Source organism: Pecten maximus, chromosome 17, assembly GCF_902652985.1.
Source record: "Pecten maximus chromosome 17, xPecMax1.1, whole genome shotgun sequence".
Classification (NCBI taxonomy): Eukaryota; Metazoa; Mollusca; class Bivalvia; order Pectinida; family Pectinidae; genus Pecten; species Pecten maximus.
In genome coordinates, this window is record NC_047031.1 from 12,872,135 (window position 1) to 13,116,060 (window position 243,926).

Genomic DNA, 243,926 nt, shown 5'->3' on the forward strand with positions numbered 1-243,926 from the left:
TCTAATTTTTTTTGAATCAGGACTTCACAAATGGATTACCAAGACTGGGAAAGAACAGAAAAGTATTGCCATCGTGTGTTGTGTCGTCAATTAGAAAAACATTTCCATCAGCACAATATTGTGGATTTAAATACCCATCGTTGAACTAAATAGTAATCAATACAAATAATAAACAATTCAAACATGTTTTATGTACAGAATTTATTGACTGTCCAGCAATTTTAAAATGTATTTCCAACTGAATCACAATTCCATTATTCACAACGTTTTCAATGTCAATATAATTAATGTTCAAGTTGAACAAAACAGACAATAGTTTCCGGGTATTGAATTTACACTCTTATAAAAGTCAGTCTAACGTATATCCATCAAGCTCACTCTAGCACTTTCAAAGTCCATTAAATCGTGATTGATGCCTGTGCACAATGTCCTCCTTCCTTTCATGGGTGCAACTCTTCGAGAGTGGAGATGGACGCTCCTTATTTTGCATGTTGCATGCTGCACTGGCTTGCGTAAATGTCTTGTTTAGTTCTCTACGAAGAATAAGGTTTTCAAAAAGTTCTTCAACATAGTCTGTAAAATGAAAATTGATACAATTAATGTTATACATATAAAATTTTCTGATCTGAAAAGCTTTCTTGTTTTATTTATTCTTCTATATAAGTATCCTCTGCTGAGCAATTAGTTATAACTTACTTTTACCTTCTGTTCACTGAAGTACACATAAGGATCAAGAAAAGCATTTTTATGTTTCAAATTGAGACCACAATCTCTTACCATATGTTGCTTTTACTTTCACTTCTTTCGCAACTCCTTCTCTTGCCTTGGGGTAAGAAATACTCCATCTTTCCACACTTGCATTTCTTCCTATTGCAATTTTCGTTGAAATGCAAGGCTGCTATGCATAACCTGTCGATTTGTCACCAAGTGTGATACAGCTATGTCCTGTGTACTCATGGTAGATAGGCATCTTTGCAAACCCTCCAACTCCATGGCGTATGAGTTCTTGACTTCGTTACTCTACAAACATATGATCAAAATGCATGAAAAATAAAATTCAATGTATATTTAACAATTGATCTGATACAAAAATCATAATTCATTAACAACAAACAAGTCTCTCTTTGGTCAATTATGTTGTACTTGCTTGAAACACTGTCAAGACATTCATCATAAAACTCAACAATTGTAAGTACATACCTGAACCAATTGTATATCCACAATCTTAGAATTGTTCAAGTCCATGACAGTGTATGATGAATATTGTGCTGTGTGGCCAGGTGAGCAGCATCTACCATCACCATCCAATACCAAAGGTTCGCCTCTTTCCTTTATTTCCATCATCATCTCTTGCTGTCGGTACTGCCATACTGACAACACCGTAGGTTTGGTTTGGTTTGGTTTATTTTGTTTAAGGACGGCCTCCCATGCATGCGACATGTATGCGTGTGGTGAGTGCGTATGTGTGTTTTGGGAGGCTGCGGTATGTTCGTGTTAAGTCTCCTTGTGATAGGCCGGAACTTTTGCCGATTTAAAGTGCTATCTCACTGAAGCATACTGCCGAAGACATCCAGCAGCACACCCCACCCGGTCACATGATACTGACAACGGGCCAACAAGTCGTCCCACTCCAAATATGCTGAGCGCTAAGCAGGAGTAGCAACTACCATTTTTAAAGACTCTGGTATGTCTCGGCTAGGGGACAGAACCCAAAACCTTCCTCACAGCGGCGAACGCTCAACCAACAACACCGTAGGCACAAGGTACAAAGATTGGATGTTCATGTAGGTGCTTAAGCTGAAAGTCTGTATGGCAGCATGCAGAAACATACGTATTGCCTTGCTGGGACTGCTTCCAGAGAAGAGAATTGCTCCTGCAACAATCAAATTACCATACGGCATTGTTCCTGACAGAGGCTGACTGCCCCATTTTCTTGAGTCCCAACAATGTGTGCATACACTTTTGATATGAATGTATGTCCCAACAATATTTTTGTCAATAGTACACGCATATCCACAAATAGCACAGGCAGAAAACATAGCATCCAAAAAGGATTTAAACACAATGAACTTTTTCTCCTTTGTTGGATTAAAGTATGTATCTTCCTCCTCCTCAGCCACATAGTCCATAGGATTCCAGTCAGAATCCTGTTCAGTCATCAGTGAAACTTCTGTTCATTTCTTCAGTGCCTTCGATTATCTGAGTCACAGTGGTCTGGGTACCTTGGGATTTCATCCGAGGTTTCTCAAACTCAATATTTGTTTGAAAGCCTACATTGCGTCTTTTCTGAAAATATGAAAATTATAAAGTATTTAAGATAAAAAAAAACACAAAAGCATTTGTAATCAATATAAAGTGTGTATTATATACACGAGTTCTGTCAAATTTTTGTATAATACTTCTACATCTTATGATCATAAATGTACACATATACATGAAACATTTTTCCTCTTAAACTCATCAATATGTCATGCAACACAAGCTATATCTTTATGCTTATGACTGGAATTCTTATGTAAGACTCATGGGGTTTATAGTATAGGAAGTTCTGAATGGCCCATAGAAATTTGAAATGTTATACATATATTGACAAAAAAAACCAGTGATGAATGGCTCATTCCTATACTCGGCCTTCCCAATCCCTGAAAACCAAGATAAAATTAGTAACACTAACCACCAGATTATATGTAGTCCGAGTCGTGGTCGAAAAAGTACTACAGGTAAACTTAACTTGTTTGCCAATACCACCATCACCACATTCTTCGTCTGTTTCATGTTCTTTCCTGCTGTTATCGGCTTCAATATGATCATCCAGCTGCTTATCATTGGACAGGAGCTCCTGGAGTACCTATGGGGTAAATTTTAATGAAATTGAAATCTTCACCATCTTGATGCACTCATGCATGTTAACTGTTACTGTGAAGTTATAAAAGTACAGTATAGTTCGAACCTGTGACATCCAGGTTCATATTTATAAATTAATGTCATGAGACTGAATGTTCCAGACCAATTAAATTACTATCCGGTATGTAAAACAATACAATATTTATTTTTTGGCCAGGGGCTGAAGATCTACATGGCCCTATAAAAAATTATGTGATTAAAAAATAGCTAATTGTAAATTGTAATATTACCTCAATTGGAACTTAGATACTCGGTTGTAGCTATTTTTATTATATAAATATTCTATCATTCAGTCATCATCATATATCTAGATTGAAATGCATTAATTGACTATAAAAATGTTATTTCTATAATACGGCGAGATTACAGCAACTTACATGTTCTGTTTCTTATGGGGCGAATATTGTACACATATAGTACACATGTACAGATCTACATATATGCATTAACAATACACTCATGATGAAATAATAAGTTATGAAATAAATTGCATGTGGTATCCATGATGTATACATACTAATACCGAAAAAAATCTAAATATCTAACTTAGGGAATTATATAGACGTATATTCAGGTAGGTAATGAAAATAGACTGTCCATGGATAATATAAAAAAAATATGAACAAGCATTTTTTTTTAAATATCAAGCTCTTTCATATACGTACGTAACAATTATTAGCAGCTTGATAATCAACAGCTGTAGTCAGATCATCAGCAGGTAATTACACAGACTAGGTAATTATTTTGTATCCCCTCGCGACGAAAGTCGGGGAGGGGATATAGCGTTCCGTTCGTACGTAAGTACTTACGTACGTACGTATGTTCACTTTTTGTCAGCGCTCTTGCTACTTCATTTTTGAACGGATTCTTACCAAACTTCATATATGGGTCCAGCATGGGAATACCTCGAACGAGTTCGTGTTTCAGGGTGCCAATGTCAAGGTCAAGGTCACCGTTACTATTTATAGAAAATCTTTGTCAGCACTCTTGCAATTTCATTTCTGAACGGATCCTGACCAAACTTCATATATGGGTCCAGCATGGGAATACCTCGAACGAGTTCGTGTTTCAGGGTGCCAAGGTCAAGGTAAAAGTCACCGTTACTATTTATAGAAAATCTCTGTCAGCGCTGTAATGCGACTTCATTTTTGAACGGATCCTGACCAAACTTCATATATGGGTCAAGTATGGCAATACCTCAAACAAAAAAAAGTTTGTGTTTCAGGGCGCCAAGTTTAAGGTCAAGGTCACCGTTACTATTTATAGAAAATCTTTGTCAGCGTTGTTGCGACTTCATTTTTGAATGGATCCTGACCAAACTTCATATATTGGTCCAGCATGCGTAACCAGATACTGTTGATCATAAGCCCATCCATGTCTATTGCAGTTCAGTGCAAATGACAGCTGATGTCCTGCAATAACCCCACCCCCATTTTGCGTCAGAGTTCATGTGTTAGCACGCGAGGGGATTTGTATCGTTTGCGATGCCTTGTTTTACAAAATCGAGCAGTCTTCCGCGCGGTAATTATATATATAAACATAGCATGTCTACAGTATAGCAGGTTTACAATAAATATTAATTTACCTCTATCCGTCGTCGTTTTTCATGAACCTTGGACTTCCTTTTTGCTTCTACTATCTTCCTTTTGTAATCGAAAATTGTCGGCACGGCATTCGGGACCAATTCCTTTCTTTTCGGTGTCCAGGAAAGTGACTTCAATACAATAGGATTCACTGCAAATTGGTCGTTCTTGAAGTGCCGCTCGCAAAGTTTAGAATGTTGGCTTGGGGGAAAATCCTGCCTTCTGAGCTTTTCGGTCCATATCTTTCTCCGTGTCTTATCCTTTGGGAATATATAAAGGCTGAGCCCTTGTCCCGACTTGACGGTACAATTATATGCAGCAGTTATGGGCCGTTAAGCATATCTTCATCTGGAATATATCTATGACTGAGTCTGTTAGTATTTACAAAATTTTGAACTATCTGGTCTTTATCACAAGATTTGACTAACCATAGCCACTTTTTTATTTTAAACCTATCGTGAGTGTACCAATATATATCAAAATTTTTACATATTTCGTTGATTTATTGTTATTTTGTCTCTTGCCCTCTTCGCTCGTATTTTTAATCACTTATTTTGGCCCTAATGACCTTTAAAGTGATGATGGGCCGTTAAGCATTTTTACTAATTCTGCTATAAGTTTTAGTCTTTTTCATAAAACATAGCGCTCAGCTTATTTGGAGTGGGACGACTGGTTCGCCCGTTGTTAACACGAACATACCGCAGCCTCCCAACACACACATACGCACTCGCAACACACATGCATGTCGCACGCACGGGAGGCCGTCCTTAAATGACCTTAGCTGTAAATAGGACGTTAAGCAAAATAAACCAAACCAAATCCGTGACAGAGAATGTCTAATGGTAAGATTTTAGTGTCAAAGCCATCTATAGGGACCACGGAACCAAATGATTTCCCATAGACGGTAATGTTAACGTTTATCACTGTACTGCTTAAATGGAGTTTTCAACACTGGTCCAGTAGCAATAATTTTGAAGTATGTCATCTCGGAAACCTCTAAATGGAATTATAAAAAATTCTACCAATTTGAACTTTTTTTATATGGGGGCCGCCATCTTGTATTGAAATCAGCACCAAAAATTCATCTAAATTAACTACAAAATACACACTTACTTACCTCCCCCTGACAAAAACAGGCTAGCAAAAAAATAACTGTTTTTCTATATATTTTACATCTATATGTATTGCCCGACACACATATTAAAACTTTGGAAACTTCTCTCACCTTAATATCCAATCAGTAGGCCCCGATGTATTCACCTTCCTATTAAATCTTCTGCCCAAACGGGGAAAACCCACATTCTATTTTTGATTTGGTTCTGTGGTCCCTCTAAGTCCATTACAGAAACAAGAAACACACTTTATACCGCAATGAGATGATAGTTCGTGTTCTAATTTGCTGAAATTGACCGGGGTATATGCTTTCCAAATGTAAGGGTTTGTAACGCTGTTACGTCGAGTTGTAGGGATTTGTAGTCATTTCTCTGAGTTCTTCCCTCTGTAGCTAGAACTTGTGTTAGTTTTCTTTTTTTGACAGAGAACAGCGCCATGACCCTGGTTCTTACACCTAGTACATAATGTAGTAAAGGACAATGGTTCCTGAAGCAACCCTGGGATCCATTGAAATTATTACAGATTTCTTGTCCCTCGAAAAAAATTCCTATGTCTCCCCTGTTTGTCTAGTTTCTCTTTGTTGTTGTTTTGAGTTTTGTTCAAACCCTGCTCCGGATTAGATCTTTCCTGAAAGCTACGCAGTGGGCAAAATTGTGTAGTAAGGTCTGCAGGACTGACATGCCTTGACCTCTACACCTGCACTGACTAGGGATAGCAGATCTCTGTCTCGTTTGCTCCAGTCTAATTTGATATGTCTTTCTCTCAATATAGCCGCTGCTTTAGCGCTGAACATTTTGTGGTAATCGTAAAACCTTGTGTGATAGTAATTAGAAATATCAATGATATCCTCCTTGTAGGCATCGAGCTCTAACTGGCGTTCCGGGTACGTGTTACACATAACGCGTTTGTAATTCCCGAAAGCTTTAATAAACTCTTGAATTGTTAATTGACGGTTCAGTCGGGGTCTGGCTTGCTCATGATGTTGAATTCTATATTATCTGTAACGACGGTATGATTTTGTGGGCAATCATAATTAGGGATAAGTAGAGACGCGAGGTTGACACCCTTACCTTCCGTTATTTGCCGCTGTAGAGATGGCGAAACTATATCCACTGCCGTTATAGAATCCGAACGTATGCCCGGACTACTCATGGTTGTCTGCGGGCCCAAAACGTGCGTATCCAGTGGATTTCCTAATGTATTCGAGGCATACTAATTCCCGAGGCTGAAGTTTTGCCTTTTGTCTCCTTTCTCAGCGGTCAAATGTCTTACCGTGTCCTGAAGGGATGAAAAACACAGTGTCACGTTGTTCAGAGTTGATAGGAGGGCCGCCATGTTGTTTGTATCGCTTCCGGGACTACTTCCTGGCGCATTGATATGTGTTGAAGTTGGCGTCGTTGGTAGTGATTGGGTGTCGGAAGTAACTGTGTTAGTGCGCAGAGAAAATGTAAGTATTTGTTTCCGACGTACCACAATTTCAATGTAGCCTTGGAAATACTTCCTCGGGGTACCTTGATTCCAGTCTTCCCAAAGTTCCTCTTTGAGTTCAGCAACTGTCCAGTTTCCTGGATTATTCATGTCCCACGAACTAGAAGCATCTCGGTATGGATGATGGCGGGCGCGCACTATCCGAGTCACCTTGCCCTTCCATGTTATTGTTTGTATCATCACGCTCTGATAAGTTCACGTGGCCTTCCTGTTCAGAGGGAGGTCTGTAGCCGATCTACGATGTCGGGCAGGTCTAGGCATAGTGGATAGATTAACGTTGGGAAACACAATTAAAGTTGTGTATTGTCTATCTCGAATTGCGTACGCCATTGTGAAGTTTCTCCTCGAAAACGGTTAATACGATTTCTTCAGTGAGCACGTGCACCGAGCACGTGCACCAATTAAGAGTACTAATTATAACGATGGCAGTTAATAGTAGTCCAGTAACATCAGTTTCTTAGGAAGCACTGTACATAGGGATAAATCCAGTTCGGTCGTGAGTAATAAGGAATAAATTTGTATAAGGATGCAAACACGCCAGCCTCACAGAAGGAAATTTTCAACTGAAGCGGACTACTAATTAGCCAGGTCACGTGATTGAGAGGTTTATCATGATTTGTTGGCTTCTAATAACTAGGGTCACATACATATACATATTCATTAGCATGTACAGTTGTACACTGGTCTCTGCTCCCAATCGATGCAGGTAAACAATTAAAAATAGCTGGAGTAATCTGGGCTCATATACATAAAGATGGGGTATATCATGCCAAATTCTGTATGTAAGTAAATTACAGAGAACATAGTGTTCAGACACACAATATTATAAACACAATTATATGAATTCATATAATTCATAATTAATAAGGGCGCCCCCACTGTCAATTACCCGCGCCCTGCGCCCTTATTAGGCCGAATACGGTATTTGCACGGATAATAAAACAAAGGGCCCAAAGGGCCTGTATTGCTAACCATCTTAATCTTCATGCCCAGCAATGTCACAATACTCAAGACAGATTAATGTTTAGATCCGCCAGAATAGTTAGGAGTTACTGTTCTGTACTTAAACTTTTCGTCACTTTTTGCTTTGTAAGGACATCCCCAAATATTTTTTTTTAATTATTGAAATTCCACTTGGTCACATGTCTCAAGTGATTCACAGGGCATGACCCAAATTTCTGATAAGCTTAATGGTAGGCACACCAACATATTATTAAAGTTATAAACTTTCTTGATTCAAAATGTAATACGAAAAGTTGCATCACCTTACAATGGACAGTAACTAAGACGAAATTGTCAATTCAAAACGGAGCTCAGGGAAAAGACAACTAATTGTTACAAAGCCAACCAAGTCTAAGAGAGATCGGTCAAAAAGTTTGGGCAGGTATCTCCAGCCAAGGCTGAAATCACAATTCCACTCAGGGAAACACAACTACTTCTTTGATTATACAGCCTATTAAGTATCAAAGAGATTGGCAAAAACTGTGGAGGGAGACCTCAAGACAAACAAACGTTTATGCCGGATCAACAACGCCATACCATGATATTTCCGTCAAATTTTGATGAGTGTGTAAATAGGAAATATATATTCAATACTGAACCACACAATTACCAGTTATGTACAGAACAGTCTTGCTCTCTAAGTATTGACAGAGAAAATTCAGAAGTTATGTATGAAAATGTAAAGTTATCAGTTGTAAGGAACATAAGATTTTCATCCATTGATGTAAATTTTAAGCTACTGAAAGTCTTCAAATTAAGTACTTTACTCAATGATCAGATTATTTAGTTACACTTGAAACATGAAAACAGGATATACATTCATCTGATAAGTAAATAGATCCATTCTTCAAAGTCCCCTTAAATTAATAAACAAGCTATCTTATAGTCCCGCAATGTAATTGCAATCTGATTATTTAATTGCTAAACAGTACTCGTATTTACCAGTTTCCCGTTTTTGTTTTTTTTGTTTTTGCTTAGATCTGTTTGTGTTTATGTCTGCATCATTTATATCTGCGTCTATGTCTGCATCATTGACATCTACATCGGTGTCTATGTCTGCATCATTGACATCTACATCGGTGTCTATGTCTGCATCATCTACATCGGTGTCTATGTCTGCATCATTGACATCTACATCGGTGTCTATGTCTGCATCATCTACATCGGTGTCTATGTCTGCATCATTGACATCTACATCGGTGTCTATGTCTGCATCATTGACATCGGTGTCTATGTCTGCATCATTGACATCTGCATGTTCCTCCACTTCTTCTAAATCTGAAATACTACCGATTCTTAATTGCTCACCTATATTATATTGTATTGATGTACTGGTAATTCAGGTTTACATATGTATATATTGTTAGCTCACCTGCCCGAAGGGCAAGTGAGCTTATGCCATGGTGCGGCGTCCGTCGTCCGTCCGTCTGTCCGGCCGTCCGGCGTCAACTTTTTCATTTAAACAACTTCTTCTCAATAACCAAGAGGCCCAGGAACTTCATATTGGGCCTGTAGCATACTGGGGTGAAGAGCTTCCAAGTTTGTTCAAATAATTGACGTTGACCTTCATTCAAGGTCACATGGGTCAAATAGGCTATAATCTTCAAACGACTTCTTCTCAATAACCAAGAGGCCCAGGGACTTGATATTGGGCCTGTAGCATGCTGGGATGAAGGGCTACCAAGTTTGTTCAAATAAATGACGTTGACCTTCATTCAAGGTCACATGGGTCAAATAGGCTATAATCTTCAAACGACTTCTTCTCAATAACCAAGAGGCCCAGGGACTTGATATTGGGCCTGTAGCATGCTGGGATGAAGGGCTACCAAGTTTGTTCAAATAAATGACGTTGACCTTCATTCAAGGTCACATGGGTCAAATAGGCTATAATCTTCAAACGACTTCTTCTCAATAACCAAGAGGCCCAGGGACTTGATATTGGGCCTGTAGCATGCTGGGATGAAGGGCTACCATTTTTTCTCAAATAAATGACCTTGACCTTCATTCAAGGTCACATGGGTCAAATAGGCTATAATCTTCAAACGACTTCTTCTCAATAACCAAGAGGCCCAGGGACTTGATATTGGGGCTGTAGCATGCTGGGATGAAGGGCTACTAAGATTGTTAAAATAAAAGACTGTGACCTTCATTCAAGGTCACATGGGTCAAATAGGCTATAATCTTCAAACAACTTCTTCTCAATAACCAAGAGGCCAAGGGACTTGATATTGAGCCTGTAGCTTGCTGGGGTGAAGGACTACCAAGTTTGTTCAAATAAATGACCTTGACATTCATTCAAGGTCACATTGGTCAAATAGGCTATAATCTTCAAACAACTTCTTCTCAATAACCAAGAGGCCCAAGAACTTGATATTGGGCCTGTAGCATGCTGGGATGAAGGGCTACCAAGTTTGTTCAAATAAATGACGTTGACCTTCATTCAAGGTCACATGGGTCAAATAGGCTATAATCTTCAAACGACTTCTTCTCAATAACCAAGAGACCCAGGGACTTGATATTGGGCCTGTAGCATGCTGGGGTGAAGGGCAACAAAGTTTGTTCAAATAAATGACCTTGACCTTCATTCAAGGTCGAATGGGTCAAATAGGCTATACTCTTCAAACAACTTCTTCTCAATAACCAAGAGGCCAAGGGACTTGATATTGGGCCTGTAGCATGCTAGCGGAACTAAAACAAACTAAAAACAATAAATTTTGCCGTCGTCAGAGATCCTATCTGTAAATTTCAAAAGATCAACAAAAAATCTTATAGTAATGCTAGGTAAATCCGAGATCCGGGTCGTGGACCTCGAACCTACACTGGATCTCTGAATGTTGGTGTGTAACGTTGCCACGGACCTCGGAACTTGGTAAACACAACAGTACATCTTGCACACAGGGAATGCCGTCTTTAAATTTTTAAAGTTTTACTGTACCTTGGCTGTTGACAAGACTCTAAACAATACTAATCAACAAAAAAGACTCGCACATTTTCATTTCACAGCCATTGAAATGGAGACAGGTGAGATTTGAAGGATGAGGAGAAAAGATGAAGAACTATTGGTGATTGAACTTAGTTTGGTTTTGGCAACGTAACGAACCCGCCAGTTCAAGCTTAGTATCTGATTATTGTTAAAGGAATTAATATTGAGATCGGATTCGTCAGGGCAGTCAGATGGAATATTGCTGTTATGTAAGGAGAAACTGTCGGATGGTGACGTTACTGCATATATCTCGACAGCATTCTTTCTCTCGGATAAATACATTGTTAGAGATGAAGAAAAGGTAAGTGGTAATGTTAAGAGGTGAGGCAAGATATATTTGTTCGATGTCCTTCACAATAATATGGAAATGGTAGAATTTGTACAAAATGAAGCGAGAGAAGGCAGTAACAACTTCTGCTTCGGTATCTTAGTTTTTCGACTTTATACTCTACTGTTGATGATATGGCATTAGAAACCTTGGAACTTTGTTGGTCAAGTTAAACATGTCCTCCGGCACAACATCCTTTTTTCAAGTATTTCAACCACTTCGGCTAAACGAACCTGATGATAAATTTGGTCATTTTCATCGACTGGTTTTACAAAATGTACTCTGTAGAAGGAGATTGGAAGATAACCTTGATATTATAATGGTCTCACTATGTTTTATGGTAAGAACGTTCTTTCTTTTTACATATCAATGTTTTTTTAATTGATCTATTGGTGCAAAGCTGTTGTCGTTTTTGAACAAGTGTCATAAGTACCATTCGATGTGTCAGTAACTACTGAGAGCATGAAATTATTTACCTGCTGTCCCTTTCTGCTTCTTTGCTCCTCTTCTGTTGTCAGACATTCTTGGGCTGCAGGAAGGGCGTTTGTACTTGCTGCCTGCCCCCATTGCATGATCGTAAGAGGCGACTAGATTTGGGATCTATTACAAAAAGACTTTACACGAACATACCGCAACTTCCCAAAACGCACATACGCACTCACCACACGCACCGAGGCCGTCCCTAAATGACGTTAGCTGTTGTTAGGAGCTGAGCGCTAAGCAAGAGTAGCACCTACCATTTTTCAAGACTCGAATCCTTCCTCCTTAAGGTGGATTCGTTGATTGGACGGCCAATGATTTTTGTGAAATGCTTGGCAGCTTTCCTGGTACATTCTCTATGTTGTATGTTTCCATTTGTTCTGGCGAATAGCGTTCATGTCCACCGGGTTTTCGTATCACTGAGGTATGAAGATTCGTTTCCTTTAGGGTCTGTTCTGGAAACTTGCTCGTTACACTTCGTATACACCACTGTAAGATCAATATCTCCCTACAAGGCATTACGGGATCTAAGCGGGGATGATAGAGGTTTTACGTGATTTAATCAATTTTCCATCCGGTCTGCAAAAGCTTACATTAAACTGCAACGCAACGCAATTCACAGTTTTTAAAAAGAAAATTTTAATCATGACCACAATTAACTTACCTGGTTTACACAGTGGATCGTGTATCTTTAATTAACCATTGGAATCGCGCGAGGTGTTCCGAATGATTACACTGTAGGAGATAATTATGTCAAAAAGATTACCTGTGCCGAAAAAAATAATATTGTAAGAAATTGAAAATACTCGAAATTTTCGCCCCACGAATTAGTCTCAAAGAGAAAAACGCGAAATTAAGCAACTATACAGTAATTGGCAATTGAATAGTTTACGTAACTTAATTGATTCAAGAACTACGAAGATACATTATGATGTATTCACATGTTGTATATCAGTAATAGGCGACTGTACTTACACAATTTAATTACATATCCGAAAATAGTTTCTGTTGGTTTATACTTACTTGGTTGTTGGTGACTTACGGTGAAACATGCGCTTCGGTTGAGATTGCTGGTGTGTCTTTCGAGACAAGCAAAGAACGATAAATGGATCCCCAGGTTGAGGTTGAGGCGCGTGACCCGTTTAACAACGTATAGGTACGTACATGTCTCTCGTTTGCTGGAACAGCGTCTCTTTTCAAAGATACTGAAATTTTATCCTTGAATTTCTAGACTATCAACAAAATGCGATTCGGACAATTGACAAACAGTTAAATGAAAATTTACGTTTTCTAATCATTGGAACTTAAGCTGTGAGTCCGGGTGACTCTCGGGTTTAAACTTAAAACACGTTTTTTTACCAAAAATCTTTGTCAATATTTGTCGTTACTTCTATAACTTGCTTGTTGACAAAGATTTGTGTTTAAGTCATGTATACCATTTCTTTTTTCAGTTGTCGATTTTGTAAGTTCGTCTATGGCAACAGAAAGCACAGGGTTTGATGTTCGATGATGTCATTTGGATCAAGCGATACGAAATTATCTATCGATAGTTTGTCTTTACACATTTTATTTGTTACAAAATCGTCTTTCACATAAGTTTAATCTTTTCATATAACATCCGTTATCACCTTGACACGATTATCATGTGTCTTCAAAGTTCCGGCCTATCACAAGGAGACTTAACACGAACATCCCCCCCCCCCCCCCCCCCCCCCCCCCTCCTTTTCTTTCAGATTACCTATCTCGTCTTTTGTGGTGACGTATTCATACATATTAATTTTCGAATGTAAACCATATATATACACTGTACCATTGAACACTTGTTGATATCACACTCTTCATCTGGCTTAGGTAATCGTATATAGTAGATGTTGATTCAGATGCTGTACTTGTTTCAGATGTTAAAGAAATCTAGACCAATTGCTGGATGAGATGCTTGTGACACCCTTCGTTGCTTTAGATCAATGCGTCACCATTTTGAAAGAAATTTGACTACTTCAACATTTTAGATCTGGCATATATGTAAACTTTTCAAATTCTATTTAATTGCAATCATTTATCAATTGAAAGAATAACCTTCGTGTAAAATTGAAATAGCATGTGATTGTGATTATGAAAACATAAATTCATTCGTTTTGACTACAACTTTGTTGTTGGTTTATAATAAGTAATAAAAAAAAATTTGACAACTTCACCGTCCTCGCACTTTTGAACATCTTAACTACCAATTTTGTGTTGATCGTTGTGGAAGTTGTCTGTCTAGACTGAAAAAGATTTTCAACCTCTTCCTCGGTCGTAGACTTAAGCTATTTTGTTGTTTGTGATTCGATGTCTTGGCAGGGTTTTTTTTCCTTTACATCTATGGCGCGGGATATTTGTGATGGTATGACTGGAGTTTCTACTCTTGGTAATTCCTTAACTGCTGCCCGAATGAGGCCGAACATGTCGTCCAGAAGATTGGCGACTGAACTTGCCGTTGCTTCCGTGTGTTTCTATCTCTTCCGAGTCCATATTTAGCAAAAGTTCTTCATCGCTAACAGTGAGGTCACAAAGGCAGTCAGTAAGCAGTTCCGTCTTAGGCAGATTCCAGGTAGAAAATTTATGAATAATTTTGAGGTCATCAGGTTTTGAGAATATAAGACTCTTTCATATGTGTGTCCGTAGGATAGGGGTATTCCTCCGTCTTTAAATTACCTTAGCTGTTGATAGGACGTTACACACATCAAACCAAAACCACAACCCCGTGGTCACAAAATTTGGTAAAAACCCGAGGCTTGCCTGGGATTTTTACCATATCTTGTTACCCCGAGGGTGAAATACCCCTATCCCTACATACATACATACATAATGAAAGAGGATTTTTCTCTCATATAACTACCAAATTTCTGGTAAAGTGTCCTCAATTTTCAGTCATATTTTAATTTCTTAATTTGAGTTTTATTTTTTTCTGAATATATGCGACATTCTGTTATTTGGCAAACCCAGTTTGCACTCAATTTTGAACTATTTCCTTGTGCATTACTGTTCGAATGTTTAACTCGCTGCTAAAACAATAGCGTAACTTGACCGACTTTTGAGATGTGAGTGATCAAATCGTACGATATGGAACATCCGGGAAAAAGAAGTTCTATCAGCAAAACTTTGAAAAAGTAAACTAGGGTAGAGTTTTTCGATTGTACATGTAATTTAATTTTCAATATAAGATATTTTATAATTTTCACAAATATAACTGTAATTATTTTATTGTTGAGTCACTCCTTCAAACTTCTGCGTCACTGTATCACAAAATTCCATTCATAATCGCGGTCAAGGCTATTCGGAGTCACTCTCGATCACCATCGGAGCATGTGTTGTTATATTCACAGTTATTTGACAATAATTCATGTGAAAACCAGTTCATCATGATTTATCACACTTATATTTTTGTAAACTTGAGAATATAAATTAAGTAACAAAATTTGTGTTTTTGCATTATTGACGTTACCATGGTAACCAAAATTTATGATTTTATGAAAAAACTTACTTATTTCATATGTTTATACATTTTAAGCTAATGAGAGTGAATTAAGTGCTAATTTATAAAATTAATGATATATCTACTCTTGAGGAAGGAGAATAAACACAAATAAAAGTAGTGTTTTCTATTTATTTGCAGTTGTCATGGTTACTGACTGAAATTAACAGTAGCGATTTTTGTTGAAGTTTTTATTTCCATTTTATCTGCCTAGACTTCATTAACATAGACTTTATTTCATCCAATATACATCCTTTACTTTTAATACAGCGAACACACTTAGGAGTGAATTGGATTCGGAAACAAGTGTTAAACACCGTCTCCAGTACAGTAAACACATGAATTTAAATGATATATGATGTAGTTGATGTACATATATGATTACGAAAAACAGTAACGTAATTACAGAAAAAGTGGGATAGGAAAGTGGAACAGGGTTGTGAGGGGGAGGGGGTGTTTTCAGCATGTCAGCTAAATAGTTTGACACTGAAACAACGAGAACAGAAAGTTTTCGACAACTGTGCAATGAGATAAAAGATAATTCAGACAGGAAATAGGGGTATGAGCATCAGTCAAAAATCTAAGAGCTAATTATAAAATTTTGAACACATAAGAAGATGAGAGGATTTTGATCATCAGTCAGTTCATCATTCCCAAATAACAGTACTCAGGTGTGACAGGACAGGTAATTTCAATAAAGATACGTGCTCGAAGTTGAGAGTAACGATGACAGCGTAACAAGAAGTGTTCATTGGTTTCGTTTCCGTTATTACATGGACAGAGAGGACTGTCAATAGGATTTCTACGGAACAAGTAAAATTAGAGAGAACTGCACTCCATCCTTAATCTGGCACGGAGAATCTGACCCATCCTGCCACCGCTATAATAGAAAATATTAGGGTCATTTAATAGAAAGAATATTAGGTTTATTTAAATGTTTTTTAAGTCTGGGTAATGATGGATCACATTTAATGAAGTCAGGAAGGGAGTTCCAGGGGCAAATTACAGAGGGCAAAAACGATTTATTATTATATAAACTTGTGTGACAAGTGATAGGACGAAAGTTATCAGCAACACGGGTATTGTGGTCATGTATTCGGTTATTACGTGAGGAAAGGATGTCATGAAGGAATTGGGGTGCAAGAGCATGACCATTTTATGAAACTGTATTAATTTATGTAGTTATCGTCTTCGTTCGAGGGGAAGCCAGCCTGTTTCAGTATAAAGCTTGTCTTTGCTAGTTAGTCTAGTGGCACCAGTAAAAATACGTGCTGCTTCTAACTGAATGTTTTCACGAAGGTCGGATTGAGCCTGTGTGAGACAGTCCCAGACAATGTCGCCGTATTCTATTATGGGTCGAATTAGTGTGAAATACAAGGTTTGGAGACTAAGACGATCAAACGAAAATTTGAATTTCCGCAGAATATTTATTTTGGGCGAGATCTTTGACAATAAATAGCTAATGTGATCATTCCAACACCCATTACTAGAGAGAAATACACCAAGGTGTTTGTGTGACGAAACTTCAGTAATATTAGTATTATTCATATTCAGGGGGGATGGACGAGACTGACGGATTTTAGGCTTATTAATAAAGTTTCAGTTTTATTAGAATTAAAATAAACCAACCATTTTTCCGACCATTCATGGATTTTGTTTAAATCATAATTGAGAACTTCTGCACTTATTCTAGGGGCATCAATGATTTCATACAAGGAAGTATCATAGAATTAATATTTTTCACAATATCATTGATGAATATAAGAAATAATAGAGGACCAAGGATGGAGCCCTTTGGAACACCGGCCTAAATGTAGCACCAGCTAGAGTTTTCCCCATTAATAACAACTCTTTGTTTCCGGTTATGAAGATAATCTTCGAACCATAAAAGTAAAGAACCTTGAGCACCAAATCTGAAAGTTAACATAAAAGACCTTTGTGCCAAACACCTGTCGAAGGCTTTGCTGATGTCGCAAAAGACCATTCTTATTTCTTTGCCTTTATCAAGAGAAGAGTATATATCATGGATGATAGAAAAAGCTGGTTGGTTGGAGAATCGTCATGTCTAAAACCTGATTGATTAGATGACAGGAGGGAATTGGTAAGTAAAACATTATTCATATATTTAAAGACACATCTTTCCATCAGTTTTCCAACTATGGATAATAACGAAATCGGTCTGTAATTTGATAGATGTGACTGGCTATCTTTTGTTTATGTACTGGAGTAACGTTTGCTGTTGTCCATTCAGAAGGGAAAACACTAGAGTTTAAAGATTTGTTAAAAAGATTACTTAGGGGGTTACATAGAATATCTACGGCTTCATTGAGTAGTCGAGGATTTACTAGATCTGGACCAATAGCTTTGGAACAATCGAGGTTTAGAATAGCGTCTTTAACATCTACAGCTGTTATGTTCATAGTTGACAAAATTTCGTTAGGGTTGTCATCAATGATAGGGAGGTTAGCGTTAGTATCATCAACGTCAGACTGGGCACTGAAAAACATCATTAGATATACAAGCTTTTGGAAAGTCGTCTGTAAAAACAGAATCGTAATGGATTAAAGGTAATAATAAATTAACCGTTGTCCACCAGTCTTTTGCTCTCAGATTTGAAGGTTTTTTTTTTAAGTTTTCCAGATAAATCATTAAAGTTCTGAAATTTAGCCTGTTTTATAGTATTAACACATATATTACGGATATGGCGGAATGCCAACCAATGCGCATTGTTCATGGTACGCTTGGCTCTTTTGTGTACTCGTTTCCGTTTGCGAATAAGCTTACGTATTTCGTTTGACATTCATGGAGGTCCGTTTGATCTGACGGTTACAAATTTGTTTGGAATACAGGATTTCGCAATCTCTAATAAGGTAGAAATAAAACATTTTACATGAACATGTGCTACACTTAGTAAATTGTATGATGTAGTCGGTTCTCATATTCTGGATAATACATATACCATGATAAAAGTGAATGATGGAAGCACGAGTAAGTGGTGAGGAAAAGCACTAAACGTAATTATACCTTGTAAATAAGTGACAATTTGAAAATTATAGAGAGTTATATACAGCTGAAACACGACTTCAACAATTCAAAATAGTCGAAAAAATGTTGGCTTGTTTTTTCAACTCATAAAATGCATCAGAAAAGTTTGTCAAATGAAATTTTACATAGAACGAATGTTGTTGGATATCTTCTCCTGTTTTACTAGGTATATTCGGTATCTCAATAGGTAAACAAATAAGGGAGGAGATACGACCATTTTCCCTAACACCGACGTGCTATTGGCGTAGTTGGGAGTTAAGGGGTTAAGTTTGGTTTCTTGTTGGGACGACGATGACAAACACGAGACTTCTGACATGTTTGATGACCTGGATGAGGAGGCAGAGGGCTGTATTTGCGAGTACGGAACCAACTCTGTATTTGTCGTGTTGGACTTTAATTATTCAGAGACTGCGTATTTTATGGCCAGCGACATAAACCTGTGGCCTGTCGGGACCATGATTATCGGTCATGTTTTGCACAAGGGATTTTCGGACACTTGTATTTGTCTATCTTCGCCTGTTCTCGTTTTTATTATGCGTTCATGATATTCTGAAATATCCAAATCAACTTCAGGGTCATGCTTCAACTCGACATTTCCCCAACACATGAATTGGTATGTAAGATGGATGTTTCTCTTACCCTGGACAGGGATATCCGCAGTTTTACCGGGCGAGATTTTGATTTTCTTATCTCACCCTAGGGAAAAGAAAAGCTACTCGTGCTCTTTGAACGTGCTCTTGTTCTCGATATGGTGACGTCACTATGACCTGACCCGGAACGTTTGAATGTTAAAGATCAGTATTATTCACAAACGAAATTAAGATAAGTATTAATTATCAGTGTTTGGTGATCTTTTTGACAAGCTTTATCGGAACTATATCTTGTATGAAATCAACATCGTAAGGTTTAAAGTGTCTGCTGCAGCCTTATCACAACGGTCATATCCACCGTCCACGTGTTGTTGTTTACATACGTTTGAATTTCGTTCATACTACCATTGGAAAACAGGATAAGAGAAAAATAATCATTCACTCAATTTTAGGATGAGAAAGGGGGATCTCCAACCCTTGGGGGAGATTTTTAAGTTACCAAAAACTCGGCAATCCTCGTGTTTGGAAATTTAACAATCTTCCCCTCTCACCCCAAAAGGAGAGAAAGATTCTATTAATCTTACATAGATCTTTTACATGGTCAAACTCTATCCAACATAGCTTGATATGAGGGAAATAACATTGATGTTTAGATTTTATTGATAATTTTCTTTAAGATATTTTGGAATTTTTAGTGTCGAGCTCTCTCATAACCGAGCTGAAGTATCCAGGATTGTGGCGGCCATATTGTATGTTTACATTTTCATCAGATGGTGGGCTATTCAAATCGCCCTGCGTCCGTGGTCCGTGGTCCGTCCCTCCGTCCCTCCGTCCCTCCGTAAACAATTCTTGTTATCGCTATTTCTGAGAAATTACTGAAGGGATCTTTCTCAAATGTCATATGTAGGTTTCCCTTGGTGCCTAGTTATGCATATTGCATTTTGGGACCGATCGGAAAACAACATGGCCGACAGGCAGCCATCTTGGATTTTGACCATTGAAGTTTGTTATCGCTATTTCTGAGAAAGTACTGAAGGGATCTTTCTCAAATATCATATGTTGGTTTCCCTTGGTGCCTAGTTATGCATATTGCATTTTGGGATCGATCGGAAAACAACATGGCCGACAGGCGGCCATCTTGGATTTTGACCATTGAAGTTTGTTATCGCTATTTCTGAGAAAGTACTGAAGGGATCTTTCTCAAATTTCATATGTTGGTTTCCCTTGGTGCCTAGTTATGCATATTGCATTTTGGGATTGATCGGAAAACAACATGGCCGACAGGCAGCCATCTTGGATTTTGACCATTGAAGTTTGTTATCGCTATTTCTGAGAAAGTACTGAAGGGATCATTCTCAAATTTCATATGTAGGTTTCCCTTGGTGCCTAGTTATGCATATTGCATTTTGAGACCAATCAGAAAACAACATGGCCGACAGGCAGTCATCTTGGATTTTGACAATTGAAGTTTGTTATCGCTAATTCTCATAAAGCACTGAAGGGATCTTCCTGAAATTTCATATGTAGGTTCCCCTTCGTGCCTAGTTATGCATATTGCATTTTGAGACCAATCGGAAAACAACATGGCCGACAGGCAGCCATCTTGGATTTTGACAATTGAAGTTTGTTATCGCTATTTCTCAGAAAGTACTGAAGGAATCTTTCTCAAATTCCATATACATAGGTTCCCCTTGGTGCCTAAATCTTAAATTTTATATATAGGTTTCCCTTGTTTGAAAAGTACTAGAGGTTTCTTCTGAATTTACACAGATTAGTAAGACTTAGAAGAAGAGAAAAGTAGAGAAAAGATCAATCTGACATGGAACCTATGAAGAACATTCAATGGTGGGCGCCAAGATCCCTCTGGGATCTCTTGTTTTTATTTATGAATATCAATTAACGTCGGGTGTATCATAAATTAGTTCCGTCAAGTACACAATATAAATCTTATTTATCCAATATGCAAAACCATACCAATTATTATATTTTAATTATTTATTGACAACCATTTGCGAGACGAGCTATGATGTTGTACAACGGCTCTTGTTACATCGTCTTTTGACAACATAATACATGAGAGAAAGCGAGGACTAAGAATCCTGGATATATTTCTGAGTACGCATGGAAATGAATTCATTTTCCTATTCTTACATATTAGAATCTCCTAAAAGGAAGATGGTTTGAATGCTGTTGTACTGTGTTGTGATGTGTTATGCTGTGCTGTGTTGTATACTATTGTGCTGTGTTGTTTACTGTTGTAATGTGTTGTATACTATTGTGCTGTGTTGTATACTGTTGTAATGTGTTGTATATTATTGTGCTGTGTTGTATACTGTTATGTTGTATACTGGTGTGCTGTGTTGTATACTGTTGTGTTGTATACTGTTGTGCTGTGTTGTATACTGTTTTGTTGTGTTGTATACTATTGTGTTATATACTATTGTGCAGTGTTGTACTGTGTTGTATACTGTTATGTTGTGTGCTGTGTTGTATACTGTTGTTGTATACTGCTGTACTGTGTTGTATACTATTGTGATGTGTTGTATACTGTTGTTATATACTATTGTGCAGTGTTGTACTGTGTTGTATACTGTTGTGTTGTATACTGTTGTGCTGTGTTGTATACTATTTTGCTGTGTTGAATACTGTTGTGCTGTGCTATATACTGTAGTGCTGTATACTGTTGTGTTGTGTACTTTTGTGCTGTATACTGTTGTGGTGCTGTGCCGTATACTGTTGTGTTGTACACTGTATACTGTTGTGCTGTGTTGTATACTGTTATGTTGTATACTGTTGTGCTGTGTTGTATACTGTTGTGCTGTGTTGTATACTATTTTGCTGTGTTGAATACTGTTGTGCTGTGCTATATACTGTTGTGCTGTATACTGTTGTGTTGTACACTGTATACTGTTGTGCTGTGCTGTATACTGTTGTGTTGTACATTGTATACTGTTGTGTTGTGTTGTATACTGTTGAGCTGTGTTGTATACTATTGTGCAGTGTTGTATACTGTTGTACTGTGTTGTATACTGTTGTGTTGTATACTGTTGTGCTGTGTTGTATACTATTTTGTTGTGTTGAATACTGTTGTGCTGTGCTATATACTGTTGTGTTGTGTACGTTTGTGCTGTATACTGTTGTGCTGTACATTGTATACTGTTGTGCTGTGCTATATACTGTTGTGCTGTATACTGTTGTGTTGTGTACTTTTGTGCTGTATACTGTTGTGTTGTATACTGTTGTGTTGTACATTGTATACTGTTGTGCTGTGTTGTATGCTGTGCTGTGACGTGTTGTATTATATTGCGTTGTATATTACTGTGCTGTATTGTCAGTTTGTATTGTGTTGTATGTTATTGTTCTGTGATGTGTTGTATACTGCTGTGATGTGCTAAATTGTCCTTTTGTATTGTGTTGTGCTGTGTTGTATTGTATTGTTACGAGGTCCATCGACAATTTGAGTCATTTACGGCCAAACAACACCAGATTAGAATGACGTTAACGGAAAGAAAAATCAAACTAAAACGTTTAAAAGTAGAAATCTTAAAATCCATTCCATTTCATTTCAACCAATTTCATTAGGAACAAACAGATTGGGCAACAGGCTACGCCTATATAAGCCTTTTTCTTACCAAAGATTGTACATACAAATATATACAAGATATCACTTAACGAGCTGCTTGTAAAAACATATTTTATTGTGAGTTATATTGCACGTAACCAGAAATCCAATACTCATTCAATAGACGTAACAATCATCTCAGATCTGTGTGAAATCAGCATTCAATCATAAAGTGCTTCATGACGGTAAGGCTGATCGCAGGATTGACAATAGGGATAATCTTCCTTTCGTAAAATATAGCTGTGTGTGATAGAGTGTGTTATAATTTGATTTATTTTATATATTAAAGCTGAAAACACAGAGCCGATATCATGAAACAACTCCGTAGATTTTATTTTTTTTTTTCTTAATTTGTTGGAGATGCAGCATCTAATTCAAACCAGAAACATGTCCACGTCCGGATAATCAAAAGCACGTGAAGGTTATTTTTGACAGGTTTTCTTTAGTAAGATAATTATAACTGAAGCAAAGGTGGTGGGGTTTCAAATAGGAGCTCAGAATTGAGAGTTCTTTAGTAAGATAATTATAACTGAAGCAAAGGTGGTGGGGTTTCAAATAGGAGCTCAGAATTGAGAGAGGGCGTGTGGTATCAAAGGTCGAGGTCGCCATGTTTAATGTGTTATTTATAACCCGTTTAACTCGGTTAGTACTGGCAAGTCATCCAATGTGTACGCTACCGAACAAAATAACTACAACGATGTAAACAGTTCGGTAAAGGAAATATATACACCGAAAAGTTGTAGGCCTCACATATTTAGCTGTATATCACCGAGGACACTTACATCATTTGATGTATTTTGAGTTGTTGAGCACGTGAGCTGGGATTCTGTGTTTGTAGGTTCAACATTACATTCTACATCACAAATTGTTTGCCCGTTGACAAGTTTGGGCTGCTCGGAGCGGTTGGTTGAGCAGTTGTTTTGATTGTCCAGTTTTCTGGTCACGTGACAACAGCAGGTTTCCGGTTTGTATTGTTGGTGTATATCTTCCTTGTTGTCTTGGATCTGTTTCCCATGTGAACTGTGACATGATATCCGGTCGTTATCTAACATTCGATAATCTCGTAAATCATCATCCCACACGTGAAGTGGAGCGCGGTAACCGTATTTGTTAGGTCTACACAAACATCCGAATGGTGTGAAACATCCGAAATATGCATAGGGCCCTTCGGAACCATCTTTCTTTACCCTGAGCCCTGGCTGTTTAAATATTTCCTGTATTCTCCATTTCTGAGAATGTTTCCGTTTCAAGGAATCAGTCTTAACTATTTTCGTCTTAATGACGGTTTCTCCCTCCGATTTATGTTTCGGTACACTTTCTAACACTGCTTGCAATATATTGGATGTTTCGAACGAAGATTCGGCCGATTTCAAATACGTAAACACACACAACACTGCATAGTCCGCCATTTTGTAAATATCGTTTTCGTCCGATAACATGGCGATTTGGTACTCGTAACCAATAGAAACTTCCGTCGATACAGCTTCTAGAGTTTCTCTCATGTCGGTCTCGGAAATTCCTTGTAACTTATACATAATCCGGGAGGCTTTCGTCCTGCGCACTGCGTGAACAATTTGCCGGAAGAGACCCCTTATGCTGTAATGCCCGCTTTTACGACATGACTTTGCGAAATCTTCGCGACTCTCACTGACAACCATCTCAATTTCCTCCTCAAACGTTTTATCGAAGCAGATTGAGTAGTCACTTTGTCCGGGCTGTATGTTGATGCCGTACTCCCTCAGTATACCTGTAGGGGAGAACAAATCATACGTCACTTGTATCACAGGGACTGGGGATCGGAGGGTGTGTCAGATGGAGAGGGTGGTTGGGGAGATGTGTTTATGAGAGAGGGGTGATGTGTGTGTGTTAGCTAGAGTGTGATGTGTGTGTGTTAGCTAGAGTAAGGGTGATGTATGTGTGTTACCTAGAGTAAAGGTGATGTGTGTGTGTTAGCTAGAGTAAAGGTGATGTGTGTGTTAGAGTAAAGGTGATGTGTGTGTGTGTTAGCTAGAGTAAAGGTGATGTATGTGTGTTACCTAGAGTAAAGGTGATGTGTGTGTGTTAGCTAGAGTAAAGGTGATGTGTGTGTGTTAGCTAGAGTAAAGGTGATGTATGTGTGTTACCTAGAGTAAAGGTGATGTGTGTGTGTTAGCTAGAGTAAAGGTGATGTATGTGTGTTACCTAGAGTAAAGGTGATGTGTGTGTGTTAGCTAGAGTAAAGGTGATGTGTGTGTGTTAGCTAGAGTAAAGGTGATGTATGTGTGTTACCTAGAGTAAAGGTGATGTGTGTGTGTTAGCTAGAGTAAAGGTGATGTGTGTGTGTGTTAGCTAGAGTAAGGGTGATGTGTGTGTTAGCTAGAGTAAAGGTGATGTGTGTGTATGTGTGTAAGCTAGAGTAAAGGTGATGTATGTGTGTAAGCTACAGTAAAGGTGATGTGTGTGTGTTAGCTAGAGTAAAGGTGATGTGTGTGTTAGCTAGAGTAAAGGTGATGTGTGTGTGTAAGCTAGAGTAAAGGTGATGTGTGTGTGTTAGCTAGAGTAAATGTGATGTGTGTGTGTTAGCTAGAGTAAGGGTGACGTGTGTGTGTTAGCTAGAGTAAAGGTGATGTGTGTGTGTTAGCTAGAGTAAGGGTGACGTGTGTGTGTTAGCTAGAGTAAAGGTGAAGTGTGTGTGTTAGCTAGAGTAAAGGTGATGTGTGTGTGTTAGCTAGAGTAAAGGTGATGTGTGTGTGTTAGCTAGAGTAAGGGTGACGTGTGTGTGTTAGCTAGAGTAAAGGTGATGTGTGTGTGTTAGCTAGAGTAAAGGTGATGTGTGTGTGTTAGCTAGAGTAAAGGTGATGTGTGTGTGTTAGCTAGAGTAAGGGTGATGTGTGTGTGTTAGCTAGAGTAAGGGTGATTTGTGTGTGTGTGTGTGTGTTAGCTAGAGTAAGGGTGATGTGTGCGTATTAGATAGAGTTAGTAGCCATTACAAATCTGCAGTTGTTTAGCATGTACCATATTTATACAAAAGAAGTTTAATGTTGTAAATCAAGTGGTTTCTTACAATTAGTTGTCATTTATCAACGAAATTTTGTTCTGTTGAAACGGACAAACCCTAGCATATATAGAATACAAGAGGCCCAGAGGGCCTGTATCGCTCACCTGGTTTCATGAGATATGAAACAAGAATGATGCTTAAGTATATATTGGCACTGGTATTGCTATGTCAATATATATCATAAGCATTTTATATGGGTACATGTACATTGGTTTTATTTTAATACTAAAAATGCCAAAACGTGCATTAATTCATGAAATGAAATTAACTTTTGGCGCGACCCCATAGGGGTGCTACCACACAAATGTGAGTGATATCCATTGCTTAGTTTCAGAGAAGATCTTGTTTAGACCAATTGACCCCTTTTGACCCTGCCCTCTGCCCCCTGGGGTTCAGTTCCTTCCTTTATACAATTTTGAATCCCTACCCCAATAGGATGTTACCAGTCAAACCATTGCTAAGTTTCAGAGAATAAGTTGTTTAAATCAATTTAACCAAATTGACCCCTTTTGGCCCCACCCCTCAGCCCCCTGGCGGCCCGGGTCAACCCCAACATTTGTACAATTTTGAACCCCTACCGTATAACTATGCTACCATACAAATGTGAGCAATATCCATTGCTTAGTTACAGAGAAGAAGTTGATTTAACAAATTGACTAATTTTGACCCCTTCGGACCAGGTGAGCTAATAAAAACATGAAGATATAATTTTATAATTACCTTTATATTTTCGATGTTTTGCGAAAAATTTGGCTGTGAACCTCCTCTGGAAGTTAACCTGTCGTTCTTTTACTTCTGCTGACGTCAGAGGGTTGACGATTTCCTTGCGCGTTTCCGGCATGTTGGCGAGATACAGACTTAATCCTACCACAGCGTCACTAGGGTACATGTTGTCATGACAACACCTCGTTCTGAAATTCAAACCAAAATCATTTATCTACCTATAATCGTTTATAATTACAAATCGTTTGGAGTTTTGAACATTTGAATCAGACATCTTTATTTAGATTAGAAACATATTTATCTATTAAAAAATACAGATATCTGTTTTGTGATTACAGCTATCTGTATTTAGAATAGACATATCTGCGTTTGTGTATCAAATGGGTAAATCTATTTTAGATTTATTGAAAAAAAGAATATATCTCTATTAAAACAAGTGATATCTGCATGTATTTAAGACACATTTATCCGTTTAGAATACAAATACGTCTGTTTATTAAATAAATAAAGATGTCTGTATTTTGATAGAGATATCTCTATTTTTAGTTTAAAGAACATTTTTACAAGTCAAATGAAGTATCGGAGTTCCGCCATTTTGAATCAAAATGGTGCGTTTCCGAAAACGAACCACGTGAACCGGGCAAGGTTCTGCTGGTACAGCGCGTTCTATTCCGAGTACAACAAACTCGTGTAACAACCCGATAAAAACCGCGCGAATAAATAGCAATGATACAAAAATGCGAGGAAAGACTCTGTATAACAAGATTTAGTGGTGAGGATAGTGTCCACGAAGGTTGGACAATTTTAAGCTTTCACCTGGAAATCCATATATGGGTACGTTAACCTGACAAGGACTTACCCACCTTGATGATGTCTCTAAGATTGTGTGGACGCTCCTTTCCAACCAAAACCGAAAATCAGTTTATTATTGCCGTCGCAAATTAAAATCATATGTAATGACAACATTGTATCATTTTTATAGAGGGATAACAAGACAGTGTCTTTGTCTTAGTAATAATATTATATAATAGAAGAAATAGAACTTTTCACCGGAAAACATTAATGAATATCCTGCTCTCTCGTGCATTTTCATGGACGTTCATCTAGAGAATGGATTTCTTGGAAAGAGTCGCCCATCTTCGAAAAAAGTAATACGGAGTAACTTGTGTTTTCATAAAAAAGCAAAGCCGATAGATGTAGTATATGTATAAGTACACATGCATGTACCAGATTATTGTTCTAAAAAGCCGTATTCACTTAATTGTCAAGAAGCGTGACAGTAGATATAGATCTAGCAGAAGAGATTTGTACACTAAATTTATCGCTGACGTCCTGTAACAGATATAAAATTAGTGACTTGGTTGAGGTTAAAACAAGGAATTCTTAATCCGAGAAAGGTGATAATTATACAAATGTACACCTTGATGTAATTCGCCTCTCAAAGAAATTTAATGTTTAGTTCAATATTGACACGTCAAATAAAACTAAAACAAAACAAATTTTGTAGTGTTAAACATATACTGGTATAAAAATGGGAAAAAACACTAAGTATTCCATTTACCTTTAGTACAACAAATTGAATAATAAATGGAATATTTTTACTAAATTTAAAATTCGGTACATAGAAAAAATATAACAAGCGGGATAATGCAATGTCCGATATTATAGTTAGTGGGATCCACTGCAATATTTGATTATTGTAATATTTTACTTTCTGGGGGGAAATATTTTAGACCTAATTGACCGGGATATTGTAATAACTGAGCAAGTAATTACCTGCCTCTCAAAACGGAAGTTGGGGATATTACGATCGTAAGACCTACGGATTGGTGTAGAGAGATGAAAAACACGGAAATGACATTATACAAAAAGTATCTCACTAATGAAGAATATTAAATTAATTGATTACTGATTGATATAGAAGTCGATACATTTGTATTATGTCGTCAAAATCACGGTAAAATGCCGCAGCATGTTTCTACTTTCACTTTCAATCTGTCAGAAATTACGTTAAACTGGAGTCGGAGTCAGGTTACCTCAACAATACATAACTTACATCGATACAACTACCCATATAGTCGATGTAAAACGGTGATTTCCTTGAAATCTTCTGACTTTTCTATCAACATGTCGTTGAATATTGGCCTTTAGGAATGAAATCATCGCGAGTTCTCGTTTCCGAGTCGTAATAATACTGGTTAGTATATATATTAAGGACTAAATCGGTCACCATTCCAGATTTCAGATTTCAGATTTATTTATTTACACTCAGACACATGACAATGTGTTACATGAGGTACATTTATAATGAAATTCTTTGACATGACAGGATGGACAGATATAATATATAAATTATTACACTTTTATAGTTACAAATAGCAGTGAAATGCTGCAGAAGCTTATATTGCAATACACATGAGGTACATTTATAACGAAATTCTTTGACATGACAGGATGGACAGATATAATATATAAATTATTACGCTTTTATAGTTACAAATAGCAGTGAAATGCTGCAGAAACTTAAATTGCAATACACATGATGTATATGTTTCCTTAATTACCAGTAACAACTTATTAATATGATAGAGAGGACACATATAATATACATGTTGTATAAATCTTTCATAGTCCAAGTCAACACTTTACGATAGTTACATATATTACAGCAAAATAATACAATCACTTATACACATACGGTTTGTTAAAGCTTCATAATAAAAGAGATATTTTTTTAAGAAAAATGGACAATCCGTTTAGAGCTCGTTTGTTACATACTGACAATAGGCCTTTCATTTTCATCTCATTTGGATTTGTACGAAAATAATTTGGAATATATTTATTTTGCAGATTTTTAACTAGCTCATTTTTACAAGAAAACAGATAGTGATATTCATCTCCAATACTTTCTAAACATAGGTTACATATTCTTTCTTCTTTCGGGATTCTTTGCCATCTACCCGTTTCAATAGGGAATTTAAAATTGCATGTACGTATTTTAGTTATATATAGTCTATTATTTTCTGACAATGCTGTCAAATATTTTTCAAGACCAAATTGAGATTTACATATTGAGTAAAAATCGCCTCTTGAAGAGTTATCTATTTCTGAGAACCACTTTTGGATCAATTGATCTTGGAGTCTCTGTTTCAGTTGATTTTTAAAGAACAATTTATTCATGCTATATCTATTTTCAAAAATAAATGAAAAACCAGATTCATCATATATGTTTTTAACTTTGTTGATCCATTTAAAAGAAAGAGTTCCGGCGTCATGCAGTTTAATTGCTAATTTAAGTAGAATACTACTAAGTTTATTTTCATTACAAAGAAGACTGTTCCAAAAACGAGCCATTCTAAGTTTAATATTCAGTTCTAGTGGGAAACGACCCAGTTCACCATATACCATAAATGATGGAGTACTTGATCTCACTTTTAGCACTCTTTTGCAAAATTTGAGATGGATTTGTTCCAATGCACGCAAGTTTTCAAATCCCCATACTTCGGATCCGTATAACAAGATTGGTTCAATTACAGTGTCAAAAATATGGAGTTGTATATCCTCTTAAAACCTTACCTGACCCGTTTCCACGTCTGACTGCCTCGCTTTGTGTATCGTAACTTCCGGAAGCCGTACAGTGGTGTTCAACCGCTGTGATGACGCGCGTTATTCAATTGTCTACATTCCTGTCAGAATTATAAAACAATAGATTTCCAAAGACGGCAATTTGATGCGTGAACAGTGACAATGCAGAACAATGGAAATGTTTGACAATGACTGATTACAAAAAGCTATAATACATACTACATATCTTCCCAGACATAATTTAGAGTTTTAATGCCTATTTTCAATATTAAAAATCACGTTTTAAAGTGTCTCGTTTAAGTCTAGTAAGACTGGACATTAAATATATAATTTGTTGGTATACTTTTATGTAATTTCGAAGTTGTGACACTTAAACAAATATATTTGAATATCTTGCTGGTCCAACTGACGGACTAAATTCAAAGCACTATCATATGGAATATTTTACTAGTAATATTGAAATGACAATATTAAATCAATAAATATAGACCCTATATAAAATAAATAATGAAATTTTTAAAGCACTGTGCCTAATTAAATATTATGCTATTGATAATGACAATATCAGATATAAATAAAAAAAAATTATAAATTGTTTTCTAAATTCAAAGCACTAATTTCAGATGTTAACTATTAATAATGACAATATCTGTTGACGATGAAGTCATAACGTTGAACAGTGCATTCGCCATTCCGCGTATGATAAACAAAACATATTTTCATTTACTAAACCTGAAACAGATACACACAAGAATATTGTTCTGCAAGAACTGATCTATAAAGTAATTATATGATAATCTAAACAAATCTGGGAAAAAACATATATATATATGTATAGCTATTTGTAAAAAAAAACCAGTACTAATTAAACCTGAAACAGATATCACAAGGATATTATAATAGTTCTGCAGTAACTGATCTATGTTGTGTTATATACTAATAACAAATATTTTTTAAAAATACAATACAATACAAATGTACATGTATAGCTATTCTAAGTAAGATTAAATATAAACAAAAATGTGACTGCTAACTAAATATAAACATGAAACACATATAACTTTTAAAAGAATATTACAATTATTCTTCAATAACTTAATTATTTATACAAATCTGAAAAACATAAAGTTAATCAATAGGAAAAAATACAATGTCTAACTAATATTGCTTTACAGTGAAAAAGTATGACTCAAAGATACCGTGATAATGCCAATTTAAACTAAATCTGAAAACAGATACAAATTAAATCAATACGACACAAAATTTAACAAAATGTTAAAGTTTGATCAAGTATCCAACGATACAATTGATTTTGATAATTCAAATATAAAAGCAAAATATGATGATTTTCCAAAGTGTGCTTCAGTTTTATACACTATTTCTGAAACAGTTTGACGATCATCAATACAATACAATGAAATACAATAATGTTTCTTCAGCAGCTAATGATTTTCTGATCATCCAACAGGTGAGTTGATTTACCGGTGTTCTGATTTACCTGTGTTCTTTTCTGTAACAGACTATAACTACCTATCAACACACCTTAATCCCCTATGTAAACACCCCACCCGAACCAGAGTTGGTGTTCGGGGAAGACCCTCACACCGACACCTAGGCCAAGGCAGAGCGGCACTCTGTAATCCCGGGTGTGATTATACCGTTTACTGGGACACTGATATATCTATTTCCATATCGATCACTCTCGTTTATATTTAGATATTTTGCACTATACATATCGCCGTTTTACTTTAAATGTAAACCAGCAGTACTATTGTTGTTTTAATGTAAACTAAAATCTACTGATTTCTTTTTAATGTAAAACAACACCTTACTGTTTTTGTTTTAGTGAAAACTGAAATCTACTGATTTCTTTCTAATGTAATCCAACATTTTACAGTTTGTTTTAATGTAAACTTACATTTTATTCGATTGTTTTAAAGTAAATTTACATTTTATTCTATTGTTTAATGTAAACTTACATTTTATTCTATTGTTTTAATGTAAACTTACATTTTACCGTTTTGTTTTAATGTAAACTAAGATTTTACTGTTTTCTTTTTAATGTAAACATACGTTGAGTATACCGATAACGGCCGGCAATACCCGGTGTCCATACCATTAATCCGTATGGACGATCATGTACAGCTCACCATCCTTAAAACAATATATGTCCTAATTATGCATATTACACAATGTATACATGTTCGTGACCCTGACCCTATAACCATCCATATATACAGCAGCTATCGGGATGGGTGTGGTCCGTACGTTACACATAACCAGGTATACGTCCCTGATAAAACACACATACAATTATATATTTATATTGACCTTTGATTGGTGATTCGTGATAGATCCCTGTGGATTTATCGTCCCTCTGAATCGAATGCTAATTATTGATATTTCATTGAAGGCCCTACTCGTTAAGTAAGCTTAACCTAACCATCTTCTGCTGCAAGTGTTCATCGCGATCAATCAACCATTTCCTTATAGAGTACATAACTGAATCAATGATCTGGTTTTCCAAGAACTCGTGGAAGCATTGCTTGGTTTCCAGGAATACTTTCGCAAATTAATAAACTTACCAGTACTGTTGGTTTTCTGGGTATATGCTGCACACCCTGAAATGTCTTGTTTCCAGGAGAACGCGAGCCGGCTACTGAGGCTGGAATGCGGGCGATGTGTGCTGTGTGTATGTGTGCGCTGATGAGAACAAGATGCATTGATAAGTTATCGATTTTCTATGACGTCACTTTCACTATCAATACAATGGTGTGTGGAGATTACAGGGTGGCGCCCTCTAGCGCGTACAGGTCAGATCCTCGCGGGGGTGAAGCGATCACGATAGAGCAGGATGACTAAACGTTTTATACCAGCCTATCCAACCAGAAAATGTCTGTCAGTTTCATAACCGTTCTTTGTAATTTTGGAAGAAGTCACGTTATCGAAGGTCAAACGTCGGGAAATCTTTCCGGAGATAAAAATCGGTCTGTAGCAAGGGAACCCCCAACACTCTACGGTGACTGCATGTGTTGCCAAATTTGTTTTGTAATTCGACACGGCCAAGGGAGCAGATACTGCAGATACAGAGGAAGGCTAGCACACGAGGGCAAAACCCTTTGAATCCCTATCTCAGATATAAATTGTTTCCTTCACTGCTGTACCTTGGATCTACATATGACGTCATTACCACGTGACACTGAACAACGTTGTTTGAGGCCGCTTTTTGTTTTCGACTACCTGTAACTTGTATGTCCTTTTTAAAATGTTGTATCAACTACATCATATTCCTGGTAAATGTTAAATAAGAGTTAATGTACGTCAGACTGTTTTTAAACGAACATTCATGTTATTATTTTATAACGTTGTTACGCGTTTTAAGGACAATTAATTTAGATACGGATTGCAGACTGTTTGCATTTATTTATTTATTTACATTGTCCTCGGGTTTTTTCTCTTCTTTTTTATTGGTTATATATAAAATCTCAGTCAGTGCCTGTGGTCTTATCAACAGAACAGGTTATCATGCATGCGAGCGAGATGCATGTGTGGGGTGGGTGTGTTTTGGGAGGCTGTGATATTGTCACCTGGTGACAACATACAGTGTAGAACGGATGCCTCCCTCCTACTGCCTAAGACACCCAGCAGGACACCACACACGCATTATTCTGGCCACGGGTGAGCCAGTTGTCCAACTCCCAACAAGAGGCCCATATGGCCCTTAACGGTCACCTGACCCTAAAGACCATTTTAATATCGTAATATATGATACATATTCATTCGCAAGTATATACTAGTAGTGGTACTGTTGGCTATGGTGGCCTCTTTGGTTTTGGACTGACCAGAAAAATAATACTTGTCGGTACCATCTCGAGGTCAGTGTCGCCAAGTTTGAGTTGAATGTCATTGGTGGAATTTCAGAAGAAGTTAAAAAGAGAGAAGAGAAGATCGCAAATGTAGTCGCAGAGTGCACATTATATGACAAATGAAATCGTGTTTACACCCAAGGTATTTTGAAGTTACCTGCTAAATTATGCGATTTCCTTTCTCCTAAATAAAAGGAAACAATATTTAAAGATTCAGGTTACATACGGGTTTTTTCACACCCCGAAACTACCCCAGAATTCAGAGTAATGTTTTAATACAAGTATGCATACGTGCCAATGCGACAGAGAACGTCATTTTATTGTGTAACGAAGACAATGGAAACGAAATGACACAATAGAAGACATTTCCCTTACACAATATGTATATAAACAAATGATACTTACAAATTGATTTTCGCGACCAATATGTCTTCACAATTGTTGAGAAATGTATTAACTTTCAGGTCTGCGCTGATCTCGGACCAGTTTGATCAACAAAACGCAGAAACTGAAGCTTGATGAAGATCGCTGGCTCATTCCGGACGTGGGTGTGACCTTGTACAGGTCAAGACTGAGAAGAAAGCGATGGTCGGAAACTAACAGTTCATCTTACTATGGGCTGGACGCTTTTAAATCAAGTACACACGGCCTTAGACGTGATACACTCAGGAAGTGAAATTTGCTGGTTCGAGATTAGACAGGAAATATTTCCTTTCATTTTAGAATATTTGATTGTTAGATCCGGATACCAACGGTCCTCACAGAAAATATCTAAGTATCCAGACAATCTAATACAGAAATTATATAGTATCCAGACAATACAGAAATTATATATTATCCAGACAATCTAATACAGAAATTATATAGTATCCAGACAATCTAATACAGAAATTATATAGTATCCAGACAATACAGAAATTATATAGTATCCAGACAATCTGATACAGAAATTATATAGTATCCAGACAATCTAATACAGAAATTATATAGTATCCAGACAATACAGAAATTATATATTATCCAGACAATCTAATACAGAAATTATATAGTATCCAGACAATCTAATACAGAAATTATATAGTATCCAGACAATCTAATACAGCAATTATATAGTATCCAGACAATACAGAAATTATATATTATCCAGACAATACAGAAATTATATAGTATCCAGACAATACAGAAATTATATAGTATCCAGACAATACAGAAATTATATAGTATCCAGACAATCTAATACAGAAATTATATAGTATCCAGACAATACAGAAATTATATAGTATCCAGACAATACAGAAATTATATAGTATACAGACAGTCTAATACAGAAATTATATAGTATCCAGACAATACAGAAATTATATATTATCCAGAGAATCTAATACAGAAATTATATAGTATCCAGACAATACAGAAATTATATAGTATCCCGACAATCTAATACAGAAATTATATAGTATCCCGACAATCTAATACAGCAATTATATAGTATCCAGACAATACAGAAATTATATAGTATCCAGACAATCTAATACAGAAATTATATAGTATCCAGACAATACAGAAATTATATAGTATCCAGACAGTCTAATACAGAAATTATATAGTATACAGACAGTCTAATACAGAAATTATATAGTATCCAGACAATACAGAAATTATATAGTATCCAGACAATACAGAAATTATATAGTACACTACTTACGCTGGCGACCTCTCTCAGCGGATTCTAGATAGAAAATCTCATTGGTTACTGCATTTTTGGGATAAAAATAGCAAATTCCTGCGATTTTTGTATTTTTTTTTTTTTTTTTTTTGTAAAAATCTAAAATTCAGTTTCTGATTGTATGTGTGACAAAGTGTTTGAGCTAGGCCAACCAAACCGTCGCTCATAGTTGTATCAATGATAGTAGAGCCTACAGCACTGAAAGCATTTTTTCATGGATTTATGCAGCTGCGTTTGGGTTAAAAGCCCCAAAATTCGGGGATTAAAACAAAACAAATGTTACGTGTTTTAGTCTGTTTCTGACAAAGTGTAATAACTAGACCAACATAACCTTAGTCATACAGCGTATCATAGTTCAGCAAAATGCACTTAAACATTTTGTGGATCATGTATGCAATTTTTTTTACAAGTTTGGTGTTTTTGGTGTAAAACATCAAATTTACGCACTTTAGGATATGACTTTCAGTTTCATTTGTGTCTGAAATATATCCTTAATTAAGTCATATCCCTAAATATATCCTTAATTAAGTCGCATCCCTTTTATCTTCCCGATTCCTTAATTATGCGTAATTATATGTGTCGAATGTCCCCTGAAATATATCCTTAATCAAGTTCTATGTCGGATGTTTATTATCATCACAATTTCTTAATTATGCGTAATTACGTGTGGTAAAATGTTGGACTTGAAAAACAATTACAATGTAAATGTTACAATTTTGCGTTTAGGTCATCATACCATGTATGTGTATCATAGCCAAATACATCATGTAAAATATATAATTATGCGTAATTCGACCATCTTTTCGAAACCAAAGTGTTATTAAGTCCGAATACACAGGACACATGCATCCTTGATCCTTAAAAATATAAATATATTACTAAGTTAAAGTGTTACTAATGGGAACGAGGACATAAATACTCAGGGACAGTTTCTAATCGTTCTAGTTAAATTATGAAAAGTAAAATGCTGCGATGGACACCAATTAGAATTGAGATTTTTGTTAAATTTTCAGTAAGCCCCTTATTATGACTTGCCCTGGAGAGGACATATGAGAGGCTGAACTCGTGACCGCGCGCGTTTCCGTTTTCAACGACACACCACTTGAGCGAAAAATGGGGACAGCATGTATTTGAATACGTAAAAGCCAACTTATACACAGAAAATACCAATGGTTAAAATACAATTATTTGCTGAAAAAAATAGAATTGTATTTATTTACCAACTTCAAATGTTTTATCGTCGGTTTTTTTTTATTCAAAGTTAATTAACTGCATCACAAACTTGGACGAAATTCTACAGTTTTGGCTCTGTATTTGGCAAATAACTTTATTTCATAAGCGATCTTTCAGGACGCAATTTTCAATCGTCATTTCTAGATTTCTGTACGTGTTTGTCATTTCAGGTTGTTTTTTTTGTGACAAGAAGTTCCGCTGTCGCCTGTGTAGTGTTTTATAAGAAATAAAAATCCACTCGTCGTTCAAAATTGAAGTTAAAACTATGTACATTGTATATGAAACGAAATTCTATCACAGACTTGTAATTTAAACCGATATAGAATTCCGACTTACTAAGTGCACAATATCGTACCTGATAAAAAAATTCACATTAGTACTTTCCCAAAGGGGTCTCATCCCCCAAACCCCGGGGGTAACGTTCACTTTCACTTTCTGCACCACTAGAATGTGTCATGGCAAAATTGAAGGCCCAGTCAGCCCATCCTGGTGGTTTATAACAGTTTAAATCTGTGTTGTACATCAATCAAATCTCCATGTTTCAATTCCTTATATTGACTGGCTTTGATCTCGTCTCTTCTCTGTAATCTTGAATGAATTATGTCAACATTGGTCAGGATTTCTTTTACCAACACTGATAGCATAGCTATTTGTGACTTCAATTTTGCCATGACATGTTCTAGGGGTGAAGACAGGGAGACATTAACCCCACAGTACTGGGGATGTGCCAGTCCTGTCAGACTTTAGTTGTCACTGTCTATAGATCCTGGTTGTAGGATATATATAATACCCATGGTACGATTTGTAATGTGGGAATGATATTCTGAACATAAGGAAAACATGACTTATGTAAGTTTTTATAAAAATTTTATTTTTTTTATGAAACCATACATCTTCTCACATCATCCACACTAAAATCACTATTCTCACATTCATTCACAATTCAATCACCCCACACTTCATCAAACCACATAGAGATATTCAATCACTCACAACTTGTTTACATCTATTCTCAGGACTACACTGTTATTCTCATTTTCAAACTAATTTGCGACCCCAGTGATTAACACGGCCTAATAACACCTTCCACTAAAGCAGGATCTGTTTCTACCATTTCTCAGAACCTGTAACAAGAGATGTTTCCCTACCCCGAATCTGAACCCCTGCCCCCCTCCCTACCCTCAGTCTCACCTCCTGTTCCACCCTACTCTGAATCTGACCCCGCACCCCTACTTTAAATCTGACCCCCTGTTCAAACCTATTCTGAATGTGACCCCTCCCCCCTTAATCTGACACCCCCCTTACTCCGAATCTGACCCCCCTGACCCTGCTCCTCCTTTCCCTCCCCCATCACTCTCTCCGCTTCCTCTGTCATCATCTCTATCCCCTTGATCTTCCATCTCTGCGTCCTCTTCATCACTTTCTACAATCCTAGCTTTCTTCTTTTTCGGGCCACCAGCATCAGAGTCGGAGCCCTGAAACAGTAAACATATCAGCTGACTCTCTTTTGTTATTGTAATAAAACAGAAGGCGAATCAACATTTCTAAAGAGAATAATTTATTGCACAATTTTAAATCCTGGATATCTTCATTTAGATGTGGTACATTCCTTTTCCCTGACCTTTAACCAATAAACATACCTTTTGTATAAATGAGACACTGTAAACCATGTGAACACTGGGATACCTTTCGTCCAACAAAGACGTACCTCATCGCTATCCACCACACCTTTCTTCGCATTCATCAGCCGCTTTGCCCTGCTCTTTTCTCGGTCGGAGTCATATGCATCGTCACTGTCGGATGAATAGATCTGCTGTTTCTCTGTAAAACAAATTAATGTTTCATTTAATTTATTTTATTGCACAGATATACTCCCCCACACGACACCGCCCACCCCTCACGACACCCCCACCCCTCACAACACCCCCACCCCTCATGAGTAATAAATCTGTAATGAGGTTCATTTTGTACACAAGATCATTGCTTTGAAAGAGGTCATAGTGGCCTTGAGCAACTTTTAACCTTGACTAATACAAAATCTTATCAAGTGTGGAACTTGATGGTGCATATTAATGTGATAGGAGACACTCATGAAATGCTATCCCCTGAGAAAAAGATTTCCAATTGTTTCATAAGAGTTATCTCCCCTGTGAACAATGTTATAGTGATATGCTAAATGTAGTCCGCAGTAATGTTGGTCTGTATCACCAGAAAATGACAGGTGATGAATTTTAAAGGGGGAGATAATTCCTCTTTATGTGATGAAAAGAAAAATAATGTGTAGAATTATTTCAACCAGACAACAACATGGCCAACAGGCAACCATCTTGAATTTTGACAATTGAAACAGCATTGTTATGAAAATTTCTTAAGGTACTAAATGGCCATTATGGGTCTTTCTCAAATTTGGTCTCCAGTTGTGCATGCAAGTCTGATTGAAAGAACTAAATGGATGACAAAGAGTGTGGCCATCTTAGATTTTAACAATTGCAAGTTGCTCCTGTTATAAAGTGTTATTAAATGTTTTGAAGGAAGAGTGAAAGAAGGGGAAAGAAGGGGAAAGAAGAGAACAGATCAGTCTTTCATTTGATTGATATGAATCATTCCATGGTGGGCGCCAAGATCCGTCTGGGATCTCTTGTTTAAGTATGTGAGAAAAATAATCAAACATTTGTCTATACCGTGGACAGGGATATCTCAGCCTGAGTGTAAGAGTTTGGCTGGCCAATACAAGGCTTGTCGAGTGCTGACAAGCCAAATTGTGTTGAGACATCCATGTCCATTGAACAGGACTATATAGAATTCTATTAATCTTGCACAAGGTTAGAAAAGACAGCTGACATACACTATGACGTCATGTATTGAATTGTATACATGATGTCATTGTATTGTTTCGGTGACATAATAATAGGCAATGAATTGTTTTTACATATTTCTTTTTTTCATGAAAAGTAGATTGAGGTTTATTTTGAATTAACACATCTGTTCCACATACAGGGATATCTCAACCCTCGTGTAATAAGTTGTGCTGACCAGCCAAACTGTTATACACAGGATAGATATCCATGTCCACAGAACAGACCCATGTAAGATCCTATTAATCCCAATATATAAATCACTTCATCTTGTAACAAAGCCACTCTATGCCTAATCAATTTGAATGGCGATGCACATATGAGTTTATAATTTTCCTTAAGGTCAAGATCAAGGCCGCTGTTACTAAAAATATAACTTTGAAGTGCATTATATAAGACCTGTCTCAAGTAAACAGGCTAACAAAATACTGAATTAATTCTTAAGGAAAATACATTAATGTAAGTATTCAGAAAATGAAATCATATACATTGCACTGATTCAAACAAAAGCAAATGAAAGAAGACAGCAACATAACCTTCCATTTATAACCCTGATCATCTTTGTTTGACCTTAACTTTCTGTGTTTGACCTTGACCTTCCCTATGATGACCCTGCCCTTCCTTGTCTGACAACATTCCCTGTTTCATCCTTACCTTTTTTGCTTTGTTTGTAGTGTTTTTTGATGGCTGCTATAGAGATTTCACCTTCATCCTCTTCGTCTTCCTCATCTCCTTCCAAGAATCCTCGTGTCAGACCCCCACCATGTGACCGTTCCCTGGTCCGTCGCATCTGACTTTCCCGTCGTATGGAAGCACGTAATCTCTCTTCCTCTTTCTGTCAAAAATATATTGATGGAAGTATCAACATATAGGACAATCTCACATCACTTACACCTTACATAAATACTTAGCTGCCTCCTGACCAATAGTAGTCATTAACTGGTTAAATTCTAATATACCAGGTGAAGTTGTTTGACTTTTTGACTATTAATTAATCTAATGACATTCAGCAGAAATTCATTAAAGTTGAAAGTGGGAGACACATTCACATAAATACCGGACAATTTCAATTTAACTGTTTGTGGTGTAAAATAATATTTCAAAGGTCAAAGTTTGAAATTTAAGTAAATGTAGTTTTAAACAAATTAAAAAACCTTTAAATCACTAAACACATTATCTCAGATAACAAACTTAATCTTTGTTTAGGATTCCAAACAATAAACATTTAAAAAAATACCTTTACACAGTAAACAATACATCTTTCCTGTCCCACTTAGTCAGTTTACTAAGATATAACCACCCAAAAAATCACCAAAATTCAGTATTATAACACAACCAAACAGATTTCAATATTAGAAGCAGTTTGTTCGTACCCTGTATACCGTATGTATATGTGACAAACAAGTGTAAATATTGAGGTACAGTCAAACCTGCCTTTGCGACCACCTGAAACGACTTCCTTTCATATGCGACCGTATTTTTTCCTCCCAACGTTATTTACTATACTAGTGACCTGAATTAAGCGACTACCTGTCAGACGCGACTAACGACCATCATTTCCGTGTCCCAAATGCTGAAAAGCGACTTTTTTCAGCGACTTTCCAACTTTTAAAACGGAAGCAGAAGTCATAATCAAGAAGAAACCGGACGAACTTGTCTGCTTTTAAAGATTAAAAAATACTTCAGAAATGCATGAAATGTCTTATTCTGTCTCACAAAATGTACATGCAAATTTTCACAAATATCCCAAATTCTCAATTTTTTCCATCGTGACACCTCCTCGTAAGATCATTCTTTACCACGTTTACCATACAGGTGTCCTCTCTGTATGACCAATATTACTTTGGTTAAAGTTGAGCTTAAAACTCAAATCAATGGTTACAGATGTAAAAGTCACAAGTTGGAGACTGCACTTCTGGCAAAGTATCCCAACAGCCTTGCTTACCTTAATCAATTCATTTCTGCAGTAGTCAGGGTCACGACCTGAGATCGGGACGACCTTGACCTTCTGTGCCTTAGTGGACCGGTCAGCCAAAGACAGGGTCATTTTCCTATGTGTGAAGGATTCTGTGGAGTGTGGCCTGAAAATTAAATGTCAATCAAACATTACAAAAATCTGGCGTGGGGTAACTCTACAAAGTCTATGTATGATGAATTGTGTAGAGTCTTGAAGCAATATCTCTGGGCAGTTAATTATTGTATAATACGTCCAGGATTAAGTGGGGATTTTCTAGGAAGACAGGTCAACAAAACATCTAGTTTTTCATTCTGTGTTTTTGTATTGTTTTGTCACGAGAGTTTTTTTACCCAAAATCAGGTTATTCTTTCATAATTTCATTTGATCTTTTTACACACATTTCATTAGTTTTAAAATTAAGGTAATTTCCGCATAGACCAAAAAAAAATGTACATCGTTTTTTATGACCTTATACACATAGGACTACTTTTTTACAATCAATCATGGCGTTCAACCTTGAAACTCTGTAGATATTTAGAGAATGGAGATTATCAAACCATAAGTGTTCCTGAGCACAAGGACATAATGGTTTTTTTTTAAACGGGCCGGACGAAGTATCACAAAACAGAATGCCCATCCGTTTTTGTGAGACTTCACACAAACAAACAAAAAATTAAAAATAATGCTTGAATATGTCAAATATGTATAAACATTTTTCTTTCTAACTTTATATTTGAATTCTGCATCTCCTGTATGAAACAGTACAATGACGTTAAATTTGGTTAGTTGACTCAACAGCTCAGATATGTAATTTTGTATCACTGTTTTGTCAAACAGAACAGGTTCTGAAGACAATCTTTATCATCACCAAACATTTTCTCCCCCATATCAAATTTAAAAAGTTGACAGGTTTAAGTATGTGTAATATGACGCATCAAAATTGCAAAAAAAGAATTCTGAAAATTTCTCTATTGCCTGTAGAAGTTACCTCCCTTCTTTGTCACAGTTAACCCAGCATTGTCTAGAGACGTATCTATGTTTTCAATTGTTCTTCAAGTTTAAGAAAAGTATTTTTCGAAATCAAATTTGTATCAAACCAATGACCCTTCATAAACAGTACACTATGTCCACAATATCTTTATTCCTCAAAAAAGACTAAAATTTTGCCAGAATACTTGCAACATTCCCGAGTACTAAATATGGTGACTGCCTGTATAATGTGGTTGAAGACTAAGACTAAGTGTTAGTGTGAAAATATTGTATATTATTTAAATCTTCTGAAACATTGAAATTGCCAAAAATCAGAAAATTTTTTCGAAACGGTACATTTTAATGACTTTTCATAAAAAATGCAGGAATTATCTGAAGTATGATACATATGACATTTGTTTTTATACTCTACCTAAAGGCTGGCTTTGTTTTTATACTCTACCTAAAGGCCAGCTTTGTTTTTATACTCTACCTAAAGGCCAGCTTTGTTTTTATACTCTACCTAAAGGCCAACTTTGTTTTTATACTCTACCTAAAGGCCAGCTTTGTTTTTATACTCTACCTAAAGGCCAGTTTTGTTTTTATACTCTACCTAAAGGCCAACTTTGTTTTTTATACTCTACCTAAAGGCCAACTTTGTTTTTATACTCTACCTAAAGGCCAACTTTGTTTTTATACTCTACCTAAAGGCCAGCTTTGTTTTTATACTCTACCTAAAGGCCAGTTTTGTTTTTATACTCTACCTAAAGGCCAACTTTGTTTTTTATACTCTACCTAAAGGCCAACTTTGTTTTTATACTCTACCTAAAGGCCAACTTTGTTTTTATACTCTACCTAAAGGCCAGCTTTGTTTTTATACTCTACCTAAAGGCCAGTTTTGTTTTTATACTCTACCTAAAGGCCAACTTTGTTTTTTATACTCTACCTAAAGGCCAACTTTGTTTTTTATACTCTACCTAAAGGCCAGCTTTGTTTTTTATACTCTACCTAAAGGCCAGCTTTGTTTTTTATACTCTACCTAAAGGCCAACTTTGTTTTGAAGACACTCTGACCCTGTAGTCCTGTTCCTTGTCGTACAAACAGGTGATTAAAATCTCCTTGAATAGGCATAGTGTGGACGTCAAAGATTTCCTCTCCAAGATGTAGGGACATGCTGAAATGGTGCAAAGATAACACTTTAGTATCAGATAGTATTGTTAAAACCTCTAATGTAGTTAGGTATACACGTTGGGTAAATCTTCATATAAAAGTATAAAAATGGAAAATTCAATCAATTTTTCAAAGTCCTTGTAAGAAAATGAAAGCATTGATGAACAGACAGAGGGAAGAAAATTGTGATTACAAAGTACTGACAGGGAATTTTTCTTGCAAATTGAACTTGACAAAAATGGTAAATACAAAAGTTTGGTGTAAGTTTGACATTTCAGTTATTGTGTTAAATCACATATGGCAGCTGTTGATAGCTTAAGTATAGTAGACCAATTTATTAATTTAATAAAGGGTTTGAAAAAAATTATGGACAAATGTTTCCCAGTATCTAAACAAATTATACTGTAAAATGTTCTTAAAATAAACTGCTGCGTTTGAAAATCTCTAAATTTTGTTCATTCTCATTTATTTTTTAGAAATTCTATAACTAACTTCAGATATAACAACTCTTTCCTCTGGTCCTGTGAACTTTGATTTACTGTCAGAACTTTGTTATAAACAAGATTTACTGTCAGAACTTTGTTATAAACAAGATTTACTGTCACAACTTTGTTATAAACAAGATTTACTGTATAACACATCTGTACTTCATTTATTTATGGGTTTTTTTCATTGAGGTATGAAAAGAAAACTGAACCAACCAGAAAGCTATATTTTGCATAAAACAATGGAAAATTAATTATGAATCTATAGATAGAACAAACCTGCCGTCAGACCAGCGTACAATTCTAGCATTACTTTCCTTCATCGGAGCCAGGTTATCGTCCAGGATAACAGTACCTGCCTCGTCTTTGACATTCCTCCATCTTACAGTGTTCTCGACCTATAAACCAGATACACAATGTGTCATGGACTGGTTCTGGACTAGTAGTTTGTTTAAATATTATTGCCAGAAAATGGATTAAACTGCAATTGTTTTGCTTAATTTGGTAATTTCCAGTTTCAAAACTGAAGTGTTTTGAAAATGAATATTTTGTCCTTAAAACCGAGTTTGTTCATGAATTGATGTAAAACTACCCAAAATAGAACATTCTTTGCGGTGGTGATAAAATTTTATAGTACGATTTGAATCAGGACTATTTAATTGTAGTGTATTTCATGAATGTACTGGGAAAACCTAATGCAGCTTCATTAAGGAAGAAATAAATGTTAGGCTCTCAGTTTAACTACAATTTAACTTTAGATTGTCTCCCTTTGTCCACAAGTTTTTTTAAACTAAATACAAATCTATATTTTGGACTACAATTACATTTTAATATTTAGTTCAAAACATGTCTGTTATTTGCAATAAAGATGGTTTAAATTACAGTAAAACTTTAAAACTTAAATGTGAGGACTAAAGTAATACCTTAAGTTTAGTTCTGGCTCGGCCTTCCTCATCTAAAACCTCGTCCTCATCTATTTCATCTTCATAAACACTAGCATCATACGGTCTGTAAAAACAGAAATTTTGGCGATGAAAAGAAAAAATTGCCTTGTGATAAAAATAGAATAAATAGTTCATCTTAAAACACTGATACAATCAAAACCTCAGTTTCAGGGACCACAGCCTAGCTTCCTTGTGAAAGATATTTTTCATGTAAAGTTCCAAAAAGAAAATTTCAGAAGTATTGTTGCAAATAGAGCAAATTCAAAGATGTTATCACAAACAACTACCATTATGTAAGTATCTCTCTTTTATCAAATATGATTATCTATTTTAATTTAACAAGCTTTAGCAGCTTGTAACATCAAACTGGGAGATTAATCCTAACCTTTTGCTAAGGAAGTTATGAATGTTTGTTAAATATAGTGATGTACCCAGTTGATGTGGATACTGATGTAATGTGTTTATATTGAGAAATCTAAGGTATCCCAGAGAGGTGGGATATCACATCGCTAGTGGTAGATGGTAAAATGTTCCAGACAGGAATTCCTGCCAGCTGCAAGCGAAGAATTCATGTATAAGTGATAACTTGTTCATTAAATTCAGCATCACATTGACTCTCATTTAGGAACAAACTGATAATCTTATTTCATTTTTCTATGAAAAAATGCGAATTTGACAGTAGACTTTTCACTTCAGAAATAATTTGGCATTTGTTTATGACATCACTATATATAAATGTCATGCTTGGTACCTGGTCTCCACGCTGAGAAAGTTAGGAAGTTTGACGTAGTGGACAGTCTTGCCGAGGTCAGTGATGATCCGGGGAATCTCCACTTCAATCCTTGTTTCTGGCGGTTCCTCTTCCTCCTCCTCCTCACCCGGCATCTAATGAAAACAGGAGTTACCCCCCTTTTATTAGGAACAAGACTTTTTCTATAGAACACAATTTTGTTAGTCCCAATACCAACAGATACACTGTGTACTGGAATGAGTCCAACAGAAAAAGAATGACTCAAAAATCAACCCCAACAAGATGCCTAATGGACATGTATTATTCACCAGCTTCTAATGCAACTTTGAAGTTGATCTATATCAATTATGCAGATACTAATCTAATTACCACTTTATTCTAATATCAATGTAGGCTAGGTCTAATTATTCAAATAAGGTTTGTAGCCCTTCGCCAGAGACTACTTCTGGGCCAATGTTAATTATGTTTCCCTATACAATAAAGTTTTCTTATTGAAAATTTTAAATGAAGGAATTTCATTTGATAAAAGAATGCTGTTGAAACTGGGACTAGCTCTCAAATCTTTACAATAGTTCAAGACAAAACTATGTCAGATTCAATGTTGAGTACCCATTGTATTGTGTATCTATATGTGTTACATATATGGAAGTATCATGTTGGCCTTGTCTTTTTCTGATTTTTAAACATATATACTTGCAATGTAATTTGAGAAAATCTTCTGTGAACTTGTTTTCAACAAACCAGAAGTTGATATCTATATCCCCCAATACCCAATAATAGATGGAAGACAAATACCATCCCTAAGGTCTCTGTCCTTCTGAGACCCTGGCCTTGGTAAGGACGTTTCCCTCACACCTGTCCTCCTGAGACCATGACCTTGGTAAGGCCATTTCCCTCACAGCTGTCTTCCTGAGACCCTGGCCTTGGTAAGGACATTTCCCTCACACCTGTCCCCCTGAGACCATGACCTTGGTAAGGACATTTCCCTCACAGCTGTCTTCCTGAGACCCTGGCCTTGGTAAGGACATTTCCCTCACACCTGTCCCCCTGAGACCATGACCTTGGTAAGGACATTTCCCTCACAGCTGTCCCCCTGAGACACTGGCCTTGGTAAGGACATTTTCCTCACAGCTGTCCCCCTGAGACCATGGCAAGGACATTTCCCTCACACCTGTCCCCCTGAGACCCTGGCCTTGGTAAGGACATTTCCCTCACACCTGTCCTCCTGAGACCATGGCCTAGGTAAGGACATTTCCCTCACACCTGTCCTCCTGAGACCATGGCCATTATACAAAGACAATTTAACTGACACAAACAAATTGCTCACATCAAACCAATAACTTTCCTCTAGGTTACTCTCTCTACCCAAATCACTTTTCTTTTGGTTATTCAAATTTACGTATGTTGTTTGTTATAGATTTTTTTATCATAATCACCCTTTCATCATCTCTGTTTTCATCACCATCTCTCATTTCAGAATCAGATTTCCTCTCCTCTTCCTTGTTCTTATCTTCATCATCCTCGTCTGAGCTGATATCCGCAGCGTCTCCGAACAGATCGTCTACAGTAGCTACAATGTTAAAATACTGTGTATCACATAACTGGCCGGTTCACCCATGTCATACAGCCATGTCATAAATAAGACATGTATGCAATAATTATACTGTGACATATAATATCTCATTATGACATCCTACAATGTCCCCTTAGAGAAAAACATACTGTAAGAGTCCAATTTCACCCTTTTTTAATTTCTAATAAAGAAATCAGCCTCTGAGCAATTATATTCTCATGAATATAAATTATGTGATAAAAACAATTCTACCCTTGTATCCTTGTCATGTGGGATTTATACTTGATATAGCACTGAATTTGTATATGACATCAAGATTCACTGTATACTATCTTTATCACAATCTTAATCACAATAATATTACATTCTGTCAGTAATAATTTTACCTTTTCAACAGATCTCTGTAGTATTTATTCCATTTGGAAAATAACAAGTTTGATCCAAATTTGGGAATTGTTGACTTTTCAAGGAATTCAACATTGATAAATGACAGCAATATGTAATTAAATAGATTTTGTTTGAAGCTATGTTGATTGTATTAGAATCATATTTGAGTATTTCAAAGATATTTTTAATACCCTAATTCAAAAAAGATAAATTGATGTTCAGATTTCTATCTTCCAAATAATTAATTCATTAAGTAATAAGAAACCACTGATTATTGGTTCATAAAGTCATGATTTTCTCAAATCAATTGACGACCAAAAAATATCAAGAGCTAATGACATCCGGGGCAGTGGTGAAAATAAATGATTTTGCTAATAGATTTAACTACATCATGTCAGAGGAACCTTTCTACTGGCTCAGAATTGAGATTGTTTAGAGAAATATCTTACCTTCGACAGTCTGACCATTTTCCTCGCCTCCTGATTCGTCATCGTCACTTCCACGTGTCACTTTCTGTTTTTTCTTGCGGCCGATAAAAGAATCGTCCGAGTCACTACCACTGTGTGCTGTAAATCATTGTGTCCATTGAGACAAGATTTTCATGTGTATGTTTTTTGTTCATTAATCAACAGAATGTGCTGGTAGAGATCTGATTTCATGCACTATTAGATAAATTCAAATGAAATAATGCACAGTAAGTACTTGGTACAATAAATTTTTTTTTCATTGGGAAAAAATATCTACAAAAGCCTAAAAATGTATTTGCTACATTACCACTGATACATGTATACAGCCCCCCCCCCCCCCCCGGTAATTGGTTTTTATTTTTCCAGTTTGAAAGGACATTTCCATTAGTTAACTATTCAGATTTGAAATTAATACAAGAAGTGGAATATTTTAGAGTTCTTTTTTTAATCAAAAGTCTGAAAATACCTAAAAGTTACTACACAAAGGTCTCATTAGGACTATTTTTGACTCCCAATAATTAGTTTTCACTCATTTTGAAAAGATATTTCTTTCTGACATCCAAAATTACTAAATGTCAAAGGTCAACTGAAGCTTTCATATAGCTTACCTGATTTAACAGGTGTCCCTGGAGCACTACCCTCACTTCCACTTCCTCCACCGGGGGTCCCGAGGGGACTGCTATGGCGACTCGCTTTTGATCCTTTACTGGCTGGACTTCCACTCCTTGACCGACTTCCTGAATGTGACCTTGACCTAGACCTTGACCGAGCACTTCCGCTCCCAGAGTGAGGACTACCGGGCGGACTGCCCGACCCACTCCGTGCAGGTGAAGCTGATCCACGCGATACTGGTGACCCACTTTTTGACCTGGGGCTCCCTATGGGAGTTCCTGACCCTCTGCTTCTGGGGCTTCCTGGAGGGCTTCCAGAGCCACTATGTGTGGGGCTCCCTTGGGGAGAATTTGAAGCTTCACTGTGGGCAGGACTTCCTCTGGGGGAATTTGATGCATTACTATGTACAGGACTTTCCTCTGGGAGAATTTGATGCATTACTATGTACAGGGCTTTCTCTAGGAGAATTTGAAGCTCCACTGTGAACAGGACTGCCAGGAGGGGACTGTGAACCACCACTAGGAGCAGGACTCCCTGGGGGTGAATTGGATGCTCCGCTATGTACAGGACTTCCCACTGGTGTACCGGATGCCTCACTTCTTGGACTTCCTGGAGGACTCCCAGAGCCACTGTGAGTGGGGCTCCCTTGGGGGGAATTTGAGGCTACACTACCTGAAGCATTACTCATCGGACTACCTGGCGGGCTGCCAGAACCACTGTGGGCTGGACTGCTGTGCTGGCTGCCCTCTGAACCTGAACCACTTCCAGCTGGAGAACCAGACCCAGGACTACCATGATCTGCAACACCAAGAAATACAAATGAAAGTAAGAATTAAATTAAATCAAGTCATTTGGAATTACAGATGTTTTGTTCTGTCCGCCATGTTTCCCTATACTCAATAGACTATCTAGTAAAACTATTTCCAACAGAAATATGTTTTCTGAGGTATATCAGTCCCTAAATGTAGAGGTGTACTCGACAGTTGGTTGTACAAGTGAAGTTTAGATTTGGGCTTTCCTGGATCATGATGCCATATTGCGTCTCGGGAATCCAAGTGTTTTGTTGGCCTCAATCATTCTCAAACTTTACGATGGAGTTGAGTGATGACAACCCCAGCTGAGATAGTTTGCTAGTGTCAACCAGAGGTATTTGCTAGCAGCCAGATTGTCTAGCAGTGTGTATTATACAAAAGTTATAAAAATGTTATGTGGACTTTTGTTTTGTTTTTGGCATTGATGACACTTGATAGCATTGAAGCTCATTTACCAGTCAGACTCCCACTGTTCTAGTCTGTTAAGGTGCTTCTGCAAGTAGTCTTTGTCTGACCATATCTCTTTACATAGGAGACAATCGTCCGTAAAATGTTTTACCTCACAGGAGACTGACTGTTTCTGATTGGCTGATTCAGTCCTGGCCGGGGGTACAAATAGAGGCTCCATCAGACTGCCAGACACACTCTCTCTCCAGCTTGCTCGGACGACCGAACAAGCAGAGTAAAAAAAAGGTAAATAGTGACCAAGTTGAATAAGTTTGGGCCTAGCTGCATAGCTATTAGATTAGGGTTCCACTGTTGTACCGGTATCACGTACGGTATCGTTACGGGTATCACAGTACAGGGCGACATACTGTGTTTACAGTGACTGTGACAGGTACCAAGACAAGTGTTTGTCGTGTTTTGGTAAACAGGTGACTCGGTCAAAGTGTGTCTCGGTAAAGATAGTCACAGTCACGGTGTACATGTGTCGCGGTCAAGTTGACATGATCACATAGTGTTGCGGTACAGGATGTACGCAGTCACGGTGTACGTGTGTCGCGGTCAAGTTGACGTGATCACATAGTGTTGCTGTACAGGTGTAGGTACATTGTGATACAGTAGGTTTATCTAAGTTATAGGTTGTATTCAGGCTATCACAGCGTTAAATAATGACCAGGCGTAAATTAGGTAATCATCACATATTGAAGTCAGGTAGACTAGCCATTGTTTTGTATATATTGTCGGCAATGTTTATGTTTTCTGACAACAGTTAGGTATATACTGGGCCCAAGATGGAACTTGGTAACGGACAGTAGGCATGCAACTGTTACAATGTTATTGATGTACAACCCAGACAGCACAGGGGCCTTGTCGGAATTGTTAGGTGTTGTAAAATAAGATCTCAATCTCTTTCAATATTTCTGTTATGTTTGAACCAGCTATCAAACCTTGCTTTACTAATGCTATAGTATGAGTTGTCACCAACGAGTCTGTAGCTCTTTGGTTGTGTACTCTGGTGGTCGTGAAAAATCACACCGCTGTTTGATGAGTGTACCATGTGAAATAGGCTTTCTTTTATGCAATGTGTGATTGATCAACAACAGTGTGTAATCAATTTAAAGATTTGGACCCCTTGGTTAATTCAGTGCCATAATAAGGATACGTCAGAGCAAGAAGTACAACAAACCATTGTCTGATTCAGCATCGCTTCCGAAAATTTCTTCTGCGTCCGCCATACCGGTTGGGTTAATGCATATTACGAATTCTATGACGTATGTAAACGAAGCAGTCGTTATAAAATACCCACCAAAATAAAACGAAACAAAATCAGCTTGATACAAACTAGAATGTTGACATAACTGTCATCCGTTTCTTTTTAATGAATAGTTTCTAATTTAATTCAATCAAATCCAGAATGCGTATAGTTCCATATGAAAAATGCCCAAGTTAAAAATGATAAGTCTTGTACTCAAGATATGTTTAAAAGACCTTATGATAAGCATCATAAGCAATATATATATATAAACAAAATAAAAAAGGGCAGCACATATCTGTTTGATGATAATATTTGACACATATTGCAGGGACGTACGTATAGTTCAATATAAAATTCAACAAAATTGACACATTTCTGTGACGAAGAAAGTTAACATTTTTATTGTAGGCCTATTCTGTTAACTCCTCCTTCAGTTTACCTCGGTAATAACATAACCAGGGTCCATCTGTTCAAAAGGTGATTAGCTTAATCAAAACTCATTTCTCCCTAACTTAACTTAAACCTGGATGTGTGTATTCCTTAAAATGGTCAGGTAGGAAGAGACTGGTGGGTGTTTTAGTCTCTGATGATAAAATTTTGTCAAATTAATTTTACCAGAAATGATTTTCCGGACTTTGATTTTTTTTTTTTGGGGGGGGGGGGGGGGGGGGGGGGAGGGATACGACTAGTCACACTTTGAAATAAGCTAGACCCAGACTGAAATTCAAGCAGGGGATCATTCAAGAAATTTTAAACTGTCGAAAGGATTGTTATAGTTAAGCATTTGTACTTATTATTTATGTGTATGTGTTATTTTGAACCGCCCGGTGTGGTAACGCCGGAAAAGGGTAAACTTTTAAAACTAAGCGGAGGGTCTGCATCGAAGATACCTGTATGTATTGCATAAAATTATATGTTTTAGGTGAAATTTACAATCGCCTGTTTTCCTTTGTGAGTCCGCTTGAGGTCCTTCAATTCGTTAATACTGACTCCGTCTAATTCGTCAAGCCAAAGAGAATTATTATAAACAGCCTACAAGCAAACTTCTAGATCCTAAACTGGATAGAAAGTCTTGGCGGAAAACAATAAAAGTGCTTATGAAAAATAATGGTAAACCCAATGATATACCCACTATCCCGTTTATGGACAACTTTTGGGATAACGAGTTTGACAAAGCCACTGTATTCAATGAATGTTGTCAATCAAAAGGTGATGACTCCTTTACTAATCTTCCCTCTAGTAATGGTAATATTCACAATACATTACGTGATATTATAATAACCCCAACAGATGTAGCCCGAGTTTCCTCTGGCCCTGACACCTTGTCTGGTGTAGGGGCCCTACACCAGACATGGTGTCAGGGCCAGAGGAAACTCTACACCAGACATGGTGTCAGGGCCAGAGGAAACTCGGGCTACAGCAGATGTAAAGGGTGTATTGTCGTCCTTGGACACCACAATGATTTAGGGCCTGACCTTGTCGGCCCTTTTGTACTTAAGGAGACAGCACCAGTCCTCTTTAACAAGTCCCTATCTACAGGACAATTTCATAGTTCGTCGATGCTAATTTAACACCAGTTTATAAAACAGCTTTCGTCAATGCAACATATTTGTCAACCAACAAGTTAAGTCGCCGAGACACTTTCAAGAAGTAACTGAACAGTTTCAACCGGCACAGGGGGGGGGGGGGGGGGGCAACTGTTTTAACAGTTCCTGCATGGGAATGCGTAATTCAGACAGGAAACGTCATATTTAAAGAAATTTAACCTCTAGTCTCGATGGGGTGTTGCAACTCATGTTTATTCCTTTTTTCGTCTGAGATGAGACATTTTGAAGTCTCTATTCAGGAATTTGATATACCGTCTCTTTTCGTATATAATATTCTCTCCGCAATTCTGAGACACAGGGACTTGAAAATTAGTTACAGTCTACATGTATTAATTTTGAGACGTTTTAGGAGGCTAGTTTAAAATTCGGTTAAAATGACATCCCCTGTATATATGAACACGATTTAAGGTACATGTATATTTAGGTGTTTTTTTCTTTCATTATTCCAATTGCGTCAATGTCGTTTGGTGATCGAGCCTTGATCGAGAATCTCCAGTGATGCGATTGTCACGTGTATGGTCACGTGGTCTATAAAGACACGAAGATGAACTATGGTTATCATCAGGATTGTACTTGAAAAAAAAGAGATCGACTAGAAGATATAATTTGATAACGTTTTTAATTACAATTTAGTAATATAGATAAAGTATGTGTACCGAGTTATTAGTATAATACAACACCAGATGTTTCGTCCATTTCTACGACTCGTCAGTGAGAAATAAGCGGGTCCAAGAGTGAAACCTTGTATCACGCCTAGATTTCACAGTTCATCTTATCTCCAGGGAGACTTATTTTAGATGTTAACTATCTAGCCACAAGGATAGCGTTAGAGTCACTATTGAAAAATGGAGAATAAAAAACAATGAAAAAGAAGAAAAGAAAAGATGTTTTTATTCGGTAAGAGAGTCAGTCACCATGCATGCACGTGATGTGTTCGTTTGTGTGTTATGAGTCTGTAGTATATTCATGTTTGTGTCCATGTAATAGCGTGGAACTGATGCCGACTTTATAGTGGAATCTCACTGAATCATCACTGTCGAAGACACCCAGCAGGACACACCACCCGGTCACATTACCCACTAATGAAACAAACATTTTAGAGACTCAAGGGACGTGACCAAAAGCCTTCGACGCAGGTGGACACTCAAATTTCAATATATTTTTTTTTCAATTTTCAATTTTTTATTTAACTTTAGGTCTTACAGCCCATCAGTATCACTCAATGAGACGGTATCCGGTGAGACATTAGGGAGTATAGTCGACTTTTACGATCGTGAAATGGGAACAGCGGACTCTAGTCTTACACCTTACACGCGGGACATCTACATTACACATTTAGCGGTGGTCAAGCTTTTCGCATTGAAAGCCTTCCGCTAAACTGTGATTGAATCTGTATTGTAGTTTCTGTATGTTGTTCAGTGTATGCACAAATTCATCATTGCTCTAGCTGTATATATATATATTGTATCGGATGGATTGAACAAATATTTCGCTTCGGCAACAATGGTGTGATCTACAAAGTTATGTTGACCAGATCTTCAACGCTGACTTCTGCAGCCATTTATATTTTTAAATCTTTACAAGTTATTGTCGTTGAGTGATCGAGTGACACAGTGGTAACACACTCGGCTTTCATTTCCTGAATCTTAAGCTTTATTACCTGGTTTCGATACTGAAGGAACCCGTGTGGGAGCGGGAAACCAGGTAAATAAGGGAGATAAGCTGCCAGTTGTATCTCGCTACGTGTCGTAAGAGTCGACCTATTGTAGGGCCCCTGCATGGTCGGACGTGATTTCTCCGTTGTCTTCTGTTCGTTGGACACTTGAGAGCCCCAGAAAAAGACCCACTGTATCACACTGCATGTTGGTCGTAGTAGGCGACTAAACCTGGAAACTCTGTAGATTCGGAGATTTTCTTCCGTGTCTTCTATACAGGAGATAAAAAAGTCTTCCGTGTCTTCTATACAGGAGATAAAAAAGTCTTCCGTGTCTTCTATACAGGAGATAAAAAAAGTCTTCCGTGTCTTCTATACAGGAGATAAAAAAGAGACCGAAATAGATCTTCTGTCCCCATTGTAACACTTGGGGTCTTAAACCTTTCCTCACTTTTATGTTGATACCCGTCCTCATATGACCCTGGCTGTTGGTGTCTCCTTGATACCCGTCCTCATATAACCCTGGCTGTTGGTGTCTCCATGACACCCGTCCTCATATGACCCTGGCTGTTGGTGTCTCCTTGATACCCGTCCTCATATGACCCTGGCTGTTGGTGTCTTCTTGATACCGTCCTCATATAACCCTGACTGTTGGTGTCTCCTTGATAACCACCCTCATATAACCCTGGCTGTTGGTGTCTCCTTGATACTCGTCCTCATATGACCTGGCTGTTGGTGTCTCCTTGACACCCGTCCTCATATAACCCTGTCTGTTGGTGTCTCCTTGACACCCGTCCTCATATAACCCTGGCTGTTGGTGTCTCCTTGACACCCGTCCTCATATAACTCTGCCTGTTGGTGTCTCCTTGATACCCTCCCTCATATAACCCTGGCTGTTGGTGTCTCCTTGATACCCGTCCTCATATAACCCTGCCTGTTGGTGTCTCCTTGAAACCCGTCCTCATATGACCCTGGCTGTTGGTGTCTTCTTGATACCGTCCTCATATAACCCTGACTGTTGGTGTCTCCTTGATAACCACCCTCATATAACCCTGGCTGTTGGTGTCTCCTTGATACCCGTCCTCATATAACTCTGCCTGTTGGTGTCTCCTTGATACCCGTCCTCATATAACCCTGGCTGTTGGTGTCTCCTTGATACCCGTCCTCATATAACCCTGGCTGTTGGTGTCTTCTTGATACCGTCCTCATATAACCCTGACTGTTGGTGTCTCCTTGATAACCACCCTCATATAACCCTGTCTGTTGGTGTCTCCTTGATACTCGTCCTCATATGACCTGGCTGTTGGTGTCTCCTTGACACCCGTCCTCATATAACCCTGTCTGTTGGTGTCTCCTTGACACCCGTCCTCATATGACTCTGGCTGTTGGTGTCTCCTTGACACCCGTCCTCATATAACCCTGTCTGTTGGTGTCTCCTTGACACCCGTCCTCATATGACCCTGGCTGTTGGTGTCTCCTTGATACTCGTCCTCATATAACCCTGGCTGTTGGTGTCTCCTTAACACCCGTCCTCGTATGACTCTGGCTGTTGTGTCTCCTTGACACCCGTCCTCGTATAACCCTGGCTGTTGGTGTCTCCCTGACACCTGTCCTCATATAACCCTGGCTGTTGGTGTCTCCCTGACACCTGTCCTCGTATAACCCTGGCTGTTGGTGTCTCCCTGACACCTGTCCTCATATAACCCTGGCTGTTGGTGTCTCCTTTATACCCGTCCTCATATAACCCTGGCTGTTGGTGTCTCCTGGACACCCGTCCTCATATAACCCTGACTGTTGGTGTCTCCTTTATACCCATCCTCATATAACCCTGGTACTGCGAGGACGTTAATCCCCTAAAAACAAACATCGGGACTGGTGATGCTTGCTTCCATACGATGTACATGTGCTGTTGTGTGTCAAGGTAGGAAATCCAAGAATGAAATGTAATTCGTTCTCTATATCTCTCGAGTTATTAATTCGTGCTCTACATCTCTCGAGTTATTAATTCGTTCTCTAGATCTCTCGGGTTATTAATTCGTTCTCTATATCTCTCGGGTTATTAATTCGTTCTCTAGATCTCTCGAGTTATTAATTCATTCTCTATATCTCTGGAGTTATTAATTCGTTCTCTATATCTCTGGAGTTATTAATTCGTTCTCTAGATCTCTCGGGTTATTAATTCGTTCTCTATATCTCTCGAGTTATTAATTCGTTCTCTATATCTCTCGGGTTATTAATTCGTTCTCTATATCTCTCGGGTTATTAATTCGTTCTCTAGATCTCTCGGGTTATTAATTCGTTCTCTATATCTCTCGAGTTATTAATTCGTTCTCTATATCTCTCGAGTTATTAATTCGTTCTCTATATCTCTCGGGTTATTAATTCGTTATCTATATCTCTCGAGTTATTAATTCGTTCTCTAGATCTCTCGGGTTATTAATTCGTTCTCTAGATCTCTCGAGTTATTAATTCGTTCTCTAAATCTCTCGGGTTATTAATTCGTTCTCTATATCTCTCGAGTTATTAATTCGTTCTCTATATCTCTCGGGTTATTAATTCGTTCTCTAGATCTCTCGGGTTATTAATTCGTTCTCTATATCTCTCGAGTTATTAATTCGTGCTCTATATCTCTCGAGTTATTAATTCGTTCTCTATATCTCTCGAGTTATTAATTCGTTCTCTATATCTCTCGGGTTATTAATTCGTTCTCTATATCTCTCGAGTTATTAATTCGTGCTCTATATCTCTCGAGTTATTAATTCGTTCTCTATATCTCTCGGGTTATTAATTCGTTCTCTATATCTCTGGAGTTATTAATTCGTTCTCTATATCTCTCGAGTTATTAATTCGTTCTCTATATCTCTCGAGTTATTAATTCGTTCTCTATATCTGTCGAGTTTTATTTCACACAGTCTTTCACTTCTGGGTATTTTTAATATCGACGACACAGATATTGCGAAATTATAAGCTAAATTCTGCAATAATTGAAGTACATGACACTGGTTAAGATTTTCTGAGATAGTACCGAACACAATTATAACCTCAGACAGATAATTTTATTAAAAAATAGGAATAAGAGAATTTTCAAAGCAAGATTCAGTGTCTGTACAAAAACCTCAATTAAAGTTTTGATTTAAATTGTTGTTTAAATACAACATTCTGATTAAACTAGAGATATCCAAAACCTATAGACATCATAACATTGTTTAAACATTGCTAAGTCAGTTTACCTTTGTATCAACTACATATACGAGAGTTTTTATATATGTTGTGAGCCTCGTATTGAAGGAGGTACTCAAGTATGTTCTTTTTAAGTCCTACTATTCTCTGACTATATAGGGCCGTGTACCCAAGGACTGGTCACATTTGGTTAGTTTATATCGACGAGGTAGCACTCTAAAGAAAATAAGACAGGCGGCTTTTACAAAATGGAAAACAAAATCGGTTAGGGTAAGGGTTAGGTGAAAGTGGTTGTCATTGCTATGGCTGCCATTCACGATTATGGCTTTTAATTGATTGAGAATCCGCCTTATTCACATGATCTCGCTCCATCAGACTTTCATCTATTTCCAAAACTGAAAGCAACTATTTCAGCCAAGAAAAGGAGTTCTATAAAAGTGGCAGTAAGGCATTTAAACACTGCTGGCAAAAGTGTATAGATACTGAAGGGGATTATGTTGAAAAATAATACAATATGTCCGGCAAAATTCAAATCCTTCAATACGAGGCTCACAACTTATCAATCAGCCCTCGTAGCATACCCCGGTATCTGTCTCCAGAATTTCAGCCAATACTCAACAAATCATATTTGTCGTATTAGAAAGTGCTAATCTACCAAGTTCACAGTAGGGTATGAGTATTAGTACATCTTTTCACTTTAAGTAAAAGTCTACAAATGTATATTTTTTAAGTCAGCGAGGGCATGAAATAAAAGCAGCAAATTTCACAACCCTTGTTTAATACACTTGAAATATACGTGTCAAATAGATGTACATTTTTTGTAATTTAGTTTCAACATTAAAAAAAATGTTATTATATATATTTATAAATAGATACACGCATTTTCTACCTTGCTGACCGAAAACAGGCTGAGTTATTAAATATCCGTTAAAAATAATGTGAAACTCAGATAGGTAAATAAATTAACAATTTATTTTCCATCACAATATCATCTGTTTGTAGCTGACAAACTGACAATACAAAAAAAATGTTTTTGTCACATTTACTTTTATACTCCAGGAAGTGTTATAATCCTTTGTGGTGTTAGATCGGGTGGTAGAGAGTGTGTAGTTATTTTTACCATCAAGTGTGTTACTGTCAACAAGTCGCTATTTCTGTTTATTTCGCTGCTATTTTTGTCTTACTATCCTGATAACGTGTTTAACAAGACAGCTGTCTATTACGCTAACAGTACGGTAAACAATACTCTGTGTTAAGGATTTCCTCCTGGGATATTTCCGTTTTCCAGATCAAATGTCGACATATTTTAGTTTAGATATCGATATAAGTAATTGACAAGTTGGTGTCACATTCGAAACATATGGATTTATAGCCCGAGTTTCCTCTGGCCCTGACACCATGTCTGGTGTAGTTTAAACAATATTTATTTATATTCAATACAAGTGTACATATACATTGCAAATTGTACATTGGTGAGGGATCTAGAAACAAACTTAAAGCTTATATTAATCCATTTCCCTCTAAGGTTCGGCATATTGTGATTAGTATGGTGGTCGAGATACAAATACTATTTCATAATAATAAACAGAAAATAATTATTTTGACAAAAAGGTAAATTATGGTGAAAAGTGATGAACAGTGGTGGAATACAAATAAATCTATGTTATAGCAATCTAGTTGGAGAATAGAATACTTGGATATATAATTATGTAAATTATTTATGTTAATTAATGATGTCGATGGGGATGGGGATAGATTACGATGAAGCTAAGTAGTTCATAAATATTTAGTCGAACCTTTTGGAATGTAATATAAAATTCTGTACAGCTTCAATTATTATTTCATTTTCTTCATTTGACAAGTCTGGGTTTCCTGATAATAGAATATCAGTATTCAGATCAAAATTTAAACTAAATATAAACTGATTACGTTGATTAATAAATTTTTCACACATGAATAAAAAGTGAAAATTATCTTCAATATATCCACATGAACAGAAAGGGCTATCCGTTAGATTTCTGTTAAATAAATGTTCTTTCAAGTTACTGCAATTTAAACGAAGTCTAGTATGTAGTATTTGTAAGTTACGTGTGCCAAAATGTCTATAACATGGTGGGGTTTTAATGTCTTTATTTAGGTATTTTTTTAGGATAATCAGAGAGGGGTTGTTTCTGATGTCTGTCGGTATAGAATTCCAAAGTTCGATTGTTGAAGGTAAAAAGGATGTTTTATAATAATTTGATTTAGAATGAACAGTTAATAATTGATTGCCTTGTCTGGTTCTGTAATCATGCAAATCTGAATGTTGAGAAGGAAGAAGTGAGCAGAGATATTCTGGTGTTATTTTGTGAAACATTTTGTGAAACTGAGTAATTTTATGTTTTTTCCTTCTACTATCTGATAACTTTTCCCAGCATAGATCGTTATATAATAATTGTATATTTACAAGATAAGTGGCCCCCGTTACTATTCTACCGGCCTCTATTTGAACATGTTCTAGTCTCTCAATTAAATATAGTGGTAAAGAATCCCAGACGACATCCGAATATTCTAAGATTGGTCGTATAAAAGATGTATATAGAGTTTGTCTGCCCTGCAGGTAGGGCGTAAGAATTGTACCTGCTGCCCCCATTGCATGATCGTAAGAGGCGACTAAACTTGGGATCTTATCTTTTCTCTTCTTTCTTAACAACTTTCTTCTTCCTAAGGTCTCCCTTGACAATGCCTCACTTTTGGCCTTTGGTTGAGCGTTCGCCGCTGTGAGGAAGGTTTTGGGTTCTGTCCCCTAGCCGAGACATACCAGAGTCTTTAAAAATGGTAGTTGCTACTCCTGCTTAGCGCTCAGCATATTTGGAGTGGGACGACTGGTTCGCCCGTTGTCAGTATAATGTGACCGGGTGTGGTGTGCTGCTGGGTGTCTTCGGCAGTATACTTCAGTGAGGTAGCACTTTAAATCGGCAAAAGTTCCGGCCTATCACAAGGAGACTTAACACGAACATACCGCAGCCTCCCAAAACACACATACGCACTCACCACACGCATGCATGTCGCACGCACGGGAGGCCGTCCTTAAATGACCTTAGTTGTTAATAGGACGTTAAACAAAATAAACCAAACCAAACCAAATATAGAGTTTGTAAAGAGTGTCTGTCGAGAGAGAATTTTAATTTCCTGAGTATTCCTAGACGCTTGGAAGTTTTACCTAGAATATAATTAATGTGCTCAGTCCAGCTAAAATCAGCAGAAAAATATACACCAAGATGTTTATGAGAGGTTACGTTTAATACAACTGTATTGTTCATTAATACTGGAGGATGGTTTGGCCTGTTTAATTTTTTACTGACTAACAAAGACTGTGTTTTAGTAGGATTAAAGGTTACCAGCCAATTGTTAGCCCAATTATCTATCTTCCCTAAATCGTTGTTTATCAACTGATTTGTTATTTAAGAAAGAATTAACGATGATTCGTGTATTGTTACAGGATATACAACGAGGACGAGGATATTTTGCAATTAAATTAATAACGAAGGCCGCAGGCCTGAGTTATTAATTAAAATTGCAAAATATCCGAGTCCGAGTTGTATATCCTGCAACAATACACGAGTCAAAGTTGATTATTTCTATTCTACCATGTACTGTTTAGTTCTGAGATCGACCTCTTTCTAATAGAAAAACAGCAAAGAAACCCCGAGAAAACCTTTATTTCTTGAATATTGCATTATTTGTGGATGAAATATACAGGCAATACAGTACTACGATCAAAAGCATCTATCATATGGCATTGATTTTGAAAATTAAAAAAAAAAGAATAAAAAAAAAGAAAAAGAAAAAAAGGGGGGCCTCCGTAGGATTCGAACTCGCGTCGTGATAAAAGTTTATTGAAAGACTAACCCATTAGCCCACTCGGCTATAGTAACCTTTTATGAAACGGGTGAATTTTAGAGATATAGAATTGTAACAGCCGTGACTCACGAGCGTGTATTATTGGCACGAGCGTGTATTATTGGAAAATAATACATGGTTTTAAACCAATCAAAACTGACGTTGCATAGCAAACATGGTAGAATATTGGATTATCTATCATCATGTAAAGAGTGGTATCGTCCGCAAAGAGTTTAATTGTGCTGTTAATGTCGTTAACAATGTCATTAATGTAAACAAGAAATAATAGTGGTCCTAGAATGGATCTCTGGGGAACTCCTGCTGTAATTTTTTTGTAAGATGATGATTTCCCGTTTATAACAACCCTTTGATGTCTGTTTGATAGATAATTTTTGAACCAATCGATTAGCTTACCAGAAATTCCCGCTTGTTGCAATTTGTAAAGTAGCCCTTTGTGCCAAACTCTATCGAAAGCTTTACTAATATCAAAAAATATAACCTGAATTTCTTTACCATTACCAAGAGCCTTACCGATATCATTAGTGATAGAAATTAATTGATTTACAGCAGAATCTTCAGGGATAAAACCAGACTGTGACTTCGTGAAAAAATTAGTTCTGTGCAAAAAGTTATATACATATTTAAAAACACATCGTTCCATCAACTTGCCCAGAATACTGATAAGTGATATCGGCCTATAGTTGGCAGTATTACTTTTGTCACCTTTTTTAAAAATAGGGGTTATATTAGCATTTTTCCATTTGTCAGGATAGTAAGACGATTGGAGAGATTTATTAAACAGCAAACGTAATGGTTCAGCAAGCTGGTTTACACCTTCAGTTAGAAACTTAGCACTTATCAAATCTGGACCAGAAGACTTAGAGGAATCTAAAACACTAATTGCATCTTTGACATCTTCGATAGTTAGTATAATATTGCGTAGAGTTTCGTTAGGCGGGTCGTTTTGTGGAGGGGGAAACAAGTTATCGTCGTCTAGATGTGTTTGTTCAATGAAGTAGTTATTAAGTAGGTTTGCTTTATCAACGTCATTAGTGTAGTAGGTGTGATTTTCGATTAAGACAGGAATAAAAGATTCTTTATTAGAAAAGTTAGTAAAGTTATTCGCAATTTTCCACCAATCCCTAGTGTTAACTGATTTTTCTTTGAGTTTGTTAGTAAGTTTGTTATAATAGTGTATTTTAGCTTGTCTTATAGAATTTACACATGCATTACGAGTTTGCCTAAATGTAGCCCAGTGGTTTGGATTATTTGTTATTTTTGCCCTTCTGTGTGCTCTTTTTGTAGATCTAATCATCTTACGTATTCCATTGTACATCCATGGTGGGTCATTATTTCGTATCCTGATATTTTTATGGGGGGTTGTGTTAGTAGCTATTTCTAGAATTTTGTTAGTTAAGTAAGTGCAACTATCATTTACATTGCTATTTTCAAAACGCTCTTGCCAATCAATAGATTCTAATCTTTCCCTATTATCTGAGAAGTCACATTGTTTAAAGAGCCATATGTTTCTCATCGTGTTAACAGGTACAACATTGTTTTTTAAATTCATGTACATATATATTGGACAATGATATCTCTGGTTTGCCGATAGGAAAGGATCACCAACTGTTATATTAGAAGTTAAAAATACATTACTAATCAAAAATATGTCTATCAGAGACGACGACGTTTCAGTAAAATGAGTAGGCTCGTTTATCAATTGAGTAAGATTAAAATGATTCATAATGTCACCTATATATCTATTATTGACAGAAAGCTGATTTTCGTTAAAGTCACCGGTTATTAAAATTTCTAAGTTTGTATTGGCTGCTTGTTCAATAGAGTAGTTGATACGGTTCCACAAGTCTACGGTAGAATTAGGGGCTCTGTAAAACGTTCCAAACAGGAAATGCACATTTTTGACCATAATCTCTAACCATATACATTCTGTATTTTGAAGTTCTAAATCTGGACGTCTTTTAGCATAAATATTGTTACGGACATAGACTACTATACCACCTCCTAAACGATCTGGTGTGCTACAAAAGAAAGGGGTTTGATATCCATCTAATTTGAGGTCTTGTGAAGTTTCTGTTGAAGGATTAAGCCAAGTTTCTGTAAAAGCTAAATTATCACGGGAGTTAAGTTCTGCCCAAAGAATATCTATTTTTGGTAGAATACTTTGAACATTGTAGTGTACGATACTGATATTGTTTTTTTAGAGGATTTGATGATATAGAACTATTTGAGAGCGGTCCGGGATTGGTTTCAATATCTCCACATAGAGATAGAAAGTCACATTTATGTATATTACTTACTATAGTGTTCTGCTGTATATATGTACATGTATTTCGAGATCTACTTTTTGAATCAGTAGCTATAGCGATAAGGATAATAAAAAGCAACGTTATCTCCCCATAACAGGTAAACATATTAACATACAATATTGTAAGAATATCAAGTAATTGTCTCTGTGGTAAGATGCTGGATTTTGGGTAGAATAATCCTGTCCTAACGCGATGCGACAAGAAATCGGTGGGCATTAATTAGGTAATACCATCGACATAACTGAGGAAACAACATGCGCTATAACATGTCTGGTGTAGGTGTCAGGGTCAGAGGAAACACGGGCTAATGGATTTATAGCCGAGTTTTCGACTTCCTACATAATCATCTTGGATTTCTTTTGTCGGCATGTACATTTATTAAGTCACTTTTTATCAAATAAAGTGTTAAATCTGCAAAAAATTGTGAGTATATAAAATTAAGGGTAACTTACTTGCTTTTCTGATTCCGAGTTATACAGAAATTTAACTTCCACCATTTCAAAGAAAATGCTATTTTTGTCAGTTTTGCAAGAATACATGTCTGATAACACAAATGGGAGACATTGTATGGATGTGTCCTGTAAAAGGTCAAATTAGCAAAATTCACTTAAAATCACATTTTATGTCAAATTGGTATTATTGACCGTTTATTATACAAAAACAAACACACGGACATATAATTATTTTTACATTTCTGCCATACCATTAACTCCCGTATCCAAAAACGAGTATGAGTAAAAAGTTTAATACAGGTATTTTTTGACATCACAGAAGTGTATATTCTTAATTATCTCTAATATTTTTTTCTCATTTCCGCTTGTAAAACGCATTACGCATTATGATGTTTACATGTTTACATCTATTTAAGATCTGATTATAAATCCTGATTTATAACTCATTAAGAAGTATCAGTGGATATGTTCTTTCTGTGATATAAGAGTTTTAGATATGTGGGATTTCCCTGTTTCTATTTTAGGGGCAACTGAATATTACTGTGCAGTAACATTGCACTTTGACAAATACCTGTAGAGATAGATTTCACCAATCCCAAAACGGCAAATATCAGTCATAATAAAACTTTATAGTTACCATCTACATGTGTGATGTTATTTTATGAAAGCATTATCCTTTTTGGCAGCGTTTTTCGATGTGTGTGTGTGTTTTTTTTGTCATAATAAACAGAAACAAGGCAGGACCCAGAACACTCCCCTGAGGACCACCGCTGGTCATACTGCGAGAAGTTGAGAGATGATATAGAGCCTCTCCAACACACCCACAATCAGCCACAGGCGCTTGCATAGAAAATGCGATTTTCTCAAAAAAAAAATAAAAAAAAAAATTGATATGACAGTGGTATGTGTAATCTGTTAGCTTAACAGATTACACATACCACTGTCATATCAATATATATTTTTTTTTAATCGCATTGTCTATGCAAGCGCCTGTGCAATCAGCCTGGTTAAGCGGTATTTTACGGGAAATCACGACAAACCGTTATTTTTCCCTTCTTTTCACTCTTTTTTCCTTTTCTTGATTTCTTTTCTTACACTCGTCCATTTTTTCTTTGATTTTACATCTTCAAGTGTATCTTTTTAGAACAGCTGAGTTGTGCATGATCTTCCAGTTAGGAGCACGTGCTATTTTATTTTGTTTTAATAGATATGTTTTCTTTCGAGTGATCAAGTATTCGGTCTCTTTTTGAAACTATACATATTTCTTTGCCGTGTTTCCATTCTGATGTGTGACGTAACATATTTTCCTGTGGCCAGACATCTTGATGGCTTCTTTACGGTTTATTGAGGATGAATTGTGTTGGATCTTTGTTGATTTTGAGTACGTTAGTTCACCATTAGTTTTTCCAGTTGTGATATTTACACTTGGTTTTGCAATCATGCGGACATCGTTCCAGAGCTGTTTTTTTTGTTTTGTTTGTTGTTGTTTTTTTGTTGTTTTTTTTGTTTTTTTTTTCAATTACGCGTAAATACATGTTGGTTTTGAATTAAAACAATAGATGATATCTACTTATTTTATGAGTGTGTTTACGCCTGTATGTCAAAGTTTCACTTAAGAACATGGCCAGAAATCAATTATTGTGTAGCATCTTGGCCAGCAATAACCATAAGGCTCCACATCAGAGACACAGTTATTTTTAGTTAAAGACAAACTGCAGAAGCATTAGACGATTTCTTTTTGCGTTACAGTTGTCGATAAATGTAATCGCAACGTGAAACTTTATTGTGTCAATGTATTTTGTACCAAATGATATGATTGATTTAGAAGTTCATTCCATTATCGTATAGCTGTAATTTGTCAAAGCTCGTTACTATTGCCACCCTCGTTATACCACCAAAATAGGCGTGCACAAAGGATGACGGTATAAGGAGAGTAGACTTATGTAATTTGGATTCTGGAATACCATGAGAAATACATATGTAGTCAAAACTCAGTTCTATTTGCACAGTTCACATGATATTTCCCGGTCAATGACAATGAAGCTGTCCTGGCGTTTTTCGCATACAGCCTAACGTATGTATATGGCGTGCTATAAAAACTTAAATGGTTGATACATTATCAACCTATATTTTCACATATATAAATTTATGTTCAAATCTTTATTGTATGGTAGAAATATCAGGTTTAATCGCGAGAGTCTTTTTATGTTCTCGATTTTCTTCTCACTTTACGACATAGGAGCCGCGGTGGCCGAGTGGTTAAGGTGTCCCGACACTTTATCACTAGCCCTCCACCACTGGATTACGAGTTCGAAACCTACGTGGGGCAGTTGCCAGGTACTGACCGTAGGCCGGTGGTTTTTCTCCGGGTACTTCAGCTTTCCTCCACCTCCAAAACCTGGCACGTCCTTAAATGGCCCTGGCTGTTAATAGGACGTTAAACAAAAACAAACCAACATGGTGACTCGTCAGTTTCACGGTTTACAAGGACATGCCCTAGCTATCATATTTAGATCAGAATTTTCCCACTGATATACATCCATGTGGCTTTAAAGATTTTAACTTGGTTGTTAACTCTTCCAGTTGTGTATGTTTGATAAGTTTTTTTTCCGCGTATCTCTAAATTCGGAGAAAATGTCGCCTTGTTAGAAAGCAACACGCTTATTATTGTTTCATCAATGATCGATTGTTGACTATGGGCCTAATAGTAAAGTCTACATATTCTATATTCATTGATATACTCGGAAATTAAATATTAATTACTACAAAAACATTAAGAGAAGCGTCATGTTATGACCGGACTATAAAACCATGCCAGCGTACGTATATGATAAAATATAGCGTTATGTTTCGATAAAAGAAAAAACAACAATCAAACAATTACCTCAAACCCAAAACGGGCACCTGTTCAATTAATTAACGTTGCCAATAACAAGGGCTACATCAATACATTGAATTACTATTAATTAGTTGTTAAACGATGTTATCTGTTATATAAAATCTGGCTGAATCTGTCTAAAATATCATAATTATTACATATTTGAATGGATATCACTGATATTTTCGTCATCTTGTTCCTCAATACATGAATGATACTTCACATGAGAGATGTTATTGTGGTGTATTACGGTATTATTTTATGAACCCGCCTTTAAAACATTTATATATGATCTGTGTATAATTCACACATTTATATAACAGAAGATAAAGCTGTATAACACAAGTTACACACAATTTTGCAATCCTAAGAGTTTATTTATAGGAAATTACGGTACAAACGTACCTAATTGTTTGCCGCTAGGGGTCGCCACTCTGTGACCGAGGAGCCACAGCGATATCAAAGCTACATGGAGTTCGTTGTTTGTTTATCCTAAGTTGAGTGTCATTCTCTCGGATCAGGACAGGTCACAAGGTTAACTGAGACCCCGGGAAACCGCGGGAGAAGCTCATTTCCAGGATGACGGCAATGTCACCATTCACCCCTCCCATCATCAAAAGGCTCCTCGGTTTTAAAAAGGGGGACAGTTCCGAACGCGAGGATAAGTGGAGTGAAAAGGCTGTCAAAAGTCTCGTGAAAAAGTTAAAGAAGACCGGAGGTCTGGATGAGTTGGAGAAAGCCATCACAACTCAGGAATTGAACACTAAATGTATAACAATACCAAGGTTAGTTGTTATTCTGCCACTTTTTGGAGGGAATTTGAAAGGGAAATGGGACTCAATATGGCGGCTCACAACACAAACTAGAGTGAGCTATTTGAGAGGCGCCTAAGGGGTAACGCATTATTACAATATTTACTAGTTGAGTTTGAAGATAAACATTTGAATACAGATGGTAATTTAAGATTAAAACTTTGAATGTAATGATTTAGATTGTATGTAGTAGCCTTAATTACTTACAAGCGTGTCCATGACCCGACCTTAGAACTATCTAAGTTGACAATGCTCTTGTCTGTTGATTCAATGATTGAGGATACCAAGTTTGTCCATGAACTGTGTGTCGTTGAAGGATCGGACACTTGTTTTCTCTAGATCTTTAACCATCTTTTTGATTTATGACTTATCTCCCTTGAGAGCAAGAGGGAACTGGTGTGTTCAGATTCTATTTTGCTATTTTATACCATATGGTTAAACAGGATCTACCACTGCAGTTAAACATGCGGTTTAAATCGTTGACGTACATGCTAGCCAAGATGAAGTGCCATGATATGTACTTGGCTCGATTGAAATAACAGTTGTCAGAATTCAGCATCATATTGCCAAATATGATTTTGGTGTTGTAAGGAGAATGTCTGGTACCTTCCAAGTTAGATATCAAAGCTAACTTGAAATTCGGATGCATCTGTCCTGATCATGAGCAGATCTTATAATATAGAGATTATTTTCACGATGTTCATTCCTGTTAACAAAAATAAGTTACTGACATTAACATGCTGAAAACTGTTTTAATATGTAAGGTACAAAGAGGTGACTCTGGATCCGCTTTCCAAAGTGAATTTTTCTTCACATCATACGGCTGATTTCGAGCCTATGGTTTTATCATAGTTGGAATGCCAATCAAAGTTATTTTCATATTTATGCCAAATTAAAAAAAAATGCTGTTTCCCTCTAAAAAATTTCCTTCTCAAAATGAAGCAAAAAGGTCATATTTTCCCAATAAAAATACCAAGCTAATAATAAAAACTACTAATACCTACCCAGGTAACAATTAAGATAGCTGGTTTCTTACCAAGCTAGTATTAATAATTGCTAATTTCCTACCCAGCTTAAAATGGCTAGTTCCTACCCAGCTAACAATAAAAATAGCTAATTGGTACCCGATGATAATAATAAAAATGGTTAGTTTCCAATGTTAGCCCAGCTAACAATAATGTGTTGATCATGATCTGATGCAGCGATAAACTGATCGTAACATAAGGGTGTGAAATTCAGATGACGGAGAAAAGTTCTGTACTGTCTCTGATGTTTTGCTGGTCATGTGTATTGTAGTACAAAAGTTACATTTTAACTTCCATTTTATTTTCACATAGAGGCCTAGCCTTTACCACATGATTTTAACTGAACCAATAGACATTGAAGAATTTCAGTTTCATCAACTTGTTTAAAAACAATGTAAATATAAACTGAGTTTCTTGACTGTCACCAGCTGCCCACTTACTGAAAATCTCCTCAGTTGTCAGATTCAAGCTGTCAAATATTTCAGTTGTATGTGGGCAGGTCGGTGTTGGACAAAATTTCAGGAAGAATTGTTTGATTTGATAAAAAGAATTTTCAAAATGTAGGCAAGCGTCTCATTATAATAAGTATAATTCTAATAAGTTTCATATTATAATTGATAAATTTGTGAATTTTCAGTTGATTTAGAACAAAATTTTGAAATAATAAAGCTTTTATCCGATTCCAGTAGGTTTTCCATTTGTGACAATTTAAGAGTAGATGTAATGTTGTTAACACAAGTTGTAAGAGTGCTGTCTAAAATGATTACAACGGCAGAACAAGAAATAAATGTAACACCCGAGAGTAATGATTACTTTGTTTATTTTGTAAAACAACAAGTAGATAAAAAATGAGATACAGATTATATACATATTTATAATTAAGATCTAAAACATTAAACCAGACATATCATCTTTGGATTATCACAACATGTAGATTGTTTGTTTGTTTGTTTGCTGGGTTTATCGCCCCGTGAACTGCCAAGGTCATTTTGAGGCAGAGTCTCCTTGTTGTTGGTGACAACCTCATTGAACAACATAGACAAGGCCTGTCATATGCGCCATCAACAGTAATCAGGGTAAAATTTGTTGCCCAAGGACACAATCAGTACAGCACAAATCTAGATTGGCCCTTTTCTTCACTTTATGAGAGAGGAGCACCAAACTACGCACTTCGGTCTTCAGCTGCGGCTGGTGCTCTATACAAGTATATAGCTAACTGACCGAGCTATTGTGGCCCCTCATGATATGTAGAAGGGATATGCGTCATTTGATCTGAAATTATTACACAAATCAAAACTATCGGAAATGAGTTTGTTTTTTCAAAACATTTATTTAAGCTTGCATATATCATAACATTCTAAGAATTGACAAATCAGTTCAATTGTAAGGCTGAAATTTGACATTGGTCGAAAAATCAAAACTCCAGCCAAGTCTGACAGCATTATATATTTCTCTTCAAAAAGGAAAATAAAAATAAAAAAAGCTGAGCTGATATTGAGTTAGAAAATGTATATCATGTAAGCTCCGAAAAATATATTTGAACAAAGACCAAGTGAATTGTTGACTTAGTTATTAGTACTATACTAGGCCATTAATATAAAAAAGAAAGACTCAAAAATCTGTCAAATTTGATTATTTAGATTTACATCCACAACAAAGTGTTAAATGCATAAACATGGCAGAAACGTGATTGGAAAAATTATGTATATGTAATCTAGAAATGGAGGCATGGTGGTGGGGGCATGGTCTAGTGATAGAACACAGAGCTACATGACCAAAGGATCATTAGTTCAAATCCCAGCACTGGTGCTGTGTTGTAACCGTGTTCAGAACAAGATAAATCACACTGTTGTGTTTTAGTCGACTCAGTTGTAAAAAAGTATGTGATAAGGCAGCGCAAGAAATATCAACTGTAAACTGTTTGTGCCGAAATGGCAGCTCCGACTGTCTGCTCCTCAGGGAGTTAAGAAAGACATTGGTTTGTTGCCAAGGGCCCAGTAACCATGGATGATAATTTGTGAACAACTTTGAGACAGCTGTTCATGTGTTGCTGTTAAATAGCATTATATAATATGCGTAAATAAGAACATATTTCAAACGAGAATCAATAAATAAATTTCGCCTGTTTTATCTTGGATTTAAAAAGAATGTGAAAAAAATAAATATGTATCTTTAAAAAGGATTTTAAATGGCAGTATAAGAAAATTGATCTTTAACCAGCAAAGTTGATACTTGAAGTGGGCATGTGTCTATTAGGTTGATGTATACATCCTGCATATCACAGATGATAAAAATGGAAGTTGCTAGTACTCCTGCTTAGTGCTCTGTGGGATGACTGGTCCACCTGTGTCAATATAATGTGATCGGGTGGGGTTTCCTGCTGGATGTCTTCGGCAGTATACTTCAGTGAGGTAGCACTATAAAGTTAACATCAGTTTCAATATGCTGCAGTCTCTGTAAACACACATCCATACTTTACCCTTGCATCTCGCACACATTGGATCCGGAGGCTGTCATTAGATGTCCTCAGCTGTTGATCATGATATGATGTTAAACGATACACATTTCCTATTGTGTTATTCCTGGTATTAATGAAATATTTTGTAAAATAATTCTATACACATTTTCATTGTCTGAAAATAAAAACAAACAGGAAATGGGAAACAATGAATGATTTCAACATGATTAGCACTGTGACAAGGGAATCAACTCTAATTATAAGCTAAAGCAATCACAGACATTTTAAAAAATCATCAGGGATCGATCGAGAGTGCATTTGAAAAACATTTTGACAAATTAATACCTGAAAACTGCATGTAAAACATATTAACTTTAAAATTCTCTTTTGAATGATATACTGAATTTTAAGAATTGAACGATTAACTTATTTGATAACTTTTGTCTAAATTTAGAAATGCAAACAAAATTCTTATACTATTTTATCATACGCTTTGACAAGGATTAAGGTTCATCTGAGGCTGGTTATATCATACATTAGGTTTGTTTTAATAAATTTACATTATATCAAAAAAAATCATGTATTTGATCATGATCCGATGTTAGCCCAATTTTGAAAAATAAACTTTGTATCTAAACTTGTATCTTGTAGCCTTGTCTTGTCAGAAATGTTGAACTAATTTAGTCTTTTAATGAATTTTGACATCACTGGTACCACCATCAGTCCACGTGGTATATATTAGGTATAAATAGTTGTGGAAGAGAATAGAAAAATATATTGATATTACAGGTGGAATCCAGGTATATATTACTTTTTGGCTTTATAACTTGTTTTACTGAGAAAGCTTATGGGTGTACCATTGTAAAATGAAGAGATACATATACACGATGGTTAAATTATTTTACTTATTGAAATAGTTTTATTCAATTAGATAATTTAACTCAATTAAAATTGATTTACCTTTTTGTTTTTGAATAATTATACTCATTTAGATAATTCAACTCATTTAAATGATTAACTCATGCACACAGTCTGTATTCCATACATAAACAGTTATCTCCCTTACAATATATTCTAGTTGACAGAGTATATTCTGTATAGTTAGCTAAAAATATATCAATGTAAAAAATCAATAGATATCTGAAAATATTGTCCTTAATTAATAGCAATGTTGAGACTCTAAGGAGTTTAGGTTTAGGAGATTGTCCCAAAAATATTTGATTTTGTTTTGAATGACGAGATTTGAAACCGAATTAGCTATGTATTAGAATAAAGATGCAGTATTTCATTATTTGTTTTATTGATCTTATTCATATATAGACCTTAACAAATTAGAATTAGGCATAACATGCAAATTTTGATGGCATGTGAAATATCAAATTTGTAGAACAGTGATTTTGCAACATGTCTGTATGGTCTGGTATTTGGGTCTTAAATCATGATTAAAAATTGACCATGAACTTCCCCAATTTTGTGTAGAAGACTTTTCAAATATTGAGCTTTATTAAATTTTGTGTTTTTCTACTAGATTTTATTACCTGAAATTTTAGTAGAATGCTGGAAAATTTTAAGATGTTCCATTCACAAAAATATCTTGCTAAATCCCAGGAGGTTTTCATATGGAATTTTCATGTTTAACAAGCTTCTATATTGTACGTGGCCTCCTACAAAAGAGTTCCATATTATCCAATAATAAGCCTATTGGGCAACACTTCAACTTTGATTTAAAGTACCATGTGAACTTATGGCAGACCAATGAAATCACGTTTGTTAGTATTTTAGCTTAACTTCAATAAATAATTATGACACCGTGCACAGCATTACAATACATGAGTGTATTGCTGTAACATACCAATATATATCTTGTCTTAAGGGCTTTTATTCACTGATTGGGGTCTTTTTGACTCGTTTTGTGAAGAAAATTGGTGAATTAGGAAGGATTTTGTCAGAAGTAAGATGCAAATTTTGGGAATATGGCTTAAATATGAAGTAATTTCGTTAGGGAATATGGGCCCCATGCATAGCCCTGACACCCTACCAAAACACTAGAGATTGGTCTGAAATGTTAGATAATATGCCTGATTTATAAAAAGATCTAAAAAAAACCTGTAGCCTTTATTTTTGTGTCTATTCTGAAGTCTGTTTTTGGCCATTTTCAGGAAGGACGATCAAAGACAAGATTCCTTGTCAATATAACCTTAGTAAAAAGATTGACCTACCGACCTTCCCTATATTTTTCTGGCATGATAAAGCAGAAACACATGCATTATTTCTTTAGGCCAAAGCGAGTTATGATAATCAGAGATTTTAAATTTTATGAATCCAATGTAGAGATCATAGAAATGTACAAAAAAGATATATTAGAGAATTTATAGATATCGAAGATACTTAAAAATGTTTAAAGTTTATAGACGAGGTAAATTGCTATTACCTTATTGGATTACTGGGGTATATCCACATGTCTGAAGTAAATACATTGTAAATACATTGTAAATACATGTATTTATTCAGAAAAAAAATATACCGCTGTTTCCTCCTTCAGATAAAAGAAGTGTAAAAGTACTTGAGCTGAAATTATTTGACATTGATCAAAGTTTATTGGCATGTTACAACTTCATTAACTGGCCATTGCGATCAAATGTTATCAAGTGACTTTTCTGGGCGCTTTTGGACCTCATTCCCAATTCAAAATTATTTCATCATTAAATCGAATTTTCATGATTTGCAGTTTATTCCCTAAAATTCCCTTCCCAATTCATAAATTTTCTTCCCTAAATGAGACAAAAAGGCCCTATCCCAAACCATTAATAAAGCACTAATAAACATTTAAAATGTTCAGTGAGTAAGTGACCACTTACTTGCAATTGGTGTTTATGATAAAAGGAAAGGATCTCGCAATAGGAGTGATATAAATATGATCGGTTTATATATAATTATAAACAAAGAATAACCAAATCAACTTGTATACTATTTATCTTTATATACTGTATTTGACCTAATAAGGGCGCCCCTACCTTTTTTCAAGGAAATAAATCTTTCACTGAGTGTCAAAATGGTGTCAAAATGGTGTTCAAAAGTAATAATTCATGTGAAATATTTTGCTACTTTATGTGTTCAATTTTCTTCAGCAAATTAAGTAACTGGAACACATGTTTTCGCCACATTTTGTGTATTCCTACAGGCTACAGATGACATGTCAGTGCAAAGAGCACCCAAAACTAAACACACATACACATACTAACTTACCATCTTTATTTGAAGATAAAGTAATGACTTCATTCTTGTTGATAAATAACTTTTGTTCAGAACAGAAAGCTAGTAAAAGACATTGTAAATCAATTATTAGGTCAAAGAAAACGATGTCTGATATGATCTGGGAAATCACCTGTTTCTATAAATAGAACACAAAAGAGTTCCATTTGAACATAAATGGTGGAACACGCGTTCTCTGGTGTAAAGATCAGCTGGCATGGTTTACAAGTTAACAGGAGTATTCAAGTGATGTTTAAGCTTAATATATGATAATGAATAGATATCTTCATCTGGAATATTTTTATGACTGAATATTTTACCGTTTCCACAACCTTGGGTATTCTGCTATAAGGTATAGTCTGTTTCATAAAACTTCAGAATAACTAATCTTAATAAGGGCGCCCCCACTGTCAATTACCCGCGCCCTGCGCCCTTATTAGGTCAAATACGGTACACAGATTTAATTACGGTACGATCTCAAATACTTCACACCTCATGTACACTTCACACCCCGGTGTACACAGATATTTTAATCACAATCTTGTACACCTCACACCCTGGTGTACACAGATAATTTAGTTACAATCTCCTACACTTCACACTCCGGTGTACACAGTTAATTTAATTACAATATTGTATACTTCACACCCTGGTGTACACAGATAATTTAATTACAATCCTGTACACCGGTGTACACAGATATTTTAATCACAATCTTGAATACTTCACACCACGGTGTACACAGATAATTTAATTACAATCCTGTACACTTCACACCTTGGTGTACACAGATAATTTAAGTACTATTTCCGTATTTCGTACATTTTGCAGCTCGTACACAGATGATGTAATGAATATCAAATTTGTACACTTCACACCTTGGCGTACATCTGCATGGCTGGTCATATCTCTGATGAGGATGACAGTGTAGTCATGGAAACATAAGGCTTAAAGATAAAATAATGGTTGTGATTTGCAAAAATATTCACATACTTACTTGCCAAGCTGAAGAAAATGTTATATAATTGTGACCTGTAAGCTGAATTCAATCAAATAAATTGCGGTGTTATTTCATCATAAATACATTGTATGTAATGAACAAAAAAATGAAATGGAAATTAAGATATAAAATTTTTGGACTTATATATCATGAAGAAATAAGTTATTAAATGGAAATTATGATATAAAATGATTGGACTTCTTTCAAAAAAATCAATCATTGGATGTTATATAGCTGTTGGTTGTAGAGGATTGTCTCCCTTTGACTAGTATGTTTCTCTAGTATAAAAAATATGGACTCCTGATTAATGAGATTTGTTATTACACTCAAAATGCAGGGAAAGGTATGGTTTTCCTTACAGTGGTTATAAACATTAATAAATGTATAAAGTTATTATGGGAAAATATGTTAATAATAACTTTATTTCAGAAATATTTCAGACTATATATAGCTAATGAAGATGTTCCAATACTTGTACTTGTTGTCAATAATACTATATGCTTGCAATTGTATGTCTGTATTGTGTATGTTTGTATATATATATATAAATATTTATATGATGTATTGATATAAAAACATTGTAATTTTGGTGAAACATTTCAGACAATATCTAGCTAATTCCTGACTGATGTTCCAATACTTGTACTTGTCTGATTATCTGTATGATGTATGTATATATTTATCATGTATTAATATAAAACATTGTAATTTTGATGAAATATTTCAGGGTTGCTCAGGTGAGATTGTTTTAATGGAGAATTGAAAATTAAAAAAATGTTCTCACTTTGTTTTGTGAGATTTGTCTGTATGTTTTAATTTAAAGTTTTAAGTTTATTTTAAATGTTAAATACGTTGACAATTACATTCTTAGATTTCACCATGATTATTTATTGAAACAAAAAATGGAATGGAAGATTTAAGGATACATGCTACCGTCTATAGATTACTTTGGAGTTATCTCCCTTATCCATTTTAATAAGCATAAAGAATCAGACTTCCATGATCAATGCATGTAATTAAACTCAGATATTATATCAGTTATTTCAGTCTACATAACCTTGTATTTCATGAAAATATTTTATTTGGTTGTCTAACTTTGGAGATTTTTGTATGCCACACTATGGATGTATTTCAGTAAGATTTTGATCTTGGATTAACAAGTATAAGGACTTCTATAGTAATGATTCTGTAAAAAGTTTTGACCATTTCTGTTCCACGTCCATTTCAGTCCTGGTGCCCGCTCTCCCCTTCAATTGGTTGCCAGGGCAATGGAAAAGTGAGTTTTTCATTTTTCTATTTTAACTCTTGTTGGTGGGGTGTCCAAACCATTATCATAATTGGAAAAAAATAACATAATAAGAGGGATATCATTATATCCAATAATTATTATAATAAGTTGAATCCACAGTAAATTTAATTATTGAATTTCTATTTAAAAATGGAAAAGAAATTTATCAATTTTGATGGTTCAGTTGAAGGGGAAATTTATATTTTTTGTCGATAAATTTAACTTTTGATAATGTAAATGATACATTGATGAAAATGGATTGGTACATAGAATCTAGTATCATGTTGTTATTGTGACATCAGTACTTGAAATGGATGTGTTTGATTGCAAAAATGTGTTTCCTTAATTTTGTGTTGTGCATGTGTTCTGTTGTATAGTTAACATGTGTTATTGCAGCCAAACTTTCTAATTAAGACAAACAGACTTAAAACAAATTTTTGCTTCTTGCAAAATCAGTCAAAATCCCCCAAATTGACTTATGGAATTTGTTTGAACCCTTTCACCCCTATGAACTATATTGGACTTCCAATGATGAATGAACTGTAGAGTCCACTGAAGTTTCTTAGGGTTGAAAGGGTTTAAACAAATTTTGGATATAGATGTATCTACCCCTAAATTTGATGACTTTGTGGTTTTGAATGATATTGGATCTCACTGGACATTGTACATGATCTTTTATCTGGTACACGAGTGACATATAGTGACAATATCCCGTTCTATTTGAAAATGGAAAAAAAAAATTCGGGGAGATTTTAGTTTCTGTGAACAGTTAGGTAAGTGATAGTTACCTATATGGTATATATCTACTGACAAAGGGCATTTTATGTGGGATCTTTTGGATAATATTAAGTCTTTCCCCATTTGAAATATTTCATATAGAAGCCTACTACAGCTTGTTCCCAAAATTTCAAGTTTCACTTGAAAATTGTCTTGCCAATTCACCATTTTCCCCAAAAGGCCCTGTTACAACTGGTGAAGAAAAGAGCTGTGGACTTAGGTTAGAATTTCAATTGAAAATATTCCAACAAAATAATTTAAGTAAATTTTATTAAAGATTTCATTACCAGTATTATAAATCGTAATATTTCACCAGAGTAGTTATTGAAATATCTAGTAGGATAGCATTTCATAGGCTGCTGGCTGAGACGTTAAAACTCTGGTGAGTTAGATTGGAGTAATTTCATCAAAATCCTATACTTACCAACTTTTCGGAATTTCCTTGGGGGGGGGGATCCGGATTGCTCAGTATAAAATTGAATGCCTAAGAAAAGTACATATATAGAACTCTTTTTGACGTGGTTTTTCCTTAAAGGGACATATTTTAGGCAACTCATTCTTGTTGACTTATTGGTTTGAGAAAATAAGAAAATAAATCCGATAATTTACATCTGAATTCAAGTTAAAATATCGGGTTTGTCCCTCTGAAATAAGGAATGGTAGCTGAGATTGACACCAACAGTAGACCGGCAGCCATCGGTGGCCTGGAATCTGGTCTGGCTGCCAGAATGTCCAGACCAGCAGCCTTGTGTGGGCTGGGCAGCCAACATTTTCAGCCAAATGTATGAATATTTCAAAAATTTCATTTTCCAAAACTTTTTAGATAACTCCATGGTGTAAGATTTAATATGTTTTGTTATGCTTAGAAAGAACCAGAACGCAGGAAACTGCATCTAGAATACAAATTTGTCCACAGGAATATCGTTGGGGGTTTGAGGGACATCCCCCTGATCTCCCTAGAGATACTACACTTTTCAAAATCTGGTAACCGGTTGGTCTGTCAAGGTGATGAAGTTAGTGTCAACTCCTTGGTAGGAAGCTTGAAGAACATAATATAACTTAATATTTACATTGAAACTGTCTTTATTTGATAAAATTACATTTATTCTTATGTGTCTAAGTAGAAAAATTACATACAAATATAAATTATTTGACATTTTACTTAACAAACTTAAAATTATGATAATGATTCAAATAGAAAGAGATTAATACACAGTTTATTGAAAACTTCTATATATATTGTCTGAAAGTGGAAATGGATGATATGGAATTCTGGCGTTGTCTAGAAAATGATTGATTTTGGAGATGTGCGTCCATTTGGTCAAAGATGGCTGGTATTTGAATATGTAAGCTGGTGCGTTACGTCACGTATGTATAAGATTTTGCAAATTTTGGTCCGAGACATAAGAGACTTTTTCAGAAACCTTGAAATTTTCTACCCATACCTGTTGATTGCCAAATCCTTGTCCATGTGTAGAGCAAGAATCTTCCTCTAAGTTGCGGAGAAATGTTGTGTTGTTAGAAGCCTGAAGCGTCGCTGTGTTACAATACCTATATATATATATGTATGTGTAGACAGCTATTACGTCACATGTAGAGACGTGTACATTCCCGTATCAAAGACAACCTCCTCCCCACCCTACAATCACCAAACTCATCAACATCATACCTGTACAATTTCTGTGACTCTCAACAAACTTCACCAGAAAAGAAAGTAGGTACCCGATGGCCCTGTTTCCGTGGCAACACAAGACCTGTCGAACCTATGAGCATGCGAGCGGCCATTGCTGACGTTATTGGTGAGGCTGATGCCTAAGACATGCTCTCTCGAGCTCGTTCTTTTTTTTGTATGTAAAAAAAATCTATGAACACACAGTGGTGGCCATTGGGATAAAGTTGAGTCCGTGTAAGGCTAGTGCGTTAAGACATTGATTTCTGACTCTCTAGGTATATGTGGGTCCAATGTGTCACTTGTGCCATACCAATGGGTATTCTATTGAAATTTGTATAGGCCCAGAGGACTGGCATCTATATTGCTAGCATTTTACAAAAAAACAAACATTTTATGAGTACAAATTTCATGAAGTTTCATGTATCATTAATATGTATTGTTGTTGTTGAGATTCTGCTTGGAACTGTAGAAATTGCATGGTTTTATCATCCCAATTTAATGTTTTTTATCCCTAAATTTCATTATTGACTTTTTATCCAAATTGTGTTGGCTTTATTATTGTTAGACCGTAATGACTAAAATGTATTTTTAGAAAGCCTTCCTAAATTCTTGGTTATATAATTTTGGGTAATGAATGTTCGGGAAGAATTTCAGGATTTCGAAGACAATCTTGTATTTTCTTGTTTGATATATACATTTTGTAAAATTTCTATGTTTTCAGCATAGATATTGAAAAATAAACTTCCGAATCACATTCCAAAATATTCTGTGTTCTATAGAACTTGTCGCGTTTGTTTGTTGGTACAGTTGAATACCAGTTCTCTATGGCTGTTTATGTAACAATAATAAATGTTCTTTATACACAACATACAGGGAGATATTATTGATTTTTGTAAACTTTGTATATATATATATATATATATAGACAAACAATTGATTAATAAATCAACAAGTTTTATTATTTCCAGTGTATCATATTTGTCAGATTTAGAAACGTGTCCTATATTAATGTTACAGTGTACTGGATTGAGGATGTTGTCTCGTGCTTGGCTTTATCATGCTGTCTCCTCCTTATAGAGAAGGGCACCATATAGAAAGAATGGTCCCTATTAAACAAGCTGTACTAAAAGTCAATGTTAATTCCCAGTGAAAAAAAATCCTGATTTAAAAATCTTTCTGAAAATTTTAATGAGATTTCAAGTAAAATAAAGGGTAAAAATCCTCAAATTTGGCTCTAAAGCTTATATTCCTGGTGTAAATTGGTTGTGATGAACATTCCCTTACCAAGAACTATGCTAGGAGGCAGAGAATTTCTCTGCTTTCAGAGTATGTGTTTACCATGATTTTGTATGATTGTCTTATTGAAAATATAAACAGTGTCCTCTTTGCTTGGATTCTGATCATGATGACTATATACAAATGTGGAAGTATCTGTATAATAATGAAAGTGTTCATCTGTGCCACTGAGTCGGAGATCAAAAAATATTCTTATGTTTGTTTAATAAAGAATCGTTTTAAACATTTTGATTTCAATATATCCTTAAATTCTTCAAAATCAATACCCTGCTTGCTTTTCATAATTTATAATGGTAAGTTGTTTACGATTCAATTGAAATTGAGGAGAAATACTTGGATGTATGTAAAACCATAAATATATCCCCGTCCACAAATAAGCCCTCCCCCGACTCACACACACACAATTAAGCCCATACACAAATAGGAAGGTGGCTTATTTTAGAATAAATTGGGTAAAAATTATACATGAAGGAAGTGGGCCTATTTGAGGATAACTAAGGTAAACTTTCAATCAAAGGGGAGGAGGTTAGATACAGTGAACTTTTACTCTAGGTGAGGGGGCTATTTGAGGATAGATACAATAAACTTCCACTTTAGGTGAGGGGGCCTTTTTAGGATAAATACAATAAAATTTACTTTAGGTGAGGGGGCTATTTGAGGATAGATACAATAAACTTCCACTTTAGGTGAGGGGGCCTTTTTAGGATAAATACAATAAAATTTACTTTAGGTGAGGGGGCTATTTGAGGATAAATTCATCAAACTTTTACTTTAGGTTAGGGGTCTATTTGAGGATAAATTAATTGAACATTTACTTTTGGTGAGGGGGGTCTATTTGAGGATAAATACTGTAAAATTTTATGCTGGGGAGAGGGCTTAATTGAGATAAATACAATGAGCTTTTATACTAGGGAGTGAGCTTTTTTGAGGATAAATATAGCAAACTTTCACACATGGAGAAGGGGCTTTGAGGATAAGTTCAGTCTAGTTTGACCAGTAATATGTGAATTGATTCAGTCAATTATTCATCAAATTTTAGAATGTTAAAATTATAATTGTATGTTTAAATACATTTTGACTCTGTGAAGAAGTAAATAAATTTAAGAATATACACAACAAATTGTACATGATATGATCTAATTGATTGACATAGACAAACCCTATGCCACTATATCAATATCTAGTCCGTTAAGAGAATAAAGGAAAATATTTTCAAATATTGTCATTTTGTTTCTACTTACCATGTATGATTTTCTGAGGAATTTTTGCAGATACTGATAATGAATTAATCTTCTCTGTCACATGACAGTGGTGGTATATACCAAATCCTCTCTGTCCATCTTCTACTGTTTGGTACAAATGTCATGGACTCTGCTGTAGACAAAGAAGCAGACTAGCGTATCTGCCATGAAAATAGTCACAGGAGATATCTAGTCTAGACGAACGTAAACATAAGCAACATGTTCATGGTGTTTTCAACAGATATGAATGATGTTTTTTTGTAATATTGTAGAGTTTATTGTGTAATGCAACTAATTTCATCAAAACCTGAAACGAAATGGTACACACTTTTGTATAAACTACAAAAACATTATCTATATTTTAAAATGTGATAATGAAATTAAGATATATTTTAAAACATTTTAAACAATATGTATGAGTGTTAAATATCCAATTTTTTAAAAATTATTTTTTTTGTATTTATTTCTGATTTTTTTTTTATATTTAAAAAAAATAAATCTACAGGTCCTAACAACCTATTCTTTGTTTATTGATATATATATCAAGGGGATGTAACTCATGTGGTTTATGAGTTATGTCCCTTGAATAATTGCTGATTTAGTAAATCTTTTCATATATTTATTTCCTGATGGTAATGAGTAGACTTATTTAAAGCATGCGTTAAGCTTGTACATGTTGATGGAGAAATGAATATTTTATTTCCATGTAAAAATATCCTTTAACCAAGTCTGTTAGATTGATATTGTTTACAAGTTACAAAGTGTCTGGCTCTTCTTCTAAGAACACTTTCTAATGACTTTTAAAACCATTGTCAGGTTCAAACTTTCTTTCTCCTATGGTCAAAATTGTTGAGAATACCCTTAGTTTATATAGACTATATATAGCTCGATGGGGAATGCGAGACTACCTTAGCTGTTAATAGGATGTTAAACAAAAAATAAACCAAACCAAACCAAACTATCCGAAACTGAAGGGTGATGGATTATGGATTTATAAAATTCAAGATGGCTGTCTGATGGCCATTTTGTTTCATTGAACATAAAACTAGCTAATATGGTTGACCAAGGAGAGTGTACATTTCAAATATGAGAAGGGTCTATCTAGCTTGTAATTTCTGAGCAATAAGATAGCCCTTATATGTCAAAATCTAAGATGGCCACCCATTGGCCATTTCTTTTTTCGGATTAGACTCGAAATTGAACATGAAAAAAAGATTATAAGCTGTATGGTTTGAAAATGTTTATAGCAATTTGTTTATGTATCATTATAAAGTTGTTTTGTGCCTTATTAGTCAACAGTCAAAATCGTTTCTCAAGAGGTTGCCACCAATGCCAGGAACTCGTTCCTGAGGCCTGTAGAAAATATTTAATTTACACTACTTTATGATAGAGAGTTGGTAACAAAAACTTCTGTCCTAAGTGTCTTTGCTTGTTATATACAAATGTACAGTAAATCATATCTACAAAAAAAACTACCACAACATCAAATACCACGGAGCTTGATTTAAACTCTAGTTTTGTTGAAAAACAAAAAAAAAGTGACAGAATTTATTGTTATATAAAAGTTTATACTGAAGGTGGAGGTAATTTATACTGAAGATGGGGGTCATTGATATTGAAGGTGGGGGTCATTGAAACTGCAGGTGGGGGGAGGGGGGGGGGTCATTTATACTGAAGGTGGGGGGATAATTTATACTGAAGGTGGTGGTGGTGGGGGGGGGGGAGCAGTTATCCTGAAGATCGGGGTCATTTAAGATGTTTGATTTATAAACCAAACTTAACGACGTATTGTATTCCTTGTCTGATAAATTGATGCATGTTTTATAAAATTGACCTTTAATGTAGACAAAACATCGCTAATGATTTTGTTAGCACACCTAGTCCGAAGGACCAAGGTGAGCTTATGCCATACTGTGGTGTCCGTCGTCTGTCGGTCAACAATTGAGTTCTTCTTCATAACCGCTGATTGGAATTAAACAATTTTTTACTGGTAGCATCGTTATTGGGTGGAGATTCAAAATTGTACAAATCAAGGGGCTGAACCCCCCCCCCCCCATGGGTCAGGTCTGGGGCCAAAAGTGGTCAATTTAGCTAAATTGATTAAAATGACTTCTCTGAAACTAAGCAATAGATATCGCTCATATGTGAATGGTAACATCTCTTTGAGGTGGGGATTCCAAATTGTATAAATGTTGAGTCTGAACCCTCCCCCCAGTGGGCTGAGGAGCGGGGCCAAAAGAGGTCAATTTGTATAAACAGCTTCCTCTCTGAAACTAAGCAGGGAATATCTCTTACATTTGTGCAGTAGCATGGTTATGGGATGGGGATTCAAAATTGTACAAACGTGGGGCTGGCCCCCCCATGGGGCTGAGGGATGGGGCCAAAAGGGGTCAATTTGGCTAAATTGATATGAAAGACTTCTTTTCTGTGAACAAGCCACAAGCCACGGATATTACTCATATATTTCCGGTAGCATCATTATGCTACCTTAAATATATCAGCCCCTCTCCCCGGATATACTCGTATTTGACTGATAGCATCCCTCATTCATGGATTAAAGCAATTTTGGGCATAAAACCTCACATTTTTAGAATTACAATGAAACCAATGTACATGTACCCATATAAAATGCTTATGATATATCGACATAGCAAGACGGGCAACACATATACTTATGCATCATTCTTGTTTCATTTCTCATGAAACCAGGTGAGCAATACAGGCCCTCTTGGCCTCTTGTTGATTTTATACTCATCACTATTATTATTGTATTTGAAAGCAAAACAAGTTGAAAGTGATTTTAAAAGGATTTTTTCAGACAAGTCCAGGCAACACCATTTTCAAAATTTTGATGAACTCCATTAAATTATGTAAAAGATAAAAAAAAATAACATTAGCAAAAATTTCAGTCAGTACCACAGGTAAATCATGAGTCAAGACTCAAATATCCGAGTCCCAAAATAACGATAAACAGATCTAAATTGTTGTGATAATCATTTGTGTATTTATTTTGTATCACTTAAAAACACTTCTTTTTCCTTTATATTTCAAAACAGGAAATGTTGTGATTTCTGGATTACTGTGATATTTATGTCTATATGCACTATATTTCGTTTAATTATCATTATGATTAATTATTATTATGATGAGCTATATCTGTACTGATGGCCTTTGTATGTTTACATCATACAGATGAGGTCCTTACTGTCAAACACTGCCTTGTACATTATTTTGCTACTTATGTTTTTGTACACGGTGACCTGCTTACATCCATAATGATGTGATCGAGCCAAACCTTATGATAATGTTTGTGTCAGAAGCTGATGATGATTCATTCTCCATGGAAGTGTATTTAAATACCATATACTTTCAATAAATACATACATATATATATATGTATATATAGATCTTATCCTGGTCTCCAATGGGAAGATTTCTTTCCATTTTCGGATTGCAAATCAATTGGTCACGGTAACCATGGCATCGAAACCGATTGAACCAATGGTATAATCGGCTACTGGGTGTTTTAACAGCATAATGATATATGTCTGGCCAGGAAAAGGCTGGGGAATGTCATGGCTTTGTTGTGGTGTGGAGGGGGCCTAAGGTACACCTCTATACATACACATACACCCAGACGGAATGACCTTATCTAGGCCAACTCAGCTAGGTCACCATGTCTGGGTCATTCCCCTTCTTTGGGGCTCCCCACGGGGGATTCCAAAATAAATACAAACATCCCCAGCAAAATAAAACAAGAGGTGTGGATGTAAAAATTTAAATAAATTTATTAATGAAATCATCAGGGTAGAATAAAAACAAGTATTAGTGAATTAAACAGATAGACTTTGGGTTGATGTTTAAAAAAATAAAGATGCAGAATTTTACTTTGAACCTTGCAAAACTAATGTAAGAGACAGAAGAAGAAAATGATATGTTTATGGATGAAACAAGTGTTGTGATGAAAATACAAAACAGAAATTAATAATTAAAAAGATGTAGACATCATTTTCAGTTTAAAAGAAACAAAGTGTGGCAGATTTAACTAGTAAATAATGATAACTACCAAAGTAGAGAACAGTAGAGTTAAGTAATAAAGACAGAAAATAAAATAAGTGACAACAGAATACATTTTAATTAATGTAATTGAATTTAGAATTATGAAAATATATAAATATAATTGCAATATATGTAAAAATACATGTGATTGATTAAAAAAACAATGTATAAAAATAGATAGTAAGTGATGAAAGTATAAAACAAAAAATACAATGTTACATGGGAAATACAATGAAAACATAAACAAATACAGTGTAACAAGAGGAATACATTGAAAACATAAACAAAGACAATGTTACATGGGAAATACAATGAAAACATACACAAAGACAGTGTAACAAAGAAATTTGTTAAAAAACATCAACAAGTACTATGGAACAAAGAAAAGTTACAATAAAATAGAGAAAAAATCAAACAAATGCAGTGTAAGAAAAATAGAAAAAAAGGAATTTAAAACATTTTGAGAGACATACTAGTTATAGTACACTGGCAACAAATGGCCAAGAAGTCAATATAAGTTACGATGAGGACTTCGCGTATTATCCTTTTTCTACTTTCGACTCCTGAGTCCTGAGTTCTAAACACTATAAAGCCTGGAGTCATTATCTTTATTTACCACATCGACTTATAATTATTATTTATATTATTATTTCATGGTAAATACTCAAATGTGATTGGTCGAAAAATTCTTTTCATTCTTCTATGAAAGAAATTCCGAGAATGGCGCGAAAAATGTGACGTCACAATACGACAATTGACGTTGCGTATTGATTTGAGAAAAAGAATCCCATTTAAAACCAGTAAAATTGTACATAAAACATGTTTTAAATTAGAAAATCATTTTCAAAAATTAATTATAAGCGTTGATGTCAATCATTTTTTAGTTGCTAAAGTGGTGTGATTATGAGGGGCTTCAAGCTAAAATGATGTTGACCAATATTTAGGATCACGGTGTTCAAGTATGTTAAATCTTGAAATCTTAGAATAATAAGGCATAGAGTGATGAACTTGTAGTAATTAGCTAATTAACATCAGGTTTATGAAATATAAGCCAATGGTATATTGTGTGTTTTGTGAGGGTTTCGTTAGGATTCTGTGTGGATGTTTTGTCCTGCCGATTTGTTTCTGTGTTTTGCGAGGGTTCCACTGGGAGTTTTATACAGTAGCGGTCAGACTCTGCTACAGGTGATGCTGAAGAGTGTAATATGTCTGGGATTGGTGAATATCGATTGTCCATCGTATGTTGTAAGATAGAGTTTATGTAATGGCTGGATCAATGGTTACAGTCTACACCAGACATTCTAGGCACCATCTAGGCTAATATTGAATCTACTTTTTATACTGCCGCGGCTGTTTTTTCCCCTGGATGAAATACATTTACTTAAGTTAGCCATTTTGCACTGTAACAAAATTAAAGTTCAGTCATTTGAACTCTTAATGGGTTTTTTTCATTAAAGGCAAGCTGAACCTTTCTATAAAGGCCACCTGTGTATAAAACATGTATATAAAGGCTAAATTTATATAAAACATGTATATAAAGACCACCTGTATTTAAAACCTGTATATAAAGGCCAACTTTATATAAAACCTGTCTATAAAGGCCAACTTTATATAAAACCTGTCTATAAAGGCCACCTGTATATAAAACATGAATATAAAGGCCAACTTTATATAAAACCTGTCTATAAAGGCCACCTGTATATAAACATGAATATAAAGGTCAACTTTATATAAAACCTGTCTTTAAAGGCCACCTGTATATAAAACCTGTCTTTAAAGGACACCTGTATATAAAACCTGTGTTTAAAGGCCATCTGTATATAAAACCTGTCTTTAAAAGCCACCTGTAAACGAAACCTGTCTTTAAAGGACACCTGTATATAAAACCTGTCTTTAAAGGCCACCTGTATATTAAATCTGTATATAAAGGCCACCTGTATATAAAACCTGTCTTTTAAGGCCACCTGTATATTAAACCTGTCTTTAAAGGACACCTGTATATAAAACCTGTCTTTAAAAGCCACCTGTATATTAAACCTGTCTTTAAAGGCCATCTGTATATTAAACATGTATATAAAGGACACCTGTATATAAAACCTGTCTTTAAAAGCCACCTGTAAACGAAACCTGTCTTTAATGGCCACCTGTATATTAAACCTGTCTTTAAAGGCCACCTGTATATTAAATCTGTATATAAAGGCCACCTGTATATTAAACCTGTCTTTAAAGGCCACCTGTATATTAAACATGAATATAAAGGCCAACTTTATATAAAACCTGTCTATAAAGGCCACCTGTATATAAAACATGAATATAAAGGCTAACTTTATATAAAACCTGTCTTTAAAGGCCACCTGTATATAAAACCTGTCTTTAAAGGACACCTGTATATAAAACCTGTCTTTAAAGGCCACCTGTATATAAAACCTGTCTTTAAAGGACACCTGTATATAAAACCTGTCTTTAAAGGCCAACTGTATATTAAACCTGTCTTTAAAGGCCACCTGTATATAAAACCTGTCTTTAAAGGACACCTGTATATAAAACCTGTCTTTAAAGGCCATCTGTATATAAAACCTGTCTTTAAAAGCCACCTGTAAACGAAACCTGTCTTTAAAGGCCACCTGTATATTAAACCTGTCTTTAAAGGCCACCTGTATATTAAACCTGTCTTTAAAGGCCACCTGTATATAAAACCTGTCTTTAAAGGCCACCTGTATATAAAACATGTATATAAAGGTCACATGTATATATCAGAAACTTGTCTATAAAAGCTACCTTTATATACCAGAAACCTTTCTATAAAGGCCACATGTATGTATCGGAAACTTGTCTATAAAAGCTACCTTTATATACCAGAAACCTGTCTATAAAGGCCACATGTATGTATCAAAAGCTTGTCTATAAAAGCTACCTTTATATACCAGAAACCTGTCTATAAAGGCCACATGTATGTATCAGAAACCTGTCTATAAAGGCCACATGTATATTCCAGAAACCTGTCTTTAAAGGCCACCTGTATATAAAACATGTATATAAAGGTCACATGTATATACCAGAAACCTGTCTATAAAGGCCACATGTATGTATCAGAAACCTGTCTATAAAGGCCACATGTATAATATACCAGAAACCTGTCTTTAAAGGCCACCTGTATATAAAACATGTATATAAAGGTCACATGTATATATCAGAAACTTGTCTATAAAAGCTACCTTTATATACCAGAAACCTGTCTAAAAGGCCACGTGTATGTATCAGAAACTTGTCTATAAAAGCTACCTTTATATACCAGAAACCTGTCTATAAAGGCCACATGTATGTATCAGAAACTTGTCTATAAAAGCTACCTTTATATACCAGAAACCTGTCTATAAAGGCCACATGTATGTATCAGAAACTTGTCTATAAAAGCTACCTTTATATACCAGAAACCTGTCTATAAAGGCCACATGTATGTATCAGAAACCTGTTAATAAAGGCCACATGTATATACCAGAAACCTGTCTATAAAGGCCACATGTATGTATCAGAAACCTGTCTATAAAGGCCACATGTATGTATTGGAAACCTTCCTATAGAGATCAAATTGATATGTATCACAAAAAGCTGAATATAAAAAACCTGATTATACATGACACCTATATATAAATAGCAAAAATCTATTAAAATGTCTCCTGTTTTGGATCCCAATGTAAAAGATCCACATCAGATATTCCAATGATTTGACACATTCCATATTCTATTTCTCTTTATTTCAGATCACTGGATGGTCGACTACAGGTTTCACATCGGAAGGGTCTCCCTCACGTGATCTACTGTCGTTTATGGCGATGGCCTGACCTACAGAACCATCAGGAACTTAAGGCCATTGAGCAGTGCGAGTACGCCTTTTACCTCAAGAGGGACGAAGTGTGTGTCAATCCCTATCATTATGTGAGGGTGGAGGCCCCAGGTAATATATCACAGCTAAAGGTCAAGGTCATCAATTCTAAATGTCAAGGCTACTATTACAATAGGCTGTAATTGATGTATCCTGATTTTAGCCATATTGTGAAAGGTCATTTAAAGGTCATGTATCTGACCCATTTGTCAAAGGTCTTTTAGATGCCTTGTAAATGGCCATAGTGTCAAAGGTCATTTAGAGGTCATGTATCTGACCCTTACTGTCAGTTATTTAGGGGTCGTGAATCAGGCCATAATGTCAATGATCATTTACGGTTTGTGTATCTGGCCATAGTGACAAAGGTCATTTAGAGGTCATGTATTTGGCCATATATTCAAAAGTCAGAATAGGTCATGTATATGTCTGGTCAGACAAATATTGATTAGATTTGACATGCATGCCGGGAATAGTTATGCTATAACTCACTTATTAAAACCTGGAACATTTCAAGTTTCCTTGACATAAAAAGATCAAATAATTTGCAAATTTGGAAAATTTAACATCATTTCGCTGCAATCTTTTAAGTTATTTTATAGCTTATATATATTTTACATATTGTATCCTTTTTATGGCAGAGCTGCCCTTTATGTTGGTATAAAATTGTCACCCTTGATAGATTATATAATTTTTCCCTTTTATAGCCCGTTCTCTCCCCTATGATGATAGATTATGTAATTGTCCCTTTTTGTAGCCAGTTATCTCCCCTATTTTGATAGATTATATAATTGCCCCTTTTATAGTCAGTTCTCTCCACTGTGATGATAGATTATATAATTGTCCCATTTTATAGCCAGTTCTCTCCCCTATATAATTGTCCCCTTTTGTAGCCAGTTCTCTCCCCTATATAATTGTCCCCTTTTATAGCCAGTTCTCTCCCCTATATAATTGTCCCCTTTTGTAGCCAGTTCTCTCCCCTGTGTTGATAGATTATATAATTTTCCCCTTTTATAGCCAGTTCTCTCCCCTATGATGATAGATTATGTAATTGTCCCTTTTTGTAGCCAGTTATCTCCCCTATTTTGATAAATTATATAATTGCCCCTTTTATAGTCAGTTCTCTCCACTGTGATGATAGATTATATAATTGTCCCATTTTATAGCCAGTTCTCTCCCCTATATAATTGTCCCCTTTTGTAGCCAGTTCTCTCCCCTATATAATTGTCCCATTTTATAGCCAGTTCTCTCCCCTATATAATTGTCCCCTTTTGTAGCCAGTTCTCTCCCCTGTGTTGATAGATTATATAATTTTCCCCTTTTATAGCCAGTTCTCTCCCCTGTGTTGATAGATTATATAATTGTCCCTTTTTGTAGCCAGTTATCTCCCCTATTTTGATAAATTATATAATTGCCCCTTTTATAGTCAGTTCTCTCCACTGTGATGATAGATTATATAATTGTCCCATTTTATAGCCAGTTCTCTCCCCTATATAATTGTCCCCTTTTATAGCCAGTTCTCTCCCCTGTGTTGATAGATTATATAATTGTCCCTTTTATCGCCAGTTCTCTCCCCGTGATGATAAATTATATAATTGTCCCTTTTATAGCCAGTTCTCTCCCCTATATAATTGTCCCTTTTATAGTCAGTTCTCTCCCCGTGATGATAGATTATATAATTGTCCCTTTTATAGTCAGTTCTCTCCCCGTGATGATAAATTATATAATTGTCCCTTTTATCGCCAGTTCTCTCCCCTGTGTTGATAGATTATATAAGTGTCCCTTTTATAGTCAGTTCTCTCCCCGTGATGATAAATTATATAATTGTCCCTTTTATCGCCAGTTCTCTCCCCTGTGTTGATAAATTATATAATTGTCCCCTTTTATAGCCAGTTCTCTCCCCTGTATTGATAAATTATATAATTGTCCCTTTTTTCGCCAGTGCTTCCCCCTGTGTTGGTCCCTCGCCACACGGAGGTTCCAGACAAACTTCCACAGCTTGAGGACTATGATGCCATGACAGTGCCTGGCAACACAGATTTTCCGACTGGTAGCAATGAAATGTTCAATATACCAGGTAATTATCTCCCTTTATTTCAAATTTTTATTTCTCAAAATGACAATCAACTGTGTAACACATTCAATGTACAAATAATTATCTCCCTTGATTTTAAGGTGCCATTCCACAAGGGACCCTTGTATATGTTAATGTATCATGTAAATATTTCCCTTCATTTGCAGGTGTCACTTTATTGAATATTTAACAAATAGGAGGTTGATTCTCCCTTTAAAGTAAATGTGTCACTCATTGAAACAATAAAACATGTGGTTATCTTTGATATGAAGGTGTCACTCCACAAAATATCTACAAACAAATCAAGTAGTCAGTATGTCTGTTGTTTATTGTCCTTCTGTGTGAACTTTTCTTCTGCTCTGTGACTTTATGATTTGGACATAAATATTAGTCATTTCTATGGATTTGATCAATCTAGATCAAGTAAAACTGTTATAGGGAGAAATTTAATATGGTGAAATGAATCTTTGTTGCTGGCTACGTTTTGGGGAGAGCATCTCCCTATCATATGGCCATTACTTGTGAACACAAAGTTTTATGACTTCACTATGATAGGGTTCAGTATTGATGTAAAGTAAAACTTTCCTCAGAGGAATATTAATTGAGGATATATTTAAGTATTAATGTATAGTAAAACTTTTCTTGGTGGAAAATTAATGGGGAGATATCTTATGTATTAATGAATAGTAAAACTTTCCTGAGAGGAAATTAATGAAGAAACTTCCCAAGGAATCTACATGGGTGGTCTTGCATGCATAAATTATTGTAAGAGTTGATTACTTTGGGGAAATGGTGGCATGAACATCTTTAATTACATATAGAACATGTAATTATCAATCCTGATATTCATGAGTTTGCATTGATGAATATTCATGAGGAATCCAAAGTAAGTGCTGCAAATATATATTTTAGGATATTATTTCTTGTTATCCAAGTTATTGGCACATTGAATATAAACTGCACATGAATATTCATCAAGTTTATGATATTTAGGATTAAATCATAAATATTCATCTTTATGAGAATGATATGAATATTAACTTCATCATTGAATATTAATGAGACAGGGTTACAGAGAAATCAAGTGTCAAGAATATAGTGACATAATAGACTTAGTAATCATATAGACGAGGAATATGGATTTTTTTTCTGGGAATAGAGAATCAAGGTAGATGTATTAGCTGAGAGCTTCTACACACACTACACCAGACAGAACTATCAGCTTGTCCAGCTCCGCTAGCTTTACTTTGATTTTTTCACCGGGAATTTCTTGATAACAACTTTATTAATTCTACAAAAATCAGAATTACAAAATATATATTGTTAGATTAAAGTTGAATAGTGTGAAGATAAATGATATTGAATATATTAGTTGTTGACTTTGTGAGATTTATGGGGGTAGATTAAGTAAGGAAGTTGGTTGTAGACTGATGTAGGTATCTGTGGCAGTGTGTCTGGGCTGTGTGTACATGTGTGTCTGGCTGTACATAGAATATAGATTTTTGTGTTGTTATGCAAGGCAGTGTGTAGACTGTCGGAAGGATCCATGTGTGTTGTGTACATGCGGAGGTGACCGTGACTTTAGTTGCTGATAGTCACGCTTAAGGACCCCCAGTGGAGATCACATGGCCCCCCCTCTGGACAGATGGGGCCCTGTACCTATGACCAGTGTGTGCCCCCTGAGGCTGTCTGGCTCAGCCTAGAATGCAGTAGGGGAAGGAAGTTTGTGTAGACACCTGTCGTCGCTACCTGTACTGTTACACTGGTGATATACGTCCTCAACTTCAGTATACTGCAACCATACTGACTCTGACACCAGTGTATACTGAGACAGTACTGATATTGGACAGGAGCATATACTGAAACGGTGCTGATTGTGAACAGCAGCATATACTGAAACTATACTGGTTGTGGACATGATCATATGCTGAAACTATACTGGTTGTGAACATGAGCATATGCTGAAACTATACTGATTGTGAACAACAGCATATACTGAAACTGTACTGGTTGGTGACAGGAGCATATGCTGAAACTGTGCTGGTTGTTGACAGCATTATATACTGAAATATTACAGAATATGGATAGCATTTTGTACTGAAATATTACAGAATATGGATATCATTTTGTACTGAAATATTACTGAATGTGCCCAGCAGCATATACTAAAACAGTACTGATACATTGTGAAAATCTAGCTTATATCTCACACCTGTCTTGTAAACAACAGCATATAGTGATGACCTTCTGATTTTTCCTGGACTTCAGCCTATACTGCCCCTCAGCGTATACTGCCCCTGGACATCAGTGTGTACTGAACTATTATAATACTGGAGTGCTGATTGGCTGCAGACAGAAGTGTATATAGGTGTGGACTGCTCTAGTTGTGACCTTGTAACTCCTAACTGAGTCTTCACACTCCTAGCCAGTAACTAACTTCAAACCAGAGGAGTATACATACTCCCTTACTCAAACTTGTTGAAAGTTTTTGTCCCAAGAGCTCACTACCCCCGGATTATAAGGGGCTCTTGCCCCTAGGACTTTAAACACTACCCCCAGAATCCCTAGAACTTGCTACCTTTGGACTTGTTGAGGGCTCGACACTCGGGACAAAATGCATTGTGGGTCCGTAATTGACTGGGGGTGAGGATGATGGCGATACATTGTCCACACCTGGCCAGGGACCCCAGCAATATGCCTCTGTGTGTCCACGTGTGCAGTAGTACCAGTGGTAAGCCTCATCTGTGGTTGGGAGGGTGAGGGTGAGGGGTGTTTGAGGGTGGGGACTTGTATCTGTGATTGGGAGGGTGAGGGGTGTTTGAGTGTATGGACTTGTATCTGTGATTGGAAGGGTGAGGGGTGTTTGAGGATATGGACTTGTATCTGTGATTGGGAGGGTGAGGGGTGTTTGAGTGTATGGACTTGTATCTGTGATTGGAAGGGTGAGGGGTGTTTGAGGATATGGACTTGTATCTGTGATTGGGAGGGTGAGGGGTGTTTGAGTGTATGGACTTGTATCTGTGATTGGAAGGGTGAGGGGTGTTTGAGGATATGGACTTGTATCTGTGATTGGAAGGGTGAGGGGTGTTTGAGGATATGGACTTGTATCTGTGATTGGGAGGGTGAGGGGTGTTTGAGGGTGTGGACTTGTATCTGTGATTGGGAGGGTGAGGGGTGTTTGAGGTTGGGGACTTGTGTCTGTGGTTGGGAGGGTGAGGGGTGTTTGAGGTCGGGGACTTGTATCTGTGGTTGGGAGGGTGAGGGGTGTTTGAGGGTGGGGACTTGTATCTGTGATTGGGAGGGTGAGGGGTGTTTGAGGGTGTGGACTTGTATCTGTGATTGGGAGGGTGAGGGGTGTTTGAGGGTGGGGACTTGTATCTGTGATTGGGAGGGTGAGGAGTGTTTGAGGGTGGGGACTTGTGTCTGTGGTTGGGAGGGTGAGGAGTGTTTGAGGGTGGGGACTTGTATTTGTGGTTGGGAGGGTGAGGAGTGTTTGAGGGTGGGGACTTGTGTCTGTGGTTGGGTGGGTGAGGAGTGTTTGAGGATGGGGACTTGTGTCTGTGATTGGGAGGGTTAGGGGTGTTTGAGGGTATGGACTTGTGTCTGTGGTTGGGAGGGTTAGGGGTGTTTGAGGGTGGGGACTTGTGTCTGTGGTTGGGAGGGTGAGGAGTGTTTGAGGGTGGGGACTTGTGTCTGTGGTTGGGAGGGTGAGGAGTGTTTGAGGGTATGGACTTGTGTCTGTGGTTGGGAGGGTTAGGGGTGTTTGAGGGTGGGGACTTGTGTCTGTGGTTGGGTGGGTGAGGGGTGTTTTAGGGTGTGGAGTTTTATATTGGAGGGATTTGAAAATGCTATATGTGCAATAGTGCAAGGATCCGTTGTCTCTTGGCCATTGTCCATCATCTGTCATCTTTCAAACTTGAACCTTCTAACATGAAACTGTAAGCTACAATATAATAGTTTTTAGCCGGGAGTTACCTGGGTGAGGGTACAATAGCATTTCCTTTTTAGATGATATTGACCATTTCTCAAGGTCACAGTTCCAGATGACCCAGTGACCTGATATATAGTTTGCCAGCAGGGAGCTTTGATGGAATGCAATAAAATGTTCTCATATAAATGTATAACAAGCTTTAGTGAATCATTTACCTCTGACCGCACTCAAAGTATCTTGGCCCTAGTTACCTAGGATAGAGTACAATGATATTTCCTCATATTAACGACCTTGACTTTCCTACTTAGTTCAAAGGGGTCAAATAAGGTGATAATATCTTGTATAAAGTTAAGCTGATCACCAAAGCCTGAATGGGGATGATGTTGATAAATAGAAATTTGGGTGTAGAACAAATAAGGACTCTTGTATGTTGAGGTGATACACTTACATTGGAATATTGGTCTCCATGTATATCCCTGCCCCTCGAGACTTAATCACACATTCAAATCAGTTGAAATCAAAATCTTTAAATGATAGAAATATTGGGAATGATAGAGATATACACACTCATGCTGTACAAGTGATCCCTTGGTTTTTGTTCGAAGTCTATATGTCAGTATGTAGTCTTGGGGTCCTAACCCTTTCACCGCTACTGACCATATTGGACTTCAAATGATTGATGAATGGCAGAGTCCACTAAAGTTTCTCAGGGTTGAAAGGGCTAAGCAGGGTTATTTTTATCCCCAGCGAAACGCGTTTGCGGGGGATATTAAATTGGGCTCCGTCCGTCCGTCCGTCTGTCCAAGATTCTTTTCCGGGCTATAACTCCATAACCGTTCGACGCAGCTCCTTGCAACTTTCTGTATATATCAGACTAGTGCCCTAGTTGTGCCTTTTGCTATTGCGGACCTTCCATTTTTTGTATTTTTTTCTGTCACCATGGAAACTTAGTCAAAAATACCAAATTACTGTTTCCTTTTGTTTCCAGGCTATAACTCCATAACCGTTCGACGCAGCTCCTTGCAACTTTCTGTATATATCAGACTAGTGCCCTAGTTGTGCCTTTTGCTATTGCGGACCTTCCATTTTCGGTATTTTTTCTGTCACCATGGAAACTTAGTCAAAAATACCAAATAACTGTTTCCTTTTGTTTCCGGGCTATAACTCCATAACCGTTCAACGCAGCTCCTTGAAACTTTCTGTATATATCAGACTAGTGCCCTAGTTGTGCCTTTTGCTATTGTGGACTTTCCATTTTCGGTATTTTTTCTGTCACCATGGAAACGTAATCAAAAATACCAAATTACTGTTTCCTTTTGTTTCCGGGCTATAACTCCATAACCGTTCAACGTAGCTCCTTGAAACTTTCTGTATATATCAGGCTAGTGCCCTAGTTGTGCCTTTTGCTATTGGGGACCTTCCATTTTCGGTATTTTTTTCTGTCACCATGTTGCTATTGCGGACCTTCCATTCTGTCACCATGGAGACTTAATGAAAAATACACAATTACTTTTTCCTTAATAACTCTTACTTTGAGCTTGATATATACATGTATTTGGGTTTTCATACCAACTGCGGGGCGCGGGGGATAATGCCAAGCTTTGCGGCTCCTTGTTTACTTTTAACCCATTTATATTGATCTCCAATTAATTTGGTACAAATCATCATTGAAATTGACTGATAATATGAAATTGTCCCAACAGTTAATCCTGAATGTGTGATTGCTTGAACTCATTCTACATTCATGTGGAATGAGAGATTTATAAATCATAGTACATTTTGAAAACTTCAATGAGGTTTTAGCAAAAACAGTCTGTATGAATTCCTCATCTTGCCTTCAAAGTTATCCTTGTCTCTATGACACCTCCTTCAAATTTAAATTCTGCCTTTTTCTGTACTCTTGCAATCGCCTTTTTTCCGACGTCATGCGTCGTAAACAATTTACCTTTTCAAATTCTTCTCAGTTACCAACAGGCCCAGATCCCTGATATTGGGTTTGTAGCATACTGGGATGAAGGGCTACCAATTTTGTTCAAATGGATGACCTTAACTTTCATTCAAGGTCACTGGGATAAAGTATGCTACAATTTTTAAACGTCTTCTTGATAACCAAAAGGCCCAGAAACCCAATATTATGTCTGTAGCATGCTACGATGAAGGGCTACCAATTTTGTTCAAATGGATGACTTTAACCTTCATTCAAGGTCACAGGGGTCAAATATGCTACAATCTTTAAACGACCTCTTCTTGATAACCAAAAGGCCCTGAGACCCAATACTAGGTGTGTAGCATGCTTGGATTAAGGGCTACACAAAGTTTGTTCAAATTGATGACCTTGACCTTCATTCAAGGTCATATGGGTCAAATATGCTAAATTATTTTCAGGATTGATATAGATGAAAGGTCAAGATTATATGGTAAAAATTGAAGGTCACAAGGGTCAAATTTACTATGTTCTGAATTGTGAAAAATTAAAGAAAGCCATTAAGAGGGAAATATCATTTGGATTGCAACCATTTCCTGTAGATCTGTGGTTCAGGTTTAAAATCAAAAAGAAAGAAAATATTATCTTCATTGAGAATGATTGATCACAAAATATTGTATCATTGAAATGATACAAGGTGTCACTTGCTGCAAGGTCAAGGTCATCAATGAAAGTCACCAAGGTTAACTAAGGCTGGGAATTTCCTAAATAGAAAATAGAAGATGAAGTGACCATATTGGATTTATAATGCCTGATGAATTAGCAATGTTCCAAGGTCAAAGGTCAAAAGTCCTAAAGCCCAACTTGTATGTAGCCAACAATGTCATAATTAATATATAGCAGTATTGTATAAATTGACCTCCAAGTCTCCTTTTAAAGCTTTAAGGTCCAAGTCAATGGTCACTCTGACCTACATTTTGACGCTGACCTACATTTGTTCTACATTAAAAAATTAGTTTGACCGGTTTCCATTTCCTACACATTAAGTAAGTGTTCATACTTGTGGAATGGGAAAACCTAAGTGAGGCTGTGTGTCATGTACCAAAAGTAGGTAACTCTGATATACATTTTGACCTTTGACCTACATCAAAGAAAAATTGTGTAGGCCTCGTCTCCTGCACTACTTCTTATTGGACTTCTGATACTGCCTACTAAAGTTAATGATATTCCTCAATTTATCCTAATTCATCATTCCTCAGTTTATCCTCATTCATCATTCCTCAGTTTATCCTAATTCATCATTCCTCAGTTTATCCTAATTCATACTACCAAATGCAGGTATTGAATTTTTGAATACTGTGGGTCTGTCAAAGAATTAATTCCTATATAAATTCATTCTTCAAATTTGCATTCTTGGCATAAATTCATAACTGATGGCGGAATGTAATTCACCAAATTGTCTTGTTAATATTTTCTCTCTAGAGGGATTTTCTTGACATGAAAGAAATTTGTTCAATGTCAGTATCTTAACATTAAAGGAACATTTTCAGTATCTTAATATTAAAGGAATATGTTCAGTATCTTTACATTAAAGGAATATGTTCAGTATCTGAACATTAAAGGAACATGTTCAGTATCTTCTTAACATTAAAGGAACATGTTCAGTATCTTCTTTACATTAAAGGAACATGTTCAGTAACTTAACAGTAAAAGTTTAACGAATATGCTCAGTATGGGATGTAGTTAAGCCTGCCACATATTGAGCTTGAGCCTTTTGTCGCACTTTGTCTGTGGTTGTGTGTCGTCTGTTGGTAAATTATACATTTTCGACTTTTCAATAGCCAAAACCCAGATGCCTTATATTGGGCATTTAGCATGTTGGTGGTTGAAGGGGCTAAGAAGTTTGTTCAAACAAATAACCTTGACCTTCATTCAAGTCCTGCAAGCTCAAATATGCTGAAATCTTTTAAATTTCTTCTTTTGGAGAACCAACAGACTTAGAAACCTGATATTTGACCTGTAGCATGCTGGGGTGAATACATTGACCTCAAATCCAATGTCACTGGAATCAAATCTGATAAAATATATTAAAACTCAGCTGACTGTTAAGGCCCATGGGTCTCTTGTTCAAATGGCATTCAGGAAGTGAAATCTCTGATTGTTTCATATTTGATACTTAAAACAAAAGTAGAATACTTCTAATTGGTTCTGGCAGTATTTTCAAGAAATACAAAAGTGTCTGCTGGTTCAGCTGGTCCAAGTTGTTATGAGGTGAAATTGCAACAGGATTCCAATAGCTATGAAAAGGGTGATTATTGGTTTAAAGTCATCGATAATGAATTGCTTATAAAACACAGTGAATTGAATGAACAACTTCAAAAACATAGGGACTAGAACATAGGTATGTAATTTGTGGAAATGGTGGTATTGATGGAAGTCCAATAAATCATCGTTTTAATACCAACTGTTGGAGAGGTGACAATTAATCATAGTATACCAATTCAAGTGAACGTAAGAAAAAAGTAATTCTGCATCCTTCATCAGGAAGTTGTATAACCATAGCTTTTTAAAATTGGTCACATTCCTGAAAATTACATGACTACCATCAGTAACCTTCTAGGAATGCAGTTACCTAGAAAAAGTAATTCTGTCTTCCTATTTCCTGTCATTATGTACTACTTGATTTACTCCGTTACCGGTATTTCAATCCCTTGTGCACGGCACCTATGAGTGGCATTGCCACTGATTTTATGCCAGGTAGCTATAAAAAGTCAGAATACCGGCGATTACCCAATCATTTACCAGATTTTTGTCACCACTTAAGATTCTTTTAATAAAACTTAAAGCTGCGCAAGATTAAGAGTTTTATTGACTCGGATGAGCTGATTTGTGGTGAAAAGTTCATTCCATTTGGATTTTAGATGTCAAATTTTAACATCTGAAGGGCTGCTGTGTGTTTTTCCGTTTCCACAGGCTTTACAAAGGCAGCTGAGAAAGAAGGTCAATATCAAAACTAGATAATATAGGGATTTGACTTATGAGTATGGGAAGGGAAATTTCAGAGACTTTTGGAGATATATATTTTAATGATTGGTTTATAATAGTGGTTTGTGAGGAACGCTGTATGATAAAGAAACAACTGATTTGCTGTTCAATAAACCCATCAAACAATATGTCTCTTGACAAAACACGATAATCAATGGTATTTGATTAAACAAGTCTGTCAAGTAAGTATCATTGTTTGAGGTGTTTGAATAATGAAATGAGTAAGAAATCTGTAATTGAGTTTTGTCAGAAACACCAGTCATCATGATAAACATAAGAATAAGATTGGTATAACGTGAGAAAAATTGATCACTTGATTGTGGTTGTCACTTTTATAAAATACGTCTGGATCTTTGAAACAGCGCAGCAAAAACACTATAAATTGATGTAAGAAACATTTAAATACCAAGGAAAATAATTGAAAATGAATCAATTTAATTTGGTCATTGATTCTGAAAGACAAAACCAATGATCGATTAGGAAATGTCTACCCATCACTAATAACGTTATGTTCTGTATTTGTACATACGTGTATTTCTGAATACATGAAGTATTTGTATAGTTGATAAGGTTGTCCTGATGTGAATTGATTTATAAAGAGGGAGAATAGTCATCTGATTATGATCACTAATAATGAAGTAGCGTTCCGCTAATTGATCATTGGTAGTATTCTGGGTCAATCACACATATAACCACTTCAATTCATTGTCGTCTATTTTACTATGGAAAAAAAACACTTCTCAGTCGGCTTATCATTCAGGGGCATGAAAATTGACTTGATTGACGCTGGAACTCGGGAATCCAGTGCTCAGTCAAAAGCTTTTGCCTGGAGGAAATACAAAATATTGGTAGTGAAATATATTTCTGTAAGTGTTTACTGGATTTCCCTAGCTGCGAGTGATGAAAAACGAAATGAATTCCCTGTAGATCACATCAATAGAAATATCAATAAAAACAAAATCATGGGAAAGACAATTCTCGGTAAAATTTCAGGGTGGGAAATAGCTCTCCACAGCCTTCAGTTCCGACAATCCAGAGACTCTTACGCTGATAAAAATCATAAAAATTACAGCTGAAAAAAGAATGGAGGATATATATATATATATTTAATTGATGTAGATCTTGTCTTTTAACATGGGAAAATGGGGAGAGGAAAGAGGCTTTTCACTTTAATTATTTTCTTTATGTATTAACTAGAAACAAATTATTTTATGATTGAAAACCTGACTGAATTTGGAAATAAACTTAGAATATATCTACATGTATTTAGATAAGAAAAAGTTCCAGTTAAGGATATGTCAGTCCAAATATAATCTAATGCAATTCTTTCAGTGTGAAAAACATTTAAATCAGAACGCCAGTAGAACATAATCTGCAGGTCTGTTTAGAGTATTTTACCTCAAACTTCAATTAAAGCAAAAATCAATTGAGATGTTGAGTTTTCAGTCCATGATGTAGTTACCAGTGATCGATTAAGATACTTGGTCAGTCTAGCATTCAGAGTCCAGTTCTGTATATTAAGATACTTGGTCAGTCTAGCATTCAGAGTCCAGTTCTGTATATAAGATACTTGGTCAGTCTAGCATTTAGAGTCCAGTTCTGTATATTAAGATACTTGGTCAGTCTAGCATTCAGAGTCCAGTTCTGTATATAAGATACTTGGTCAGTCTAGCATTCAGAGTCCAGTTCTGTATATTAAGATACTTGGTCAGTCTAGCATTCAGAGTCCAGTTCTGTATATTAAGATACTTGGTCAGTCTAGCATTCAGAGTCCAGTTCTGTATATAAGATACTTGGTCAGTCTAGCATTCAGAGTCCAGTTCTGTATATTAAGATACTTGGTCAGTCTAGCATTCAGAGTCCAGTTCTGTATATTAAGATACTTGGTCAGTCTAGCATTCAGAGTCCAGTTCTGTATATTAAGATACTTGGTCAGTCTAGCGTTTAGAGTCCAGTTCTGTATATTAAGATACTTGGTCAGTCTAGCGTTTAGAGACAGTTCTGTATATAAGATACTTGGTCAGTCTAGCATTCAGAGTCCACTTCTGTATGTTAAGATATTGGTCAGTCTGGCATTCAGAGTCCAGTTCTGTATGATTAAGATACTTGGTCAGATGGTCAGATTAAGATACTTGGTCAGTCATTCAGACTAGCAAGCCACGGGGAAAAAAATCCAAATCAATAATTTTTTTTTTAGAAATTTCTGAATTCTTTAATATTTATATTTATTCTGTATTGATAAACAATTTCAATTTTGAATTTTGATTTAATGAAAATATACCAGACTTATTTTTTACATTAATTTAAGGTTGTAAGCCTATAACCAATCTGGCCTTGGTCAGTCAGAGGAATATGTAGTGTCCATTTCAGTGGTCAAGTTCTCCTAGTTCTCCTAACAACCCAGTTCAATTGGCCTTTGTTACTAGTAGGTCAATTAGTCCCCTGAGAGCTATTTATCTAATGTCAAGACTTCTAGATTAATTGCCTACCTTCATACATATTTGACTAGTCTAAAACAAAGGAATGGACTTGCTTATTTAAAAAAATGGGTAATCTAGGTATATCTCAAATTTGTCCTCAGATGCTACCAATAAATCTGTCTGGCACTAAGGTCAAAAGGTCATACAGGAACAGAATTGAGGTCAAAGTTCAAGAAATCACTCTTAATATGTCTGGCTCGATGATGAAATGGTCATCTGAGGATAGAGTAGGATGGATCTTCTCAGACAGACTTAGAGGGAAGGAGACATCTATTGATAACTATATAGTCATAAGGCTGGATTTGTCAAGATGACACATGTTATAGCTGTTTAAGGGAGGAAAGTGGGACATCAGTTCACACATCTGACATAGAAAACTGGAGATTTTAAGTGTGAAAAGTCTTTTAAAACTGGACCAGAAATCTTTGTTTTTTAATTAAATTCAATAATATTCTGTTGCTGAGGTGCATTATTACAACTTTATTCCTTTTAATTGAATTATTTTCAAGGGTAAAAGATATCGAACGAATGGAAATACAAATTTTCTTTAAAGAAAATATTCAGTTTGATACCAAAATTGTCCACAGGAAATTTGAAATTTGAAAGACGGAAATAAATAGGAGTTTAAAACCGGAGACTTGATAGGTGTGGAAAAGATAGGTGTGGACACATCAATATCTAATACTAGTAAATGATGGAGTCAAGACGGTCTTTCAAGGGACTGGCTGATGATTAGCTTGAGAAGGATTTATATCATTTACAAATAACTAACGTTTAAAAACAAGGTTCAAAAAGGTCCCCCACCCCTTTCCCTTCATTGTGTTCAGTAGATTAACGATAAACAGATAATGAAATGGCATTAGAGGGAATTTTTACTGAACTGCAGTATATATGGGTGGGCTTATTGTCAGACATGGACTTACCACCAGACATGCATTGACCTATTAGCAGACATGGACTAATTAGCAGACATATGGACCTATTAGCAGACATGGACTCATTAGCAGACATATGGACCTATTAGCAGACATATGGACCTATTAGCAGACATGGACTCATTAGCAGACATATGGACCTATTAGCAGACATATGGACCTATTAGCAGACATATGGACCTATTAGCAGACATAGACTCATTAGCAGACATATGGACCTATTAGCAGACATAGACTTATTACTGCTGGATAAATATATTACAAAGATACATGTGTAAACTTGATGTAAAGTTAAATATGCAAATGTAATTAGAATACAAAAAAAAATAAAATGTAATAGTATTACTTTTATATACAGGAATAAAATTCATATTTAAACAATAAATGAATGATTTGGTGGATCATTTGAATAATGACGTTTCTGTCTGTAAAAACACAGGAAATCCGACTACAAATATTATAATGAGTAAAATGTATGTTACACAATATAGACATACATATCTATTGTCCATTTGCTGTATAAAGACAACATGCAATTGTATAAATATTTTATAGACAATGATATAGACATAAGTCAACATGTACACAATGACCTATATTGTATAATCATGTGAAGACAAGACACGTTAAAAAGTAACGGTATAAACGACGTAGGTAGAAAGACAGATGAGAGCAGTGTATCGGAGAGAGACACAGGAGGGCGGCCTCGACTGTAGACACACATACAGCCACACAGCTTCACTGTAGGTATACCTACATTACACAAAAAGTCCGTTGGATCATGCCTACCAAACATGGACTTAAAAAAATCAATGGCTCTGTCTAGGGATGGTTAGTGTGGGGAGAAATCTCTGCCTCTGAGGCCTAGCTGGGGTGGACAACTTACCCCGCCTTCCAAACGACAGTTTTTTGTAGGATTGGACGCACAAGCATGGGAACATGTTCCCAAACGACGAGCCAAATGTCTGGTATCTACCGTTCCTGTCGCCCAAGAATTCGCCAAGGGTTGGCAGCGTGACCGGGGCCTGTCGCTTCTCCCGGGGTCAGTGTTATTGTCCATCTGGAGAGGCCGCGCCGCCCGGGATTGTCCTAAGTCTTGGGGCCGCGGCTTCTCAGAATTTTGGCAGTTTTTATGCTAATGAACCTGTTCATGATTTGAATTTGCGACGTCGTTCTACCTTGCACTAGGGGTTGTGGCTGGATAACAACTTAATTTTTGACGTTATAGCTTTGAGGAAGTTGAAATTGTTTGTGGTCGAGTGGTAAATGTTTTGGTGTGGATTCTGATTCCTGGGATTTATTGTGAAAAACTGATTTTGTGTTTGATAAGAACTGCTGTATGTTATTGTGATCCTGTCAAAACCTGGTACGTTTTGAACTATTTTGGCTGTAATCTATATGTGTATGAAGGGTGACAGTGACTCTCTCACAGTGACGATCTCTTGATTAATCTGTTGATATTGGCCAATGTTAACTTAAATCTCTGTGGAGTCATCTCCTTGTCTACTTATGGCCCTTAATATTTCCACGCTATTCCTTATCTGTCTAATGTTGAGACGTTCTATATTTACCATTCTTTATCCGTTTCACCTTCACTGATTCTTTCTTACCATTCTTTATTCTTTTGTCCATCAGACTTTGATCTTCAATACAACACTTCATCTTTCTCTCCCTCCATCTGTCTGACTTTTACACATTCTTTCTTACAATTATTTATTCTTCTGTCAATCAGAACTTTATTTTCTGTACAATACTTTATCTCTCCGTCACTGTCTGTCTGTCTGACTTTGACTTACTCGTCCCTACAATTCTTTACTTTTCTGTCAGTTTGACAGATCTGCCATACTTAATCTGTCTGTACGTCAGACCTTGACCTTGATTTATTCTTCCCTACATTTCTCTATTTATCAATCCCTCCATCCGTGACTTCCCCATTCCTTTCTCATCCATTTGTCTCCCTGACAGTTGTTCTTCTTTACCTTTCTTTATCCCTCAATCCCTGTAATCTTATTCTTCCCTTCCTTCTTTATCATTCTGTCTTTGTGATTTTGGCATACTCTTTCCTACCGTTATCCCTCAATCCCTCCAATCTTATTCTTTCCTTCCTTTCTTTATCCATCTGTCTTTCTGTCCTTTTGATCTGCACTTACTCTTCCTTTCTTTTTCTTTTCCTTATGTCCATCCGACCTTGACTTAAGTTTTTCTTAAATATCTTTAAATCCTTTATCTCCGTCCCTCTGTCCATCTGAAGTTATCTGTGGAGACTTTATACACTACATTAACCTTGTTTACTACAGAAACATCATTAATTACAAATGCGTAGTTGCTGTACTCTCTAGGGTGATAAGTGTATACCGTGTAATTATGTCAATAGCCTGGATCAATTTCTCAATCTTCTACACTCATAGAACTGCCTAGCAGCTCTTCTGTCCCCAGTCATTTTAATCCCCTCTAAACTCTATTGGTTCAAAATGGTAACTGTTTTCTGTTGCTACTGGCAACAACTATATAATAAGTGGAGATAAATTTGTATAAACTTAAACTGGCGGCACCTGTTGTTATCAAAGGGAGATAACTTTGTATATGCTTTAACCAGCGACACCTGTGCATCAACGGCAGAGAAATCTGTGAATACTTTATTTAGCCGTGTCAAAGGGAGGTAAATCTGTAAAATTGGTCAATTTCGGCACCTTTGTATCAAGGGGAGATAAGTCTATATGCTTTATTACTGGTGACACCTATATATCAAAGGGAGGTTAATCTGTATACACTTTGTACCTGGTGACACTTATGTATCAAAGGGAGGTAAATATGTAACCGGTGACACCTATGTCTCAAAGGGAGGTAAATCTGTATAAACTTTGTAACTGGTGACACTTTTGCATCAAAGGGAGATAAATCTGCATACACTTTATAACTGGCTAAACCCTTTTATCAATTGGAGGTAAATTTGTGTTCATAATTTTATTAAAGGGAGATAACCTAATATTTTTCTTCCCGACAGACACCCCACCCCCCGGGTATATCAGTGAAGATGGAGACACCACAGATAACCAGGGTATGGGTAAGTACATTGCAGTCTTTGATGTATAAATGCCATGACACTTAATCCAATGTACTAGGTATGTGAGTAGGTGGAAAAGCCTGAGCTTCAGTTTTAAGCAAAGGCTGAAAACGAAAGTGAAAGTAAGGATTATATTTCAAATGAGTAAGTGTAGACCTATATGCTATTAAAGTGTGCCATTGTTAAAATATCAGGAGATACAGCATTGACAATGTGTATACATGTATATATTTGATTGGTAATCTAATATTAGCAGTTTTCGTGCACTATTAATGGTGCTGATTTATGATTGCACTAATTGAAGTTTTTGTTTTCCACAATAAGCACTGTTGATGAGCCAATTCATCATCTGTTTAAAATCAGCTCGAATCTGTGTTCTTAGATAAACATGTTTACAGTAATATGGATTCTAAGAGTAATATTTAGTTAAAATTTAAGTACATTTGTACATGTAATCAGTGACTGGGATCCCTAAGTCCTCGACTCAAGCTTTTCCTGTGTGATTCGCTTTAATTTTGAGTGCAACTATATCTCTTAGTATTGGGACTCATCAAAATTTTGGAAATTGGGAATTTTGATCATCCTACAAAAATACTGTTAATATTTTATTTCATCTCAAAACCAACCCTGATCCCTGATGTGTTGATATTTTACTGTTTCAGATGGAGTTGATGTTTCCCCAAGCCCTCCTCTAGGTAAGTCTGTTATGGTGTCAGAAATGTCCCTCGACTGTCACTCTTAATCAGATTCTGATTCACTCTTTTGAAATAACCATAAATTATCTTAACATCAAAACTCACATGTGATGGGGAGAAAGCCTGTGTGTTATGCATGTAGGCTGTGTTTTTACGTAAAATTTGAGATATCATCATCGATATTTAAACTTACGTCTGTGATGACGGTCTGCTCTGAAGTATGAAGCATTCTCCACGAAACAGATTACAGAGGTCTGTAAGCGAATGAAAAATGGGAAAGAACATAAGTACAAAAAGAAGTTTTGTTATTCACTCACTAATAGTGATAAGATGCTGTTATTTGTCATGAAAGTTCTTCAGGGGTTGGAAATACATGCTGTTCGGCCAAGTTGAAAAATAATACTTGGTGCAAAATGCATGTAATGACAAGAAAATTAATTTTTCAACTTGGCTGAACTGCGTTTATTTTCAACCAAGTTGAAAAAATATTTTTCTTGTCGTTGCATGCATTTTGCATCAAGTATTATTTTTAGCCCACCATCATCAGATGGTGGGCTTTTCAAATCGCCCTGCGTCCGTGGTCCGTCCCTCCGTCCGTAAACAATTCGTGTTATCGCTATTTGTCAGAAAGTACTCAAGGGACCTTTCTCAAATTTCATATGTAGGTTCCCCTTGGTGCCTAGTTATGCATATTGCGTTTTGAGACCAATCGGAAAACAATATGGCCGACAGGCAGCCATCTTGGATTTTGACAATTGAAGTTTGTTATCGCTATTTCTGAGAAAGTACTGAAGGGATCTTTCTCAAATTTCATATGGAGGTTCCCCTTGCTGCCTCGTTATGCTTATTGCATTTTGAGATCAATTGGAAAACAATATGGCCGACAGACCGCCATCTTGGATTTTGACAATTGAAGTTTGTTATCTCTATTTCCCAAAGTACTGAATGGATCTTTCTCAAATTTCATAAGTAGGTTCCCCTTGGTCCCTTGTATTGCATTTTTGGACCAGTTTGTCCTGAAACAACCTGGCAAACAAACAGTCATTATCGTTAAATCTCAAATTTCTTATATAGCTAGGATTCCCTTGTTTGAAAAGTACCGTAGGGATGTCTCAATTTGCACAGATTAGTAAAATGAAGGGAAAAGTAGAGAAAAGATCAATCTGACATGGAACCTATGAAGATCATTCAATGGTAGGGCGCCAAGATCCCTCTGGGATCTCTTGTTAAAGATTAGTTTTCCTGTTTTACAACTGTGAACTTTGACTCTACAGATGCCCAACCGGTGACGTACAAGGAGCCTGCCTTCTGGTGTTCGATTGCTTATTACGAGTTAAACAACCGTGTCGGGGAGACGTTCCATGCTTCCCAGCCCTCCCTCACCGTCGATGGTTTTACCGATCCCTCTAATTCTGAGCGATTCTGCCTCGGCCTCCTCTCCAACATCAACCGTACTCAGCAGGTTGAAATGACGCGCCGCCATATTGGTAAGTTTGTCTGTGTCACATCAATGTTGATGAATCTCTGATTAAATTCTATTCAACTTAGCTGTAGTGTAGTGATGAGGCGATCGGTTGTAGCTGTAGCGTAGTGATGAGGCGATCGGTTATAGCTGTAGTGTAGTGATGAGGCGATCGGTTATAATTCATTCATCTGATAATCAGTTGTAACTTTTGATGATCTGTCATCAGTAGAAATATTTTAGTTCTGTTGGATTGTATTCTCAATTTTCATTCATTAACAAGGTCGAGAAAAGTGCTTTATATTGGATAAGGGAGACAACTCCACTGTTTTTTTTCTTCAAAAAAAAACAACAAAAAACAAATAAGAGTTTGACATAGTTTGATAACACTATTTTATTTATATTACCATATTTGTTTTTTCGGGTCTGTCCATTTCTGTTTTTGGATGAATCTTAAAATTACTAACACAAATCAGACATGTTTAAATATTTTCCTTTACTTTTAAACCTTTCGACCAAAAATCATGATATTGTGCTTATAAAATCACAAAGTTCAAAGATACTCAAGGACATAAAATCATGTTATTGTGTATATTAACAAGTTTAAAGGGAGCCATTACTGCAGACATACATATTTTAGTGGTGATGTTATTTTCACCTTAATCACACTGAAAGCACTGCACTAAATTAGGACCATAACAGTTACTTCACAAGTACATATTTTCCGTGGCAAAAATTGTTGATGTTTCAATTAAATGCTGCATTAATTAGGCAAAATTTTACTAATATGCTAAAATACTTAATTAATGACTGTCATGTTGTTTTGCTTGATGCTTTCTGTGATGACGTTCTGTATGACACGCCCTCTTATCTACAGGTAAAGGTGTACGTCTGTACTACATTGGGGGCGAGGTGTTTGCCGAATGTTTAAGTGAAAGTGCTGTGTTCGTACAAAGTCCTAACTGTAATCAGAGATACGGATGGCATCCAGCGACAGTCTGCAAAATACCGCCAGGTCAGTATACAGTTTAGGGGCCAACATATACATCCAGGTCAGTATACAGTTTCGGGGCCAACACATACCTCCAGGTCTGTATACAGTTTAGGGGCCAACACATACTGTGAGGTCTGTATACAGTTTAGGGGCCAACACATACTGTGAGGTCTGTATACAGTTTAGGGGCCAACACATATTGCCAGATCTTTATACAGTTTAGGGGCCAACACATACCGCCAGGTCTGTATACAGTCTAGGGGCCAACACATACCGCCAGGTCTGTATACAGTTTAGGGGCCAACACGTATTGCCAGGTCTGTATACAGTCTAGGGGCCAACACATACCGCCAGGTCTGTATACAGTCTAGGGGCCAACACATACCGCCAGGTCTGTATACAGTCTAGGGGCCAACACATACCGCCAGGTCTGTATACAGTCTAGGGGCCAACACATACCGCCAGGTCTGTATACAGTTTAGGGACCAACATATACATCCAGGTCTGTATACAGTTTAGGGACCAACATATACATCCAGGTCTGTAAAGAGTTTAGGGACCAACATATACCACTAGTCAGTATACAGTTTAGGGGCCAACACATACCACTAGTCAGTATACAGTTTAGGGGCCGATACATACAGCCAGGTCTGTTTACAGTTTTGGGGCCAAAACAGGTCAGATGACTGTGTTTCTGCAATAAAGAGGAACATAAAATCATAAAAGTTTTAGTTGACAATTCAAAACCTCAAACCGGGAATCCAAATCAAGAATCTTTTACTGACTCTTACTTCTCGTTTGTGTTTCAGGCTGCAATCTTAAAATTTTTAACAACCAGGAGTTTGCTGCATTGCTGGCTCAGTCAGTAAACCAGGGATTTGAGTCTGTCTACCAGCTCACTCGTATGTGTACAATCAGAATGAGCTTCGTCAAGGGCTGGGGAGCTGAGTACAGGTATGTACAATATGGTGTTAGGCATCTACATTAAGTCCTCGTTCTGATGTGTAAAAAAAATCTTGATACATCTATAAGTAAAAAATACTTCGTCCTCAATGTGTCAGTAAATATTTTGTCCGTGACGTGCGAGTAAATATTTTGTCCTCAATGTGTCAGTATGTATTTTGTCCTGAATGTGTCAGCAAATATTTTGTCCTCAATTTGTCAGTAAACATTTTGTCCTTAATGTGTCAGTAAATATTTTGTCCTCAATGTTTCAGTAACTGACTATTTTGTCCTCAATGTGTCAGTAAATATTTTGTCCTTGATGTGTCAGTAAATATTTTGTCCTCAATGTGTCAGTAAATATTTTGCCCTTAATGTGTCAGTAAATATTTTGTCCTTGATGTGTCTATAAAAATGTCTTTTAATTACAGGCGACAGACTGTGACCAGCACCCCATGCTGGATCGAGATTCATCTGAATGGACCGTTGCAGTGGCTGGACCGTGTTCTCACGCAGATGGGGTCACCAGGACTACCATGCTCGAGTATGTCATAGGTCAAAGGTGAAAAGTCAACATCAATAGTCATATGATGAACTGAAAAGTGAATTATCAAACTGGAGACTTATATTTGTAACTGTTTTACGAAAAAAATATTATATATAAACATGACGAAGTCATTATTCTGTCGCGGTTGTATGAATGATGCTTGATCGAGAAATACTGAAGTCATTGCCATAAACGGCAGGCTTGGTTAATGTAAGTTGGAAACATGTTCATTGTGTGTGGATGGAAGATCAAAGTGTTGATGCAGAATTATTCCATAGAAGAAAGCATAGGAAACAAAGGAAAGCAAGAATGTTTCTGGAGGTGGAACTCTCCTGCACATGGAGGTAGGAAACAGTGTCTGATCTGTAACCCATTTACTGTCTGATAATGTGAACATTTGACACATGGAATTCTTCAAAACAGTTAACGTGGATACAAACGTGTTTGGAACTCTTCTATGTGTAAAGGAAAGAAATGTTGACAAAAGTTCTGTGATAGAATGAACCCTCTTCAGTTATGAAGTACCATTGTATGAATGGAACTCTTCTTACTGTGGAGGAAGGATAGCAGTATGAAACTCTTCAATGTGGAGGAAAGACAAACGCTTAATACGGGGGAAGCTTGGCCTATTTTGATGAAGGAAGAAAAAGTGTTCCACAAATTGAACACATGTTACTTTGAAGGAACAAATATGTGATGCATGAATTTCTATTTTTAGGAGGAAGTTTAATTCAATGGAACTCTTCATAATCTAGTAAAGGAAGGAAAATGCTGTGAATGAAAGTAATTAATTATCATTGTTATGATGCATTGAAATGTTTTAAGATCATTATTGTTACGAGATGGACACGATATGTAGTACATATCTGAGAGGGGATCTTCAGTTTTCAAGTCGACTTGAAAATTTATTGTTATTTACTGTGCTGCTGGAAATTTATTGTTTTTTGTTTTTTTTTCTCGATTTTGACGAATGTTCACACAATGTTTCCATGGCCTCTGCATCAGGAATTTGTGTGTTGGTTAAAGCCAGAAAGACTGTCTGTACTTCTTTAAACAAGCCTCATCTGATAAATAGTCTTAAATGCAAGGTTATCTGAAACAAAGAAAAACTCACGCTGTATATCTGAAACAAATGAAAAACTCACGCTGTATATCTGAACATTTTCATCCTGGTGCATGGAATACTTGGGGCCTGTTCGTTTATGAGGACAAACCGGTTCGTCAGTTTTTAAATGTAATAATTCAAACGTATATCTTGATGGGCCTGCAAATGTTAATACAGGCCTTGGTAGTCTTTGACAAGGCTCGTCTGAAAACAATATAAAATCACCAGGTCCATATTTATTTCATAAACGAACAACACCGGTCCAAGTGGTCCAACCGTTTGGACCTCAAAAATGAAAACCTTGGTTCTGTAACAAAAAAACAAAACAAAACAAAATTAACCCAGTTTTAAGATTTGTTCAGAGCATCAGATGTTAAACTTTGTGACATTGTTAAATTTTTCTCTTCTAATTGGGCAGAAATGACTCAGTTGAATGTTGGTGGGAATTTTCTGGTATTCAGTTACATGTCATCAATGTTGAACTTGATTAAAGATTTTCAGTTAGAAATTTCAAGACATGACATGAGTTTAAAAAAAAGCGCCATTTTTGTGGCTGTTTTTTGTGGCTTAAGTACAGGATATTCAGCTACAGCATCTGTGACATCACAAGCAGACAGTGGAATGTAGGCCAGAAAGGGAAAGATCCTTGAACTTCTGTTTGCCAAAATATTTCAGGTAGAAACTGAAAATTGTTTTAATTCCTAAGAACATGAGGGTAAGAGTTTTGTATGCCTTTTAGATTTCATTAGTAAAAACTGGGAACAGTAATTATGGGGCAAGGGGAGATAATCTGTTGAAGGGGATAATGTAATACATTGTATGGGATCTTGGAGAATTGATCACTGTGATGTTGTTATTCGTTCATCCAAGGTCCTCGTTTATCGAAGATCTTGTGCTTTTTGTCATCAATGATCATCTCAAAATATTTATCAGAGGAAAGCAACCCATATTTCATCAGTAAGGATAAATGATTAATTCAGATGATTTGGGTATCATTGAAGATATATTATAAAGCCCATTGTGTATTTATCTATATACCCCTGCCCAGGTAGTAAGCCCACCCTTGTCAGTTGCTGTTCAGTAGAATTATCAACCAATGCTATTTGTAAAATTCGCACATTTTGTTTCTCCATTTGATAATCAAGCGAAAATACCGTTATATATTGTACAGCAACAAATTAGAAGGGCTATGTAATTGTAACGAGGATACAATATTTCAGTGCAGAAATGAAATTACTAAAAACCTGGTCAAAAACATGGCAGGCCTGTACTGGCGTATGATATGGCCAAATGCTTTGAGTGTGTGGAGTGTGAATTTTCACTGAATTCTTATAAATATAATATTGTACACTTTTTATCTGGTTGTGTTGCATGCTGCAGAGCAACTCGACCCCCGTTTTGGTTGTATATTATTGGTTCCATTATCAAGAAATGCGCGACAAGTGTCTGTTTTCAATCAGCAATTTTACGGAGAAGATTTTATAGTGGATGGATCTGTTTACAGATTCGGGCGTTGGGGATCTGTTTACAGATTCGGGTGTTGGGGATCTGTTTACAGATTCGGGCGTTGGGGATCTGTTTACAGATTCGGGCGTTGGGGATCTGTTTACAGATTCGGGCGTTGGGGATCTGTTTACAGATTTGGGCGTTAGTGATCTGTTTACAGATTTGGGCGTTAGTGATCGTGTTATATGGAATCCAAGCAATTATTTACTATTATCCCGGTGCATCATCATCAGTATTTTTGTCACGTAGTTTAGCACTTGTCCAAGTATGTGTAGACAACTCTAGAACAATTGACGATTATTATACAAGGGAGACGACTCTATCAATGGAAAAATTGTTCCATAAATTAAATCTATTTCTTAGCCGAGTAACTGTTAGAAGTCAATATTGAAATACTGTTAAGCAACAAATCTATAATGCTACAAATAAGAATATTTTGTGCAATTTAAGATTTGCTGTTTGTATATACCATTATAATTCAGAATTCAAAGAAATAAATGTTGTGACAGGTTAGGCCTAAAAAATAATAACTGTTTTTTGCTAACCCTTCCGACACTTTATTTATATATGATAATAATAAATGATAATTATATACTTTATATGAGGTCAATAACTCTTTTGAGTCACTGACTCATCTAACAAGTGGTCAACACCAAAATGTACAATGGTTACAGCAATTCTTTTCGACCATCATGAAGTTTTTCCAGACATTTTTAAGAAAATAACTGTCAAAGTTAAAAATATCTATCTATCGGCCTACTTGTTTGTTTGTGGAATAACCTATCTATATAACATTTCTTGGCTGACCTTCCCTACTTCGTTCTGGCATGTTAGCAGAAACATTAATTTTTCGGGCCTAGTTTCAATTAACATCACACTTTTGAGCTCGCTATACTGTAACAGCATTACAAGGGAGATGACAGTATTTCATGCTAACTTCATATTGTTTTGCCTTCCATGCCATTGATATTATATATAATGTAGTTCTTGATCCACAGAATGCCTCCTGATTCAGGGGCAGTAACTCTGTAGAAGGGATGTTTTTGGGTCGACTAAAGACAGTAAATGGTCTGCGGCGGGCAGTAATTATTGGATATACTCCTCATGCATGTAAATTTGTCATTGCCAGTTGCTAGAAATAAAATCATCATGCATACAATGATGTGTTGTTTGTTTTTAAGCTTGTGTCCATTGTCAACTTTTACATCTTGGTAACAAGGAGGTACAGGACTTATGGAAAACATATGGGACGGAGGTCTGACCTCCGACCGTCTAGAGAAGGCACTTTAATGATATACATGTATATCTATGGGTTGGTGGGGTTGGAAATAAATTGATTCTGTTATTAGGGGTATGTGATGCGTTTGTACCATTTTACATTAAATTCCTTCTATACCGGAGCCCCACTCGATTTGCACTCTTCTCCTTCTAGAATATATCTTCTGTTCACTCAATTAGAAGCTCTTCTGGAAGATCTTCTACCTCTTCCGCCTCGAAGCTGGAAGATTTCTCTTCCAAGATGGCGGCGACCATGTTTTAAGTGTGTGAGTGATCAGTTTCACTAGAGAAGGATATCGAACACATACATGCATGTGTTTGTGTCATAGTGTTTGAGAAAACTAAAAAACTTGTTTATTTTGGGTTATATTCTCCCGATTTACTCGATTTACATATAACGGAATGCGATCTTCTTAGAAGGCTTCTCTTCTGAGAAGAGTGCAAATCGAGTGGGGCTCTGGGATACAGTACCCAAGATAGTGGAATGTGGGAGGGTCATCAAGATTTTAAATCGCTTCTATAGTTGGGTCCCCTAATTTCAACGTGCCTTTCCCCTGTCCCATGTTTTCCTGAACAGCCCTAAGTCAACAGCCATGTGGAATGCTAAGTCAACAGCCATGTGGAATGCTAAGTCAACAGCCATGTGGAATGCTAAGTCAACAGCCATGTGGAATGTGTGTCTTGGAATCTATTTGATCAACAACAACGTTGTATGGATAAATTAGGAGTTTGTGGGACAATACGGTTCACTGATGCCTTAATTGATTGAAATTTTTTAAATACTTTTTAAGGGAAAATAAAAAGTGTCTTTGTTTGTCTATCCTGAACTTGTCATGTTGGATCCAGGAACCACACTAGGAAAGTAGAGATGGTGTCAGGTTCCAGCCAGCTAAATCATCTCCCGAGTCGTGTACCACTATAGGAAAGTCAAGATAGTGTCTCCTCAGGGCCAGGTTCCAGTCAGCTAAATCATCTCAAGTCAGATACCACAAAGAATAAAGATGTGTACAAAATACAACATACAACAGGACTGTTTCACCCACAGGTTTATTTAAGTTTACAAGTCGTGTCCATTACAGCACGTCTTGTCATGTTGATCATTATAACATATTCTATATATACATATACCTACATGACTGTACACTCCTTCCTTTCACACTATCCACACTCCCTCTCTCTCATCAAACATTAACTAGTACACAATGACGAGTTTTATCTCATTTTTACTCCGTTAGACAGAGAACTGTATAAAAACGAATGGAGCCATATAGACACCAAATTTGACACTGAAGAAATATTCTTCCATAAATCTTTCTATTAATTTCAGAACTGAATTTTTTGGCGAGGTATACCTCATTTCATTTGAAGTTTGAAATTGGTTTGCTTATTGAATTAATCAACATCAAAATACTTAAAAGACTCCATTTTTCTTATAACAGTGTACAGATCGATTCCTAAACAGGCTACAAACAGATGATACTGACCGGTTGTATCATCAGTCGAAATAAATTAGGAAAGATTTGGGAGAAAATAACTGCATCTCATGTCAATTCACATAAATATTGTGAATAGTTTAAAAATTTCAATTCAAAAGTTCTTACGAATACAAAATAGCTGTTCATACACCATAATTATATGCTAAATGGAATTGCAGTTAATTTGAATGCTCGCAAATATTTCCCAATTCTATGACACGTACAAACAAAAACAGGGTACTGCCATCATCATAAACTTGTAATATTCAACAAGGACACGATGTATAAAAATAAGTCTCTACACATAATAGGTGTGTAAATACAACTCTGTGGGACCTGGTGCCGTCCATGTTCCTGAGAAGGGGAGACAATTTAACAGACGAGGCAGCAGGTCCCATCACTTGACTATATAAATCAGGGTGCTTTTCGTTTATTGCATTTCCAACAGTTCAATTAACAGGACAGATTTGTGATCTAAAGTTTCTAAATGACTTTTATAGTAATATTCAAACGCTTGCCTCAGAATGTCACCTTTCAAACAACCAGACATTGTGCCCCAGGTCTTAGGATCACCTCGACAACAACTCTAACAGCATTAAATTCTATTTGAAAATGGATAAACATGTTTTATTTTATGTTAAAAGGAGGATATTCTGCACAAGTTACAAAATTTCCCATCACTGTTCTGTGTCTTTTGATTACATTTTCTAATGACTTTTAAAATTACTGTCGGCTTCAAAATATCTATTCCTGTGATCAGTTTGGACAAGTGATCTTTGGGAATACCCCTGTTTATCAAACCGACCACTTAGGAAAATCCGGAACTGAAGACTTAACCAATGACAGATTCATACAAGTATCTGGTAAAAAGTGTTTACGTTCTGCTCAGATCACAATTACAATCCAAGGTTGATTACCTGTTGATTTTATGATGTACACAAATATTTACTGATCCGTTAATAGAGCACACCTATTTGATTCCCCCCTCTATCTATCTGTCTGCTAACACAGAAAATGACGAGGGTTTCCAATAGAAAAGAAACCTGTTGTGACACAAGCAAGGCCACATGGGCATTTGTAATTTGATACAAATTGAAATTTAGGCGTATGATTTCTGTAACAGAAGTAGATGCTTTTGTGCAAATTTTATAAAAAGCTTCAAAATCCTCAACTTGTGCAGAATATCCCTTTAACATGTAATGAAAATTGTTACTTTTACATGATTTAGTAGCAGAATATTATCATCAATCCTTTCAAAATAGAATACAGAGTATGATATTCTAATTTGAAATAATTTTCATAGAAATTCAATTTCTTGATTCTTGTAGAGCTGTCCGATACCAGCACCTCCTTTCAACACATGTTGGTGTAAAAATTACAAAACAGAGTATCACATGTATCAAAATGTAACAAAGATGTCAGTAGTCCCTTCTATAGGCACACCGGACTGCCATCAGAAAGTGGCCTTTTACGTCTCCCCCAAATCTGAGACAGGGGCGTCTGTAGAACGGTCATGATCAGTCGCCGGTCACAAGACTGAGATGAGGACGACTGTAGAACAGTAGCCGTTGGTGATGATTCACATCTCGCTCAATTCTGTATAGCCTCTTCACGAGATGGCACCGATATTACACAATCCACTACAACCCTGAATAGCTCCACGGAACAGGGCCATTTCCAACACAAGATAATGGAGATGTACACGATGAAATGGGAAATAAATAATGTTTTGTGATCGATGTAGACTACCCCTCCTCACGGTCCGGTGGTTTTTCCTGGTACGTCACGCGATATTGGTTGTACTCGTAGTACGGAGCAGAGTCTGCTACAAACACTTTGTTACAAACAGTCTCATTGGCTCTCATATCCTCACTTCTCCCCATCATCCAATCATCACATTCCTTCTCCATGTCCACGGTCACATGCTGTGCCCGCCATTTGTCCACCCAACTTGAAAATTTTTCGTGTAGTTTTAGTGACACTCGCTTATGAGACTGAAAAAGAAAAATAACTCTGGTTTACAAATAATGACAAAATATTGTATGCTTTAATATGACACTTCCTGATACAACTGCAGAGGAAAGAAAATGAATTCTCACTGAACTATACTCATCAATTTGACAATAAATACAAGTTCATACTATTGAGGAAGTTTTAATATTGTCGGTGGATTCACATTTTTATGGTGAGAATCTGAACATGTTGGTTGTGGGAGTCACAGGTTATATAATACGTTGAAATTTGAGCTACTCACCTCTTTGGCCTTCTTCAGCGCAGTTCGCTTGTAGAGGTAGTATTCGCTGTTGACGACATACACAATTTTGAAAGAGTTGACATTAAATTTACACTCAGTGTTGTCAAGGATATCCATATCATCGTTGGTTTCCTGTTTGGGCGATTCACCAGGGTTGGACGTCTCTTCTAGTTCAGCATCATTCTTCTGTTTCTGGTTCCGCTGATGTAAACGCCATTTCCGTACATTTCTACAAATAACAAAAGAGTTTTACATACATTTGACCATCTTATATTATTGTACAAAATCACTTTTTTCTTTAACATATCGTGTGGGAGAGCCAAGCCGGTCATTTTTCAATATAAATCTAAAATCAATTTCTCAATCAGATACCAACTCTATCTTGTAAAATTATACTGAAAGTCTGATGGCCGTACAAACCTCGGTAAGAAGACAGCTTTTCTCTGTAGCTCCTCCTTCAGGTCCTCAGATACAGTGTCGTCATTAGCAACATATTTTTCCACGTATTCCGACCATCTCTCCACCTCCACAGGGTCGTCTGACTGTTCATGTTCGGTGTCCAGGAGCTCCAGGGTGAGGCGACAATCCTTCTTGAACTGCAAGAAATAAGGAAATTAGCACAAGGAGAAAACCTGTCAGGGTCTGTATTTTACAAACAGTTTTAAGACCGATCAGAAAATTTGATCTTCTTTGAGTTTTATTCTTTTAAACTAACTGTATATATATATATACATCTTTTTTAAAGCCTGATATTTCTTTTATGGTATTTGAAGTTCTGTTTTTCTTTTTTTTCATATTTTATATTTTTTTAAGGTACTCTTATTCTATCAACCCATTTTTTCCTGTTTTCCTGAAGCGTTATTCAATTTAGAGCCTTCATTTATCTGCTGTGAAATGTAATTATCTTCTATATATCTAGCATCACTATACCAGAAGGGATAATGGACGGTAGTGTAATGTACTTAGGTTTAGGGAACTTACGTACTTCTGATAACCTGATATCTCTGTGTACTATGATGAATCAAGACATACTGTTGCTTATTATTGATCGACTGGGGAGTGTTACTTACAATCATGAGTTTGAAGCAATTTTCGTCGGCCAGGATATGGTCGGCCCGTTTCTGGTAGGTAGCTTCTTGGTTGGCACGTTGGTGTACTGTAGCCACTCGGCCTCCGGTCGCCTTGTTCTTCTTCTCTTCCTCAAACATATCAGTCACCTTACAGCACACGTCATCTGTCACAATGTGCTGCATCTGTAGGGACAAAGGTCAAAGGTTGAACTGAGAAAAGTTAGATGATAAGGCAAGATAACTATTTATTGAGTTTTTGTTGCAGAATCTATCCGACGATTTTTTTTACCAAATTTAAATCATTTTCATTCCCATCACCAAGACATTTGATTCAAAAGTATCACAATAGAACGAGGAATTTACCAAACGTAGTGGTAGATTAAACGCATTATGTTCCCAAATGTTGAATATGCAAGACTCGATATCCACAGTTAAAACTCAAGTAACATCATGACAAATTTCAAATGGGGCAAAAAAAGTATGTTTTGTCAGATGGATGATGCTTCACAGTATATAGAATATACATAGGACATTAAGGTTGTCAACTCACCTGTCAGACCAAGATTTGGACAAGTTTGTCCACAGTAATATCCACAGTAAATGATAAGGTAACATAATCGAGGTTGTTGACTCACCTGTCTGACTAAGTTCTGGACAAGTTTGTCCATGGTAATATCCACAGTAAATGATAAGGAAACATAGTCCAGGTTGTTGACCTACCTGTCTAAGTTCTGGACAAGTTTGTCCATGGTAATATCCACAGTAAATGATAAGGAAACATAATCCAGGTTGTTGACCCACCTGTCTAAGTTCTGGACAAGTTTGTCCACGGTAATATCCACAGTAAATGATAAGGTAACATAATCCAGGTTGTTGACCCACCTGTCTAAGTTCTGGACAAGTTTGTCCATGGTAATATCCACAGTAAATGATAAGGAAACATAATCGAGGTTGTTGACTCACCTGTCTGACTAAGTTCTGGACAAGTTTGTCCATGGTAATATCCACAGTAAATGATAAGGAAACATAATCGAGGTTGTTGACTCACCTGTCTGACTAAGTTCTGGACAAGTTTGTCCATGGTAAATGCTATATAGGCGTGGATGCCGTACATCTCGCGGAGTTGATCCTCATATTGGTTGGGTTCCATGTTTCCGTCGAGAAGACTTTTGATCATCTCCAGAAAGTAAGGGTAGTATTCCTCCGGCTCTACTTCACCTGAATTACAATACATAACATCCAGTGTTGTTCTTTATACATATATTAAAGTCTGATATATATTTCCCCCATTATTAAGTCATCAAAATTCACACAATTTTCTTACCAATCTGGTATTTTTTTTATGGAAAGACATGAAATCAAGCAATATTTGTTTCCCATTCTTCTCCTAATCTTATACTCTGAACAAAAATTTCCCTAATTTTGCCAAGTGGCAATTCATCAAAAAGGCCACCATGTATATTAGTACGTTATATTCAATTCTCATTGTCCTTTTATCTGTACATTATTTCTTGCTTTTTTCACTGGTCTGCAAGGGCCCTTAAGTCGAATTTTGGGATAATTGTGAATTTGGACAGAAAATTTTAGGATATTTTTTGACTTTTTAAAAATGAGACAATTACTATTGAGAAATGGGCCCAATATCAAAATAGCAAAGAATTCTTCACTGAGATTTCTTGATCCTAAGACAGTACTTACTTGGAGCTTTGAGACGAAGGGCAATAGCAGTCGACTCTTTCCTCTCCTGGCGACACATGGCCTCCTCGGCAGCAATTCGCATTGAAAGACTGTAAATCTTGTACAGACGTTCACACAGAATTTCATGCAGCCGAAAGAACAGGTACCAATTGTTATTGATGAAGTATAGAGAATATACATCGTCCTGTAATGGAACATCATACTCGTGTCACAAACAGAGCTTCAGTCATCAATATACAACTCATGAATAACCGAGCATGTGTGTTCCAAACTGAGAATAAGCAAATGTTGGATTTGGTTTTTGACCAGTGAACTGTTTTCTTTTATGTCCTTAAACAAAACATTTTTGTTCTAGTAGACTCACTAGTAGACAAAGCGAATATTTCAGTCGGAATAGAGAAGGAAATTATCCCAATATGAATGACAATGCATCAGAGAAAGTTAATTCAGGGAATATAGATATTGTGGTCAAATATATTCTGTTTAATAGTAAAGGTAGACACATAAATAGTCCGAGTCTAGAGGATAAAGTAGAATGCTGGTTCCCTAACCATCACTGCCAACTTACATCCTCAATATACCCACCATCACTGTTAACTTACATCCTCAATATACCCATGGATCACTGTCAAATTACATCCTCAATATACCCACGGATCACTGTCAACTTACATCCTCAATATACCCATGGATCACTGTCAACTTACATCCTCAATATCATCATCATCACTGTCAACTTACATCCTCAATATCATCATCATCACTGTCAACTTACATCTTCCATATCATGATCACTGTCGCTGAGAGCACCATTGAGAATAGGTGATCTGGGCGCCTCTTCTTCCATCTTCACCTCCTCCTCCTTTACTGCAGACGGCTCTACAGGGGGGTCCGAGGGGGCAGTCGGGGGTGCTGGGGCGGGGGACGGCACTTTCTCTTCCTTAACTACCTCCTTCTCTGCATCGTCTATATCCATATCTACAGCAGTGTAAAAGACAATTTATTTCTTTGCACATACTAGATCCAAATTTCAATCTGGGCTTCTTTCTCCCCTTTTTAAAATCAAAATTTCACTCATATTTCCCCCTGGCCAAACACATCTTTACCCAACATAACAGTCTTTTGTTCAGGTAAAATACATCGTAATCGGAATCCATGAACAGACGATTTTAATCGGACCAAACACATTTGAGTAACAATCCTATCTAGTAACACACTAATGTCTTACTTGGACTTATTGTAATTCAAAATTCATCAATGAAAATTTCCCTGAAGTCTTATCCATTACAAAACAATAGGTTTAGAAGTATACTTGACCACTGAAGGGAAGAAGACAATTAGTTAATTCTATACGTTATTTGTTTGGATGACTAAATTCTAGGCCAGGAATTCGAAGGGTAAACTATTCTCACCATCATCTTTATCCATTTCATCATCACTGAGCTCTGCACGCGGCGTGAAGAACAGATCCGGGATAAACTGCTTCAGTAAGATTTTTATTTTCTGTTTATCATCTTTGTGTATTGCTGAAAGACACAAACAATAAATCCATTTTTTACTAGAGCTGGCTTTTCATGTGAAATTATCAAATGATCACATCAAATTGATACGGAGATGGGAATTACATGAAATAGTAGCAATATAAACAAATTCAAAGTTATTTCCCCATCAAATTCCATGAATATATTGAAAAAGTTTGGAAAGAAATGTGGCAAGTCCTCTATTTAATATTTAACACAACACATCTGAAAAGCCACTTCCACATCCAAGTACGAGAAATTAATTACAAAGCTCTGTGTAATATATATATTGTATGTGAATGTCATATCAAGACAACCAGATGTGAATGACATACAAATGACCTTGCTCCAATGTAACAATGTGTCCTGATTGACCTATGACCCTTTGATCTTCACCATAGAATGTGACCATACATGGTTTTGTTAACAGGTTCTAAAGTGATGAACCCTGTCTATTAACAGGTTCTAAAGTGATGAACCCTGTCTGTTAACAGGTTCTAAAGTGATGAACCCCGTCTGTCATCGATTGAGAACAGGACACAACAGACCGACATGGACAATACTATTACACTAATTAGGGCCCCAAATTGTCTGTCATTGATTTAGAACAGGACACAACAGACCGACATGGACAATACTATTACACTAATTAGGGCCCCAAATTGTCTGTCATCGATTTAGAACAGGACACAACAGACCGACATGGACAATCCTATTATACTAATTAGGGCCCCAAATTTGTATATGAGAGTTACCTGTCTGACGTTTCATATGATGTATGATAAGTGAGGCTGCATCGTCCACGGTTGACTTATCTTTGTAATTGAAGGATAGATGAGGATTTCCCTGTTCTGGGCCGTTCTCCTGGAACTGTTCCTGACGCTACAACACAAATTGTGCAATGATGATAAATCATGGTAGAACAGCAAATCTGTTCTCATACCAACAGACAGTAACAGCCTCTCTTCAAATCAAAACTGGATCAAACTTTTTTTCAGTGATTTTTCAAATGTACCCGGACAGTAAGTATTAAAATTAATAAAAAGACATTCTTGTAATTTCTCTGCTTTTCTTCATTTTGGAGGTAAAAAAAAAAACTTAACATGAATTATATTTAAAGTAAACAATTTTTGTATATGTCGGTACCAACCTCGTCATAGATGGTCTCTATTTCATTGAGGAGTGCCTTGGACCTGATGGACTTAATGTCATTTTGTTTAAAATTAATGCCTTGATGATCAAGAGACTTAAGGTAATATTTTTCGTTCTGTTCTCGCCACACTTTGTTAAAATTTCGCTGTGCTTCCCGCCATTCTTCTTCTTTGGCTTTTAATCTGTTGTGGAAAAAATCATCAATTATCACTAAAATCACAGATTGTAAGATATAGCTTTTAATAGAAAGATGAAATGTACGTCTTGCAGTGTTAATCAAACCAATTTGTTAGAATGTCAGAATGTTTATATCAAAGTAGTATTTTAGAGTAATGTCATAAATCAGTGTGTTTTCTAAAGAAACCAACATTTATCCTCACTAGTCGCTCCTCAAACAAGAGCATCTGGAACAATTTAAATGATTTCCAATTTTATACAAGAATAAACTTACCTCCGTAAAACAAGGGGAACAGCAACAACAGGATTTTTTTTAAGACCATCTATTATATCTGGAGCCTTGTCACCATATATCCTGTGGAACAGAAACTTTAACATTACAAACAGCCATCACCCATCTCAACAAGACATTTTTTTTTTCTGCTCAAAGTTATTGAATTCATTTGAGAATCAAGTTTGACAAGATATTGCACCATTAGCTATATACTAGAGCTGTGTATCGCAAGGTGGGTAGCGATACGATTCGTATCCCGATGTATGAGAAGCTGATGACCTATCGGATATCTGGTATTCCATCGTACAGTAGTCATGTTTTGTTTGTGGTATTTCCGGAATTTAGATAATTTGGATTTGAAAGAACTCCAACAGGCAGCTTTATAAGCCACTAGAATGGCCTTGTCAGCCAGGTTTTTTACTACAAAACGTAAGCTAACGTTGGACAAGGGAGATAACTACACATTTTCAAGTATCGCGATACAAATCAAGGATAGACGATGCATCAATGCACCATACTGCGATCAATACATCAATGTATCGGTGAATCGTTACACCACTGCTATATACTCAACAGGTAAATGAAAATCCCACCAAAGTTACAACTGTGGAGATGTACTACTTACATATCTGACAGCTATAAAGAATAGCAGACATACCGTTGTATAGATTTACGGTGAAGAACCTCAGAAGACCCTCCTAATGAATTGTCCAGACGGAATTTAGCTGCCTCCTCTGACGACATTCGAGACATTTTCTTCTGGACCGCCTCGAGGATCCGTATCGTATTTAGATTTGACTCCACTACGATATCCAACTGAAATGACAGAATAATTTTATTTTACTTTTGCAATAAGAAATACAATAGATGTAATTTCTTCTGGACGAGACGTAAATTAAGGTCTGGACGAGACGTAAATTAAGGTATTTCAGAAAAAATTTCCATTTTCAGGATAGGAATTGTGGTTCCTTGTTAAATTTTCAGATTTCTTCATTTTTATTTCATCAAAACATGCAATACAATCCTGTCTGAACATGGCAATGCCTCACAACCGTCTATGTCTTAAATAAAAGGATAGAGTTGACATTATTTCTAGGTAGTTGGTGGCAACACAGAATCACATTTATTTAAAGCTATGAAGCCATTTTAAACATTAATTCTGATATGATATTCAAGTTTCCTCACCTCAAACCTCTCATCCTCACATCGGTAGATGTGTTCCTCATACTGAGTTTTCCGTGACGTCACAAATGTGGAGTCCTCGGACCACGACGGAAAGGATACCCATGTATCATTCAATACCTGTAAACGTAAATTGTTGATTTTACTAACAACAAGATGAAGTTTGCACTCGCACAGTAACATCATGCAGAACAAAGCAAAAGAGAAACAACTTTCATATTCACTTTGTAGACAACAGGGCAAGCTGTATTACTGAACAAGGAAGTTAATATGGATGATTTGTTTATATGGCCGAACCAATTCTAGTATTGATGCTATATTTCCAGCACAAATCTTGACAAATTTGAATTATCATTCTCATCTAAGTAAATTTGATACTATGAGAAACATGTAATATCATTTTAAACAGATACCTGGTGTATTGTTAAAATGTCTTAAGTGGAACAGATATTGGTGACACACAACAACATACCTCTCTACAGAGAGCAGTACGGCCTGTACACTTGGGTTGGAGATAGGACTTTGGCAGTGCTCTGTAGCTGGCCCCATATCGCTTACACGTAGCATAGTCTACGAACATCAAATATCGGTATTATTACACGTAGCATAGTCTACAAACATCAAATATCGGTATTATTACACGTAGCATAGTCTACAAACATCAAATATCGGTATTATTACACGTAGCATAGTCTACAAACATCAAATATCGGTATTATTACACGTAGCATAGTCTACAAACATCAAATATCGGTATTATTACACGTAGCATAGTCTACAAACATCAAATATCGGTATTATTACACGTAGCATAGTCTACAAACATCAAATATCAGTATTATTACACGTAGCATAGTCATCGAACATCAAATATCGGTATTATTACACGTAGTATAGTCGACAAACATCAAATATCGGTATTATTACACGTAGTATAGTCGACAAACATCAAATATCGGTATTATTACACGTAGCATAGCCTACAAACATCAAATATCGGTATTATTACACGTAGCATAGTCTACAAACATCAAATATCGGTATTATTACACGTAGCATAGCCTACAAACATCAAATATCAGTATTATTACACGTAGCATAGTCTACGAACATCAAATATCAGTATTATTACACGAAACATAGTCGACAAACATCAAATATCGGTATTATTACACGTAGCAGTCTACAAACATCAAATATCGGTATTATTACACGTAGCATAGTCTACGAACATCAAATATCGGTATTATTACAAGTAGCATAGTCTACGAACATCAAATATCGGTATTATTACACGTAGCATAGTCTACGAACATCAAATATCGGTATTATTACACGTAGCATAGTCTACGAACATCAAATATCGGTATTATTACACGTAGCATAGTCTACAAACATCAAATATCGGTATTATTACACGTAGCATAGTCGACAAACATCAAATATCGGTATTATTACACGTAGCATAGTCTACAAACATCAAATATTGGTATTATTACACGTAGCATAGTCTACAAACATCGGTATTATTACACGTAGCATAGTCGACAAACATCAAATATCGGTATTATTACACGTAGCATAGTCTACGAACATCAAATATCGGTATTATTACACGTAGCATAGTCGACAAACATCAAATATCAGTATTATTACACGTAGCATAGTCGACAAACATCAAATATCAGTATTATTACACGTAGCATAGTCTACAAACATCAATGTCAGTATTATTACACGTAGCATAGTCTACAAACATCAAATATCGGTATTATTACACGTAGCATAGTCTACAAACATCAAATATCAGTATTATTACACGTAGCATAGTCTACAAACATCAAATATCAGTATTATTACACGTAGCATAGTCGACAAACATCAAATATCAGTATTATTACACGTAGCATTGTCTACAAACATCAAATATCGGTATTATTACACGTAGCATAGTCTACAAACATCAAATATCGGTATTATTACACGTAGCATAGTCTACAAACATCAAATATCGGTATTATTACACGTAGCATAGTCTACAAACATCAAATATCAGTATTATTACACGTAGCAGTCTACAAACATCAAATATCGGTATCATTACACGTAGCATAGTCTACAAACATCAAATATCGGTATTATTACACAAAGCATAGTCTACGAACATCAAATATCGGTATTATCACACGTAGCATAGTCTACGAACATCAAATATCGGTATTATTACACGTAGCATAGTCTACGAACATCAAATATCAGTATTATCACACGTAGCATAGTCTACGAACATCAAATATCGGTATTATTACACGTAGCATAGTCTACGAACATCAAATATCGGTATTATTACACGTAGCATAGTCTACAAACATCAATGTCAGTATTATTACACGTAGCATAGTCTACAAACATCAAATATCAGTATTATTACACGTAGCAGTCTACAAACATCAAATATCGGTATTATTACACGTAGCATAGTCTTCAAACATCAATGTCAGTATTATTACACGTAGCATAGTCGACAAACATCAAATATCAGTATTATTACACGTAGCATAGTCGACAAACATCAAATATCAGTATTATTACACGTAGCATAGTCGACAAACATCAAATATCGGTATTATTACACGTAGCATAGTCTACAAACATCAAATATCGGTATTATTACACGTAGCATAGTCGACAAACATCAAATATCGGTATTATTACACGTAGCATAGTCTACAAACATCAAATATCGGTATTATTACACGTAGCATAGTCTACAAACATCAAATATCGGCATTATTACACCAAACTTAATTTTATTTTACTAAAGCGAGTTAATTTCTTTTCTTTCTGTTGATAGTTATTTTTTTAAAACAAGTCTTATTTCCTGCCACTAAACTCTATCTTGATGATGAAAGTGAAACACAATTGCCATCAGCATTAATTCTACATTATTCAATACAAATAAACAGCAGAAAGTAAACATTTCTTCATTTCAGTTAGAATTTCAGCTTGTGGTATCAATGCAATATCAATTGATTGTTTATACCAATGGTTAATTGGTTACAAGGAAGCTTCTTTTAGACTACACAAGCTACTAGTACTGTCCGCGTGCCTGATCATGGCGGGACACAAACATGTCTAGGTAGCAACAGTTCTATCTGCAATCTGAATTTTATCGGCTGAACGACAAACGGGATATGCTGTTGATGTTGTTTTACTTGATATTCAAAACCCCTATTATGGATGTATATGAATACAAACTCATGTGCCAAATTTATCTTTCATTTTCCAGTGTTGTCAACATTTAATTTGAACTCTGTTTACTTCAAGTACAGCAAACCACTGGCACATTGTCAGGTGAGAAGCTGCTCTCTGATTGTGTCAGTGCATTCAATAAAATCATCACTAGTCAGGGTAGTGAAGTACTTTTGTCGTCCACAGACAGGGTTCAATGGCGGTAATACATACCCTTGCACTCTAAAAGTGTCCGAGATCAATCTATATCGCATCAAACTTGTAATGCAAATTTTGATGATATGTTTTTTCCTTCTATCGTTATCTACATTCAGCTGTTCTGATGGTTAATTTTCAAAGCCTGATAACCATTCATCAGTACTTATAACTTACCTATTTCCATTGCTAGGTCGCCAGAAATTCTCTTCTCTGCTGTGGCCCCCGAGGGAACTGCCTCGATTGTACCTCCAGATTCCTTGTAGCCAAGAAAATCCTTAAACCATTTATAAAGCTCTGGGAATTTTCTGTTGGAATACAAATCAATGAATATTTATCTACAAATCGGTGAATATTTTCATATCTGATGTACTAATTTTGATAATTATTTGTTTGGAGTATTCAGATAGAATAAGAGAATTCCCAATATAAATGAACAGTTGTCTTCTTTATCGAATATACTGTAATAGTAGGGACCACTGACTGAACACTTGATGGTAGTTTGATTTCCTGGTCGTAAAAGTTAGTGTTCGTGATCAAGATCTGTAGTACGCTGTGTACATACAACATGTATTATAAATCAAGGTATTAATATTCACGAAGTATTTATCTTCACACTTTATGTAATGACTGTGGAATTAAATCATTGCATTATACTACCTATTCAGTCATGAATATATCATGTCGAGCATGTAGTTTCTCCCAATGTTACAAGTTCACAGATAAATATATGTTTTACAATTTCGTTATCATCTTACTCATTCAGACTAACATTTAAAGAATTCACATCTAACCAATGAGCCAGCATAAGAAGTTATTCCAGTAAAATATATATCCTCCAGAGGACTTCAGAAACAAAGAATTTCTATGTCAGGGTGCTGGAAGAAATGCAGCTATTATCCAGTACTGTTTGAATCACCTCTATAGATGGTCGGTACATGACAACCTGGAGACCTCTCGTTGGGTAGATATTTACTGGAATAGCCCTTAGTGAGAAAGAGGAACTTACATGAGGAAAGTCTGCACAAGTTGAACAAGTTCTGACCGAGAAATCACCTCCTGATTAAATAGCACTAAACATCGCAGGAAATTTTCGTACACTTCTTGGTGCCGCAAGGCCCTGCGAACCTGTAACAAACAAGTGAGAGTCTATCAAACCAGAACCAGTTAAAATCCTAAACTTCTTTCAATCAAAATCACAGAAATTTGTTACTACTTTAGTTTATCATTTACTATTAGGTGTATGTAAATTTCTAAGTTCTCCTACAAAGAAAGTAAATGCTATATTCTGCATAATCTCGCATCAGCATTTTTTTTTGTTTTATCTACCTACCAACATTTTTTGAAAATTTTTAAAGTTACATTACCATAATCTGCAGATTTATTTCCCAAACACCTCTAAATTAACCATTTGTATGTGACACCGGTTTGTTGATGCTGTTTTTGGTACTTACCTTGTCAAAAAAAGCAAACTCATTTAGAGTCCCATATCTGCCTGCCTCTGCTAGAGATATATCCTTCAATGTACCAGTCTTAGCCTTCTGTTAACAATAAATAATTGTATTGTATAAACCTCAGCTTCTTAACAATCTGTCAACATTAATTAATTGTTCTAGTTTTGTTTTAAATTCTTCATATTAAATTGTATTTTGAGCAAATAAGTTTTGCAATAAGTGTACAATTCTAAAACTGTTGTCTTGTCTTGGTTCTCAAATAATACATTTTTCAAAAGCCCACCCTAGAGAAAGTGGAAAGTTTAAATATTAGAAAACTCATTCGATAGAAATTATTGCTACCATGTTATAGGAAGCTTTTTCATTGAGAGTAAAATTTAAAATTTCAAGGCCTTTATTTTCAGTGATATTAAGAGTTAATGATTCATATTTCAACAATTCACAACTTATTTCAAAATTTGCATTTTGCTTTCAATGCAGTAAAATACTAGGGTCAAGAATTTTTTAAAACTAGACTGACCTTGGCTGGAGGCTGTTGACCACTGGACGGCCTGCGGTGAGAACTGTTTGATTTGTTCTGATTCTTGTTGCCCATGCCAGGTTTCTTCACTGTGGAGGAGTGGTCATTTCTCACCCCCAGGGCCGAGTCTCCTTGTAACATATTCAGCTGTAAAACAAACCATAGTCGATCAGAGAATGCAACATAGAAGTGTCACCATAACTTGTAAATAATAAAGGAAAGATGAATATCAAGGGAGAACCAAATGAAAGGTCAGAGGTCATCCTCCATCAGACACCCTCTAGAACCTTGGAACAAACTTACAGCCATGAAGGATGATAAGAGACATGAATAGCAGATCCAAGACAAATTCCTCAAGAAAATATTACAAATATGATATTGTTGTACAATGTTGGATCAATGAACTGCTACAAAATGTTCAAAGGAGAGGGAATGAAGTTTTAGAGTTGGACATGAGAATGTAAAAGCACCCCAACCCCAGTTTTCATTAAATCAGTAAAAGAAGCAATTGGAATTGGTGATTGGTAAATAAAGATGCTATACAACAAAATATTGTCCAATGTAATTTGAAAGTAGAAGACATGAACCACCAATTTACACCTCAACAAAGCACACATGAATCCACAAAAATCGTCCAGTTTCGAATGGTGATAAGGGGGCCCATAGACAAATTTCAAATCTGTGACCAGGTCCTAAACACAGCTTAACTTGTCAATTTGGCTCGCCTTTACTATCTTATATCAGTATCACTTTTCAAACTTGTAATCAGGTGATATTTATGCATATGTAAGAATAGACGTGAAGCCTAGAGCACCAATACCAAAATTCTACTGAATGTATAAAGAAATGAAAACTTGTGATAACATTGTCCCGACCAGTATATACCCTCGACAACTCCATGTCAGGATACATGGTGATAACATTGTCCCGACCAGTATATACGACAACTCATGTCAGGATACATGGTGATAACATTGTCCCGACCAGTATATACCCTCGACAACTCATGTCAGGATACATGGTGATAACATTGTCCCGACCAGTATATACCCTCGACAACTCCATGTCAGGATACATGGTGATAACATTGTCCCGACCAGTATATACCCTCCACAACTCCATGTCAGGATACATGGTGATAACATTGTCCCGACCAGTATATACGACAACTCATGTCAGGATACATGGTGATAATATTGTCCCGACCAGTATATACCCTCGACAACTCATGTCAGGATACATGGTGATAACATTGTCCCGACCAGTATATACGACAACTCTATGTCGGGATACATGGTGATAACATTGTCCCGACCAGTATATACGACAACTCCATGTCAGGATACATGGTGATAACATTGTCCCGACCAGTATATACCCTCGACAACTCATGTCGGGATACATGGTGATAACATTGTCCCGACCAGTATATACGACAACTCCATGTCAGGATACATGGTGATAACATTGTCATGACCAGTATATACCCACGACAACTCCATGTCAGGATACATGGTGATAACATTGTCCCGACTAGTATATACCCTCGACAACTCATGTCAGGATACATGGTGATAACATTGTCATGACCAGTATATACCCTCGACAACTCCATGTCAGGATACATGGTGATAACATTGTCCCGACCAGTATATACCCTCGACAACTCATGTCAGGATACATGGTGATAACATTGTCCCGACCAGTATATACCCTCGACAACTCATGTCAGGATACATGGTGATAACATTGTCCCGACCAGTATATACCCTCGACAACTCATGTCAGGATACATGGTGATAACATTGTCCCGACCAGTATATACCCTCGACAACTCATGTCAGGATACATGGTGATAACATTGTCCCGACCAGTATATACGACAACTCATGTCAGGATACATGGTGATAACATTGTCATGACCAGTATATACGACAACTCCATGTCAGGATACATGGTGATAACATTGTCCCGACCAGTATATACGACAACTCCATGTCAGGATACATGGTGATAACATTGTCCCGACCAGTATATACGACAACTCCATGTCAGGATACATGGTGATAACATTGTCCCGACCAGTATATACCCTCGACAACTCATGTCAGGATACATGGTGATAACATTGTCCCAACCAGTATATACGACAACTCATGTCAGGATACATGGTGATAACATTGTCCCAACCAGTATATACGACAACTCCATGTCAGGATACATGGTGATAACATTGTCATGACCAGTATATACCCTCGACAACTCCATGTCAGGATACATGGTGATAACATTGTCCCAACCAGTATATACCCTCGACAACTCTATGTCAGGATACATGGTGATAACATTGTCATGACCAGTATATACGACAACTCCATGTCAGGATACATGGTGATAACATTGTCCCGACCAGTATATACGACAACTCCATGTCAGGATACATGGTGATAACATTGTCCCAACCAGTATATACGACAACTCATGTCAGGATACATGGTGATAACATTGTCCCGACTAGTATATACGACAACTCCATGTCAGGATACATGGTGATAACATTGTCCCGACCAGTATATACCCTCGACAACTCTATGTCAGGATACATGGTGATAACATTGTCATGACCAGTATATACCCTCGACAACTCCATGTCAGGATACATGGTGATAACATTGTCCCAACCAGTATATACGACAACTCCATGTCAGGATACATGGTGATAACATTGTCCCGACCAGTATATACGACAACTCCATGTCAGGATACATGGTGATAACATTGTCCCAACCAGTATATACGACAACTCCATGTCAGGATACATGGTGATAACATTGTCCCAACCAGTATATACGACAACTCATGTCAGGATACATGGTGATAACATTGTCCCGACTAGTATATACGACAACTCCATGTCAGGATACATGGTGATAACATTGTCCCGACCAGTATATACCCTCGACAACTCTATGTCAGGATACATGGTGATAACATTGTCATGACCAGTATATACCCTCGACAACTCCATGTCAGGATACATGGTGATAACATTGTCCCGACCAGTATATACGACAACTCATGTCAGGATACATGGTGATAACATTGTCCCGACCAGTATATACGACAACTCCATGTCAGGATACATGGTGATAACATTGTCCCGACCAGTATATACCCTCGACAACTCATGTCAGGATACATGGTGATAACATTGTCCCGACCAGTATATACGACAACTCCATGTCAGGATACATGGTGATAACATTGTCCCGACCAGTATATACGACAACTCCATGTCAGGATACATGGTGATAACATTGTCCCGACCAGTATATACCCTCGACAACTCATGTCAGGATACATGGTGATAACATTGTCCCGACTAGTATATACGACAACTCATGTCAGGATACAATGTTCCGGTAAAAAGATGCATGAATGGTGAAAGAAATGCAACGACACCTACATAACTTACATAGCCAGGGTAAGAAGACCCGTTCGCATCTGGCAGGAATTGGCCAAATTCTGCCAGCAAGTCCTCCTGGTTCTGGAAAAGCTTGGCAACTTGTGAATACACTTCTGCTTCAGTCAGAGGTTTGTAACCAGTAGGTACTAGGCCCTAGAAAATCAAAATAAATATTTGAAAATGCGATGCCAGAAATTCAGTTAATACAATTTCAATATGACTAAGGTATAGATATGGTACAGTATCATATCTATACCTTAGTCATATTGAAATTGTATTGTCTAAATTATTACATTATTCTATTGTGAAATTGCAATGTCTGACAATCCAAAAAGTGATTTATGTTTGAAAAGAATTCAATTGCATCTTAAACAACGAATGTTGGACCCAAGATTCAAAAACATTGTAATATTATCCTACCTACTTGTTTTTATCCTTGAAGGAATAGTTAACAAAATTGAACTAACAGAACATAACCAGGGTTGTCCAACTACAGGAATACCAACCTCTTTCAGATTTCGCTGTTCCTTTTGGTACGTGTGTAGTATCTCCAGGAACGCTTTATAGATTTCTGGCTGGCCTTGGAATCGATTCTGAAAATATAAAAACAAAAATGTTGTCTGTATCTGAACATCGTACTTGGATGCTTGCTACATTAAAGTTTCGTCTATAAAATGACAGATTTGCACTCCCAAGTACATCATGACATCTCTATTACATTTTTTTTCGTATGGAGCTTTACCTATCATCTCCTGACAGATGAATATGTCATCAATGTCCTATTCAAACACTCAACAGTTCCTTTATTTCTTGACATAGTGCTGAACTCGACAGACTTACCTTGATTTTATTGACATAGTTGATGGCATGGTTGAACTCGACCGGCTGCCCTGCCTGTTGTTGCTGCTGCTGTTGAGGTGGTGGTTGTGGAGGGGGCTGACTGATCTGGGCTGGGGGCGGGGCTGTGGGCGGGTCCTGACTGCGGTGGGGAGACTGATGGTAAGAATGATGGGAGGATGAAGAAGAACTGTGAGTCGGCGTACTTGGCATGTGGGCTGGTGGTGGCGGCTTCTGTAATAAATCATTCAGCTACGGTTAACTTGTTTATCAACTTAAAATCTTATAGGTTTGTTGAAAATTATATATATATTCAAAATTTCTAAATTCAACTTATAGTAAAATATTTACTACAATAAAGAAATTTAAATCTTTTACGTAAAACATACAAATTGCTTCCTTACTTACCGGTATCTGTGGTATGATTGGTGCCGACGTCGGGATGAGTACCGTCGCCTGACCTGGCTGGTGGACACTGATCTCGTTAGCCTGAACTTCAATCTTGTAGCCCGGGGGCAGGAATGTGTTGAAGCCCACAATGAGGTCAGGATGGCCCTTGAACAAGTTGGACACACGGTTGATGACACCTGGTGTGTCAATCCTGAAACATCAGAATTAAAAGTTTGAATTTAGAGCTAAATTTAGGTAAAATTGATGACAGAATGCCACAAGCCACCAACAGGAAAGGGATGACCAAGGAATTAAGATGATTGGGTTCAACAGACATACTGCGTATTTCTATGAAATGTCCCCTACTGGCCCCTGCTAAATATAATAACAGCGACTTTGACCCGAAAACCCTTTAACTCGAAACTGTTGGGAGATATTATGGTCCTTATTCATCATGTGAAGTTTGATCACCCATAAACTTTGGCATTACATACAAGACAGAGAGGAAATCTATCGTTCTCCACTTTCACAGTTTTCAAAGAAATTTTTAAATATACATCTTAGCACAGTTTTTTGTTTGCACAAGTATAGAGGCCCCTAGTATGAGAGTTGTACAAGGTATGGTACAACACATCCTGTGGGACCTACTTTTCTCTTTGCCGGTACATCTATCCCTACCTACACAGGTACACAGATAGGTCAAATGTGTACTGGCACTAACAGAAACTTCATTTAAACAAAAATAATGTTTCAATGCTAAAGCACCTCAACTCTACTTACCAGGCAGTGACATTTTGTAAATTTGTTTAAACCCTATATTTGTTTTGGCCACAATTAGCCTTAATTTGCGAGTGTAAACTGCTGAAAATATTTCACTTTCATTTTCCGACGTGTATTTCGTGGCAACTTGAGTTTTTCGCTTCCTGGCGTCTTGATAGAAAGCATTAGAACTAAGAAAAGATTGTTTTATAGGTATGGCAGTGAGGCCCATTTCAAACCATATTTTTCCAGATTGCGAAAGTATGGTTTAAGTAAGTATTTTTGTTACACAACAAATGAATGTTTATACTTGATTCTGCCACCCTTTGCACAATAGTCAATACCAAGTACCAAATCAAGACGAGTGGACACATAGACTCTAGCCTCTAGACTCTGACCAGGTATTTGGCAAAGTAGCAGAATAGAGTAATTTCGGTCCAACTACAATAATACAGTATAGTATTTTAATACAACAGCATAGCCAAAACAGACATTAATTTGAAAATTTCGAAAACTTGTACATGTACACATGATGCCCTGGTCTAATGAAGATGACAGTGTACATGCTGTACTGGTCATTGAAACGTCACATATTAACATTAAATGTGTAATAATCCATTTGTAGTAGTCTGAAGAGTTTTCTCTCTCTGAATTATGGGGAAATATACCACTTATTAGGAAAACGACACCAATCAGCTCTAAAACACAACAAACAAGTGTATATATCTACAGATTTGAATGTGTATGTACATTAACAGTGTATATGCCCAGAGTATGAGAGTTGTACAAGTTACGGTACAACTTATCCGGTGGACATATTTCTATCTGTGCTGGTACATCTATCCCTACCTATTACAGAGATAGGCCAATTGTGTAACAGCTAAATCCTTCACATCAAATTTATGGGCGATTTAATTTACAGGTACAAATCGTGGAGACATTTTTTCTGAAGATTCTCTTACATTTATCTCTATTTGCCTGCTTCTAAGGAAAACTAGCCGATATGAATTATCATCATCATATCCTTAACAGCTCAGCCGATTAGAATTATCATCATCATATCCTTAACAGCTCAGTCGATTAGAATTATCATCATCATATCCTTAACAGCTCAGCCGATTAGAATTATCATCATCATATCCTTAACAGCTCAGCCGATTAGAATTATCATCATCATATCCTTAACAGCTCAGCCGATATGAATTATCATCATCATATCCTTAACAGCTCAGTCGATATGAATTATCATCATCATATCCTTAACAGCTCAGCCGATTAGAATTATCATCATCATATCCTTAACAGCTCAGCCGATTAGAATTATCATCATCATATCCTTAACAGCTCAGTCGATTAGAATTATCATCATCATATCCTTAACAGCTATCAACATAGAAGATCTCATTATGGCAAACAATGCATTAGATGAAGGACATATCTATCATGTTACAACAATCAACAAAGACTTACGTCTGAGACTTGAATTCCTTCATGATATCCAGAAAGTCGTTATACACCTGGGGCTGGTTACCAAACTGTAGTTTGACCTGGTCTAGATAAGACAAGGCATCCTCCACCTTAAGACGCTGGAACTGCTGCTGCTGTTGTTGTCCCTGACTCACGGCCGCCTGATGACCAGAAACAATGGAGATCTAAAAGCCAGTGTCATGTTTCCTATGTACATAGATCACCTTGCCATCTTGTCGATGATTTGATTAAAATAGCCTTTTATTTCTTAATATAGGCACTTTATGGATGATCATAATTTTCTCTCAAATTTGAGGCAAGAAGATTTCATGGTTGGAAGAGTCCATTATACAAAATGATTTGTATTTTTTGTCCAGTAATGAAATCTAACATTAAATTTTGTCCTAATTTTATTCTTCATCCAACATTTTTTCAGTGTCTAAACACATTATATAATCTGTGTTATAGATGCCTCATTAATCAATGTCTTATGGAGTTGTGGGTTCCTGCTTGTACTATACAAAACTATGAAATTATTTAAGGGGCATTTATTCGTTTAGGTCAAAACTAAACTTACTGGAAAATATGTATTATTACAGGTAGTCAAAGTTATACTCTTTACATTAATAAGGCAGTTTTAATCTCAAGATAAAACAAAGTTCTTTGAGTATCAAGTCCTGAAAATTCGACCCGGAGAATCACCAATTAACCACAAAGACATACGTTATCTATCTGTTTACTATACGCCTTTTTCTTGTACATTTCAGTGTTAATTTCATTACATGTAGACACAAACACTCATATAATCATTTTTCAGACATAGATTTCATCAATAGAAATTGTGCATGTTTCTGATGTCCAACGAAGGAATGCCCCCTTAAAGTCTCATTTAATAAACGTCATGAAATTGAAACTAGTTGAAGATCTACCAACTATAGTTAAAGTATTAACATACATGTGCTAAACATCTTCAATATTTTGATAATTTACCCCCAAAAAAGCTGTGACCGTATGAAGTTTTCCCCAAAAATAGTTTTGGGAAATTTCCCAAAATACCCTGGAAAACACGGACATATATTTCACAAGCATTGAATGTAACAGGACTCCATCAAATCAAATAATGTTCACTGTGTCTGGCTTCCAGAGAAAGTCTGTGGAAACCAGCCGCTACATAGTAACAGACAACACTTACCAGGTCCAGCTTCATATCCGAGGCAATGATGGCGTGATGTCTGTCAGCCTACGGGGAAAAGTCATTCAAAAATCAGGATAATAACTCAAAATGTAGCGATTTTCCAGGACATTTTAGGTCTTCCACTCTGAATTGGTGAAAACTAGGCAATAATGCAGAACTGCAAACTAAAATGTTCTCTCCTGTATGCAGTTTTTTTTTGCTTAAACATTTAAAAGATTTTTTTGTAAGTACTGCAATGTAGAAATTATAAGTCCACTTCGAGAGGTGATTTGGTGGCCTGATGACGTTAGTTTGATGAGCTTTGTACACAAAGATCACATCACTCTTGCCTCCACTTGGCCTCTGTAGCAATCAGCAACTGTTGCTTGGCCTATTTAGCAATCACTAACCATGTTCTGTAAATTCTAACTTGGATCAATAATGCAGTTTCTGGTTATATCAATCATGCTCATATTTTTAATTAATCCATGTCATCTCCAACAGATGTTAAGACGTACCTGTAAAATTTCACGAAAATTTGCCAAGAACTACTGCCATGAAAACAATCAAAAGGAGTGTGAAAACAACCACAGAGAGTTCATTGATGAAGAAAACTTTACCTGTGACGGTGCCGGATGAACCTGTGCCGCAGGGTGAGCCTGCTGTGGTGCCTGTGGCTGAACGCTGTGGTGGGCAGCATGGTGCATCGGGGAAGAGTGCGGCAGTGCATTCTGGTTCACACTGAAACAGATAACATGTCTGTAATCATTCTGGCTCTGTCATTATATCCTGTGTAGATTATTTCCTTGTATATTTTGCACCAAATTTTCTACCATAATATGACACAATTTTTTTTTTTTACATTTTCCTTCTATAAATAATTTCTTGAAATTTCTTTAAGTTCTTGAAAATGTTACCACACATATTACCACAATCATCCAAAATCTGAGAAACTAAAGACTTTTTATCAGAATGAGACATTTTTTAAATCAGAATATTTTTTTGTCGACTGGTATACAATATACTCACGGGAAGTTCTGCAATGGGTATTGTAATGTTGTTGGCAAGTTCTCTGCTCCAGTGGCCCCGGGACCGCTTCCTCCCACATCTCCAAATCTCTGAGCTGATGGGGCCAACACACGTGGGTACTGGGGTTCACTGGGATTTACTCGACGAGGCTGTTCAACGAAATCATGTCAATTAGAAACTCTGGATCTATCAAAAAATTTCATATTAACATGGATTTGAATGTGTTGATTTGGATGGGTTAAATAAGGTACCTGTAGGCAATTTAGATAAATACTTGCTGCCCATTTCTTTGTATCAAATTTTAAAAATGTTCTATGGGGAAACATTTCTTGATTGCATATATGGGATCTGTCCTTTGAGGCAAGAATTGGCTATTGTACAATGAAAATATTTCCTGAGATGGCCTGTTTGTATTGTAACTATGGAAGCTGGGTAACCCCGACATCGTTAAATAACACTTACCTGATCGTCCAAGCGGCGCTGCATCATGGCCACTCTGAACGGTCAGCTTAATATGATTTTCACCACCAGGAACAGGTGGGATTTGTAGCGGTGTAAACTCTGTATAGAGTATTCAAGAGATTCCAAAACTGAAAAGACCATCATCATCATCATCGTGAATACAGTTTTTCACATGTACAGAAGAAAAGCAGCAATAACTAACATGACCACTGTTTTCAACGTAAATCTCAGTAAAATAGGGTTTTTAACAAAGACTTTTAAAAAGTGACTTAGACACCTGAAAGGGTAGGTAAGGACTAAATTCTGAAAAGTCGCAAGTGTTCAATAGTTCACACCTGACCGAATTCCGAAACATCAAAGGTGTTCAGTAGCTCGCATGTGCTTGCAATCGTCATTTTAGCCATGCAACAGTTCAAAATATAGCTTATATGTGTATAGTTAAAGAAAATTAAACACATTATGTAATAAATTAAGATATAAAACACTGAAAGACATGAACATAGGTATATACCAAGTCACTAGACCTGAACAAGTCAGTTATTTCTCCAATGGTGATTTGCCACAAGTGACGAGATCTTAAACCCGCTGTTGTTGTGTAGCCAATGACTTCGTCCATATCCCAAGCTGGACCGTGATATTGGAGAAATACATCTAGTAACAATGTCCAGCTGGCAACGATCTCAATACTTTTCTTGTCCATTAAATGCCAACATTTCTTAAATGACAGGGACATTAAACAGTTTGACCCGCCATAATATCTAACTTATCAATGTCAACGAGACACTTTTGTTTTTAGGCGCATTTGATTGGAACATTTAAGGTGTGTTAGAGTAAACAAAAATTGCGGCACCCAATACAGAACTACCTTGTCGACTATGTCATGGCATTTTACCTAAATATAGAGACGTACAATTTTTGGGGAAATATTCAGTGTTTGATCAATTGATAGAAGTTATTGATCACATATCTCATCTAAATGAGATAAGCCTCAATTTGTGTTTGTATGATGGAGGGTTCGTGGAGTGTAACATAATCAGAAGCCTTGGCTAGAGAAGATGCTCGAATGACAGACAAGTGCCTTTAAAAGTTATTGCCAGGCCCTGCATGTTATCAGTGAATACTCAGTTAAAAGAGAAAAAAGATATCTATCGTAATTGTGGATGAATTTAGTATTTAGGCGGAACTACCCTTTTTGGACAAAAGGGGAAAATCAGTTATGAAAGCAGAAATATGAAAAATCACAAAGTTTCAGTTTTCACCTTAAAAACACATTGACCATGAGAAAACAACAAATGGTTAATTAGGAAAGCAAATTAGAAAGATCTGATGATATTATTGCCATAAATATGAGAAAAATACAAATATATAGTGAATTTAACAGATGCCTGATCATGAGGAAGGGGGGGAATGGAACAAAATTCACCAGGGGGAACTACCCATAAACAGTAGTGAAAATGCCAAGATTGATCTGCCCAATGTGACACATTATATATATGCTGCTCAACATAACTAAGTCCTTTCTTGAAATATAACATCTGTTCAAGATAAGTAGTGAAAAAAACTTTTAATATGGCGCCTCAGAAAGCCATCATCGATGCTGCATCAGATCAAATCCATGTTAGGAGCAGGACCAACCTATCTATGCAGTGAATACTGTAGTTCACGATAACATATGGACTTTCTTGTTAGAAAAATGTTGCAAATGATATTCAAAAGTATAAATGCTATAGATTTGTTGCCAAATACAACTGTTCTAAATGATATTTAACAATGGATTACATTCTACTCAGTAGGTTTAGGAAAGAGTTGCTGAAAGTGATTAGCTTATGCACGGTTTAACAGCTGTCACATAAAAATTGGTTATTTATTTGTTTAAATGTATTCTGACCACAATTTACGTGGCAAGTATCTTCTCATATTACGACAGACATGTGTAATTATTGTATGCATTTCAGTGTCTTGTTTAAAATTATATAGGTCAAGTAGTCAACTACGTTTTCTTGCACTGTGAAGATTTTTTTTTTTAATTGTCTATTAAGAAAATATGTGACACTTAAGTGACAAATCCAAGGTACGCTAACACATAAAACAGTATGGTTCGGAGATATCTGATAATATCCAGTTTTAAATAGAATCCGTGCGTCCCTGGCTGCATAACGTGACTCAGAGTTTACCGTAAACAATCTCTCCGAGAACCTGTTTACCTACACCACTTTTCAAAATGGAATCTTCTTAAGCTTGATACACAAAAATGTCTACCTTCCCGCTAATACAGAAATTACAGCATTTTGCGACTTCAATGTCATTTCAACATCGAGTAATTGGCACAACCTGGTGTTCTGAAACACTATACTTAATACTACACGTCCTTTTCTATGTTTGAACAAGTACATTTTTCACTAGGGCGATTTTTCTGCGAGCCAACTCGACGCAAGGGTCAAAACAGTGTAAGGTGCCAAATAGGCCAAATTCATTTGTCTTTTATGGCAATACTGGCAAACAGATGCTCCCAATTTATTCACAGTTTATTGAAATACTTTTTTAGTTTATGACTTAAACACGTTTAGAGAAATTTATCCGTAATTTAATGTAGTACGAATAAAAATATCGGGCTACTGTAAACCGCAAGCAGACAGCTGAGTGGACGAGTCCATTATTTAAACCCCAAAATGTTCGATAGTTTACATCAATTTTCAGAAAATCTGTCGCATGAATTTATATAGAAACTTTGCAGTGTCTGTCCACAACAGTAGATGATTTCGTGTACGCTAAGAGGGGGTATGTGAAGCTATGGTTCGATATGTACAGACAAAAATATTATTGCTAAAATAGGACAACTTCGGGCCAAGGTTGTTAGATTTGTATCGGGATTTTCCCTCCACTTGAAAACAAATAATATAGTATTTGGACTTCCGTATACACAAATCATAGCTTGATCATGGAAAGTACTGACAAAATATCATCAAAATCATCACTTACCGATAAACAGTTAACAGATGATCTTGATTTTCATCGATTTGGATTGGGATTCTCTCTTCGGAACTCCATTCAGCGAACACCAACACAATTTCTGGAACCCCCGTACGTCATTTTATTGACCAATGAAAATGCGCGTTACATTTCAAAACCACTGCGGGAAAACATGTAAACACACTATGCTTCCGGGTCAACCAAAAGGTCACCACTTGCGCTTTGTCCAAAACGGTCGAAGTTGGAAGCTATTAAATACATATTTGCTTGATGCTTTTTCATTTTTTTCTGATAAGGTTTTATTTATTTTGTTAAAATGCACCTGCAATCGAAATTTTGCTAATATTTTCTCTAAACTTATTGAGCTGATATATCGAAAATTTTTGGCTTTCTTTCATTCTAAATCCGATTTGATTTGAAGGGGTGCACCTAATCAGAGATCTATATACTATAAGTCTCTGACCTAATAAGTCTTAATTAACGAATTCCTGGGCGTGAAAATACCCACCTAGTCACTCGAGAGCCGAACGCAGACGGAATACAGGGCAAATTCATCGTAACTTCGTAAGATCAGGGACCCTGGTAAGATTAATGCTAAAATTTTGTATTATGCACTCGTCCGATCGAAGTGAAATTTTGCACGGTGTTAGATAAAGGTACAATCTGTATGTTACAGAAAAATAATTAAAAAAAAAATAAATTAACAACTTCCTGGGCGTGCAAAAACCTCTCTGGACACTCACGTGCTGACCGCAGCCGGAATACAGGGCAACTTCATCGTAACTTCGTAAGATTTAATGGTAAAATTTAGTATCATGTACTCGATCGTCCGATCGAAGTGAAATTTTGCATGGTGTTAGATAATGATGTCATTAATATGTTGCAGAAAAAATAGAAAAAAAAATTCAGTAACGAACTCCTGGGCGTGCAAAATGTCCCTGGACACTCCCTGGTCACTCATTAGGTACACCGGTACCCGTGGTTAACTTTGCTACCCGTAACCGTGAACATAAAAGGTTCATTCGTTATCTTATGAAATATCCTGTCAGAAAGAGCAGGGAAAACATACTTCTGTCGAGTGCCCGACAGGAATCGAACCTGGGTCTCATACGTGATAAAGGTGACTCTAGCTCATGAGTCAACGCAGCATGCTCTGTCAGCTGAGTGACAGAGACCGTATTTAACTCTATGTACACGCTACACTGACACACTCACAGTACAGGGTCACCTTACATAGATTGTTAGAACGTTAAACTCTTGTGGTATAAATTATATACACTAATGACATAATGCCTTGTCTATCCAGTGACGTACATACATGTGTTTGTAAGGACGTAGCGCGCGAGATGACATGGAGTTTACAAAACCTTATTGTCCCACTTTTATCAAAAAAGTCTCGTCCAATTGTTTCAATTTTTGAATGTGCTAGAGGGCTCAAGGTGGTGCCTATTTTACTGGCCATGGCACCTTAATTTATATTCACCATGACCAGTTATTGACCTATAAGGCGCCTGCGTGCATGCATGGCCACTAAATAATGTGTAAATTTGTGATTTGGTTAATCTTTCAAAGGTTGCAGTCAATTCTAAAATGACATTTACAATAGAAAAAGTTACAGAGAGATGTTATACTGATCTAAAGAATTAAGATTTGTTTAAAAATAAAACCCACACATTTAGGACAACTACATGTAGGCCAGGTGACTAACTTTTCCAATTGACGCCTAGATTTTATGACTTGGTAGCCAAATAGGCCACTTTAATAAAATAATCCACTTTGAGCCCTTTGTAAAAAGCTGAATAACTTTTTTAGAGTAATATGAGGAGTTCGTTTTTAGAGGGAGTTGAGGATAGAGTTCAAAGAGGGTTATGTTAGAGACTTTGACGAGGTGTTGATAGAGTCTGGAGGTGTAGGTCTTATTAAGACGTGACGGTTTTATGGGCCACGCTTTTTATAGAGAGTTTGGGGGAAATGTGGTGTATTTTATAGCTTAGTTACCTGGTAGTAACAATTTATGGTGCAGTTATCTTCTATAGAAAACTCTGGAGTGTAAATATAGTGATTCATTTAGGAATTACATGTACATGTACTTCTAAAAAAGAATCGGAGTGCATTCTATGCTACTACTGGAATTCTTTTGTCTTGAGTTGTTTATTGTCTATTTTGAAACTATTTGTGAATTTATACCTTCTACCCCTGGAGAATATAGTGGATTGGAATTTAATATATCTTGATTTTGACAAGTACTTTAAACAAAATTAATATTTTGATAAAACTTTGAACGAATTTTATATACATGTGTATGTTTCAATTTGCACTGAATAACATAACAATTTGGTGTCAGAAGACTAAAACCTAACAACATATATATATGGTATACACTTTTCACAGATGGCTAAGGTAAACACACAGCAGACGTTCGATAATGTGGTGAGAGAGAATATGGAGGAATTTGGAATGGATGCTGAGGAAGCAATAGATGATGTTGTTCAACAGTTTGAGTGACAGGTAAAAGTTTCTATTAAATTGTTCATTTGGATGTAGATTTATAAATGTAATTTGGCTCCTAGCTTCACTAACTAGTTCTAGAAGGATGAAATAGCTATATAATATATTTTTATATTAATTATTTGGCATATATGCATGTACATTTTGTATGTATATGCATGTATATGTATGTGTAGGGGCCACGGTGGCCGAGTGATTAAGGTGTCCCGACACTTTAACACTAGCCCTCCACCTCTGGGTTGCGAGTTCGAAACCTACGTGGGGCAGTTGCCAGGTACTGACTGTAGGCCGGTGTTTTTTCTCCGGGTACTCCGGCTTTCCTCCACCTCCAAAACCTGGCACGTCCTTAAATGACCCTGGCTGTTAATAGGACAAAATAAACCAAACTAAACCATAAGTGTTGTATGCTGAGAGACAAACAAGTACTAAATTAAAAATAATTTTGAAAATATATCATAATTGTCGAAGGAAATAAAGCGAGAGTATGATGCAGCATTTGATGCCGACTTATTTTGTTATGTGTTTCAGAAACAAGCTTGTAATGCTGTACGAAATCTGGTAGCCAGAACAAGAGAATACTGTGAACCTATACTGGAGTTGGGCGCCGAGGCCTTAATCAACGAGGCCCTCAAAAACCATACATCGTGTGAGGATGATGCCAAGGCTGCCCTTAGGGATCTAGGCTGCAATGTGGAAGATACACTGGAAGGGAGAGAATGGGTCTTTAATGCAAGATTAGGGGTAGTTCATACCTTGAAGCTCGGTTAACTCGAAGACTCGGATAACTCGAAGATTCGGATAACTCGAAGTATTTTTCACGATCCCGATGACTGCGAGTTAACGAGGTTTGACTGTAGTTATAAATGCCTCTACTTATTTTATCTTATTTTAATCATGAATTTTGTTGAAATAAAACCTGGGAATGTTAAACTTGGCTATATTTAGCATCATAGTACCAATGGTTGGGCTTTTCATATTCAGAACTTCCTCAATTGTTACGAAAGAGTCTTCTAGTCCGAATATTCAACGTCATAGCTTATTTCCATTTTGAGAACGGCATGTTGAATTAGATAGGAGTTTATATAATTTATATGATTTTAAATGTTTCCAATTTTTACCTCTCTCCTCTCCTTTTATTTAGAGTGTTCCCCTGAATCTCCAGTCACATCCCTGCCATTGTACTGTACAACAGAACATGCTTGTAACTAAAAAAAGACAGAATTAACACCCCAGTTTTTTCCCAAATAATCCATTTGGATGCATCTTATCGCTGCCCCTACCACAGAAGTTGCTCATTCAAAAAGTATATGTATTGTCTACATACTCGAATACCAAATTTACTTTAAATTAACTGTATATATGGAATAACTCTTATTGAAAGTACATGAAATGTAAGAAACTCATTGATTAGGTACAAAATGGTGTGTTTTAGAAATTTCACATGAATTTTAAATGTCAAAAGCAAATTGTGTTTCAATAAACGTAATGTCAAAATGGGGTTATAACGAGGACCTTACACCATTGGCAGTGCGTGAATTATTGACTTTTTACCGTCAGTATCTGTCAATCAAATGTTCACCAAGATCTTGAGTCTAGGTGAAATATTGCCTGTACACATACTCATATAAACACTAATTTGACAAATCTACATGTATGTGTTCGTCTGATTTTTTTTGCTAATAGTTTCTGGTTTCGAGACAGAGGATCGATAATACACAAAACACTTAATAGGGTGTATGGACATAACATAATTATCTATATATACCGGTAGGTAATTTATATGATCAACGCCAAATTAAAACCCTAGATTTAAGGGAAATCGCTAAATTTTAACCCGTCAAAATTTAACTTTCAGTTTTCATGACCAAATCGCCAAATTTTATGACCGCTAAAATTTCCCGCTATACAGTATAACATAAGTGTTCTTTGTATTGTTTATGATTTATAAACAATGTGATATGGAGCTTTGTCTTAAGTTATTTTCGATTGTACATTTCTTCAATGTTATTGATTGTTTGTCGTGCTTACTAAGTTATATTATTAGTAAATAAATTCCAATTGTTTTAAGAATTCCATTATTCTTTGTTAGCATGACACCATCTTGAATATCTCATTTAAAATCAAGGAACGCATTGCCTCTCTTGTCACCAGCAGTTTCTTTACCAACATACAGCATACTGTCAAGAAATGGAAAATTGTAAAATATCACGTGTCAAGTGTTAAGTAGCACAAGTTTCCTCCGGCCCTGACACCATGTCTGTACGTACTGTTCGTACTACAATTTGACTATATTAAATGTTTTGTTGCCGATACTTCTGAAAAACTGATGAGCTAAACACAAAACATCTCAGTATTCGTAATTTCAGAGTCACTGGATCATAAATTCTGGATGATATTCGTTAAATGAAGATTGAGTTGAGATGTCAACTATCGGATCTAACTACAAGTTTGGTTAAAGTTGGCAGGCTGAGCAATGCTGTGCCCATTAGTTATTATCGGTCAAATACATTTCCATACCAGCATGAAGTGATCAGGCTAATAATGATAATGTAACCTATGGCAAGCCGTTTTAATTTTTATTAGCTTAAGTTAAAATTAAAAGCTAAACAGATTTTGAATTAAACTAGGTTTTAGCATTATGTCTTTATTTAGCTTAAGCTAAAATGATTTCATCTTAAGCAAAATAAATGCGAGTTATATGATTTTCGTTTTAACTTTAGGAAAAAAGTATTTAACTTACGCTAACTTGGAAATAAACATTAAAATTACTTTCCATAGTAACCAAGGGAAATCTTTAAACAACATGATTTATTGCCCGGGTTTGTGAGATATATCATAAGGTTCTTCTGTATCGGCGTGATGATTTCCATTTCCATTTCCATTCGAGTTAGAAACACCCCGCTTTCCCAACAGGACGATGCTGTTTTTTAACGGTTTCATTTAAATATCTCGATAAACTTCGTGACAGGCATGGAGGCAAAGGGGCGTTAATTACAGAATTAGTTAGTTACATTTATAAACTACAATTCATAGTGACGTCTGGTTCTGGGGTGTCATCTTTTGACGGTCCTAAAATGATTTTGTATTGTTTGTTAATGTACTGATCTATTGTATCCATTGTAACGGGGGATGTCATTGTTTTCCATTCCTGCTATAAACAACTTGGAATTATGATGCTCTGATTTTGTAGCCTACCAATAATCCCGTGCTAATTGTGATATACCAAAGTCCTTTCACATGGTAAAATAATGTTACGCATATATTTTTCTGCAAAAATTAAACGCTTTCTGCTTGGTTTGGGTGGGGGGGAGGTAACTCGTACACTAGTTGACGTGACATTGGAAAGTCGGCCACTGGGGTTGACATGTTTCTACATTTGATTATGGTGAGACAATGCAAGTTGTCATTTATTCGCGAAGCAATGTTGATCCAGTATTTTACCAAATATATATACTAAAATATATAAGATATCCGTTTCTTCTAACGAAAGTTATCAAATATATGGAGAAAACTAGAAATATCTTTAAAAAGATGTTTCGTTTTTAACTGCATTGTTTCGTTTTTAACTGCAGTTTGCATTTATCGCTACATTGACCAATCACATACTTCATCTTCACCAGTAACGCCACCTGTCGCGTCATATCCGGGGCCAAAAGAATATTATACGGCTATGCCGAAAAAGCAATAATTAAAATTGACAGCACGATTAAAAAAAAAATATGAACCAAAATATACTGGGACTAATTCACAGGAATCCTATACGTATGGAATCGCGAGCTGGTTTATCAAGAAACATGACGGAAATATTAATATCTAAGATTAAATCATCCAAGAATAAACTTAATCATAGTATGCCAATTCAAGTGAGATTTAAAAAAGTAATTCTGTATCTTTCCGCAGAACTTAAACGAAGCCACAGCGAGCCTTTTTAAAGTAAATGAAAATCCTTAAAATGATGAAGGATCACCATCAGTAAAACATCCAAGAACCATTCTGTTTTTTATAATAATTGGTATAGAAAGGGTGTTAAGATAATAAATGATATGTTGAAACACACTTCTCCAGTTACTTTCTACTCCTATTATGAATTTATTCATAAATATGGTGTAGTTACCAACTTTCTCCAGTTTCAAGGTATTGTCAATGTAGTTAAACTAGATTTAAAGTATCAAATATACAAGACCTGTACTCCCCTTCATTCCTTTTAACATAGAACCATCCATTAACAGGGCAAAGTGAACAAAACATTTTTATAAAATCTTGTCTAAAAACGATGCAATTCCTACTGGCAAACAAAAATGGGCTGATAATTATGATTTTGACAATTCTGTCTGGGGAAATATATTTTCTCTTCCTTTCAAAATAACCAATGATTCAAAACTTCAGTGGTTCCAATAAAGAATTTTACATAATATTTTGACAACAAGTTCATTGCTTTTCAAGGCAAATGTGGTTATAAACTCTTTGCACATTTTGTAATTCAGAGTCCGAAACCATAACACATATTTTTTGGGATTGTCAAAAAGTACAGGATTTATTGCAGAGTTTGGAAATACTTCTGGATACACTTTTAATTCCTTTTACTATGAATAAACAGTTGATAATGAGATTAACATCATCATTAAACATTATATCTATAAAACCAGATGTCTAAACACTACCCTAAATTTAAATGCTCTTATCAATTCAATAAGAAAAAAACACAATGTCAAAAAGTATACAGCAATTAGGAAGGGTGAATCTTCTCTTGAATGTTTTAACAAAGGGTGGGGGAAATGGAAAAAGGTTTTCCTTTTATAAGTATTTATTACATTGAATTTTTTTCTCTCTCAAACTCTGACTGTTTGCAAAAAGCCAATGACATTTATAAAATGTTATCATATATTTTCAGCAAGTATTTCTTAAGTGTTTTTCAATTCAATTATCAATTATTTTTTCTTCCGAAGGCCTGTTTATGTCTGAAATGTCTGTCTTGTGTTTGTCTGGTTGTCAATCTGTTTGTCAAACTGTCTGTCCTTCCAATTATCTGTTTGTGTTTGGATGTCTTTATAGTTGTCCGCCGGGTGTCTGTCTGTCTTTTTGTCTGTCTAGCTGTTTGTCCTAATAGATGTCTGTATGTGCTTATATTTTGTCAATCTGTCTGTCCTTGTAGTTGTCTGTCTGTGGTATCTGCCTGTCTTGTGCTTTGTCTGTACCATGTGTCTCCCTCCTTTAATAACAAAAATAAACATTTCTATTTTTTGTTTGGATTTTACTGCTCTGTACATGTATAGAAACAGATAAAATATATTTCCTTCTCAAAGAAAATAAACGAATACAAACATAGTGATGTAAATGTCAGTCATAATGATGTGTGTATATATATACTTCCATACTATACAAATATTCAGATATGATTACTTGAATACGTATGAATAGAAATAGTATGCAATGGATGCTTATATGTATCAAGAGTGTGATATGAAAAAATTGATGTAGGAAAAAGGAACGAATGAATTGTCAAATTGTGTCATGTGTATGATTTTTGAAAACTGAATAAAAATATAAGTTATAAAAAACCCATCCAAGAATGCACAATTTAAATCTATCTTTTTATTTCCGGCCATTTCATATTTGTATCGTTATTAGTTTTCTCCTTTATTTCGATCCATTGGCTTTGGCACTTTGATTATGTGTGAGGAGCAGTATACATTGTATAAACTGTCGGCGAAGTAGAATCTAGTTACATGGATTATATTATGAAAAAAATGTAGTTTTATTCAAACGATTGTTTATTGTACATATGTACCTCTTACTCCAGTCCCACAGAAAATATTCAAATACTCGTGTATTTGGGTCATTCTTACACATTTTTAATTGTAAAATAGAAACCTAAATGACTTGTTTGTTCAATTTCTATGTCATTTATGTCGCTGTAATACATTATATGTTGTTGAATTATGTATAAATATTTTGTATTGTTTGTCTTTTATATGTCCATTATTATATAACAAAACTAAATCAAAAATGCTTGTCTGCATCTACCCCGCTCTCCTACATGTGGCGTCGGTACACACACACACCAGACAGTGGAAACCGGAAACAGTGTCGGTGGCAGTCGGAAGTGACTTCGCGCAGATGTGGTTTCGATCAGAAATAATGAGATCGGAAGTGATAGGCCGGAAATGATGTCAGCCGGAAGTTGTACTTTAATCAGTGTTTACCGGAAGTATGTGTTTATTGGTCTTAGCCAGTTATACCTGGACCGAACGTGACATTTTTATATCGTGTATTTGAAAAACAAAAAACAACAACAACAACAACAACAAAAACCACACAAAAAATACAAAAACAAAAAAACACAAAAAAACACAACAAACAAACAAGAAAAAAAAACAAACAAACAAACAAACAAGCGGGGAACGGACGGATATTGATATTGATGATAGGATAGATGACGCGAGAAGAGTTTTTAAGGCCCGACAACGTGTACCAGAGAGTAATCAAAGTGATGAAAATACTACCCAGGGAAACGAGAATCGTCTAGAGAGCCCATTGGTAGACGGCGTCGGAGAAGGCTCACCGGAAGTAGATGATTTTGTGCAACGAGCGATATCGCCTAGCCCGGAAGTTGTCGTCAATATTCTTGGTGTGTCGATTCCATGTTTAGTGGATAATTGTTTGATGGTTTCCATGGTAACGGAGAGTTTTTTATAGACGCTTTCTGGAACCATTAAGTACAAGATTGATTACACGGAAAACTATTGTTATTGATCAGCTAACGGACTTGACTTTATATATGTTGGTTACATAGAGGCGGATGTTACGCATATTGGGAAAGTTTTGTCCAAGAGAGGGATTCTTAAGTCCCTATAGTCTACCGAGAAAGGTGTTACTTTAACGCCGTCATTTCTACCGAGAAAGTTGTTACTTTAACGCCGTCATTTCTACCGAGAAAGGTGTTACTTTAACGCCGTCATTTCTACCGAGAAAATTGTTACTTTAACGGAGTCATTTCTCTCGAGAAAGCTGTTACTTTAACGCCGTCATTTCTACAGAGAAAGTTGTTACTTTAACGCCGTCATTTCTACAGAGAAAGGTGTTACTTTAGCGCCGTCATTTCTATAAAGAAAGGTGTTACTTTAGCGCCGTCATTTCTACCGAAAAAGTTGTTACTTTAGCGCCGTCATTTCTACAGAGAAAGGTGTTACTTTAGCGCCGTCATTTCTACAGAGAAAGGTGTTACTTTAGCGCCGTCATTTCTATAGAGAAAGGTGTTACTTTAGTGCCGTCATTTCTATAGAGAAAGTTGTTACTTTAGCGCCGTCATTTCTACCGAGAAAGTTGTTACTTTAGCGCCGTCATTTCTACCGTGAAAGTTGTTACTTTAGCGCCGTCATTTCTACAGAGAAAGTTGTTACTTTAGCCCCGTCATTTCTACAGAGAAAGGTGTTACTTTAGCGCCGTCATTTCTATAGAGAAAGGTGTTACTTTAGTGCCGTCATTTCTATAGAGAAAGTTGTTACTTAAACGCCGTCATTTCTATAGAGAAAGTTGTTACTTTAGCGCCGTCATTTCTATAGAGAAAGTTGTTACTTTAACGCCGTCATTTCTATAGAGAAAGGTGTTACTTTAACGCCGTCATTTCTATAGAGAAAGTTGTTACTTTAGCGCCGTCATTTCTATAGAGAAAGTTGTTACTTTAACGCCGTCATTTCTATAGAGAAAGTTGTTACTTTAACGCCGTCATTTCTACAGAGAAAGGTGTTACTTTAGCCCCGTCATTTCTACCGAGAAAGTTGTTACTTTAGTGCCGTCATTTCTACCGTGAAAGTTGTTACTTTAACGCCGTCATTTCTATAGAGAAAGTTGTTACTTTAGCGCCGTCATTTCTAAAGAGAAAGTTGTTTCTCTCATATCTCGCTATGTTGGATTTTGTCCATTCAAATTCATAGTATTTCACGCGCACAGAGTAATCTGCGTTCAAGGGGGGCAACTCTTACAACTTCTTCTGACTGTGTTCTCATCTGTCAACCTTCAATCGCCTGTGTCAGGTTTAAAATACTTAACTATAAAAAAAGATATATTCAGTAGATACACGAATCGTACCAGCTCCTAACCGATAGGGCGACACGGTTAAACAACAATAGATTTTTACATGTATTCTTGTAGTCTTTCTTGCAAACTTGTGTCTATGTTAATTGCATATATGCTATAAATCTAGCCTACTTTATGTTTATGCCTATTTAGATGATTTATGTGATGTATTGGTATAATGGGAGAGGGCGTCCATAAGTTGAAAAAAACTTGTGCCTAATCCCTTGTCAATTGGCAATAAAATATGTTTAAAGTGAAAAAAGTCAAAGGTTAAACAATTAGAGATTTATCTACGTTACTGTACAGGCCTACTGTAAAAGTAGACTGACCTATCATGCAGGTTTGTCAATTGTAATTAAAAAAAAAATGATGGCACACACAATCACTGGGTGATGATAGAACTTTGAATTAAAGCTTAAATATATGTTTAAAACAAGAAATATCTTTAAAAAAGATAAACGGCATAGTTTTAATGCTGGTGGTTATAATGTAAAACTGCTAGTGACATAAATCAACGAACTAATGGGTTTCAGCACGGATAACAAAATTTGATCAGTTTGAATAATTTTTGGTGATAATAAGACTGCATTTGAATCAGGAATATGGTTTTATTAACGCGTCATTTGAAAAGATACATCCACTTATTCGGCTTGCATTTTTAACTTTGTTTCTTTTTTAATTGCATATCTGCATTTTGCATTTACCGCTACATTGACCAATCACATACTCCATCTTGACCAGTAACGCCACCTGTCGTGTCATATCCGAGGCCAAAGGAATATTATACGGCTATGCCGAAAAAAAAAATCAAACACCAAAAACGACGAAATGGTTCCGTCTACGTCAGCACATGGACCTGACATCTTGTCTACTCCAGGTTTATTTGGGTTTCTCCTAGTTTGTGCATGGAGCACCTTTTCAGACGTTTTCGGCTGTTAGACTAACAACCATTCGGTAAAACAGACACCCCTCGATGTTCGTGTAAGAAAATGTTTTAATTTAACACAAAGTCTATATTAAAATTGTTTGTGTAGAACAGTCTGGAAAAGTGACAGTCACACTTCCAACGATCGTCGTTATCTACATACTTGTTACTTACTTGTTACTTACTTGTTACTTACTTGTTACCTACTTGTTACAGTAAGTAACTTACTTGTTACTTACTTGTTACTTGTTACTTTTATTACAAGTTTTTCATCGAGCTTTTCTGTAAGACTTTGGAGCCTAGCCATTGGTCGACGGACTCGTCACTCGGTCAAGAAACCCGTTACCATGTACAATCCTACGTCACAGAAAAAAAATACTTACGAGTATCGAATCACTTTTCGCTGGTTCATAATAAAGTTATCAAAATCACCGTGAATAACCGTCGGCTCGCATCATTGCATCATTCCCAATAGCCTTGAACTATAAATGGAATGTTCTTTTTCTTATTTTTTTTCTTCTTTTTTGTTTTTATATATTTTTTTATTTGCATACAGAACAAACGTAATACATTAAAATATCATGATTTGAACATTGATACTTCAGTTTTTAGATGAAACCAGAGACTTCCATTTTACTTTATGTATGTCTCTGGAGAAAATACATATTAAAATATGCATAAACTGTCCATGACAAAATTGATGAGTATGCAGCAAAGCACTTTACAAGATAAGATCGCTATTATTGTTAGTATTCTCAATCAAACGTGGTTGTGTGTGACAATCTCATTCTTACAGCTGATTGGTTACAGATGTGGTTTTCGTTTTATATATCCGCGGAGATGTCCACGATATACATGGACCAAGATATATAGATCTACAATATGTATATCCATGCAAGTCCGTGGTGGGTTCCCCCCCCCCCCCCCCCCCCCCCCCGCCATTTTGATTTATTTTCATTGTACATTATACATGTAGTATATATATCGTGGAAATATATGAGATGGTGTTTATCTGTTAAAATATCCGACATTATGAACTAAAATAATCTAGTTATACCAAAACCAATTATGCAATGACACAGGTCAAGTTTTCCATGGTTTGCATGCACCATCGCACCGTAGCGGTGTAGGGGCCGGGCCGGAAAACCTGAAACGACTTGAGTTAATCGATCATATATGGACTTCAGCATGTTAAAAAGTGCGTGCAGGATTTTTGTTGTGTAATCGGAATATTGATACATGTAATTGCGTATTCCCATCGACGATGACAAAGACGTGTTAATGTGTAAATCGCTGCTGATAATATGAATTTCCCCTCGAGGTGCCCACCGGCAAACATACTTTTCACCAATGAAAATACTACTAGCCAGTGAGTCCCTTGTGATATATTGCACGGACTTTGACGGGTACTTCAGTTTTCCCGCCGCCGTCAAGCCAGAAGGACCTCTCGTTTCGGTAAGTTATTTTGATACGCATATACTCTTTGATTTTATGAGTCTATTAGTCATAAACGAATTTATTTCTCGCTGCATTAACTATCGTATCAATGAAATGTTTAATAAGAAATTTCTTTTAATTTTCTTTGTTCTGGGGCCTATTATTATTTTGCTATATATCATTTCCCTTCAAATGACTGAGCGTATAACGCATAAAAACCTTGTAAGCATATAGCTATGGTGTAGACCTCAAGCGTGGCTGACTGCCGTAAACAGCATGCGAAGACAACTCCAGGTTTGCTAGCTATGGTATAGACCTCAAGTGTGGCTGATTTTGTTTTCGTACCTTTGATTGCTAAAAGTATCGACATTCTTATTTCCCCGCCAAATTGGAATCGGCCGTAAACATTGTGCTATGACAACTCCAGGTTTGCGGCTGTCGAAGGGGTTGTTTGAAAATATAAAAAATGATTTTCAACCTTGAAAAAAATCACGTATTGACAGAAAACACCATGATATAATTCTACAATATTGATACAGAAACATGTATTCATTATCAATTCTTAATCGCGACTATGCCATGAAACAAAGGAAAAAACTGATAGATTGATGAAAACCACATTTATAGATGGTACAATGTTGTCTGAATTTGTAGACCAGATTGTTTTAGAAGCGGGGTAAGGATGAGCAAGGGGGATAACTCAGTCAATAAAGGGAAATAACTCCTACAGTAGTGATTTTCACTGATATTATTTTTCATTTTAAATGTGACTCAACATAATCGCATGATGTTGTGAAGGACTCTCACAACTAAATAATTTACTATGTTATTACTAGTGACCCCATCCCTTTATTCGCTCGTTCGAAGTTCAAATGATGTGAAATTTATATCAAATTAAAGTTGTTGTTTTTTTTATATCGGATAAATGTTATTGTATAAGTTTAATGGCATATAAGAGCACACGGGTACTGGAAAGACAGTAACCCCGACATTTACAGTACACTGGGGAATTCCCGCCTTTTTACACCTCAAATCCTATGCCATTCTATTTTCAGTAGGAGTGTATATTTTTGATTTTCCAAACCTCAAGACACTACTCTTTATTCTCGTATATAGAAAGTACCCATTTTATATTATATTTACTCAGGAAAACAGTTACAAACCTAAGAAACACATTTTCCTCGGGGACTTGGTTCAGGTGAAACACCAGCTGATTGGCTGATTTAGTTGTGAGAGTCCTTAAAAAAAACCCATGGTTTTTAGAAGAGAGTTGAGCTCAAAAGGCGAAAATAACTTTTCACTCGTTCAACTTCGTCAGTTTGATTGGGAAAACAAAAATGGTCGACAGGCAGCCATCTTGGATTTTGACAATGTAGATAGCAAATTTCATTTTAGAGAATTAGACAGTCTTGGGGCCGAAAGCTGTTTCAATTGAAATTAATTCTTGACATGATAATTAATAACCCTTTAATCTTTGCAGGTCCATGACGGGCGGAAGTCTGTTAGTGGTACTGGTAGGTATTTTTTCATCTTTTCAACCCTTATATTAATGACACTTTAAAAACATTTAAAAAAAATCTGTAGGTTCTTTTAAGTATATGTTCAGGTGTATGTCTATTTTAAGTCTATAATTCTAACAATTACGGGACTGTTTATAGAACTTCTGTGTATAAATATAGGGATCTGTGTGTACAAAATGTTTGTTACTATTTCTTAAATAGGGTTAATCCATAAATTCATTATATATCTGGTAGTTTATGTTTAATAAAATGGTTTTGAGCGCTTTGTTATAAAATAAGGCTATTTGTTCATATATGTTAAATGTTAACATGTCTAATGAAATTTCAACCCTATATTTTCAAAAAGTAATAGATTCAAAATTGGAAAACAAAACTGGATTGTATATTTAATATTGTCACAAATTGAAAGGTTCTAATTTTCAAGAATTAATCAAGTGTATCTTTTATTTTCAGGATGGACATTAGGCCCTGCCGACCTGAGGTCAATGTCAAAGCCAACTAACCCCAGACCATCAGGTAGATATATTTTTTAATTTATATAGCTTAGTACAGTACTAGGTCTTATAATGGCTGTCAAATTTGAAATTAGTATTATCAGGTTGTGGAAAACCTCCAACTTGTGTATGTACGCAAATTCACATATTGTACACCAGTTGGAGTATGGATTTGTTACTGAAAATAGCCAAAATGATTGAACATTAAATTTTGGACTTTATTATTTAATGGCGATTTAATTGTACGACAAGGTAAAGCAAAAAAATAAAGCTGTGTTTCCACTAAGGTGCCCAAAAAAAATTAGGATAGTTAGGCCGGTAATACCTTTTTCTTTTTTCCCCCTCATATCTTAACTTTGATTAATTAAACACTAGAATATGATGTTGTAGATGCTTAATGTAACATATGTAAATGTCAGAATGTAAAAGAATGTTTAATAAAATCTGTCAAATGTTGATATTATTTAGTGTTTATTATAGAGTTCTGTTGATAGTATTAATGACATTTCACAGCATATAGTTACTGAAGAGATACAACCAATAAAAACAACATTCTTCAGGGTCAGGAGTTAAAAATAGGGAGGGTCGGGTTACTGGAAACAAAGCTGTCTTTTTTTAGGCCTAAATACTATTTTACTACTATGTTTACCGAAAACATTGTCTACTTGAAACTTAATGTAATGTAATTAGTGTAATGTTACATTACATGAAGTATTGCATCAGTTTTTGGTACTTTCCAACGTGCAAATAATTTTCATTTTTGCATTTGTATGATGTTTCATGACTAACAAATGCAACTTGGAAGAAAGTTTTGGTACTAAACTTTAGAGTGATTTTGGCTATTTTTAGCAACAAAACTATACCTCGATTGGCGTGTAATACAGTGTAATACGCAAGATTATTGATTTTCTCAACCCGATTATGGTATGGTGTTGTATGTCCAATATCTTTGGAACTAAAGTTGTGTTTTGCTGCATGGCATTTTTATTTGACCTTTTTTTGCACAAGTTATTGCCGTTTGTGTATTTTGGTATTTAATTTCTTTGTCAGCTGATCTTTGAGATATAGTAGGCTTTATAGTTATATTTCCCCCGGAATGGGATTTAGGTTCTACAAGTTTTCATTATTTGAATATTCATCAGGTATTTTGACCTTTGACCTACATAAAAGTTCGGGTTCATTTCCATGTCGACCTAGATGAGGCAATGGCATGTACAAAAAAAGTGACATAAGTGAGGTCATTAATACTGTACACATTTTTGTTTTCCTGATTCTTCCGACTTTATTTCCTAGCTGATTATTGTAAAAAAGTTTTAATTAGAAATGCTAAACCACGCACCCAGTCTATTTCTGATTAGTTCCTGGTACGAGGTCATTTGTATTGTCTGCCTTGTTCGATTCTAGTTGATATCCTATCGATGATAAACATTTCGTAAACGTGGGTCATGTTTTATTGATAGGACTGTCCACAGGCAATAGGACAAGATCCTGGTCAGGATAGGTGGTACTCCTAGCTCTGGTTGGGTGATCTGGTGCTGGTGGTATCTGGAGCTCAATAGATTTATTTCAGTTCAGCACCACTTCTCGTTTCTTTTGCAGTAGTTTTTAAGCCAGGAAATATCATTGATGAGGTGCTAGGCCTTGACGGCTGCATGTTAGGCGAAATCATGATCCCCTCCATGATGGACCCTAAGGGGGGCATGTGGCTGTCTAGGTTCTAGTACTTTATCACTGATATTTCGGGGTTAAATTCTGTTGTAATTGGGGCGGGTAAGGGTAGTTGTTCTGCAATAAGTCTCTTGTAGTAAAAGATACTCTGGTGTTGGAAAGTCTGATTGGGGTGAAGGGTCAACTTATTCTGTCTGACAGAAAAGCGAGCCCCTCGGTCAAGGGAGGTAATGAACAGATCTTACTACAATTTTTATTATAATTAATTTTTCGTTATAATTTTCTCTATTCCAATCTGTTGAATAGTGAGCCCCTCCGTCAAGGGAGGTAAGAAACCGATCTGATACCAAATTTTCTAATTGATAAAAAAGTTGTCTAATTTCATATAATTTTTTCTAAATATTGAAGAAAAAATTAATTGATAATTTGAATATTTTTCCTAATATTAAATATTAAGAGGTAAGCTTACAGTTCAGTTTGAACACAATAAATTCTGCATTAAATTCTGATGATTTGATCATTTATCTTATAATTTACTCATGTTTCTTGATAAAAATGTTATAAATATATCTTTATTATTTTCAGAACCGAGGGACGTGCCTAGAGGTGGCATCAGGAGAACCCTGCCAGGTCTCGGAAAGCTGACTGGGCTCACACTAGCGGTATAAAAAAAACATGATATTAAATTGATTTGAAGGACAATGAAAATGGTGGTGTTACAATTTCATAGTTTATAATTAGATAGTAGTATTTAGGTGACATGTCTGGCTTTTGCCAAGATAATTCTTACTCTTGCAAGACATATTTGTAAATCGTTGTCCATGGCAGCTTATATATGACAGTGTATAGAAAACAGTATTAGCTATTTATGCAGAATGTCTGAAAAATCAAACAATAGTTTAGCAAAAAAGTGCAAGATCTTGTATTTGTTAATTTATGAAATGTGTAGGGTCCCTATACTGGTGAGATAACCAACCCTAATCCATTCAATTTATCTTTTTAGGGAGCAGTGTAGAGCCAGTCATCAAAGGATCTTTGTCAACAAGGCGATAAAGACCTTAAGGATGGACAGAGTGGCAGTAATCTGTTTATTCCATAAAGCTGTGGTTGCCTGGATCTAAGGTACATTTTCCACTTGTCAATGATAAATTAAAGAGTACCTGGGAATCTTTAAATTGGAATAACCTTATAATTCTAGATTATACCATAAAAAATGTAAATACATTTAGTTTTTATCATTATTAGTACTGATGTTGCTTGTATTCCTTTTCTTACACAGGTAATAGTTTAATGTGCATAAGCCACAAATATAAGTACAATGGACTCTTAATTAGGTCATTGTTTTATTAATGTCAAGGTCAAAGGTCACTCGAGTGCAAAATTTTCAATATACCTTACTTGTGGCTTTCAAACTTTTAAACAGTTAATGATATCTTGATGAAACCTGAATTATTTATGCAGCACCCACATCCAGAGTTGAGTCACTGACTTTAAGTTCAAGGTCATACAAGTACAAACAGTTTTAAAGAACAACTTGTTTCTATTCACAAAATCAGATCTCCAGTCGGCACTTTTTGTCCTGTGTCGCACATTTTCCTATTGAATATGTTTGCTGATATGTGTAGCTTTAAAAACATTTTCCTCGCCTTTGTTTCATTGACATGAAGAACTTGTGCTCAATGAAAAGGCTGTAACCTGATAATACAATGTTTTATGAACTGTCCAGTTAAATGCCTTATAATAGTATGGCTGGGAGTTGGTTTGTATTGTTTACCATTTCCAATTCCAGCCATCAGGCTGATGGATAGGTCCAGAGCAAGCCCAAGTACCTGGATGTGGTGCTGGAGCCCCTGTCGGTCTCCGAAAGCTTACTGCTTTGCACACTTGATGTAAGTAGTATTTGTATGCATACAATTGAGAAATCTATTTTTTTTAGTTCATCTTAGAGCGAAGGAACAGTTATTATACTGATTATGTGGAGACTGATCTCATTAAACTCCAAACTTCAGCAAATAATAAGTGTTTCTGTAATAGTAAACATTTACAGCAATGATTTAAAATATCTTAAGGTGTAAATGGCTGTTTATCCTTGCATTGATTCATTCATATTATCTAGAAATGAAAATCAAAACTAGCCATATACTGAATTGTTAAATGGTGGAATTGTTTTGATGTTATTGATGTGAGCACAGTAAAATTCTTGTTCCAGATTCAGTGTGGGGCAGTCCAATAGGATCAGGTCACCAAGATCCTACGGGTGGGACATAGTGGCAGGACTATAGTCTCCGTAGAGCAGGGCATGTCCATATGGCAAGGTAAGGCTCTAGTGAAATATTGTAGAATTATACACAACATATTAAAGCCCAGTTTCCATTTCCATATGAGTTACCTAGTTGAGGTATAGCCATCTTTGGCCTGTTAAGGTAGTTCAGTTATAATTGTCCTGGGTGTGGCTGTTCGTTATCATGTTAATATTAATGTGGCTGTCTGATTCCTGTTAATATTGTCCTGGGTGTGGCTGTCAGATATCATGTTAATATTGTCCTGGGTGTGGCTGTCAGATATCATGATAATATTGTCCTGGGTGTGGCTGTCAGATATCTTGTTAATATTGTCCTGGGTGTGGCTGTCAGATATCATGATAATATTGTCCTGGGTGTGGCTGTCTGATATCATGTTAATATTGTCCTGGGTGTGGCTGTCAGATATCTTGTTAATATTGTCCTGGGTGTGGCTGTCGGATATCATGTTAATATTGTCCTGGGTGTGGCTGTCAGATATCTTGTTAATATTGTCCTGGGTGTGGCTGTCAGATATCATGATAATATTGTCCTGGGTGTGGCTGTCAGATATCTTGTTAATATTGTCCTGGGTGTGGCTATCTGATATCATGTTAATATTGTCCTGGGTGTGGCTGTCAGATATCATGTTAATATTGTCCTGGGTGTGGCTATCTGATATCATGTTAATATTGTCCTGGGTGTGGCTGTCAGATATCCTGTTAATATTGTCCTGGGTGTGGCTGTCAGATATCATGTTAATATTGTCCTGGGTGTGGCTGTCGGATATCTTGTTAATATTGTCCTGTGTGTGGCTGTCGGATATCTTGTTAATATTGTCCTGGGTGTGGCCGTCAGATATCTTGTTAATATTGTCCTGGGTGTGGCTGTCACATATCCTGTTGATATTGCCGTGGCTGTATGTTAAGTTAATATTACCCTGGATGACTTGCTATCATTATTTCTTTGATTTTGACAATTGAAGTTTGTTATTGCTATCTCTTGAGGACTGGTGTGATTCCTGCAAGTTCCCTTTGAAATTTGAGTCTGAAGAGAAAAACAGAATTGCTGATTTTTTCAGTTGAATTTTGTTAACTTTCTTCCATGAATATTTTGATCAAATGATTAGTAAATAAAGAGAAATGCATAGAAAGTTCAGTCTTGCATTGAACCAAACAATATCATTCAATGGTGGGGGCAAATATCCCTCTGGGATCTCGTTATATTTAAGTGAGGTGAAAGTTAGTAGTTTGCCTTTGTTCTTGTGACCAAATTTTACCCAAACCTGCCTTTGCTACGTTGTCCTGATTTTAGTTTTATTTCTTTCAACAGTAAGATGTGCGAGATCCACGCTTTGGCTGCATCACAAGCATGAGTGCCATGTCCTTCAGGTAAGGCTTACAGACAGTAAGATCTAGATACAAATAGAAGTATTTTTTTAAGTTTTAAGCATTTTTATTTTTTTTTATATTGCTGTTGTGTCTATTAATGAGGATATAGCTTATTTATGATCCTTATGACAAGACCTGTCTATTGGTACTACATTTTCTGACCTTTGACCTACTTTTTAAAACTTAACCTTGGCCAGATGATACCATATTTTTCTGGGCATTAGCCCATATTTACCGAATGAACTCATCCCCCATTTTTGATAGCCAATACAGTATACAAACCATAGACGTTATCAATACTATCGAAGTGTTCGAAAGTACATATGAAAATTCCTTAGACAATTTGTCTACAGAAAATTGAAATCCCATAGCCCAAGTCAAATATATATTGTTGAAATAGCATAACTGTGTCACGCAAACGCTTGCATCATCAAGTTCATACTCACTCAAATGTTTGAAGCCAATAACATGCTGTTCTCAGTGAAAACACCTCAATTGTAAGTTCTGATTTCATAAAATCCTTTGTCAGAAAATATCGGAATGTTGTTTACATGAATTGTAACGTATGTCATGACTCGAAACTTTACATAGCCAATCGGGCCAACATTTACACATTTTACATAGACCGACCAGGTTCTCTATAGCCTCGGGCCATCGGACTACCTTTACTTTCGAACACTGTTATCGATGAAGCTTGTGTAGTCTACCATAATAGTGACAGCCCTGCTAGTAAGCAGATGTACGTATTCTGTGAAATATTTTTTGGTGCCTATATCTACTCGTCTGGAAAAAAACGATGAAAAAATGGTTCATATATTTCTATTTGACTGTGTTTAATTATACAGTGACTGAACATGTTTTCCGAACCCTGTAATTTTTTAATTTTTTTTTACAATTTTACCTGTCATCTGTAATTTGCTGTCGGAAGTTCTGAATGGAATAAAATAATTTGGTCATAGATCGTCAATGTAGTTGGCTTCTATATTTCTAAGATGGCAGCCAAAAATTCCTGTCATTTTTAGTGCACTAGCTAGCCCCCTGGACGTATACGCGGTAAATATGGTATTGACTGGCCATTCATATTTGATGTTTTCCTTGTGACAAGACCTTTTCATTTGTGCTACATTGATGCACCTGCTGACTTTGATCTGACCTTTGACCTACTTTAAAAAAAAAAAAATTCCAAATTTCAACAAACATTTCTTTTGACAAGACTTTTGACAGTTGGATATTTTTACCACTTTATCTCACAGGGTACTTAATGAATCTTTCTTAATATTTATATGTAGGGTATTTTTGCTTCATCATTGTACATGTTAATTAATTATGGCCCTTTTCAGATTCATTAGCTCACCTAAGGCTCATGCGAGTCATTGTCATGGTGCAGCATCCATTGTCTGTGATCAGATGTTAATGACTAGTAACAGGTCCTAACAAATTCAAGATGACTGCCATCTATAAAATCTCGTTTTTATATCTTTTAGCTCGAATATTATTAGCTTCATAATAATTAGACTTAGTATAAATGTTAAAGTAGCATTTCCTAACAATACAATTATTTTATTATGGAATAGAATATCTAGAGAGTAGTGGATTAGGGTGACTAATTACTTAATCACTATTGACATGAAACCAGAAGCTATTTTAGAGAAGTGATAATATTTGTAATCAAGCTTTGGTTTATCAGATTAGCAGCTGTAAATTTCTGAAATTAATTATCATATTTGGGTATTAATACCGTCAGAACATGTACACCCAGAAAACTAAAATCCATGTGCATATATCAATCTTCTAATTATTATTGTGCGTGTAAACTTCTTATTCTGAACAGTTACTTTCTTTCGCAATAGTTGTAACCTTATACTCGCAGAGAAACTGCAGATAAAGACCGAATTATATTCACACAGAAAACAGATAAAGACTGAACAATATCAAAGATTATTTGTTTTTAATGAAAACATACTATTTACTGGAATACATGTACTGAAAGTCACAAAAGTGTATAGAGCTAGAATTTTTATCAGCTAGCGAAAAAATAGGATCTTGGTCAAGTGGGAAATATTGAGAATTTTACAAACCTGAATTTAAAAGATTGAAATAGTTTTTGTAAAATTAGAAAATTTAAATTCAAATCAGTTAAGAGCAATAATTACCTAATGAGGTGAGCATTTAGACTTGTAAGCCTCTTGTTAACATTGAACCTTGTGAGCATAATTGCATGAATGTGAATAGATTTCTATGAAATTTGGTATGCTGTAAGGTTCACAACATCTTAGTTATTTCAACATTGGGTTGCAATAGTTACGGCCCTTTGCAGTTTAAATCAAAGGTTATGATATTAGTCCAGTAGTATACTTTGATGAAGTTAAACAAGATGAATGACATTGGCCCATACATGTACCTTCAAGGTCACAAGAGTCAAATACAGTCAAACCTGTGTATAGCAGACACCTGTCTATAATGGACAGTGCAAAGAATCCCCAATGAAAATCATGTAAATATGTTTATAGTCGACACCTTTCTAATTTGGACAGTAGACAATTATTTCATTTATGCAAATTTGAATGGATGCAACGAGCAAGTACATGGTTTAAATTGTCAGCCACCACTTTCTTTTGGTATATTATATAGTAAGGAAAAAGTTCAATCCAGATTCAAGTATTTTGTTTTTTCTTCAATGAATGTTATATACAAATAAAATCACTACATGGATTTTGGAAAATATATCTTAAATTTAATCATTGATTTTTTTTGGTACATAATGAACCTTGTGTATGTTAAATTATAAAACACTTTTTGCATTGTCCCTTGGGTGTCCATTATACTTAGGTTTGACTGTATTTTAAATATTGGTTTCTAAGCAGACAGTGTCTATATGCTCACATATAGACTGAGCATATAGACAAGATCTCCAGTGACTAATAAGGCCTCTGGGTATGGTCTCATCAAGCTTCGTAACTTACAAATTTTGCGTAAGTCAGATTTACAAATTACTAAGCATTTCACAAAACCTTGCGTAACTTTACACTGTTTCCACTGCGTCGTAACTTACGAAAACAATTTAAAATCGTGCGCAAGCATGCCCTTTGGAACAGAAAATGACATCTTGCTCAAAAAAATTAGCATAAAAGAACTACTATGCCTTGTGAGCGATTGTTTCGAGGTTGAAACCGGATTTTGAATGTCGAGGGATGCTGCCAAAATAGACAGTCATGAAACTAATTGTATGCATATTCGCAGACTGTACCAACAGTTAATATTTTAAGAACATTCTGTATATCTATTGGCATTGAGCAGAATCTGTGAAAATTGCGTTGTTGCTGATATGAAATAGAAATTTTATAGAAAATTTGATCTATCAATGATACCGTTGTTTTGATAGAACAAAATAAAGTTCATAGTCTGTGTACAGGACTCGGAATAGCACTACAATTTTCACCTAAAAAAGGTCATTACCTTTTAAGTTAGAGAGTACTATATTTTTACCGAGAGAACATATGGTCTTTACGTAAGATACGAAAAAAAGTTACGAACACTTTTGTGAAACGCACCAAGAACTTTGTAAGTTTTGTATAACTTTTTCATAAATATCCTTGCTTACGTTCGTAAGTTACGAAGCTTTGTGAAACGATACCCTGGGCATTTCTTTGTTTCAAGATTTGAAAATAACATTGAGAATGTTATTTGCAGGGGAATGTCTAATGTCAGGACATTCACCGGGTCGGGGTTTTAAAGCGAGCGTGATCTAGCTCTGAATATATGGATTGGCAATGGGGATCTTAGGAATCTCAAGATGGTTCATTCATTTCTCAATTCGTTCCGTCACTTCCTTGACAATGTTTAACTCGTGGCACAGACATGAATCTGGTACAAGTAAAGCAATATAGCATCATGATTGGAGTGCCAGGTCTGTGTGGTCCAGGCCTGGTAATCCAATGGACCACCATGTGTCAGACTGTTATTGCTTGTAAATCTTGTATTGGGTGATTGTTTGTGTCTTGAGTTGAATAATTGTGAAGGAACGGACAGATCTTGTTGAAACTTGAATGCGTCATCTTGTGATTTCTGATATCTTTATTGGTTTGAAGTCTATTTGGAGTCAAGGTTGCGTAAACTTGAAGAATCCCGGCTATAAGGACGGACTGTCTTGCCCCACCAAAAATCAGGTGTGTATCCCAACATAAACCATCAACACAAGGTCAAAATCAAATATAAGTGTTTAAAAAAAGTTTTTAGTAAAGAGCCTGGGATAAAAAATGTATTCCCATGTACCTGTCCCAATAGGAAACTGGTAATCCTCCCGTGTCAATTAAATTTTTGTAAGGCCAATCCCTCATTTCAAAAAGAATGGTGCCACAAGTTATAACAAATATCCAATATATTTCTTGCAGTTTCAGAGTAAAATAAACATCTTGCTCTAATTCTCTTAAACTAATTTGAGGACATTTCTTTGAAGGGATAAGTGTATTGTTAGCAGCAATTGATAGTAAACCTGTAAATGCTGTATCATACAGTGTAAGTAACATTGTATTATTAACAGTGGTTCCCATTTACTGGAGTTGGTCTAATAAAAGCTATTATATCTATTCCATAGACGGGATCGGACGGGAACGGACGGGATCGGACGGGATCGGACGGGAACGGACGGGATCGGACGGGACAGACGGGGTCGGACGGGACCCAGACCATCTTTTTCTTTTTTTTCCTTTTTTTCTGTTTCAGGTGGTTCTATTGAGGAGGCCTCCCCGTGGCAGAACTGGTAACAGCTTAACGTATTTATCGGCAAATAAATCCATGCCTAAAAATTAGCCATTCCCCTGCCAAATCATTTTTGCAGAACTGGTGATTTTACGTAAAAATAAGTACTCCCCATATTTTGATACTAAACTTAAATGCTAGGGCAAGGGATTTGTTCAAGATAAATACGGTACACATAAATGTATGTTTATGTGGGCTGGCTAACATCCTCATTATGTACATGTCTCCCCTTGAAAGTATAGAAATATTTTGTATTTGTACCAGTCTTTCAACAATTTCTTGTCTAGATAATTGCTTCTTAATCGTATATATATCTTTGCAGAACTAGCTGCTAGCTAGGTCACTGTGACCTTGATACAAAGGTCAAATAAGTGATTTTTTTCAACAGTTTCTTGTCTAGCAGAAACCTTCACAAACAAATGCTGTACACCTTTATCATCTAGTGAAGAACAGGGCTTTCTTTCTGTGGATGATTTACATTTTTATCAATCTTTTAATTTTTTGTATGCATTATTTTCATATGTAGTTGATTTCCTGAAAGGAATTTTAATTCAACATTTATTTTTATTTTTGCAAAAGTTATTCCCCTTTGTTTATTTCAAGGCACCTAGCTGCTTCATTTTTTGGACTGATTTTCCTGAAACTTTGAAGCTTTGTAATCATGATATACATGCACAGAAATTTTTGCAAAAGTTACTGGCCTTCGTTTTTTTTGTACTTTGATCTTGCTCCAGCCTATGGTACTCTAGTTCCAAAAATTTCTTGTTTGGACAATAACTTCTCAGTAACTTTAGCCCTGTAATCTTCCGTAAACTGATAAAGTCTGATATTAAATAAGGGGAGACATGTTCTTTCTTCACAAACCTCTATTATCACATGTATGCTAGCACCTGAAATGTTCCTTGTAAATAAACAGATTGGAAAACAACACAGAATTTGTTATTCATTATATCAAGGTAATCTCAATCTATATCATAAATATTTGAAAGAGTTATTGCCCTTTATTTTGGTACTTTCCTGCACTACTGGATTTAAACAAGGAATTCTACAAATGTGGCAATTCTTATCCTTTTGACAATTCTTGGTGTCATTATTACTTAACACTGGTAGTAAATATAGAGATGTGAATTTTATATTACATAATTTTGAGTAATCGCAAATCCAAAAGAAATGTGGATACAAATATTAAATGCAGAATTGTGTGCGACACCATGGAGAATGTACAAAATTGATTGAAAACTCGGTGACTATCTACTAAGATAAACATGAAATGGCAATAACTTTTTCAAAGAACATAATATTTCTGGACATATATTGTGGTAATATACATGTTGCAGACATAATACCATTATATATCCAGAAATTGTAGATGTTTAGCCCCCATTAGATTGCAAGGTGTGGGCTATTCAAATCCTAAACACCGTTCAGTTTTGATTACAAAAAAAGAGTAGCATATAGTGCAAATGTAAGTCTGATTTTAATTGCAAGTATCGGTGTTTAGTGTTGCCATGGAAACAAATACGATATGTCTTTAAACACTATAAATTATGACTATTGATGGGTGCATTGTATTCCATCCTGTGTCACTCTTGGTACAGAATAATAAATGTCTGGTCCTTCTCTGCATCCAATTCACCTGAATAAAGAAAACAATGTGGTATACATACGCCTCATTAAGACAAGAGCAAGTTATCTTTAAGCCATACAATAAATATATGTAGAGTTTGCCAAACCACATTCATTCTAGAAAAACTTAGGATTGAGGAACAAATCTAAACTGTATTAGCAAAAATTTTAAATAAGGAGGATAACTAATATTAATCACAATTGTCACACAGGTGAAAATCATAGTCTGCAGGAGCACTCGTGCTTACATCTCTATTCAAGTCAGTAGCAATAAAAAATCTACAGCAACTCTACACTTTTGATCTTTCATTTTCTGGTATGCTAAAGTGTCAATTTTTGTTATATGATAATTTCAATGTTTTTGGTGACTCAACACCAATAAGATTTTGAAACATAAACATTAAGAACCAATGGCAACCAAATGAACCAAGGTTATTAAAAAAATTAAAACCTTTATGTCAATATGAACTGTTTATTGTGATTAAAAATGAGTGGGAATTTCAAAAGAAAGAAAGAAATATGGGAAATTTGACATAACAGCAATTTTATTTTGAAAGTTACCCTATAGAAAACTAATATTAAAAAAAGAAAATGTGCAATATTTCATTTGTAGTTGTAGAATTGGACTAAACCCTATCAAATAAAATATTTTTGTAAATATTTTTCACATCAAATTCCTTACTGTCTTCTGTTTAAAATAAAATCCAACAACAGACAAAACTCACATCAACTATTTAATTTCAAGTCCATACAATGAAAATTAAACTAAACTCTCTCAGAATTATGCAGTGTAATTGAGCCTACTTTCATAATATTATACAAGTACATAAACCACTGTCACATCTCATGACCTAGTTTGGTTTTTTTTTGCTGGGTTTATCGCCCGGTGAACAGCCAGGGTTGTTTGGAGGCAGGATCTCCTTGTAGTAGTTGGTGACTACCTCATACGGAAGGAGTGCAGCATGCCATCCAGGGCAATTGGTTAAAGTGTCCAAGGACCCAACCACAACAGCACAGACCAGCCCGTTTCTTATCTTATTGAGAAGCACAAAAATGACGCGGGTACATATCAAAATACAATATTTGTCAGGTGTTGCATGTGTTGGTAAACATGTTTAAAAGGCTATGAGACTATTCTAGAGGCCACCATATTCATAAACAACTGATATGTAAAAATAGCGGATACCTTAAAATATGAATAAAACCTGCGTCTTTTTCCACATTTCCTGCACAATGATTACATACAAATGAACTTGTTGATCAAATGGGAACTTTGGCACAAAATACTGTCTTGTTTCTACTGCAAAAAGAATTTTGCAGGACTCTAGATGTATACAAAATTTCTAACATTTTAAAGGTCTATGTAATGATGTGTACAGAGTTTTATGTAGATATGTTTTATGTAAGATAATATTGAATGTTTTTCTATCTGGATGTTGAATAATACTTAAATTAACACAAAAGTTTTTATCTCTGGTTTTCATCAAAGGGACTTGAGGTTCTAGATTAAAATTTGGTAAAAATCAAATCATGAATACCGGAGGTGTCATTTTTGCGAATTTTAAGGTAGTAGTGTAGACAATCAAGTATTCATATGATGATCGACCATGAACTACGTCTGACCTTGACTTGACACAGCCTTTATGATATACCGTACATATACGTTGGTGTTTTCTGTAGCACACAAAACATCAATGAATTTCTCAGTACACAGCTACATCGCCGTCCCAAGGTTTATTTAGGTTTATTTTCGTCCATAACCGATTCTTCTTTGTCCTACACAATAAAGAAATGCACAAGTGAGCTGCTTTGTTATTACAGAATCAGCTTTAATCTTAATTATGATTAGCCCGGTTTCTGAAAAATAAGTAGTATCTCTTTGTCTGAGGCTGGGTCTCCTTGTAGTAGTTGGTGACTACCTCGGTGAACAACATACAATGTGCAAGAGGCCCGTTGCATGCCATCCAAAGCAATAAGTGTAAATGGTCTTGCCCGAAGACAACAACGACAGCACATACCAGCCTGATTATCAGCTTCCCATTTCTTCTGCAAGATAATTGTTCAAACTTTTCTATACTTCTATATCAAATATCTATAATAACTTGGTGTATTTGGTTTAACAACCAGGGTCATTTCAGGCTGTTTTGGAGGAAATACCTGGATAAAAACCCTACTGCCTGCATAGATTTCTAACTCGCAACCCAGAGGTGGAGGGCTGGAGATCAAGTGTTGTGACACCTTAACCACTTGGCCCCTCAATAATAAATAATAACTAGAGCTGTCGCCAGGATGGCTGACTAATACCCCCGCAATGGTGAATTGGAACTGTAAATTAGAGGCTAACTAAGATAACCCAGTAATATAGTGACCAGTTGCCATAGCAACCATAATTTAAAGACAAATAAAGTGGCATGCACATCTACACATGGTCCTCTATATTTGTGTGAAGTTTCATTGAAATTGGCCCTTTGGTTTAGGAGTTGTCCGGACAAAATGCATCTACATACAGACGGACGGACGATACCCCCCTAACTTTGTTGTGAGGGTATAATTAATAAACTATCCCACAGTGGCAATAGTTCCAAAGAAGTGAAAATTATGAAAAAGTGTGTTTCTTAATATCTAAATAGCTTGAAATTGAGAAAATAGTTCTACAATTTGAAATGGACTTAATTAAAATATTTTTGAGACTTTCCATAAAATATTAAGTTTTTCTTAAGTAGAACATAGAGGGTCTGAGGTCTTTAATTACAATAACTTTTTAATTCTTATTTGTCACCGTGGCAATTGTAAAAAAAATGGAAAATTGAAGAAAATACAATGTAGTTTGAAATTGAGAGAATAGTTATACAATATGAAATTAAATTAAAACCAGATTTTATGTAAAATTTCAAAATTCTGAATTTGTTTCTATAGTAGAACAAAGAAGGAAATCAACTGCGGTCTCTGTCCAGCAATTCAGAACACGCTTCATGGCTTTCGCAGTGTTGGCCTAAAAATAGAAACAAACTATTTACACTAGTCCTTGTGTTACTGTATTTTACCTGTGTGCAGATGACTATAGCAATTGCCTAAAATTGTCAACATTTGCCTTAAAATTGCCAACATTTGCCAAGAAATGCCAACTTTACAAGTATGCAAAACAGGGAAAATTACCTATTCAAGTTCAGGACTTGCCTATAAAAACATGACCATACCATTTCAGACTTCAAATTTATTCTTTATGACTAGGAATATTTCTATTCATGAAGAGACCCCCCAAAAAAACTTTTGTAGATGTTTATGTAACAAAGAACAAAAAAAGGTGTCAACAGAAATTTTTTAAACCACATGCTTTCTGCGAAAAATAGCATGTTTCAATGCGAATGACATCAACATTTCAGCATCATTTCACCTCTACAAACTTTACAAACATGGATTTATATACATGTACATATAATCATGATACAAATGAAATAACTACCGGGTAATCTTTTATTTTATTTCAGTTTTAAGTGCACCATTGGTTTATCATCAGTATTATTCATTTACAATACTCTTATTACTATGAAATTGTATTTGGAATAGATTTGATGAGTTTTTTTCTCACCGATTATGTTGATGAGCTCCTTAATTCATAGTCATTATATCTTTTTTATTATATTTTACTTTGATTGTCTGATCAGTGAATTGTTTTGTGTTTCAGTTTTGAGAACATTTAGTTAATCATCATTTTCATTTAATTGATTTTTAATTTCAATTCTATTTGTACCATTGGTTCATCATCAGTATCCTTAGTTTCCTCTGACCCCAGTACCTTAGACTTGCATATAAATTATCCAGAGTTTCCTATGACCCCAGTACCCAAGGCTTACATATAGAATATCCGGAGTTTCCTCTGACCCCAGTACCCAAGGCTTACATAAAGAATATCCTGAGTTTCCCCTCTGACCCCAGTACCTGAGGCTTACATATAGAATACAGTATTTATTCTAAGGCCCCCCCCCCTTGGAAAAATTTCACGCAGCGTTTATTAGATTAATACGATATCCTGAGTTTCCTCTGACCCCAGTACCTGAAGCTTACATATAGAATATCCTGAGTTTCCTCTGACCCCAGTACCTTAAAAGGCTTACATGTAGAATATCCAGAGTTTCCTCTGACCCCATTACCTGAGGCTTACATATAGAATATCCTGAGTTTCCTCTGACCCCAGTACCTGAAGCTTACATATAGAATATCCTGAGTTTCCTCTGACCCCAGTACCTGAGGCTTACATGTAGAATATCCGGAGTTTCCTCTGACCCCAGTACCTGAGGCTTACATATAAAATATCCTGAGTTTCCTCTGACCCCAGTACCCAAGGCTTACATAAAGAATATCCTGAGTTTCCCCTCTGACCACAGTACCTGAGGCTTACATATAGAATACAGTATTTATTCTAAGGCCCCCCCCCCTTGGAAAAATTTCACGCAGCGTTTATTAGATTAATACGGTATCCTGAGTTTCCTCTGACCCCAGTACCTGAAGCTTACATATAGAATATCCAGTTTCCTCTGACCCCATTACCCGAGGCTTACATATAACATATCCTGAGTTTCCTCTGACCCAAGTACCTTTAAAGGCTTGCATATAGAATATCCAGTTTCCTCTGACCCCAGTACCTTAAAAGGCTTACATGTAGAATATCCTGAGTTTCCTCTGACCCCAGTACCTGAGGCTTACATATAGAATATCCAGTTTCCTCTGACCCCATTACCCGAGGCTTACATATAACATATCCTGAGTTTCCTCTGACCCAAGTACCTTTAAAGGCTTGCATATAGAATATCCAGTTTCCTCTGACCCCAGTACCTTAAAAGGCTTACATGTAGAATATCCAGAGTTTCCTCTGACCCCAGTACCTGAGGCTTACATATAGAATATCCCAAGTTTCACAAGTGTACCTTCAATACTGGAAGGAACTCCAGCATGTACTTCTCTTCAATCGTCTTTTTCTGAATTCAATATTATTATGTAACACTTTTATAGACATTTAATATATTTCTTTGTGGTTACTAGATAATTGAACAGACATTGAAGGTTAACAACAGGCTGCCTTTGCTAATGTGAGGGAACACTTACCCCCCTGTGGTTTAAAATATGAACTTTCTTGACATCTTCATAAATCGTTGATGAAATAATGCTCATCTATACCATAAAAATGCAAAATTAGAAAAATGATAACAATTTTGCAAATAAATGATACCAATGAATTAAGCAACTGTTGTTGTGGTAAACTGAAATGAAGACAAAGTGAAATAAAATCTAAAAAAACATCAACCTTATAAAAAATGAAATAATAAGAATCTTAGTATTGGTGCCAGCTTGAACTATATTTGAACATACCTGATAAGGTTATGGTGAATGGAACTGCACAACTCTACAGTTCTGGACTGTATACCCACCACTGTTTACCCATCATGATGGATTGTGTGCCAACTCCACTCCAAACCCACACCACTTTAACTTTGTGTAAATGGTTGTCAGAGGGAAATTATCCATGTTTTCCAACATTTCACATATTTCACAATTTAAAAACGCATTCATATGATGCTTCAACAGTGTGATTTCCCAAGTGCCTGGTGGACGAGTCCATAATCTCGGATATATGTTTTCATTCAATACTGAAGATATTTATAATACTGGGTTTCTTCATACATAATGTCTTGATAATATCTGCACGACTCTGACGCTGATGTTGCTGTATAGAGACCCACCAACCAATTGTTTTCACATAGACTTTAGCGTTAACGTTTTGGAGTATTTCATTCAAATTCTTGAATTTAATATGACAATTACGGTTTATAACAAAAGTTTTAACCCCTGCAAAATGAAATGAAATTCATGAACTGTTGGAGGTCGTGGCCTTTTCCATTGAAATAGGACATATTAAGAAGTTCTACCTTTGCTGGTAGATCAAAAACGCCACAAAGTACTGCCAGTTTAACATTAAACACATGCTTGTTTACTTTGACTTGTACCCCATCATCATACAGAGAGTTCATGTCTTCACTGAAAACCTTAAAGAATGTTTTAAAAGGTTTTCCCTTGCCCTGCCATATCCCTATTAGCAGAATGTTGTCCCTAGAAAATCGCTTGGGAGGGCTGAGCTCATTTATGGCTAAAAGAATTGGCCAAAGCTCCACCTTAGATGAAGAATATAGATTTTCTGTATTGAACACTCCTGTGATATTATGCAAATTTGCATCAAGAAAACCACCTTCTATCATCATTTCTCAATATTTACTGCCATCTGTAATGTCAGTTAAGTTGCTAGATCCCAACTCTAACCTTTCATAAGCATCCATTTTTCTTTTCTGAATGTCGTCCCAAATTCCTGAAAAATAAATCATAGTAAATAAAAAGGTTATTTACCTTTTAAAGCATTTCAAAATGTTTGCATTGGACAAATATTCATCGTGTTCAGCAACAGAATTGTTAATGAACAAGATTCATGATATGCAGATAGGTTCAAGGATAAGCTGCTAGCAAGTTCATTGTCAAATATATATATATATATTAATTAGTAACACAATTGATGAAAGAAGATAAAATTATGACTCTTGCCATAACTCATAGGGCCTCAAACTGACGATCTACAGCATCTAATCGCCTGCCCAGAAATACAATATGTGTATATATACCCGCAGCTTATACCGCTGTGTCACATCGGCGTTCTTAAAAAAGAATGCTTCAATGGTGCAGTCTTCCTTCATTAGATAAAATACTAACTTAAACATTAAAGTTACATGTCATTATATCATAATCTAAATATAACTGGAGTCTGCAGTAGATCTACAAGCTGCTTCTTCACATCAGCAAAGACAAAGCTTTGATTTGGTTGTCGAGACTTGCTTTGTTGACTGGACACAGACCCCTTGTATCGCAGACCTTCACAGCTCACAGTGATGCAGCAAAATAAGTCTTTATCATCTGGAAATATTTTGTTGCATTGTACACAGTAATGTACCTCTCTAACTGGTATCAACATAAGACATCATCTCATTCAAGTCCAGTCTGGATATGTCTTCACAGTCTTTAAATACAGTTCTTAGTGTCTTTATTACATCTTGACAAGCACTTGAGGTAAACTGGTTTCTTAAGAAACAAGACAAGAGGGAGAGAGACTGAAATTCTCTCACAGGAATGTCTTCCTCATCTTCATCCTCCCCTATTTCATCTGTGTCAGAAGAGGATACATTTGAAGAGCTAGTGTGTGAAGAATATGATAGTTCACTGGAATCAAAACTACTATCATCTGAAGACACACAGTCATAAAAACTACCATCCATGTCCCTAGATAATGTTGAATCTTCATCCAACTGTTGCTGCTCAACAATATGATGTGAAGTTTTCTTCTGTGTTACCTTAAGCTTGACACTCCAATTCTTTGTCCATATAATTAACATCTGGAAAAATAATTCAATATAAGTATATGAATAAGAAATAATAATATAGGTATCTAATCTTTTATGTTATTTCACGTCATCAGATTAATTGCACTGAAAGGCAAGCATTTAGTTTTTGACAGTCATACATCTGCACACCATGTTGAATATGGTCCCTAATTGGAACACACTTGAATCGAATACATCAGATATATTCGTGCGAGTGCATATGTGTATTCACACGCATGGCATGACCTGTGTTTATAACATGACATATTTTTCATTATACTTTCTGCATCCATTAAAATCCTAACTTCATTAAAAAATACAATGGTATAAAATATTTTCATTTGTTGCTTACTGTTACACAACACCCACGACAATCAACACATTAATATATGTTTTCCACAGTCGTCTTTACTAGCGTTTAGTACAAGGTGTGTAACCGAGCCAACCCTCGTCTATGACTGCCCAAACTTAGCTCTACCGTTTGTTTTTAATGTTCCTATCAGATTAATTACTTATAAAAATTTGGTGTCCTGGGAAGGTCAACTCTGAGGTACACTGGTCCGTAGCACATGCCACATCAATTTGATAAGGCCCCTTACTTCTCCAGCATACACTAATTAGATGTCAACAGACCCCACCGGTTATCTATTGATATATGGAGACTGTCTCCGCATCACTTCTACTCACAGAGTTCATCTGCTGGCTTTACCGTTACATTAAGATTAAATTCCTGTATTTAATCTAACACGGAAATTTTTCTAATTTCTAACCTTTAACACCTCCCTCCTAAAAATAAACTTCTATAACAAGAGAAGTTTATAGGACTGATATCTATCTGATTGGTTGACTCGGTACACGGTTACATTATAAAGATTATACAGAAGAAGTAGACAATACTCACGCTTAAAGCTGAATCCAAATAAATCCATAATAAAATTACTTAATATCCAACTCAAATAGACTTACTGTTCACATTGATTACTCTTATTGTCTTATTTGAATGCACTTATTGTCCAATTTGAATACACTTATTGTCCAATTTGAATTCACTTATTGTCCACTTTTGAATACACTTATTGTCCAATTTGAATTCACTTATTGTCCAATTTGAATTCACTTATTGTCCATTTTGAATGCATTTACCGAGTTAATTGAAAATTAACCAAGTCCTAAATACGTGATAATCCGTCTGCATTGGCATTATCCTTTCCTTTACGGTATCTCACGCAAAAGTTGTATTGCTGTAAAGCTAGTGCCCTCCTCAATAGGCGCTGGTTCTTGTCTCGAACCTGGTTTAACCACACTAATGGATTGTGGTCGGTCTCCACGACGAAGTTTGTACCACTTACAAAATGTGCCACGGACTCGATCGCCCAAACTATGGCCAGGCATTCTTTCTCTATCGTGGCATAGTTCCTTTCCCTCGGCAGTAACTTCCGGCTAAGGTATGCTACAGGGTGTTCTTCACTTGCTTGCTTTTGTGTCAAAACAGCGCCAATAGCGATGTCACTGGCGTCTGTTTGCAGAACAAACTGCTCCTCAAAATTTGGCATTGACAGCACTGGTGCTGACACCATTTTAGACTTTAGGTCTTTGAAAGCCTTGGTAGCATGTTCATTCCAGATGACCTTTGTTGGCGCTCCCTTTTTAGTAAGGTCGGTAAGCGGTGCTGCCAGCTCAGCAAAATCTTTGATGAACTTTCTGTAATATCCTGTCATCCCTAGAAATCCACGTACCTGTTTCTTTGTGATAGGTAAAGGAAATTCAATCATTGCTTTGATTTTGTCCGGATCTGCCTGAATGTTGCCACCTCCAACAAGGTGTCCTAGGCACCTTACTTCTTCCTGCCCCAAACTACACTTACTTGGTCGAATAGTGAAGCCATACTCCCTAAGTCGCCCCATCACAGCCTGAACATCCTGCATATGTTCCTCCCAGCTGTTGGAGTGTATGATGATGTCATCAAAATAAGCCAAAACATGGCTTAGACCTTGAAGTAGTTGTGTCATAAGTCGTGCAAAAGTTGCTGGAGCTGTTTTCATTCCAAACGGCATGACGGTGAACTCGTAGAGTCCAAACGGCGTTATAAATGCAGATTTTTCTCTGGAATTTTCAGAAAGAGGCACTTGCCAATAACCCTTAGTTAAGTCCAAAGTGCTCAAATATCTAGCATTTCCCAGCTGCTCAAGTATGTTATCGATGCGGGGAGTTGGGTAAGCATCAAACACTGTAATGCTGTTCAGTTTTCGATAGTCCACACAAATTCTAATCGTTCCATCGCGTTTTCTGACCAAAACTATTGGTGAACTCCATGGACTCTTTGACGGTATGATTAGGCCTTGCTCAGCCATCTCATCCAGTTGTTGTTTTACGTCAGCCTGCTGAGTGTATGGAATCCTATAAGGCCGTTGTGTTATGGGAATCTCTGATGTAGTTTTTATCTCATGTTCCACTACAGTTGCCTTCCCTGGCCTTGTCGTAAAGACATCCTCAAAATCAGCACACAACGCCCACAGTTCCATCACTTTGTCACTGCCTACGTTTTTGTTGACGTTAACATCCTTAACTGTCTCCTCCGAGTCATTTGGATGAAAGATTTTTCCCTCCTGACCAACATCGTCACCCTCTACTCTGCTAACTATGTACATAGCACGGTAGTACCGTTTAAGCAGGTTCACGTGATACGTGACTATTCCTCTGCGACCTCCGACGTTGACCTTGTAATTGACATTGTTGACCCTTTCAGTCACTCTATATGGTCCTTTCCAGTGTGCTAGCATCTTGGCGTTCTCCGTTGGGAGTAGAACAAGGACTTCATCACCTGGACTGAATGATCTTTCAGTTGCCCTTTTGTCGTACCATACTTTGACCTTGGCCTTCCTTTCTGCTAAATTATTTTGAACCACCTGACTGACATCTTGAAGTTTTTCTCGTATGTTTACTATATGGTCCACCACAGATCTTGGGGTGTCTCCTTCTCCTGTCATGATTGATTCTAGTGCTTGTAAAGGTCCACGAACAGGCCAACCGTACAGAAGCTCGAAAGGAGAAAATCCAGTTTCCTCATGTGGGACTTCACGGTATGCAAACAGGGTATAGGGCAGTAACTCATCCCACCGCTGCCACCAAAATGTTACACAACACCCACGACAATCAACACATTAATATATGTTTTCCACAGTCGTCTTTACTAGCGTTTAGTACAAGGTGTGTAACCGAGCCAACCCTCGTCTATGACTGCCCAAACTTAGCTCTACCGTTTGTTTTTACTGTTCCTATCAGATTAATTACTTATAAAAATTTGGTGTCCTGGGAAGGTCAACTCTGAGGTACACTGGTCCGTAGCACATGCCACATCAATTTGATAAGGCCCCTTACTTCTCCAGCATACACTAATTAGATGTCAACAGACCCCACCGGTTATCTATTGATATATGGAGACTGTCTCCGCATCACTTCTACTCACAGAGTTCATCTGCTGGCTTTACCGTTACATTAAGATTAAATTCCTGTATTTAATCTAACACGGAAATTTTTCTAATTTCTAACCTTTAACACTTACCATGTTATACGATATAGATGTTAACTGATGAATTTGGGTCAGTTATGTCATTGCTAATATTCCTTCATAGAAAGACAATTAAGTCGAATAACCAAGCAAGTCAAAGATTTTACCTGGTCCTATCAACTCCTGACTTATCAGAGTTTTTACTGTAAAATATTTTGCATTAAGTGGCAGTGTGAAACTGTTTCTAAGTACTGACTGTCTAAGCCAAGTACATTGTACATAATTATTTAAATTTTCATTTTCCTAACTATTCATTATTGTATAAAACTAAGTGGTGTACCCAGGACTGACCAAGTACAACCATCTGATACCTACTCTTGTCATGAACTTTAAACAAATGCTGCAGCACATTATAAACTTCCATGGATACTGGATACTGGATGCGGTTTTCCACATCATAAGTTTTTCTTTGGCATAATCCACATCTGAAAATTGTTTTCTTTGTGAAGGGATCTTCCTCACATACAACATTGTTATCTTTACATGGTTGTCTGTCCGTGATTCAAGCAAAGACATATATAGAAGGTGTCACTCGGGTATTTAAGTCCACCCCTATCTTTCCTTGTGATCCAGCTCCTGTAGCAAGTGAATCATTAGAGGTGGTGAACTCGCACAAATTGGTAAAATGTTTACCCCCAAGAAACACGGATAACTCATCTTCACCCAGAGATATGACTGCAGCAGTAAAATTCCTTCACTTCAGCGGCACTCTTGTCAGTGTCGTTTCCTCTGGACTGTGGTTGACAGATTTGGGCGATGACTGCTGGCTGTGAAGGTGAAAAAATAATGTTTTAAAACTGATAATTAATGTTTGTATTTTAAAATTTATTTTTCATACATGTATTACACTGCATAAAATAAATTTGTGTCTTTTATGAAACACATTGTGTTATCTTCTTAAACAAAATATAATATATAAAGTAAAATAAAGTTTAATGAGAAAAAGAAAAGATTAAGGTTGGAAGATATTTCAGAAACAAGAGGCCCAGAGGGCCTGTATCGCTCACCTGGTTTGATGAGATATGAAACAAGAATGATGCTTAAGTATATTTGTCGCTCGTATTGCTATGTCAATATATATCATAAGCATTTTATATGGGTACATGTATATTGGTTTTATTTTAATACTAAAAATGCCAAAAGGTGCATTAATCCATGAAATGAAATTGACTTTTGGCGCGACCCCATAGGGATGCTACCACACAAATGTGAGTGATATCCATTGCTTAGTTTCAGAGAAGATCTTGTTTAGACCAATTGACCCCTCTTGACCCTGCCCTCTGGGGGGTCAGCTCCTTCTTTTATATAATTTTGATTCCCTACCCCAATAGGATGCTAATAGTCAAATATTAGCTGTTTCAGAGAAGTTGTTCATATCAATTTAGCCAAATTGACCCCTTTTGGCCCAGCCCCTCAGCCTCCAAGGGGTCGGCCCCATCATTTGTACAATTTTGAATCCCCACCCCAAAGTGATGCTTCCAGGCAAATAGGAGCAATATACTTTGCTCGGTTTCAGAGAAGAAGTTGTTTATATCAATATAGCCAAATTGACCCCTTTTGGCCCCGCCCTTCAGGCCCCTGGGGGGTCAGCCCCGTCATTTGTACAATTTTGAGTCCCCTACCCATAGGGATGCTTCTGACCAAATTTGGTCAAATTCTGATTAGTGGTTATGAAGAAGAAGTCAATTGTTGACGGACGAATGGACGGACGGACGACACAGTATGGCATAAGCTCACCTTGGTCCTTCTGACCAGGTGAGCTAAAAATACAAAGATAAATATTCATTCTATCATTTTACATTTTCATTCAATTATCAAATAGATTCCATGTCAGAGTTATTTCCCTTACATTTTTTTATTACATAATTAACTTTCTTATGATGGTGGTAACATTTTTGATATGGTAATCATGTAGTTGAACACTCGGGCACACATAGCACACACATACATTATCTGAACAACTTGCAAAATACAGATAACTTACTTTTTCCTCTGCTTCAGATATTTAATTTACAGGTGTACTATCTTGGTATGGTGCAATCTACATATATATTACAGTGTGCTAACTTTTGAGTATCAAAATTATATTAAATAGCAAGTCTAGATTTCTCAATATGTTCAGAAACATTAACAAGAGGCCCAGAGGGCCTGTATCACTCACCTGGATTTCATGATATATGATACAAGAATTATGATTAAGTATATTTGTCACTGGTTATGCTATGTCAATATATCATAGGCATTTTATATGGGTACGTGAGGTATGCCAAAAAATGTATTAATTCATGAAATGAAATTGACTTTTAGCGCAACCCCTTAGGGATGATACCACACAAATGTTTCAGAAAAGAAGTTGTTTAAACCAATTGACCCCTTTTGACCCTGCCCTCTGCACCAAGGAGGTCAGTTCCTTCCTTTATAAAATTTTGAATCCTTACCCTAAAGAATGCTACCAGTCAAATATGAGCTGTTTCAGAGAAGAAGTTGTTCATATCAATTTAACCAAATTGACCCCTTTTGGCCCCATCACTCAGCCCCCTGTTGGGGTCAACCCTAAAATTTGTACAATTTTGAATCCCCACACTATGACCATGCTACCATACAAATGTGAGCGATATCCATTAATTAGTTTCAGAGAAGTTGTTTATATGAATTTAACCAAATTGACCCCTTTTGGCCCCGCCCCTCACCCCAAGGGGGTGGGCCCCATCATTTGTTCAATTTTGAATCCTTAACCCAAGGGAATGCTACCAGTCAAATATTAATGAAATCCATTGCTTAGTTTCAGAGAAAAAATTGTTTGTCAAATCTACCAAAATGACCCCTAAATTGGCCCCGCTCTCAGCCCTAAGGGAGGTCAGCCCCATTATTTGTACAATTTTGAATCCCGACCCCAAAGGGATGCTCACAGTCAAATATGAGCAATAAAGAAGAGAAGTTGTTCATATCAATTTAGCCAAATTGACCCCTCTTGGCCCCACCCCTCAGGCCCCCTTGGGGTCAGCCTCACCATTTGTACAATTTGAATCCCCAACCCATAATGTGACACTACCAGACAAATATGAGCAATATCCATTGTTCGGTTTCAAAGAAGAAGTCGTTTATATTATAATCCTTGTTGGAGTGATGGAACAGTTGTACCAATGTTTTTAAAAATGACCTTATTAAATTTAAAATTTTGAATTTTGGTGAATTATGAATGTTTACATTATGCTTAAGATTTACAGCGACGAAAATTAAATGGGTTTAAGGGGTAAATGGCCATTTATCCTCATATTGATGCATCTATGTAATTCAGTAATGAATGTCACGGCCTCAATGACATTAATTTGGCTTAGTCGTTCAGTCTGTCATGCTTAGTTTCTATGAAATAACTGCAACAAATATTCTTCAAACTTGATATCATAAAGAGCTAGCCAAATTTGATTGCCACTTTTGCTTCCCTTATTTGGCAGAGTTATTGCCCCTTGGTTAATGAAAAGAATTGTTTTATGATGTTTCCTTGCTATAAGTCACATGGATATCATCATCAAAAATAGTAATAGTTATTGTCTCTTGATTTAATAAATTGAATAACTATCCCAGGTATTTCCTAAAAGTCTTCAAACTTTGGAAGCTAATTAATTTATGATGGCTAGAGTCTGATAATGATTGGAAGAGAAGTTTTGCAATGATGCGATATGTTTAAGCTTAGAATAAAATTCCACAAATTTGTTGAATAATATATAAACAATATAAACACAATGAAATTATTTGTTCAGATTCAGTGTGGGGCAGTGCAATAGGATCAGGTCACCATGATCCTACGGGTGGGACATAGTGGCAGGACTATAGTCTCCGTAGAGCAGGGCATGTCCTTTTGGCAAGGTAAGGCTATATTGAAATATTGTAGTAGCAAAATTAATACACTGGACCTGAAAACACCAGTTCCCATTTCATAAAAGACAAGTGAACCAAATCTAAGAATTGAGTTTTACTGCCATAGATAGATTGTGTGTTACAGGTACCAGTTTGACCAGAAAGTACAGAAAATTAACCAATAACTTACTAAAATAACTTCAATAATTATGGGAGGTGGTACATTCACAGTCAAGCTTCTATCGGTGTATTGTATTCTTTCCCAAATTCTAAGATTTCCAAGATCCACTTGTTTGCTGGAGTTATTGCCCTTTGAACTGTTGCACTTAGTATTTTTTTGTAGTTACCTGTTTTCCAGAGTTTTTTTTTTTACTACCAATTGCTACATCAATTTGTACTAGGGTTCTAATTTTTGGTTTCAGTTGCTAGAGTTGTGTCCCTTTGCACATAGGAAAATGTTCATAATCATCTGTTTTTCAGCCTTTTTGTTTTTCTTCAGCTACATCAATTTGTTAAGTGGTTTGTGGCTTTATTGTAAGATTGAGTTTGAACCCCAAGTCAAAATACAATTTTCAACTGGAGATACCAGTATTGTCTTTTGCACACAGTTAATAATCATCCTTTGATGCATCAAATTTAATATTCATTTTTTTAATTTTATATACATTAAATATCATATATTAAAGTGATCATGACATTTTCAAATTGATATCCTTTCATTGAAATTAGAATGGGTGCAGGCAAAACATCCTCTTCTGTGGTCTACAATTCAATAGGTTATTGTCCTGATTTTAGGTGTTAATGCTCATGCTGTGTCAAACAAGGACAATATGGATCTAATATCAAAATTTAAATGTTTAGAAATTTTGATATGTTTTGGACAAAATGGATTTGATTTCTTGGTTTTAATAGTTATTTCCCCTCTTATGTATTAGTGGTTAGATGTTTCCAGTGTTTTCAGGACAAAGTTTAACCAAAACCTTCCTTTACTATTTTGTACTAATGTATTTTTATTTCCCCCAACAGTAAGATGTGCGAGATCCACGTTTTGGCTGCATCTCAAGCATGAGTGCCAAGTCCTTCAGGTAAGGCACACAACTTTTTTTGTGAAAATGTAGAATGATTTTTCCCAGGCGAATGAGTTTGGTAATGTTGTCTGTGGTCATCTCTCCGTAAACAATCCTGGATATTACTTTAATTTTCAGGTATAGTCGAACCACACTGACCTGTCACGTTGACCTTTTTGTGTAATATTCAAAGTGGGTAGTTCAATTTGTGCATAGGTGTGTTAGCCTTTCATTGATGTTTTGGACCATTCGTTTTTATACAACCCCTGTGTTGTCAACATAAAATTCTATTTATTTTTGACGCATGGTTTACACATATCCAAGTAACTATGCAATCAATTGCTCACATGATTTGTTGTTAAATCTAGACATCTATAAATATAAATGATGCAGCTGACGATAAGGTTTGTTACAATATAAACGGCTAACAGATATACATGTACATATACAAAACAACTATTTCCCCTCAATGACTATAGACTTGTCTGTAATCAATATGCTAATCAATGTTCAACACGACGGGTCATTCTGGTCGGAATATACTAAAAGTCTCTTCGATTTTGCATTTGATTGAAAAAGCAAAATGGCCGACATGCAGCCATCTTGGATTTTGACGGTTGAAGTTCTCGGATTACAGTTACTTTTAAATGGTTAAGAGAAGAGAAAAGATGAAAAAGGTGAAAGAGAAAATATCGTCTTCCATGAAAATTTCAAAATCAACTAACCACTCAAGGCTACAGTTATGGGCCCTAAAATGTTCACTTTTTGTTCCAAGTTCACCAGTCCCTTTAAATCCCTGTTTAATTCCATGACAGGTTATCTTCAGTTAGCTTGACCGCCAGGAAAAGAGCTGGACAGAGTTAAATAATTGTTACTAGCACAGAAATCAATGAAGGATAAATTTAGACAAATTATATTAGGAAGAGCAGAAAATTACTGGTTTTTAGAATTAACAGGGTCCAGATTTGGCTTAAAAATAATACACGTGTTTCTGCTAACATGCCAGGAAAAATTAAGGTAGGATGGAAGGGAAATCTTTTAGTTTTTAATTCATCTAGGGAGTGATAATTGTGTCACCATGGCTTTGGTTATCAGACTTTTAAATTTTTAGTGTAAAGAATAAAACATTTTTTGGGAAAGAATCTACTTTTTGACATATTTTGGACTTAGTTTCTTGGTGCAAATATTGAAAGCCATTAACACATTACTTATAATTGTACTAGGGTAATGATATTTGACATTAGGGTCCCTTTGGGGTTAGATTATTCACTCAGGGAGTCAAACTACAGGATTATGGAGAGAAAAAAACCTGCTTCTACGACATGTTTTGGACTCCCAATATTTTTTGTATTTTTTGAAGATATCATATTTTCCAGCTATCTATGAATGTCAATTAAGGTTGAGTATCACAAATTAATTCCATCAAGTACACAATATAAATCTTTTTTATCCAATATGCAAAACAATACCAATTTATGCATTTTGATTATTCAACAACATTTTTTTAGATCAGCTAGGCTGTTCTACAACAGCTCTTTTTTACTATGGTTATATAGACGAGCAATCTTAATAGTCCTTCTTTGAAAACGATAAAAAAAATTTCACGGTAGGCACAAAAATACAGGGTCAGTAGGGTTAGAGGAGACACAGGTAATTTTTCAAGGCCTTTGACAGATTTTTAATCGACAGAAATGGGTCAAAGTTGTGAAAACAGGAAAAAATTGGTATTAGCACCAATGGGAAAATGGGAAAAAGTTTTTCCGGAAAAAGATGGAATCTACTGTGCTATTGCTAGCCTCTCAAATATAATGTTACTTATTTGGATTCTGATGGGACAACTGCAGAGGCAAGACCCAAGAGTAAATGCATCACTGAAAAAATGATTTCATTTTCAAATCTGTCAAAATAGAAGCCAGGAATGAACATAATGATGCACATAATGGCCCCAAGCGGCCGATGGGTGGGGTCAAAATTAGCCAAATTAACCGAATTAGATTAGAACTTGAGTGAGCATTAAAGCACATGGGTCTTGTTTTTCAAGATTTGGTGCTAATGTAAAAAATGTTATTTGCAGGGGATTGTCCAACGTCCGGACATTCACCGGGTCGGGGTTTTAAAGCGAGCGTGATCTAGCTCTGGATAGATGACCTAGCAATTGAGATATGTGGAATACCATATGGTTCACTCATTTGTCAATTTGTTCTGTCCCCTCTCTTACAATGTTTAATTCCTGGTACAGACATGAATCTGGTACAAGTTAAGCAATTCAGCGTCATGATTGGGGTGCCAGGTCCGTGTGGTCCGGGCCTGGTAAACCAATGGACCACCATGTGTCAGACTGTAATTGCTTGTAAATCTTGTATCGGGTGATTGTTTGTGTCCAGTGTTAAATACTTGTGAAAGAAAGTACAGATCAAACTGAGACTTGTTCGGGACCATCTGTGATTTTGTGTATCTTCCTTGATGGGAAGTTTATTTGGAGTCAAGGTTGCGTAGACTTGAAGAGTCCCGGCTATAAGGACAGGATGCCATGCCCCTACCAAACCCCAAGGTGTGTATCGCAACATAAACTATTGACACCAGGTCAAAATCAAAACTTTGCTTGCCCTAAATCAACCGACCCACAAATACGTCGGGGGGGGGGCCCAAATTTATTTGATTTCAAATTTAAAAGTATTTTGAAAACAGTTCTTCACTAGAGAACATGGGATCAAATATGTGTACCCATGTAAAGTCAAACCTGTGTATAAAGGACACCTAATGGACAAGGCAAACGTGTCCTTTATAGAGAGGTGTCCTTTATATAGAGGTCCAACGAATTATGTCCCTTATAAATGAAGAAACAAACCAAAATCTGATTACAGTAAACTATATATCTTCTGATTTATTATGTTTAAACACTAAAACAAATAGGTAAAAGACAAACAATTAAAGAAAAATGATTAATTAATTTTTAATCATTCATCTGACACAAAGATTGAAATTGATATTTTTAATAATTTATATTAAGCCTATAGTTTCAAAAAAAATCTTCACAATATCATACTATACTGAATATCTATTCAGACAAATACTCAACATAGTCAGTTTTATTAAAACAATTTTCATTAATCATCAATATTTTGGAAAATAAATATGTTTGAAGTATCTTTTCTATTACAACAATAACCCTTTATAAATGAAAGTGCATTTTCCTCTGATAATTACAATCCCTAAGCATTTATTTTGAGATATATTTTGTGAAATCCATGTATGTATACTTGCAGTTTCTGGGAAAAATAAACTCAACATCTTGCTAGCAGATTGTAATTAATATACTTTTCAAGGAATTATTGCCAATTAACAATTTTCTTATATTAATTTCAGGACCTTAAAAAAGGTTTCTTTAGAAGGGATAAGACTAATGTATATTGTTTGCAGCAAATGATAGTAAACTTGTAAATGCTGTATCATACAGTGTATAAACTCCGATATTTACTGGGGTTGGTCTAATAAAAGCTATTATGATATCTTTTTCACAGACCGACGGGAACTGACGGGAACTGACGGGATCGGACGGGATCGGACGGAACTGACGGGACAGACGGGGTCGGACGGGACCCAGACCATCTTTTTCTTTTTTTTCCTTTTTTTCTGTTTCAGGTGGTTCTGTTGAGGAGGCCTCCCCGTGGCAGAACTGGTAACAGCTTACCGTATTTATCGGCAAATAAGTCCATGCCCGAAAATTAGCCATTCCCCTGCCAAATCATTTTTCCAGAATCATTGATTTGGCCTAAAAAAATAAGCCCTCTCCAAACTCTGATAATTACCTTAAACACTACGGGAAGGGATTTATTAAAGATAAATACGGTACACATAAATGTATGTTTATGTGGGCTGGCTAACATCCTCATACATGTCTCCCCTTGAAAAGTTGAAAGTATGGAAATATTTTGTATTTGTACCAGTTTAATTTCTTGTCAAGGTCATTACTTCTAAATTGTTTTAGATATATATCTTGGCAGAACTAGCAGTGTATTTGCATCACCTGAATAGAATGTGCAATGTACTGCTGTTAGGTCACTGCAACCTTGCCAAAAATTCAAATAAGTGAATTTTTCCAAAAATTTCTTGTCTAGGCAGACCGTTTGACCATTACAAAAATCAAAGAAAGGGAGACATGTTTTTCTTCACCAAACCAAATTTCTGTTCCTGTTTTTTCATGTTCTCTCAATTTCTTGAAGTACTCGTATTACTCAAACTTCACATGTAGGTTCACCTTGTGACCTAGATGTGCCCTTTCAATTTTGGCTCTGCCTGATGGTGCGTCCTTTCAGATGAACAACAATACCATCGGTGGTGATATTTATTCACAAGGGTGAAGGACCAGTGTCAAGAGGAAGGCCGCAGTATCAATGCAGACGATGGATAAGAAACAAATGGACAGTAGCCATATTTGAAAATTTACTGGAAAAAAAACCATTTCAATTTGACCAGATGGTGTAAAATTTACTTGTGGGCCAAGATCATTTCTGGAAATATACCTGGGTATGAGGCAAAACTATATGTATGTTTGAGATGACTTGAAATGTTCCTGGTTAATAAATAGATTGGAAAACATCAACGAATTTGTTATTCATTATATCTCAAGATAATCTTTAGATATTTGAAAGAGTTATTGCCCTTTATTTCGGTCATTTCCGGCTCCGGTATATTTATGCAATGAATTATACAAAAGTGGCAATCTTGTACAATTGTTTATGATTATTGGTGTCATATTAACATTGGCAGAAAATGGTGATGTGAATTTTGTATTGTATATACATGTTGAAAAGTCTGGTCGAGGATCTACCGAGGTAAATGGCAATAACTTTTGCAAGGATGGTCTAAACGAAATGCCTGAAAAGTAAAACTTATAATCCGTCTTCTCCAATAAAGCATGTACCCTGGGAGAGATTGTGCAGTCTCTAAGGTTAATGTAATATTAAAGAGGCTTACCTGGAAGACTGGGGGAAATCAAGATTGGTAAAACAAAGACATTCAACTTGTCTTTAATACATTTGTAAGATTTGGATAAGTATAACTAATAATATTGTGGGTCGTCGTTTATCAGAAAATGTCCCTTACTATTACAGTTCCTTCAACATTGACAACTGTATGTAGAGGATATCTCGCGGTGTCCTCAGTAATTCCAAATATGTTTCACGAGTTTGGCTAATATTTTGATATTTTTCACAAGTTCATATGGACATAGCCACAAAGCAAAATATATTTTTTAAAGCCAAATATACCGAGGCAGCTCCATCTCTCCCAGAATTCATTGCGGTCCCATATGTCAACAGCTCACAGGGGGGTCTGGGATTTTCAAACTCCTTGGAAAACAGTTTATTTTTTTTGCCTAGAAAGAAAGGCAAACTTTTTTTTACCACATTTCGGCAACAATTTTTTTTTTCATATCTGCTGTATCAAAGTTTAATAACCTTTCATATTTTTAATTCTATTTGAACTTTTCAAATGTTTTTTAATTTTCGAATGGCATTGTGAATATTCATTCGTTTTGAAAATAAAGTGTTAATATTTGTGATATCATCATCCGTTGCTATCTATATCAGTTTATAAAATTTGATAAAATTCATCCTGTACAGCAGTCCATCTTTTAATTGATAAGGATACAGATCTAATGTATGTCAAATATCGGCAAAATATCTTGATTACCACTTAGAAAAGGGAGATAATTAAGTGTTTTTAGTGTGATCAATAAAGCAATACTAGCTGTTATATATGCAGATTGAAGCAAAACAATTTAATACATCACATTCACTTTCATTATGCTAATGTAACAATAGATTTCGCACAATAGTGTGAATATATAATTATAATTACGAAGAATTTTGGATTCTTTCAATCTTCTTTTTTTAATCTTAAAGAAGCAAACCTTCTTTTAGCTCTAATTCACAAACTTTTTTTCCTCAAAACTGCCAACAAACTATATTTAAAAAAAAAATAGCCCCCACCCCCTAGTTAAGTGGTTGGTGCCGTAGGAACTATAAGTGACGTCGTTCAAAATGTACTTACGGTTCAGAAGGTTAACATGCAATCTGTCATACCCTTGGTCACACTCCTTGGGTAAAGAATGATTATTTTTCTCTCACCACTTTAAATATTCGCATATCAAATTAGTGGTCAAGGTAGATGTATGTTTGTAAATAAATGCTTGTGGTTGGCGCATGAATATCCTCATTTGAAGTACCCTTCACAACCCCAAAAATGCATCCCAATAAAAACAAGAAAACAAAAAACTAAAATTAATTCACAATATTTATTCAAATAGACACTGTAATAAGGTTTATACCACTCTTGGAATAAACTCTTTAATGCGTTTTGATTGGTTTACAATTTCTTCCGTGGCATCCACAGTTAGGAAAATATTGTATTAGTCACATTGTCAAAAAAAAAAGTAATAAGATTCACGAGAACACTACGAACTGTAACAATTAATCTGCAGATTCGTTTGGTCAAAAATAGACAGGACGTAGAGTGTGAGAACTGAAGATTAGATGGTCAAGCACTTTCACATTTCTACCTGAACGCTAGGAAGACTGATGGAACAGGACAAAAAACATCCCTGGTGTATCAAAATTGGTGAAAAAAGTGCTTTGTCCGATAAATGTGTTAAATGGTTTGCTTCTGACCTACTACGGACCCATAGATAGCCAGTAAAAACCCCCAGGGGTGAGGCCGAGTGAGGCCGAGGCCCTATACATTGTACTAGCCCTCCGTGATACTTTAGTCGGTAGCAAATACCATTATAGATAAAAATGTCTGCCTGGTGTCGATAAATTGATCAAGTCAGACCAATAAAAAAGGGTTGGTAAAATGTCGGAATAATTTGGACTATTGACCAATTATATAGAGATCAACTTTCGGCAAAGTCCAGTTCAAAGAATAGGTAAAAAATATTGTCATTTGTCATCGTTTATCCTCCTTTGTCATCATTTGTCCTCTTTTGTCATTATTTGTCCTCTTTTGTCAGCATTTGTCCTGTCATCTTTTGCCATAATTAAAAAAATAAGATCAAAGTTGTATCGTATATCCCCCGCCCGAATAATAAGTTGTATTTTCAAACATAAACAAGGAGCCACAAAACTTGGCATTATCCCCCTCGCCCCGCAGTTGATATGAAAACCCAAATACATGTATATATCAAGCTCAAAGTAAGAGTTCTTAATTTATAACTTTAAATGTATGTATTTGAGTTTGGCATCGTAATTGAATGAAATAAAAACAATAAAATAACACAGAATTGATGCAATATATACAAAATGATGATGATATTTATGTAGCAAAACAGGAAATTTAATCATCACTTTTTATGACCATAGAAAGTGCATGTATAATGTTGATATACAATAGTTATCTGAATTGTTTAGAGGTATATAATCAATTCTGAATTCTGATAGGCAGTTGTTGACACAACAAAAGCTCTAATACCTAAATATGTACATTGTATAATTTATATCTCCTATGTTGATAAGTACGACATCAACGCAGTTGTCCAAATTCACAAGTATCAATATGTGAGTATTGTAAAACTGAAAAAGAAATGACAGCAGGTGACTGACATCCTGGATAACACTTCTTGGAGTATTTGGAGAATTGATATCCTTATGTAGTTTTGGAGTTATAGCCCGGAAACAGTAATTTGGTATTTTTTATTAAGTTTCCATGGTGACAGAAAAAATACCGAAAATGGAAGGTCCGCAATAGCAAAAGGCACAACTAGAGCACTATTCCGATATATACAAAAATTTTCAAGGAGCTGTGTTGAACGTTTTTTTAGTTATAGCCTGGAAACAGTAATTTGGTATTTTTGACTAAGTTTCCATGGTGACAAAAAATACCGAAAATGGAAGGTCTGCAATAGCAAAAGGCACAACTAGGGCACTAGTCTGATATATACAGAAAGTTTCAAGGAGCTGTGTTGAACGGTTATGGAGTTATAGCCCGGAAAAGAATCGCAGGCGGACGGAACCCAATTTAATATCCCCTGCAAACGCGTTTCATGGGGGATAAAAATGCTTAAGAATTGAATTTTGAATATTCTATCCATTTGCTTGCTCGTTTGTCCTCATTCGTAATTTTCTGTCTTGTTTTCATTCTCTGACAGTATCTCTCTCATCAAGCCAATGAAATCGGGCGAATTGCACGATTATTTATAACGAGTTAAGATATATTAAAAAGGAGATGACTGAAAAAAATTGTGCAAAGATGTAGATACAAAATAAACATGTCAACATGAAGGTTTGTAAGATTTGTCTCCCTTGGGAGTTGGAACTATACTTCCCTGTATTTTTAGTTTTCTCCCCTTGGGTTCAATTAAAACAAAAATATACATATACAACTGTAAATGTATATTTGATTTTTTAAAAAGTTGTGCATGCATTGTTAAAATTTGTCAAATACACGAAATTATCCGTACATGTTTTAGTTGTGCTGGCAACTTTGTGAGCTATACAGTATAAAATTTGATCAAATATTTGTAAGTTGTATATTGACATTATAAAGAAAAAAGAAATATGAACAATCTTTTCCAATCATAAAAATCAATTTGCCAGAGACCAAGAGACCATTGGTCTCTTGTTTTTTTTTTCTCTGGAACCATACAGGGACGTATATATCGATCTTCACATTACCGGAGCAATGGGAGAAAGTTTTAAAATATTCTATTTAAATCAAAATTTATATACTTGACCACAGGGACCTGGAATAAATTGCCAACTAAGGCCTGGCTATGGTCCATGGGTTAGGAATACTTCTATGTGTGTCAGGTCCCTGTGTATTGTACACACTCTCAAGTAAATTCCGTTTTGAGACAACCTCTGGAAAACATTAAAGTTTGAGCTATATCCCTTGATTAAATGCTCTTTATAGTTTTAGGTAGGAACCGGCCTGACCAGAACATTAATGAGAACTGATAGACATTTTCCACCGAGAGGAATTTACCTATTTTATGTTTGTGTCAAATCCTCAAGAGAAAAATTCCTGATAATGGACTTGGCTACTCAGATGCTGCACCATGACATCAGATCATTAACTGTCCTTAGGGCAGGGGAGATGGATACCAATATACCAGGGTATTGACATACCAATATACCAGGGTATTGACATACCAATATACCAGGGTATTGACATACCAATATACCAGGGTATTGACATACCCATATATACCAGGGTATTGACATACCAATATACCAGGGTATTGACATACCAATATACCAGGGTATTGACACTATAACTGATTTTAGTGTGGCGTGCTAATTATAGATGCAGTGAAGAAATGACTGAGAATGCAACACCATCTCACAGCAACATGGGACTATGCAACCCTGTGCCACCCTCCCCTACCCTGCCCCACCCTCTACAGCCTACATAAGACAGCCTCAAGTTCCTGACACACTACACCCCTGAAGAGTTACTGTTGTAATGAAACCGGTTGGGTTCTCTAATCAGGTATCCACACAAACTGGACTTCGGTAGAACATTCCTTCAGTCACATTTCATCTCTAATTATAGACACCGTATACTCCAGGTGTATATTATAGATTGTGGGTGTATTAAGCATTATATAAGGAATGCTGTAGTCTGGTGGCACAGTTGTAACACAACGGCCTATAATCCAGGCGACCAAGGTTCAATTCCCAGGTTGAAAGTATGTACGGTGATCACCTGTAACAGTTTTCTCAGGGTACTCAGGTTACCCCCACACAAGAAACAAACACGCACTAGCTTCCATCCAGACCGTATGTGGTCAAGTATAAGTTGATAATTTGTTTTACAATTGTTGTAAAATAAATAAAGTTAAACTTCAGTAAAAAGGACAAACATCCATGAGTAATTTTGGTGTTTTTTTATTGTCATCTGAATAGCACAAGGAGCACAATTTCACTTTAGCAAATAATTATTTACATCTCATGGGCAAATGTTTTAAACATAAATATACAGCATTGCAAATATACACATAATTCTCTTGGCTGTGAATTAAAAAGAGGTTTAATAAAATAAATTTTATATAAATGTTAAAGAGAAAAGATGCATGCTACCTTATGTTCCTTCTTTTCAGAAGAGTTCCAACCTATAAAACATATAGAGGATGTAGCTGGAGCGTAAACAGTACTTCTAGCACCAAGGAGACAAAAGACCTTTATGTTTTATTTTATCAATATTTTAATACACTGAAAGAAGATTTGTTAGCAAAATTGTACCCACTGTCAAAGTAGATTTACTACAGAGTGGGCGTCTATAGACTCAGAGTAGAAGGGACTTATGCATACTTGCCAACTTTTTAAAATTCTCATGGGGGAGAAAGTGCGTGAGCGACATTTTTGACCGGAAAACACATTTCACACGCGACACATTTAGCAAACAAAAACTAAGGGGAGATAATTTGCTATTGGAAAATAAATTCCTTGCATGATCACTTAAGCTTCCTTCCCTCACTGAAAAAAAGGGGAAAAAAACTTATTTCAAGCTTGGCCAATGATTTTTTTTATTCAAGTTTGGAAAGATAATTATATAAGCAACAAGTTACAAAAAAATAGCTGCAAAATTACATCATTTTTAATTATTTCTGGAAATTATTTAACTCACTGTTCACTCTAAATAAAAGTATTTACTTAGATATGTTATGAAAATTATGTTGTAAGATAGATGTCAGTCAATTAAATTCAAATTATCACAATGATATCACTTTCTATCAATCTTTCTCTCCGGCAGTAAACTTCAAAAGAAAATACCTAAAATGTCACGATAAATATCTAGAGTACAATATAATATCTGAATGAAATTTCAAACGTTTCCTTTGGATTACAACAAAGACAATAATAAAAAAAAAAAAAAAAAAGGGCTGTACTAGCAGTTGTACTCACTATAGGCTTACAACTGATACTTAAATTCTAAGTTTTTAACATGACAGTATTTAGTTTAAGAAAGTGAGTATTTGTGGACATGTTTTTGTCTTTCAAAATGTGAATTGGGAAAGTTTCTGCCAAAATAAGTCTCTGCTGACACTAAGTATGCTGATGATACGGTGATTGAAACGACGTTACCTACCGGCAGGCCTTCGGTCTATATGGTCGTTATTGTGAATTTATTTCCTTGTGCTAATTATCTAAAGATCAACCAATGTTTAAATGTAGTTAACATTTCAATAAGTAATCTGTCAAATTTGATACTCCGTTGATAACATTGCCAGTGTTGTTTTCACTTTTTCTGTCCGAGATATACTGTCAAGTAGAGGTCGTTTATGCGCTTGACATCAAAGGCAGTATACGAAGCCATTTACAAGCGTTTAATCAACCATGACTGACCTGCTACAAAACCATCACCACGCGTCCTCAGCTTAATTGGTTTAATTAATTGTTTATTTATCGGGGTATTGTCACCCTTGCAGTCAGTGAAGTGTCAGAATTTCGTTACGGTCTGTGAGCAGGTCAGTTAACTGACCAATGCCCTACACATATGTCTTTCACTAGCCAGCAAGCGTTACCTGTCGTAGGCCTAAGTGAATCTAACAAGATGAATAGGGACTCCATACGGGGTTATCAAGACATATTCTCCAAAATCGGGAGAATACACTATGTTTTATCTATACGATCGGGAGACGGGGCAGGGAGTCTGGAATCGGGAAATTCCCGACTAAATCGGGAAAGTTGGCAAGTATGAACTTATGATAACATAATTCTAATTAAAGGTTTTAACTCAAATTCAAGTCACATGACAGGTAGCAAACATCCTTAACCAAGTATTGTCAGACAGTTGATTGAATTGGTGTGACCACAGCCTAAGGTCATTGGCTATCTAATTGTCATACAGAGCCCTGTCTGATAGACCTGTACTTGATAACACAGCAATTAATATTTAGGCCCTGTATTATGTACATTATCATGTATTACAAGGCCCTGTCTCATGTACACTGTATATATTACTATGTATTTTATTTTGACCAATTTTCTAATGTAAGGCAGTTTCCCCCTCTACCTGGGCCAATAAACATGAACATAATGTAAACAACAGTTTGTTGAGTTCAAGTGATACCTGTCCCCTATTGACCCCAGTAAAAATAGTATTGACCCAAAAACTCTGAACCTTGACCATGTCTAAGATATTATGATCCTTTGTCATTGTGTGAAGTTTGATCAAATCCCTCAAGGAACAAAGCTGCTAGAGCGCTGACACAATTTGGCATCACGTACATATATACCTACATACATGTATATACCTACATACATATATACCTACATACATGTATATACCTACATACATGTACGTGCAAGATGGACAGAGAGGAAACAGTCAAACTTGCCTTGTTGTTTGGTCCCCCCCCCCCCCCACCAAGTTTTACCAGTAGAGGACTAAGATATGACACTTAACCCTAAGAAAGTCATCTGATTATAAAGGTAACATACACCCTTAACACAAATCTCATGATATACACATATGAGGTAACAAATACCGTGACAATTTCCAACAGAAGATCACAGAAAACAATGATCACAGAAACCAATGATCACAGAAAACAATGATCACAGAAACCAATGATCACAGAAAACAATGATCACAGAAACCAATGATCACAGAAAACAATGATCACAGAAAACAATGATCACAGAAAACAATACCTTTATGGTACTATGTTCTCTTTCAACATTGCAACATTTCAGCCAAAAACAGACTGTTTCCCAAAGCAAAAGAAGAGGAGTATCTTCAGATTTTTCATTTTCATTTTCATTTCAGGTAAAAAAAAAAACTCTGTACATTTTGTATTATAACATAGCCTCTAAATTTGTATGCTGGGTAAAATTTGTACATTATTTTGGTATGTTCACAAAAAGAAAATGAAGGACAAAATATTTCCACTTGGATGCATTCCTGGTATTACAAGTAACTTTACATTCCAAGTTCATTTTTTCTGGTCTAAAAACTTAAATCTTTATGTACATTTGCAGACCACAAGACTCACAAAGGCTCTTGAATTTGGTAAAATACATTAAAGAGTATGTACCAAAAAAACAATATTTCCATCCAACTCGAACATATTGCATTTATCCCAGGATCACAGGGATTTGGTACCAATTGTCAACCCCATGGTCAGTATATGTGTAATAGCCCTGGGAATTTGTGTCAAATCCCTGTGCTCTTAATATATCTACAACACCAACAGAAAAGTCAGATAATTAGAAAATATAAAAGAAAATTCAACATTCTAAAGTTGAAAATTTTCACAATTTACAAAATCTGACACCATGTATATACAATATATATAGTACTGATGGGATTCACATAAAGATATGCCACCGATTACAACCAAAACGAAATATTTCTTACATTACATGTATATTAGGGGGACAATATTTTAGCAGCAACTTTATTTTAGTGGTGATATTATTTTAGCAGTACATTAAGCTGAGTATATTACATAATTTGTTTAACTTAGCCCCAGTTTCTCAAACTTAATGTAAAGATATTCCTTAACTTCTACAGGAAAGGACTGACTAAGGGAGAATGTTCCAAGGATTTCAGACTATACAATGCTACAAGATATCAACATACTTTAATACAAGCTGTATAATAAATAGATAAAAAAACCTGTATCATACAGTCATTTCATCCTTTCAGGACTTGTCAGTGATGCTAAAGGTCCAAAGTATTGATACCAGGGAGGCAACAAAGGAGATAATCAAAATTTGTATAAACAAAAAAAACCTACAAACTAAAGTTAAGAATATTTTCCAATGTTAAGGGATGTTCATGAAGCTGGGGCCTGACTAGATTGATAAATATTTTTTTAGTGCAGATTTTTGGTCCACCTTTCAGGAAACTTATGTCCCATGATCAATCATCACAGACAGATGGACACCCAGACAGATGGACAAAGTCATATGGACAAACAGACAGATGGACACCCAGACAGATGGACAAACAGACATATGGACAAAGTCATATGGACGAACAGACAGATGGACACCCAGACAGATGGACAAACAGACATATGGACAAAGTCATATGGACAAACAGACATATAGACAAACAGACATATGGACAAACAGACAGAAGATCATACAAACAACAGGAATAATATATTTAAAACAATACAATCCTATTTTGACTTTGGTGCCAAACTACATCCTTCTTTCTAAGAAACTGAGCAAAACAAAACTTTCAGGCAAAAGAGTAATACATTACTCTTATCTTCATCTAAAACATTATGCCAAGATTAAATCTATGACATTTTTTACTGAATTTCAAGAACATCTTATCTTCAAATGATTCTTTCAAACAGATTTTTACACCGCAAAAGTAACAAGGCAATACAGATGATATGAATCATTTCACGCCAAGGACAAATTACTAATGTCAATCTATTTATAGTTACATTGACCTTATTTCTGATCCCAGGTGGGTGAAATGCAAAAACGTGCAAGAAACGATGGCTGTGAATATTTGTATGAAGTTTCAGGACAAATGGCCAATTAATGACGTCAGTAGAGTGGGGATGGTAAAATATCTATTCATAGTAAGAACAACCTCATTTTTGACCCCATGTGGTTGAAACACAAAGTTTCAGTTTCATTCAATAACAAATGAAGTGATGATGTAGTCTGTTTATATACATATCTACGAGTCTATCCCTCACTGACTCGATAACAAATCCTCCGGATAAGTTCTATGTGTGTTAATATCACAAATCTATTGGTTTTTCACCAAGTCAATATGTAACTTGATTAGTAGGAAAATATACAATATCCGTAAAAATACGCAGACAGAGAAGATACTAAAATTAGGTTGTTATTTTAAGAAGACCTTTTTCATAATTTTTGCAAACCTCTTGAAAAAACTTAATTGCAGCAAATTATGGTCCTTTCTATGATTTCCATAAACAAATGTTTCGAATATTTGGTGCATTGTTAAAATTTGAACCAATATTTTCAGTAAAAACAAACCTGGATTAACAACTACCTAAACATTAATCACCAACATACCTGTATATCTGAATAAATTCTCCACCTTTATTTACACGGCAGAATAATTAATTTATTTACACTGAAATCTATTATGATCTACTACAATCAACAACTGCCACTATCATCAACCTGTCAACACAAATTATTTATCAATAAAAAAACATGTTCATTTATGTGGACAAACAAGATCATTCGTTTTTAAATGTAATATTTCAGACATATATCTTGATGGACATGTAGATGTTATTGACGGCCATAAAAGTCACTCCAATTCTCGTCTAAATACAAATGATTTCATAAATGAACACCTCTGATCCAACCATTTTGACCATGATCAATGAAAACGGCCCTAGTTTGTATTTCAACAAATGCTATAGACATAGGTGGTGTTTTTTACCGATCATGGACTTATTACCAGATAAAGTAGACAGTAACTATCAATAGTAATTGGTTGTGTTGGTGAATTTTATTGAGGAACAGACATCCAACATCATCCTTAAAAACATCCACATCACACTGAACAACCAGATCAGATAAATACAAAGATTAACATCAAAGAATATCATTTTTATATAAATATATATTACTCTCTCTCCACTCCATCCCTCTCCCTCTCTTTCTATCCCCTATCTCCCTCTCCACCCATCCCTCTCTCTCCACCCAACCCCTCTGTTTCTCTGGAAGCTGAGATCAAACACATCTCTTTTATTGTGTTTTTAGGCAAAACAAGTAACCCAAGTGCCTCAATCCCATATGATGTTCAGTGAGGTAGCCACCAACTACTACAGGGATACCATGCATCAACAGAATTAGACGATAACATGACATACTCTGTAGAGACCAACCAACCAATTGTTTTCCTATAGACCTTAGTGTTAACGTTTTGGATTATTTCATTCAAATCCTTGAATTGAATATGACGATTATGGTTTATAACAAAAGTTTAGGGTCTGATATAACACCTAATCAAAAAAAAAAGTTGGGTCCTTCAGCTCAAATTTTCTCCAGGGTAGCCATTTTGAAAATAGGTGAATTTCGCAGTAAAAATTCTCAAAAATCTTAAATGTTTACCTGTTTACTATTATTACGTGAACTTTTGGGAAAAAAACCAATCGGACTTAAGAAATTTATATCAACATTTCTTATTGATAGTTACCTATCAGGCTACATATCTATTTTCTCACTTCATAACATACTGGCCAATCAGTGGCTGCCAGACATTTTATCCTTGGCTCAACGTTCTATACACAGGGGCTGTTTCAAAAATATATTTTTTCAATTGGTTGGTTGTTCCCTATATATGTAGAGGTAATCTATCTGGTAATAAGCCCACCCCTGTTATTACAGTTTTGTTACCCATCCAGTCACATCAACATACAAAGTAGAATAAAGATGCTACTCAAACAGTAATCATGATCGATTGAACAGAGTGGTATTCTAATACAATATCGTAAGTTGAATATTTGACCCTATTACCAGCCTCGAAAAATTGAAGAAAAAAAACCGTTTTAAATTCAAAGTGAATTAATTACATCGGAAAGAAATTCTATCATACATACTCCAACTCTCTTTCTGTATGTAAAATCAGTTCTTATAAGAATCATTTTTAGGATGCTCTTGTTAATACTTTTATATGTTGGTGTTAATTAGGTATATTTCTATACCATGGGTGCCACTTTATCCATTTATCTGAGAAGCTGTGTACACACTGTCATCACTATCAGGTTTCTTCATGTGGTGAACCATTTGAACAGTAGAATTCTGGACATCTTTCCAACTTTATACATCAGAACCTTGTTAGTCTGGACACTGTCCTTAATGACTACCGGGTATACCGGTTCAATGAGTCAAATCTAGTTTGTTGCTGTTCTAAATCTGATGTAAAATTTTACTAACGTATGGAAAGAAATGAACACCACTAACGATCAAAATGGCTGACGATATGTCGGAGCTGTGAAGTTCACGGTAGTATAGAATAGCACAAAACCAGCAGGAGTCTGCAATAGAAGAAAAGATAATTTAATAAAGTTAAAAATCACAGCATTAATAAACCTTTTGAATTTTAAAGACAGTCCAGGTCATTTGATTACAATTAAACATTTAAATCAATTTACTTTAATAATATCATATTTTTCACTATGTAAGCTTCCTAAAGATCAAATATCATAAATATCATAAATTTTCTTAACTTCAGAAGTTAGCTCAAGGTTATAACTTACATATTTAAACCCCTTTGATAGCCCTCCATTTAAGCAACACACTCTATAGGTCAAATATCATAAATCTTCATGAACTTCAAAAGTTAGCTCAAGGTTTATAACTTACATAGTTAACCCCCTTTGATAACCCTCTTTTTAAGCTACATACACTATAATTCAAATATCTTGTCCTGGATATCTGAAAAAACTTAGAAATCAGATAATGTGGTTCTCTCATACCTTAACCTCTGAACTGGACATCTCAAACACCTCATGGTCATCAAACTTGTTCCACTTCTTGGACACAGCATTCTTACAGTAGGCAGTATCTAAGTGGAAAACAACAGTTGGAAGTCCATTATACTAATGCTCAGAAATGCTCAGGCATGATTCTAACACAAGAGATGATTTCCCATTACAATTCTATGACAAATTCTAATAGCATTCATGTACAAAATATCAATATAGCTGAGTCATATGGGTGAATTCTCTACTAATATTATGATTAAGATGATACAGCATGATTCATTTCTTCATTTGACTTAAATGCCCAAAGCTGTTGATAAGACAATCAAGACAAAACCAGACCAAGCCTCATTTGAGTAAGTTATAAATAGAACCATTCATTGTCTTTTCAGACTACACTTTATTTCATAAGATAATTTTTTGTAACTTGCCTAATTTATAGATATTCATTTAAATTGATAAATTTCAAAATCTTCATCTTCATAATTTTTCACTGGCTAATCTCTATTAAAATGCCTTACATATAAAATCTAACACAGATTACAGGTGTGATTTGTAAGGGAGATAACTCTATGGGTACATATATATCTGAGTTGACCTAAAACCTTACTAATATCACAGGTATGATGTTTAAGGGATATATCTATGGAAATATATGTCTCAGTTGACCTAAACCCTTACTGATATCACAGGTATAATATTCAAGGGAGATAAATCTAAGGGAGCATACAGCCTTAACTGAACTTACAGTGACCGCCATCCATTGTCCCATAGTGATTCTGAAAACAAGCAGAAAAATGTTTTAAAATACCTAATTAAAACCAAATTATTGATTACATAACAATAGTTCGTATATGACTTTAAGGCAACTATGCTATTATAATGATAAAGTTCCTCTTCAATACAGAAGATAAAACGGACAAAGATGAATTATTTTGGGGAAAGTTATTCCCCTTGACAAATTGAGTTATTCTCCTTGACATATTGACTTAATCATCTATGGCATCCCACCATATAAAGGTGTCAAACATTACATAAACACTATACTGAAAACAGGCAATGTTAAGTTTAAACAAGAGGCCCATGGGGCCTGTATCGCTCACCTGGTTGGATTTGACCAAATGTCAAAATAATGTTCATGTTCAATTTGTTAATACATATACAAAAATGTACTCTCTGAAAGACCATATGGATTATTTTTACACCATAATGGTGTTTAAAGAAACTAAGTCCCTTAGGGTGGGGAAAACCCTTTGGCCTATTTTTACATAAGAATTGTGTTTATCCCTTAATGCCCAGCGATACTATACATAGTTATGGGATTGAGGGTCACAGTAACCATTTATGCAAAATCTGTTCCCCCATCACCACGGATGTTTTTGACCAAATTGGGTTCAAATCCATTTAAAACTCAAATCTCTATTTCCCTTATTTGGCCCCTCCCTTCAGGCCCCTTGGGGGTCAGAGTCAATATTTATATAAACTCTCTTTCCCCCTTCCCCTAAGGATATTCCAGACCAAATTTGGTTCAAATTCATTCATAACTTTATGAAAAATAGCGATTTAAAGGATAAACCCCTATTTCCCTATTTGGCCCCGCCCCTCAGGCCCCTGAGGGTACAGAGTAAAAATTTATCCAAACTCTATTCCTCTTCCCCCAAGGATGTTCCTGATCAAATTTGGTTCAAATTCATTCATAACTTTATGACTAGTAGCGATTTAAAGGAGTAACCCTATTTCCCCTATTTGGCCCCGCCCCTCAGGTCCCTGGGGGTTCAGAGTAAAAATTTATACAAACTCTGTTCCCCTTCTGCCAAGGATGTTCCTGATCAAATTTGGTTCAAATTCATTCATAACTTTATGACTAGTAGTGATTTAAAGGAGTAACCCTATTTCCCCTATTTGGCCCTGCCCCTCAGGCCCCTGGGGGTTCAGAGTAAAAATTTATACAAACTCTGTTCCCTTTCTGCCAAGGATGTTTCTGACCAAATTTGGTTCAAATTCATTCATAACTTTATGACTAGTAGCGATTTAAAGGATTAACCCTATTTCCCCTATTTGGCCCCGCCCCTCAGGCCCCTGGGGGTTCAGATTAAAAATGTATACAAACTCTGTTCCCCTTCCCCCAAGGATGTTCCTGACCAAATTTGGTGAAAATCCATTCAATACTTTAGGACTAGTAGCAATTTAAAGAAAAGTTGACGGACACTGGACGACGGACGCTGCACCATGGCATAAGCTCACCGGCCCTTCGGGCCAGGTGAGCTAATAAAATTAGTTTAAAAGTAAAATTGAATTATTTAGCAAAAAAGGCTGGAGGTTGAGTAAGTACTTACAGACACGCCGTACAGTTGGTAGTGAGGGTTGTTCCCTGGACCCCGTACAAACTTGTCCAGACTCAGATCGTTTACTGGGAAATCCACATACGAGTTAATTTTCTGTCGCCACATTCCCTCCCAAACAAACCTGATAACATAAACATATACTGCTGAACAGTTCAGATACAAATCATTTTTAGGAACATATTTCTATATATGTAACAAGAGAAGATTTTTGAGGGTCTTGTCTTCCTGTCACTTATATATCTGTTATTAAATATATATTTGATTGACACTAAAATGTGCCAATCCTTCGAAATCTTTTCCTCATGTCATATGTAGGATGATAATTTAAATGTAGGTTACCGTACTTTGGGATATTTTGGATGTGTTTATAGTTTGGTTTATTTGGCGCCTGGGGTGAATGAGCCAAAATAAAACACACCAAAATTTCACGAAAAAAATCGTCGGAACAATATCCAGATTATAGCAACCGTCTTTCCGTTCATTTACTACATACCCATTACTAGCTTCCATGATCTGTATTGATATGAGTTGGAATATCGTTTTTACGTGTCAATAAAAGTATGTTTTCATCTTAATGTGTCATAAAATTCATTCACGTTGCTTTCATATTGATTGTTGTATTAGCTGTGTTCAAGGACAAGTCACGTCTTGATCGATCGATTGACTTGTGTACAAATTGAAGACTGTTTTCCTGTGCAACCAGGTGAGATGGAATACATAAGGCTTATACTGATATGTTTTCAGTAAATACCTATTCAAACAAAGGTCATATCTCTCAGGTAGGTGATCGAATCCTGTCACTTAGCTTTTTTTTTAATTTCTGAAGATAATAAATGAATAATCTCTAGTATGATGTAAAGACAACAAACATCTGATACATGAAGTGAGACAGTATGACTGTAACAGTGTATTATTTATACCGGTTTAGAGCTATGATGAGGAGTGGGGGCAGTTTCCAGATGTCTATTTTCTTCTCAGTGTCCCTCTCCACCCGACAATTTGGACACTTCCAGCGAGAACTTCCGGTCATTTTCTCAGCCTTTACAAACTCCTGGAGGCATTCCTAATAAAAATCAAAATCCAATATTCTTTACTGTATGTCGTGCAAATTTGTTCTCACGAAAATAATCTATATATGAAACAGTATTCACGACAAAGGAGGTATTTTTTATATTTATCCACAATAACATAAATCCATTTTGTAATTTTGTTTTGTTTTTGCATTAATATGAAAACAAAAACCAGTAAATCATGCAATGTCGGCCCTCTTACCTGAAGACTGCAGCGAGATCCGGAGGGAATCGGCAGTGACAGGTACATAAAAACTTCAAAAGTCACTGACCTGTGTCTACAGGTAAGGCACGTTAATGTGGATCGTAACATCCCCTGTAAAATAGAATATAACAATGTAATCAGTGGACCGTTACATTCCCTGTAAAATAGAATATAACAATGTAATCAGTGGACCGTTACATTCCCTGTAAAATAGAATATAACAATGTAATCAGTGGACTGTGACATCCCCTGTAAAATAGAATATAACAATGTAATCAGTGGACCGTTACATTCCCTGTAAAATAGAATATAACAATGTAATCAGTGGACTGTGACATCCCCTGTAAAATAGAATATAACAATGTAATCAGTGGACCGTTACATTCCCTGTAAAATAGAATATAACAATGTAATCAGTGGACTGTGACATCCCCTGTAAAATAGAATATAACAATGTAATCAGTGGACTGTGACATCCCCTGTAAAATAGAATATAACAATGTAATCAGTGGACCGTTACATTCCCTGTAAAAAAGAATATAACAATGTAATCAGTGGACCGTTACATTCCCTGTAAAATAGAATATAACAATGTAATCAGTGAACTGTGACATTCCCTGTAAAATAGAATATAACAATGTAATCAGAGGACCGTGACATTCCCTGTAAAATAGAATATAACAATGTAATCAGTTGACTATGACATTTCCTGTAAAATAGAATATAACAATGTAATCAGTGAACTGTGACATTCCCTGTAAAATAGAATATAACAATGTAATCAGAGGACCGTGACATTTCCTGTAAAATAGAAAATTACAATGTAATCAGTGGACCGTTACATTCCCCGTCAGATAGAATATTACATCAAAATCAGTGGACCGTTACAATCCGCGTCAGATAGAATATTACATCAAAATCAGTGGACCGTTACAATGTAAACAGTGGACTGTTACATTCCCCATCAGATAGAATATCATAAAATATGATGACTTGTGCATAATTTTGATATTCTCTGTTTAATGTATTCAAAAATTCAATCTACAAGTGAATGACATTCCGACAGCTGGAACCAGGAATCAGAACTTACCTGGAATAGGTCAACTATGATCGACTGATAAAGCAAACAATGGCGACGCCAAGCCACATCAGATGCTTGAATATCCGGCAGTTTGTCCGTATCAGAGTCAGCAAGCTTTGGCTTAACTTTCACCTGTAACAAAGGTCAAAGGTGAAGGAAAGGTCAGGATATTTCTAACAGAGGTCGGATATGAAAGAGATGCAAGTGTCACATGTAACAGAGGCCAAAGGTAGTGAGGTCAAATGTAAAAGATTACAGTGAAATTTAACAGAAGTCAAACATAAAGAACAGGTTAATATTACATTCAACAGAGGTCAGAGGTAAAAGAGAGGTCAATGTCACATCTGCCAGAGGTCAGAGGTGAAGGAGAGGTGAATGATACATCTAAGGAGTTGGAGGTGAAGGAGAGGCTAATGTCACATCTGACAGAGATCAGAGGTGAAGGAGAGGTCAATGTCACATCTGACAGAGGTCAGAGGTGAAGAAGAGGTCAATGTCACATCTGACAGAGGTCAGAGGTGAAGGAGAGGTCAATGATATATCTGACAGTGGTCAGAGGTGAAATGGTAACAAATGTCAATGCTACATCTATCTATTAACCCTGTTTGACAGTACTATATCTATTGACCCTGTTTGACAGTACTATATCTATTGACCCTGTTTGACAGTACTATATCTGTCACGTCGTATGTATATAATTGTTATTTGTTGTCGTGCGGTGTTTGTACTTATATGTTCCTAATTGGCTACCGTACGAGAGTGTTTGACCAGGAAGGTCAGATGTCATGAAGACGTAAATTCTCGGACCCTGGTTTAAGGGTATTTTACCCTATCTATACTGCGTTAGCAGTGGAAAATTATATTCAGGCACAGATGTCAGACTGTGGTAAGGCTATCTTTATACTTCTGTACCTATTTTACTGTTTTCATAGCCCTATTTTTGATAAATATCTTTGATAAACACTCTTTAGAGAGCGTGCGGCTCAGTGATGCGTAACATTGTTATTACTGTTTGCCGTGCTTATTTAGGGTAGATATTTTTGAATATTGCTTTGTAATTGGCCATAAATATGATTATTTAAGCTATGTGTACATGTATATATATTTGTACTTATTATAACTTGAACTCATGTTATAAACTTGAAGTGTACTCAGGTGAGAACATATGCATGTTTGGAAAAGTATGGAAGCCGTGAGTGGCTTTGTGATGTTGTGTTTATCGTTTTCAACAGAGTTCTTAGGATATTATGAGACCGCACATAGTCATTTGTAAAATCATCATATTTTACATTGTTATATATTGTAAGTGATATCTAATGGTAATTTAGCCCTTTTCCCTATTAATAATTAATATTGATATTAATTATTTAATTAAGATTGTTGTGTTATAACTTTGGTATAAGTGAGGTTTGTGTGCAAGTATTAGACAACTTGTATTGTTATTCTTTAAGCTCCATGTGAGGGTCACACCAACATCTGAACCCCTACCAGGGGCCTATCACGTCGCCAGAGAATGCCGGCGCCAGGACCATCAGACAGGATGGTCAGCTATCATCACACCCCGAGCGCCAGGAGGCGATATAACACTGACAAGCTTGAGGAGGTTTAGGCTCCAGTAGTGCTACAGTGTCAGTGATTGGATGTGTCACATAAGGTGTTTTTGTAACCAACATGCTTTAGAGTTGTTGGTTGTTGGTATTCTGTGTGGAAACTTCATGTAAAATGGACTTGTGTAGCTTATAGCTTACAGCTACACCCACACATGTGTGATGCGCGAGTGTGGGAATTGAGTGAACAGAGACTTTAGCGACTCTAAATTTGTATGAAAATGGCTGAGAGTGAGTGTGTTTTGTTGTTTTGTTGCAAATAAATTGTTGATTTTCATTTACAAATATTGTTTTCATTTCTCATCTTACTACTCGACGCTCGTCCTACATAACAATATCTATCTATTGAACCTCTGACAGTACTATATCTATTGACCCTGTTTGACAGTACTATATCTATTGACCCTGTTTGACAGTACTATATCTATTGACCCTGTTTGACAGTACTATATCTATTGACCCTGTTTGACAGTACTATATCTATTAACCCTGTTTGACAGTACTATATCTATCTATTGACCCTGTTTGACAGTACTATATCTATTGACCCTGTTTGACAGTACTATATCTATTGACCCTGTTTGACAGTACTATATCTATTGACCCTGTTTGACAGTACTATATCTATTGACCCTGTTTGACAGTACTATATCTATTAACCCTGTTTGACAGTACTATATCTATCTATTGACCCTGTTTGACAGTACTATATCTATTGACCCTGTTTGACAGTACTATATCTATTGACCCTGTTTGACAGTACTATATCTATTGACCCTGATTGACAGTACTATATCTATTGACCCTGTTTGACAGTACTATATCTATTGACCCTGTTTGACAGTACTATATCTATTGACCCTGTTTGACAGTACTATATCTATTGACCATGGTTGACAGTAATATATCTATTGACCCTGTTTGACAGTACTATATCTATTGACCATGGTTGACAGTACTATATCTATTGACCCTGTTTGACAGTACAATATCTATTGACCCTGTTTGACAGTACTATATCTATTGACCCTGTTTGACAGTACTATATCTATCTATTGACTCTGTTTGACAGTACTATATCTATCTATTGACCCTGTTTGACAGTACTATATCTATCAGCCCTGTTTGACAGTACTATATCTATTGACCCTGTTTTATAGTACTATATCTATTAACCCTGTTTAACAGTACTCTATCTATTGACCCTGTTTGACAGTACTATATCTATTGACCCTGTTTGACAGTACTATATCTATTGACCCTGTTTGACAGTACTATATCTATTAACCCTGTTTTATAGTACTATATCTATTGACCATGGTTGACAGTACTATATCTATTAACCCTGTTTGACAGTACTATATCTATCTATTGACCCTGTTTGACAGTACTATATCTATCTATTGACCCTGTTTGACAGTACTATATCTATTGACCCTGTTTGACAGTACTATATCTATTGACCCTGTTTGACAGTACTATATCTATCTATTGACTCTGTTTGACAGTACTATATCTATTGACCCTGTTTGACAGTACTATATCTATTGACCCTGTTTGACAGTACTATATCTATTGACCCTGTTTGACAGTACTATATCTATTGACCCTGTTTTATAGTACTATATCTATTGACCATGGTTGACAGTACTATATATATTGACCCTGTTTGACAGTACTATATCTATTGACCATGGTTGACAGTACTATATCTATTGACCCTGTTTGACAGTACAATATCTATTGACCCTGTTTGACAGTACTATATCTATTGACCCTGTTTGACAGTACTATATCTATCTATTGACTCTGTTTGACAGTACTATATCTATCTATTGACCCTGTTTGACAGTACTATATCTATTGACCCTGTTTGACAGTACTATATCTATTGACCCTGTTTGACAGTACTATATCTATTGACCCTGTTTGACAGTACTATATCTATTGACCCTGTTTGACAGTACTATATCTATTGACCCTGTTTGACAGTACTATATCTATCTATTGACCCCGTTTGACAGTACTATATCTATTGACCCCGTTTGACAGTACTATATCTATTGACCCTGTTTGACAGTACTATATCTATTGACCCTGTTTGACAGTACTATATCTATTGACCCTGTTTGACAGTACTATATCTATCTATTGACCCTGTTTGACCGTACTATATCTATTGACCCTGTTTGACAGTACTATATCTATTGACCCTGATTGACAGTACTATATCTATTGACCCTGTTTGACAGTACTATATCTATTGACCCTGTTTGACAGTACTATATCTATTGACCCTGTTTGACAGTACTATATCTATCTATTGACTCTGTTTGACAGTACTATATCTATCTATTGACCCTGTTTGACAGTACTATATCTATCAGCCCTGTTTGACAGTACTATATCTATTGACCCTGTTTTATAGTACTATATCTATTAACCCTGTTTAACAGTACTATATCTATTGACCCTGTTTGACAGTACTATATCTATTGACCCTGTTTGACAGTACTATATCTATTGACCCTGTTTGACAGTACTATATCTATTAACCCTGTTTTATAGTACTATATCTATTGACCATGGTTGACAGTACTATATCTATTAACCCTGTTTGACAGTACTATATCTATCTATTGACCCTGTTTGACAGTACTATATCTATCTATTGACCCTGTTTGACAGTACTATATCTATTGACCCTGTTTGACAGTACTATATCTATATATTGACTCTGTTTGACAGTACTATATCTATTGACCCTGTTTGACAGTACTATATCTATTGACCCTGTTTGACAGTACTATATCTATTGACCCTGTTTGACAGTACTGTATCTATTGACCCTGTTTGACAGTACTATATCTATTGACCCTGTTTGACAGTACTATATCTATTGACCCTGTTTGACAGTACAATATCTATTGACCCTGTTTTATAGTACTATATCTATTGACCATGGTTGACAGTACTATATATATTGACCCTGTTTGACAGTACTATATCTATTGACCCTGTTTGACAGTACTATATCTATTGACCCTGTTTGACAGTACTATATCTATTGACCCTGTTTGACAGTACTATATCTATTGACCCTGTTTGACAGTACTATATCTATTGACCCTGTTTGACAGTACTATATCTATCTATTGACCCCGTTTGACAGTACTATATCTATTGACCCCGTTTGACAGTACTATATCTATTGACCCTGTTTGACAGTACTATATCTATTGACCCTGTTTGACAGTACTATATCTATTGACCCTGTTTGACAGTACTATATCTATCTATTGACCCTGTTTGACCGTACTATATCTATTGACCCTGTTTGACAGTACTATATCTATTGACCCTGTTTGACAGTACTATATCTATTGACCCTGTTTGACAGTACTATATCTATTGACCCTGTTTGACAGTACTATATCTATCTATTGACCCCGTTTGACAGTACTATATCTATTGACCCTGTTTGACAGTACTATATCTATTGACCCTGTTTGACAGTACTATATCTATTGACCCTGTTTGACAGTACTATATCTATTGACCCTGTTTGACAGTACTATATCTATTGACCATGGTTGACAGTAATATATCTATTGACCCTGTTTGACAGTACTATATCTATTGACCATGGTTGACAGTACTATATCTATTGACCCTGTTTGACAGTACAATATCTATTGACCCTGTTTGACAGTACTATATCTATTGACCCTGTTTGACAGTACTATATCTATCTATTGACTCTGTTTGACAGTACTATATCTATCTATTGACCCTGTTTGACAGTACTATATATATCAGCCCTGTTTGACAGTACTATATCTATTGACCCTGTTTTATAGTACTATATCTATTAACCCTGTTTAACAGTACTATATCTATTGACCCTGTTTGACAGTACTATATCTATTGACCCTGTTTGACAGTACTATATCTATTAACCCTGTTTTATAGTACTATATCTATTGACCCTGTTTGACAGTACTGTATCTATTGACCCTGTTTGACAGTACTATATCTATTGACCCTGTTTGACAGTACTATATCTATTGACCCTGTTTTATAGTACTATATCTATTGACCATGGTTGACAGTACTATATATATTGACCCTGTTTGACAGTACTATATCTATCTATTGACCCTGTTTTATAGTACTTTATCTATTGACCCTGTTTGACAGTACTATATCTATTGACCCTGTTTGACAGTACTATATCTATTGACCCTGTTTGACAGTACTATATCTATTGACCCTGTTTGACAGTACTATATCTATCTATTGACCCCGTTTGACAGTACTATATCTATTGACCCCGTTTGACAGTACTATATCTATTGACCCTGTTTGACAGTACTATATCTATTGACCCTGTTTGACAGTACTATATCTATCTATTGACCCTGTTTGACCGTACTATATCTATTGACCCTGTTTGACAGTACTATATCTATTGACTCTGTTTGACAGTACTATATCTATTGACCCTGTTTGACAGTACTATATCTATTGACCCTGTTTGACAGTACTATATCTATTGACCCTGTTTGACAGTACTATATCTATTGACCCTGTTTGACAGTACTATATCTATTTATTGACCCCGTTTGACAGTACTATATCTATTGACCCCGTTTGACAGTACTATATCTATTGACCCTGTTTGACAGTACTATATCTATTGACCCTGTTTGACAGTACTATATCTATTGACCCTGTTTGACAGTACTATATCTATTGACCATGGTTGACAGTAATATATCTATTGACCCTGTTTGACAGTACTATATCTATTGACCATGGTTGACAGTACTATATCTATTGACCCTGTTTGACAGTACAATATCTATTGACCCTGTTTGACAGTACTATATCTATTGACCCTGTTTGACAGTACTATATCTATTGACTCTGTTTGACAGTACTATATCTATCTATTGTCCCTGTTTGACAGTACTATATCTATCAGCCCTGTTTGACAGTACTATATCTATTGACCCTGTTTGACAGTACTATATCTATTGACCCTGTTTGACAGTACTATATCTATTGACCCTGTTTGACAGTACTATATCTATTGACCCTGTTTGACAGTACTATATCTATCTATTGACCCTGTTTGACAGTACTATATCTATTGACCCCGTTTGACAGTACTATATCTATTGACCCTGTTTGACAGTACTATATCTATCTATTGACTCTGTTTGACAGTACTATATCTATTGACCCTGTTTGACAGTACTATATCTATTGACCCTGTTTGACAGTACTATATCTATTGACCCTGTTTGACAGTACTATATCTATTGACCCTGTTTGATAGTACTATATCTATTGACCCTGTTTGACAGTACTATATCTATTGACCCTGTTTGACAGTACTATATCTATTGACCCTGTTTGACAGTACTATATCTATTGACCCTGTTTGACAGTACTATATCTATTGACCCTGTTTGACAGTACTATATCTATTGACCCTGTTTGACAGTATGTAGATGGTAACTTACTTTGTTGAGTCCTTCGTTAAGACCATCCATGACAAATGTTAGGAATTCCTGCGAATCTTGCTGGTCGTACCCTGCAAACATAGGCTGGTACTTCCCCACAATATACTGTAACAAAACATATACTGTAACAAAACATACACTGTAACAAAGCATATACTGTAACAAAACATTTACTGTACAAATAAATGTATCGACTACTTAAGTGTAAACATGGTCTTTTTATCAGTGGTGTAATGGTTCATCGATGCATCTATTTATTGAATCGCAGAGCGTTGCATCGATGCATCGTCTATCCTTGATCTGTATCGCGACACTTGAAAATGTGTAGTTATCCCCCTTGACCAACGTAAGCTTACGTTTTTTAGTAAACAACATGGGTGACAAAGCTGTTCCGGCTTATAAAACTGCCTGTTGGGGTTCTTTCAAATCCAAATTATCTAAATTCAAGAACGCTTTCTGGCAAATGGACAAAACATATGTTTTTTGTAACAAATGTCGACGAAGACTGAAATATTTTAGAAATACCACAAACATGACTACTGTACGATAGAATACCAGATATCTGATAGGTCATCAGCTTCTCATATATTGTGATACGTATCATCTTGTCACCCCTGTATCGCGATACCAATCGTATCGCTACCCAACATGCGATACACAGCTCTACTTTTTATGTGTTTAATAAAACACTCATTACACTGTCAGGGTCCTCAAGTGACGGGGCCGCGATAGCTCAGTCGGTTAGGGCGCTAGTCACGTAACCTCAGGGGACGGGGCCGCGATAGCTCAGTTGGTTAGAGCGCCGGTCACGTAACCTCAGGTGACAGGGCCGCGACAGCTCAGTCGGTTAGAGCGCCGGTCACGTAACCTGAGGTGACAGGGCTGCGATAGCTCAGTTGGTTAGGGCGCTAGTCACGTAACCTCAGGTGACGGGGCCGCGATAGCTCAGTTGGTTAGGGCGCTAGTCATGTAACCTCAGGTGACGGGGCCGCGATAGCTCAGTCGGTTAGGGCGCTAGTCATGTAACATCAGGTGACAGGGCAGCGATAGCTCAGTTGGTTAGAGCGCCGGTCACGTAACCTCAGGTGACGGGGCCGCGATAGCTCAGTTGGTTAGGGCGCTAGTCATGTAACATCAGGTGACAGGGCAGCGATAGCTCAGTTGGTTAGGGCGCTAGTCACGTAACCTCAGGTGACAGGGCCGCGATAGCTCAGTCGGTTAGGGCGCTAGTCACGTAACCTCAGGTGACGGGGCCGCGATAGCTCAGTCGGTTAGGGCGCTAGTCACGTAACCTGAGGTGACGGGGCCGCGATAGCTCAGTCGGTTAGGGCGCTAGTCACGTAACCTCAGGTGACGGGGCCGCGATAGCTCAGTTGGTTAGGGCGCTAGTCACGTAACCTCAGGTGACGGGGCCGCGATAGCTCAGTCGGTTAGAGCGCCGGTCACGTAACCTGAGGTGACGGGGCCGCGATAGCTCAGTCGGTTAGAGCGCCGGTCATGTAATCTCAGGGGACGGGGCCACGATAGCTCAGTCGGTTAGAGCGCCGGTCACGTAACCTGAGGTGACGGGGCCGCGATAGCTCAGTTGGTTAGGGCGCTAGTCATGTAACCTCAGGTGACGGGGCCGCGATAGCTCAGTCGGTTAGAGCGCCGGTCACGTAACCTGAGGTGACGGGGCCGCGATAGCTCAGTCGGTTAGAGCGCCGGTCACGTAACCTGAGGTGACGGGGCCGCGATAGCTCAGTCGGTTAGAGCGCCGGTCACGTAACCTCAGGTGACGGGGCCGCGATAGCTCAGTCGGTTAGAGCGCCGGTCACGTAACCTCAGGTGACGGGGCCGCGATAGCTCAGTCGGTTAGAGCGCCAGTCACGTAACCTCAGGTGACGGGGCCGCGATAGCTCAGTCGGTTAGAGCGCCAGTCACGTAACCTCAGGTGAAGATCTGAGGTTCGTGGTTTGGAGCTCAGTTGGTTAGAGCGCCGGTCACGTAACCTGAGGTGAAGATCTGAGGTTCGTGGTTTGGAGCTCCCTAACCGTGTCAGTTTGTGTTTCTCAGGAAGCTGAGAAATAGGCTGATCTGTGCTGTCATGGTTGTGTCCTTTCGTAGGACACTTTACCCTAACTGCTCTGGATGGCATGCCACAAGACTCCCATATGTTGTTCAGTGAGGTAGTAAACAACTACTACAAGGAGACCCCTACTTCAAAATTACTCTGGCTAAAGTGTATATAAAAGTGGACTTTAAGGCAGGTTTTTACCTGATTACTGGAACAGAGATTTTAATATGTTTCTTTTTTAGATAAAATTTTGAATAAAACTTGAAGTTTAATTAATGTTAGAATAACATAGATACCTTGAAGTCCCGAGGTGTGATGTTTCTGTACTGCCCGCTCCATAGTGCCTTCACAATCACCACAAACTCGTCGACAACCTGGTAACCTGAGCTGTCCGGTCCACTGTCCCTAAAATAACATCCAATGTCCAATGTCATTATGTGATCACTAGAAGATCACTGAGGGTTTTTGATGTCATAAAGGTAATGGTCAGTGTACATACCTGTTGATGTCATACAGGTAACGGTCAGTGTACATACCTGTTAATGTCATACAGGTAATGGTCAGTGTACATATGTGTTGATGTCATACAGGTAGCGGTCAGTGTACATACCTGTTGATGTCATAAAGGTAACGGTCAGTGTACATACCTGTTGATTTCATACAGGTAACGGTCAGTGTACATACCTGTTGATGTCGTACAGGTAACGGTCAGTGTACATACCTGTTCATGTCGTACAGGTAACGGTCAGTGTACATACCTGTTGATGTCATACAGGTAACGGTCAGTGTACATACCTGTTGATGTCATACAGGTACCGGTCAGTGTACATACCTGTTGATGTCATAAAGGTAACGGTCAGTGTACATACCTGTTGATGTAGCACAGGTAACGGTCAGTGAACATACCTGTTGATGTCATACAGGTAACGGTCAGTGTACATACCTGTTGATGTAGCACAGGTAACGGTCAGTGTACATACCTGTTGATGTCGTACAGGTAACGGTCAGTAAGGAAATACTGGACCAGCGGAGCACAGTTGTTTAAACATTGTACGATTGAGTTCATGTAACAAGTATTTCCGAGGTTCCTCAATCCGGTCAATGCTGATCCCTGAAACAGACACATATTATCACACGATAAATTTCTAGTTTTCATACAACATGTAATGATTTATTCCAGTCACCAAATGTTCTGAACTACAATGGATATTGAGCATGTTTAAGTATTCAAGCCTCCAGAAAGTGTATCTTGATACTTCCATTTGACGAATTATTAACTTACTTACTTGGTGAGGTTTGAAATAAATTAATTCTGTTATTGGGTGTATGTGATGTGTTTGTACCATCTTTTACATTAAAATTCCTTCTATACCAGGAGTACCGTTCACAAAAAGTGGATATGTGGGTGGGTCATCAAAATAGGCGAGTCCCCTAATCAGGTGGCCTTTATAGACAGGTTTTTGTGATATACATATATATGTGTGTGTGATCTCTATAAATAGGTATTTATCATTTTGGTTTTGTTTAACGTCCTATTAACAGCCAGGGTATTTATCATAAACAAGTGGTCTATAAACAAGTTTTTGTTGTAAAATACAGGTTTTCTCTAGGGCAGGCTTGACTGTAGGTTTAGGAATTCAACCCTAAGATTTACATACCGGCACTTAACATTATGATAGAAGAAATACCACATTTACTATATATAGATTTACCTACCACAGTTACTATATATAGATATACCTACCACATTTACTATATATAGATATACCTACCACATTTACTATATATAGATATACCTACCACATTTACTATATATAGATATACCTACCATATTTACTATATATAGATATACCTCCCACATTTACTATATATAGATATAGATATACCTACCACAGTTACTATATATAGATACACCTACCACATTTACTATATATAGATATACCTACCACATTTACTATATATAGATATACCTACCACATTTACTATATATAGATATACCTACCACGTTTCCATATGTAGGGTTCAGGTTTCGTGGGCGTGTACTTGCTGGTTGTGGACGAGGTTCAACCCTGCGACAAAATATCTTATGTTAAGGTTGTTTGTTTGATGATTCAATGGTTCAAATATCCAAGATTACATTTATCTGTTACAAGTAATTTGTCATCAAATGTAACACGACTTCCAAAAACTTGTTTTAAATCTACAATGGACAGCATTCCTCTCCAGCAAATTTGTTTCACAAGAGTTAGTGCCCCTACCTTTCTAGTTTCTTGGTTCTGTCAACAGAGGGCAGATATGATAGCTCTGTCCAATTCATAACATGAATACAATGATTCACAAGAGTTATGTGCCCCTACCTTTGAGATGGTTTCTTGGTTCTATCAACAGAGGGCATGCTCGGCTTGAGCTGTCCCTCCTCCTCCATCAGTTTGGTGATGTCTGGCGAGGAGAAGGAACGTTTCAGTCCTCCAGATCTTCCCTGCTCCGGTTCATCTTTTAACTTGGTTTTGTACACATCCCTCTGTGGAGCTGTGCAAATATTTCCACAGAATCAATAAATATCTGGTATTATTATTTGTCCAGACATAAAAAAATTTGACAACATGAAAACTTTACCTGGTGTGAAAAAAAACCCCAAAAATTCTGTTTTTAATTCATTGCGCATTTTTCATTTTCTTTCCAATTTAAAATGAAAAGTGAAAAATAAAATTTGACAGGTATTTACATAGTAATAAGCTGGGGGCGCTAACACAAACTTAAACATACAGTAGGAGGTGGAAAACAAAATCTCCATCTGTTAATATTTTCACTTTTACTGCAATAGACCTAGGTTGGCTCATTTTGAGGCATGAGCTTACTGTTATTTATATACACAAAGTAATTAAATTCTGCTTTTTATTTGTCAAAGTATGACCAAAATGGTATGTACACTCTGTGTCATAAGTGTTTTGAAGAGTGAATAAAGAAATACTTTGATGTTGAGAGACATAATGACAATACGCCAATAAGCCATACTTACTTCTAAGAGGATCTTGTATCCCAGTTTCTTTTCGTATGTCTGTAAAGACACATCATTTTGTTTTACACATAATAACCTGTATCTATGTAATTCAAATCAGAGAGCAATAAGTTAGTTTGTACAACAGGGCTGTAAGTCTACAGTCAACTTCAAAACTAACAAGCATGCTGGGTACTGCTTAAGTAAAAAAAAACCTGAAACTCAAACTTCATCTTCTAACTTTCACCAATATACCTTGAAGCATGCGGAAAACTGAGTGGAATGACCGACAGACAGATAGACCGATGGACGATAGAGAAAACTTGTTCTGCCGGTTTCACTGGAGGGGACTAACAAATATACAACCCCTACAGGTGGAATCTAGTTGGGAATGTACAATGTCAAATTGGTAGGTACTTTGTTCAGTTTTTGAAGACAATTGTCATTTGGTCCAGCGGTGATCACATTTAAGACATGGTCAGCTTTACTATTCAGCTTTCGTAACCAGAGTAATATAAGTGTTTTATAGTATTTTCTTCTTTACCGTTTCCATCTATAATATCTATCTGTATATAAGTCGTACCTGGTTGATAAACCATCGGAGGCTCCCATTGGGTGTGACTGTTCTTGTGATCCACGTAGAAGTAGCGGCCAGTTTTGTTATCCCGCTGTTTTTCCCAGCCATCAGGCAGGTTTGGTGAGGGAATCGTCCTCACTTGTGGTTTATCTAAAAGAAAAAAAATATTTCCATCATTTTTTTGTCATCCAGTAATTTTCATTTAAAACTAAACCGTATCAGACTTTGCACTGAAGCCATCCCATATAGGCTTTTGAAGCATAGAAATTGAAGAGAACCCTTTATTTTTCAGGAAATCTGTTCAAACTACACAGAAAGACTCTATTTAATGTGAAAAGGAATACCCTGTGCAAACCCAGAGAATGTTTCAGAAATATATTGGCCAACTTTCCTGGATGGAATAATATTTCTTTCTTTTCCTTCAAAAGTACAAAATCCTCAACATTTACAATCTCCCAATTAACAATCATCAATTTAAGTATAATGCTATGCCTCCAACAATCTCATGGCAGAGGTTAAATGATTTCAAAATAAATTTTGCAGCTCACTTTGTATTTCTATAATTTTCGTAGATGTGATTATTTGAACTGTACTTTACAGGAATGACCTACAGTATATATATACATATATATATAGGTAATCACAAATAGCATTTTTTTCAGCTACTGTTTGCTTCAGTCCTGTATTCATGATACAGAAACAGAACAGGTATTACCGTTGAGTTGCCTCATTTTATCCTGAGCGATTCGAAGAGCCATGTCTGCGCGGGATTTTTCATCCTGATGCTTTTTCTCCTTCTCTTCTCTCTCTTTCTCCTGTCTAGCTCTCTCTTGTTTATCCCTTTCTTCCTTCTGTCTTTGCTGTTCCTCTTGCTGTCTTTTTTGAGTCTATAGAAAATTCATAAACATATTTCTGATATGACCCCAGTCCCACTTCATTACAAATCAATCCAAACCTTCAATCTGATGATTTTGACCCAATGATGAAAGCTCAATACCGGTATGTGTCAGGAATTTTCTTACTGTAAAATCACTAATTTTTGTGGGTTTTTTATTTATGTGTATTTTGAAATTTAGTTTTCAAAGTGCCAAACAAATACTCCAAGCTGAGACTCAAAACATGGACTTAAAATTGTCAAAGATGAGCAAGATAAAAATGAGTAGCACCATAACGACAGAAATCTCACTGACTCGGACCAACATTCCAAACTTGGACTCAAAATTATCTAGATATGGAGGAAAGAACTATTACTGCCTAAATTATATATATAATGACTAAAATATCAAAGACACATCAGGAATTTTGCCTCAGAGCAAAAACTAGCATATATGTTAAAGTTCTGTATTAAAGGGAGATAACTTACATCTATGCGTGCCTTTGCCTCACGTTCTCGTCTCTCTTGGTCCCGTTGTTTTGCCTCCTCTGTAGCCTTTTCTTTTGCCTCTTTATCCCTTTGTTCAGCTAATTTCTTCCTTTCGTTCTCCTGACGGAGTTTCTCTGCCCTCTCTGATGCCTCCCGTAGTTTCTGCTGATTTTCCTCCTCTATCTGCTTTGCTTGCTGTTGGGCACTGCTTATAGCATCCTGTAATCAAAGTTGATTAAACAACCTAGGACGACAGTTGATGATTGGATCCCTGAGCGTTCGAACCTCATGATCTCAATGTCAGTGGGTTAAAAAAAAAAGGTTCACGATATCGCGAGCATTCAAGGTAAATGAGTATGTCTTATATACAATTTTTACTGTCAGGACTTAATTTGTACTTCAAAATAAGTAGAGTTTTTAAGTGGTAAGAGTTCAAGATTAAGTTTAAGTCTCTTAGTTTAAGTTAAGCTTTTACTTGTAATCGGGGGCGGGTTTACAGCAGGATGATGAAACTGGATTTGACTGCATTTCTGCACTAGACACGGATATCGATGAGTTTATTACCAGGTGTGGTGTATTAGCAAATCAACATGGTACAGTTCTATTACAGAAGGAATTCTACCTTCCCTAGGTTATGTTGCTTTCCTTAACTTAATAACTTGTTTTCTTTTATCAAAATATTTCCTACTTTTTAAGTTTTCAGTGTTGTGAAATGGTACAATTATTGTTCAGAAGACAATGGTGTTATTGTTCAGAAGACAAAAGGTATCATCAATGTTAAAAAAACAATGGTATTATCATTGTTCAGTTTTCAGTGTTGTGAAATGGTATAATCATCATTCAGAAGACAATGGTATTATCATTGTTCAGAAGAAAATGTGCTGTTCTACTCATTCTTACCTGTCCGTCTGCCTCCTTCTTCTTTCTCTCCTGTCGTAGCCTCATCACTTCCTCCATACGCTGTTGCTTATCTTCCTCTTCCTGTCGCATGCGGATCAACTCCACCTTCCTGTTTACAAAGTGAGAATAGTGTAACAACTAGGATAGAATCAAAAGTGTACTTAAGGGAGTATACTACCTTACTATGACAGACTTAAGGGAGTATACCACCTTACTATGACAGACTTAAGGGGGTATACCACCTTACTATGACAGACTTAAGGGGGTATACCACCTTACTATGACAGACATAAGGGGGTATACCACCTTACTATGACAGACATAAGGGGGTATACCACCTTACTGTGACAGACTTAAGGGGGTATACTACCTTACTGTGACAGACCTAAGGGGGTATACTACCTTACTGTGACAGACTTAAGGGCGTATACTACCTTACTATGACAGACTTAAGGGAGTATACTACCTTACTGTGACAGACTTAAGGGAGTATACTACCTTACTGTGACAGACCTAAGGGCGTATACTACCTTACTATGACAGACTTAAGGGAGTATACTACCTTACTGTGACAGACTTAAGGGAGTATACTACCTTACTGTGACAGACTTAAGGGGGTATACTACCTTACTATGACAGACTTAAGGGGGTATACCACCTTACTATGACAGACATAAGGGGGTATACCACCTTACTGTGACAGACTTAAGGGGGTATACTACCTTACTGTGACAGACCTAAGGGGGTATACTACCTTACTGTGACAGACCTAAGGGCGTATACTACCTTACTATGACAGACTTAAGGGAGTATACTACCTTACTGTGACAGACTTAAGGGAGTATACTACCTTACTGTGACAGACTTAAGGGGGTATACTACCTTACTATGACAGACTTAAGGGGGTATACCACCTTACTATGACAGACATAAGGGAGTATACTACCTTACTATGACAGACATAAGGGAGTATACTACCTAACTATGACAGACTTAAGGGAGTATACTACCTTACTGTGACAGACTTAAGGGAGTACACTACCTTACTATGACAGACTTAAGGGAGTACACTACCTTACTCTGACAGACTTAAGGGAGTATACTACCTTACTGTGACAGACTTAAGGGGGTATACTACCTTACTCTGACAGACTTAAGGGGGTATACCACCTTACTATGACAGACTTAAGGGAGTACACTACCTTACTCTGACAGACTTAAGGGAGTACACTACCTTACTCTGACAGACTTAAGGGGGTATACTACATTACTGTGACTGACTTAAGGGAGTATACTACCTTACTGTGACAGACTTAAGGGAGTGTACTACCTAACTGTGACAGACTTAAGGGAGTACACTACCTAACTATGAGAAGTATGACAGACTTAAGGGAGTACACTACCTTACTCTGACAGACTTAAGGGGGTATACTACCTTACTGTGACAGACTTAAGGGAGTATACTACATTACTGTGACAGACTTAAGGGGTATACTACATTACTGTGACTGACTTAAGGGGGTATACTAGTTACTACCTTACTGTGACAGATTTCAGTATTCAAGTTTTATATAATCAGTGTCACAGATTTAAGGCAGTACACTACCTTACTGTGACAGATTTAAGGGGGTATACTATATACTACTTTGCTCTGACAAACTTTAATATATAAGCTATTGATATTAATGTGACAATTTTTCTTTTTCCTTGAAACCAGCATAAAATAGAACAGCAATTGATTCAATGAAACAATCTTTAAAGTATACATGATAAAGGGAAATAACTGTGTTTACCTTGCCTGCTCCTCTTGATACTTCCTCTCCTCATCCTGGAGTCCTGCAGTTGTCTCCGTTTTAATATCCTCTTCTAATTTCTTTTTCTTCCGCAATAAATCTGCCAAGTCTTTTGCTTGTGTTGCTTTCATCTGTTCCATTTTTGAGAGCTGATTTTCTTCAAATTTTAATTTTTCAATTCTGCTTTCTCTTTCTTTTGCAATTCTGTCCTTTTCCTTCTGAAAACTTGCCAGTTCTTCCGCTTTTTGCTGGCGAATTTGTTCCAATGCTGCTTTCTCCTTTTCCAGTTCCTCAGAATATTTTGAAAGAGCCACATTGGACTTACTCTCTAGACTAACACTGTTGTCTGTGCCAAGTTTCTTAGATTCTGGTAATGTATTTGTCCTCTCCGGTCCATTCAATGACCTTGAAGGAGAGGTCAAACTAGATACTAATGGATACAAATCTGAACCCTCCCTTGCTGTAACAGACGTTGTGATTGGTTGGTTCTGTGGGGTTTTCTGATTGGTTCCTGGCTTTGGTTTTGTAGACCTGTCAATTCTTGGCATCATTCTACCTACATCACCATTTACTTGAGTCAAATGTTTCATTGATCCTGATTGGTCAGTCATTCCTTGAGAGAATTGTAACAAAGAATCTGATAGGTCCATTGATTTTTCTAGTGTAGGTGGTTTTTTAGGGTTTAGTATGTCATCAACATTAATATCATCTGGATAGTCGAAGTCCACTGTAACATAAATCAGACAAATATTGTTGAATTTCCCTTATAAATTCCTACATTTCTTCCAAAATGCAAAAGAAATTGATTTGATTTTATGTTTTAATTTATCAAATTATCATTAATAAGATAATTTGATATATATGTCATAAGCCTTTAGGCACATGAAATATTTACATAGCACACAATACCATATTTATCCTGTAATAAGCAGAGGGGGGACTGACACATAAACTTTGATTCACAGTAGGGGTAGACTTAGTGCAGGACAATAACACAAAGAAGTTTTGTGCTACTTACACGAGATTTAAGACAAACTTACACGAGATTTAAGACATACTTATATGAGATTTAAGACATACATACGCGAGATTTAAGACATATGTATGTGAGATTGAAGACATACTTATATGAGATTTAAGACATATGTACGCGAGATTTAAGACATACTTATATGAGATTTAAGACATACTTACATGATATTTAAGACATACTTATGTGAGATTTAAGACATACGTACGTGATATTTAAGACATACTTACATAAGATTTAAGACATACTTACATGAAATTTAAGACACACGTACAGGAGATTTAAGACATACTTACACGAGATTTAAGACATACTTACATGATATTTAAGACATACTTATATGAGATTTAAGACATACGTACGTGAGATTTAAGACATACGTACGTGAGATTTAGGACATACGTACATGAAGGTGCTGATGATATCGTTGACACTGATGAGTGTTTGATGTGAGGGTTTGTGGTCAGCTGAGGATAGTGGTACAACCATTGTTCATATCCACCTTCCAGGACAACTGGTTCACTACGGATTATTACTGTTGAGTCGTACTGTAAAGGAGACCATAAAGACTTGTCTAAGATCAGACACCGACAACAGACAGTGTTTGTTAATCACCATAACCACATACAGTAAAACCCCGTTATATTGCCATCCGTTATACCGCCAAACTCGCTTATCGCCATGAATTCATTCAGAACGGATTTCTTACCATGCTATTACACCCGTTTTACCGCCAAACTCGCATACCGCCATCCGCCATCATATTTCCAGAACAAACGGTAAAAATAGTATCATATTGACCTCGTTAATATCGCCAAATTGAGTCCAGAAGGACGTGTGTTTATATGTTATTGTTACGTGACTGACTGTCGACTGACAGATAATTAGCTGTACACACCGTGAGCGCGTGTACACACATGAAATCAATGAACCATGGCTAGTGCTTTGTGGTCTTTCTTTAGGAAAGTTTCGTAAGTTATGATGAATAAAACTCACTTTTGTGATACCGCTTCACTCTTTGTTAAAATGTCATAGGACTCTGTTACTGTAGAGACAACAGTAAGATGTCGGGTACACAGAGCTATCGTACCACGTGATGACGCAACGTTAACAGTAACCGGAAACTCCAGACAAACATATAAAAACATTACTCGCGCGAGCTAATGATGAAACGTTGTCAAATTTCTAGAACACAAGCATTCTAGAGCTGAATCAGAAATTGAGAAATGTTGATCTCTCCAACAGTTTGTTTTGTCAGTTTGTCGGTTGAAGGCAAAACAAACGACAATTGAACATTTTTCGGCACCCGGTAGAACATGCACAGTTAAACGAGGTAACGGTGAAAATCGTGTTACGATTACTAGATCATGTGATGCAAATTACGATGACATTCTCAGGAAAATAATTGAAATTAATATTTATCTCTTATCAAGCATATAGAGATCTACATGTATGTGTAAAATTTGATGCAATATTTTGATATGAATAATTTGTTTTTGATTTTCACAGTTTACAGTTGTTAGAGAAACACTATTTATAGTGTTTGGACAGGAAACTTGGGTTTGAGCGGCAAACCCGATATACCGCCAAACTCGTTATATCGCCAAAATCGCGTAGAACAGAAGGTGGTGATATAACGAGGTTTTACTGTATTTACTATAACAACATGTCAACTATATGACCTTGACCTTTTTACACTCAACAGATTTTATCATCATCACAACAGATTTTATCACCATCACAACAGATTTTATCATCATCACAACAGATTTTATCATCATCACAACAGATTTTATCACCATCACAACAGATTTTATCATCATCACAACAGATTTTATCATCATCACAACAGATTTTCTTCTTACACTGTTTTTTTTTTTTTTAAATATCTTCATTGCTGTAAATCTTAATACTTTCTTTAAATTTGCTGATGTCATGAAATAATAGTTTCATTACTTCCAAAATCACATCCTTGACTATACCCTTTGACCTTTGGAATCTTACCATATATTGTAACCTTTGACCTTTGGCATCTTATTATATATATATAATATTTGACCTGTGACATCTGATTATATATCATAACCTTGACCCCCGATTGGCTTCCCTACCTACCTTAAATAGAGCGTCCTTGAGTGTCCTCAAGGTTGTTCCGATAGTAACCTTGTCCAGGGTGGAAGACCAGTCCACTAATACAATATGATCCAAATGACCACGTTGTTGCCATAGTGACCGAGAATCTTCAGGTAGGTGCTTCTCAATTACTGTCACAGTTGTCCTGTAATATATATATACAGTTAAACTTACATATAACAAATTCCATTCGACCAAAGGAAAGATTAATTATTAACATTCATTACAGGTTTTTTAAACAAATAATGTTGAGGCAAATTTGGAAATTTTAACTTTGTTCATGTAATAAGCATAGATCTTATGAAGCCTGTTCCTCTTCAGAAAGATTAGCATTTCCTCAATAGAGAGGATGCACAATGTCTTAAGTCTCAATTGTTTAAGCTGGTGGTGGATCAAAGATGAAAATTATGAACTTTAAATAAAATATTTTCGATTAATGAAAGTAGCATAAATTGTCTCTTATAACATAAATTCTGATGTCTTCAATTCAAATGATTTTCAATATCTTATCACTTTTGGAAACACATGTAGTCAATGTAGGATTTTAAACCTGTATCTACCAATTAAATGTTCAATATAGCAACACATGTTTTTCTTACATGATTGTAAACTGTCTCTATTTAGGAGTGAAAAACAGGACCATAAATTTTAATACATTTTATCAGTTTAACTTCTTCATTGTTCATAAAATAAACAAGAGGCCCAGAGGGCCTGTATCGCTCACCTGGATTTCATGAGATATGAAACAAGAATGATGATTAAGTATATTTGTCACTGGTATTGCTATGTCAATATATCATTTTAGACATTTTATATGGGTATATCATTTGTACAATTTTGGATCCTTAACCCAAGGGAATGATACCAGTCAAATATTAGAGATATCCATTGCTTAGTTTCAGAGAAAAAGTTGTTTATATCAATTCTGCCAAAATGACCCCTTTCGGCCCCGCCTCTTAGCTCCCCGGGGGTCAGCCCAGTCATTTGTTTAATTTTGAATCCCTACCCCAGGGGGTTGCTACCAGGCTAATATGAGTGATATCCATTGCTTAGTTTCAATTTAGACAAATTGACCCCTTTTGGTCCCGCCCCTCAGCCCCGAGGGAGGTCGGCCTCACCATTAGTAAAATTTTGAATCCTGATCCCAAAGTAATGTTCACAGTCAAATATGAGCTATATCTATTGCTTGGTTTCAGAGGAGAAGTTGTTCATATCAATTAAGCCAAATTGACCCCTCTTGGCCCGCCCCTCAGGCCCCTGAGGGGTCAGCCCAACCATTTGTACAATTTTTAATCCCCACCTAATAGTGATGCTACCAGGCAAATATGAGTAATATCCATTGCCCGGCTTCAGAGAAGAAGTCGTTTATATATCAATATAGCTATATTGACCCCTTTTGGCCCCACCCCTCAGGCCCCGAGGGGGTCAGCCCCACCATTTGTACAATTTTGGATCCCCACCCCATAGTAATGCTACCAGGCAAATAGGAACAATATCTATAGCTTGGTTTCAGAGAAGTCGTTTATATTAATAGAGCCAAATTGACCCCTTTTGGCTCTGCCCCTCAGACCCCTGGGGGGTCAGCCCCACCATTTGTATAAATTTGAGTCCCCATCCCACAGGGATGCTTCTGACCAAATTTGGTCAAATTCTGATCAGTGGTTATGAAGAAGAAGTCAATTGTTGATGGACGGACGACGGATGACAGACGCTACGGTATGGCATAAGCTCACCTTGGTCCTTCAGACCAGGTGAACTAATAAACTAATAAGTTCAGAGAGCTGCTTTGAACATGTAGTTTGAACGTGCAATCTTCCTCAGGAAAATTTAAAGAAATTGGCAAGACTAGTACTGTTTTTTCACAGATTACAGGGGCCGCAGTGACTGAGTGGCTAACGTGTCCAGACGCTTTATCACTAGTCCTCCACCTCTGGGTTGCGATGTGCCAACGTAGGGCAGTTGCCTAGTACTGACTGTAGGTCGGTGTTTTTTTTTCGGGAACTCCGACTTAACTTCACCTCCAAAACCAGACACGTCCTTAAATGACCCTGGCTGTAAATAAGACGTTAAACAAATTAAACCTAAACACAGATAACACCTTACCCCGGTGACACAATCTCCGTCGGTACATTGACACAGGTTCGGTGACGTATGTGCGATTCTTCAAATTCTACAGCCGATCGAACATCCATAATGGCCATCTGTTCATTATTCTCGTTCAGCAAGGAAAACAACTGGACTGGAGTTATCTGCCCTTCTGGCTGGGGTGGTGGCACTGTCACAGGATCTAAAATGGAGGTTAGAGATTGTAAGACCTGGTATTGTTCTAATTAATTAATTAAATTAATAATTAGTTGTTTGATGATCTGTGATTGATCATAGTTTGACTATAATGTGGAAACATTCATGAGTTATTAAGATTTACTGCAGATATAAAAATTTTAAAATATCTGATTTTATATTAAAATGCATTAAAAACATATATCTTAAAACATATCACATTTCTCCCATTTTGGATAATGTTTTCAGTTCATGATCTTCAATCATCATTCATTAATTATTTGGAAAATTCTGATATTTGATCATCATGCATTTCAAAGTGAATACAAATATTGTCGTTGCAAAGCTGTTATTTATATGATAATACTGGATGGCATCTTTTACAAAGGGGAGATAACTGCAGCATTCTGTTATATTTTTAAGTTTTTACACTATGTCTGGATAATTATATATAAGCTGACTAGTACTTGTATTTTAGACAGACAAATTAGATTAATAAAATGGCATAAAACATATTATAAAAACATTTTTACTGAATAGACTTTATAATTCATCTAAAATATTTTTAACGATTTCTTTTTTCATACTCTTTTTAATCATCTTTAAAAAAAGTTATAGTGTTAAGACCTATCACAATGACAAACCATGATTACATTGTTTTCCCTTCAGAATAATTTCCAAATATTTGTAAATGCTCAAAAGTGTATCATTTAAAAGAACAAATTCTTTGATAAAGGTTTTTACCTGGACTTGATTCTTTAGACACAGACTTTGTTTTTTCTCCACTCTCAGATTTTTTTTCAGTCTCTAAGTCTGAAGTTTCTTCTACTTTCTTCTCTTCAGATGAGGCGAGCTTCTTGGCAATTTCCTGAGCCTCCGAGAAGTCGTACCTGTAACGTATAAAATTGTTTTACAACCCATCGTGAACCTCTGAGAAGTCATACCTGTAATGTATTGTATTGTTTTACAACCCATCTTGAGCCTTCGAGAAGTCGTACCTATAATGTATTATATTGTTTTTTAACCCATCGTGAGCCTCTGAGAAGTCGTACCTATAATGTATTGTTGTACGGCCCATCGTGAGTCTCTGAGAAGTCGTACCTATAATGTATTATATTGGTTTTTAACCCATCATGAGCCTTCGAGAAGTCGTACCTGTAATGTATTGTTTTACAACCCATCGTGAGCCTCTGAGAAGTCGTACCTATAATGTATTGTTGTACGGCCCATCGTGAACCTCTGAGAAGTCGTAAATATAATGTATTGTTGTACGGCCCATCGTGAGCCTCTGAGAAGTCGTACCTATAATGTATTATATTGGTTTTTAACCCATCGTGAGCCTTCGAGAAGTCGTACCTGTAATGTATTGTTTTACAACCCATCGTGAGCCTCTGAGAAGTCGTACCTGTAATGTATTGTTTTACAACCCATCGTGAGCCTCTGAGAAGTCGTACCTATAATGTATTATATTGTTTTACAACCCATCGTGAGCCTCTGAGAAGTCGTACCTGTAATGTATTGCATTCTTTTATTGCCCCTCGTGAGCCTCCGAGAAGTCATACCTGTAATGTATTGTTTTACGACCCCTCATGAGCCTCCTGTAGATTTAAGTGATTACAGTCAGACATAAATATTTATCTAATACTTCTATAGTTTAAACAATGAAAAAACTGAAAGTGATGGAGAGACATTTGAATGTTAACATATATACCTGTTTTTGAGACTTTTAGAAAGGGTCTCTGCCTTGTCCAAACACTTCAGAACATTCTTCTGGCCAATGAGTTTATCGTAGAAATCCTGAAAACAAAAATATTATGACTTTAAATATTTAACATATTCTATTACATTCTTTTCAAAAATTATCTGATTTTTGCAAAGTTACTACAGTGACATTCATACAAGTTTATGCATAAATAACAGTGACAGTGTTTCTAGTTTTTAAAAGCTTTGGGTCAGTATAAATAATTTTTAATTTCATATTTTCATATTTTACAGAAATATTTTGACCTTAACAGTGCTTGTGCCTAAAACAAAATTGGATAGAATGGAAAACAATACATTTTCTAAGCTTGAAAATGAACAAAATCAAACCTTCTGCTTGCGATACTCCGGCATTTTCTTTACGGCCGTAATGATGTTGAAGAATCTCATAAAGAGGACATAGGCTCTCTCCTCATCTCCCAACATGTCACTCTCCTCTGCACCTTTCAACATCGTCTCTGATGTCTTTATCAGCCTGTTTGACAATTAATCACGAAATCAGAAATTGGTCCTCTAAAGGAAAGGTGGTATTTGTTTTGTTTATAAGTTTAAATAATTGTAAACAAATGATCCCATCAATTTTCATTTTACTAAAAAAAGTCAGGTTTTTCTGAAAAACTATGTATTTTGAACGGAAATGTTAACCTACTAATCAGAATTTTCTATATGAATGATATTTTTATATATTTGTTTTAATAAATGTCATAGACATATCGTAGGTATATACACAATAAAAATGACGTAAGATTTCAAATATGAATGGCAAATTAAGCTTAATGAGCTGTACTTAATTTCAAGGTAAAAACATTTTTTTGAGGATATACCTAGCTAGTCTAGAACAAAGAGTAGTGCTGTAATTATTGTGGTTATTTATCAATATTTTTTTTCTGAGATATTGAGTTTTGACTTTCTATATAAAGTAAAACTATCCTAAAGGTCACCTCTATATAACAACTTTTTAAAGAAGTCAGTAATGTAAGAGATTTAGTGGTATAATATATGGACCTCTATATAAAGACCATCTCACTATAAAAGGTCATTTTCTCTGTTTTCTTGAAAGACCTTAACATATACAGGTTTGGCTGTGTTAAACTTATGGCCACCTCTATATATAACAAAACCCTGGCCTATAAACACTACCTACATCTTTACAATTCACTGTTCATGTTTTCGGACCTCTATAGAAAGGCTGCTTTTCTCTGCTTACTTGAGTAACCTGTTATAAACAGGTTTGATTGTGTTAAGTTTAACTGTGTTGTATACTTACAGTTTCGGATTGTTTCCAAGCTTCTGTTTGGAGATGTCCACCAATTTGTTGAGGTCTGACATAGACTTGGCCATGTAGACATCCTTTACCGTCCGGCCTGGCATCTTGTCTTGATAGTAAAAATTCCAGTCCACAGTATTTTATATATTTATCTATAAATCAAGGAAACATATTTTGTTCATGGAGGTTTTAAAATTAAAATTCCTGTCTGAATTTACATTCTAAGCTTTGGAAGTTTGCATATTGTGAATGATTTATATTAGAACCTTCAATTCTATCAAAATCAACATTAACATACTAAGGAGATATATATATGTATATATATATATATAATTACCAGTACATGTATAAGATGATGGATGTATACGTAGGTGGTCACGTTATTAGTGCTTAGGTAGTTTTGGGAAAAGACAGATGTAATTCATGGTACAGTGAGGGATTGTTTAACAGTGTTTAATGTTTTTCACCGTGATATTCCACAGAGTTGTGTTACTAGTTTGGTTTGTTTTTGTTTAACGTCCTATTAACAGTCAGGGTCATTTAAGGTTTGAGGTGGAGGAAAGTCGGAGTACCCGGAGAAAAACCACCAGCCTACGGTCAGTACCTTGCAACTGCCCCGCGTAGGTTTCAAACTCGCAACCCAGAGGTGGAGGGTTAGTGTTAAAGTGTCGGGACAACTTAACCACTCGGCCACCGTGGCTCCCTGTTGTGTTAATCCGGAATATTAATTTCTGGTTAATGATTTATGTATTCAGTGACCACCTATGCCTAATCATCCCTCAATATAAAGATGATTTGATAGAATCATAATCAAACATCATATACTGTGAATACTCGTTTGATTTAATGTAACTAATTATCATTATGTTTCATCAATATGTAAAAACTGCCATCGCTGAGAGAAATTATGGAGCTTGAGCTAAGGACCTACATATGTACTAACTACATGTACACTGTATACAATGAAATTATTGCGTAATCACATTACATCATTATAAGTCCCACTTTCTTTTACTTTGTAATTGGTGCGTCTATTAGGCCATCTTCTACGGGATCTAAACCTTTTACTTCATGAGCTTAAATATATTGACAATATCATATATATAAGAAGAACAAAATCTTCTATTAAATGAGTTATATAGATTATGTATTGTTTTGCAGCAGCACAATCTGTCCATTTCTTCAATTACAATTATATGAGTGTACACTTATATCACAATATATTGATATATAAATCAAACAAGTGGAAAACAAGACCTAGATGGCTCATCTTTTATATGTTCTGCAGAAAGCAAACAAACAAATAAACCTTCAAAAAGAATCTTGATCTCCCAGTAAGAATAAGATCATCAAACTTCATCATGATCACATGTGCATGTAAAATGACGATCATATTCGACAGGTCAAATTAACCGATTTTTATTTACATATTACTTACTATACTAGCACACACCTTATCAAGGTCTTCGTGGAATTTTCATTTCATAATTACACACAGCCATAGTGTTTAAAAAACTGACAAGATCTGTCAAACGTTATATCAGAACCTCTGTTTACAAGTTCCAGACCTACTTCCTGTTCGTTTCAGGTGGTAAATATATATTACGATAATAAAATCATTTTAAATCAATCAGTTTAAAGTTCAATTTATAAACATTTTTGTTTAAATATAAATAACCCGTTGTTAAAAACTTAATTATTCTTATTCATAAAATATAAAATATATGCAGTGATAACATTTTTTTATTTCGTTTAATTTATAAATTGGAATTTATACCAACTACCGGAAGATGGCGTGTCGCAAGCAGATGAATCTTCTTCGCAAAGTATTTATTCTACTGTTCCTTGTGAACTATGTCGTATTGGCGAGTAACGATAAAAAGGAAAAGAAAGAAGACAATATTGCAGGAGAAAAATGGAAAAAGAAGAAGATACAAGACTACTCAGAGGCAGATATGGAGCGTCTATTTGACCAGTGGGAAGTACGTACTTAATGAAATCCGACGTTTCGTCCACAAATTTAACCGGAATGCGAACTCTGTGTGCCTGTTGTAATCAGAATAATTGTATCATATTTTATTGCGATTTTTACCTATATTGTAAACATATTATAATTTGATTATTCATTGTGTTTTTGTTTCGTTAACTATTTCACTTTTTAAATTTTCGTGAAGTTTACGTTTTGGGACGATATGGCATTTCAAAACTGAAAGTCGGTGATCGGTGTACACGTGTGTCTAAAAGTTGGTTAGGTTACCTGTGGGTCCCGAATGCAGTCTCATAAAAATAAACATGTTTTTCATACTTTCATAACATTGTCAACAAAATCATAAGAAAGATAATTACAAGTTAGTGTAACATGAAGAATAGATCTACTAATATATATAAAATAAGGAATTAAAAGGAACGAGTTGGTGTGGCTTGTACATGGTGTTAAATACAGTCTCCGTCACTCACCTGACAGAGCATGCTTTTTTGGCTCAGGAGGTAGAGCCTGGGTTCGAATCCTGTTAGGGGTGGGGGGTGAGGGGTGGGGCGGGGGGTTAGCCGGAAAACGTAGCTCTGGACAACGGACAGACAATTTCTGACGCATGGTCATCTTCAGAGCTACAATTCCCTTCCATTGATAGTGTCAAAACAATGAACCTCCAAAATGCTACAAATAGCAGATGTCGTGTAACTTTGGTGTTATATTTGTCTATTTGATAATAATTTAACATTTCCAATGCAATTTTAGCAATGTATTAGCCTACCGTCATATCTGGAAATCTTTAATTTGCACATTCCAATATTATACTACCCGGATTTGTCTCCATAATCCGCCATGATACTTCTCTGAGAACTCTCATGAGAATGCTAATCCGAATTTGGTATGCGTGACCAAATATGGATGAACCTATACTTCAATTAAAAAAAACATTATCAAGATATTTAACCAGTTTTTTTTTGAAGGGTTGTAAAAAAAATGCATCTTACTTGGTGTAATTATTGATGCAATTTCGGAATGTTTGACCTTGCTCGCTGAGGTATATAAGAATCTAAGAATATATCAGAATCTTCTTATCTGAAGAAATATCGCGGGACATTTCATTAGCATCAATTTATTTTGATTTCCTTGTAAGGAAATTGACCTTTACACTTGCATCAAAGATGGCGGTATGGTTGAACTAATATCTCTATATGTCTTGTTCGTTTTGGATTTTACCATTTATTGTCAAAGAAATGGCGTAATGTGCAGGTTTGTAGATCGAATATTGATAATAGATACCAGAATCATCTATTTACATATAGTTTTTTTATCCGAGAAAATTATAATCATGGCTAATATACTGCCTAATGTGAATCACATCGGGGCTTTCGCTACACTGTCAGCAATGGGAGGGACTTCATACCCTGCCGGAGAGCAGTGTAGACAGGGTATGAATATTCATTCTAGTCAAGGGGCACTGATGAGGAATGTATTTTTCCCTAGCTGTTCTTTCACATTTTAAATTTGTACCCAACAGAGATTTGGGTAAATCTCAAGAAAAAAAACGTAGGAGTATTAGTGTTAAGGGAATGGGTTGGTGTGGCTTGTTCATAGTGTTAAATACTCAGCTGACGGAGCTTGTGTTATGTATTTGCTAACTATTTGTTTATCAATATAACTATTCCCGATATCAAGTCCATGTCTGGTTTCATAGAGTTCGATATTAGTCACGCCTTGCATTGTAGCTCTTCATTCAATAAGGTAATAATGTTCACTTCCAAAGTTTCTCTTCAATGTCAGGCGGGCTACGTTTCTCAGTCCAGTGAACTACAAACACAACAGCTTACTTCTCTGACCAAGAGGTAGAGCCATGGCTTATCAATCCGGAGACCCGGGTTTGATTCCTTTGGGGGCAATGATCAGGAATGTATTTTCCCCTGTTTTTTCACAATACCCTCTCATATGTGCCTTGAATAAATGACCTGTCACTCAGCGTGCATACATCCTATGACTAACCTAAAAGGAACAAATCCATTTTCTTCTCTTTTTTTTTTTAAACTTTTATATTTCTTTTATTACAACTGGTTACATTTCACAAGTACAATTATATGATTACTCACTCACAATTATCTTAATTTTCTCATTTGAACAGTTTAACTGATCAAACTATGATTATGTTAGATCCAACCCGGCCACCTTACATTCACACTTGCACACAGCATGAAAACATATAGAATCGGACAAAACACATAGAACAGCAGAACAAAATCAAAACACATATAAAAAGAGCTACAGAGAAAGGGAAAGAGAAAGAGGGGGGGGGGGGGGGGGGGGGGGGGGGGGGGGGGGGGGGGGTTGATGGTGATGGAAAAGATAGGGAAGAGAGGGGGATATAAAGGTGAGAGGAGGTCAGATTTTCAGTTTATATATTTAAAAGGTAGATGTTTGTTTTGGTTGTTTTTTTTTCAACATTTTCGATCAGGCATGTTCAGGAACGAATTCACGCTAGTAAGGTGACTTATATATGTTCCTCTTTTACTACAGCATTGGAATTTTCACTATTTAATTGATAAGATGATTTTTATTCAGGATAACGATGAAGATGAGTTAGAGGAAGATGAGCTACCAGAATGGAAGAGGGAACCTCCCAAGGTAGATTTATCACAGATGGACCCCACAAACCCCGAGGCCATGCTCAAAATGTCAAAAAAGGGCAAAACACTTATGATGTTTGCTACAATCTCAGGTAAAAACTTATTAAGTAAATTTTACATTATTTAAAAGTTTGGAAAGAATTGATAGGAAGATTGGCATGATTGCATTCTTCTTATTTTGTATTATATAAACATCAAATTTTGAAAATCTGCAGTTTAGTCTTTAAATTTTCCTTCTCAGTTCAACAGTTTTATTCTGAAAATGAGATAATAAAAACGCCTAAAACAAGTATTTAAGGTATTTGGTATTGCAGCTTTTTAAGCTCACCTCCCAAAAAGAGGGGGAACTTACGTTGTTATCTGTGTAGTTGTAGGTTTCTAAATGTTAAGTTTTTGTGTTGAAAGGCATCAGTAAACCTATTTATAATTGTATAGATTCCAGTTGGTGAACTCAACCCCTATCACTACGTAGTGTGAGGTATAATGATATACAATGTTAGACAAGCTTTGTACCGATGATGGTTAAATTCCATTGTATCTTCACAGATAATGAATAAAATATTTACCGGGTATGTATTTAGTTTGGGTTAAATGCTTGATAATTGATACAAAATGTTGACAATTTTTTTTTTATATTTTTTTTAGGAGGACCAACACAGAGGGAGACTGAGCAGATCTCACAACTCTGGCACACAAGTTTATTTAATGCAAATTATGATACACAAAGGTTGGTTAAATAATCAATCCAGAATTCTATGTTTATGGAGACAATCTAGTTCATCTGTGTCTAAATACAACATTTCATAAGGGGCCGTGGTGGCCAAGTGGTTAATGTGTCCTGACACTTTATCACAAGCTCTCCACCCCTGGGTCGTGAGTTCGAAACCCATGTTGGGCAGTTGCCTGGTACAGACCATAGGCTGGTGGTTTTTCTTCAGGTACTCCGGCTTTCCTCCACCTCCAAAACCTGGCACATCCTGAAATGACGCTGGCTGTTAATAGGATATTAAACAAGATAAAATATATATGAATTAAAGTGTAAATAAAACAGACTTTCAGCTGTTAAAACGGGTAGGTATTGAAAGTTCTTTGTCAAATCTGACCAAAAAACCAAATAAGATTTTGGTTCATCATTAACGGCATTATTAGATAAACAAACAGCTCTGATCAAACTAGGGCTGCTTGCAATAGCTCAGTCCGAGCGGTGCCCTACATAACCGGAGGTGATGGATGGTGAGTGGTCCAATGCTCCCTACCCATGGCATTTTGTGTTTCTAGGGAAATTGACTGGTCTGTACTATTTGTTGTTCATTGAGGGAGCCACCAGCTACTACAGACGGCTGTGCCTCAAAATTTACCCGGATGTTGATGGGGCCCCCCCCCCCCCCCCCCCCCCCCCAAAAAAAAATTTACTTTGCTGAAAGAAAATAGTCTACATGTATACTTGTGCTCTTCAATTTAAGTATATTTCAACATCATAAAAACCATTGCTGCTTAAATCAACGCCTATTTTTCCTATTGAAATATTTATTAAAACTTGAACCATTAAAAACTCACTATTTACCAGTAATTCTACATGTTGAACCATTAAAAATTTACCATTTACCACTAATTCTTCATGTTGAACAATTAATAATTTACTATTTACCAGTTATTCTACATGTTGAATCATTAAAAAATTACCAGTAATTCTACATGTTGAATCAATTAAAAAAATTACCAGTAATTCTACATGTACCAATTTACAGGTTTGTTGTGAGTGAGGATCGTGTCATCTTCATGTTGAGTGACGGCTCCCAGGCATGGGAGGTCAAGGACTTCCTCGTTAAACAGGAGCGATGTAAAGAAGTGACCATTGAGGGGAAATCTTACGACGGAGCTGCTGTGCAGGTGAGGAGATCTGTTATGTGAAGTTAAAGTTATCATTTCCTATTGTATTTCTGAAAGTCGAATTTTCATTTTACGTAGTGTATTGTCGAATGACAAAATAAGTTTATAAACTTCATAGGAGATGAATTGGAAATGAAAGCAAAATTATCTTAATCACATGACTGAAAAGTTAATTTTATCAGACTGATATGAAGTCCTGAACAGGAATATTTCCATTGTTCAGTTTTTCATGTAGGGAGTCACAAATAATGTATGTAAATTATGTCACTATGGAGACAATAATGGATGTTTCTGATTGGTCAGATACGAAATATTTTCAGAATAAGATGAAAATTTGTAAAGGTTTCAAGGGAAGACACATACAGTGGTATCAGTTTCTAAAAAGGTTCTGTCAATTGAGTACCATCTCAAAGAAATAATTGATAAAAAAAGATCTATGAAATTGATTCCCTCTACCATTTTATGTTTACAAAGTGTATATTTCAAATGGATGAAGTTGTGGGTAGGAGGGAGAGCAACAACAATGTTAAACAAACATTTTCTTTGATTTCAGAATGCAGATGACAACAAAACAACCAAAAAAGCTGAACCTGTGAACAAAAAAGCAAAGTTAACGAAGGACAATAAGATCCATAAAAAGGATAAAACAGAGTTATGAGATTTAGAGATGTGTGTATGAGTTTGTGTAGTAAGTTTACTATTAAGGATAAAACAAAGTTATGAGATTTAGAGATGTGTGTATGAGTTTGTGTAGTAAGTTTACTATTAAGGATAAAACAGAGTTATGAGATTTAGAGATGTGTGTTGTAAGTTAACTATTAAGTACCAGGGTCAATATTCATTAGATCTTCCTCGTACAAGAATTTTTAGCCCACCATCACCATCGTCAAATGTCGATCATTCATCTCCTTATAAAGCTAATTATTGTTATTGTCATTTCTTTACTACAGGGTTCATCTTCAGGCCCTGATTCTATCAATGTTCCTAAACTTGAGAAAATTCCTTAGCTTACAATTTTCCATAGGAAACATTATAGATTAAGGGATAAATCTTCCTCAAGTTCTGTAATGATTTACTGTGGACAAATTTAACTTAAGGGATTTCCTTCCTTAAGTTACAGAATATTAATGAAACTGGCCAAAGATTTCATAGTATGTTTAGTTGTATATGTTACATGTTGGGACAGAGTAACTATAACACTACTTCTCTGAAAGCACTGTATGGATCTTCATCAATTTTAGTTGTATATGTTACATGTTGGGACAGAGTAACTATAACACTACTTCTCTTAAAGCACTGTATGGATCTTCATCAATTTTCATAAGGAGTTTTCTTAAAACATATAGTGCAAGTTCAATAGTAGTGTTTAATATAGACTGATATCCATAATCAAGGTGAGACTTACCCTATATCCAGTGGTGGGTACCAACCATACTTGGGCTGTTTATCATATGTGAAGATTTTCGTACTGGACCCTATATATTCTTCGATATTTCACTCAACATGCCATTTTTTGCAAGATGCGTGTCTGCTTTATCTATATCATGCTTCCGAAAATTAGATATTAGAAATTTCAATGTGACCTCATTTGTGGTTGTATGTCATTTTAATGACTCCCTTTAGGAGCTTCACAATGGGATCATTCTCGGGAATATCAGTTCGTCCGAGGTGTAGATGTAAGATTTCGTTATATCTGTAATTGAAGCATCATGTTGAAATAAGAGTAAGAATGTGTATAATATTTTTATTTGTTAGAGATACTGGCAGGATGTGTCAAAAAATTGAGTGAAGGATGAAAGATTTTTTGTGAAGCACGGCATTCGAAAGATGGTGGAGATTTTTTTACTCAGAATGTATAGAAATACCTAGAAAAATTTAGTCACTCTTATTTCTGTTGACTGTGATTGACAGGAATACACATGAATATACCCATCAACTTTTCAATTTTGGAATAGATGAGAAAATGTGTTGTAGAATTAGCAATGTCTCTTGATACCTATACAGTGCTTTATTTGACAAAATAGTTATGCATAATTACGGTGAAAATGGGTGAGACTTTCCCCAAGTTAAAAAGGTTGACAGATACCAGAGACGTAGTAGATGAACCACAACACACACACACACACACACACACACAAACATATAGCAGGTATTTCTGGCTAGGTGATTGGGTGCGGTAGATCGTGAGTTCGAGGCCCATCAGGCACGAGTTATAAAGTTATCTGCCTTCGTCAATTGTGTTGTTATATTATATGTGTGTGTGAACTTGGCAGGACGTTGGTTCTTGGAGAATTTCTCCAACTTGAGATTTCTGTTAGTTAAGAGTACAGTGTCTGTTTTTCTCTGCATTTATGTCTGTAAAACCTATTTACTTTTTA

General features: G+C 36.2%; 6 protein-coding genes and 3 long non-coding RNA genes across 16 annotated transcripts; 4 read left to right on the top strand and 5 right to left on the bottom strand.

Moving 5' to 3' along the window:
* Positions 1-22,710: 22,710 nt before the first annotated feature.
* Positions 22,711-34,429, bottom strand: LOC117315565. 4 transcript variants are annotated; one of them, XM_033869805.1, is made up of 5 exons: positions 34,269-34,429; positions 32,583-32,700; positions 29,989-30,098; positions 26,410-26,600; positions 22,711-24,399 (listed from the first exon to the last, which is right to left on the bottom strand). In XM_033869805.1, the coding sequence occupies exons 4-5, from the start codon at positions 26,576-26,578 to the stop codon at positions 23,399-23,401; spliced, it is 1,170 nt and encodes a 389-aa protein (XP_033725696.1). In that variant the 5' UTR covers positions 26,579-26,600; positions 29,989-30,098; positions 32,583-32,700; positions 34,269-34,429; the 3' UTR covers positions 22,711-23,398. The 4 variants fall into 4 exon arrangements, with proteins under 4 accessions (XP_033725696.1, XP_033725698.1, XP_033725697.1 ...); XM_033869807.1 differs by lacking the exon at positions 32,583-32,700; XM_033869806.1 differs by lacking the exon at positions 29,989-30,098.
* A 3,692-nt stretch (positions 34,430-38,121) lies between these two features.
* LOC117315594 (RNA polymerase-associated protein LEO1-like) lies at positions 38,122-51,499 on the bottom strand. Its single transcript, XM_033869856.1, has 12 exons — positions 51,435-51,499; positions 48,989-49,790; positions 48,363-48,479; positions 47,390-47,523; positions 45,954-46,087; positions 45,182-45,266; positions 44,538-44,656; positions 43,643-43,777; positions 41,623-41,758; positions 40,332-40,512; positions 38,531-38,643; positions 38,122-38,297 (listed from the first exon to the last, which is right to left on the bottom strand). Exons 2-12 carry the CDS (start codon positions 49,428-49,430, stop codon positions 38,124-38,126), a joined length of 1,770 nt encoding a protein of 589 aa, XP_033725747.1. The 5' UTR covers positions 49,431-49,790; positions 51,435-51,499; the 3' UTR covers positions 38,122-38,123.
* Positions 51,500-67,894: 16,395 nt separating this feature from the next.
* Positions 67,895-116,106, top strand: LOC117314947 (mothers against decapentaplegic homolog 3-like). 2 transcript variants are annotated; one of them, XM_033869053.1, is made up of 10 exons: positions 67,895-68,268; positions 77,259-77,306; positions 90,125-90,318; positions 92,186-92,320; positions 107,637-107,696; positions 108,359-108,391; positions 109,666-109,878; positions 110,731-110,868; positions 111,657-111,801; positions 112,221-116,106. In XM_033869053.1, the coding sequence occupies exons 1-10, from the start codon at positions 68,063-68,065 to the stop codon at positions 112,342-112,344; spliced, it is 1,296 nt and encodes a 431-aa protein (XP_033724944.1). In that variant the 5' UTR covers positions 67,895-68,062; the 3' UTR covers positions 112,345-116,106. The 2 variants fall into 2 exon arrangements, with proteins under 2 accessions (XP_033724944.1, XP_033724945.1); XM_033869054.1 differs by lacking the exon at positions 77,259-77,306 and having other exon boundaries at positions 68,035-68,268.
* A 1,149-nt stretch (positions 116,107-117,255) lies between these two features.
* LOC117315057 (paired amphipathic helix protein Sin3a-like) lies at positions 117,256-145,122 on the bottom strand. 2 transcript variants are annotated; one of them, XM_033869196.1, is made up of 28 exons: positions 145,012-145,122; positions 142,033-142,160; positions 141,571-141,719; positions 141,162-141,282; positions 140,560-140,607; positions 139,371-139,528; positions 137,160-137,352; positions 136,755-136,985; positions 136,421-136,507; positions 135,924-136,067; positions 132,449-132,595; positions 131,929-132,015; positions 131,484-131,602; positions 130,652-130,782; positions 127,500-127,597; positions 127,031-127,147; positions 126,504-126,661; positions 125,846-125,926; positions 125,393-125,576; positions 124,998-125,124; positions 124,135-124,248; positions 123,498-123,700; positions 122,723-122,906; positions 122,073-122,242; positions 121,025-121,207; positions 120,375-120,550; positions 119,955-120,183; positions 117,256-119,694 (listed from the first exon to the last, which is right to left on the bottom strand). In XM_033869196.1, the coding sequence occupies exons 2-28, from the start codon at positions 142,057-142,059 to the stop codon at positions 119,446-119,448; spliced, it is 3,915 nt and encodes a 1,304-aa protein (XP_033725087.1). In that variant the 5' UTR covers positions 142,060-142,160; positions 145,012-145,122; the 3' UTR covers positions 117,256-119,445. The 2 variants fall into 2 exon arrangements, with proteins under 2 accessions (XP_033725087.1, XP_033725086.1); XM_033869195.1 differs by having other exon boundaries at positions 135,915-136,067.
* Positions 145,123-157,929: 12,807 nt separating this feature from the next.
* On the top strand, positions 157,930-170,986 carry LOC117315783. 2 transcript variants are annotated; one of them, XR_004529770.1, is made up of 11 exons: positions 157,930-157,966; positions 159,429-159,462; positions 159,922-159,984; positions 161,423-161,857; positions 162,216-162,292; positions 162,634-162,752; positions 163,420-163,519; positions 163,840-163,945; positions 165,242-165,300; positions 168,991-169,466; positions 169,895-170,986. It is a non-coding gene; the product is annotated as an uncharacterized LOC117315783 (long non-coding RNA). The 2 variants fall into 2 exon arrangements; XR_004529771.1 differs by lacking the exon at positions 168,991-169,466 and having other exon boundaries at positions 169,895-169,919.
* A 15,429-nt stretch (positions 170,987-186,415) lies between these two features.
* On the top strand, positions 186,416-192,194 carry LOC117314919. The gene is made up of 4 exons (XR_004529636.1): positions 186,416-186,537; positions 187,555-187,613; positions 189,670-190,146; positions 191,117-192,194. It is a non-coding gene; the product is annotated as an uncharacterized LOC117314919 (long non-coding RNA).
* Positions 192,195-199,543: 7,349 nt separating this feature from the next.
* LOC117315374 lies at positions 199,544-203,525 on the bottom strand. The gene is made up of 2 exons (XR_004529692.1): positions 199,886-203,525; positions 199,544-199,833 (listed from the first exon to the last, which is right to left on the bottom strand). It is a non-coding gene; the product is annotated as an uncharacterized LOC117315374 (long non-coding RNA).
* A 304-nt stretch (positions 203,526-203,829) lies between these two features.
* Positions 203,830-235,181, bottom strand: LOC117315373 (ubiquitin carboxyl-terminal hydrolase 8-like; the record flags this gene model as incomplete). Its single annotated transcript, XM_033869530.1, is given in 25 exon segments — positions 203,830-204,591; positions 205,033-205,121; positions 205,787-205,817; positions 207,375-207,504; positions 208,304-208,446; positions 208,656-208,769; positions 209,749-209,871; positions 216,878-216,982; positions 219,230-219,338; positions 219,914-220,044; positions 220,936-221,002; positions 221,291-221,462; positions 221,953-221,991; positions 222,515-222,658; positions 223,224-223,395; positions 223,872-224,090; positions 224,772-224,880; positions 226,565-227,291; positions 228,001-228,142; positions 229,710-229,872; positions 231,831-232,014; positions 232,752-232,897; positions 233,719-233,804; positions 234,099-234,243; positions 235,036-235,181. Coding segments are annotated over 25 exon segments (3,666 nt in total). The 3' UTR covers positions 203,830-204,519.
* A 1,633-nt stretch (positions 235,182-236,814) lies between these two features.
* On the top strand, positions 236,815-243,858 carry LOC117315546 (LDLR chaperone boca-like). 2 transcript variants are annotated; one of them, XM_033869787.1, is made up of 6 exons: positions 236,815-237,017; positions 239,594-239,750; positions 240,304-240,385; positions 241,407-241,548; positions 242,102-242,207; positions 242,273-243,858. In XM_033869787.1, exons 1-5 carry the CDS (start codon positions 236,826-236,828, stop codon positions 242,204-242,206), a joined length of 678 nt encoding a protein of 225 aa, XP_033725678.1. In that variant the 5' UTR covers positions 236,815-236,825; the 3' UTR covers position 242,207; positions 242,273-243,858. The 2 variants fall into 2 exon arrangements, with proteins under 2 accessions (XP_033725678.1, XP_033725677.1); XM_033869786.1 differs by having other exon boundaries at positions 242,102-243,858.
* The last annotated feature ends 68 nt before the right edge of the window (positions 243,859-243,926 follow it).

Coding starts and splice junctions, on each gene's coding strand:
- LOC117315565 (XM_033869808.1), bottom strand. CDS start 26,578: ATGTACCCTAGTGACGCTGTGGTAGGATTAAGTCTGTATCTCGCCAAC. Junction 24,400..26,409: donor AAAACATCGAAAATATAAAG/GTAATTATAAAA, acceptor TCTCCCCTACAG/GTATACTGAGGGAGTACGGC.
- LOC117315594 (XM_033869856.1), bottom strand. CDS start 49,430: ATGCATCAAATTCTCCCAGAGGAAAGTCCTGTACATAGTAATGCATCA. Junction 48,480..48,988: donor AGGGACACCTGTTAAATCAG/GTAAGCTATATG, acceptor AATGATTTACAG/CACACAGTGGTAGTGACTCG. Junction 46,088..47,389: donor AAAACAGAGATGATGAAAGG/GTGATTATGATA, acceptor TGTTTTCATTAG/ATGCCGGGTGAGGAGGAGGA.
- LOC117314947 (XM_033869053.1), top strand. CDS start 68,063: ATGACGGCAATGTCACCATTCACCCCTCCCATCATCAAAAGGCTCCTC. Junction 107,697..108,358: donor CACAGATAACCAGGGTATGG/GTAAGTACATTG, acceptor TTACTGTTTCAG/ATGGAGTTGATGTTTCCCCA. Junction 110,869..111,656: donor AGTCTGCAAAATACCGCCAG/GTCAGTATACAG, acceptor TTTGTGTTTCAG/GCTGCAATCTTAAAATTTTT.
- LOC117315057 (XM_033869195.1), bottom strand. CDS start 142,059: ATGATGCAGCGCCGCTTGGACGATCAG. Junction 141,720..142,032: donor AGCGCCGCTTGGACGATCAG/GTAAGTGTTATT, acceptor TTCGTTGAACAG/CCTCGTCGAGTAAATCCCAG. Junction 127,148..127,499: donor GTACTGCTCTCTGTAGAGAG/GTATGTTGTTGT, acceptor TTACGTTTACAG/GTATTGAATGATACATGGGT.
- LOC117315546 (XM_033869786.1), top strand. CDS start 236,826: ATGGCGTGTCGCAAGCAGATGAATCTTCTTCGCAAAGTATTTATTCTA. Junction 237,018..239,593: donor GTCTATTTGACCAGTGGGAA/GTACGTACTTAA, acceptor ATTTTTATTCAG/GATAACGATGAAGATGAGTT. Junction 241,549..242,101: donor ACGACGGAGCTGCTGTGCAG/GTGAGGAGATCT, acceptor CTTTGATTTCAG/AATGCAGATGACAACAAAAC.